The sequence below is a fragment of the Arvicola amphibius genome, chromosome 1 (assembly GCF_903992535.2).
Source record: "Arvicola amphibius chromosome 1, mArvAmp1.2, whole genome shotgun sequence".
Classification (NCBI taxonomy): domain Eukaryota; kingdom Metazoa; phylum Chordata; class Mammalia; order Rodentia; family Cricetidae; genus Arvicola; species Arvicola amphibius.
The window spans coordinates 200,223,192-200,511,549 of record NC_052047.1 but is presented as its reverse complement, the minus strand read 5'-3'; the positions used below and the strand labels follow the sequence as shown (position 1 = coordinate 200,511,549).

General features: G+C 42.4%; 2 protein-coding genes, 1 long non-coding RNA gene and 1 other non-coding gene across 9 annotated transcripts in view; 1 reads left to right on the top strand and 3 right to left on the bottom strand.

Annotated features, from left to right (window-relative positions):
* LOC119801470 overlaps positions 1-5,641 on the bottom strand; it is a 14,844-nt gene extending 9,203 nt beyond the window's left edge. For 2 of the 3 annotated variants that reach the window (XR_005283193.1, XR_005283192.1), the window contains exon 1: positions 5,524-5,641. This is a non-coding gene — a long non-coding RNA (uncharacterized LOC119801470). Of the gene's footprint in view, positions 1-154; positions 300-5,523 lie in introns of those variants that run through there. The other variant, XR_005283195.1, reaches the window with a different exon arrangement.
* A 44,501-nt stretch (positions 5,642-50,142) lies between these two features.
* Positions 50,143-60,656, bottom strand: LOC119820764 (zinc finger protein 120-like). Its single transcript, XM_038339357.1, has 4 exons — positions 60,588-60,656; positions 52,919-53,045; positions 52,662-52,722; positions 50,143-51,547 (listed from the first exon to the last, which is right to left on the bottom strand). Exons 1-4 carry the CDS (start codon positions 60,588-60,590, stop codon positions 50,542-50,544), a joined length of 1,197 nt encoding a protein of 398 aa, XP_038195285.1. The 5' UTR covers positions 60,591-60,656; the 3' UTR covers positions 50,143-50,541.
* Positions 60,657-83,475: 22,819 nt separating this feature from the next.
* Positions 83,476-281,738, bottom strand: Grk5 (G protein-coupled receptor kinase 5). Of its 4 annotated transcripts, none has more exons than XM_038327005.1 (16): positions 281,489-281,738; positions 202,284-202,379; positions 153,526-153,638; positions 139,667-139,744; positions 112,016-112,116; positions 110,891-110,983; positions 107,718-107,781; positions 106,657-106,797; positions 101,636-101,826; positions 98,835-98,872; positions 97,202-97,291; positions 91,204-91,412; positions 88,828-88,965; positions 85,814-85,951; positions 85,226-85,357; positions 83,476-84,142 (listed from the first exon to the last, which is right to left on the bottom strand). In XM_038327005.1, exons 1-16 carry the CDS (start codon positions 281,538-281,540, stop codon positions 84,044-84,046), a joined length of 1,773 nt encoding a protein of 590 aa, XP_038182933.1. In that variant the 5' UTR covers positions 281,541-281,738; the 3' UTR covers positions 83,476-84,043. The 4 variants fall into 4 exon arrangements, with proteins under 4 accessions (XP_038182933.1, XP_038182959.1, XP_038182951.1 ...); XM_038327031.1 differs by lacking the exon at positions 281,489-281,738 and adding an exon at positions 157,467-157,676; XM_038327023.1 differs by lacking the exon at positions 106,657-106,797.
* On the top strand, positions 171,076-171,205 carry LOC119806093. Its single transcript, XR_005284125.1, has one exon. It is a non-coding gene; the product is annotated as a small nucleolar RNA SNORA44 (small nucleolar RNA).
* Positions 281,739-288,358: the final 6,620 nt, after the last annotated feature.

The following is a 288,358-nucleotide window of genomic DNA, read 5'->3' as shown; positions in this document are numbered from 1 at the left end:
CTCCTACCTGCTTTAAGTTTGACCTTGAAAGCTTACACAGGGAACTAGATAAGGCCCTGTTTACAAGTTTTTCTAACAAAAATTTCTTGCTTTTTAGACAACATAACAAAAATCTCTCTTGTCTTTTAGACAATATAAATATAAAAACTCTTACCAAAGTCCTTTTTGGTGGTTCTTCTCAGTGAGGATGTATGGCTACATTTTAAACAAAAACGGCACATAAAATTAAACAAAAACGGCACATAAAATCCTGTACCAGTGTGAAACATTTAACCAGCCCCTATAAATGATGACACTTATAACTCATAGGATCTGAAAGAGTTCTTCACCTGCGGAGCCAAGCTTTGGTCAGCTTTGACCAAAGGTTTGAGGCATGCAACTCCCAGGGCAGGCAGAGGGAACTCATCCATCAGCATGGGGGTGGAGGTATGCAGCACTGGGGAAAAAAGATTGTTAACCTCTTTAGGCCATAGTGATTACCCTCAGATTTTTTGTTTGGTGTTTGAAATCCTATTGGGGTACATCCGCCTTCTACAATGCTGTCTGGCAGCCTCAATACCTTGTAACAGCAAAGCTGAATAGCCCAGCCATCCATACAAGCATGCTGCCCAGTAGCCACGTGATTGGGGCCGAGGCTGACTTTTTTAATGAAATATACACCTATGCTTATGGCCCTATTTCTAAAGTCTTGTAAGTGGTCACAATACCAAAGTCAAAGAAGTCATGATTTGAGTACGTCAGCATCAGTCTAAAGTCAGGAAAAAAGCACAACACACATTATACAGACAGACGGGACAAAGGCACCAAACAAAGACACAGCTTCAAGCTGCTTCGCAGGTGTGACCCGCCACTTTCTAAATGAGATCGCTATCTACGTATGTCTCTACACAGAACTGACCACGCCATTCATGTGTCATACCACAGAACTGAGAAACGCCACCCGCATATATCACCAGACAACTGAACACACTACCTGCGTGTAAGACAAAACAGAGACTGAAGATATACAGACAAAGGCTAACAAAACTTAGAAAGACAAAACCATTGATCCAGGGTCAAAGTCACAAGTAAGAAAATAAAATACTGAAGACACACAAGACACGGAAACAAATGTCCGTCTCCACCGAGAGAGATAAAACCATTCCAGAAGTACAGATGGCTGAGAGGAGATAGTTCCTCCAATCCAGGAGATCTACCATATCCTCACCAGTACCCAGACGGGAATCTCCCAGGCATCCCTGGGTACCTTCTCACCTCCCAGGAGGTCTCCCAGGCAGCAGTCAGTGATCTAGCAAGTCTGCTGATCATTCCCTTCAGCTCCCCAGATGTGAACGACTGCAAAACCGGTAATACAGAACCTGACCTCAGCTCGCATGGAAACACAAAGACACAGACAGGGCCGTAACCTCAAAGTACAGAACCTGAACCTGAATTCAACCAAACTGGCAAAGAAACACAAAATAAGTCACCACTGTACAGAACCTGAACCTGGATTCAACTGGCATGGAAACACACACATAGGCATGACTTTAAACTCGAATGTACAAACCTGAAACTGGCACAACTGGCACAAAAACACAAAAAGGACCTGGCACACAGACAAAGTCTCACCTCCAACCCCCAAGTGGGTCTTCGGAGATGAGGGCGGTCGCTAATCCCAGAAACCAGCCCCCAAATGAAAGACCCCCAGTGTGGGGAGACTCCCACTCAAGTCTCAGGATAACGACCCCCCCCAGTAACTCACGAGATACCATCCTTGCTGCAATCACACGAGGTTTAATGATGAGATGAGACGGGAACCAGTGCACTGGGGCTGAGACTCATAACCCACTCAGGGGAAGAGTTCGACCCCGAGTGACCAGGAGAAGGGGTTTTTAAGGGCAGAAACCATTGCCTAGTGATCCGAAAGGGGCAGAGAGGGTGTAGAAAATTTCGAGAATACCAGTGATGATCAAAAGGGGCAACTCCCTGCCTCTCAAGACTATTCCCAAAGTAATAATAAGCTAGTTCCTTTCTCAAGATTATTCTCAAGATTACAATCTAACTTTATCTTTAGCTAGTTCCTGAAACATAGTCACTGCACTGGCTAATCCTAGATTCCTGAATTTTCTCTCCCTGCTTAGATTTTTTGGCTATTTTCTTCCTGCTGGGGGTGGGGGAAACCTGGATTTATCCAGGGCTTTCTTTGGGGAGACCTGGTTTTATCCAGGTCTTTCAGCAATAAATTAGAAGACACTGATGGGTCATGGTAGGGCTTGAGGCAGAAAAGAATGTGGATATGATATAGTTATAATCTCAAGAAATTATTTTGAAAAGTTGAAACAGGATTTATGGCCATGTGCTCCAGAAACTAGGGATTTGTATTAGAGCACATCAAAGATATCTCAAACCTTTTATCTCAGGGTATATATCTAAAACCAGTAAAACAAACAGTCCTGTTGGACAAGGCCAAAACACTTCAATCTGATCTATTTTGGTTGAACTATTGTAACTATAGCAATTTGGTTTCATAAGGTCAGTCCAGATTCTTGACTGCCTGATCTGTGGACACCAAGAAATGACCATCAGGACATTTATGGAGCATCTAAAATTGATTACCTAGTTCCACATTGCTAATCTCAGCTAATGTTGAAGTAGGAAAATTCTCAACCACTGTCCTGTCTCTCCCTTTCTGCACTGTGAATCTACCAGCTTCAAGCTTTGTCTATGCACTGAATTCTTGCACAGATCCCTCTTCATCTATAATCACACACTAGAACTCAAGAGAGACTGGAGGTCACTCATTAGCTGGCTTAGTTTTCCTTCTCATAGACCAGTCAAAGCCTAGTCCTGAAATCTACCCAGCACTGGGCAGCAGAGACAGGATTGGGTGTTTAAAGAAATTCTCACTTAGCATGAGGAAACAATATTACAAGCTCATAGTCTCCCATGACAGGATGGCAGAGCCTCCCGCACATTCAACAAAGATCAGAGGCCAAGGGCCACTACCGAGGACACCACAAAGAACAACAGAACACTCAAGAACATAAATGCAAAAATACTCAACAAAATGCGTCAAACAAATCCAAGAACACTTTTTAAAAAATTCACCATGATCAAGTCAGCTTCATCCCACAGATCCAGCTCTTCTATTTTACTGAACTACTGTAACTACAGTAATTTGGTTTAATGGTAAGTTCAGTTCTTTATATAGATTCATGATCTGTGGACCAACAAAATGGCCAGACAGAACATTTATGAAATATCTAAAATTGATTACCTCACTACTCACTGCTAATGTCAACTGTTGTCACAGCAAAAAAGCTTCCACCCTCTTTCTTTCCCATCCCTTCTTCTGTTGTTACTACACTGGCTTTACAACTCAGTTCTTATACAGGTCCCACTTCAATAAAATCTACAGAAATTGGAAGATACTCATTCACTGATCTATTCCTCCTTCACACACACCAGACAAGGCCCAGCCTGGTAGGAGTTGCTGGACTGTCTTTGCAGCACTGGGTAGCAGAGGCAGGATTAGGTATTCACAGCAATTCTCAGTTACATAGTATGAGGTATGCCTGAGCTACAGGAGACATTAATCTAAACCAGTTGTTCTCAATCTTCCTAGTGCTTTGACTCTTTAATACAGTTACTCATGATGTAGTCAACCCCCACCTATAAAATTATTTTCGCTGGTACGTCATAACTATATTTTTGCTACTGTTATGAATTATAATATAAATATCTGTACTTTCTGATGATCTTAGGCCAGTCCTATGATAGGTTCATTTGATCACTCCAAAAGGAGTCATGACCCACCAGGTTGAGAACCACTGCTCTAAACTGATAATTTAAAAAACTGGGAAATATTGGAAAATAGAAACAAAGAGATTATAGCAGTAATGCCTTTGAAGAAAATGAAATCTAAAAACTGATAAACAATAGTTGACTTCTAAAAATGATAAAAAAAATTAATTGAACACTTAGTTATACTGACTTTGAAACAGAGTAGGTACTTCCCTGGTAGGGAGAATGCCATTAATAAAAGAATGCATGACTTTGTCCCATGAAAAATGTCAGCAGCTGAATGCTCTAAGCTGACACATGGAGTTACAGTAAATAGCATGTGTCTCAAACATCTGAGCTGATTAACTGTGTCAACCAAAATTGAACATATCTGCATGGGAGAGTTCACTAATTGGAAAATGGATACTTAGGAGTTCAAGATCTCCTCCCTAAACTGTATACCCACTGGTGTCTGTCTTCATTCACATGAAAGAAAATATTCTATGATGGAAAATTACACAGAAAGTCGCACACTGTGCCACATCAGGTCCTTCTTTGTTATAGAAACCCCTGCAGTCCATGGTCTTAAACTTCAGTCTAAGATCTAGGTATTGTCCAATGTGTTTACCACTGCAGTGTACATGGTACACTGTTTCTACTCTTCTGGTCTAAAGGGAGAAGCCATGCTCCACCCACAAATCCTTTCATTGTTATTGCAATGGATGCCCACAAAATGACTCAAACTGGTAATTTTAGAGCTCTGTGGTGCAGCAAGGGTAATGCCTTTTGAGGCAACAGACAGGATATAAGTCCACCTCAATCAATATAGGAGACATTGTTTAAATTGCTTCTCTAAAAGCAGAAAAATGCAGCTGACCTAAAATTAGTATACTTTCATGGCACACAGGATGTGACCCTGTAATGGCCCCTTCAGAAGCATGTTAGAGGTTTTTGATGGGGAAGTGGGTCTTTTGGCTGGTTGTAAATCAAGGTTGTCTCATTTGTTATAGGAATGTACCTTAATGGCTTATTAATCCTGGTGAACAAACATTTGCATCTCATGATACTAATCTCTAACAGGCATGGTTAGTATACTATTTATCGTTGGGGAATTTGGGATGTAGCACTCCGTCACTTAAATTCTACTTTGTGTGACTTAATGTCTCCTAAGAACTGGTAAATCCTTATACCATTAATTCTACAATCAATTCTACTCTTCTACAACACAGTTTAGCAGCGGAGTGCTACTCTACACAGTAGAAACCTTTTACGAGCCCCACAAAATTAACTACAGACGGATCCTAAACATAAATGTTAAAAGTGCAGAACTTCTGAAGACACAGAAGAGACCAGTAGTCTCCGAGTTTGGAATATTTGTTGATTTCTCTTCACATGTGACACTATAAGCACTACAGGAACCACTATTTGCGGCTCCCAAAGCTATGCTCTGCGCTGAAACAGTGCCGGCCTTGAAGTTATTCAGAGGCTGCCAGCAGGGATCACTTAAAACTACTTAGGATGAGACAGGACGAGGCAGGAAGACAGTAAACTCTGTGTTTGTCCACTGGCTCCCACCCAGGCAGGAGAGGACCCACCACAACAGCCGCGAGCCTCAGTAGGCCGCTCCATCTAGTTTCAGGACAGGGACCCGCTAAGCCCAGACACTCCTCTGCACGTGGGGACAGCAACCCCACCCCCACTCCTGCATACCAAGGCCGGCCACTCCTCCCCACATGGAGACATTGGCCCGTTACTCACCTTGGCCCACCATTCCTCCTGTCTGTGACGAGCAATCCCTCACTCAACGTGGTGAAGCTGCTGAGCTCACTCGCTCTCTCCCAACAAGGGAGACCAAGGCACGGTGCGGAAGCGAAACTATTATTTCTACCGGAAGCGCTAAACCGGAAGCCTGGCTCCCAGAAGAACCCTCCCATTTGACTGGTGGGTCTGCTGGAGACTCTGATTGGCTAGTGAGGTCTGAGTGACAGAACCAGGTGAGCAGAAGGGACACAGTGCAGCATTCCCAGCACTGGTGGCTAATTAGAATTCAACAGCAATTCTCTTGCTAACGTAAATCGGTTTTAAAAGGAAGTATACAAATTCAGAAAGGAGCTAATCAGACAACGTTGCACTAGAGGAACATTGGGTAACTCAAGAAAATTATAAACAACATCCACAGTGGTGTCGGGACTGATAACCACAGTTTCCGCTCTTCTATGAAAAGTCCTTGGATCTGAAGATAGGAAATAACCTTTTCCAAAAGCCCTGGCCCCACATCTTTACCAGCTCTCCCAAGCATATTCCTAAGATTAGAGACAGAGCTCTGTTATTGCTCTATACATCAGGGCCTTAGAGAAACCTCCCAAAGCATAGGCAGGTTGCTAAACTCAGAAAGGCCTGGTCACAAGTGTCTTCTAGAAGTTATGCACTTAGCATTTGATGTTGAGGTGTAAGGTCCGTTTGGAGTTAATTTGTGGAAGTTGTAAATGGCATCTCATGTACTATGTAGTACTCCACTACTCAGTCACAATGTAGAAGAGTAGAATTGGTGATATAAAGGATTGACCAATGCTTAGGAGATAGTGAGTTACACCAAGTAGAATTTACCTGAGGGAAGGCTGCCTCTGAAATACCCCAAAGACAAGTAGTATGTTAATCAGGAATGTTAGAGATTTGGATGCTAAGATGAAAATATTTACTTACCTCTGTAGTGAAAACAACAAATGAGATGCTCATCTGTAGAGAGGATAGAGAGACCCCTGTGTAAAGAACTCTCTAGAGTCAGCTGGAGCATCATAGTATTAAGAGGGATTTCTTAGTTGTGTTGTGCTAGATGCTGTAAACATCAATTCCATTATGTTATGTTATGTATTTGCTGTTTTTTGGTATCAACTACATACTCACATTAAAATCCAAAAGCATTGTTACAGTAGTGATGCCATATTTCATATGAAGAATGTCTTGTGTTTTGTTTTGCATCAACAAAATCACCTTTGAGTACCATTTTTGTTGCAACTTTCTTCTGTGTTGCTGTTATTAAATTAGGCAATCAAAAGCAACTCAGGTAATGAACATGTTTATTTGGTGTTAACCCTATTTCACAATTCCTTGGACAGATAATCAAGCTATTAACTAAAGGCAAAATATGTGAAACCATTGTTTTCTGGCTTTGTCACTGTCTTATGCTCAGCTAGCTCTCCTATCTATCCCAAGGTTGCTTGTTCAGAGATATTACCAACTCAGTGAAAGAGCCTTCCTATATCAATCAAAATCAACACACTCTCTCAGATACCTTAATCAGGTATTCTGATCTAGGCAAACTCTCAATTGTTATTTTCTCAGATCACTCTAAGCTATGTCATACTGATAGCTGAGGCTAATTAGAAGAGACAATAATATACAACAAGGTTTTAAAGATCCAAAGGCAGTGTACTAATCATACCAATCACTTAAGCAGCAAAAAACACAAATGAAGATAGATATGACAGGAAATGGAAAGAAACAAACATCTAAGATAAAGAAGAGAAAACTAAAACTGTCTCTCCACAGAAACTTCACTAACCAACAAAAACTCAAGGAACTAATAACATGAGAAATCTGAATAAAAAATTGGTGAGACCATTATTTTCCAGAAAATAAACAATATACTTAGATAACAATGAATAAAATCAACAACATAGATGGGTAGCACTGAAAAACAAAGACATATTATGCTCCTTTAAATAAAAATTATGAGATCATAACAAAAATCAAGCTCTAAAAAAATCACTGACCAGCACTCATCCTATACACTTCAGTTCCTTATCCTTTACCAATAATAGAAGATGGCTTGGGTGAGGAGGGCTGTTCTACCGAAATTGGAGAGAAACCTTCTCATGCCTTAACTTCATGGAAAATAGTTTTGACTACTAAAAAAATAACATTATCTTATAATAAAGAAAAGTATGTCTGTTAGGATCACTTAGACAGCACTTTGATCCCCGATTGATGATTGCCTGTAAGTCTGCAATCAGAGTGAGGAAATGAAAACATTTTAAAACAAAATGCAAGATAACAGATTTTTTAAAAATTGGACACCTAAAGAAACTTGTTTTACTCTAATTGCTTTATAAGTCACAGGCACTTTTGAAAACAAGTTTATTGCTATTTTTTGCATATATTTGTGCAAGAGTGAGAATGTCTTCCATACGTATACATGTAACACAAAAAAGAGGAGTTCAGATGCCCTGGATCTGAAATGGTAGAGTTATGAGCCTCACAACTTGAGCATAGGTATCTGAACTCAGGTCACCTACAAAATGAATATGTGCTGAGCCACCTGCCAACATCCATAATACCTTTTATCCAATAAACCAAAAGTCTCTCACAGATTAACAAGAGCAACAAAACCTAAATAAAGAAGTAAATAAATGATCCTTGGAAATTAAGATGATGTGTATGGTAAATTTGAACCATAAATGAATACAGTACAATGACAATTCCCAACAATTTATAACAGGAAAGCTGATTACAAAGCTACATTCATATTGGAAGCACACAGAGAAATCAATGGGATTACATTCATAGGATTTTTAAATCAGAAGAATCAAAAGAAGAAAATGAAAGGGAGACAAACCATGAAATAAAAATACCATTTGTCTTAGTCAGAACACCCATTGCTGAGAAAAACACCATACTTTGGGTATTTTTATAAAGGAAAAAATTTAGTTGGGGAGGATTCTAGATTCAGAGATTTATTTCTATTTTTATTTTTAAACAATCTTATTTTATGTATTAATCACAGTTCCCTTCCCTCCTGTCCTCTGACTCCTCCAATCTTCTCTACCCCACCCTCCATCCACAAATGTCTAAAACATATTACCAATACTCATTTGACTTGCATATTTCAAACCATCTCTCCATCTCTGAGATAAAAACAAGTTAGCCATGGCAGATCATCTATTTGGCATGTGTCTACTTTCACATTTGAAGAAAATGAAATCTAAAATATGATAACCAGTAATTGACTTCTTAAAATGATAAAAATAATTGAACACTTAGTTATACTGACTTTGAAACAGAGTAGCCACTTGCCTGGTAGGGAGAATGCCATTAGTAAGAGAGCGCATGACTTTGTCCCATGTAAAATGTTAGCTGCTGAGTGATGTATGCTGAAACATGGAGTTACAGCCAATGGCCTGTGTCTCAACCATCTGAGCTGACTTAACTGTGTCAACCAGGATTGAAGATATCTGCATGGGAGAGTTCACTAATTGGAAACTAAAGATGTAGTAGTTCAAGCTATCATCCCTAAAATGTACACCCACTGCTGTCTGTCTTCATTCACACAGAGGAATTAATGTATGATGGAAAATTACACAGAAAGTCACACACTGTGCCCAATCAAGTCATTCTTTGTAATGAATAGCTCTGAAGATCACTCCCTTAAACTTCATTCTGTGATCTAGTTATTGTCCAGTCTTTTTCCCCCTTCCAGTGTACACAGTATACTGTTCCTACTCTTCTGGTATGAAGGGAGAAACCATGTTCCATGCAAATCCTTTTATTGTTATTGCAATGGACGCAACAAGATATGACTCAAACTGGTAATTTTAGAACTCTGTGGTGCTGCATACTTGTAATCCAAAAATTTATGGCAGTTATTCAAGAGGATAGCAAGGGTAATACCCTGTGGGGCTACAAACAGGATTCAAGTCGACCTCAATCAGTATAGGGAACATTGACTGTAAACTGTGTTTCTAAAAAGTGAAAAATGCAGCTGTTCTAGAATTATTATACTTTCATGGCACACAGGTTGTGACCCTGTAATGGCCCCTTGAGCAACATGTTAGAGGCCTTTGATGGGTCTTTTAGCTGATTGCAAATCATGGTTGTCTCATTTGTTATAGGAATGTACCTTAATGGCTTATTAATCCTGGTGAACAAACATTTGCATCTCATGATACTAATCTCTAACAGGCATGGTTAGTATACTATTTATCATTGGGGAATTTGGAATGTAGCACTCCGTCACTTAAATTCTACTTTGTGTGACTTAATGTCTCCTAAGAACTGGTAAATTCTTATAACATTAATTCTATTATCAATTATGCAATCCTACTTCACAGTTTAGCAGTGGAGTGCTACTCTACACATGAGAAACTGTTTATGAGCTCCACAAAATTAACTACACATGGATCCTAAACCTAAATGCTAAAAGTGCAGAACTTCTGAAGATACTGGAGAGACCAGTAGTCTCAAAGTTTGAAAAATTTGTTGATGTCTCTCCACATGCGACAACATAAGCACTACAGGCACCACCATTTGCGGCTCCCAAAGCTCTGCTCTGTGCAGACAAAGCCTGGGCAGTGAAGTTATTCAGAGGCTGCCAGCAGGGTATTTCAAGGATCACTTAGGACTATTTAGGATGAGGCAGGAACACACTAAACTCTGTGTTTGTCCACTAGCTCCCACACAGCCAGGGGAGGTCACACCACAACAGCCTCAAGCATCAGTAGGCCTCTCCACCTAGTTTGGGGACAGCGACCCCTCATCCGCCAAGCCCAGCCACTCCTCTGCACGTGGGGAGAGCAGCCACGTGCACCAAGGCAGGCAACTCCTCCACACCTGGGGACATTGGCCCCTTAATCACCTTGGCCCACTGCTCTTCCCAACTGTGGAGAGCAAACACTCACTTACCATGGTACAGCTGCCAAGCTGATAAACTCTCCCAACAAGGAGAGACTGTACATGAGACTGTGATTTCTTCAGGAAGCGCTAAACGGGAAGGCTGGCTCCTGGAAGAACCCTCCAATTTGACTGGTGGGTCTGCTGGAAGCTCTGATTGGTTAGTGAGGTCTGAGTGACAGAAACAGGTGAACAGAAGGGACACAGCACAGCCCCAGCACTGGCTGCTAATCTAAAGACAGACCTATCCCAGATTGACTGAAGGTTTACATCAAATTCAACAGCAAGTGTCTTGCTAATGTAAATCAATGAGTTTGGTTTTAAAAGGAAGTATACAAATTCAGAAAGAGGCTAATCAGACAATGTTGCACAAGAGGAACATCGGGTAAATCAAGAACTTTATAAACAAAGTCCACAGTGGTGTTGGAACCAGTTGATAACCAGTTTTCACCCTTCAGGATAGCAAGGGCAGGCCTAAGAATTTAAAGTCCTTTACAGTAAGAAAATTACATTTGAGGTATCATTTTTTTGTTTCAACATTCTTCTCTGTTGCTGTGATTAAATTCTCTATCAAAAAGCAACTCAGGTAATGAAGTTTCTCTGGTTGATATTCCTAGATCACAGTCCAACCTTCTGGGAGCTTAGGATATAAACTCAAGCTAATAAATGAAGGCAAAACATGGGGAAACGTTGCTTCCTAGCTTTCTCTCGTGTTGCAACAAAGCCTAAGCCATGCAGGGTTAATTATTGCTCCTGAGAAAGCACAGAGGCACCCACCTTTTCAATGTGGGTTATATGTTGTACCCCAAAGAAATCAAGACTCAGAAGATAAAAATCAGGAAGGATGACTTAAAACTCAAAGGTTATTAGGAAATATACAATGGCCAAGGCCTTAAGGTTTCTTAAAGGAGACCTTCAGCCTTTAAATGAAATACTTAAAGGAGTCAGTGATCCAAATTATGACAGCTTTCAGAAGCTGCCAGACAGACTCTCTAACAGATAGAGCAGGCTATACAGGAACAGCAGGTGTGCTAGATTGATTACAGCCAAACATGGCAAGCATGTATTTTACATACAAGACTGGCACCTACAGCAGTCTTATGGCAGAACGGACCACTGTTGTGGCTGCATCTGTCTGTATCACCAGTAAAAGTATTAAATCCTTATTTTGAAGCAGTAGCATGCTTAGCACAGAAAAGCAGAATGCAATCTAGAAAAAATTTTGTCAAAGAACGAGCTGTAATCAATGTTCCTTACACAGCAGCAAATTGAATGGTTATTTCAAAACAGTGATTCATGGGCAATTGCACTTGCTCAGTTTCAGGGTCAGATTAATAATCTTTTCCCAGCTGACTGGTTATTGCAGTTTACTCAACAGCATTCATTCATTTTTCCTAAAATAATAGCAAAGAATCCCATGAAGGATGCTTTGTTGATTTTCACTGATGGCTCATCTAATGGAAAAGCTGTTTATGTAGTCAATGGTAAAGGACACGTGGTACAGACAGAACCAGCTTCAGCTCAAATAGTTGAGCTGCAGGCTGTAGCTCTGATATTTAAGAATTTTGATAATAAGGCTTTTAATCTATATACTGATAGCCTGTATATTTGAGGTATTGCAAATCTTAGAAACTGTGTCATATATAGGAACTAGTAATGAACAAGTTAAAATATTGTTTCAGCATACTCAGGAAGCAAAATAATTGCTATATCTCAGGTTGAACTTGCACAACAATCACATGCTTTGCACCATCAAAACAGCTTAAGTTTAAGAAAGCAATTTAAGCTAACCAGAGAAGCTGCCCGACAAATTGTGAAACAATGTGAAAGATGCCCACAATATTTACCTGTGTCTCATTTGGGGGTAAATCCCGGTGGACTGCTTCCTAACCATATATGGCAAATGGATGTAACTCACATTACTGAGTTTGGAAAATTGAGATATGTACATGTGACAATTGATACGTACTCAGGATTCATGATGGCCACAGCACAAACTGGGGAAGCTGCCAAACATGTAATAACTCATAGCTTAAAATGCTTTTCATGCATGGGAACCCCAAAGGTAATAAAGACGGACAATGGATCCGGATGTTAACAAAGCTTTTCAAAGATTTTGTACTCAATGGAATATTGTTAATAAAACTAGTATTCCATATAATCCTCAAGGACAAGGAATTGTGGAGTGTGCACATAGCTACTTGAAAACACAACTCAAAAAATAGGCAAAAAATAGTCCTCAGACGCCACACAATGCCTTAAATCATGCATTGTTTACACTAGACTTTCTAAATACGGATGTCCAGAGTGATTAACTGCGGACAGATAGTGGCATAATGGTACAAAAACCACATTTGCTAAAGCAAGGTGGAAGGATCCTTGCTCTGGAATTTGGAAAGGACCTGATCCCATCCTAATGTGGGGTCGAGGGCATGTCTGTGTTTTCTCACAGGATGAAAATCAAGCCAGATGGCTTCCAGACTGACTAATTCGATGCACTCAGCAGAAGGACAATGGACATGAGGACAGCTTAGCTGACAACTGCCCAGCAGAATTAAGGGAATGAGAAGAGCTCCAGGAGGAATATGGTAACCCAGCCCACAGAGAGGAGCCTGATCTGGACCTGCAACTCGCTTTGCCGCAGGGAGACTTCTGACAAAGAGATCCATCCTGCTGAGATGAGATGACTGCAGTGTCTGCAGCTGGCTGTGGTGTGAAACCTGTTGCTTCAGAACTAAGATACAAACTGAACATTTGAGTGTTCTCGGTTTATGGGACACAGAACTCATTTTGAATAAAATATTAAACCTAAGAACACCTAAGCTTTCCCCTCAGGTAAATAAAGACTCAAAATAAAGAATGACTAAAACCCCTCTTCACTTAACCATGGGGCAGACTAAGGGTTTAACAGTTGCAGTGAATGAAAATGGGATTTAATAACAGCAAATGGTATTATACTCTTAACACTAATGACCTGATATTTACAGCTGCATAAGGTGAAGGGAAAAATCTGGTAATGACCAATAGTGCTGAATACATCGGTAATGACTGAAAAGAATTTGAAATTATGGTAACAAGCTACTTTAAAAACTCAGCAATAACACTTTGGTGCCTATATACAAAAGATGCTCAACCACGCCAAAAGCACATGTGCTCAACCATATTCACAGCAAAATTACTTAATCATACACAGAATCTGAAAACGACCTAAATGTATCCCTTCGACACACATCATAAATGAGATAGCCACAAATACCACAAATATCTTTGAGTAATTCTAATCACACAAATTTAAAAACCTGTATAACAAAAACTTTGAATCTCTGAAGGAAGAAATTTAAGTCAGACAATGGAAAGATCTCCGATTCTCTTGTAAAAACAGCGACAACATAGGAAAATTGACAATCTTACTGAAAGCAATCCACAGATTTAATGCAAATGCCCATTAAATTCTAACAAAAATCTTCAGACTTCGAAAAAACAACCCTCAACCTTACGAGAAAGGACAAAATCAGGATAGCCTAAACAATCTTTAAATCCTGTACAATCAAGGAACTTTTGAATGTCTTACTTTAAACTTTACTACAGAGCCACAGTACTGAAATGAACACACCTTGACTACAAATTCACCTGCCTACAAACAGCAGACTTTTGACAGAGAAGCAAAATTGTGAAACAGAAAAGCATTTTAACCTGCTTATCATAGAGGCTACCTTAATTTAAACCCTTTTTCTCCAGGCTCACTTTGTTAGCCTGCCTTCCGGAGCTCTGGTGGGCAGATTTTTAACTATCTCTTTTATTTTAACTTGTAAAACATAAAATTAGAAGAATTTTTGAATCCTCTCCTCTGTTCTATAGACTGTGAGGTTAAATTTGCTCTCTAAACTTACTCTTGCTCCTGCTTGCCTTTTACCCGTAGGTGGGTTGTATTAGCTGGCTACTGTGAGCACATGGCTCCTCAATCTCAGAGGTAATTAGTTGATTCTTAGGCCAAAAGTGATTTTTCCTTCACCTTTGCTACTCATTTAGCAAGTAATAAAAGTTTCAATTCTGCATCTATCACGCTTACAGATTCTTAATAACTCTCCAATTGTTCCTGTCCCATTCTCACTCGCTTTAGTTACCAACATATATAACTGAATACTTTTTCCTTACACCATAACTTATTTACAAATTTTTACACCCCATTTAAATTTTGTCCTGCTTTTCTACATTTCTTTCTCTATTCTACATCTCTATTTCTGAGAGCTCACTACTCACGCATCAACAGATTTTTTTTCTCGCGGGTTCCTCACGTCTGGTCACCTCTTCCCTGCTTTTTGGGGAGGGACGATCAGCCTCACTTTCCTCTCATTCCTTTCTCCGATTTCTCATGGGGTTCAGAGGACAGCATTTCCGGTCTTCCATCGTCGTCTCCTTTCTCTGGCTTTTTATGGAGTTCGGCGGTCAGCACCACGTTCTTTTTCGTACTTCTTCCTCCGGCATTCGTCTCAGAGTTCAATGGTCAGCAACACGTTGGCTTTAATCTTGGGGTTCGGTGGTCAGCACCACGTTGTGGCACCATTATGTCGAGGCACGTGTGGGTGCAACATAGATAACTATTTTCCCTAACTAGACTGAAACGGAGTCGTGAAAATTCGGACACAACTTACATGGTCATCCTTGAAGGACAAGATCTCTCGTTTATTCTCCAAACAGTTTGTATATCATCACGTCAATTGGGGGAGGGAATACATTCCTCTGTCTCCTAGGTAACCCAGTGAATGGCTTTTTTGTCACGTTCGCATCTACCTGTTTGCTAGTATGCTAACTGTCACGTAGGCCTTAATTAGCATCTCTATAAGACATCCACCAAGCAACAAAAGGAAGGAGCACCAAACAGCCTGATCAGCTTCAGCAAACACCTCTCCTCAGGCGACATACATTAATAACAAAAGTGGAAGGAGCAGCACATCCTGGCTATTGTTAGGCTGAGACAGCTTGTCTGCAAAGCTACCTGACCACCTCCAACCAGGCCTATGGCTCTTGCGCCATAACAAAATATGGGCCTACAGTAATCCAAAAATTTATGGTGGTTCATCAAGAGGATAGCAAGGGAAATGCTCTGTGGGGCTACAGACAGGATTCAAGTCCACCTCAATCATTATAGGGGACATTGACTGTAAAATGTGTTTCTAAAAACTGAAAAATGCAGCTGTTCTAGAATTATTAAACTTTCATAGTACACAGATTGTGACTCTGTAATGGCCCCTTGAGCAGCATAAAAATCAAAGGGAACATCAAAGATTTCTCAAACCTTTTATCTCAGGGTGTATGTTTAAAACCAGTAAAATAACAGTCCTCTTAGGCAGGGCCACATTTTACTCAGATCTATTTTGGTTGAACTACTGTAACTATAGCAATTTGGCTTTATGACAAGGTCAGTTCTTTGTCCAGATTCTTGATTACCCTGGACTGTGGACAACAGGAAATGGCCACCCGGGACATCTATGGAGCATCTAACATTTATTACCTAATTTCTAATTAGGTAATTAGTACATAGCTAAACACTGCTAATCTCAACTACTGTTGAAGTAGGAAAATTCTCAACCACTGTCCTGTCTCTCCCTTTCTGCACTGTAAATCTACCAGCTTCAAGCTTGACCTATGTACTCAAGTTCTTGTACAGATCCCTCTTCATTTATAAGCAACACTAAAAGACAGAGATACTGGAGGTCACTGATTAGCTGTTCTATTTTTCCTTCTCACAGACCAGTCAAGGCCAAGTCCTGAAGGAGTTGCAGGACTACCTACACAGCACTGGGCAGCAGAGGCAGGATTAGGTGTTTAAAGCAATTTTCAATTACATAGCATGAGGCAACAACATTATAAGTTCATAGTCTCCCATGCCAATATGGCAAAGCCTCCCCCTCCCCCAGGGAATTCACAATCAACAAAGCTCAGAGGCCAAGGGCTACTACCCAGGTCACCACACAAACTAACAGAACCTGTCTGGCTCATGGTGCATTGCTTTCTAAGCAGCTAATAGCTCAGCCAACCTGCTATTTCTGGTGCTCCATTCAGCAGAAAAAGAGAATCCTTTAAAGAACCAACCAGTAAGCTACTGGTGCTCCTGATTACCAAGTAGAGTCCTTCCTTAGCTAGGATCACCCATCTGGGCTTCAAGACATTACCAGTTAACCTACTGGGTGAACAGAGATCAAATGTCTCAGAGAGCAAAAGTCCTCCAGGTTTGTCCTTCCACACTATGGTGAGACAAGAACCTAATTTGTAGTTTAGTAAAATCTTCTATTCTCCCAGAGCAATTCCTGTTCCTCCACCAAGACACACAGTCCTATGTGTACACATTCCATTATACACTCAATGTCCAGTGTACCCAACCCTTTACTTCTAAGCTCGGAGGTCCTGCAACCAAACACAGTTCACAGTCTAACAATAATTGTTAAAAAGAGGACATGGATTAGAACACAATAAAGGGTCCATGGAAACAGGAGCAAGAGAGAGATTGTGAAAATAATGTAATTACAATATCAAAAATTACAGTTAAAAAGTTGAAACAAGCTTCATGCTCATGTGCTCCAGAGACTAGGGATCTGTATTGGAGCACACCAAGTAAAACATCATTCTCTGAGGGTATATAGTCATGTTAGGCAGGACCACACCTTTTTATCTAGTTGTTCTAGTTTGCTTGAGCTACTGTAACTACAGTAATTTGGTTTAATAAGTTTAGTTTTTATACAGATTCTTGAATGCATGGTTTGTGGTATATCACTACTCATTGCTAATGTCAACTACTGTCACAGCAGGAAAGCTTTCACCCTCTTTTATGGCCCATTCCTTTTTCTGTTGTGACTATGCTTGCTTCACAGCTGGTCAGTGAACTAAATTCTTACACCTAAGAAAGCTCTGCAGCTCAGAAACTACCTTTGTCCCCTGGAACTAAACATCAATGAATCACACCATTGCAGCTAGTGGTAGCAGAAAGTTAGAAACATTTTAACATGCATTGCTAAATCAACATCACTGTAGTTCTACCAGCTTTTAAACTATTTGAAACATTTATAAGACAAACTTGAAAGTAGACTGCAATATTCATAACTTCTAGAAACCATATCATCAGTTTTCAAATCTGTCTTTCCAAGGCACACCAAAAGCATGACTGTGTTTATACACTGGACAGTAATATTACAAGCATAATATCCTATCATACCAGTACTGCAGAGTCTCCCTCTCCCCAGGAAATTCATACACAAGGAGGATCAGAAAACAAGGAGCACTGCTCAGGTCATTACATAGAGCAATAGAATCACAGCCTGGCTCATGGTCCATCAAAATCCCAGCAGAAACAACAGCTCAACAGACCTTCTCTGAACACCCTGTACTCACCATGGCATAGCTTGTGGTCTTCCTTACAAGTCATTACAAGAGAAGCAGAGAAGAATCCTGGAAAGAACAACCTGTAAGCTAGCACACACTATTATTTCTGCTTGCTAAGCCTTCCCAGAGTCCCTCACTGGCTAACATCACCCTGCTGGGCCTAAGAATATTATCAGCTCCCATAATGGGTGATCAGAGATCAAATTACTCAGATATCACAGAACTTTCTGTTCTGCCCTTCAAGCACAGTAGACAGGGCCTTAGTCCAGAAAGTTTGTATTTTAGTAGAGATTCCTCCACTTTCATAGAGCATATATGTTACTCATCCAAAGCCCAGGGTCCTTTGTGTGCACATCACATTACATACTCAATGTGCAGTGCAGCCAACACATCACCTTCATACATGGAAAATCCTGCAGCCAAACACAGGTCACATTCACAACTGTTGTTAAATTAAAGCAGGCACTAAATTAGAAGACACTGACGGGTCATGGTAGGGCTTGAGGACCGAAAAGAGAATGTAGATATGATATAGTTATAATCTCAAGGAATTATTTTGAAAAGTTAAACATGGTATTTATGGCCATGTGCTCCAGAAACTAGGGATTTGTATTAGAGCACATCAAAGATATCTCAAACCTTTTATCTCAGGGTATATATCTAAAACCAGTAAAACAACAGTCCTGTTGGACAAGGCCAAAACACTTCACTCTGATCTATTTTGGTTGAACTATTGTAACTATAGCAATTTGGTTTCATAATAAGATCAGTCCAGATTCTTGATTGCCTGGTCTGTGGAACACCAAGAAATGACCATCAGGACATTTATTGAGCATCTAAAATTGATTATCCTAGTTCCACATTGCTAATCTCAGCTACTATTGAAGTAGGAAAATTCTCAACCACTGTCCTGTCTCTCCCTTTCTGCACTGTGAATCTACCAGCTTCAAGCTTTGTCTATGCACACAATTCTTGCACAGATCCCTCTTCATCTATAATCACATACTAAAACTCAGAGAGACTGGAGGTCACTCATTAGCTGGTTTAGTTTTCCTTCTCATAGAACAGTCAAAGCCTAGTCCTGAAATCTACCCAGCACTGGGCAGCAGAGACAGGATTAAGTGTTTAAAGAAATTCTCAATTACTTAGCATGAGGCAACAATAGTACAAGCTCATAGTCTCCCATGACAGGATGGCAGAGCCTCCGGCACACTCAAGAAAGAAAGATCAGAGGCCAAGGGCCACTACCGAGGACACCACAAAAAAAAAAAAACAGAACACTTATGAACATAGATGCAAAATTACTCAACAAAATGTGTCAGACTGAATCCAAGAACACTTTTTAAAAAAATTCACCATGATCAAGTCAGCTTCATCCCAGAGATCCAGCTCTTCTATTTTACTGAACCACTGTAACTACAGTAATTTGGTTTAATGGTAAGTTCAGTTCTTTATATAGATTCATGGTCTGTGGACAAACAAAATGGCCAGACAGAACATTTATGGAACATCTGAAATTGATTACCTCACTACTCACTGCTAATATCAACTATAGTCACAGCAGGAAAGCTTTCACCCTCTTTCTTGCCAATCCCTTCTGTTGGGACTACACTGGCTTTACAACTGTGAACTCAGTTCTTATACAGGTACCACTTCACTTGTAAGTTCACAATGAAATCTGTAGAAATTGGAGGATACTCATTCACTGATCTATTCCTCCTTCACACAGACCAGTCAAGGCCCAGCCTGATAGGAGTTGCTGGACTGTCTTTGCAGCACTGGGTAGCAGAGGCAGGATTAGGTATTCACAGCAATTGTCAGTTACATAGTATGAGGTAAGCCTGAGCTACAGGAGACATTAATCTAAACCAGTTGTTCTCAGTCTTCCTAGTGCTATGACCCTTTAATGCAGTTACTCATGATGTAGTGAACCCCCACCTATAAAATTATTTTCGCTGCTACTTCATAACTATATTTTTGCTACTGTTATGAATTATAATATAAATATCTGTACTTTATGATGATCTTAGGCCAGTCCTATGATAGGTTCATTTGATAACTCCAAAAGGAGTCATGACCAACCAGGTTGAGAACCACTGCTCTAAACTGATAATTCAAAAACTGGGAAATACTGGAAAACAGAAACAAAGATTATAGCAGTAATGCATTTGAAGAAAATGAAATCTAAAAACTGATAAACAATATTTCACTTCTAAAAATGATAAAAATAATTGAACACTTAGTTATATTGACTTTGAAACAGAGTAGGTTTCTAATGGTAGGAATAATGCCATTAATAAAAGAATGCATGACTTTGTCCCATGTAAAATGTTAGCTGCTGAGTGCTCTAAGCTGACACATGGAGTTACAGTCAATAGCCTGTGTCTCAAACATCTGAGCTGATTAACTGTGTCAACCTAGATTGAACTTATCTGCATGGGAGAGTTTACTAATTGGAAAATACTTAGAAGTTCAAGTTCTCCTCCCTAAACTGTACACCCACCAGTGTCTGTCTTCATTCACATGGAAGAAAATAATGTATGATGGGAAATTACACAGAAAGTCACACACTGTGCCCCATCAGGTCCTTCTTTGTTATGGAAACCCCTGCAGTCCATGGCCTTAAACTTTAGTCTAAGATCTAGCTATTGTCCAGTGTGTTTACCCCTGCAGTTTACCCCGGCAGTGTACAAGGTACACTGTTTCTACTCTTCTGGTCTGAAGGGAGAAGCCATGCTCCACACACAAAGCATTTTATTGTTATTTCAATGGACCACCCACAATATAACTAAAACTGGTAATTTTAGAGCTCTGTGGTGCAGCAAGGGTAATGCTGTGTGGGGCTACAGACAGGAAACAAGTCCACCTCAATCAGTATATGGGACATTGATCCTAAATTGCTTTTGTAAAAGCTGAAAATGTAGCTGTTCTAGAATTATTATACTTTTATGGCCCACAGGTTGTGACCCTGTAATGGCCCCTTCAGCAGCATGTTAGAGGCCATTGATGGGTCTTTTGGCTGGTTGTAAATCAAGGTTGTCTCTTTGTTATAGGAATGTACCTTAATGGCTGATTAATACTGGTGAACACACACTTGATCTCATGATACTAATCTCTAACCAGCATGGTTTGCACACTACTTATCTTTGGCATATCTGGAATACAGTCCTCCCTTACTTAAATTCTACTTTGTGTGACTTAATGTCTCCTAAGAGCTGGAAAATCCTTAGACCATTAATTCTATGATCAATTCTACTCTTCTACATCACAGTTTAGCAGCGGAGTGCTAACCTACACAGGAGAAACCTTTTACGAGCTCACCAGAATTACCTACAGACAGATCCTAAACCTAAATGTTAAAAGTGCAGAACTTCTGAAGACCCAGAAGAGACCAGTAGTCTCCGAGTTTGGAATATTTGTTGATTTCTCTCCACATGTGACAATATAAGCACTACAGGCACCACCATTTGCAGCTCCCAAAGCACTGCTCTATGCAGACAAAGCCCAGGCCTTGAAGTTAATCAAAGGCTGCCAGCAGGGATCACTTAAAACTACTTAGGATGAGGAAGAAAGAGGCAGGAAGACAGTAAACTCTGTGTCTGTCCAATGGCTCCCACCCAGGCAGGAGAGGACCCAGCACACCAGCCGCCAGCCTCAGCAGGCCACTCCATCTAGTTTCAGGACAGGGACCCCTTACCCTCCTCCACAAGTGGGGACAGCAACCCCATCCCCACTCCCTCATACTAAGGCCGGCCACTGCTTCCCACGTGGAGATATTGGCCCCTTACTCACCTTGGCCCACCATTCCTCCTGTCTGTGGAGAGCAATCCCTCACTCACAATGGTGAAGCTGGTGAGCTGACACGCTCTCCCCCAACAAGGGAGCCCAAGGCACAGTGCAGAAGCGAAACTATGATTTCTTCAGGAAGCGCTAAACCGGAAGTGCTAAACAGGAAGCCTGGTTAGAACCCTCCCATTTGACTGGTGGGTCTGCTGGAGACTCTGATTGGCTCATGAGGTCTGAGTGACAGAACCAGGTGAGCAGAAGGGACAAAATGCAGCATTCCCAGCACTGGTGGCTAATTAGAATTCAACAGCAAGTCTCTTGCTAATGTAAATCAGTTTGAGAAGCAAGTATACAAATTCAGAAAGAGGCTAATCAGACAATGTTCCACAAGAGGAACATTGGGTAACTCAAGAAAATTATAAACAACATCCACAGTGGTGTTGGGACTGATAACCACAGTTTCCGCCCTTCTGTGAAAAGTCCTGGATTCTGATGATCAGAAACAACCCTTTTCCAAAGACCCTGGCCCCACATCTTTACCAGCTCTACCCAGCATATTCCCGAGATTAGAGACAGAGGTCTGTTATTGATCTATACATCAGGGCCTTAGAGAAACCTCCCAAAGCCTAGGCAGGTTGCTAAACTAAGAGAGGACTGGTCACAAGTGTCTTCTAGAAGTTCTGCACTTAGCATTTGATGTTTAGGTGTAAGGTCCATTTGGAGTTAATTTGTAGAAGTTGTAAATGGCATCTCATGTACTGTGTAGTACTCCACTACTCAGTCACAATGTAGAAGAGTAGAATTGGTGATATGAAGGATTGACCAATGCTTAGGAGATAGTGAGTCACACCAAGTAGAATTTAGCTGAGGGAAGGCTGCCTCTGAAATACCACAAAGACAAGTAGTATGTTAATCAGGAATGTTAGAGATTTGGATGCTAAGATGTAAATATGTAAATATGTAAATATGGTTACAGTAGTGATGCCTTGTATCATGTGAAGTATGTCTTGTGTTTTATCCAAGGTTTAGTGAACAATTTAGACATAGGAAATTATTGATTTATTACATTATCTTAAACAGTTTCTATTCATCTTTCTTTTATTTGTTGTTTCTCAGCACTATCTAAAGACAAACAGTTTACACCTTCTTGTGATCAGCTATGCCTGCTTACAAAGGATGACCACCACCAGGTTTGCTGACTGTTGATATTATGCAATTCACCCTTAATGATATATGACCTAGTGGTTTTAAGGATGAGCTGCAGTACATAAAGCAAAGCTTTTTACTTATCCTCACATTGATGGATAACTAATAAAAGAGAGACTTGAAGAGTCTGTGATTCCTTCCAAGCACAAGTGACCTCTAAAGACTAGCTGCTTAACTGGCCTTGACAACTCAGAAAGAAAGATTAATTTTTGCCACCTGCATTGGTCTTTAGTACTCAAGAAGAAAGTTTAATCAAAGGTTCACACACCACAGACATTAGATGTAAGTCTACATGAGATCCTATTTAGATAGCAAACCTAATATTTTCTTCTCAATAAAAAGATGTTGTCCAGATGTGAGACATCAGACCTTGGCTCCTGGAGCACCTGCACACAGCAAAGAAGGACAGGCCCATATTTCTTTTAACCTCCAAATTATATGATGCTAAATACCTCTTCTCTCCCTATGGGAGGGGCATCATGCTAACTTTGGGCTGATAAAACAGGTATAAAAGGGTATGAAAGTTGGTTGTGGGCTCATCACTCTGGAGACCAACTGTAGAAGTTAAATGGGCATTTCTAACAGATGGGAGCTATTGTGAGCCCATCAAGAATGTCTTATGGACTTTGGACATTTTAGTGTTTTCCAGACAACAGTAAAGGAATTCCTTTTCTGTCTACATCTGAGAGTTTGGTCTTTAAGAGAGATGCTCTGAAAAGGTATCACAGTACTGCCACCTGAAAACCCAAATTCAACTTGAAGAAACTAGATCAAGTCATTGCTTCAACCACATAATGGTAGTTAGTGTTACCTCTTCAGAGGGATGTGAAATAAGAACTGGAGGTAGAAATGAACTATAAAATTCAGTGTAACAAAAAAAGCTAACATTCATGGCTCCCTATTGGGTCCCACATGTCTCACAATCTACTTCCAATGGTGCTCCTGATTGCTAGGCTTGCATGGAGTCCACAATAAAATACAGATTAGTTGGAGGACACTCATCTATTTTCCTTCTCACTGACCACTTAAGGCCCAGCCTTGAAGCAGTTGAAAGACCTTCTTTCCAGCACTGAGCAACAGAGACAGCATATGACCAACTCATTAGATGCTGAAAAAGCATTTGACAAAATCTGATACCACTTCATGATAAAGGTCTTGGAGATATCAGGGATACAGGAACATATCTGAACATAATAAAATCAATATAAAGCAACCTGACAGCCAGCATGAATTAAATGGGGAGAAAAAGCGATTCCACTAAAATCTGGAAGAAGATGAGGCTGCCCACTCTCTCCATACCTATTCTACATAGTTCTTGAAGTTCTGATAGAGCAATAAGACAACAAAAGGCAATCAAGAGGATTCACTTTGGAAAGGAAGAAATCAAACTTTTGTTATTGGCAGGCAATTTGATAGTATGTATAAGTGATTCCAAAAACTCTACAGGGGAACTTTTATAGGTGATAAATACATACAGTAATGTGGGAGGATACAAGATCAACTCAAAAAAATCAGTAGCCCTCCTATATACAAATGATAAAAGAACTGAGAAAGAAATCAGAGAAACATTACCTTTCAAAATAGCCACAAATTACATAAAATATCTTGTGGGTTAACACTAACCAAAGAAGTTAAAGACCTCTATGAAATCAACTTTAAGCTTTTTTATAAAGAAATTGAAAAATACACCAGGAAATGGAAAGATCACACATGTACTTGGATAGATAGGATCAACATAGTAAAAATGACAATCCTACTAAAAGCAATCTACAGATTCAATGCAATCCATATCAAAATACCAACATAATTATTATTCATGGACATTTATATAACAATAATAAAATTAATATGAAAAACAAAAAACCCAGGATAGCCAAAACAATCCTGTACAGGAGAAGAACTTCCGAAGGCATCACAATGCATCAAGCTCAATTACAGAGCTACAATGATGAAAACAGCTTGATATTGGCATAAAAAGAGACATTGACCACTGGAATCAAATCGAAGACCCAGATACTAATCCACACACCTATGAACCTGATTTTTGACAAAGAAGCTAAAATATACAATGGAATGAAGAAAGCATCTTCAACAAATGGTGCTGGCATAACTGGATGTCAATATGTGGAAGAATGAAAATAGATTCATATCTATCCCCATGTACAAAACTTATGTCCAAATGGATTAAAGACCTCACTATAAATCTGACTACTATAGACCTGATAGAAGAGAAAGTAGGAAGTACCCTTCAATGCATGAGAAGGGGAGACCACTTTTTACATATAACCCCAGTATCACAGACACTGAGAGCAACAATAAATAAATGGGACCTCCTGAAACTGAGAAACTGTTGTAAAGCAAAGGACATAGTTAATAAGACAAAAAGGCAAGCTACTGAATAGTAAAAGATCTTCACCATCCCATGTCAGAAAGAGGACTAATCTCCAAAATATATAAAGAACTCAAAATTAGACATCAAAATTACAAATAACCAAATTAAAAATGGAGTACAAAACTAAAAAGAGAATTCTCAGAAGAAGAATCTCAAATGGCTGAAAGACACTTAAGGAAGTGTTCAACATCCTTATCTATTAAGGAAATGCAAATCAAAACAACTCTGAGATACTATCTTACACCTGTCAGAATGGCTAAAACCAAAACCATCAATGATAGTGTATGCTGGAGATGATGTGGAATAACTCATGGGAATGCAAACTTAAGCAACCACTTTAGAAATCACTATGGCAGTTTCACATAAAACTGGCAATCAACCTACCCCATGATAAGGAAATAACCATCTTGGGCATTATACACAAAAGATGCTCAATCATACTACAAAGACATATGTTCAACTATGTTCATAGAAGCATTTTTTGTAATAGTAAGAACCTGGAAACAACCTGGTTGCCCCTCAAATGAAGAATCGATAAAGAAACTGTGGAACATTCACATAGTTAGAGTACTACCCAGTGGTAAAAAACAATGATATGTTAAATTTTGCATGCAAATGGATGGAACAGGAAAACACCATCCTGAGGTAACTCAGACCCAAAAGGATGAATATGGTATGTACTCACTCATAAGTGTATACTATTTATAAATAAAGGATATTGAGCCTATAGTTCATGATCATAGAAAAGCTAAGTAACAAAGTAAACACTAAGAAAAAATATAGATCCACTTGGAAAGTCAAAATATACAAGATCACTTGAAAAAAATAGGAACAAAGGGAATGGAGTAAAAGGGAAGGTAGGAGAAGAGGAGGGGAAAAGGGAGGGGTGAGGAGAACTTGATGAAATGGGATAATTGAATGGAGGGAGGTCAGAGATGAGAGCAAGGAAAGAGATATCTTAATTGAGGGAGCCATTATGGAATTAGCAAGAAAGCTGACTCTAGAAAAATTCCCAGGAATCCACAAGGGTGACACCAGATAAGACCCTAAGCAATAAAGGAGAGGGGACCTGAACTGGCCTTGTCTTGTAGTCACACTGATGAACAACTTAAATATCATCAAAGAACCTTCATCCAGCAACCGATGGAAGCAGAGGCAAAGACCCATATCACATCGCTGGACTGACCTTTCAAAGTCCAATTGAAGAATGGAAAGAGTGAGAATATGAGCAAAGAGGTCAAAACCATGAAGGGTTCACCCACTGAAACAGTTTACATAAGCTAATGGGAGCTCACCAACATCAGTCAGACAGGGAAGGAACCAGCATAGGTCCAAACTATTCCATTGGAATGTGGTTAACAGTGATATGACTGGGTCAAACTGATGGGCCACTGGGAGTGGCACTAGGATTTATCTCAACTGCTTGTACTGGCTTTTAGGAAACCTATTCTCTTTGGATAGATACCTTGCTAAGCTTGAATATATAGTAGAGAGGGCCTTGGACCTTGCACAAAGCAATGTGCCTTACCTTCTCTAAGGAATGCATGGGTGGCTGCTTGTTTAGTCCCAGCTGCACAGACCTGAACTAATCACACAGAAACCATATTATATGTAATGCTGTTAGGACAATAGCTTCAGCGTGTTTCTGGCTTACTCATATCATAAATTAATCCATCTACACTAACTTGTATATTGTCACAAGACTGTAGCTTACCTGGTTAAGTTCCAGCGTCTGTCTCCAACTGGCTTCTCTCTGATTCTGCCTTCTTTCTGCCAACATTCAGTTTAGATTTACTGCCTGGCTCTACTCTGCAAAGTCACTACCCAAAACAGATTTGTTATTAACCAATGGTATTCACAGCATACAGAGGGGAATCCCACATCGCCTTAATCTGCAGAGAAAGCTGCTAACAGTCTACTCTCATTCTCCTAGGCTTACAACTTATTATTTCTACAATTCTATTTCTGGAACCTACACTTTTATATTCTTATTCTTGGACATTTCACTATGATTTTTTATTGCCAATAAGTATACTTCAAAGTGAAGAAATAACATTTTTAAACAAAAGATAATAGACTTTTAAAGAATCAGTATATACCTAAAGAAACTCATTTCATAATTGTTTTATAATTCACAAGCACATTTTTTGTTTTTGTTTGTTTGTTTTTGAGACAGGGTTTCTCTGTAGCTTGGGAGAATGTCCTGGAACTAACTCTTTTAGACCAGGCTGGCCTTGAACTCAGAGGTCTACCTGCCTCTGCCTTCTGAGTGCTAGGATTAAAGGCATGCACCACAACCACCCAGGCACAAGCACTTTTGAAAACAAGTTTATTGTGATTTTTTGCAAATGTTTGCACATGAGAATGAATGTTCTCTGTATATATACAGGATCTGGAATAGTAGATATTTATGAGCCTCTCAACTTGGGAACATGATGCCTCAAAACTAATATGGTGTGTATAGTATATTTGTAGCATACAATGAATACAATTCAATGAAAGTCCAACCATTTGTAACAGGAAAGCTGACTGCAAATCTATATTCATAGTGGAAACCCTCAGAGTGATCAATGAGACTGTGAAAAAATAGTACACAGATTGACATAATATGACTGCTTGCTGGAAAGTGGTAGTGCAAATCTTTAATCCCAGCACTTAAGAGGCAGACACAGGCAGATATCTGTGAGTTCAAAGCCAGAGAAACCCAAAACTCAAAAAAAAAAAACCTTGCAACAAAGCTATAACAATCAAGAATGTGAAAAATATTTAGGATAAATATTTATAAAAATATTTAGAAAAATAGAATAATTTAATATCTGCTTCCTGACACAAGGATTATAGCAGAAGATATAGATTCTGCCCCTACCTCCCCAACACCATGCACACCTGAGAAACCTTGGTAGCTCCTTTTGTCCACTGGAACTAAACATCACTGAATATCATTGTGGGTGGTGATAGCAGAAAGTTAGAAGCATTCTAATCATGTATTGCTAAAAGACAATAAACATCACAATAATACTACCAACTTTTAAACTATTTGAAACATTTATAAGACAAACTTGAAAGTAGACTGCAATATTCAAAAATTCTAGAAATCACACGATTAATTTTCAAATCTGTATTCCCACTGCACAACAAAAGCATGACTCTGTGTATACACTGGACAGTGATATTACAAGTATAATATCCTACCATGCCAGGGCTGCAGAGTCTCCATCTCCCCAGGAAATCCATACTCAGGGAGGCTCAGAGGACAAGACCAACAGAACCATAGTTAGACTCATGGCCAATCAAAATCACAGCAGAAATGACAGCTCAACAGACCATCTCTGAACAGCCTACACTCACCATGGCATAGCTTGTGGTCTTCCTTACAACTCAATACAACAGGAGAGAAGAATCCTGGAAAGAACCACCTGTAAGCTACCTGCCACTAGTACTCCTGCTTATTAAGCCTTCCCAGAGTCCATCACTGGTAAATGCCACCCTGCTGGGACTCAGAACATTATCAGCTCCCCTAATGGATCATCAGAGATAAAATTAATCAAATATCACAGAACTTTTCCCTTCCAGTCCAATGGACAGGGCCCTAGTCTAGAAAGTTAGTATTTTAGTAGACATTCCTCCACTTTCCAAGAGCATATCCTGTTCCTCATCCAAAGCACAGGGTCCTTTGTGTGCACATTCCATTACACACTCAATGAACAGTGCAGACAACCCATACCTGCAAAATCCTGCAGTCAAACACAGGTCACAACTGTTGTTAAAGAAAAATGAGCCATGAATTAGAAGATAATAAGGGGTCAGGTAAGGCTTAGGGATAGGAAAGAGAATGTGGATATGATATAATCTCAAAAAATTATTTTGAAAAATTGAAACTGGCCGGGCGGTGGTGGCGCACGCCTTTAATCCCAGCACTCGGGAGGCAGAGGCAGGCAGATCTCTGTGAGTTCGAGGCCAGCCTGGTATACAAGAGCTAGTTCCAGGACAGGCTCTAAAAAAGCTGCAGAGAAACCCTGTCTCGAAAAACCAAAAAAAAAAAAAAAAAAGAAAAGAAAAGAAAAGTTGAAACTGGATTGATGGTTATGTCCTTCAGAAAATAGGGATTTATCTTAGGGCACATCAAAGATTTGTCAATCCTTTTATCTCAGGGTGCATATTTAAAACAAGTAAGATAACAGTCCTGTTAGGCAGGGCCACATTTTACACAGATCTGTGTTGTTTGAATTACTGTAACTATAGCAATTTGGCTTTATGAAAAGGTCAGTTCTTTATCCAGATTCTTTATTGTCTGGCCTGTGGACAACAAGAAATGGCCACCCGGGACATTTATGGAGCATCGAAAATTGATTACCTAATTTCTAATTAGGTAATTAGTACATAGCTAAACACTGCTAATCTCAAATACTGTTGAAGTAGGAAAGTTCTTGAACCACTGTCCTATCTCTCCCTTTCTGCACTGTGAATCTACCAGCTTCAAGCTTGACCTATGTACTCAGATCTTGCACAGATACCTCTTCAAAAAGACAGAGATACTGGAGGTCACTCATTAGCTGGTCTATTTTTCCTTCTCACAGACCAGTCAAGGCCCAGTCCTGAAGGAGTTGCAGGACTACCTACCCAGCACTGGGCAGCAGAGGCAGGTTTAGGTGTTTAAAGCAATTATCAATTACATAGCATGAGGCAACAACATTATAATTTCATACTCTCCCATGTCAGCATGGCAGAGCCTCCCCAGGGAATTCACACTCAACAAAGCACAGAGGACAAGGGCCAATACCTAGGTCAACACACAAACTAACAGAACCTGTCTGGCTCATGGTCCATTGCTTTCTAAGCAGCTAATAGCTCAGCCAACCTGCTCTTCCTGGTCTGGGGAAAGTGGCTCCTAATTTCACCATGGCATGGTTTTGTGGTCCTCTTTACAGCTCCCTTCAGCAGAAAGAGAATCCTTTAAAGAACCTATAAGCTACCTCCAAATGGTGCTCCTGATTGCCAAGTAGAGTCCTTCATTAGCTAGGATCACCCATCTGGGCATTAAGAAATTAGCAGTTAACCTACTGGGTGAACAGAGATCAAATGTCTCAAAGAACAAAAAATCCTCCATGTTTGTCATTCCACACTATGGTGAGACAAGACCCTAATTTTTAGTTTAGTAACATCTTCTATTCTTCCAGAGCACTTCCTGTTCTTTATGGTCATGTGTTCCAGAGACCAGGGATTTGTATTAGAGCACACCAAGTACTACTCACATCATTTCTCTCAGATTATAAATCTTAAACCTGGATAATAAAATCATGATAGGCCAGGCCACACCATTTTATTCAGCTCTTCTCTTTTAATTGAACTACTGTAACTACAGTAATTTGGTTTAATGATAAGTTCAGTTCTTTATAGATTCTTGTATGCATGGCATGTGGACACACAAAATGGCCAGTAAACAAATTTTTGGAACATCTAAAATTGATTACCTCACTACTCACTGCTAATTCAACTACTGTTACAGCAGGAAAGTTTTTACCCTCCTTCTTGCCCATCCTTTGTCTGTTGTGACCACACTGGCATTACAATTGGTTAATGAATTCAATTCTTACCCAGGTCCCACTTCACTTGTAAATTCACAATAAAATCTAGACAAGTTGGAGGATACTCATTCACTGATCTATTTCTCCTTCACACAGACCAGTCAAGGTCCAGCCTGGTAGGAGCTGCAGAACTGTCTTTGCAGTACTAGGTAACAAAGGCAGGATTAAGTATTCACATCAATTCTCAGTTACATAGTATGATGCAAGCCTGAGCTACAGGAGACATTAATCTAAACCAATTGTTCTCAATCTTCCTAGTGCTATGACCCTTTAATATAGTTACTCATGATGTAGTGATCTCCCCACCAATAAAACTATTTTCACTACTACTTCATAACTATATTTATGCTAGTTATGAATTATAAATATCTGTACTTTCTGATGGTCTTAGGCCAGTCCTGTGATAGGTTCATTTGATCCCCCAAAATGAGTCATGACCCACCAGGTTGAAAATCACTGCACTAAACTGATATAAATAAAAAGATGAATAAATAAACAGCACCTGGGAAACAATGGAAAATAGAAACAAAGATTGTAGCAGTAATGCCTTTGAAGAAAATGAAATCTAAAATATGATAACCAATAATTGACTTCTTAAAATGATAAAAAATAATTGAACACTTAGTTATACTGACTTTGAAACAGAGTAGGCACTTCCCTGGTAGGGAGAAAGCCATTAGTAAGGAAACACAGGAATTTGTCCCATGTAAAATGTTAGCTGCTGAGAGCTGTATGCTGAAACATGTAGTTACAGCCAATGGCCTATATCTCAAGCATCTGAGCTGACTGTATCAACCAAGATTGAACATATCTGCATGGGAGAGTTCACTAATTGGAAACTAAATATGTAGTAGTTGAAGCTCTCCTCCCTAAACTGTATACCCACTGGTTTCTGTCTTCATTCACATGCAAGGAAGTAATGTATGATGGGAAATTACACAGAAATTCAAACACTGTGCCCAATCAGGTCCTTCTTTGTAATGGATACCCCTGAAGCTCACTCCCTTAAACTTCATTCTGTGATCTAGTTATTATCCAGTCTTTTTCCCCCTTCCAGTGTACACAGTATATTGTTCCTACTCTTGTGGTCTGAAGGGAGAAACCATGCTCCATGCAAATTTTTTATTGTTATTGCAATAGATGCACCAAGATATGACTCAGTGGTAATTTTAGAACTCTGTGGTGCTGCATACTTGTCATTCAAAATTTTATGGCAGTTAGTCAAGAGGATAGCAAGGGTAATGCCCTGTGGGCCTACAGACAGGATTCAAGTCCACTTCAATCAGTATAGGGGACATTGATTGTAAACTGTGTTTCTAAAAACTGAAAAATGCAGCTGTTCTAGAATTATTAAACTTTCATGGCACACAGGTTGTGACCCTATAATGGCACCTTGAGCAGCATGTTAGAGGCCTTTGATCGAGAAGTGGTTCTTTTGGCTGGTTGTAAATCATGGTTGTCTCATTTGTTATAGGAATGTACCTTAATGACTGATTAATCCTGGTGAACAAACATTTGCATCTCATGATACTAATCTCTAATAAACATGGTTAGCATTCTACTTATCTTTGGGCAATTTGGGATGCAGTCCTCCCTCACTTAAATTCTACTTTGTGTGACTTAATGTCTCCTAAGAACTGGTATATTCTTATACCATTAATTCTATTATCAATTATGTAATCCTAATTCACAGTTTAGCAGTGGAGTGCTACTCTACACAGGAGAAACTGTTTATGAGATCACCAAAATTAACTACAGATGGATCCTAAACCTAAATGCTAAAAGTACAGAACTTCTGAAGATACTGGAGAGACCAGTAGTCTCCATGTTTGACATATTTGGTGATATCTCTCCACATGCGACAATATAAGCACTACAGGCACCACCATTTGCAACTCCCAATGCTCTGCTCTGTGCGGACACAGCCCAGGCAGTGAAGTTATTCAGAGGCTGCCAGCAGGGTTTTGCAAGGATCACGTAGGACTACTTAGAACGAGACAGGAACACACTAAACGGTTATTTGTCCACTGGCTCCCACCCAGCCAGGGGAGGACACACCACACCGGCCGCAAGCCTCAGTAGGCCGCTCCACCAAGTTTGGGGACAGTGACCCCTCACCTCCCAAGCTCAGCCACTCCTCTGCACGTGGGAAGAGCGGCCACATGCACCAAAGCCAGCCACTCCTCCCCACCTGGGAACATTGGCCCCTTACTCACCTTGGCCCACCGCTCCTCCCATCTGTGGAGAGCAAACACTCAGTCACCACGGTGCAGCTGCCGAGATAATAAACTCTCTCTCCCAACAAGGAAGCCCAAGATACAGTACATGAGACTGTGATTTCTTCAGGAAGCACTAAACCGGAAGCCTGGCTCCCGGAAAAACCCTCCCATTTGACTGCTGGGTGTGCTGGAGGCTCTGATTGGTTAGTGAGGTCTGAGTGATAGAACCAGGTGAGCAGAAGGGAGACAGCACAACATTCCCAGCACTGGCTGCTAATCTAAAGATAGACCTATCCCAGATTGACTGGAGGTTTACGTAAAATTCAACAGCAAGTCTCTTGCTAATGTAAATCAATGGGTTCAGTTTTAAAAGGAAGTATACAAATTCAGAAAGAGGCCAATCAGACAATGTTGTGAAAGACCACTAGTGTGGGGAGACTCTCACTCAAGTCTCAGGATAACACAACCCCCCAGTAACTCATGAGAGACCGTCCTTGCTGCAATCACAAGAGGTTTAGTAATAGGATGAGATGGGAACCAGTGCACTGGGGCCGAGACTCATAACCCACGCAGGGGAAGAGTTCGAACCCGAGTGAACGGGAGAAGGAGTTTTTAAGGGAAGAAACCACAGCCCAGTGATCCAAAGGGGGCAGGGAGAATGTAGAAAATTCCGAAAATACCAGTGATGATCACAAGGGGGCAACTCCCCACCTTTCAAGATTATTCTCAAGATTACAATCTAACTTTATGTTCAGCTATTTCCTGAAACACAGTCACTGAACCAGCTAATCCTAGATTTATATTCTTCTCTTCCTGCTTAGATTTTTGGCTATTTTCTTCCTGCTGGGGAGTCTGGATTTATCCAGGTCTTTCAGTTGCACAAGAGGAACATTGGGTAAATCAAGAACATTATAAACAAAGTCCACAGTGGAGCTGGAACTGACAACCACAGTTTCCGCCCTTCTGTGAAAAGTCTGGGTTCTGAGGATCAGAAACAAACCTTTTCCAAAGGCCCTGGCCCCACATCTTTCCCAGCTCTCCCAAGCTTATTCCCAAGATTAGACACAGAGCTCTGTTGTTGCTCTATACATCAGGGCCTTAGAGAAACCTCCCAAAGCCTAGGCAGATTACCAAAATCAGAGAAGCCTAGTTTCAAGTATTTTATAGAAGTTATGAGCTTTGACATTTCGGTGTAAGGTCCATTTGGAGTTAATTTAGGTATAAGGTCCAGTTGGAATTAATCTGTGGAAGATGTAAATGGCATCTCATGTACTGTGTAGTACTCCACTACTAAGTGGCAATGTAGAAGAGTAGAATTGGTGATATAAAGGATTGACCAATGCTTAGGAGAAAGTAAGCCGCACCAAGTAGAATTTAGTTGAGGGAGGGCTGCCTCTGAAATACCCCCAAAAACAAATAGTTAATGCCCAGTCTTGAAGTAGTTGAAGGACTTGCTTTCTGGGCAGCAGAAGCAGGATTAGGTGTTCAAAGCAATTCTCAACTACATAGCATGAGATAAGCCTAAGCTACAGGAGACAGAAATAAATTTGAGAAAAATGTAAAGAAATTCTTAATGACCTGGAAACAATAGGGAAGAGAAACAAATAGACTAGAGCAGTGATGCATTTAAAGTAAATAAAATTGAAAAAGTGAAAATAGCAATTATCTTTTTAAAAAACATAAATTCAATTTTTTAAAAACACACACAGTTATACTGACTTTGAAAAAAGAGAAAAACATTCCCTGGTAGACAGACTGATATTAAAAAGATATTACTTCACCATGGCCCTATGTACAATGTCAGCTGATGAAACCTGTGACCTGAAACACACAGCTACAGATAATGGATATAATCATGACAGGCAGGATTGGACATATAAGCATAGAAGAGTTCCCTTGTTAGAAATTCAATATTTATTGACTCAAGCTAACCTTCCAGAATTCTACACCCAAAATCTATTGGTTGTCCAATACCAAATGCTCAGTTCCAAAAACATACATACAAATAACATTATACAGACCAAGCAGCTTATGTGTAGGAATATATGTGTATATATGAATACATATATGAATGTAACAATGATTAGTGGAAAGAGGCCATAAATTTAAATAAGAGCAAGAAAAGTAAATTGGGGTCCACCTGTGTGTCTGAGGTGGTCCTGGAATACCAGGTATCCCTGTTTCTGTGCTAAGGAGTTTCCTCCAGGCGGGTGAGTGTGTGCTATCTGAGGGCAGACTGTCCCAGAAGAGAGCACAGCCTCCCACCCAAGCTCCTGCTGCGGGATTTCTCTGTTCCACTTGATCCTGACCTGCCCTGCTCCCACATCTGCCCGTGTGTCTGAGGTGGTCCTGGAATACCAGGTATCCCTGTTTCCATGCTGAGGGGTTTCATCCAGAGGGACAGGAACTGTTCCTGCTCCTGCACTGAGGAGATCCACCTAGAGAGTCAGTCACAGCAGACTGGACCAAGACACCAAGACTCTCCTGGCTCCATTTGAAGGAAGAGATGGGCAGGCACCAGTACAAGAATTCCTCCAACAACCTGAAAGGCAACATGACATCACCAGAATCCAGGCATCCTGAAACAACAAGAGTTGAACACCTGACTCCAGAAGAAATAGAAGAAATTGACCTTAAACAGTACTTTATGAAAATAATAGAGGACTTTAACAGGAGGTAAAAAAACTGCCATAAAGAAATGGAGATGACAAACAAAAAGGTAGATGAAATAAATAAATCTCTCAAAGATACCCAAGAAAAACAAGAAAAGGCAATCAAACAGGTAAGGGAAACAGTACAAGACCTGAAAAATGAAATGGAGATAATGAAGAAAACACACAAAGACACAAAGGCAGCCTACTGACTGGGAAAAGATTTTCACCAACCCCGTAACAGACAAAGGTCTGATCTCCAAAATATAAGAAACTCAAGAGACTAGACTTTAAAATGCTAATTTACCCAATTAAAAAATGGGGCGCTGAACTGAACAGAGAATTCTCAACAGAAGAAGTTCAAGTGGCCAAAAGACACTAAAGGTTATGCTCAACCTCCTTAGTGATCAGGGAAATGCAAATCAAAACAACTTTGAGATACCATCTTACACCTGTCAGATTGGTTAAAATCAAAAACACCAATGATAGCCTTTGCTGGAGAGGTTGTGGGGTAAGGGGTACACTCATCCATTGCTGGTGGGAATGCACACTTTTGCAACCACTTTGGAAAGCAGTGTGGTGGTTTCTCAGGAAATTCGGGATCAACCTACCCCAGGACCCAGTAATTCCACTCTTGGGAATATACCCAAGAGATGCCCTATCATTTGTTCAACTATGTTCATAGCAGCATTATTTGTAATAGCCAGAACCTGGAAACAACCTAGATGCCCTTCAGTGGAGGAATGGATGAAGAGACTGTGGAATATATACATATTAGAGTATACTCAGCAATAAAATACAATGACATTTTGAATTTTGCATGCAAATGGATGGAAATAGAAAACACTATTCTGAGTGAGGTAACCCAGACCCAAAAAGATGAACATGGGATGTACTTACTCATAATTGGTTTCTAGCCATAAATAAAGGACATTGAGCCTATAATTCATGATCCTAGAGAAGATAAATAAGAAGGTGAACCCAAAGCAAAACAGATAGTCATCCTCCTGGATATTGGAAGTAGTCAAGATTACAGAGCAAAAATTGGGAACTTGGGGGTGGGGTGGGATGGGAGTAAGGGGAGACAGGGAGAGAAAAGTGTGAAGGGGAGGATGGGGAGAGCGTGGGTGAATGGGATGCTTGGGATACAGGAAGGGTGGATATGGGAGCAGAGAAGTATATATCTTAATTAAGGGAGCCATTTTAGGGTTGTCAAGAGATTTGACTCTAGCCGGGCGGCGGTGGCGCACGCCTTTAATCCCAGCACTCGGGAGGCAGAGGCAGGCGGATCTCTGTGAGTTCGAGACCAGCCTGGTCTACAAGAGCTAGTTCCAGGACAGGCTCCAAAGCTACAGAGAAACCCCGTCTCAAAAAACCAAAAAAAAAAAAAAAAAAAAAAAAAAAAAAAAAAAGAGATTTGACTCTAGAGAGGTCCCCAGGTATCCAGGGAGAAACCCCCGGCTAGTTCCTTGGGCAGCTGAGGAGAGGGAGCAGGAAAAGGCCAGATCCTATAGTCATACTGATGAATATCTTGCATATCACCATAGAAACTTCATCTGGTGATGGATGGAAATAGAGACAGAGCCACACATTGGTGCACCAGATGGAGCACCCAACATCCAAATGAGAAGCAGGAGGGAGAACATGAGCAAGGAAGTCAGGACTGCCAGGGGTGCTCCCACCCACCGAGATGGTGGGGCTGATCTAATCGGAGCTCACCAAGGCCAGCTGGACTGGGACTGAAAAAGCACGGGATAAAACCGGACTCCCTGAACATGGCGGACAATGAGGGCTGCTGAGAAGCCAAGGACAATGGCACTGGATTTGGCTCCAACTACACATTCTGGCTTTGGGGGGGCCTAGCCGGATTGGATGCTCACCTTCCTAGACCTGGATGGAGGGGGGGGGAGGAACTTGGACTTACCTCAGGGCAGGGAACCCTTACTGCTCTTCGGACAGGAGAGGGAGGGGGAATGGAGGGGGGAGCGGGAGGTAAATGGGAGGCGGGGAGGAGGTGGAAATTTTTAATAATATAAAAAAATAAAGCTATCAAACATGGAAAGAATAAAATAAAAAATAAAATAAAATATACCTATATAGATATAAGTATGAACTACATATTTGAAAATTGATTGACAAAAAAAATCATATGAGCTAAGTATTGGCTGGAAGGAAAATGTATATCCTGGTAAAAAATAAAAATCTTAATGTAAATTAAAAAAAAAGAAAAGTAAATTGGATGGTTTGGAGGTATGATAGGGAAAGAAGAAATGATATAATTATACTATAATTTCAAAAATAAAAGAAATGAAGTCAAATCGATTGGAAAGGGAGAAGTATAACTGTCTCTTGGCAGATGCCACAATCAAATGAATAAATCTAAACGTGCATATACATATACACATGCACACACAGAGATAGAGAGAGAATAATAAGGAAAATACAATACAACTGTCTCTTTTGGACAATACCACAATCAAATGAATAAAGTAATCTAAACACACACACAAGAGAGAGAAAACAATACTAATACTAATACTAATACTAATAATGATGATGATGATGATGATGATGATGAAATATTTATTGACCCAAAATCTAGCCTGCCTTCATTCTCATGACATAGATTAACACATACTGGGAAATTACAAAATCACTGATCCTGTCACAATCAGGTCCTATTTCATAATGGTGACTCCAGCAGCTGTTTGCCTACCTACAGTGCATGCAATAAACTATTCCTCCTATTCCGGTCTGAAGGTGGAAGTCATGCTCCACATACAAATCCTTTTCCTGTTACTGAAGTGCACAGCTGACTACATGACTCAAATTTTTAATTTTAGAGCTCAGTGGTGGTTGAGTTCTTTAATCTAAGAATTTAGTTTAATCACAAGGACAACAAGGTCATTGCACTGGGGAGCAATGGTGTGGAATCAAGGCTACCTGATCCAACATAAAAAAGTTTGTCTCAGAAACATTTTTCTACAATGCTGGAGGTACTGCTATTCTAGAATTAATATGCCTTCCCAGGGATAAATCATTCATACACTTAAAGTTTAATAGACATAAATTCCTTTAATAATAGTATACATTCAGTGGTGGTTAATGCTAAAAGAGGAAACAACCTGACCCAAATTTTGCATTCCACATACGCTGTCATCCTTAAGTCTTTTGTAGGTTCAGGCCTGAGGTTATACATTAAAAAGTTTAAATAGGGACAGGAGAATGCAAGTCTAGCCACTTAGGCAGATGGAGATTTACAGAGCAAAACTATCTTTTAGATCATGCATTATTATTGAATTAAAAATATATAATAATGTATGATTTAAAAGATAAATAGATCTTAATAGATGATCTAAAAGATACATTTAAAAGATGTATTGATGCCACAATCCTCACACATAAAAAGGACATAGAACACAACTTTTAAAAATGTTATGGGAAAGTAACCTATCCACACCGTGATTGTTCTTAAATCAACAGCTATTCTGAGCCATTCTAACCTCAAAATAAGCTTTCTTTTGCCTCCAAGCAATCTGGCTCAGAGACACAGGTGCTTCTTTGATGAACAGCCTTGACTGATGTTTATCTCAAGTCTGTGACATTACTGTACAGAATTTCATTTTTTTAAGTTTTATTTTATGTATATGGGTGTTTGCCCACAGGTGTCTGTGTGCAGTACCTGCAGAGGCCAGATGAGTGAATCAGATCCCTTGGAACTGGAGTAACAGGAGATGATTAACAACCATGGTTTCTGGCAATGTAACCTGTGTCCTCTGCAACAATACCCAGTGCTGTAATGGCTAAGCAGCATTTTTATTTAAAATTTCTTTTTATAGATTTTAATTAAAGCATATTGCATCACTTTCCCCCTTGCTTGTCCTCTCCATCTGTTCCCAAATTTTCCCCTTCTTTTTTTTTTTTTTTTTTTTGTGATTTTTCGAGACAGGGTTTCCCTGTAGTTTCTAGAGCCTGTCCTGGACCTAGCTCTTGTAGACCAGGCTGGTCTCGAACTCACAGAGATCCGCCTGCCTCTGCTTCCCGAGTGCTGGGATTAAAGGCGTGCGCCACCACCGCCCGGCTCCAAATTTTCCCCTTCTAATTCCTTCCTTGTTAAGTCTGTATGAATAAGTATGTGCAAATATATGAATAAAAACTGATGGGTCCATTTCTGTTGGTTTTGTGTTATGGTTTCAGAATTGAATATGTTGTTTCAGATACACAAATAGGGATCTCATCCCTGCCTGAGGCTAATTCATCCAATTGTAGGAGAATTTTAATCTTTATTGAGCAACATGAATCTGACCCTTAACTGACCTAGGCTGACTTGGACCAAAAACATTATCAAGAATAGAAAACTTAGTCTGGTAAATACCTCAGCTAAATTTGCCGGGGGCACAGCCCTGAAGTTCTAGGGCTGCAGGAAAGATTTTGAACACTGTCCTGAGCAAACCACAGGCTCCCCTAGCTTCAATAGGCCTCCTACCATACCCTACTGACCATTCTCATTTTGGATGACTTTGAAATCCTGAAATTCCTGCCTCCACTTTCTAAGTATCATGGTTACATGTCTGTGCCACCATGCTTAACTTAGTTGGCTTCAACTTCATTTAATTAGTCATTAGAATGATGGGATGAGTAAGATGAGTAGTTACACTTAATTATATTAAAACTCCACCAATTTCCATGAGCCTGGGTTTCAAACATCTGTAGAATGAAGACAGTACTGTGCTCTAGTCACTTGATGAATTATAATACAAAGATAAAGAAAAACAATATTGCTCATAGTTGGAAGACAATGGACTTTAAGACAGGAAGGCTGCATTTGATGGGAGTCTTCTTCTGTTACTGGAGTTAGGACCAGAGCCTGTGTCTTTGCTACCCCCAACAAATCAGGCTCAGTCATTCACTCTTATTAAACCAATGAAAACAACCAAATTACATTAGTACATTAACATTAGTGGTGGTACATATCTTTAATCCTAAAACTTGAGATGAAAAGGCATATGGAGGGGCTGGAGAGATAGCTCAGAGGTTAAGAGCATTGCCTGCTCTTCCAAAGGTCTTGAGTTCAATTCCCAGTCAACCACATGGTGGCTCATAACCATCTGTAATGGGGTCTGGTGCCCTCTTCTGGCCTGCGGTACACACAGACAGAATATTGTATACATAATAAATAAATAAATATTTTAAAAAAAAAAGAAAAGGCATATGGATCTCCGTAAATTCAAGCCTGGACTACAGAGATAGTTCCAGGACAGCCAAAGCTACACAAAGAAACCCTTTCTTGAAAAACCAAAAAAAAAAAAAAAATAAGTACCCATCTATACATCTGTGCATCTGTGATGTACCCATCTATAATTCAGGTACACTGGAGACAAGGTGGGCAGATCTCTTTGATGTCTAGAAGAGCCCAGTCTATGTAGTGGGTTCCAGCCACCCAGAGTTTCACGGTGAGAGTATTCTTTAAAATAAGAAGAAAACAATAGAAAAAAAGGAGCACATCATTAATAAAAAAAACATTGTAAACATTACTTTTTTTCATTGTAACTAATTTAGAACAGTGATGAAGATATAAGGCAATTTATTTATCCTTGGGGTCCTAACAGGTTTAGATAAATGGCAAGACATATGCTCAACTAAGTAATATAACTAAGTCCAAAAATTAAAGTTCTCCCATATCTAAAACCCTCCCCCAATCTCAGCTCCTGTCTCTCCTCCAAGGAGGTCAGAGAAGGAGAAAATGTTTCTTCAGATAGTCTCATCAGAGGTCAGTCTTTTCCCAGAATGAAATTACCAAAGAAATAAGAATTTCATGGTATCCACTATTCCATGAGTTGTTAGTCAAAGGAAGAGATATAAATGTCTATTAGAATATACTTATTCGGGGGCTGGAGAGATGGCTCAGTGGTTAAGAGCATTGCCTGTTCTTCCAAAGGTCCTGAGTTCAATTCCCAGCAACCACATGGTGGCTCACAACCATCTGTAATGAGGTCTGATGCCCTCTTCTGGCCTGCAGGCATACATGTAGACAGAATATTGTATACATAATAAATAAATAAATAAATTAAAAAAAAAAAAGAATATACTTATTCATGCCAGGAGGCAAGTACCAGGGATTGATGGGTTGGAGACAGAGAAGCTTTACGGTCCCAGTGGGGGCCACAAAGGGGGGAATGTAGGGTACTGTCACTGACAAGCTACTTAAATTAATGAAAGAATGGAAGGTGTAGAGGAGGATGATCCACCACAGTTGAGTGAATAGAATACACTTCATACCAACTGGTTCTCAGGAACACCCCAAGCACTGCTCTAGGGTATTTGAACTTTGGACTTTGCCACCCAAACCTAACGATTCTTCCAAACTCCACAGCTCTTTGTAAATACCTGATGGTCTTAGCCTTAGAGTGACTTAAGTTCAAGTCTCAGGCTCTGCTTGCAACCTGGATATCATCTAGACTGACCACCATTCAGGGCACCTAATTGGAGGTTTTGTAGGGATCAGGAAAACAGAATAAGAAACCATTCAAACAAGTCAGACTTCATGCCTGCAAGTTATTTTTCTTTCCTTACAAGAGGTATAAATTTAATCAGGGATACACCTGACATGTGAGATTTTGGGCTCCCATTGATGGTTATTTACCTTATATGAGATAAACTCACTATTGTGGCTTTGATTAAATAGTTAACCATCTTTTAAAGGCTTTTATTGTCAGTTTCCCTCCTGATCATTCATTCTACGTTTCCCTCATTTTGTGGAGATCTTGGCTTGGAAAATTCTTTAAGCACCAAGTCTAAGCTAGTTTCTGATGCTATCAATCTTCTGGGTCATCAAGGCCAAGGTAAAGATCAAATTAGATCAGCCAATCACACCTTACTGCTATTAATGACATGTTCATGGGGCTGAAGAGAAGGCTCAGCACTTAAAACACTGGCTACTCACCCACAAGGTCTGACTTCTGATTCCCAGCACCCAAAAGACAACCCATAACTGTCTGTACCTCTAGTCACAGGGGATCAGACAGGATATTCTGGTCACTGCTGCTTTCAGGCATGCCACTGGTATACTCACTGGCAAAACTTATACACTTAAATTTTATTCATTTCTAAGATAATAAACACATGAAGAAAATCCTTTTTAACAATAGGTAATCAAATATACATCTGTTTTTCCATGATTTGCTTATCTGGTTCCCTAGGAGGCCAGAAAAATGCACCAGATCTCCAGGACCAGGAAATACAAGTAGTCCTCAAGAATCAGACATAGGTGCCAGGAATTAAACTTTGGTATCCAAGAGGAGCAGCACAACTGAGCCAACTCTCCAGGTCATAATAATGCTGAAGATGAAGATGCGCTACTATTCCTTCTGTCTCCTATCACTTGAAGGTGAGGAAAGTCCCCTCTTGATGGTTTTCAAATAATTCAATGGATTTCTATACCTCTCTGTATTGCTTCTTGGTTTCATTGCTAACAAAGTTCTCTTTATGTAAGATAATAAAAGCTTTTGTTGAAACTAGTCAAAATCCAGCCAGATCATATTAGGAAACATTCCAAAATTTGAGATAAAATTGTATTTTTAGAATTTTTGACACAGGGTATGTTAACAAAACCATAGCTGCAATGGAATTCACTATGGGTGTAGTGTTGATCTGCGGGCCGCGTTCCTGCCGCCCCGCTCCCGCATGGCTAGCTTTACACATGAAATAACAACACACAAATTGTATTCATTTAAACATTGCCTGGCCCATTAGTTCCATCCTCTTATTAGCTAATACTCACATCTCTTGCTTTAACCCATATCTAATAATCTATGTAACACCACGAGTGGTGTCTTACGGGGAAAGATTCAGCATGTCTGACCTGGTGGCTGGCTTCATGGTGACTGGCTCAGAGAGAAGAGAGGCATGGCATCTGCCCCAGAGAGGAGAGGCGGGGCAATTGTCTGAGCCATCTACCTCACTTCCTTCTTCCTTTTCTGTCTACTCCACCCACCTATGTTCTAACCTATTAGGCCAAGCAGTTTCTTTATTAGTTAACCAATAAAATCATCAGATAGATAGAAGACACACCTACATCACTATGGGCACCAAGATGGCCACAGACTCAGATTGACCCAACACAATCTTGCAAGTGCTGGGATTATAGCTATGCACCTCTAAATTCAGTTGAGGTATGTGTTTTCAAATGACCTAACATTGAATCAGAGAATGAATGAAAGGATAAAGTATGATTTAAAAGGGACCACCATTGTTCTGATGAACAGTAATATTTCTTGAAATTCTATAATTTAAATGTGTAAGCATTTAATATGTACTCAATAATTGGGTTTTTTTTGATTTATTATCTTTGCATGTAAAAATGTTTGAACTGTGTTTGTGTGTATACATCTGTGCCATGATGTGTATGTAGCACTGAGAGGACAACTCACAGGTATTTGTTACCTACTTCTTCTATGTGAGTTGTAGTGATGAAACCTAGAGATTCATTTGACTACAATTGACCTCAATTGCAATTATTCAGGATTAAAAATCATTTATGGGGGGCTGGAGAGATGGCTCAGTGGTTAAGACCATTGGTTGTTCTTCCAAAGGTCCTGAGTTCAATTCCTGGCAAACACATGGTGACTCACAACCATCCGTAATGAGATCTGGCACCTTCTTCTGGACTATAGGCAGATACTGCATATATAATAAATAAATAAAAAACAATCATTTATGTATGTAGGAGTGTGCATATGCCACTGCCCAAGTTTAAAATTAAAAGAAAAAACTTGTAGAATCAATATGGATAACCCAGAGATAGAACACAGGTCATTAGGCTTATCTGGTATTCAAACATGGGTTTTGAGATAGTGTTATAAACAAATGTTTAAATCCCCAGGATAAACAAATTAAAAAGATGTATAAATACTTCCCTACACAAAGAGAATTTATTATTCAAATTATACTGTATTCCTCTATCCTTGTATGAAATTAAGTTTACAATCTGAAAAGAAGAAAATAGTTTACTATTATAATATTCCTAATAATCTTATTTGAGGACCAGTGAAATGGATCCATGGCAAAAGTTTGAGGTGTGCAAGGATGGAAAACTGACCTTGATCACCATATTAAGAGACCCAAAAATAGAAACTACAAAGTTGTCTTCTGGTCTCTAGATATCTGCATTGGTCCTACAAACCCATAATCACATTATACAAATACCATAAATCTTTGTTACAAAATAAATCTCAGTGCCATTACATTATATGGCATCTCTGGATAATTTCCTTAGAAGGCAATTCTTCAAGATAAAATGCCGAATGGTTAACTAATGGGGATGGGGGAAGCATGGAACATCAATATTTGAATATATATATATATATATATATATATATATACACACACACACATATACACACACACACACAAATATACACACACAAAGCTATGGTATGAGATTCACAGTTGAATGTTGATTATCCTACTTTATTACATCTCTACCATATAAATGAAAATATTGCTTTGAATATACACATGAGATCATTAATGTTTCTTATATTCTCTTTTATTAAGCATTTTAACATTAACATTGTTAAATTGTGATACAAAACAGTAGATGTTGGAATTACATCATCTACCCTTAGACTTGTACTCAGGAGCTAGACACATGAGGATCATAAGGTCAAATCCCTGAATCATTACTAAGATCTGAGAAAAACTAAATAACAAACAAAAAAATCTCAAGGGAATTTGAGAATTTGTGGAAATATGAAAAAAAATCCAAGAGCAACACCCCACCACCATTTCATAGATACTCTTAATTGAAAAGTATGATCACACACTGCCTGATAATTAAATAAACAATGGGCCACTGAGATGATGGGGTTACCATTCTACACATTATATTAGAAAAAAATGCCTATTGCTAAGTAAAAAAAAAAACAATAGATTAACAAAAGTCACAGAAGAAATATAAAGAACCACAAAATAAACTTCACTAAATGGATTTGTCACACATGTAGCACACTTTAATATCTACCTCAAGTGTTTGAAAATAGAAACTACAATGCAGTGATCTGAACCATTAGTCTTCAGTGAGCATGGCAAATAATTTACTTCCTTCAAGGCTATGATGTAAAATAAATGAGACATTATTTTTTCCTTGAAGCTGAAGACAACTGTGATATCTAAAGTCTTTACAAAATCATTTCCAGGAATAGAGTTTTCTTTTGTGTGAGTTTATCCCTGTTTCTGACTTTGAATTAACACAAATAGGCTTTAAAATATTTAGAGCACTAGAAACCTGGCTAGGCAGTTATGAAATGTCCACTCCCAGGATCAAGGTCTGATTTTTGACAACTTCCTGTAATTTCCACTAGAAAATCCTAGGGTCTAACATTAGAAATCAGCATGCACATTCACATACCCACACAAAAACGCACTGATATCACATAATAACAACTAAAACCACTTTTTAAACATATTTTCACTCATGGAAGTTTTTCTCTTGTAAGAATTCATTCCTATAATATAGGTGTTAAGGTACCTAATGGCTTGCAGAGTTTTTCTTCAACATGAAGCAATCAGGTAAGCTTGAAGTCTGAGAAATCAATACTTCTAAATTGATGAAATCATTTAGGAAGACTTATAAAATGCTGTCCTGCAGGAGGAAATAAGTCACTGGAGGGGGTAGGCTTTTCTAGTTTACACTCTCTGCTTCATGTTGTAGGTTAAGGATTTCAGTTCTTAGCTTCCTGTTTTAGCTGTCATGTTAGACACTTATAGCCATGACACTTTCTCTTTCTTTTCTTTCTTTCTTTCTTTCTTTCTTTCTTTCTTTCTTTCTTTCTTTCTTTCTTCCTTTCTTTCTTGAGAAAGTGTTTCTCTGTAGTTTTGAAATCTTTCCTGGAACTAGCTCTTTACACTATGCTGGCCTAAATATCACAAGACCAATCTGCCTCTGCCTCCTGAGTGTGGGATTAAAAGTATGCACCACCACTATCCAGCTGCCATGTCATTTTCATGGTGATCCTGTATCCATCTGGAACTAAAGGCCAAACTAATTTTTATAAGTTGACCTAGACATTACATCACAACAACAGAAAAGGAACTAATATAAATCAATAAAGTTTTATAACTGAATCAGTGATTCCATTTAATTGAAGAGAAATATAAGGCCTAAAGGGGATACATTATTGTTTCAATTCATAGTGCATGGGTTACAGCTCAGGAAGGAAAGTCATCCTGACTGTATGAAGTCAGACTATACCCACAACTTTGAAAGGAAGGTAGTCTGTATAATCTATACCTGTGTGGAGAAAGATACCCTGATTTGATGTGGGATTTCCCTGTTCTGTGATTACCATTAATGAATAAAGAAACTGCCTTGGCCTGATGATAGGGCAGAACTTAGGTAGGCAGGGAAAACTGAACTGAATGCTGGGAGGAAGAAGGACAGAGTAAGAGAGACACCATGGAGCTGCTGGAGACAGATGCTGGGAATTTCACCCAGTAAGTCACAGCCATGTGGCCATACACAGATTAATAGAAATGGGTTAAATATGTAAGAGTTAGCCAATAAGAAGCCAGAGCTAATGGGCCAAGCAGTGATTTAACTAATACAGTATTCATGTGGTTATTTCAGATCTAAGCTAGCTGGGCAGCTGGAAACCAAACAAGCAACCTCCCTACAACACTGATTGTCAGAAATCAGGCTATACCAACAGTGGTGAAGGGAAGGTATCTGTGATGTGTGATTCCCCTCTGTGTGCTGTGAACGTTTTATTACCATTGGTTAATAAAGAAGTTGCTTTGGCCTACAGCAGGGCAGAATATAGTCAGATTGGAAGAGATATATAGAGAATAGGTGGAACAAAAGAGATGCAATGTTGTTGAAGTAGAAAGATGCCAGAACAGAAACTTAATGATAAGCCACAGCCTTGTGGTGAATTTAATAGAAATTAATATGTAAAAATTAGTTAATAAGAATCTTGACCTAACAGGCAAAACAGTATTTAATTATTTTCTGTGTGACTATTTATGTCTAGTTGGTTCCAGAAACTGCCTGACCAGTCTCCAACTACAATCCTGGATATCTACACCTGATAGGAAAGCTATCCTGACTGTTGCTAAGTCAGGCTATACCTTAAACTGTGAAGAAAAGGTATCCTGAATACTTATAGCTTTGAAGAGAAAGGTATCCTCACTGTCATGTCAGGACATACCTACAGCTGTGAAGGGAAAGTATACTGGACACCTCAGCAATAAGGAGAAAAGAATCCTGACTGTTGAGAAGTTATTGAAGCTCTGGTGGGAAGGTAGCCTGATACTTAGGGCTCTGAAGAAAAAGGTACCCTGATTGTTAGAAGTCAGGCCATACCTACAGCTGTCAAGGGAAAGTGTACTGGATACCTACAACTATGAGGAGAAAAGGTATCCTTGTGGAGGCCCAAAATTGTGAGCCTATTTCCACCAAGTCTGAAGGTCAGAGTTTGAGGTTGCTCAAAGTTGTTAACAGGTGTGGCTACAAACCCTGACCTAAGGTGTGGTTGTTTTGTGTTTTGGACTTTAAGAGGGCCCATACAGGTAAATCCACTCCCCATTGAGCAAAGATGAGAGAATTCAAACATACTTCTGCTCCTTCTTTTGAATTAAGAGCTTTGGCCTAGGGAATGACTGCCTTTAGGATTCTTGGTCTAGGATAGGTTCACTGCCTGAATAACAGAATGTTTTTCTCAATAATTAAGGACTTGAAGGCTCAAAGTATTGAAGCAAGTAACAGTTTTAGTTGTCCTTTGCATCATGTTAAAGCAGTCTTTTGTCTTCTTCCTCCCCATTGTATTGGGCTATAAAAGTATATGGAAAATTAAATGCAGGCAGATTTACAGTATGCACTGGAACTCCCACCCAGTATTATCCTATGCTTCTATTTTATTGTTTTCCCTTGTGTCTTCATTCTCTTTACTTATTTTTCTAATCCCCATGCCCCTACCCTGGTAGGTGGTATTCATGTCAAAGTTGGTCCCTGACATATATTGACTATCAGGAAGTCTGGCTATACCCAAGGCTGTGTTCCAGTGGGAGATGTTCTCCTTGTAGGATGTAGCAATACTGCTCCTATCCAAAAGAGAGCCATCAGAACCGGGCCTTGCTTCAATCTGCTAAGAGAGCTTCTAAGCAGAGATGTCCATTGCTGTTCTGCTCCACTTCCCTAAGGGAGTTTCCTAGCAAAGTTGTCCAATGCTTCTCTGTTTTGACACACTAGGGAGTTTTCTAGCAGAGATGTCCATTTTTTTTCTCAGCTTTAGCCCAAATTGTTACTTCTCTGCTTCACTGGAGCTAATGGGAAACTATTGCAGTCTCTGGTGAAGAGTGGCTACTTCTGCTCTGCTACTTAAAGGAAGTTTGCCAGCAGAGGTGACCAAAGCTTCTCTGTTCCAGTACACTGCAAAGTTTCTGATCACTCCAGTGAAATATCTTCAACCAAAACTCATTCAAGAAATTTATTGGGATGGGAAGAATCCAGGACAGGGCTGCCTCTGTCAGGGCAGAAATGTGCAGATGCCAACTGAACATGTACAAAATTTATATAGGACTTCTTAGGGGCAGAGTTTTCCCAGGGAGATTTTCAGGGTGGGAATTGGATAGGTGTCAATCCCTGATCATGAACAATGCAGAGATTGACAGGAACTCATGCTCAGGGGTTGGTGGATCTTGAGCTTAGGGATTAGCTGCTTTTGTGCTCAGTTGGCCAAGGGTAGAGTGTGTTTCTTTGGCTCTTGTTTCAGGGCCAAAGTGTGTTCTTTCACTGGCACCTTATAACCTTTTGAGTCTGGTTTCAGGGTCAGGTGTTTCTTTCATTGGATGGGGATTCAGGAACAAAGTGTTTCCTTGTCTTGGCTTTAGAGTCAGGATGTTTCTTTGGCTGGTCCATTTAACCTACATATAGGGTTCCCTAAAATCATAAATTCATTTTACCATGACTTTCTAAGTACAAACAGTATAAAAAGGACATCATAATGCTAAAAAAGATTGTTAACACTGTCAAATTAATTTCTACAGAAGAAATAGTTTTGTGTTGTAGGCAGATGATTCTTTTTCATTCCTGGCTGCCCAGACCCAAAATAATCACACAGAAACTATATTAATTAAAACACTGCTTGGCCTATTACCTCAGGATTCTTATTAACTAACTCTGACATCTTAAGTTAACCCATTTTTATTATTTTGTTTTTTACCACAAGACTGGTGATTTACCAGTAAGGTTCCAGGGCATCTGTTTCCTTCAGCAGACACAAGGAATCTGACTCCACTTTCTTTTCTCCTATATCTCTGCTTGGAATTCCCGCCTTGCTCTATTTTTCCCTGCCATAGACCCAAAGCAGCTTCATTAAACAATGGTAACAAAATACATTCACTGCATATAGAGGGGAATCCCAAATCATTGTGTAGCTGATTATAAGTGTTTTGGCTAAAGATCTTACCAAATACTTTATAATAAGAACTCCTCAGTATCTTTTTCAGGTAGTCAATGTTTATTTTAATAGGCAAACATTTTAACAGATTGTTGCAAACAAAAGTTTTAATTGTATATAAAGTATAAAACTTTATCCCATTGAATACATTTATAGGGTTTCTCTGCAGTACGATTTTATTTCATGATTTAGATTATTCACACATGCAAATGCTTTACCACAATGATTAGGTTCATGGAGTTTATCTCCAGTGTGTAATCTTTTATGCATTTGAAGAGTACTATGAAGTGCAAAAGTTTTACCACTCTCATTATATCCATAGGGTTTCTCTCCAGTATGGCTTCTTTCATGCCTTAGAAGATGACTGTGCTGTGCAAAGGCTTTATCACACTGATTACATTCATAGGGTTTCTCTCCAGTATGGCTTCTTTCATGTTCTCAGAGACTACTGCAATGTGCAAAGGCTTTACCACACTGATTACATTCATAGGGTTTCTCTCCAGTATGGCTTCTTTCATGTTCTCGGAGACTACTGCAATGTGCAAAGGCTTTACCACACTGATTACATTCATAGGGTTTCTCTCCAGTATGGCTTCTTTCATGTTTTCGGAGATTACTGTGGCACACAAAGGCTTTAGCACACTGATTACATTCATAGGGTTTCTCTCCAGTATGGGTCCTTTCATGTTTTCGGAGAATACTGCAACGTGCAAAAGCTTTACCACACTGATTACATTCATAGGGTTTCTCTCCAGTATGGCTTCTTTCATGTTTTCGGAGAGTACTGCAATATGCAAAGGCTTTACCACACTGATTACATTCATAGGGTTTCTCTCCAGTATGGCTTCTTTCATGTTTTCGGAGAGTACTACAATGTGCAAAGGCTTTACCACACTGATTACATTCATAGGGTTTCTCTCCAGTATGGGTTCTTTCATGTTTTCTGAGATTACTGTGGCACGCAAAGGCTTTAGCACACTGATTACATTCATAGGGTTTCTCTCCAGTATGGGTTCTTTCATGATTTTGTAGATGACCATGACTTGCAAAGGCTTTACCACACTGATTACATGCATAGGGCTTCTCTCCAGTATGTGTTCTTTTATGCCTTTGAAGATTACTGTGATATGCAAAGGTTTTGCCACACTGATTACATTCATAGGGCTTCTCTCCAGTATATGTTCTTTTATGCCTTTGAAGATTACTGTGATATGCAAAGGTTTTGCCACACTGATTACATTCATAGGGCTTCTCTCCAGTGTATGTTCTTTTATACATTTGAAGATGACTGTGATGTGAAATGGCTTTACCACACTCATTTCCTTCAAAAGTTTTCAATCTAGGATGTGCTTTTCCATGCCTGTGAAGATGACTGTCACATTCAAAGGTTTTAACACATTGAGTATATACAGAAGTTTTCTCTCTAGTTTGATCATTTTCATGCCTACAATGATAAAAGTACATATGAAAGCATTACTACATTTAATACATTGGTGAATATTTTTATCTGTTTAAATTAGACAATTTAATACTATTTTAAAGAGGAATTATATGTTAAAGTTTATCACCATGTTTACAATTTTGTTCATTAATGCTCACATTTCATCTTTGAAGATAACTGATAACAGCCTTTATTACATGGTTCACATTTACAGAATATTTTTTTCTGTATGAGAACTTTCATGTATTTGAAGAGAACTGAAAAAACTCAGAGCTTTACCACTGTTATTGCATTCATAAATTTTCCTGTACTGTGAGTGATACTACATTTGCTACGTGAACTAGGACAAACAGAAGTATTTATATAGTCCTAGTACTTGTGGTGCTATTCTGAAATGTGAGATAGTTGATATATTTACAATGAGGCTAGAAAACCAATTACTTGTATACTGGCACATCAAATTCAACAAGTATACTCAACACGGGAACTGCTATGTGTCTTCTACTTGTTCTGAGGGAGAAGTATGTTATATCTTCACATCCCTATGCTCATGTGGCTTGTATCCAGAGTAATATATGATATACCTAGTAAAGGAAGAATAACAAATATAAGGTTTTCCCCATTGAATTTTTACAGTTTGACTTTCTGTCCACATAGATTATTGGTATCTGGATTAAGGACTCTCCACAAAAGCTGCCCCTTGATTCATGATTCTAACTGCCCCCTCACTAAACTTAACACAGCCACAAGTATATGGGTTAAACTACCTTATCAATGGACTATTAATGTAATAGTTTTAGAGGCATACTTATCACCTTTTCAAAATGTCTGTCTTTTATAATATGAATATGAAATAAATGGATTGACAACTTCACAGTGTAGCTCTCATATTATGATTCCAAAGGTAATATAGGTTAGGACATTGTTTCCTTGACTTCTTTCTTAAAAGAATGACTTGCAAATGCAGTTCATCTATCTGAAATTAAGGTATATGATTTTGTGAGAATTTAATAATCATCAACATACTATTATTTACACTGTGGCTTTTGTTTAAAATATATAGGATACATTACAAATTCTTCAGTTACATTTGTATCACCTTATACATGAAAATTACCTTTCATGTCTTCTAGAACTTTGACAATGTTCTTGAATATTATGGTCTTCCCAACTGTATCCTAAAATATAGTGCAAGAAAATGTATGTTATATATTAAAAATTATTAAAAAAATTAGTTACCATTCAAAGCAAACATTACAACCATGCCTGATTTATTTACCCCATTCTTCTTTCTCAATCATATTACAAAAGAGTACTATTAACCAATGAACAGTTGTCCCCTTATTTGAAACATGAAAGATAACTCAGTCTTACCTATAGTAATGAGGTTTCTGTAGGTCTCCAGCATTACATATTTGTAGAGATTCTTCTGGGAAGGATCCAGCAAAGTCCACTCTTCCCAAGTGAAGTCAACATGCACATCATCATAGGTCACTGCATTCTAAAATATAAATATGTACAACAGAATGCATGATTTTGACAACACTGTAAATATATACATCTTTGACAGTATAGTCATATAATTCTGATGTTCCCCATACTTATTTCATGACATGAACATCATAATTTAATCACCAAGTCACTTTAGAAGCAAACTGAATTAGAGGTTCACCTGTCATTTTTGAACCCTTTGAATGGGATATCACCTTGCAAGATACATAAACAGAACAACAGTACAGAGTACAGATAAGAGAAATTGTATGAATGAGTAATTCCTAACTACTAAAAAGAAACATAAGATGAAAAAGCTGGATGCATTGAATCATGCATCTAATCCTTGCACTCAGAAGGAAGAGGCATGTATATCTATCTGCCTCTGAGTTGAATACCAGCCTAGTCCATGCAATCATTTATAGGACAGCCAGAAATACACATTAAATACCTGTTTCACATGAAAAAAAATCAATCAAACAATAAAGATAGAAATAACTCATAGGATTTTGCTGAAGTTTCACTTCAACTCTTTATTCATCTACAAGAAACCAGAAGTGCCCCAATTTAAACTGCAAGATAAATAAGATCTTACTAAAAGGCACTGTGTGTTTAAAAAGTTATGAATGGACAAATGAAAATAATAGCAATTAATATGCTGATTACAAATAACACAGAGCAGGAAAGATAGCTCAACACTAGAGTTCTCCTGGTCTTCTATACGGGTGAGCTCACTAATACGGGAGATCATAACTATCCATTATTCCAAGTTCAGGATCTTTGATTAATGTAAGGACCAGGTACTCACATGGTGCATATCCATGTAAACAGGTAAAATACTCTTTTTAAAATAAAAAAATTCAAAGCAAACAAAACAGGCAGGAATAAGGTTATGCAATCCAATGACTCAGAAGGCACAGGCAGTATTAATGTCATGAATACATACCATCCTAGGAAACATAATGATACCCTCTGTCAAATTTTAAAATTGAAAATATGGGTGAAGTTCAGTACAACAGCATATGCTTTATAGGAACAAAAGCATCATACAACAATATAAAAACAAAATCGTCAGGAATACTGGCCATCCCAGCACTTGGAAGTCAGAGTCAGAGGATCTCTGAGTTTGAAGCTAGCCTGGTATACTGAGCTACTTTCAGGACAGCTAGGGCTACACAGACAAACCTTGTCTTCAAAAATAAAAATGAAAACAGTAGGCTACCAAACCACCTTAGCACCAAATAGCAATTAATTATACTGCAATGATGCAAATATTTGTTGCATTCTTTTATGTTGTATTTGTTTAATTCTGTGAAGCTGTGATACTGGGCTGGTCTAAAATACTTGTTTCGCCTAATGAACAGTCAATAGCTTAGTAGGAAAGAATGAGAAGGGCTGGCAGTCAGAGAGAATAAATAGAAGGAGAATTCTTAGAGGCAAAAAGGAAGGATGACCAAGAAAAGGAGAGAAAAGCATGGGCCAGCCACTCAGCTACACAGCAAGCCACAGAGTAAGAAGTTTAAAAATGTATTCAGAATAGAGAAAGATAAAAGCACAGAGGCAAAAGGTAGATGGGACAATTAGTTAAGATAAGCTGGCTAGAAATAAGACAACCTAAGACCAGGAATTTATAAGAAATAATACACCTCAGTGTATGTCACTTTTTGAAGATGGGTATCAGGCACCCAAAAGAGTAAAAACAACAACAATAGGTTTCATCCTCATAGCTTCATGAAATGAACTCTTACAATCTCTTCACTGGGTTTCTGACTCTGCTAAACATGGATGCCAGTAACAATGCTGAATTGTAACCATAAACTAAAAACCCATTAAATTTTGACTCGTTTCCAGGACTAGCACATGATGAATGGTCCTGAAAAGTTTAACTTCTTACCTGATAGACACTAACACACTTGGAACACAGGTGTAGCAGGGTTTGTAAGAAGTTGCTTCCTAGGACTAGGAATCACTTTGCTTACTCTTTACATAAACTGAAGGTTTATGTGGATGGAGTCTTACTCTTGGAGCACCTTGCTAGTCTTCCATTCCATGGCAAGGGCCTTCTCTATGACAGTAGTAAACTCCTTGAAAATCCCAGCACTTGGCTGCCGCAGGAAACTACCTTTGTATTTTCACTTACTTGAGCACCTCTTGTTTTCTTTCTTCTGTAGACTGGAATGAATCATCAGTAATAAACATCCAAGAGATCCAATATTTCATTTAAGGAATTAGCCCATTATTTTTTAATTGTGCTTTACTAAATTTTCAGGTCATAGGCAGATAAAGAAAGATTTTGTAGCCAAAATATCACATAAATGACCTATCTGCTATGGAGTCTATCCTTTCCAACTGAAATCCTATGATCTCAATTGTTGCAAGGAGAGGGCCGCTTTTTCATCCCAGCAGCCCAGCTATCTTAGCCATGAAATAACCACACTAAAACTGTATTAATTAAAACACTGCTTGGTCACTAGCTCTAACTTCTGATTGGCTAACTCTTACATATTAGTTTAACCCATCCCAATAAATCTGTGTATTGCCACATGGCAGTGGATTACCGGCAAGATTCTAACCAGTGTCTGTCTCAGGTGGAGGATCCATGGCTTCTCTCTCTCTACCCTTCTTCCTCCCAGCATTCAGTTCTGTTTTCCCTGCCCAACTAAGTTCTGCCCTAGCAAAAGGTCAAGGCACTTTCTTTATTCATTTATGATAATCTCAGCACACAGAGGGGACTCCCACATCACTCAATCTCTACTTTCTGGCATTCCTCTTAAGATTTACATCTACTTGGTCCTACAAGAACAGAAATTAAGTAAAAACCACAATTATCACAAAATTACCACAAAGTGACCTTGAACTGTTGTTTCTGACCCCCCAGCTACTGGTACTTCTTCCAAAGAGGCCACATGCTCTAGAACCCTTTCTGAAAAAAAGAGATGATTTACTGCTATGGTTCTGCAGCCCCTTAGACTTCCTGGTGTTTTCAGGTAAACTCAGCCCCACTGATGCCCAATCCCAAAACAATATAGAACAATATCTGCTTCCTGTCAAATGGATTATAGCACAAACTATAGATTCTTCTCTATCTACCTGCCCAACACCATACACACCTAAGAAACCTCTGCAGTTCAGAAACTCCCTTTGTTCCCTGGCACTAAGCATCACTGAATCATACCATTGCAGCTGGCAGTAGCAGAAAGTTAGAAACATTTTAATCATGCATTGCTAAAAGACAATCAACATCACCATAGTTCTACCAGCTTTTAAACGATTTGAAAATTTATAAGACAAATTTGAAAGTAGACTGCAATATTCAGAACTTCTAGACACCAGATTATTAGTTTTCAAATCACACCAAAAGCACCACTCTACTCTGTGTGATATTACACACAGTGATATTACAGGCATAATATCCTGCCATGCCAGGGCTGCAGAGTCACCCTTGCCCCAGGAAATCCATACTCGGGGAGGCTCAGAGGACAAGGATCACTGCCCATGTCATTACATAGAGCAACAGAACTACAGCCTGGCTCATGGTCCATCCAAATCCCAGCAGAAATCACAACTCAACAGACCTTCTCCGAACACCCTATACTCGCTATAGCATAGCTGTGGTCTTCCTTACAACTCATCACAACAAAAGTAGAAAAGAATTCTGGAAAGAACCTGCAAGCTACCTGCCACTAGTATCCCTGATTGCTAAGCCTTCCCAGAATCCCTCATTGGCTAGGGCCACCATGCTGGGCCCCAGTAAATTATCAGCTCCCCTAATGGGTGATCAGAGATCAAATGACTCAGACAGCACAGAACTTCCTGTTCTGCCCTTACAGCCCAGTAGACATGGCCCTAGTATTTTAGTAGAGATTCATCCACTTTTGTAGAGCATACCCTGTTCCTCATCCAAAGCACAGGGTCATTTGTACACATATTCCATTACACACTCAATGTGCAGTACAGCCAACCCATCGGCTCATACCTGGGAAATCCTGCAGCCAAATACAGGTCACATTCACAACTTTTGTTAACAAAAAATGGGCCATGAATTAGAAGATAATAAGGGGACATGGAAAGGCTTGAGGCCAGAAAAGAGAATGTGGATATGATATAGTTATAATCTCAAGAAATTATTTTGAAAAGTTGAAACAGGATTTATGGCTATGTGCTTCAGGAAGTAGGGATTTATACTAGCACATCAGAGATTTCTCAAACCTTTTATCTCGGGATGTGTATTTAAAACCAGTAAAATAACAGTCATGTTAGGCAAGGCCACATTTTACTCAGATCTATTTTGGTTGAACTACTGTAACTATAGCAATTTGGTTTCATAAGTCCAGTTCATTATCCAGATTCTTGATTGCCTGATCTGTAGACATCAAGAAATGACCATCAGGATATTTATGGAGGACCTAAAATTGATTAGCTGGTTCCGCAATGTTAATCTCAACTACTGTTGAAGTAGGAAAGTTCTATATCACTGTCCTGTCTCTCCCTTCTGCACTGTGAATCTACCAGCTTCAAGCTTTGTCTATGGACTCAGTTCTTGCAAAGATGCCACTTCATCTATAATCCTACACCGAAAGTCAGAGAGACTGGAGGTCACTCATTAGCTGTTTTATTTTTCCTTCTCACTGACCAGTCAAGGCCCAGTCCTGAAGTTGAAGGACTATCTACCCAACACTGGGCAGCAGAGGCAGGATTAGGTTTTCAAAGCAATTCTCAATTACACAGTGTGTGGCAACAATATTATAAGCTCACAGTCTTCCATGCCAGGATGGCAGAGCCTCCCCCATACTCAACAAAGCTCAGAGGCCAAGGGCCACTACCCAGGTCACCACAAAGAAAAATAAAACCTATCTGGCTCATGGTTCATCCCTGTCCAGGCAGCTCTGACAGCTCAGCCAACCTGCTCTTCCTGGACTGGGGATAGTCACCTTTGGGCAAAGAAATGCCCATGCCTCAACCACTGACTGCAAAGCTATATAGTATCCAGAAATGGATAAACAAGACTGTCAAATCTTGCCAACACAGGGTAAGACACAGTTTTGAAAAATTTCTTGCCTTTGAAAATGTTCTGTCAGCTACTCTAGGTCTTAGCCAAAATTGGTTGCTTCAACGTTGTAAATGAGATTTTGGGTGATTACCCAGGTAGCCAGCTGTCTCTGTCATTTGTTGCACATTTTGGAGGTTGCTTGATTGCACTTCCTACTTATTCAAGTAATATTATTCACCGTCTCGGATCTTCGATGGGGTTGAAGACTAGATAATTGTAGTTACTTTCCTCTCATGACTTGGCCAAGTTATTTATCTTACAAGAATTAAATTAATTGGCATAGGATAATTATTGAATATATTTGTTCTTATTTTATATAATTTTGTATTAGGCTTGGAACTCTCTTAAAGAAAAGGGGGAAGTGCTGTAGGAAGTATTACAGCTTATATTTGCCCGCATACTGGGGCATGGCCTCTTATACTATTTATGGGAAAGCCGAAGGTGCATGCACCACTGCTCTCTAGTTCCACTTGCTCCTTTCCCGCTGGCAGCTCTTTTGGATTTTGTGATTCAACCGGTCAAGTGGAGAATTCTGATTTGTGGTTTTCCCCTAAATAAATAAATAAATAAATAAATAAATAAATAAATAAATAAATACCTATTCCTTGATTCTGAGCTAGTGTGGAATTTCTTTTTTTTTTTCGAGAGAGAGGGTTTCTCTGTGGCTTTGGAGCCTGTCCTGGAACTAGCTCTGTAGACCAGGCTGGTCTCAAACTCACAGAGATCCGCCTGCCTCTGCCTCCCGAGTGCTGGGATTAAAGGCGTGCGCCACCATCGCCCGGCCTTGTGTGTGGAATTTCTTTTAAGCGGGTTGCCTGCGGCACTTTCTGATGGTCTTAGGCCAGTCCTGTGATAAGTTCATTTGACCTCCCCAAAAGGAGTCATGACCCACCAGGTTGAGAATCACTGCTCTAAACTGATATAGATGAACTTCTTAAAATGATAAAAAAAAATAACTGAACACTCAGTTATACTGATTTTGAAACAGAGTAGGCACTTCCCTGGTAGGGAGAATGCCATTAATAAGAGAATGCATGACTTTGTCCCATGTAAAATGTTAGCTGTTGAGTGTTGTAAGCTAACACATGGAGTTACAGCCAATAGACTGCATCTCAAACATCTGAGCTGACTTCACTGTGTCAACCAGGGCTGAACATATATATGCATGGGAGAGTTCACTAATTGCAAATTAAATACTTAGTAGTTCAGGCTATCCTCCCTAAACTGTACACCCACAGGTGTCTTCATGCACATGGAAGGAATTAATGTACAATGGGAAATTACACAGAAAGTCACACACTGCGCCCCATCATGTCCTTCTTGTAATGGACATGATTCTGATTTGTAAGTTGATTTGATTCTAAGTTGTAAGGCCCACAGCCTTAAACTTTAGTCTAAGACCTAGCTGTTATCCAGTATGTTTACCCCCTCCACTGTACACAGTACACCATTCCAACTTTTCTGGGCTGAAGGGAGAAGCCATGGTCCACGTGCAAATCCTTTTACTGTTATTGCAATGGACAGTCCCACTGTATGACTCAAACTGGTAATTTTAGAGCTCTGTGGAGCAGCATACTTGTAATCCAAAATTTATTATGGGGCTGCAGACAGGATCCAAGTTCACCTCAATCATCACAGGGGACACTGAGTAACAACTGCTTTCCTAAGAGCTGAAAAATGCAGCTGTTCTAGAATTATTATACTCTCCTGGCACACAAGATTATGACCCTGTAATGGCCCCAGAGCAGTCAGAGGCCTTTGATAGGGAAGTGGGTCTTCTGGCTGGTTGTAAATCATGGTTGTCTCATTTGTTATAGGAATGTACCTTAATGGCTGATTAATCCTGGTGAACAAACATTTGAATCTCATGATATTAATCTCTAACAGGCATGGTGCGCAGGCTAGCCATCTTTGAGTATTTGGGATGCAGCCCTCCCACACTTAAATTCTACTTTCTGTGACTTAATGATTCCTAAGAACCAGTAAATCCTCATACCATTAATTCTATTATCAACTATACTCTTCTACATCACAGTTTAGTAGTGGAGCGCTACTCTACACAGGAGAAACCCTTTACAAGCCGCACGAAATTAACTACAGACGGATCCTAAACCTAAATGTTAAAGGCGCAGAACATCTGAAGACCCAGGAGAGACCAGGAGTCTCCGCATTTGGCGAATGTGGTGATATCTCTCCACATGCATATAAGGTCGACAGACACCACCATCTGCAGCTCCCGACGCTCTGCTCCATGCAGACACAGCCCGGGCAGTGAAGTGATTCAGAAGCTGCCAGCAGAGCTGCAAGGATCACTTAGAACTACTGAGGCAGGAAGACGCTAAACTCCGTCTGTCCGCTGGCTCCCACCCAGCCAGTGGAGGACCCCACACCAGCCGCGAGCCACAGCGGGCCGCTCCAGCTCCACCTAGTTTCGCGACATTGGTCCCTCGCTTACCAAGCCCAGACACGCCTCCCGTCTGTGGAAAACAACCCCTCACTCACCATGGTGCAGCTGCCGAGCTGACAGGCTCTGTGACCACAAGGAAGCCCAAGGTGCAGTGTGTGAGAGAGCTGAACCAGAAAGGAAGTCTGGCTCCCGGAAGAACCCTCCCATCTGACTGGCAGGTCTGCTGGAGGATCTGATTGGCTGGTGAGGTCTGAGTGACGGGACCAGGTGGAGTAGAAGGGACTCAGCACCGTGGTCAGCAGTGGCTTCTAACCTAAAGACAGACCTGTCCCAGATTGGCTGGAGATTTATGCCAAATTCAACAGCAAGTCTCTTGCTAATATAAATCAATGGGTTCAGTTTTCAAAGGAAGTATACAAATTCAGAAAGAGGACAATCAGACAATATAGCACAAGAGGAACATTGGTTATATTAAATTTCATTTTTTAAGATGCATGAAAAAACTTTTTATTATATGAACTCACATACATATCTTTCTTTTCATCATTTGCATTTCTGGTGCCCCAAGAGGCCAGAAGAATACACCAGATTTCCAGAAGCTCCTACCAATCTGAGGTGGGTGCTAGGAATCAAACGGGTACACAAGAGGAGCAGTGGTGCAGAGTCAACTATCCAGGTCCCAAATATGTCATGATTGAAGATGAAGTGTTGCAGCGCTCCTGTCGGCTTTCTGGGTTGTTCTGCCAGGGCAAACTCTGACTCTTGCAGGCAGGCATTCTGACTGAGTGTGTGGTCTGTGAGCAGAATGCTGCAGCTTGCTTGCTGGCAGGGACCTTGAACCACCATAGAGTTGTGGCAATAAAAATTGCTCCAGCGGTACCTCCACCACGAGGACAGAAAGCTAAGGAATGGGCTGGATCTAGCCGTGAAAGCCACAGCTTTCATACTCTCCTTAAAGACTCATGTCGTCAGAAAAAGAGAGATATACAATAAAGAGAGATTTTTTAAAAAAACTCTAAATGGTTTACAGTGTTTTTAAAAATATATGCAGGCTTGAAAAAGAAAAAAGTTAAAGTTCTTAAGGTAAAGAAAGAGAGTAGTTGGCTGTGGTGGTATACACCTTTAATCCCAACACTTGGGAGGCAGAGATAGATTGACCTCTGTGACTTCAAGGTGTGGTAGCACATGCCTTTAATCCCAATGCCTGAGAGGCAGAGAAAGACAGATCTCTGTGAGTTCAAGGTGTGGTAGCATACACCTTTAATCCCAGCACAGGGGAGGCAGAGACAGGCAGATCTCTGTGAGTTCAAGGACAGCTTGGTCTACAGAGTTATTCCAGGACAAAGATATACAGAGAACCTGTCTCAAAAAGTAAAAGTAAAAATAAAAATAAAAGAAATAGAAATTAAAGTAAAGCCACACAAAGATGGAAAATACACAGAGAATCTTGATACTATATGCTATTATGGTCTCTTTGAATGGTTTGAATGCTGAGGAAGGAGCAACAGCTGCTAAAAGATATTTGTTTATAAATGCTGCTGAACTAATCCAAGATATTTTGAAAATACCTTGACTTCAAAATTTGGATCTAAGGTTTTGATGCTTTGGAAAAGTCCTTCTTTTGTTTTCACAGAGGATGAGACCCTTTGGATTGCTTCTATCCCAATATGGTATGATAGACCACACCTTCCTAAAAGGTTGCTGTGAACACCCTCAAAAAATTACTTCACTCAACCACCGACTGAGATGAACCATACACCAAGTTGCATTCATTCTTACTCTATAAATTTCCTGCTCTATCTACACTACAGATTCCCCTTTATGTATTCATTCAGGGGATTCTGTTTCTATGCTCATTACAAGTTTCTTTTAGTTCATGCTTTATGACAGACTTGGAACAATTTCAATTTAGAGAGAAAACTGCAAGTCTAGTCACTTAGGCAGATGGGGGACTTATACAGCAAATATATTACCAGAATTATTTTTCAAGTACACCAGTGATCTGATACAACAAGTCATTCTTCAGTAACAGAGTCTTGATGTAAAGGTACCAGGATGAGAAAGATAGGAAAAGTAGAAGACAAAAAAGGTAAAAGCTGGGTTGGAGAGTTCTTGTACCAGCTATGTCTTATGTCAACCAAGTAAGTGTTTTAAGGAGAATATCATCTTGTGTACTACTTCCATGGGGGAAATGGAAAGAAATGGGAGACTTCTATGAAGTCAGGAGAAAGTGTCATACAATGGGACAAAATTAGGAGGAAGCTAATCAAACAATGGTACATAAGGGGAACAAGGATATTCCAAGAATATTACTGACTAAGCCAACAGTGGCCTTGGGACTGATAAGCATACATCATTGTTGTGGGAAGAGTTGAGTTCTCAGAATCTGGAGCAATCCCTCCACAAAGGCCTTGACCACCAGCCCATTACCAGTTCTTTCAAGCACATACCTGGTATAATTGTCTACACATCAGGCCCTTAGGGAAAACTACCCTGGCCTAGGTCCAAAGGCCTAGGTCTCCTGCTGTTACTAGAGCTCCCAAGAAAACTCCTCACTGCCTGAGGGCCTAAATGAAAGCCTTGCTTGATCAGGCCAGATCTTAACACAACAATGTTTTATTTTTTTAATACTTGTCACCTGGTGTCATATTTCCCATCTGACAGAAATATGTTTTTCTCAAGAAGAAAACTAACTTGATGGCCCATCAGACCGTAAGGTATGTTGTGTGACCCTGTAATGCCTCAATGAGCATCTTGTTAGAGTCCTGTTTTTCTATGTGAAGTTGAGCCTAGTGGCTGGTTCTAAATCAGGGGTGTCTTTATTGTAATGATTTGGAGCCAAATGTCTGGACAGTCCAGATGAACAAGTGTGTATCCTAGCATCCTAATCTCTAACTAACCTGGTTAGCATATACTTATCCTTGGGGCATTTTAGCAGAAGTCCTCTGTAATGAGCATGGAAACAGATTCCTCTGAATGAATACATAAAGGGGAATCTGTAATGTAGATAGAGCAGGAAATTTATAGAATAAGAATGAATGTAACTTGGTGTAATGTAAAAGCATTTCTTCTTATGTGTGGTGTGGAAAATTACTAAGGTGAAATATTAAGAAAACATTTGCCCATTTGAAGCATGCCACACCCAGGGGGGCTGCACCCAGCAACCATGGTAACAAAATAACCTTGCCACACAAGAGGGACCCCCACCTTTCTGTGACCAGTCAATCCTGATAACCTAGGACACCTGGTTATCGAAAGGATCAAACGAGGGGCAGTTTCGAATTGACTTAAAAGAGAGGGCTGAAGGAGGATGGTCATTCTCACTTCTCACAATGGCCTGGGCACCAAGCCTTGTAGAGCGAGATCCTCCAAGCCTGCCTCCTGGAAAGAAGAAATATTAAACGCCTTGCCTAAACATTTAATGCTCTTTCTCCTGAGTACAAAGCTTCATCTCCCGAAAACAGACATTTAACGCCTTGCTTGCCGAATGAAAAGCTTCATTCCCTGAGAGTGGACATTGAAGGTCTGTCTCCCGAGAACAGACAAGATACTCTGCCTTTCAGAATGCTTTGCCATCCCGAGAGCAAAGCTTCATCTTCAAGAGTAGAGAACTAAAAGCCTTGTCTCCCGAGACTTGGTCACCAGAAAGCCAAGTCCAAAGGCCACAGACTACGTGGTCAAGAATTGATCCAGCACCTGGTATCAGCCTGGAACAGGACATCGGAACCTTATCTCCTGAGCACAGACTACGGGATCAAGAGTAGATCCTCGCTATCCAGCCCCCAGCATGGTCAGATGTCCTGCCTGAAGAAATTCAAAAAGCCCTTTTTAAGCTGAGGAATACCAGGTTGTATGATACTATTTCATGTGTGTATGAGATGTTAAGAGAAGAGCATAGTCGTGTTAATACATATGTTTAGTGTGTGAAATGTTAAGAGATATCTTATGGATACTTGAAAGATTAGGAAATGTTAATGGATAAGTTAAGGTTAAGAGGTGTTTTATAGATAAGTAATGGATAAGTTGTATTAAGGTTAAGAAGTATCTTATGGATAAGTGATAAGTTAGATTAAGGTTATGGATTGGTTTTATGTATTAGGTTTAGTAGGATTAATAATTGTGATATTGAATTGCCTGTGTGTTGCCATTATCAATCCCCCATGCCTATTAAGATTGTAAACCCCACTGATGCATTGGATATTGAAGTTGCTAGTAAAGAATCATCATAAAAACAATTCTCTTGCTTGGTCTGGTCACTCATCGCTCTCTGGGGAGAAGGGCACAGAGTCCTCATAGATATTACTCGAAAAGAACCTGGAGCTGAAGTCCCCCAGCTCATAACATCCTCCCTCAGCTAAATTCTATTTTGTGAGACTTATTATCTCCTAAGCATTGGTAAATCCTTTATATCACCAATTCTACTCTTCTACATCACAGTTTAGTAGTGGAGTGCTACCCAACATGAGACGCCTTTTACCTCAATAAATTAACTATAAATGGATCTTACACATAAAGGTTAAATGCAAAGTGCTGAACCTCAAGAAGATCCTGAAGAAACTAGGCCTCTCCAAGCTTGGTAACCTGCTTCCTGTGTTTGCACCAAAAGCATCTTTGAAGTTGACTACAAAGATGTTTCTATGGGCCTGGAGAGATGGCTCAGAGGTTAAAGAGCACTGACTGTTCTTACAGAGGTACTGAGTTCAATTTCCAGCAACCATATGGTAACTCACAACCATCTGTAATTCAATTGGGTTCCCTCTCCTGGCATGCAGACAGAATAGGTATACATAATAAATAAATAAATTTTAAAAATTTAAAAAGAGCTCTTTGCTCTTAACACTCTGAGAAAATTAAGCCCACAGAGCAAAGTTATTCAGAGGCCACCTTCAAGGACCACATGGAACCTCACAGGACAGGAAGTCTGGCTACAGATTCCAACTGAGATCTAGGGAAGATCGAACATACCAGCTCCCACACCTTACCATCTGCTACTCCCCATCTGGGGATAGCAGCCCCTTTCTCACCATGTTGTGGTTTCCCAGCTCACCCATGCTCTCTCCTCAGTTACTTGAACCAGAACTCATAGCACAGCACATGAAACTGCTGTTGCCAGCTCCTCATCAAAGCATATCCTGAATCCAGTTGCCAAAAGGGTTCTGGACCACTTCTGACTGGCAAGCTGCCTAGTGGGCCTGATTTGTTAGTGAGGCCTGAGTGGCAAGAGCATCTCCCATAGGGTTATGCTGCTTAAAGACACAGCAAAATGGTTCCCAACCCTGCCTTCTACCCTAGACAAAGCCCTTTTCTAGTCCAGCAGAGATATGCATTTCAATAGCATTTTCCTCTGGCCACAAGAGCAGACCCTGCTATCATCCCACACTCCTTAAGTACTTCCCCTTCTTCCAGGACACAATGTGGCTAGCTAGCTTTTACAGCCCACTATACTATGTGGGTTGTGAAGAGTCCAAGAATAATAATATAGAAATGTAGGTTCCAGGAATATACATATAGAAATAAAAAAAAATAAAGTTCTAAGCCTAGGGGAATGAGAGGAGATTGTCAGCAGCTTCTTCAGCAGTTTAAGGATTAACTATTAACTTTGCTTTACAACACATAGCTCCATCTACAAGTCTGAAGTGGCCCTCTGCAAACTGACAGTCCCTCTGAAACTGAGGGTCAGCTTTTATATAACCCCTCAGCCACTCATGACCAGCAATGAACGTGAGCTGAGCTAACTTTTAAATTATGGGTTGTATGTGGCATTTTGTTTGTGCATTGTCCTATATCCTTCCCTGCTATGCAAAACTGACAGTATCAGGGGAAGTGCAGAGATTCAGTAAACACCATCAGGAATTAACAGAGAGAAACAATGGGCTAAATACAAACACCAGTTTAACTAAAAAACCCTGTTAATGGAAATTGTAAAAAAAAAAAAAAAGGCAATTTGTGTATCTATCTGAGTTTTACCTTGAGATTGTAAAAATTCTTTTGTTCAATGCTTACTTCTTGCTATAAAAAGGGATGTTCAGAAACAGCCCATTGCCACAGCTATAGAAGCCTGATCTCTGGCTGTTGTCACAGCTATAGCTGATTTTGTGCCCCCATGAAGATCTTTTTTTAATTTTTCTGCAATAAAGTTTGCTTCTAGCTTAATAGATTTTGGTGGGCTGTACCCCATCTTTGCACGATGCCAGGAGGAAAACAGATTGGAGTGATTCTGTCACATGAGTGGAGGGTGCCACAAATGTTAACAGTAAAGAGAGATTTAAGGACACAAAAGGAAATGTTTGCAGTGTGGCTTTACACTGTGGCCAGGTGAACTGAAGGTACTTTTTATCTGGTTAACAAAGGGACTTCAGACAACCAAGAAAGAAAAGCAGGAACAAGATCACAAATAAGATAATAGGTCTTTCTCCCATCAGAAAGCTGGATGGACTCATTGCCTTAAGAGTTTTATTCCTGAAATCTAGAGCAAACTGCTGGCAAATGAATAATAATAAAAAGAGTAGTCTTCATAGAAACTTAAGTAGTTAAAGAATAATGGAACTAGGAAGAATGTTCATGAGCACTATTGTTAGCCAAAACATCTTCCTCAGTGGTAGGTGAAAAAAAAATCCAACTGTGTTTATTATTCAAGGTTCTCTATATGATTGGGACTGTGAAACTGGGAAAGAGAACTAGATACAGCTTTTGAACTCACCAAGACAGGATAGATATGGAGTATTTTCTCTGAATTTGTCAATTGTTAATGGACTAGACATTGTTGATGTATTTATTGCCTGTATATATTATATATAGTTAGTATAGTTACTGTATATAATTTTTCATATATTAGTTATAACCTTCTTTTAAAATATTTAGACAAAAAAGGGAAAATATGGTGATATCTTGTTTGTACAAATAAGCCTTGCCTGAAGATCAGAGGGTGGAGCTAGCCACTAGCTAACCATAAAGGTCTGGAGGTTTATACAGACAGACAGGAAGTGATATGGCTGGGTGGAGAGAGGGAGTTCTAAGGTGGGAGTGCTAGTATTAAAGGCATGTGATTCTCAAGTACTGCTATTAAAGGTATAAACCATCACTTCCTGGCTATGTTTTTCTTTTAGACTGGATCAATCTCGTGTAGCCCAGGGTGGCCTTGAACTCACAGAGCTCCATCTGTATCTTCCTTCCAAGTGCTAGGATTAAAGGTGTGTACCACCACTGCCTGGCCTCTATGGCTAACTAGTGGTTTAGCTCTACATTCTCATCTTTAGGTAAGCTTTATTTGTTATAGCATAAACAAAATATCAGTTGTCTCTTGGTGGGCCCACTTCATGTGAACTCCCTCTTTTCCATCTTTAGTCAAAATGGTGACTGCCCATGTGACTGTACTCAATTAAAGTGGTGGCAGACCATGTGTTGTTTCTCAGAACAGTTCCAATTTTGAATTACAAGTTTCTGTTACAGATTTTTTTAACCATACTGAATTCCTTAGCTGTTTTTTTAAATAAAGTAGAACAGAATAAAATAACGTTCTCTACCATCGTATCAGATAATGATCACAAATCTCAGAGGCAAATTCTGAACCCAGGCAACTGATTATAATAACAGTTGAGCTATTTATCAAGACACATGGAACATGTAAACTCAGGTATTCAAGACCAGTCAGAAATAAGCATGCAGTGGCCACATACATTTACATATCCAGCTGAGCCTGAAGTAATCATATAGGCACAGATTTATCCATACATAGTAACAAGACAAAACTTTCTGTAGGAAACAGACTTTGTTTACAAATTATAAACCATGTTAGATGAGCAACTTCAAATCATGAAATAAGAGGTTACAGTTCTATCAGCATATAAGAAATATATATAAGAATATATATATATATATATAAGAAACCATAGGAATTCCTCATTTAGGTGTGAGGAATCTGAGAATGAAAATAAGATACAGGACTGCAGGTGGAAACTGAGAGCATAGGATGTCTACAGTCTGACTGCAAAGTGAAAGAAATCCAGGAAGGAGCAGAAGATAAGGAAGGTTTCCACATGGGTCTGTAGACCACAAGAGCCAGAGCCACGTGGAAAACTGTGGGTCAATCAGATTGCTGGGAAAGTGGAACGAGCAGGAGATATGGTCACATGAGTGCAGCGGACTGCAGCACACAAGTGTCCATGTGGAAAGTAATGCAAGCCAGAGGGAAAAAATGAAAACCATCTCAGAGCTAAGGCATGAGAGGCTGATAGATAGATGAACAGAGAACAGGTAGGGGGAAGGGCAGAGTGAAGACAAACAGAAAACAAGGGAGGGGGAAGGGTGGGTGTGCAGAGTCCAAAAATCCTGTGTGAGGGAAATTAACCCATCTGTTGTATGGTGTGAACAGCCCAAATTTGGACAAATTTTATAGAAGATACCCCCAAGGGTGTCTAGGGTTCATACTTGGACCCACAAGAACCCATTCACAAGTCTTTTACTGAAGACCAAAGAATACAGAACTGAGTCTGGTTCTAAAAGCCTATGGCCAGGAACAGTATGGGGATTGCCTCTGTGTAGAATGTTTCCTGTACAAAGGAACCCATGGGACAGGGTTCTCCTTGCTCTAGAAACTGGCCAGGATAGCATGTACTTCATTGGCTTTGGCAGGTAACCTGGAAGCCTTTGACCCAGAAGGGTCAAAAGACTTGGAAGAGATCCTGTATCCCTTATAGGATTTTGGTTTGGAATTGGGTGACTTGCCAAGCCAAAAGTCAGTACAGGGTGTTGGAGGGGTTGGGGTTGGGAAGCAGGTAGTTTCTGTCCTGCCCAGTTCCCACAATTGCTAAGTCCCAAAGAAATCACGCAGAGGTCTACATTAACTATAAATTGATTGGCCTAGTAGCTCAGACTTCTTATTAACTCTTTTTTTAATATTTATTTATTTATTATGTATACAATATTCTGTCTGTGCTTGTGCCTACAGGCCAGAAGAGGGCACCAGACCCCATTACAGATGGTTGTGAGCCACCATGTGGTTGCTGGGAATTGAACTCAGGACCTTTGGAAGAGCAGGCAGCACTCTTAAACACTGAGCCATCTCTCCAGCCCCTCTTATTAACTCTTATAACTTATATTAGCCCATTATTCTTGTCTATGTTAGCCACATGACTCAGTACCTTTTTCTGTAGGGTAGTCACGTCTTGCTTCTTCAGTGATTGGGTCAGGACTGCAGAGGAATGGGCTTCCTTCTTCCCAGAATTCTCCTGTTCTCATTGATCCACCTCTACTTCCTATTTGTGTCCCACTTATACTTCCTGCCTGGCTACCGGCCAAACAGCATTTATTTAAAATATAATTGACAGAATATAGACATTTGTCCCACACCAAGGAGAGTGGCTTTCCATATGGTTGCAGGAAAGACTCAACTCTACCCGGCCTCCACACCAAGATGATAAGTATTTTTTTGTCTCTGGTAGAAAGTAGGTTCCTCCACCAACGCAGTAAATCAAATTGAGCTAAATTTAAAAAGTAAAGGGCCAGGTTTAATCTGAACAAAGCACTCCAGGGTGACTCTCAGAAAAGGGAACTGGAGAGAAATCAGGTCCAGATGGAGGGGCTTAAAAACCCTGTAGGCATAGTCCTGAGCTTTGGGGGAGGAGCCTGGGCTTTTGTAGGTCTTTCTGAGAAGGGCAGGGTTTGGAGAGGGAGGAGTGTGGCTGAGGTAGAGTTTTCAGCCAAACAGTTTCTACATACAGCTCCCTGATCCCAATGTTCTGCACAGATGCAGGCCACCAGTAGAAGTTATTCAGAGATATCCACGTGGGTCCAGGGAGTTGCAAGGACTTCATGGGATCTCAAAGGGCACAGAAACTGGCCATAGGTTCCCACCAGTTCCAGAAGAGGACTCGCCACACCAACTCCTTCAGCTCACCATCTTCTCCCCACCTGGGGACAGTACTCCCTCACACAATGTTATGTCTTCTGAGTCACCCATGGGCCACTCACAGCCCCTGCAGCAGCACTCACAGAACAGCACTCAAAACGGCTGGTGCTTGCCTTGCACTGAAGAGCCCTGGAATACTTCTGACTGACAGGTTAGACTGGAGGTCCTCATTGGCTAGTGTGGCCTGAGAGACAAGCACAACCTCCCCTGGGTTACAGTGTGCTGAATGCACACAGCAGAATTGTCCTGGCTCTGGATTCTACTCTAGATCCAGATCTTTCCCATATCTTCAGATATACATTTCAATAGTGCTTGCCTCTGGCTTCAAGAGCTGACCCTGCTATCTTCCTGTACTCTGTAGGTCCTTCCCCTTCTTCCTCCTGGACACAATATGGCTTTCATAGTTCATTATAAAAAGTGGAGTGGAGTGACACCCCCCCCCCAGTTCCCCAGTTGGAAGAGCATGTTAACAATTAAAAAGAGATTTTAGGATACAAAAGAGATATTTGTTCTGTGACTTCATGGTGAGGTCAGGTGAAGTGAAGGTATATATACTTTACCTTGTTGTCACAGGGACTTCATACAACCAGGAGGGAAAAGCAGAGATCAGATCAAAATCAAGATGTTATATCTTTCTCTCATCAGAAGGATAGATGGTTATATCATTGCTTCAGGAGTTTTCTTCTGAAATTCATTTAAATCTCTTGACAATTTAACAATAATAAAAAGTGTGGTCTCCACAATAAGTTGAATACTTAGAAAGTATTGGCATCCAATTTTGATGGGGTTCACATGTTCCAGGGTAGGGGTGTGTGAACTAGAAATGCCAGGCAGACAGAACAGAGATATAAAAGAAATAGACAGAGACACAGAATAGAACTAAAAGAGCAATCCAGTGAATACTGAATTCACCTGCATTTATTTTCCATAAGTTTATATACCCCAATTAAAAAAGGGGGGAGGGAGAAGACAAATGGTTGCTTTAACATGATTTTAAAAAAACGGAGCAATTACCTCTTTAATACATGAAGCATCAAGCAACTATACCCTAAGATAAATATTCTGTTGTTCAGGCAGGACATGCAGCAACCACACCGTAGGCACAGCATCCTGTAGTCAGCCACTCCCTAGGTCAAACTTCCTGCCATAACCTTGTAGTAGCAGGAATAGGCATGAATTCTCTGAACCTTAGTCAAGGTGAAATAGACCCATGTCTGTGGGCTTCCACAAGAGAGAAATGGAACAAGGAAGAAGGGCTTAATGAACACTATTGTTAGCTAGTACATCTTCCTCAGTGGGCAGGTGAAAAAAACCACAACAGTAATAGTCAAGGTTCTCTGCTTGAACAAGACTGATAAGATGAATCACTCTAAGTATGCAGAAAGAACATTTATTAGAATGTTTCACAGGCTGTGGTCCAGCTAGTCCAATACTGACTCTCTACCAATGGAAAGTGGAAAACTTCAGTAGTTCTTAAATAAATGAGAGTGGATGATTCAGGTGACCTTTAGTATATACCAGAATTCCTAAGAATTAGGTTCTAAAGAGAATAAATGAATGACCTTCAAAGCAGCAGCTAGGGCAAGCACCCAAAGAGAGAGAGAGAACTTCCTTTTTCAATATCCTTTTATATATGTAGGCTGCCACCATAAGGTTTAACCTAGATTAAGATGGATCTTACTACCTCAAAAGATCCAGATGAATAATCTTCCCATTTTAAAACCTTTAACTAAGAAAAATTACTCACAGCTATACCCAACTCTTTGGGTAATAGTTAATTCCAGATGTATAGTCAGTTTGGATACCAAAATAGCTATCACAATAGCCATGATAGAAGAGCCCTTACCTTAAACCCTAACCCTAACCCTAGACCCTTAACTCTAAATCTCTAAGTTAAACCCTTGGCCCTGACCCCTACTCTTACTCTAACCCTGACTCTGACCCTGACCCTTGCTTTATTCTTTCTCCCTCCTCTAGAAGTGACCCTAAATTTTAACATATAAACCATTTTTTAAATTAAAAATTTCCACCTCCTCCCCTCCTTCCATTTACCTCCCACTTCCCCTCCCCATCCCTCTCCACTCCAAAGAGCAGTCAGGGCTCCCTGCCCTGTGGGAAGTCCAAGGTCCTCCCCCTTCCATCCAGGTCTAGGAAGGTGAGCATCCAAACAGACTAGTCTCCCACAAAGCCAGTACATGCAGTAGAATCAAAACCCAGTGCCATTGTCCTTGGCAATAGTGGTACATGCTCTTAATCCCAGAACTAGAAAGGATTATAAGACAGAAGGAGACAGCTCTCAGTCTCAGCCTCATTCTGAGGTTTCCTAGAGCAGAATCAGCATTTTCAGACTGAGGTCAAAATAAGAGCCAGTGCCTGGCTGCTTTGCTTTTCTGGTCTTCAGGTTATGTGTCTCTGGGTTTTTATTAACCATGCTTCACTTTTATTTATTTGTTTTTTTGCATTAATATTATTTATTATTATTAATTATTATATGCATGTGGATGTTTTCCCTGAATATTTTAAAAGCCGAGCCATCTCCCCAGACCTTAACACACACCAAAGAGTGGCATTAGTCCCTTCCAACATGGTGCCTAGGTACCTAATATACATTCACTAGGTCCACCACTTCTCAATACAGTTTATTACAATGGGGACCAAGTATTCAGTACGCAAACCTTGAAGTAACAAAAAAAAAATCTAAAACAACAGGAACATTAGCAACTTGCCTCAGTTCATGGAGCCAGTGGTTTGCAGTGGTGTTAAATTTATCTTGGCTCAACGCCCCACCTCAACACCATACTGAACCGCTAATCTTTCTTCTCTCTGGCCAAGAGTGGGCTAAGCAGGTTCTTGCTTCTGCATTTGCCTTGGCTTGCAGGACACTAACTGGGGTTTCAAGTGGAACTTTACTAACAACCCACAAAGACCATAGGAAAATAAACAAGGGAAATAATTATGATATATAATAAAGTATTGAGCTTATAAAGAATAGTGTTTTCTCTTTAAAGGAGTATTAGTACTGTATTGGCTTCTTGTGGCTGCTCTAACAATTACCACAAATTTAGTAGCTTGCAAAAACACAAATTCATTCTCTTGTTCTGGAGGTCGAATGCCTAAAATCAAGTTGTTAGCAGTGCTATAGAATAGAACAAGGAGGTGGAGGGCTACTGAGATGTCTCAGTGGTTAAGAGCATTGGCTGCTCTTTCAGAGGATCCAACCTCAATTGCCAGCACTACATGGTAGCTCGCCACTGTAACTCCAGTTCCAGGAGATCTAACACATTTACACCAATGCACATAAAATAAAGTTAAATAAATTATAAAAAAAAAGAACAGGGAAGTGGAGAGGTGATTTGGGAACTACAGGATTTTTTATTTATAATATACTGATAAAACACATCTAAGAATGAAGATAAGCTTATTTTTAGGAGACCCTCAGTTGGCATGGTCCTTTATCTAAGTTCCTACACATCAATCTTTCTGGTGTTCGGAGAGTTGGAAGGAATATGAAAAAGCATCCACAGCCTAGTGTTAAAAACTAGACCACTGCTATGCTAAGTAGTACAGTCTTGGGAAACAACATAGACATCATGCGGTACTGGCAACATCATGGGCACCATGTGGTACCGATTTCCTTTGTGCTGTAGAGCATCAGGGTTGAGACCATAACAGACCCCTCTCTTAGTTTGAAAATAAAATAGCTCCCTGTTGCAGGGTCCTGGCGGGTGTCCCTTGGGGAGAGAGAAAAATAGGCACAGTACCAACATGATAGGCGCTGGGAACAGGTTGAAACAAGTTCAGTTTATTTTAGGAAGGGGTAAGCCTTCCCCTTTATTCTCCCCACTCTGCCCTGGAGGGTGGAATCCACTGAGCTGGAATCTGTTGAGGTGATGTGGTCACTGTTCGTAGTCATCTCCTGTCAGACTAGGTTGCTGCTGTCAAGGCCCTTTGGCAGACCCAGGATGGCTTTGAGGAAATAGCTATTGTGCATGCTCTTTACTGTTGGTCTAGGCTGGCTGGTTCTCAGGCCCATTAAGGCTTTGTCATCCTATACCCCCCTGAGGTGGTTTAAATGAGGAATGGGCCCTATATAATTATGTAGTTGAAGAAGGCTTGGTTCCCAGATGGTGGTGCTGTTTGGGAAGGTTATGGTACCTTTAAGGGGTGTGGCTTTAATGGAGGAAATATGTCATCAGGGTTTCGCTGTATAGCCCTGGCTGTCCTAGAACTCACTCCGTAGAAGAGGCTGGCCTCAAACTCACAGAGATCTGCCTGCCTCTGCCTCCAGAGTGCTTGGATTAAAGGTGTGTGTCATCACCACCTAATTAGAGAACCTTTTGAAATTACAGCAAAATTGCAGGCAATCTACATGTATTATGAGTAGAAAATATTTGAATACAAAATTATGTTTATTCTAAACATGAACAGACTCTTTTTGTTGCACTGCTTAAGCAACATAGTTTAACAACTATATACAAGCACAGACATTGTAATATGGCAAGAAAGATAGAGAAGATTTAAGGACTGTAAGAAAAATAAGTATAAGTGATATGCAAGTTTTATCCTATTAAGATAAGGGACCAGAAGCACCTTAGAGGTTCTATCTCAAAGAATGCTGAGTGAAGAGTGCCATTCTCCAGGATCCCCATGATGAAAACTGGTACAACTATAGCAATGCTGAGAAAATGTCACATTTTTCTACTCTAGCTGCCAGCCAGGCTTCCACAAGCAACAGGCAGAAGAGAAAGAATACAGTCCGGCCAATGACAAAAGTAGGCAACGTGACGGCATTGCTGACACCTGTGGCATCTGTTGTTATAGATTCTGACTGGAACTGGATATGGAGGTTTTCATCCATGTTGGGCAGGAGAATCAGTCCATGGTATCCTCTGTCACTTTGACCCCATCTCTGTATACAGACCATGTAAGAGGATGATTACCTCAGACTGTTGAGGTGGAGGAGGAAAAGCTACTTGTGTATGTCACAGTGGTACGGACAGACTGAAGGAAGGCAGAATGTGTCCATTTAGCATGAGGATTATTTGAAGTTCAAGGCATTGGAAAAGCAGCAGGTTTAAGCATATCCTTATGATTTACCACTAAAAGCAGGGCTAGGTTTGTAAGTGCCACTGAGAAATCTCCATTTTTCCACAGGATGGGGTTTGTAAAAATGTCCCCTTTCTGCTCTTCCATGGACATCTTTATACCCCAGAGGGCACCACCAGAGGAATCCACGTCAATAAGCATTGCCAATCAGCCTTTACCCACGTTAGTTTGCCAATTTATTTGCTTCCTCACACCTCAAAGTGCCTTTCCTGGTCTTGTCAATTCTCTAAAAATTAAGTGTTCTCTGGTTAAGAAGCTTTGTGAAGCCAAGTTCTAAGTTATTCATTTAAGTGCTCCTGTATGTATGGTGATCTGCCTGTATTCTTGTCCATGATTTTCTCTTGTTAATCTCTCCTTCCTTGATCTAGCTCACAGTCTTCATTAGAAAGTCTAGGAGAGTTAGATGGAAGAATCGTTTGAAGCTTTTTTCTTTAACAAGTTCACAAGAACAAAAGCTTCAACTAAGAAAGAAGCTCTCTCTGGACATTTTTGAGCGTGAATTCCCAAAAGGTAGTCTGGATAGTAGAAGGCGCAGTACCTCCTCCAGCACCATGGGGAGAATCATAGAAAGGAAAGCCTCTGCTTAAGTCTAGAATGGCCTGTCCACTTTCGGGACCTCTAGTAGGGGACCACTTCCCAGATTCTGCAGACCATCAGTATAGGCCTCACCTCTGCTCTTGAACCTCCCAATATCCAGAGGCTGCAGAACTGTCAACATTGGTACCGGGATTCTCTATTTCCCTTCCAGCTTTGGCCTCCAGAATGGTGACACAGTAAATGCCTCTTGTTTAGCCCACTCTGACATTAATAATGTATGGTAGTCAGGAACTCATTTGAAATGCTTCCCAACTGCCAAACACTGATAGACATGTTATTGGGTATATATACTGTATGTATGTGGATATATGTGTACAAATGTATGCATGTTGAAGGCCAGAAGTCAACACTGGATGGCATTCCTCATATGTCAGTCACCTTGTTTTATGAGATGGAGTCTCTCACTGACTTGGAGATAACCAAGTAGGCTACTCTGGCTGGTCAGTGAACATCAAAGATGCTCATCTGTCTCTGTTCTTTACCACTGGAATATAAGTGGATGTTTCTGCCTAACCAGTTTTTCCAGGTGGGTTCTGGAAATTGGACTTAGGTCATCATGTTTGCACAGAAGGCACTTTATGAACTGAGTTATCTCTCTGGCCTTTAATAGCTTGTGTGAATTATCGAAGTCCCTCTATTGCTAGTAAAAACAAATGGTTACTATATCCCTGGACAAATTAGGAAATTGAGAGACAGAGCAAGTATGCAACTTGTCTGAGCTGTGTCAGGTGCACAAACTGAAAAACTAGGATCTAAACTTAGACCTTGGAGCTATAGAATTTGCATGCTGAACTGATCATGGAGCAGAAAAAACTGTAAAATAAAGAAATGGTTTGCTTATTAACCAAAGGCATAGACTTCAGAAAGACAGAAGGCTTATTGAGGAAATACCAGACCCCAAAGTTCATCAAGGCTTTGCTTGTGGATTTTGTTCAATAACATCACTTGAGAGAAAACCCAGAGACCACTTCAAATATGAGACTGGGATTCCTACTTAGAGTGCACTGGCCGATGGTAAACAACTTTGAAGAGAATTATTTTCTCCTTCACCCTCTACTTTACTGCTGTGAAACAGCAGCAGCAGAAGTGATCAAGGGCACGAGCCAAACCAGAAACCTTCATTACAGGGTTGGGCTCTTTGGAGTGGAGTTCTTCTTGGCTCTGTAGTCCACGTTTCTACTAATTCGAAAGAACGTTTGTCAGTGGTTTCAGCAGAACCTCATCTGAATAAACAGGCTGCCAGTTACCAGAGGGCAAGTATACCGCATGTTTGGCTCCAGTGTTGAGAGGATGCAGGGTGGGGATGCTGACTGTGGAATTTTGCTGCTTTCTCTCCTATCCTGTACCCTTTGGGATATATGGCCCAAGTGGTAAATGCAGATCCCTTGGATTTCCCTGGGGACTGAGGAGGTGGGGTAGCCTGGCAGATACATCTCAGACTTCTCCAGAGTAATCCCTAAGCCTTTCCCCTACTCTATTTTTGTTTATATTGTAGAATTATCTAGAAGAAATGTGATATAAATGAAAGGAATAATAACATTAGCAGCTACTTTAAAATTCTTTAAATTATGTTTAATATGTGTTTGTGTATGCATTGATGCACTATATGTGACTGCATGAGGAAGCCAGAGGCTGACATCAGGAATATTTCTGTTACTCTCCCCTTATTTTTGAGACAAGATCTTTCACTAAACCTGGAGCTTGAAGATTCAGTTATACTGGCCAGTGAATCCCAGGGATCTTCCTGTCTCCGTCTCCCTGTCTTAACACAGCTTGCCACCAGGAAGCTACATCCATAAGACAACTAAACCCAGGGCCGCCCACTATTTAGCTCAAGGAAGTCCTGTTCACAGTGGTACAAGAGCCTCACTTGCTGTGATTTGAGGGTTCCTAGCACTCAAACTTTCTTGCTTGTCACCATCTCAAGGGGTCTAGGTAGATCTCAGCCAGAGCCTGACACTCCCTGGTGTCCCAGGAAGGGCTGGGTATGGGAGGAGAGCATCTCTCCTGGGAATAGACCAAATGGAGACCATTCGGTGCCCTCATCTACTGTGCACAGCTGTTTATAGTGAAGAGCGTAATAGAGGTATGGATCATCACTTCCTCCCACCTATCCTTGTCTGCCCAGACAAAGTAGGGTAATGAGGTAGACAGTCTCAGTGGGCAGGGCCATGGGACCTGAGTTTCTTCCTGATATCCTGTCAGGAGGTTGGCTGTGGCAGTGGGCTTTCTAGATTGGTAAAAGTCTCCCAAAATAATACATAGCCTTCAAAGGGTTAGGGAAGGTTCCCACTATCTCTAGTGAGGTTCCTGTCTCTTGAGTTGGAAGGCTTCCTGTCCTTGGTCCCTCCATATTCTCTTGCAAGTCTTCACACATGATTAGCAACATGTACCTGTTGGTTGTTTCCTTAGTACTGCTGCACAGCAATTCTTCTCTCATTCCAGGAAAGACCACTTTTCAGTTATAGAAGAACATCCCATTCCATTTCATTGCCAGGCAGCACCTACACAGAGCTTCTGTCTCAGTTTGTCCTTCCAATTAGGAAAAGTGTCTGCTTTTCAGGAGCCAGGGGACTAAAGTCTTCCACAGGACATATGGACTCCAGAGCTCACGCTGGAAGACAAGAGCCTCAAATATCCACTCTTTTCTGTGTCCTGCTCTACCAAATGCTTGCTGGGGAAACACAGGGTGTGTGAATGAATGTGGGGTCCGCCACTGTATTCACCCCATCTCAAAAAGGATCTAGAGTTAGCGAGGGGACCAGATCCACCAGAGCATAGGCCTGAGTACTGGGTATCCCATGTCCTCATGAAAGCTGAACAATGTTCTTTAAAGAGCCTGCCTCTGTGTAAAAGGCTCATCAGGCAGCAAGTATGGGTGCCTCCTGCATTCCTGTCCTAGTCTACTTTGTCTCCATGACAAGAAACTGCTGGGTTTGTGTTTAAACTCTGATGGCCTTGTAAGAGTTCTGCTGGCCTCCTTAGGTACTGCCTACCAGAGTTAATGTGACGGCAGTTCTTGGTGTGGTCAGTGTGAAGGCCAGATTTGGTTTGGGTGGAATTGACTTGAGAAAGAATTAACTGAGGGGCTATTACAGTCAGCATGAACATGTTTCAGGCAAGTGTCACTCAAACAAAAGAGGTCAGTATTTCCACAGAAGAAAAGAAATGCAGTATTATATTCATTAAGGAATTTATTTATCTTTATAAAACAACAGTGGTTGTGGCTAGACATGGTGGCACTGTGACATAGTGGATGGAGCGTGAGAGGTTCAGAGCAGCACAACAGAAGCTATTATCATTGAGAATAACCTCCAAAATGGAAACCTTTGGATACTAAAGTTATTATTCTAACAATGCCAGTAGCCACAATGCCCTTCTAATAGACAATATTTGTGATCAATTATAGGAATGGTAGGTCAATAAACTGGAAAAATGCCCAATACCCAGTATCTTCCTTTAGGTAACCCAGCTTCTTTCCTAGGGTGACCTAGGAAATGTTAAATCATTGTCCTGAGTCAAGACTTTTCAGTCTGAGCCAGAGGAGATACTTTATGTGCCTGTGCAGGATCTGGCCTACATACCTGCCAGTTTCACTAGCTGAGTAGCTGGCTGTACAAGCAGGTATAGAAAGTGGGCCTGGGTGGGACTTCCCAACTGTAGTCTGAAGGAAGAGACTTTATACTGCCTTTCCATAGCAAAACCTAAGTTAGAAGGTCCTATTTCAGGGTATTGGTTATGAAGATGGAAGGGGATGAGGAGACAATCAGAAAAGAAAGCACACGATTGCCCAAGAGAAGATCCCAGTGTTGCATTTTTCTTTTTCTTGGGACCTCTAGCTGTCCAAGAAGCTGCCACCATTCCCTTTGTCAAGGCTTAGAATGCCAGGCTCCGGGAGGCTGCATTGCCTGCCCTGTGTTGAGGTTAGTGGCTCATTTAATTTGCTGGAAAGTAAAGCCAACCTTTCAAGAAAGTACTTGGTCCAGAAGAAAACAATAGATTGCAATATTGGGCTAAGTTCCTTGGAGACGCATGGAAACTTCCCAGCCTCAGCTTTTTCAGGGGGTTGGTCTCAGCTCTGAGGCAGACTCTCATTTTACTTGTGCCTCTGATGCAAAGAAGTGCCGTGCACATGTCCCCACGCGTGAACTCAGAAACATCATGAGCCAATGCCTGTCAGGCATACATATCACTGGGGCTACCTGTGATCTACGCCTGTGTGGTAGGCCTCTTGCTGCCTGCCCTCCCAGAAAACAAAATATTTCAGAGACCAGTCCTGTGGCTACAGCCAGCCTCAGCCCCTAGGCAGGTGAGGAAATATGGAGCCTTGTGTAGTTCAGATTCAAGAATGAGTAAAGGATACACACCATCTTCCTGGAAGGTGAGGATCAGCCATTCTTGATATTCTGGGGATGATATTCAGAGTCCACCTTCCCCCACTAAAGTGTATAACAGACAATTTTAAGTCAGAATGGTTACAGCAGAGACCACCCTACATACTGCATGCAGACAGAGGCCTATTTCCAAACAGCAAAAGCAGAGAAGCTTCTCACTCCAAGTCAAGGAACATTCAGTTAGAAACATGCCACACGTGAAGCAAGAAAGGTTCTTCTGCAAAGAGTTCACGTGCACAACAGAGTGTCCACATACACTTTCTCCTGGACATGGCAGAGGGCTTATTTTCATTTTAAAACAAACAAAAAGACCTTTAAAATGCAGCTATAGAAACAAAGGCAGGAGGAAGACTTAGTGAGAGAGGAGGGACACTTTTCAGGCACTGTTTCTTGCTATGAAGCCATGAGTAGGCCAAAACAAACTGAAAGACTGAAATGTGTCTACCTCTGCCTCCCATAGGCACTCGGGTACATTTCAGTGCACAGGTCTTTCAGGACCTCATGATGGGAACACATGGTAAACAGACTTGTGTTTTCCATTTAGCTTCCTGGGTGTTCTTGATGTGGGATGTTCCTCTGTATGCTGTGAATATGTTTTATTACCATTGGTTAATAGAGAAGCTGCTTTGGTCTATGGCAGGGCAAAATATAGCAAGGCAGGAAATCCAGGCACAGATAGAGGAGGAAAGAAGGCAGAGTCAGGATATGCCATGTAGCCACCAAAGGAGAAAGATGCCAGAACCTTACGGGTAAGTCACAACCTCATGGCAATACACAGATCAATCTAAATGGGTTAAGATGTAAGAGCTAACTGGGAATATGCCTAAACCATTGGCCTGACAGTGTTGTAATTAATATAGCTCTGTGTGATTATTCAGGTCTGGGTGGCTGGGAAACAAAAGTGCAGTCTCTGTTTACAGATTCTCTACTGAAAATGGACACTGCCTTGATTTTGGGGTGATAGAGGAGGGTCATCTGTCTACATGTTTCTTTCATTGGTTAATAAAGAAACTGCCTTGGCCCTTTAATAGGACAGAAAATTAGGTAGGCAGAGTAGACAGAACAGAATTGTGGGAGAAAGAAAGCAGAGTCAGGCAGACGCCTCAGTCAGTCGCCATGCCTCTCCTCTCTGAGATGGATGCAGGCTAAGATCCTTCCTGGTAAGCCACCACCTTGTGGTGCTACACAGATTACTAAATATGGGTTAAAGCAAGATATGAGAATTAGCCAATAAGAGGCTGAAGCTAATGGGCCAGGTAGTGTTTAAATGAATACAATTTGTGTGTTGTTATTTCGGGGCATAAGCTAGCCAGGCATGTGGGAGCCAGGCAGGAATGCAGCCCGCAGCATTGAGGCCTAAGGAGAAACTTTTCTTACCGTTACCTATTTGACAAGAGTTAAAAGGCTTTGGGTGGGGAAATAGGAACAAACTTGTGAAAAGGAGTCAGGGGTTGTGTGTGGCTGGGGCTTATAACCATACCAAAAAGATGACAATTCTCTTTTTCCTCAAGGAAGAAGCATGAGCAACAGCTTGATGATCTGGAAGTACTGAGTGTCCTACTCCCCAGTAGAACCTGGATACAGTCATTTGCATTTGATTCATATTCAGCCCTTCAGAAGTTCAGAAGCAGTCAATGGGCCAGGCTTGAGGTTAATCATGCACCATAGAGCCTGGCTGTTTCTTCTCTCATGGTTGGATGATTAGTCCCAAAGAACAGGCTCCTTTCCAGCAGCGAGCCCTGGAAGAGCTTGGAATCAAAGACATGAGACTAAAATGCTTGGAATTTTCCTCCTGACAGGATGAAGTCTCAAAGCTGTCAGGTGCCTCAGGAAAACACATTTGGAATGGCCATATACATAGGCCTGGGGGATTGTTCTCACACTATGGCGCATCAGAAGGGTCTGAGCAGCTTAGGAAAGATGCATTTTTCATGGTAGTATGCACTTGTAATCCTAGAATTCAGGAGGCTGAAGCAGGAGGATTTTTAATTTGAAACCAGCCTGGACTACAAAATGAGATCATCAAGTATTGGCTTGGGGTGTTGCCCAGTAATCTGCATTTTAACAGGAGCTGATTCCAGTAGCACCTGGCTCATCCTGTAAGAAACCCCAATAGTTGGTAGCTGAGACATATTTTGAGGCAGAATCATACTCAGAGTCTCATCTTCCCAGGGGAGCAGTAAGACCAGCTGCTTACCCTGTCCTGATGAGAAGGTGAGGGCCAATCTGTACCTTGAAACCTCCTTGAATTTCAGGGGCTGGACAACTCCCCAGGGCTGGAAAGGTAAGTCCATCAAGTCTTCCATGAGTGACTTGTGCCTGTGTCTTTAAGATGCCCAATTAGAACGAGCCTTTGACCAAGATCTCCTTGGGAAGTGACAATGAGATTGTCTTGCACTTCACTAGTGCAAGTTTCTTCTTAGGCATCTCACTTGCCTGGAATGACTTCCTTCATGTCACATGAGCCAACAAATCTGTGGGACCCCATGAAGGTGTCATGATATGGTGATCACTTTACTGACCAGCAAAGGCATAAATAGGCACGGAGGTAGTCACTCATAATGGACCCCCCAATTCATACTTTTCCATAGTCCCATGGTTTGGAACACTTGGGTTTCCTACTGGTCCTTATCATCAGTATAAACTACTAAAAATAATATATAGGAGAAATCCCCAAATACAACAGAAATCTCTTGAAAACCACTGGCTTTAGCTGCCAAGATCTGCAGCCCAATGACTTGGGATTTCCTGCCCTGCATGCCAGACACCCAACAGCAGGAGAACAAGAGAACCTGCAATGTCAAATGCCTGCCCATAGAAGTATTCTTACCAATGATGCCCCGCCCCACAGAGTGTTTGAGGGAGGAATGTCCCAAGTGCATCTTGGCATTTCATTATGATTGTTACAAGTCAACAGAGAGTTAGAGCTACATTGAGGAAAAGGCCAGAGAGATGAATATAGGCAGATGCAATCAGGGCTTAAAAGGTAAAAGGTGAAACATTTTCTACATTTAATAAAAAAACATTTTCTCTTCTGAAGCTCTGGAAGTCTAGAGTCACATTTTTTTTTGTAAAACCCCCCATCTAAAATGGCTTAAAACACATGGCTTAAAAGTGGCTACACAGAAAATATACACCCTCAAAATCTGACTTTCAGTTAAATACAAATATACAAAATGTAAACTGAGACAATAGAGAAATTTACAAAACTTTCCTTTAAAAATGATAAAGACAAAATTCAGTTCTAATTAGGATGCTATTAAAATCCATGCAAGTTGTCATATCCCATTGGGTTTCTATTGCAATATTCAACAAGGACAATTCTAGTTCACCCCAGCTTGGGGCCACCTTGAAAAACAGACCTGAGTGGAAATTTCTTTGAGAAACTTGGAGGCTTGTTGTTCAGGTGAACAGTATCCTATCCCAGTTCCCAGGGGAGCTCTCCTGGCTACCCAGCCATAGTAGAAGCTCCATCAGCTACAAGTTCTGCTTCCAAGTAGAAGGGTCTGAGCTGGTTCCACTTTGGACTTCGAGACCAGAGCTGAAACTAGCTGCTTCCAGTAGAGTTTGAACTGATGTGGTTTGAATTTATGCGGTGATTACAACTGGTCTTTGGAGTGGGTGAACTCTTGGAATTATTCTGGTGCTGGGAAAAGAGAGGAATAGAATCAGTTCTTGGTAAATTCAAAGCCCATGGATTTGACACATTCATGGTGGCTCTGGAAGTAGGGCAGTAGAATCCAGAATGTTCCAACTTTCTTCTCTGTGTTTTGACTTTTTGCATTCTCCCCAGAAACCTGAGTTTACAGGCTGCTCCTTGAGAGAGGGTTTTATCTGGTGCCCAGGAAGAGCCATGGAATTAAGAAATCCTAAATCTGTGAGCAGAGAAAAAGAGTGATTTCTTTCTAGAACTTGTAGTTTTACTTGATGGGACTGTTTAAACATGTCATTGTATTATAAAAACACAAATATATCACAGTGTAGGATGTGAAACTTACATGAAGTTCTTAAAGAAAACAAACTTGGCAGGGGGCAGGGTTCAGTCTATACTTCCCATGAGCCTGCAGATGCTTCCTGCCCTGTGTTCCAGATAACAGATAATCTGTGGGGTCACCAGAGGTGTGAGCTAGGGTTAAGTTCTTTGAGTCCATCAATCTCAGTTTCCTTAGAAGGGCTAGGCTGACTAGGTGCAACTGCAGCTGCCTTTGTAGCTGTGGAACAGAGCTCCTGGGTTCTCACACTCCGGATTTTCAGATCTTCCCCAGGGCTTTTCTTTCATTTGGTCCATACCAATCCTTCCTTCAGGGATAAGCTTTGATGGAACAAAGTCTGTTCCCAAGGGGAAAATGCCAGCCAGTATGAGGGGATTGAATAATGGAACAGTGTTCCACAGTCTGAGGTGGGTTTGCCCTGCAGGGTGACCATTTAGTGCTGACCACTGATAGAGGAGGTGCTGAGTTGTTTCTTCCTCTGTGTTTATTGGGCAGAGGTTGGAAATGCCTTTTTCAACATCCTTCACTCTGTAGCACAGAGTGGAATCAGTTTCCCTGTGTCAACAATGTTGACATGGCACCCTGTATCACCAACAGGGGGTGCTGGGATTTTGAACAAGCTGACTAACAATTCCAGGCTACCAGGCCATACAGACAAGGGGCAGTATGAATCTCTGGTGTGTGGAAGTGGGCTGGAATCCTACAGCTCAGGCCAGGTTGGCCAGGCTGACTCTCACCTGACGCCTGAAGAGTCTATGAAACAGCCCTTTCTTTGGAGGTTCTGGAGGCTGATTTCTGTTCAGGTCTGGTGAGAGGGTACCATTGGGTCCAAACACATTCAGCTCCTTAAAGCATTCTGTTTCTATCATCTAGAAAGGCAGAATAGAAACAACACTGTTACCCTTGGGGGCCTTCCCTGAGACATATAGACCCTGCCCTACTGGCTCTGCCCCTTCCTCTAACAGGGCTTCTCTGCAACTTTCTGGGGGCCTCCACTAAGAATATAACCCACCAGAGGCACACTCTTCCCCCTCCAAACCATCTCCTATAGCTTACTTGACCATCATCCATACCGCATTTGATCAGCTGACTTACTCAATTTAATGCTTAAACTTTTAGAAGATGCCCCATTTCCTTCCATTTCCAGCAGACCTCCGAGGGAGGTACCTGACTGCTGCCCACCTGTTCTCTCTAAGCTACCTGTTGGCTTCCAACCCAAGCCCATCTGTGCTGCTTACCCAGTGACCCTTCTGTTGTTTGTGCACTTTCATCTTCTCTGACAACCCATCCCTCTTAGAGAAAAGCTGGTGGCTTGCCCTGCCCACCTCATTTTGCCATGGGATTGGCACAGATCCTGTGGAGAACTTAGAGTAGAAGTCATCGTCCGTATGGTCCAAGTTGACACCTTTCACAGTAGAGAACTGCTCGATGTCCAGCACATCCTTGCAGTACACAGCCCGGGGCTATAAGAGACAAAGGGCTCCATCACATGGGCCCTTTCTATGGCTGCCAGGTCCCCAAGCCTGTCTCTTAGGTTTTGATAGAGAACAGTGGGGACATCTTCCTGAACTTCTCACCTTTTGGGACCTCAAACCTGAGGTTCCCTCTCTCAGATCTATCAAGGGGACCTGATCCAAGTAAAACGAGAGCTGGGGATGCCTAGTCCAGAGTTCCTTTTTACCACTGCTTACTCACATAGACCATAGACCTGTGTTCTCTTTCTAGGTAGGTCCAACAGGCTAAGAGGCTACCTCTGTCTTTAAGTTCATGATCTCTGGGCACCTCATCCATCAGCTGTCTTGGCTGCTAGGAAGCCCACACCATCAGGAAGATAGCACTGTTTCAGAGTGTTAGCTTTTGGAAGAGAAGTGGCGCTGGTTACAGTTTAGGGTTTGTGGTCTGTGGGGATGCTGTGGACCCAGAACCAGAGCAAAGCACAAGAGGGATTCTGCTTTAGGGCATAGTGCCATAGAGAGATGGCCTGGGGGTGCATGGCACAACCCTGGCAGGAATATGTTCCAGCTCTTTCTCATGCAGGGCAATAAGCCACATATTTAACCCAAACTCTTTGGCAGGTGGTCTTCACTGTGAAGTTTAGGAGCCTTGGAAAAAGCCAAATGTGTCTTCACAGCCTTAGTTTTCTCCCTATAAATGAGGATAAGGAAAACAGCTGGGCCACTGTGCTGCTGAGTGTAGCTGCTGTGACAACGGTAGCCCTGCCTGTCCTCAACTGTCCATCCAGCAGCATAGTGCCTATTCCACATATCCACAGGAGCCAACCTGGCTGGGTTCTGCCCTCCAGGAGGGCAGGTTGCAGAATGATTGCCCCAGGGTTGCAGGAAACTAGGGTATGGAGATACAAGCTTTCGGGGTGACTCCAGGTTGAGCAAAGTGTGTCTATCTAGAGATAGAGGCTGCTTCTATGCAAGCTCCTCTGGCCTGGCCCTTACTGTTACTCTAGAAAGTTTCTCTTGGGATGCTGAGCAGTGGTCATACCATAGCTCTCAACAAACTTAAAAATATCTAAAAAACAATAAACAAAATTTGAAAAATTCTGATGGATCAGGTTTGGCCCAAGACCATTTGGGACCTGGGTACAAGATTAGTACTTCTTAGGGAGTGGGATACTAGGGGACAATTTTGGGTGCCATCCTTTGGAACACCAAACACACTTCCTTTGAGACAGGGCCTCTTATTGGTTTAGAGCTTGCAATTATGCAAGACTGGTTGGCCAGTGAACCCCAGAGATCCTCCTGTGTCTGCCTTCTCAGTGATGGGATTACAAGCACATATCAACGCATCCAACTTCATGTAGGTGTTGAGGATTAAACGCCTGTCCTCACATTAGTAATAAAATACTTTATCGAGCCATCTCTTCAAGTGCTCTCCGTCATTTTTGAGATAGCGTCTCATGTAGCCCAAGCTGGCCTCTCAACATGCTTATATAGCTGAGGACAATCTTGAATTTCTGATCCTTCTGCTTTCATCTCTTATATGCTGGGATTAAAGGTGTGTACCATCACGCCTGGTTACTATAGTGCTGGGGATCAAACTCAGTACTCCATGCTTGCTAGGGAAGCATTCTATCAATTGAGCTACAGGCCAGGATCAGTACTTATCTTTATTCTTAGGTAATTCCAAACGGGCAACTACTTTTGAGAGACACTGTTATACTTTGAATTTCCTGAACCTCCTCTCATGTGCAGTTTGCAGCACTTACTGATTTAATCTTTCTAATGTCAGAAACATTCCCTGGTCAGATCTATGATGTAATGCCACATCTGGTTATAGAGGTCTCCAGGGGTGACCATGGACACTGTTCAGCATCTAGCAGTTAGTCCTAGCTCCCCACATCGGCTGCTGCCCTCCTACTCTAATGGTCAGGGAACTTTTTCCTTGCCAAATATGTGAGTACCGTTCCTCATTTCCTCAGTGATGGATAACAAATAGTATAGCATAATTAATAATATTAACATTATTAATAATAGTTAATACTGTGATTAATAGTTAATAGCACATTGCAAAGGAACTTTGGATGACTGTCCAGGCAGCCAGCTGTTTTTTGTCATTTCTCACATTTTTGGAAGTCACTTGCTTGTATTTCCTACTTACTCAGTTAATATTTTTTTCTTGGGTTTCTGAGGAAGTTGAAGATGATAGTTATAGTTATAGTTTGCCAGATACAGAATTCAAGTTATGAGAGAAAGTAAATTAGGTACAAGACTTCGGACTCACCAAGATAGGATAGATATGAAGTATTTTCTGTGAATTTGTCAAATGCAAATGGACTAGACATTGCTGATGTATTTATTGTCTGTATATACTATATATAGTCATTGTACTTATTGTGTAACATTTTTATTATATTAGTTATAGCCCTCGTTTTTTAGATAAAAAAAGGGAAAGTATAGTGATATTTCATTTGTATTTTAATAAATAAAGCTTGCCTGAAGGTCAGAGAGTAAAACAGCTGTAGTGGTCAGTCTCATATTTATTACAGCATTTTCCATTTAGGTCATCTCAATCTTCAATGTACTGGAAGGTTCAGGGAGGGGAGGTGTCTTGGACTGGACAGGTAAGATAACTGAAGGTTGTCTGGCCCCTATACTGGAGAAAGTACCTAAGTCTCTGGACAACCAATGTAGAGTTCCAGGGCTCACACCCCACCCGTACATTCTGACAACATGATTTACAGCCCTGTCACAAAATAGCCAGAGTGTGGGAAGGGACAGTCGGCAGACGATAATGCTTCAGCAGGACAGCTGGACTCTCAGTCTACTAGAAAGCATGTCTGGCAGAGGTGACTTTAGAGCTCCTAGGAGCAGTGGTGGCTACTCACATCTGGAACGAAGGGAGGGTCCAACATCCCAGCCTCCAGGCGCTTGAAGTTCATGTTCCTGAAGAAAGGGTGCCTCTTGACCTCAGCAGCCCCTTCCTCCTGGCAGCCCAGCCTCTGCTTTGAGTCTTTGGTGAGCAGCTGCAACAAGAGAATCCCATGAGGCCATGTGGTTGGGCCTTTCCATCTGCCCAGAGGACAGAAGGGCGAAGGAGCATTCATGGCTATAGCTGTCGCAAGTGTCCCTCTTCTAGCCTCCCAGTGCCACCTCCTAGAACTCAGTCTGGATGGGGAATTGAAGTGGCAGCAGAGCAAGCACAAGATCACATCTTTGTAACAAATAAGGCATGTTCTCAGTTACCCTGTGGCACATTACCAGGCTGGTGGCTAAGATTAGTGCCCACACCTGGGCTTCTCTTTTTTAATTTGTTTGGTTTTACAATGTTTATTTATTATTATTGTGCGTGGAGATTACAGGATAACTTTGTGTGGTCCGTTTTGTCCCTCTACCTTTCAAATGGGTTCCAAGACTTGAATTTAGGTCACCAGGCTTGCACAAAAAAACAAAAAAAAAAAAAAAAAAAACTTTACCTACTGATGCATCTCTCTGGCCCTGAGTTTCTCTTTCCCATATGTAACTGTGCTATGTTCTCTCCATTCCAAGAAACACAAAGAAGCAAGGCTGTGAAGTGGCTGTCAATACAGCTCCAATAGTCCACAGTGCTGGCAGATTGGCAGAAGGATGAGAAGTAGGGCTAGGCCCCTTATCAGCTACTAGCAGGCCAAGAATGATCCAGGAGACAAAGAAGTTAGATGTGGGGACTTCTAGACCTTAAGAGGCATGATTTACAGGTCAGGCATTTCAGTAGAGCAGAGTGTGTATTACAAAGAAGAGGAAGTCTAAGTCCAGAATCCAAGACCACAAGAGAAGACAGAGCAAGACTTGAGACTTCTGGTGGTTCTTCCAGGTGACAAAGATGAGGGTTCAACCCTTTGTTACTTTTCAGCTACAGACCAGAGTATGAAGCTTAGCCAGCATCTTTCCCAAAGTGGCCACAAGGAGGCAGAAGAGGGCTAGCAGTGTCCCTAGTTACAGGAAGAGTTCCAGCTCAAAGACTGGGTTCAAGCAGAGGGTTGGTGGGGGAGGGTGAAGGTGATATGCTGGGTGCCTCTGTTTTACTTCATCTGCCTGAGGCACCCTCTGATTGGTTTAATAAACAGATGAATGGCCAATAGCTAGGTAGGAGGGGATAAGTGAGACTTGCAGGCAGAGACAGAACTCTGAGAAAGAGTCTGAGGTGGGATGTTGCCAGCCAGATACTAGGAAACCAGATGTATGGTACTGAGGAGAGGCAATGAGCCACACGGCAGAACATAATTAATATAAACAGGTTCATTTACGTTTTAAAAGCTAGTTGGAAAAAAAGCTTAAATGAAGGACAAGTTTTTCATAAAAACAAGCAAACAAACAAAACTCCCTGTCATCATTCAGGAGCCGACAGTCTGAAGGAAGACCAGCTAAAGTGGTAGTGGTGTCAGAAGTAGAGGTCATGTTTGCCTCATCCTCTCAGTATGTACATGTCCCTGTTGAGGTCTCTTGAGACCTGATTCTTATAATTGCTGCCCCTGATCTAAGAGTGTGATACCTCCTCCAACGGCCTTGTCACACCACATAGATAGCTAAACATGGCATAAACCGACTCCCTACACCCTGACCTTTGCTGCCCATCCCTCTGGTACCCACTCTGACTGTACTGCAGTGTCAGTCTGATGCAATGCTTCTCTGAGGTTGGTTAATGGGCTGTGGGGTTAAGGTCTATTTGTTACATGCCATTCTTCATCGTGTCTTTTACACATGTCAGGGCAGAGGAACACTTCTTTTGGACTTGATCAGATGGCAAATCCAGTCACAAACTCTTCCAGTAGAACTATGACACAGAAGTGGCCAGACAGGGGTGGTCGCAGAAAACAATGATATTTCTAAGCCCCAACCCAGGCCCTGGAATTAAAGCAGGAGTGGGAGATCACCTTTTGGAATTTTTAGTTTAGTGTCAGGGGCCTGGTGTACCACAGCAGACATTGTCAACAAGGCTTGTTTTGTTAGAATCCAGAGCTGAGGGGAAAAGGAGGCCCAAGATCAAGAGCAGAAACTTGCTTGTGAACCAGCTTAGGCCATCATCTTCATCCTTTGCTTACTTCTCCACAAAGGATTGACCTTCATGGGTGTTCACTCAATCCCCATTTCTTGTTCATGGGGTATCCTGCCCAATATGCCAGGCTTCCCCCAAGGCGTATCTGACATCCAATCAGATCAAGGAGCACACATGACTCTGGTGTATTACGGTTCCTGTCCTGCCAGCCTGTCTGATGTGAGCTTACCATGCTGCAGATGGACTTGGCCTCTTCAGAGAACTTGGGGGAGTATACCTCTTCAGTCTCCAGCACCCGGCGATCCACTTCTTCCCGCTTAACCTTCTCCTTGCGGCCTCGAAATGGTGACTGGCCCTCAATCATCTCATAGATGAGACAGCCCAGACCCCAGTAGTCAGGGCTCAGGCCATATCGTTGGTTATTCAGGACTTCTGGGGCTGAGGACAGAAGGAAGGGAGAAAATGAGGACAATAGGCAGCAGGATGCAGCCCAAGCACACAGGCCGGTGCTGCTCCTCATTTTAGCAGTACCCAAGGGTGATGTATTCTCACAGAAGGACTGGGGCTACCTTCTTTCAAACCCCCAACTTCAACCCAGCAGGTGTGCAAATACCATTTTGTCTAGAAAGCCTTCCCGGACACGATGCTTCACTGTGCCCAAGAGCTCTGAATGAGGTTTCAGAACTCTGATTATGGAGCATGGAAATGTCTCCTCAGATAGATTACACACTACAGTTTCACTACTTTGTCCCCAGTGACAGGCAGGACTTCCACATACAGGATGCACTGCATACATATTTATTTCAATGGAGAAGGCTGCCCACCTAAATTAAAGAATATATTCAATCTACTTGGACTTCTAATCATTTCTTGGGAGATGGGTTTGCTGTTCTAGAGCACCTGAGTTTGATTCCCAGTGCCCACATGGCAGGTCACGACCACAGGTGACTCCAGTTTCAGGGGATCCAACAACCTCTTCTGGCCTCTATGGAAACTAGGTACACAGATGGTACACAGACCCATACACAAAAAATAATAAAAATAATAATTTTAAAATCTTTTACTGTATCGTTCCTACCACTCTGATAAAAATGACACACAAATTCACCACAGAAGTACAAAACAGATAGCTACATGTCTTGAGGCCAGTCAGAATGAAAAGCAGATACACATGACATGCACCAGTGGACACATGACAGAGACTGTGTGTGAACAAAGCATTCAGAACTGTGTCCAAAAGGAGAGCAATACAAATGTGTAAGCAGATTTCTAGGCAGGCACTGAACAAGTGTATCTTTATCTATTTCTCTGCCTATCTCCCCTTATGTCCATTCATCATCTATCCACCCATTCATCAATCCATCTATCATCCATTTATCCATCCATCCACCCACCCACCCACCCACCCACCCATCCATCCATCCATCCATCCATCCATCCATCCATCCATCCATCCATCCATCTATCTATCTATCTATCTATCTATCTATCTATCTATCTATCTATCATCCATCCCCTATCCATCTATTTGCCATATATCCCTCAGATCTCTCAAATATAACTATCAGAATTCACATGGTCACATATACACATACTCACACAAATATCCCACAGGTTGCCACGTGTTATGTAGTGTGAAAAAGACCATCTAGTACCAGAGACAATGATCTCACACATCATCTGCAGGTACAGGCCTGGGTAGAAGGCAATAGGTCCCTAGCCTAGAGTTTTCAGGGAAACCCTACACCCCAGAGTTACTGGGGATACATACACAAGGAATGTGGAAGGAAGCAAAAGATGTCTCTAATTGGTAGGAGATTCTAAGAGTTTAGCTCCAGGTCTATTCCCAGCATGTTAGTCTTGGAACAGGCTGAGAGGAGGCAGGGTGGTCCCTACTTAGAACTATGCTTGGAAACATGATAGGCTCCTCTAATTTTAGAGCTCTTCTTTTTTTAAAAAAATGCTTTTATTAAGTTATATATTTTCCCCTCCCAACGTCCCTCCCCTTCTGCCCTCTCCCATGGTTCCCATGCTCCCAATTTACTTCAGAGATCTTGTCTTTTTCTATTTTCCATGTAGATTAGATCCATGTTTGTAACTCTTAGGATCCTCTCTGTTGTCTAGGTTCTCTGGGATTGGGAATTGTAGGCTGGTTTTTCTTTGCTTTATGTCTAAAAGCCACTTATTAGTGAGTACATATGATGTTTGTCTTTCTGGGTCTGGGTTACCTCACTCAACAGATCCATCCATTTGTCCGCAAATTTAAAAATGTAATTTTTTTCTGCTGTATAGTACTCCATTGTGTAAATGTACCATATTTTCCTTATCCATTCATCAGTTGAGGGGCATTTAGGTTGTTTCCAGGTTCTTGCTATGACAAACAATGCTGCCATGAACATAACTGAGCACATGTCCTTGGGGTACAATTGAGCAACCTTTGGGTATATATTGGTATTGCTGGGTCTTGAAGTAGGTTGATTCCTAATTTTCTGAGGAATCACCATACTGTTATCCAAATGGGCTGTACCAGTTTATACTCCCCCCAGCAATGCAGGAGTGTTCCTTTTACCCCACATCGTCTCCAGCATAAGTTGTAATCAGTGCTTTTGATCTTGGCCATTCTTACAGGTATAAGATGAAATCTCAGAGTTGTTTTGATTTGCATTTCTCTGATGGCTAAGGATGTTGATCATTTCCTGAAGTGTCTTATAGACATTTTAGATTCCTCTGTTGAGAGTTCACTGTTTAGGTCTATTCTCCATTTTTATGGATTATTTGTTCTTTTGATGACCATTTTCTTGAGTTCTTTGTATATTTTGGAGATCTTTGTGTATTTGTTTGATGTGGGGTTGGTGAAGATCTTTTTCCATTTTGTAGGCTGCCATTTTGTCTTGTTGACCATGTCCTTTGCTTTACAGAAGCTTTTCAGTTTCAGGAAGTCACATTTATTAATTGTTGCTCTCAGTGTCTGTGCTACTGGGGTTATATTGAGGAAGTGGTCTCCTGTGCCAACGAGTTCAAGCATACTTGTTACTTTCTCTTTTATGATGTTCAGTATGGTTGGTTTTATGTGGAGGTCTTTGATTCATTTGGACTTGATTTTTGTACATGGTGATAGTTAATAGACCTATTTTCAGTATTCTATATGCTGATATCTAATTATTCCAGCACCATTTGTTGAATATGTTTTTTTCCATTTTATATATTTTTTTTGCTTCCTTGTAAAAAAAAAAATCAGGTGTTTGTAGGTGTGTGGATTGATATTTGGGTCTTTGATCTGGTTGCATTGTTCCTTCCTGTCTGTTTTTATGCCCAAACCAGGCTGTTTGCAGTACTATACCTCTCTAGTAGAGTTTGAAGGCAGGAACTGTGATGCCTCCAGAAGTTCCTTTATTATACATGATTGTTTTGGTTGCCCTGGGTTTTTTGATTTTTCCATATGAAGTTGAGTAGTATTCTTTCTAGGTCTGTGAATAATTTTCCTGGCATTTTTATGGGTGCTGCATTGAATCTGCAGGGTTTTTTTTAGATTGCCATTTTATTTATTTATTTATTATGTATACAGTGTTCTGTCTGCATGTATGCCACCAGACCAGAAGAGGGCACCAGATCTCATTACAGATGGTTGTGAGCCACCATGTGGTTGCTGGGAATTGAACTCAGGACCTCTGAAAGAGCAGGCAGTGCTCTTAACCTCTGAGCCATCTCTCCAGCCCCTAGATTGCCATTTTTACTATGTTAATTCTACCTACCTCTGGAGAAAGTGCTGTCGGAAGCACAGCGGGAAGGGGAAGTCGAGGAGGGAGCTACTTCTGATGGATGACTAATATGAAATGTCCTTTGTTGTCTCTTTTGATTGATTTTAGTTTGAAGTCTATTTTGTTAGATATTAGGATAGCTACACCATCTTGCTTCTTAGGTCCATTTGATTGGAAAAATTTTTCCCAACCCTTTACTCTGAGGCAATGCCTGTCTTTGAGGTTGAGGTGTTTCTCTTCTACGCAGCAGAAGGATGGATTCTGGTTTTGTATCCAATCTGTTAGCCTGTATCTCTTTATAGGTGAGTTGAGTCCATTTATATTAAGGGATATTAATGACCAATGATTGCTAATTCCTGTTATTTTAGTTTTCATTGTTGGTGATGTTATTGTGTGTATTTTTCCATTTTGGGGGGTTTGCTGCTGTGAGATCTTCTAATGTCTGTGTTTTTGTGGATGTAGTCAACTTCTTTGGGTTGGAGTTTTCCTTCTAGTACTTTGTGTAGGCTGGGTTCATTGCTAGGTATTGGTTAAATCTGGTTCTGTCATGGAATATCTTGTTTTGTCCATTTATGGTGATTGAAAGTTTTGCGGGGTATAGTAGTCTGGGCTGGCATCTATGGTCTCTTAATGTCTGCATAACACTTGACCACAACTTTCTGGCTTTTACTGTTTCCAATGAGAAGTCAGGAGTAATTCTGATAGGTCTGCCTTTATATGTTACTTGTCTTTTTTCCTTTGCAACTCTTAATATTCTTTCTTGATTCTATATGTTTAGTGTTTTGATTATTATGTGGCAAGGGAACTTTTTTTTATCCAGTCTATTTGGTGTTCTGTAAGCTTCTTGTATCTTTCTTTAGGCTGGGAAAATTTTCTTCTATGATTTTATCAAATATATTTTCTGTGCTTTTGAGTTGGACTTCTTCTTCTATCCCTATTATTCTTAGGTTTAGTCTTTTCATGGTGTCCCATATTTCTTGGATATTTTGTGTTAAGCTTTTTTTAGATTTAATGTTTTATTTGACTGACGAGTCCATTCTTCTATTGTATCTTCAGTGCTGGAGATTCTCTCCTCCCTATTTTGTATTCTGCTGTTTATGCTTGCATTTGTGGTTCCTGATTGTTTTGTAATAATTTCTGTTTCTATAATTCCCTCAGTTTATGTTTCCTTTATTGTCTCTATTTTGATTTTCAAGTCTTGAATTGTTTCTTTCATCTGTCTGATTGCTTTTTTCTTGGTTTTCTTTAAGGGATTTATTGATTTCTTCCAATTTTTTGTTTGTCTTTTCCTTCATTTCTTTGAGGGAAATTTTCATTTCCTCTTTAAGGGACTGAAACATTCTCCTAAAGTTATCTTTTAGGTCATTTTCTTCTGCTTTGTCCATATTTGGTTGTTCAAGTCTTGCTGCTGTAGGACCACTAGTTTTTATTAGTGTAGTGTTGCTCTTTGTGGTGTTGAGTGTGTTTTTACCTTGTCTACCCTTCTTTTCCTGATCGGTGTAATTGGGGCTGTATCTCTGATGATCAATCTTTCAGGTGCCAGTGGATCCAAGGCTCTGATGGATGCCTCTTGTGGTGCAGTCAGGGCCACGGTTCCAGTCACTCCAGAGTCACTCAGTGTTCTTGGAGGTTGCTCAACCTCCCAGAGGTTGCTCAGCAATCCCAGGTGTCATTAGGGCCTGCTGCCACAGAGATTGCTGGCTCGGGGCTGCTCCCACTGAGGTCATTGTCTTGGGCCTGCTCTGGCAGAGGTTGCTGGCTCAGGCCTGCTCCCTTGGAGGCTGCCAATTCATGCCCATCTGGTCTGTAGAGGTCTCTGGCTTGGGCTTGTTCCCTCAGCTGCCCCACCTATTCCTGTGAAGGTCGTTGCCTCAGGCCTGCTCCAGTGGAGGTTACTAGCCCAAGCCTGGACCTCTGGGAGGTTACTGGCTCAAGCCTGTTCCTGTGGAGGTCGCTGCCTCAGGCCTGCTCCAGCTGAGGTCACTGGTTCAGGCCTGATCCTGTGGAGGTCACTGGCTCAGGCCTGTTCCCACAGAGGTCTCTGGCTCAGGCCTGCCTGCTCCCATGGTTGCTCCCTGTACCTGTTCCTGTGGCGGTCCCAGAGCTCTTCTTAATGGTCACATTCTTCTCAGAGGTCTCCCCAAAGAATATCTACCTGATACCTCTTCTAGGTAGATCCTTCTTCAACAAGAGCTCCCCTAGAAATGCTAGTGCCAGGCTCTGGTCCAAATCCCCAGAATAACTTGTCTTTGAGACTTAGGTTGGCTTGTGGTAGGGGGTTACAGAGAACTCAGCTTAGGTTACACCTTGGGTCCCATTGGCAGACCTTACCGATTTGGGCCTCCTACCAAGCATCCCTATGGAAAATCAGTACAATACTTCTAAACAGCAAAACAAAACGAGACAAGAGGACTTTTAAGTGATGGCCTTGGGGAGTCTCAGTTGTGATGGGCACAAAGTATTACTCACCCATGTAACCAACAGTGCCCACACGACCACGGATAAGGTCTCCTTCAGGGATCTTCACGGCCAGTCCCAGGTCTGAGATCCGAATGTGGCCTGTTGGAGAGAGCAGGGTCAATGGGTTCCTAAGGTCACATGAACACCCTGGTCAAGGACATAGACACACAAGGCCTCTGCGCAATGAAGATGTGACCTCAGCCTGCTCTTACAGGGTAACCCTGTGACCTTGAGAGACTATAGGTGAGATGTGTAGAAATTGTACATAATGAGGGAAACATTAATAAAGATGCAGAAGGATGGCTTGGACAAGACTGGTCACTGACTGACCTATCACATTTACTGTCCCAAGAGGCTTTCTGGAAGGCTGAGGTCACAGAGTTTAAAATATCTTGGCTGACTCTCAGATTGCTTCACAGAAAAAATATGAAGTTCTTGACATTTTGCAACAATTTGTTTAAGGGGAAAAATTGTAAAGCAATATGAGAAGCCACTCCCTGCCTTCCTGATTGGTCTTTGGAGTTTTTTTTTTTTCTTCAAAGAGATGGAGAAATGAGAAGAGCAAGATCTGGCCTGGAATCAGAGTTTAGAGTCCAAACTGGCCCCCAAGGACCAGGCAGCACTGCCTACTTCTATCTAGGCAGAGTCATGGTTATATTTCACACTCAGGAAGGAGCACATGCCCTTGTCCATAAATGCCTGTCAGGCCTGATTATCTCAGATGGCCTCCAGCTCTGTGGTACCTAATAGGAAAGGGGAAGAGAGTATGTCAGTACCAGTAATGAACCTCCCCTGTGGGACTTCAGTGTAAATAGTTCAGAGAATGCACTATGGCCTGGACCTCTTGGAGGATCCTGTGCTCCTTATTTCTCTACGCACAGCTCTCTCTCTCTCTCTCCAAGTCACCAAACTGGGAAGGAGGAGGGTGGCTGTTTACCCCAGGAATATGCATGAGACTTGGTAGTATCTTTGTCATGGTCAGGCTGGCCTGAGTCTCAGGCTTATTATATGTAATATGGATACTTGGATGCCACCTGTCCCTCTGTGGCAGGAAGAACTAGGAAAACCTAGTTAGGTACATGAGAAACTACTCTGTAGGTATGAGGGATTGAACTGCACGAGGGAATACTACCCACATGCTTATACCCAAGGGCAAGTACAATGAGAGTACACAGCTAATGACATGTTCACAGCTGGCTGGAGTCAGCAGGCTGTTTTCTGTAGGCCATCACGTAGTGCCCTCACTATATAGTCCTCTTCACAGTGTCCATCACAGTTCTGATGTTTCTGCTTCACAAACAGGACAAGGAGCAGGACAAGTGGCATAGATGTACAGCACTCTCCAAAACCTCCAAATCTTTGCTTCTTTGCTTTTGGTCATCACTCTCTGTCACTGACACCGGCTCTGATGTCAGAGTCAGCTGAGCTACACTGCTTCACAAAGAAGGGTCTTCCCTCAGGCCCAGGAATAAGAAGCAGTAATGGGGTCTTCTTCCCTATGGAGCCCCAACCCTTTCCATGGTCCTGGTCTAAGCCCCTCCATTCCTGAAGAGTGTCTGCAGGTCCCTGCTCTGGGTAACTTGGGACATTAGCCTCAGACACTGTAATGGAAAAGGCCCCCATCTTCCAGTCCTTGACTTACCATAATCATCCAGCAGGATATTCTCTGGTTTCAGATCTCTGCAGGGTGAAAACAACAGGCATCTGAGCATGGCCATTCCAGGCAGCAAAGACACATTGCATCTGAGTTTGCAATTGATCCTCTGGTGTCAAACAGGCCCAGGGGCTACAAGATGTCTGCCTCCCACCTCTGGGTTGAGACAGTCTGGTCTCTATGGGTCAAGACCACTGTCAGATCATTTCTCTCCTCCCAGTAATTTAACACAAATGCTGAAGTTTGCCATTGGCTTCTTTTTCCTACGGAGGAACTAAGAGACTTAAAAAGGCCAATTCTAAGCCGGGCGGTGGTGGCGCACGCCTTTAATCCCAGCACTCGGGAGGCAGAGGCAGGCGGATCTCTGTGAGTTCGAGACCAGCCTGGTCTACAAGAGCTAGTTCCAGGACAGGCTCCAAAGCCACAGAGAAACCCTGTCTCGAAAAACCAAAAAAAAAAAAAAAAAAAAAAAAGGCCAATTCTAGTGCCTATCCTCACACAGGTGGTCCATGGGACAGAGGACACTGGCTAGTATGGCCAGAGACTCTCTGGAGGGCTGGGAAGACATGCTATCACAGAATACCCTGTAGGCAGAGCAGGTCCTAGAAACAAACAAAGAGAAGACCCCAAGACCGGAGCACCAGTGCTACCATTAGGAAGAAAGCTGTATGGTGAAGAGAGGCCAGAGGAAAGATGCCTATGGAAGAGGTCCCAGGAGGCTTGCATATCTCCCAAGTGCCCAGGACTAAGCTCAGGCAGAAGCCACAGCTGCTAGTGGTGCTGTTTCATCTAAACCATAATGTCTCAATTCACTGACAGGATCTTGCTTATAAAGAGTAACTTCTGCCTTCCCAGAGAGGGGAACAGACAGAAGACTGGATATCCCAGTGAAAGCTGGGTGAAGTTGTAGCTTAGTTTGGGATGTGCAACCCCATTGTAACATCCCAGGGCTGACAAAACTGGCATCTGGATGGAGGCTCCAGTTCTGCAATAGCCAGCTTTGTTTGTTTAACTGACGGCAGCTGTTCTCGCAGGAAATGGTTCATACACCCAAATCCTGGGCAGTCCCACCAAAGGAGATGGGTATTGCATACCCTTCTTTATTACAGACCAGCTTTGCTGCCTTTTATTATTTACATGGGTTTCTTTTGATGTGCTGACATTGCCAAGTAAAGGTAAGAACTCTCAACTCATGAAACCAGTGGCAGTGGGCTGGAAACAACAGATTGGCAGGAACCACAGGACAGGATCAAATCCACAGACAATCTAGCGCAGGTAGAACAAGGAGGAATACCGTAGGCCGGTGGTTCTCAATCTGTGAGTTGTGACCCCCTTGGTATAGAATGGCCCTCTGAAAGAAGAGGTAGCCTAAGACCATCAGAAAACATATATATATATATTTGCATTATGATTTATAGCAATAGCATAACTACACTTAGGAAGCAGCAACAAAAATAATTTTATTTTATTTATTTTATTTATTTATTTATTATGTATACAATATTCTGTCTGTGTGTATGACTGCAGGCCAGAAGAGGGCACCAGACCTCATTACAGATGGTTGTTGAGCCACCATGTGGTTGCTGGGAATTGAACTCAGGACCTTTGGAAGAGCAGGCAATGCTCTTAACCTCTGAGCCATCTCTCCAGCCCCAAAAATAATTTTATGATTGGGGTCACTACAATATGAGGAACTGTATTAAAAGGTCGCAGCATTAGGAAGGTTGGGAATCACTGCCTTAGGTCTTTGCTGCTCAGGAAGGGAATTTGGGACTCTAGAGTCTGTCCCCCCACATCCCACCACACTTTTAAGTGAAAGGCAATTAAAGAAGTTCTTTTAGCTCTTAGCGTAACTCTTCTGACTTTTTACTATAATAAAAAGAATAAAACTGAATTACAGGCGGGGGCTATCATTTGGGGCAGGAGTTCTCAGGAACATTCTTTATTGCTTCTAAAATCCTCTTGGGTTCCAAAGATAATCTTTACCTAGAAATCCAATGTAGAGTAATGAACTCAATGTGTGGTTGCCTGGGTTGTCTGTGAGGACTGACAGTATCACATATGCTGGCAGTGCCCAGTGTAGAGCTCCTATCATCAGTCCTGACCTTTTAGGAGCTTATCACAGTTTGTTTATCTGTTTTTTTTAAGACACATGGTGGTGGAAATCAATTTGCTACAAAAACTAGATTGCAGTGTGTCTCTTGAGAAATGTAATGCACCTGGTCAATATCAAAACATCAGCCCCTTTTTCTGAACACATAAGGGAATAATTCAGTATTTGCTCAAAATGCAGAAGGGGAGACAGAAGAGATGGCTCAGTGGTTGAGAGTACTTAAAACTCTTCAAAAGGACCAGAGTTTGGCTTCCAGCATCCATATCAAGATGGTTCACAATCACCTGTAATCCCAGCTCTAGGGGAGCCACTGCCCCTTCTGGACTCAGCAGGCACTGCTACAGACAAACTCACAAACACATGTAAATTTTTTTTAAAAAAAAATCCTTTTAAAAAGTACAGGAGAGGCAATGGAGTCTTTCAAAATCCTGTGCACTAGGGGGAGAACATGAAGTGCTGTTTACTGTGAGAAGCATCTTGGTATGGGCTCTATAGAGTCCAGGCCATTGTGATGTTAAGATGTAGGGAGGTGAAAGTTAGAATAGGCTCAAGATTGGGTCGGGCAGGTCATGTGGCAATGTGATACCCTTAGACAGTGACTCTTGCCATATCTTACTGGGACTGATTCAAGGATCCACTGAGCATCCCTGGGCCATACTCTGGGAGCACTGCTCACCTATAGACAGTGTTCTCACGGTGTAAGTCTTCTAGGCCACAGAGGATCTCAGCTGCGTAAAACAAGGCTCGCTCTTCTTCAAAGCCAGGGTTCCCCATGTTGTAGATGTGAAACTTCAGATCACCCCCATTCATGATGGTCAGGACCAGGCACAGAGCATCTTTGGTCTCATAGGCATAGGCCAGGTTGACCTGTGAACACAAGAGCAGCACTATAATAAGGTCACAGCAACTGTCACGGACTAATACTCCCTTCTCTTGGATCATTAACACTAGGAGGAAAGGGGAGTGGAAGGCACAAAGCAGCTCATACCCTGTGCCTAGTTCTCCCCTGGCTGACCCTGCCTGCTTTCCCTCACAGCCAGCAAAGAACTCATGCTCAGATCTTCTGACAAGTGGCCCAAAGTAAAGGGCTTATAGCTTCCAAACTACAAAAACATGTGCATACATTAGTTTGTTAAAACAGGATGTTGCCTAGTTGGCTGGTCAGAAAAGCAAAGCATAGTGATCCTTTATGCTATAGGAGGGGCAGTAAAACTTTGGAGCAGTAAGGGCCTGGCAAAAAAATCTTCTATGAAAGATATGTCAACAGATGTGGATCTTGTGGATTCCAGATACCTATGATGTAGAGAATGAGGCAGGTGGTGCTGGGTTAAGGCAATTTACACTATGCTGCCGTCTCCACTTTGGGAATTTGTACAAATGAAATTGGCCACTGATGGCCAGGCTGGGGATAGGATATACACATATGGAAGAATAGGAGTTATTTCTGAGGAAAGGAGACAATCTGGTAGTAGAGGTGGCATGAGCACTGGGTTCTATCGCCAACGGCTGGAGCTGACCCTCTTCCCTCTACACCTGCCCAGGTGAGCCCCAGGAAGGCTCCATGAGGAGTGTCATGGTTTGAGTGAATATTCTCTAAAGGTCCACATGTTCAAGAACTAGGACCCACAGTGGTGCTACTAGGAGATAAGAGGAGAGGACCGTAGGTCATTGGGGGTGTCTTAGAAGGGGACTGTGAGACCTGACAACCTCTTGTCTCTCAATTCTACTTTGTTTATGGTGTAAATCCTGCAACAACAGGGCTACTTGATGTTGGATAGGAAGCTCCAGAATTGGGAGCCAAAATAAATCAGTGTGTTTTATTAGTTAAATGTCTCAGGTATTTTGTTATAGTAACAAAAGTTGACACCAAGGATTACTGTGGGAACTCTCTGCCATAGGCAGTGGATGGAACCCACTTAAGGAACCAATGGACCTTGAAGATGTGCCAGCCCAGGCTTGTCAGACATCTCATGCTTTTCAGAGTAGGACCCACCAGCACCCCTGTCACAGATAAGGGTTCCACTGAGCAGCATCAAGATGCCACAGGCAGGGTCTGTGCTGATGCCCATGGCTCCTGATAGCATCAAAGGCCATGCCGATGCCAGGGGTCTGGGCTGCCACCTGGAACCATGCAAATTTGGGTGGCCTGCACTGCCAACTGAGGCCATAATGACATCTATTCCTGGGCTGCTACCAAAAACTATGTCTGGGTCCGTGGTCCTACCACAGCCAGGGTCAGTGTTGATGTTCATGGCACATAGTAACACCAAAGTTCACATAGACATCCAGGGCTAGGCTACAACCCATAGCAATGTTGGTGTCTGAGGGCTGTGCTGCCAGTGGGGCCATACTGATCTGGGTAGCCTATGCTGTCACACAAGGCCATGGTGTTGCCTGGGCCCAGGATGCTGCTTATAGCATGCATGGGTCCATGGCCCAGCAGCCGTAAGGGTCTAAGTTGATGTCCATGGCTTCTGTTACCACCAAGGGCTATGCAGAAGCCCAGGGTCTGGCTAGCCACTGAAACCACATTGGTGTCTGAGGGCCTTGCTGTCACTGGGTCCATACTGATCTGGGTGGCCTGTGCTGCCACCAGGGCAGTGGTGATATCTGGGAATGAACTGATGCTGATGGCCATGTCTGGGTCTGTGTTCCTGCTATGGCTGGGGTCTGTGATGATAGCTTATGCTGGAGAGGATGTGGAGTAAGGTGAACACTCATTCATTGTTGGTGGGAATGCAAACTTGTGCAACCACTTTGGAAATCAGTGTGGCAGTTTCTCAGAAAATTGGGAGTCAACCTACCTCAAGATCTAGCAATACCACTCTTGGAAATATACCCAAGAGATACCCAACCATACTACAAAAGCATTTGTTCAACTATGTTCATAGCAGTATTAGTTGTAATAGCCAGAACCTGGAAACAACCTAGATGCCCCTCAATGGAAGAATGGATAAAGAAAGTGTGGCAAATCTACATATTAGAGTACTACTCAGCGGTAAAAAACAATGACATCTTGAATTTTGCATGCAAATAGATGGAAGTAGAAAACACTATCCTGAGTGAGATAACCCAGACCCAAAAATATAAATATGGTATGTACTCACTCATTAGTGGATTCTAGCCATAAACAAAGGACATTGAGCCTATAGTTCATGATACTAGAGAAGCTAAGTAATAAGGTGAACCCAAAGAAAAACATATATAGATATACCTGGAAATTGGAAGCAGATACGATTGCCTGACAAAATTTGGGAGCAAGGGGGCAAGAGGTAGAAGGAAGAGAAGAAGGGGAAGTGGAGGGGAGAAGGGGAAGATTGGGGAGAACTTGAGGGAAAAGAATAGTTGAGATGGAGGAATGACAGATATGAGAGAAAGGAAAGAGTTATCTTAATTGAGGGAGCCATTTTGGGGTTAGTAAGAAGCCTGGCTCTAGAAAAATTCCCAGAATCCAAGGATTACCCCAGCTAAGACCCTAAGCAATAGAGGAGAGGGTGCCTGAACTGGCCTTGCCCTGTAGTCAAACTGATGATTATCTTAAATATCGCCATAGAATCTTCGTCCAACAACAGATGGAAACAGAGGCAGAGACCCACATTGGAGCACTGGACTGCGCTCTCAAGGTACAGTTGAAGAGTGGAAGGATGGAGAGTATGAACAAGGAAGTCAGAATGAACAAGCATGAGATCAAACTAGTACCTCTGAATGTGGCTGACAGTTGGGGCAGACTGAGGGGCCAATGACAATGCCACAGGGATTTGTCTCTACTGCATGTACTGACTTTTTGCAATCCTATTCTCTTTAAATGCATACCTTGCTCAACCTGGATGTAGTGGGGAGGGCCTTGGACTTTCCACAGGGCAGAATGCCTTACCCTCTCTTAAGATTGGAGGGGGATGGGGAGGATGTGTAGAGGGAGTGAGAAGGGACTGGGAGGGGAGGAAGTAGGAATTTGGATTGGTATTTTTAAAGTAATAAAATATAATAATAAGGGCTGGAGAGATGGCTCAGAGGTTAAGAGGACTGGCTGTTCTTCCAGAGGTCCTGAATTCAATTCCCAGCAACCACATGATGGCTCACAACCATCTATGAGATCTGGTGTCCTCTTCTGGTGGGCAGGCATACATGCAGACAGAACATTGTATACATAATAAATAAATAAATTTTTAAAAATATAATAATAATAAGAAGAAGAAGAAAAAAAAACCAAAAACAAAACAAAAAAAAAAAACAAAGCAGGGATGTAGAGTTTTTGTTTTTGCTTTTGTTTTTGTTTTTTTTTAAATATTTATTTATTTATTATGTATACAATATTCTGTGTTCATGTCTGCAGGCCAGAAGAGGGCACCAAACCTCTTTACAGATGGTTGTGAGCCACCATGTGGTTGCTGGGAATTGAACTCAGGACCTATAGAAGAGCAAGCAATGCTCTTAACTGAGCCATCTCTCCAGCCCATTGTTTTTGTTTTTTAGGGAATAGCTAGGCTGTAGGTCTAGACAGAGGAGAAAAAGTCAACTTCAGGGTAAAAACTATTGTTGAAGGAACGGCGGGACTGTGTCCCGCCACGTGGCTAGCTTTACCCAAAATAATTACACGGAAACTGTATTCTTTTAAAACACTGCCTGGCCCATAGTTTCAGCCTTTTATTGGTTAATTCTCACATCTTCCTTTAACCCATATTTAGTAATCTGTGTAGCACCATGAGGTGTGGCTTACCAGGAGAGATCTTAACCTGCATCCATCTCAGAGAGGAGAAGCATGGAGACTCACTATGGCGACTGCCTGAAGCGTCTCCCCACTCCTGCTACCCAGCATTCTGTTCTGTCTACTCCTCCTACCTAATTTTCTGTTCTCTTAAAGGGCCAAGTCAGTTTTCTTTATTAATTAACCAATGAAAGTAACATAGACAGATAACTCTCCTCCATCAAACTATCATAGCATAATATGTATAGGGCAGTCCTGTCAGCTAAAAAAAAATAAAGCCTATACATGAGTAAAGTATGCATGGAATGATTACCCATAGAGGGAGTTATTTGTATTTATTATATATCTTTCTGTGCCATTTGAATTTTACCTCTCACATATTTTAATTTTTATAATAACATGTGGAAGAAACATTTAGAGCTTACCAAATACCCATATACCTCCATACTCCCCAGCCTCTTCTGCCTCATCCTGAGATGACTAGCTGTGACCAGTCGATTATGGGTGGAAGCATGGAATACTAGTCAAGCAGGGATAGTGAGAGGTCCCAACAGAGACAACCCCCCCCCCCCGCATTCTTTCCTGGCTTAGGTTAGGATAATCAGTAAGTGAAGAGGGTGGGTCAATCTGACTGGACTTGATGTGGCTGAAAGATGAGCTTTTGTTGTGTCTAGTTAATTAAAGTTAGGGCTAATTTATTACTTGGGCTGAGTCTTGTCTAGACTGACCTGGAGGCATACAAACAAAATAGCATCTCTCTAGGAAACTCCACCAGGATGGTCTCCACCACAATAAAACCAGACAACAGGATCCATAGAACCCAGCAATCCTTGTCTGGGTAGATAGTAACCTTGTGAGTTTATAAGGTGGCCTTGGAGAACAGGGATCCCAGAAGTGGGGACTCGCTGCATTGGAGGACCATCATTCCTAGCAAGGGAAGGAAGTCCCAGTCACCACAAGAGTGGGCCTGTGGCTGGGCCCTGAACACTCACCACAAACTGGCTGTTGACTTTCTCAAGAATCTGCTTCTCATTGAGTGCCATGGACTCTCCTTTCCTCTTTTTGATCCTCTTCTTCTCTAAGCGTTTGCAAGCATACATTTTACCTGTGGCCCGAACCTGGCAGGCACAGACCTGCAGTAGAAGCAGACACTAAGGTCATAGGATACTAAAGTGGTTTACCCAACTCCAAGGCCAGGATGTCAGGTCTCTGGAGCTGGAGCTGGTGGGTCCAAAGCCAGCAGGTTTGACCTGTGGTTGTTGGAGTTCAGGACATCTGGCTCTGTACCCAGTGCTGCCTGGACTCTGTCTTCATGAACTAGCTCTAAAACGCCTCCTCCCCTGAGAAGGCTCCTGGCCTTGAAGGTACTGAAATGACCACAGCATAAAGTCAGGTGACTGGCTGAGGCTTCAAGTGCTACCTCTGATCCCCACATCAGGTACAAGTGAGTTTTTTCCTGCCAGCTAGAAGAGCTTGTTTTGGGAGTACAGTGAAAGAAGACCTTCACGAACCCTAACTTTAAAACTCAGAGAAGTGGGAAGAGCATTGAGAGTTTAGCACCAGTTCTTTCTTTACTGGTTGTATGATCTTACCTAAGTCACCAGTCTTTTCTGAACAGTTTTCCTTGGCTCCAAAGTGGAAACAAGGCTGACCTCAAATATTGAGAAGACCCACATAGTATTATTAAATCTCTATTCCTGTAACAAGATACACTAGCAGTATCACCTGGACCCCTCATTGGCCAAGGTTGTTCAGTGCCCTCATACCTCCTCAAACACAACCCAGGGGACCCATCCTTCCCTTGAAGCCCCCACTTGAGGTTGTGGAAAGAACCTCCACTTTACCTGCCCTCACAGGGCAGTGAAGGCTCTTGTTACTCTCCTTTCTCTCTCACAAATATGTCCGCACCCAGGCCAGACCCCTTGCTACCAGACCTCTCTGCTAGCAGAGGGCCAGGGCAGAATAAGAAGATCCTTCTGAAAGCACTACTGATCTAAAAGGGGTGAGGAAAGGGAGCAGAGGCCCAGACCCTTTAATGAAGATTTCCACTCACCTCTCCAAAGCCCCCTTTGCCCAGCACTCGGTACTGCCGGAAAGTATTTTTGGTCACTGGTTGCCTGAAAAATATCAAGAATCTGACATTGATATCCTGAAGGTAAGATTTAAGACGCATAAGAAACAGATAAGGTGGCTGGCAAGGAACAAGCTAAGGACATGCAATGGCTTCCTCTGTGGCTGTACTAGAGACTCAGACCTTTGGCTCCAGATCCTGGGCAGCTAGGGGCTGAGCCACCCTGGCTTGCTCAGAAGGACAGAGAGAAGGTTTGGAAGAATAAGCCCAAAGTGCTCAACCAGGTTGAGTCAGGACTTCTCTCTGGAGGAACTCAGTCCAACCCAGGCAACTAAAGGCTCCCTAGTTGCTACCCTTCCACTGACAATAACCCTTTGCTCTCTCCCAAACTTACAGTCTGTGGCCAGACCTAAAAGGGAACTCTGCTTCATATGGTATGTGTGTGTACATATGTGTGTGTGTATGGCAAAGGCCACATAAAAACATACAGATCTCCCCACACCTGTAGAGCTCAGTTTGTCCAGCAGGTGACCATACTTGCTATTCTGGGCACTCATGAGCGAGTGCACCTTGTTTAGAGCAAATGTTGCTGGTTACAGGTCTGTTTCAGGTACTCTGTGATCATCAGCTCTTAAACTTTCCTTCACAGGGACTGCTTTGCTATATTTCCATCCATCCAGGACACTAGAATACCATGAATGGCCAAAGAGGTGGTGATAAAATACCCATTATTTTCTGTCTTCAGCTTCCCAGTTCCCAAATAGAAGACAAATAAAATCATCTAGCTTTTGCCAAGAACTCCAGGGCGAAAAGCTTGTTTTTATTCCTGTCCTGGTTGGCAAGGACTTATCAATGTAACATGGGAAACCACCTCTTGGAGTACAAGGGCTATTCTCTCTCTCTCTCTCTCTCTCTCTCTCTCTCTCTCTCTCTCTCTCTCTCTCTCTCTCTCTCACACACACACACACACACACACACACACACACACACACTCCATGCCCTATAAAATTCCTGAGCAGGACAGGGGCTAGAGGAGACTGAACTGGGTCAAAGAACTGGATCCATTTGAGGAGGAGGACTGACAAGGCACCATGTCACAGAAACCCTCAGTACCTGGCTTCCTACTTAGCACTAGGGCTTCTCAGGTATCCAGAGAAGCCTACTAAGAGCTAGCATCTGACACAGGGCAAGAAGCCTTTCCTACAGCCACTACATAAGGGCAGAAAAGTTTATATTGGCATAATCATTTACAATGCATGGAGAATAAATAGGCATTCACCACTATTGCAGAGGTCCTATACTATAAAATGATTGTTCTGCAATTTCCTAGGAAATTCTTGGTTAACCCTGGGAGGGAAAATTCCCCTTTATATTTCAGTAACACAGTTTAAATATGTCATGATTGAGGGAAAAACGTTGGAGAAGTGGGGTGTCATCAGTGATGTGGGGCATTCCTAATCTAGGATCCTATCTTATTGGCTCTAAGAACTTAGTACCTTCCAAAGGGTATATTCTTAACTTTGTAGTAATCAAAATGTCCATTTCATGAAGCTAGTGCAGATAAATAAAAAGAAAGCCAGTGGCCACAGCCAAGAATCAATTAGAATTAGACTGCTTGGTAGAATGAGAATCAAGGGCTTGAAAAACTTTGTCTTCAGATTCTGGCCTTTGCCAGTTCTTTGCTGTGTAGCCTATAGCCAACCCACCAAACTCTCTAGGCCTTCCATCTTCGATAAAATGGATTTAATGAGAAGGAAAATGTATCCATATCAAAGCTTCTCATAAGTTGCTTTTGTAGTAGATGTCATTATTTGTAATAAAAAACAGGGCTGTTCTGGGGATCTTCAAGCTGATCACACCTATAGCTAGATGTGCCTTGCTTGTGAGAGCTGTCATTGTTTGAATGTAAAACTGTGTCCCCAAGGTTTGTATGTTGAAGGCTTGGATCCCAGTGCTGCCACGAACAAAAGTGAGACCTGGTCAGGTCATTCTCACTGGTCAGGATAGAAAAACAGTGGCTTTAAGCAGGTTGCTTTCATGAAGAGCATTCTGAAGTATGCATAGAAGATGGGTCTTCTCTGGGGCCTTGAGATGGCTCCTGGCTCATAGCCTTTAACTATCTGGGAGGGACTTGGCCCATGAGTGCTGTACATGTACAGTCCACAAGAATAATGTGGCTTCCTTTTCTGAGTGTGGAGCATAATACTGGGATACCAAGCTTCTGTGGAAGGGACTCCTGACCTGAGGGGACACTTCCATTCCCCGTCTATCCAGGAATGCCTTAAGCCAGGTATAAACTCTGTTAGTCATAAAATGAGGCTGGAATATTTCTCCTAGCCCCTCAGAATTGCCTGGCCTAGTCAGAGACGAGATAAATCATGTCCTTTTCATGAATTTTGCTTTCTTGTCAGTCACAGAGAGGCTACATGTGCCCACGAGAGAGCTACCCATGAGAGAACTTTGAAGAGACTGGGGCAGCAAATAAACTAGACAGATGCCCAATCTCACTTATAATTAGTGAGGGGGAAATAATGAGTAAAGATACCCCACTGCTCACTAGTGGGAGGAAAACATGAGAACAGTACAGAATATAAGGAGCAGGGGCTTAGCCACTGGCAGGGCTAGAAACTGGCTGTTTTGGAGGGCAATTGAGCAAGCCCCTCACAGATTACAATCAGTGCCTTTTGAGAGTGTGCTGCCAAAAGTACACAGAGTTTTATGTTCAAAGCTATTCATCCTTTAGGGAAGGTAGCACAAAAACCTAAGACTGGGGGCTGGGGGTATAGTCAACATATATTTAGCAGGTGTAGGGTTTGATCTTCAGAACGAGAGAGAGAGAGAGAGAGAGAGAGAGAGAGAGAGAGAGAGAGAGAGAGAGAGAGAGAGAGAACACAGTTTACAATAGAGAAAGACAGAGAACCAAAGAAGCATAAACAAGTTGATGTGTATGGGGGCACAACCCAGTCAATACTTGCTTTCATAAGTCCATAGCATTTATAGAATGCCCAAAATATTAGTGGGAGGAGAGTGGTCAATTTGATTATCACCAGGAGTTTACGGAAGGTATCTTATCTCTGTATGAATTATCATACAGATGAACTCTACCCAACCCCTCACACTCTCATACTTCCATGTGATGAGTGCATGGTACTCACCTTTCTAACCATTTCCACTGCAGAAAACGATCGAAGTACATGCTGTCCAGGTATTCATGGAAGGGGTCTCCCTTCAAGTAGTCATGGACAGACCTAGTCCAGAGTGACAAAAAGATGAACATGTTATAATTTCCACCTTGAAGGAGCTAGACAGAGTCTAGTAGGTTACTGCCTTCAGAATGCAAACAACCCAAGCCTTGCAATGGATGCTCCACACCTGGCCAGAGACCTGTTTGTTCTTCAAATGGTTGCTTAAATTGGATTGACCCTGCAAGCATCCACAGTGTGCCTGCCATGGGCCAGCATTTGTTTCAGATCCTGTAGTAAGGCAGGGAGTATGGGGTAGATACACAAATGGGAACATAAAAGAATAAATCAAAAATATTAAGTCAATAATCTCAGAGATGATCTATATTAAATTACAACTCAGGAAGAGTTCTCTGAAGAGACCATAAGCTGATGTCAGACTAGATGCCGACTTGCTGAGGTAGAGAAGGGGCTAGGATTTAGAGGTGGAAAAAGACAGAGTGGGATACAGACCCAAGAACCCAGGCTTTGGGTTTTGTCTAGAAGAAAAAACACTATCTTTAAAGGAAGATAGGGATCTGCCTAGGTAGGCATAATTTGCCTACATAGGTGGGAGTCTGTCCAGATAGAAAAGGGTCAGCCCAGGTAGGCACACATTTGCCCAAGTAGGCAAGTTTAGACAGAAGTTTCTGTTCCACCTGGTCACACAGTCATTCAAAGAAACACAAAGAGGTTTATATTAATTATAACCTGTTAGCTCAGGCTTATTATTAATTAGCTCTTACAACTTAAATTAACCCATAATTCTTGTCTATGTTTAGATACATGGCTTGATACCTTTTCTCAGTGAAGCATTATTATCTTGCTTCCTCTGCATCTGGGTGGTAACTGATTCTCTCCTTTCCTCCTTCCAGAATTCTCTTAGTGGTCTCCCTGCCTATACTTTCTGCCTGGCTACTGGTCAATCAGTAGTTTATTAAACTAATACAAGTGACAAATCTTAAAAGTGTACAGTAGCATTATCACACAGCAGGCAAGACCTATTCAAATAGGCAGGACTCTCCCAGATGGGAGTACCCTGATGGGTAGAACACTTACTGAGCACAAGCAGAGAAGAGTTCCTTGCAAGGCCTCTGCAGGAGCTTCGTCTCTGTCTGGGAGACCAGGTCCTGGCCAACTTGGGCGATGAAGACTGGGGACTAGAAGAAGGAAAGGATTGTTGTCAGCGAGGAGGGAGGAACAGGGTGACAGGAACTGCCTGATAGATACAGGGTCAAAGACAAGCCAGATGCCAGGTGATGGTACAAAGATGTAGATACCTGTCCCAACATTTGGCTGCCTGCCCTCTGTCTGCCCCCACTACACATACATACAAACACTACACACACAATTGGCCTAAAATGCACAGACAGTGTTTAGTGTGGCAGAGAGGTTTCTAAAATGGACGGCAGTGAATGAGCCCAGACGTAGTGTGAGATTTCCAGCCATGTGACTTCATGGAGGGCTCTTTGCATCTCAGAGCCTTGTTTCCCCAGCTCCACCCATTCCCTCTCTGCCATTCACCCTTGCCAACTGTTCCCAGGGCTTGACACACCAGCTGAACTTCAAGTGGAATTTTAGTAAATTACAGGGAAATTTTTAGAAAACTGCAACAAGTGGACTCCAAAAAAAAAAAATGCAATGTGAGTTATGAATGGCTTGATTTTTCTCCAGCTACAGAGATGCAGCTATAGGTCCATCAGGCAGTGCCTACAGGAAGCTGATCCTGGAGGTGGTAGGGTGGGGAGGTAGCAGCTAATACATCCCTACTGAATAAAGGAAGTGGCTGACTTTCTGTTCCTCATGGTTTCAAATGCTGAAATCCATTTCTTCTTTTCCAGACCTTCCCTCTGCGTGGGCTCATCCCCCTTGGGGACTCCCTCCTCAGCTGGCTGGAGAGGCCCCAGCCCTGGTGGAGGTGACCTGTGGTGTGGATGTAAAGGCATTTTCACCAAGAGCACATTTTCCACCATGAGCTGTCTTGGGTGGTAGCAGTTTCCTCTGCCTTCTGTGAACTCTGCCTGATCTATTCCTGTCCTCTTCCCATTCTCTGCCCTAAGAACCTAAGACTGTATCCCAAAGAGAAGATGTCTACTCTCCTACTAGATTCAGGCACCTGACCTTAGCCATCCTGTGCCCCTATCTCTTTCTCTGGAAGGAGGCACCCCAGAGATGATGAAGGCTTCTTTGAACTTTGAGAATTCAAGAATTTTTCAAAGTTTCCCCCTAAGAAGAAGATAAATTTGGTTGGGGGATTCTGTCAGTTTAGTCTCTTCAGAGCCAGTAACTGCAGGCAATGAAATTACATGTCAGTAGCTGTAGGCAAATCTTACTCAGGAGAAAGCTGTAGGCCACCTGGGTTGGGAAGGTGGGTGCTATGCCTGGCAGATGGCTGCTCACTGCATAAGTGTCAATCACAGAATGCCTTGGATCAGGGTCTGATCTTGATCCTAGTGTGAGTCAGCAGAGATAGCATAGATAGATGCTGGATGTGGGAGTTGTGGGGAAGAAGGAAGCCATTCTTTAGCTTCACAGAGGAGGGGCCCAAGTTGACAAACTGTCTGTACTAGGCACCAGAGTCTATCTGTTTTTCACCTACACAAGACCCAGCTTATTCCTTATCAGCCCGACTGGCAACTGGCATGGGGAGGGTAGGAGAGAAAAAGTTAAAGCCAGTGTGGTATTGACCTCAAGTGTTTTTCTCCATTCAAATAACATGCTAAAAGGTGACAGACACCCTACCAGAAAAGTCCCAATGTCCCTTGGTTACATATGGTGATTATACAAAATGAACTAAAACCAGAACTTGATGGCCTTCACATTTTCTTAGCCCCTGACCTTTCTTTACTAACAAATGAAAGTTACTTACAGATCTAATATTGGAAAGCAATAAAAAAAGTCTATAACAATGTTTTACATACACTAACACCTAACCTTGCTCAATAATGAATGGAACGCCTGACACACATTACTATTTAATATACACTGTGGCTCTATGAGATAGGGACTACTATGTCATCACCTTGCAGAAGATGAAAGTTCAGAAAGGTTAAGTAATTTTCCCAAGATAATGCCATAAAGTGGTAGAGAAGAAATTTGAACCCAGATTGGATTACTTTTGGTTGAGATATGACTGGGAGTAATGGTCATCTGGTCCCCTCCTCTATCTGCTAGTGTAGAGAACAAGACACTGTAAGGTCTGCCAGCAGCCTGTAAGTTCACAGGAAGAAAAGACCAAAATGGGCTGGACCCATCTCAAAAGACTTTTGGGAAGATGAAGTCAGAGACAAAACAGAACCTAGCCTGAAGCCTCTTCAGCCTTTACTTGTAGGTGAGAGTAACCAACAGGGTTCTTTTCTCAGGGACAGCCGGACTGCCACGAGTCTAAAGGTAACCCATTTATGCACATAACATCAGGCAATGCACTTACTTGGGATTGGCTGCCCACAGGCAAAGAGCCCTGGCAGGAAAGCCACAGAATAGACAGATAATAATGTAACTACGGGTTTAAATTCAGCTTCTGGTTCAACTAAAAGAAATCAAGTGATTCAAACCAAATCCTCTTTTCAGTGATTCCAAGAAGAGAGAGATCTAGACTGGAAGCCTGAGTCTGCTAGAAGAGTTAGACAGAAGACACCAAGTCAGAGCACAACTCTCCTGGGAACCCCTCCTGCTTTGTTCCTCACTGCCTTTTTTTGCCTTGTTCATGACTCTCCCAGATGCTTCCTCTTCTTGTTCTTGGGGATCCTAGCAGTTCTTGAAGTCTAAGTTTACCAGAATACACCTCTCCATGCAGAAAGAAAAAAAATTCATGTAAGAGTTTTCCTAGGCACTGTCACACATTAAAAAAAATCCTCCATGCCATTCTGAAGCAGAGCAGGCCTCTGACAGTGGGTGGCCTTGTCCGTTTGTTTCTGTCTAGGTCTCTTTTCTCCCTTTTGTCCTTTGGATATCACCTCCCTGTGATATCTACTCCATGACCCTAAGCTTCAACAAGCCAACAAGGTACACAACCACTGAGAAGCTCAAGTGTGACACTGGTGGCCAGTCATGCATGATGCAGGCACCACAGGCCTTGTAATGTGTAGAAGAGATGGTCTGGAGATGGTAGAAGGTAGTGGTCTGGTTGAATGAAAGAGTTGGGGGATCCTGAAGCTGTGTAGGTAACGAAATGGATACAGAGTAAGTATAAACTTGGTTGGGGTGGCTTGGTGCCTTTTATGTGGAAAGTTGCAATCTTTCTCCTGGGAAGAGCACTGTACAATGCTTGCTCCTCCAGAGTCCTGCAGTATCACAGAGCCTTCAATGCTTAACTAATAAAAAGAAATAAGCCTAGGAATTTGAGGGATGGTGGCAGACTGAGGAGGGCAGAGGAGGCATGGGTCTGTCAAACCACAAAGCATGTGTACATCATCCCAACACCCATGTCCTCTGCTGATGCTTACATGCTTACATGGAGTGGCAGGGCTGCGTCCCGCCACCCGGCTAGCTTTACACCCGAAATAATTACACGGAAACTGTATTCATTTAAACACTGCCTGGCCCATTAGTTTCAGCCTCTTATTGGCTAACTTCTCACATCTTGCTTTAACCCATATTTAGTAATCTATATAGCACCATGAGGTGCTCGCTTACCAGGAGAGATCTTAACCTGCATCTGTCTTGGAGATGAGAAGCATGGCGACTGCCCATGGCGACTGCCTGAAGTGTCTGCCTTCTCTCTCCCAGAATTCTGTTCTATCTACTCCGCCTACCTAATTTTCTGTCCGAATAGAAAAAAGAAAAAATAGAAAAAAAGAGCCCAAGGCAGTTTCTTTATTAACCAATGAAAGTAACACAAAGACACTCCTCCATCACTTACAAGCTCACTGTTGGAGAGATGGATTCAAACCCAGGTTAGCCTTTGCCAATTCAGCCATTAATTAAGCAGTTGGTCCACAAGATGGCACTATTGAGCCCCTTCAGTACTGCTTCCCAATGAGAGGGAGAAAGCCAGAGCACACCACAGGGCCAGCTTTCTGTCCTCAAGTGTGGGGAGGCCAGAGAGGAACAGTTGAAACGGAAGAACAGTTGAAACGGAAGAATAACCGATCAATTCGGGAAGAAAACCTTGAGTAGTTTAAGGTAAGAGCTAGACCTTGAGGGAGACAAAGGATGTAGGGGATGAAGAGGGAGTTTTTGCTGAAGGCCTGAAGCTGCGTAGTAAGACCAGTCTAGAAAATGCAGACTTATAAAAAGAATAGTGGGTAGGTAGAGACCGCAGAGTCATGACCCTGTAGAGGACATCTTTAAAGTGGAACCACTGATGACCTCAATGGTGTCACCCTTTTCCAAGAGACCCTGTGTAACAGAAAGGAGGAAAAGATCGCATTTTTTTCACACCAGAAAAAGCCCAAATATCTTGGGCTCTCATAACCAAAGCTTTGTCTCTGCATCAAAGTATCTTATTTCAAGAAGTTGAAGTGAAAAGTTGTAGTGAGAAGCGGCGGGGCTGCGTCCCGCCACCCGCCGCCGGCTAGCTTTGCCCAAAATAATTACACGGAAACTGTATTCTTTTAAACACTGCCTGGCCCATTATCTGTAGCCTCTTATTGGTTAATTCTCACATCTTCCTTTAACCCATATTTAGTAATTTGGGTAGCACCACGAGTTGTGGCTTACCAGGAGAGATCTTAACCTGCGTCCATCTCGGAGAGGAGCAGCATGGAGACTCACCACGCGACTGCCTGAAGCGTCTCCCCAACTCTACTTCCTTGTTCCCACAATTCTGTTCTGTCTACTCCACCTACCTAACTCTCTGTCTCTTAAAGGGCCAAGGCAGTTTTCTTTATTAATTAACCAATGAAAGAAACATAGACAGATAACTCTCCTCCATCATTTCCCCTTTTTCTGTTTAAACAAAAAAGGCTTCAACTTTAACATAGCAAAATTACATATAACAAAACAGTTATCAAGCAAGTATTACAGTTACAATATTTAAATCTATTTTATCTTTTATCATAACTAAGGAAAGCTATAACTATCTATTTATTCTTCAACTCCATCAAAGACTCCAGAAGGATATAATGCTACCTAAGTAAATAAGAAATAAGTAACTTATAAAACTCTAGAAATGACAGAGACAACTCGCTGCCTGGACAGTCACCCAAAGTTCCTCTGTACCGTTGGGGCATCCATCTTCAGCCTTCAGGCCCATAGTGTCCAGCAGACTTTTTCATGAAGCAGGAAATTCCAAAGACAGTTCAGTCACTTTCTGCTGTGTCCTGCAGAACGTCTCGCAGACTCTTTCATGAATCAGGAACCCCGAAAGACCATCTCACCTTTAGGCAAGTTCAGCAGTCCTCTTTCTGTGGGTTCCTTGTGTCCAGTTTATGCAACAGTCCAGGCAAGAGCATTTTCTTGCCCAAATGGCTAACAAACTCCATAAGTAGCCTCTTCGATGCCCATCTTCCTCTCGAAGTAGATTGGTGCTGCCGGGAGCAGACGTGTCTCATTGTCATGAAAAACCCTAAGTTATTAAAACATTAAATGCCATATTCTGCAGTCTTTGAAAGATATGAAGAATATCTATCTAACTGAAATATATCTCTACATATCTAGAAAATCTAATAACATGACTACAAGCTTAACTATTATCAATGATTATCCATTAACAACCTATATTTCCTAATTATACATTACAATTTTTAAAATGAACTACACAATCAAAATAGCTTAATCAAAATCAGAAATACATATACATATAACAAATTGACCTTAAAATCCATACCAATGCAAATTATTCATATCTATATCATATCCCCCTTTAAATGTAAAAGAACATTTATAAACAATATTTGGGAATGTGGGCGCAGTTATTTCTCTCCAAACTGCTTCCTGCTGAATGGGGGCGCTGTTATTTAGGTCTTTTATGGTGTAACCTGTGTGCTAGGTTCCTCTCAGTTGGCAGTTGAGTGAAGTAATTTTTTGAAGATGTTCATAGCAACCTTTCAGGAGGGCGTGGTCTATCATACCATATTGGGATAGAAGCAATCCACAGAGTCTCGTCCTCTGTGAAAACAAAAGAAGAAACTCTTTTCCAAAGCATCATGTTCTTAGATCCAAATCCTGAAGTCATACCGTTAAGATGTCCATTCTGGTCTAGCCTGGCAGCCCATATAATGAAATGTCTCTCTGTACTTAGCTCCTTTACAGTCAAAAAAATCAAAGAAAACACAATAAAATACATAATCCAGACTCTCTGTGAATTTTCCATTTTTATGCGGCTTATTTTCATTTTATCACTTTACTTTATTCTGTCTCTTTAAAGACTTTAGCCTTTTTTTAGGCATTAACTTTATTTTTTTATATTTTCTTCTTCTCTCTCTCAAGCCTACATACATTCATCCAACACTGTGACTCATTTAAAAGTCTTTTATGTCTGAATCTGTCCTATTGTGAATCTGTAATTTTTTTACTGTCGAGAAACTTGTTTGATTTGAGCCTTTACATTGCTAAGCGCTTAAGACTCTAAGCTGTGACATTCCTAGGTCAAAAAACAGGTACTGTGAGCTTGCCACGCCCAGTCCAACATAGCTGAGCCGCTTGTGACTCTGAATTGGTTGCAGCTCTGAGCTGCAGAGCTGCGGGCTGCTCTGGATGTTGGCTCCACCTCTCTCCAATTTCAAAATGGAGGATGTACCATTTTCTACTAGCTCTGGGGCCGCCAGGTAGGAGCCGCACTCAGCACTTTAACTCTGAGACTGAGCGTGCAGCACAAAAACTCTTTTAATCCAAGTTACAGCCAAATCAGATGCGCAGAGCACTGCGCAGACTGAAAACACCTCTCTCTCTATGGCGGCGGCAGGAATCCGCAAACGCTGTCCCGCTCGCCTAAGCCTGATTCCGCCATCTGCCCAGGTGCAGGCAGGGAGCAGTGAGCCATTGGCATGGTCTCAGAGAACTTTCTTTCCGATACCAAGCGGGCAAGGTTTTTAAGTGGATTTAGTGACCACGTTGGAGCGCCAATCTGTAGTGAGAAGCGGCGGGGCTGCGTCCCGCCACCCGCCGCCGGCTAGCTTTGCCCAAAATAATTACACGGAAACTGTATTCTTTTAAACACTGCCTGGCCCATTATCTGTAGCCTCTTATTGGTTAATTCTCACATCTTCCTTTAACCCATATTTAGTAATTTGGGTAGCACCACGAGTTGTGGCTTACCAGGAGAGATCTTAACCTGCGTCCATCTCGGAGAGGAGCAGCATGGAGACTCACCACGCGACTGCCTGAAGCGTCTCCCCAACTCTACTTCCTTGTTCCCACAATTCTGTTCTGTCTACTCCACCTACCTAACTCTCTGTCTCTTAAAGGGCCAAGGCAGTTTTCTTTATTAATTAACCAATGAAAGAAACATAGACAGATAACTCTCCTCCATCAAAAAGTGGATCAGTTCACAAGCAGGTTTACTTGGATCTTCAGGCTCCTCCACCCACGTATCTCCTCAGTGGTCATCGACAGTCCTCTACACCCCCTTTGAGCCATCTTGGAAATATATACCCTACAAACTGGGTGAGGTATTTAGAAAGAACCCTTGAAGGAGGATCCCTCGGTGATCACTCTTCGACCCATCATAGCACAGATAGGAAAACTGAGAGAAAAGACCCCTAGTGCTCTGATGTTGCTTATTGTAGAGATAAGGAGCATTTGAGTCAGTTGTGGACTTGAACCTTATAAGTTCTGGTCCAGTTCCATGGGGAAGACACAGCTTTGACCTCATCAGTTCCATTCAAAACCAGGTTGTCTGCATTTTACATTCCTAGTCATCTTGGATCCTAAAATCTCTCCATCTCCACCTCATTACTCTGCTTTCCAGAAGTCTCTCCCAGGATTCTTCTAATCACTTCTCTATTGGTTTGACATCATAGCACTCAAAGCAGTTTTACCATATAACACAATTCCTATTCTCACTGCCTTCAGGATCAAGTCATGAACTTCTTAGAGCTGTCCCTCAAATATCCTTCCAGAACTGCTTCCCCTTTCTGGCCTCTCTCCCAATGCCCTGGACATGTCCTTAGTGAACTTTGGAATTCCAGCCACTGGGCCATTACTTGCTCCCATGGACAGAACCCTTCTCACCCATTATGGTACCCATGACCCAAGAGATGCTTCAGGACCTACAACCAAAAAAATACTCTTAGGAACTAGGGACTTCTATCTAACCTCACCTCCCAATGGTAACAACCATGATCGCTGTTGTCATGGCAGTTGCATGATGAACACCTCCTTACCACAAGCCAGGTATGGAGCTGTCCAGTGTGATCTTGTCTAACCTTTCAAGGCAAGTTCTGTTATTGACATCTCTAGTTTACAGATACAGAGACAGCTCGGAAGTTAAGCCATTTGCCTAAGGTCACACAACTGAGGTTTAAAAACTAAGATTCAAACCTTGGCAACTTGTCCAGAGAGCCCCATCCCTAAACAGCAACAGGAGGTGAAGGACACCAAGCTCCTTCCTAAGTAGCATGTACAACCGTGACTATGACCTCAAAGAGCAAACCATGGATGTTGGAAAAGGAAACATAGCATATTATTTATATTTTGATCAATGTTGCTTATATGGTGCTGTCACATGTAGTGCATACATGTGCAGGTGAACAGACATGCATGCAGACACACAAGCTAATGTCCAACATATGTTTTGCTTCAACATACAAAAACATCCCCCTGAGGAATTTAATGCTCATTAGAAGTGGTTCTGCCAGTGGACAAAAGGTCAGCTGGGGAGACTGTCTGCTCTATCTCCAGACGCAAGTACTTAGATCTTAATGATGTGTATATTTTCATATGTGGGCAGCTGACCTTCTGTATGTAAACTATTTGCAATCTTCAACTTTCTCAGAAAAAGCGAAACTGCAGAAAGGCAAGATTCTGGAATAAAGGGGTCCTCAGGGGTTCCCCTCTTTCTAAACAAGAGGTTTGGCTTGTCCTGTTGGACATGGGTGAAGGCAGATGTTTTGAGGATCCTCGTTTTTCTTCAGGGAGGGGAATAAGGAATGAACACTCCTACAAATATATCCTGAATGCCCCTTGACACGAGGGGATTTGTATCAGCTACAGGAAGCCTGGCAATAGGAGTAGGGAAGGAATGGCAATCAGACACCCAGCAGGATCCAGGATCGAAGGCAGCGGCTATAGGAACCAGCGGGGAAGGACTGGCTTGACAGTCGCTGGTGCTGAGCAGAGGCCACAATGTCTTAGACCCTCCCTGTGAGTTTCCTATCCATTTATACTTCTGCTTCTCTTGGAAAGTATGATGTAAAGTGTAATTCATGGCTCCAGGGACATAGGCATATATGCTGAGACTGAGAGAGCTGGGGGAAAATAGGTTGGTATTTCACTCCAGTCTCCCAAAATGGAGTATTTCATAAGAGACTAAATATTCAGGAAATGGTGGACTTGACCCTTGATTCAGGTCTATCTAAATTTCCAACCTGAAATCTCTCAACTCTACTTGCTGAAACAAATGGATGAGGTTCATAACACAGAAGGTGCTCAATATGCTTGTTAAATAAAGGTATGTACACATATGTGTTTAGGCTATGAGTTATTCAGTGGCACAGTGTTGCTTATTACCTGCAAGGTCCTAGGTTCCAAGTATGACACCACATTTTTTGAAAAAAGAATCCTTCTTCAGACACCAGAAGTTAGCTTCGAGGAGTCATCTGATCTACCTCTGCTTTGGTGACAAGCTAGGGCCAATTTTCTTAAACTAAATAGAAAGTCAGGGGGAATTTTAGACAGACACTTGTGGCTCAAGGCCAGAAAGGATGCAGTTGCTTTTGGGAGACATTTCTTGGGTCCAGGTGCTCTCCAGGCCAGTCAAGGTAGTACCATATCTACTATGGGTTCATCTGATCATATAAGGAATCCCTTCCCAAAGCTTTTTAATAATTTCCCCTTTGAGCAACTAGAAGATACCACCCTGTCATTTGCTAGAACAGGAGACCTGGGTGAAGAAAGCAGAGAGTGGTAGGAGCATATAATGGGGACCAGTTACAAGCCTAGACTCCTGGCTCAAAACTGCACATGCTGTCAAACCACAATCAGAAGACAGGGGGAAGGTTGGTAGACTGCAGCCCACGAAAAGCATATAGCCTTGCTTAGGGCTGATGTAAGCCTAGCTGACAGAAGAAAGTATGCCACTCTTTCACCTTTTTTTTTTTTTAAATTAAAACCTCGGGGTCCTATATTAGAGCTGCTGCCACCTGTCCATCTGGGGCAGTTCCTCTCTGTCTTTGGTCAGGTAGGAGATACAATCCACAAACCCCAAACAAGAACAGATCAAAAGAGAGTAAAAGGTTTTGTTTTCTAGGTCACTGGGGAGAAATAAATCAGTACAGCTCACAAGCAAAATACCCTCCACAATGGGTCTAAGATTGATATCCAGTAGTTCATAGCAGGAAAATCTCTCTTCTCACTCAGGATCCCCAAGGTCAACCCAGCAGGTCAGTTGCCAAGTCCTGAGCATTTAAAATGTTTAAGAATGTAGGACTTTTCATGACAATGAGACACATCTGCTCCTGGCAGCACCAATTACTTCAAGAAGATGATGGGCATTGAAGAGGCTCCTCATGGAGTTTGTTGGCCATTTGGGCAAGAAACTGCTCTTTCCTGGACTGCTTGATGGTATGCTGTATGAACTGGACATGCAGGACTCACAAAGAAATGACTGTTAAACTTGCCTAAAGGTGAGATCATTCTTCAGGGTTCCTGCCAGACATTCTGCAGGACACAGAAGAAAGTGACTGACAAACTGTCTTTGAAATTTCCTGCTTTGTGAAAAAGTATGCCAGATACTATGGGCTTGTAGGCTAAAGATGGATGCCCCAATGGTATAGAAGAAATTTGGGTGTAAGACAGCAAGAAGTCTCTGTAAATTCTAGAGTTTTAGAAGTTGCTTACAATGCACTTTCTGTTTACTTAGGTAATATTATATCCTCTGGAGTCTTTGATGGAATTGAAGAATTTATAGTTATAGTATTCCTTAGTTATGATAAAAGATAAAGAAGATATAAATATTGTGGTTTGATAATAATTCTTGCTTGATACCTGTTTTGTTATATGTAATTTTACTATGTTACAGTTAAAACCTTCCTTTTTATTTAAATAGAAAAGGGGAGGTGATGTGGGATTCCCCTCTGTGTGCTGTGAACACCATTGATTAATAAAGAAACTGCTTTGAGCCTATAGCAGAGCATGGAAGAACAGAGCTAGGTGGGGAAAACTCAACTGAATGTTGGGAGAAAGAAGGCGGAATAAGAGAGAAGTCATGTAGCCCTGCTGGAGACAGATGCTGGAACCTTACACAGTAAGTCATAGCCTCGTGACAATACACAGATTACTAGAAATGGATTAAATTAAGATGTAAGAGTTAGCCAACAGGAAGCTAGAGGCAATGGGCCAAGCAGTGATTTAGTTGATACAGTTTCTGTGTGGTAATTTTGTGGCTGAGCAGCTGGAAATGAACTAGCGGCTTCCATACAACACCTGCAGTAAGATTTAAGCTTGGAGTTCTCTATTTCCTGCCCTAGGGAGCTACAGAATATTTCAGAGGAGGAAGAAAAATCAGTTTCTGTGTATAGGATTTCTATAAAAACACTTCTAATAAACAGATATGCCTCCAGGAATTTGGTGATTTCTTGTTTTGTTTTCAGTATTTACTTCTGTACATGGAGTGCTCTTCTTTAAAAAAGATAGATAGATTTATTAAGACAGGGTTTCTCTGTATAATCTTGAATTTCCTGGAACTTGCTCTGTAGACCAGGCTGGCTTCAAACTCACAGTGATCTACCTGCCTCTGGGATTAAAGGCATGCATTACCACTGCCCAGCTAAAATTTATTTTTATTTTATGAGTGTTTTACCTACAGTATGTATGTGCACTGTGTGCATGTCTGGTACCTGTGGAGCAGAGGAGAGTGTCAGATGCCCTGGAACTACAGTTACAGATAATGTAACCATATGGTGTTCGTTTCTTTCCTTCCTTCCTTCCTTCCTTCCTTCCTTCCTTCCTTCCTTCCTTCCTTCTTTCCTTCCTTCATTCCTTCCTCCCTCCCTCCCTCCCTCTCCTTCCCTCCGTCCCCTTTCCCTCCTTCTGTCCCTCCCCTCTGAGGCAGAATTTACTTAAGACTTATTTTATTTTTATGTGTTTGACTATTTAACCTGCTTGTATATATGTGTATCATGTACATGTCTGGTGTTCTCATTATAAGAGAGAATCTAGATTCCCTGGAACTAGAGTTAAGATGGTATGAGCCACCATGTGTGTGCTGAGAATCAAACTCAGGTTCTAAGCAAGAGAAGCAAATACTCATAACAGTTTAGTCATCTCTCTAGCTCCATGAGGCAGGATAACTAACGGTGCTTCTACTGCCTCAGCCTCCAAAGTGCTGAAGTGCGCACCATAATGCCCAACTGCTATTTATCTTCTTAAATGAGGATATTTCCCCAATTCTTGAAGCTTCAGCCCCCATAAAACCAGAACTTTCCCTTGCCTCCACTATAGAGTGTTCATGCCCAGTCTCATAGGCACTTCTCCAGAGATCTGTCCAGAGCCTAGTTCATGCCTCAGCAGTCTCCAAGCTTCTAGGAAGATATGCCCAACCTGCCATCTTTCTACTTCATGAAGGTCTCAAAGGCCCAGAGTCTGAGCTCTATATGGTTGGGTGTTTGAGCAACCAAAAGGTAACACCCTGCTACTTTCTGTCTGAAAAGAGGCTAGATTTTTTTCCAGTGGAGATTTTCTTTTTGTTTTTTGATTTTTATTTTTCTTTTAAGACAGAGTTTCTCTGTGTAGCCCTGACTGTTCTGGAACTCACTTTGTAGACCAAGCTGGCCTCAACAGAGACCTGCCTGTCTCTGTGAAGGAATTAAAGGCATGTGCCATCATGTGTGGCAACTCCAGTGAAGATTTTAATCTATGGGAGGTGGTGATGAATGAGGGGAAGCAATCTTCTAAGATTAAAGAAATTCAACCAGAACTCCTCACCCCCATCATATGTCATACGTATGCCCAAGACCCACAGATGGGGGTGTTACATAGGAAACACTCTGGCTCTGGTTTGGAAATAACAGTATTCTATATGAAGTCCACAATTCCACTACAATGCAGGTACGTGACTCTCTGGGTGGTGACCTCTTGCACCTTATGGATGGTGGCCTTGAGGACAGATGAGAATTCTGATAGGTCAAGAATAAGCAGAGGTAGAGGACACAGTGTGATCAGTCAGATGCTTCTCCAGCTGGGGTCTGATCAAGACTATCATCAGCCACAGACTCCCTGAGTGTCCATCCTGTGTCCACATCACAGGATTCAGCCCAAGAGCTTAAAGGTCAACTCAGTTCCCCAGCAGTAATAGCTACAGACCAATGAAGAGTGTGGGTGGCTAACTGTGGGCAGCCTCTTTGTCCTCAGGGAGAGCTACAGAGACGGTCTCATCAGACACAGGTGGTTCTACAGTTGAGGCAAGGCACAACCATGCCTAAAGATGAAGGGGTTGAGTAGGCAGTAAAGAGGTCCCTTCATTTTTCCATTTCTAGTGTCTGTGCTCTGGGAAGGGTTCAAAGAAAACTGAAGTTCTGGAAGAATTAATTTTCTCCTTAGGACAAAACTGATGTATTTCTGTGCAACTTTCAGAGAATAGGATAACCTATAAGAATCCTAACTGAGAGCAAGTGATGATGTGAAGGCAAGAAAGAACGAGGAACAAGCCCTACTGACTAGACCACTGGGACCTACGTTGTTCCTTTGGATAACAAAGAAGAACACAGAACCCATGGGAAATAGACATGGCTCTTAGGAGAACACTCACTGGGTTCAACAGATCTAGACACACATCTTCTTGGCTTTTCAAGTGTCTTCACAGAAATCAGAATGAAAGATTCTTGAGCAATGCGAAGAGAGACAGAGAGCATTTTAAATAGTACTGGAATTTAACCAGGGGCCATGGGATGTGGATAGCGCTAATGAGAAGGAAAGGAAACCACACTGACTCTGACCCAGACCTCGACCTTTACATCAGAAGCAAAAGAGGATAATTAACAAAATGCAGTGTGCCCAGACATGGAATGAGAGGCCAGCTGAGCTCTGTCGATTTGATAATACCCAGTTGTGACCTGTAAAGCCAAGTGTGCAACCAGAGATGTTTACACAGGCTTTGCACATGGGGCTTGCAACCCCAGAGAAGTTGCTGGGGCAGAAGAGGTTCTTCCTTGTGGTTTATATTCAGTCAGTTTTGCTCTGCATGAGCCAATGCCACCTCATGCAGGTTCTTCGCAGTTGGCAGTCTGGTCCCAAGGGGCTGCAGTGTGGAATGTCCCTTCAGAAGAGTTCCTTCGGCTTTCTGTGTGAGGGGTGAAGACACGGCCAGCTGATTTTCTGTCTTCTAGAATATTCACTGTCCTCCTGTTCCATAGCTTCCAATCCAGTCTCCATCTGAAAGTGGGCTAGATTTTTTCCTAGTAAAGATTTTAATCTATGGATGTTAAGATGAAGGAGGGACAGTAATCCCTATGCCTATTAATGTCATGTCTGTGTTCAACACCTGCAGATACGGGTGCAAAGGTGAGATATACAGGGAGTCAGCCAAGCACAAGTACTACTAGGATCAGTGCTCTGCCCACCCAAGACAGCTGGAGCAGGGATGCTCAAGAAGCAGATACCCAAAATGGAATTCTAGGTAGGAAACACACAGAGAAGAAAGGAGGGCAGAAGCAGAGCTGGCCCATGGGCATCAAAGGGGTGTTCAATTTTCTGACCTGAAAGGTCACAAGAAAGGAGAAAAAGGCCGAAAGGACCTGCTTCTTCTTGCTATGAGAAGCTGAAATGAAACAAGGCTGGACATAAAGACAATTCTGTTTCCAGCAAAAACTGTTCAGGAGTCAGAGGTATATCTGGACGAATAACAATTTGTGCAGGAAGACTTTTACAAGAGAAAATTATAAAATGCAAGTGGAACAGAAGTCAAGACTTAGGGACAGGGGAGTCCAATCAGCATGGGCAAGCTAAAGACAAAAGCCCCACGCCACTTTGAGACGTGATCATTCTTAGTGCCTTGTCACTCTGGCTACACCCAGGAAACTGATTCAGAGGACAGTTTTGTTGTGTGTTAAATTCCGAGAAGCCCAAACATGGAAGAGCCCAGACTCTACATTCAGGCAGAACAAGGCTGCACCCAGCCTCACTCTTCTACCTTCACAAGCTTGCTTTCTTCATCAGTGCACAGTTCCGTGGCGTTGAGTGCACTCTTTCAATCATCTTTTCCTAAAAAGTTTTGTCACCCTAAACACAAGCTGTACCCGCTAAGTGGACACTCCACATCCTCTCTGGAAAACCTGAATCTAATTTCTGAAAGTCTGCCTATCCTGAGCTGGCCAGATGGTTCTGGAGCTAGGGGCACCTGTCACCAAGCCTACAAGTTAAGTTCAATCCCTGGGACCCACCTGGTAAAAATAGAGAACTGACTCCCATGGGTTGTCCTCTGACTTCTACATGTATACTGTGGTGAGCACACGCATGCGTACTTGCAAACACACACACAGAGACTTTTAAATCTGGCATCTTTCACTTAGTTCAAGGTTTTTGAGCTTCATCCATGCTGCAGTATGTATCAGAATTTGGTGAAATTAGATAAGCCACTATATGTATATGGTGTATTTTATCTATTTATTTATATGTTGATGGACTCTTGGATTCTAGTCCAATTGTAAATAATGCAATCTGGACATTTGCAGACACATACTTGAGTCCCTGCTTACAGTTTCCCCTTCTTCATTATTACTAAACAACGTGGTTTAGGGTAAAATGGAGACAACTGTTGTTTTTCATTGAGGATTATATGGAAACTGGAATGAGTTAAAAGCATAAAGTCCCATGTACTGTACAGTAATTAATGCTTCTCCTTCCCACCTCCAATATGAAAACCCGCATTTGGTAAGAGAGAATAAATTCAACATGTAGATGTAGATGGTGTGGCACCAGCTGCCTACTCCAGTAAGCTCAAGCACTACACATGGCACAGCATTTAGACACTCACTGACCACAAAAGAACAGTCTGCAGGGAATCTGGGCCCAGACGCAGGCCACCTATGGTGGAAGATGAAAAAAAAGTCAAGCAGTGCACTTCTGATGTTATTTATCCATGTTTCTTGTCCAGGGTCTTGCAAAGTTCTGCAAGGGTGATTCTAGTCTCCTCTTTCAAGCTGTGTGACCAATCCTTCTCTGGGTCTGTTTCTTCATGTAGGAAATAAACAATCTGGCTTAGATCAGTAATTTTCAACTGGGTTAAGTGGAACCCTAACTATTCTCATGGTCAGATCCTAAGGAGTGAGAAAGAAATGCAAGAGGGAAGCCTGGTTAACCACTGAAGATCTTTGTCTGCCTGTACACTGGAAAACAGGAGGTAGAAATACTTCCAAAACCCTGCTGAACAGGCCCTGAGATTCCTTGGAGAACTTTGACTCATCCCTGAGTGACCTATTTCTCTCCACTTCAGACAGCCTATCATAATGTATTAAAATTTGGAACGTGAGGTCCTGGGCATGCAGAAGTTGCTTAATAAATATTAGCCCTTTCTTTTGCCTCAGGATACCTAGTGAACACAAACATGGCCTTACGCCTTCTAAGTTTCTCGTTGTTGCCCCTAAAATAGAAGAGGAAGAGATCTACCCACACTGTGCTGCCTGAAAAACTCCAGTTGTCTGAGGTCTCATAACCCATGTAATGCTCAATCCCATCTGATGCTGGAAGCTAAACAGGACGTGGTACTTGTATAGAAAGTGACTTCAAAAGTCCCACCCTCATGCTTTCTTTCCAATTCTTTTCTGCCCTCAATTCTCCTCACAGTACTGTGGGAAGAAGCTGAAAAGCCAGGCATAAGGTTCCACCACCCTTCCACGCCAGCCTGCCACTTGGAGAGACCCCTTATTAAGGCAAAGGTAGACTCTGAACTCATTACATTCGTTGACAACAGGGTGAAAATCCATTCCTGTTTCTGGGAGACAGGAATCAATAATCTCAGTGGAGGAGAAAAGCCAGTGTATAGAGTTCATGATCTGTGAAGAAGATTGGAGAAAGTACTTTTGTAGGGGTAATTCCCATGTTCTTGGTTGCCCTGACAGCTAATCTTACAGGTCAACTTAACCAGACTTGAGAAATCTATAGGAAATTCTACCTCTGAATGTTTTTTTGAGTGCTTTTCCAACAACTGGGCTATGAGGGTTCTGACCTAAGGACTCATCAGTTGATAGAGCCAGTATTCAAACAGATTACCCAGGAGATGGGGTTACTGTGGGAGGTAAGGCCTGGTTAGACAAAGTTGGATACTAGGAGTACCTTTTTACAAGCCATAAATTTTCCTGGTCCCTTATTGTTGCTTCCTGTCCATGATGATGTAAAGGGAAGAGCCACATACTCACACCACCACAATGCTCTTGTCCAAACACTGTAAAACAGTGAGCCAAAATAAATCCTTCCTTCATCAAGTTGGGTTATTTGTTTTTGTTTTGTTGTTGTTGTTGTTTAACCAGGAATTGGTCACAGCAACAGGAAAAATACCCAATACAAACGGGTTGGTCAGTTCTATACTACCTATATCAGAAAGTTGTGTCACCTGGTTCAGGGACCCTTGTTCCAGACCACACTATCTTCATTACCATCAAGTCAACATCCCATAATGCATCACTAGCTAGGGAGAATAGAGCATTTCCAAAGATAATTAATGGTCTTAGAAGAACCAGGGTGACAAATAACACCGAGACACTCAGAAAAGTTTATCCTGTTCTTCTTCAAGTCCCATCAAGAAAATCTCAGCAGTGTGCTAGTATATCATTAGCTCACCTCTAGCACATACTAATCACCATACAGTGAGAAAGGTTCATCATGTCCAGAGCATTACTCTCTACTTATCCCTATGACCTATACATACTGGTTTACCTTGAAGCTCACTTCATTTCAGTTAAAACATGATTTGACTCAAAAGAAAAATGCTGATCACTGTAATTGTGGTCTGCAAATATGATATCTATGAAAACTGGTAATATTGAGTACAGGCCTGCACTCACTCTCTTCAATTCTATACTCAGATGAGCAAACTAAAGTGCTGTTGTTTGAATCTGAAATGTCCTCAATAGGTTTAACGTTTTCAATGCTTGTTTTGTATCTTGTGAATATTTTGAAAGTTGTGGAAGCATTAGAGAATAGAGCCTAGATGTAAAAAGTAGGTCATAAGTGCCTTGAAGGTTATACCCATGCCCTGATACCAGCCTGCACTCCCTGTTTCTTGGTATTCCACCACATAAGGAGTTTCCTAATTAACATTAGCTGTCAACTTGACACAGCTTAGAAATACCTTTAAAAAGGTTTCAGTTGATCAACTGTCTTTATCAGGTTGGTCCACAACCTTGTCTGTGAGGGACTGTCTTGACTGTTAATTGATGTAGAAGGACCCGCCCACTTATGGGTGGCACCATTCCTGGAGCAAGTGATTCTGGGTTGTATAAGGAAGCTACCTGAGCATGAGCCTAAGTAAACAAAAGAGAAAGCACAGCAAGCAGTATTCCTCCATGGTTTTTTGCTTCAGAGCTCTGCTTGAGTTCCTATCAACTTCCCTCAATGATGAACTGTGACCTCAAAGTATAAACCAAAGCAAACAAACAAAAGCAAAACAAACAAACAAAACAAAAACGCTTTCTTTTCTTAAGTTGCTTTTGGTCAGAGTGTTCTATCAAAGAAATAGAGAAGAGACACCTCAAGATTCTGCCACCAAGAGACTTGGCTCTAGAGGGGATCCCAGGTATCCACAGGGATGTCCCCAGCTAGGTCCTTGGGCAGCAGAGCAGAGGGTGCCTGAACTGGCCTTGCCCCACTATCACACTGACGATTATCTCAAATATCACCATAGAATCTTCTTCTGGCAATGGATGGAGATAGAGACCGAGATCCACATCAGAGCAACGGACTGAGCTCCCAAGGTCCAGTTGATGAGCAGAAGGAGGGAGAAGATGAGCAAGGAAGTCTAGACCGTGAGGGGTTGGTCCACCTACTGAGACAGTGTGCCTGTTCTAATGGGAGTTCACCAAATCCAGCTGGACCGGGACTGAATGAGCATGCAATCAAACCGGACTCTCTGAATGTGGCTGACAATGGGGCTGACTGAGAAGCCATTGATAAAGGCACTGGGACTTGTTTCTACTACATGTACTGGCTTTTTTGGGACCCTAGTCTATTTAGATGCAAAGCTTGCTAGGCCTGGATGTAGGGGGGAGGGCTTTGAACTTCCCACAGGGCAGGGTTCCCTGTCCTCTCTTAAGGAGGGAGGAGGATGAGTTAGAGAGAGGGAGGGAAATGGGAGGAGGGGAGGAAGTGTAAATTTTTGAATGGAAAAAAATTAATAAATAAAAAAGATTCTGCCACCATAGATGGAACTGCTTTGCCATGTCTTTCCTACTTTGAAACTCCCTAAAACCAGGAGCTAAAAAAAAAACCTTTCCCTCTGAAGTTGTTTCTCCCAGGTACTTGATCACAGTGATGTAAAAGTTACTAATACAGGCTCCAAGGATGCTTGCAGGACTGGTGTTCTATGTAGTCCTGACAGGGAGTAAAGACAGGTGATTGCCCTGAGGCCAGAGCTGAGAACCAGCCTGACTAGCCTTTGCTCAACATCCTGGTGCTGATGTCTGGGGCAGAAAAACCCACCACTGAGAGGGTACAATAGGCAAGATAGGGGTCAAGATATTAAGAAGCAAACTAGGAATCATTATTTCTTTTCATACAACCCCTTTTCTTTTTCAAGGGTGGCTGCTTTCCCAGAGAGCTAAACATACATTAGGGATGAATTTCTTTTGTGCAAAAGTAGGCTGATAGATCTACTATAATAGCAACAAACTTCTGTTTTACTCTGTTTTAAAAAAACTTTTTTCCCTCATTTTACATATTAATTCCAGTTTCCACTCCATCCCCTTCTCCTTCCTCCCTCCATTTAACCTCCCATTCACTCCTCAGAGAGGGCAAGGATTTCCATGGGAAGTCACCAAAGTATAGCACATTGCTTTGAGGCAGGACCAAGGCCCTCCCCACTATATTTAGACTGAGCAAGGTATCCCTTCAAAGAGAATAGGTTCAATAAAGTCAGCACAAGCAGTAGGGATAAATCTTGGTCTCACTGCCAGTGGCCACACAGTCTACCCCAGCCATACAACTGTCACCCACATCCAGAGGACTTAGTTTGATTCTTTGTTGGTTCCCCCACTGTCAGGTTGGAGTCGTTGAGCTTCATTAGCTCAGGTAAGCTGTTTCAGTGGGTCTCCCCATCATGGTCCTGACCCCGTTGCTCATATTACCATTCCTCCCTCTCTTCAACTGGACTTTGGAACCTCAGTCCAGTGCTCCACTGTGGATCTCTGTATCTGTGCATCAGTTGCTGGATGAAGGATCTGTGATGACATTTAAGATAGCCCTCAATTCTGACTACAGGGAAAAGTCAGTTCAGGCACTCTCTCCACAACTGTTTAGGGTCTTAGCTGGGGTCATCCTTGTAGTGCCAGGTTTCTTTCTAGCCCCACAATGGCTCCCTCAATCAAGATATCGCTTTCCTTGTTCTCCTTCTTTTTCCTTTTTGGACCATCACGTTCCCTCAAGTTCTTTTTCCCCTTTCCTCTTTTCCTCTCCTCCTCCTCTTCTGTCCTTCCTTCTCTCCACACCCCCATGCTCCCAAATTTCTCAGGAGATCTTGACTATTTCCCCATCCCAGGGGGATCCATTTATATTTCTCTTAGGGTTCTCCTTGTTACCTAGCTTCTCTAGGGTCTTGGATTATAGGCTAGTTATCCTTTGATTTATATCTATATTCACTTATGAATGAGTACATACCATGCTTGTCATTCTGGATCTGGGTTACCTCGTTCAGGATGGTTTTTTTCTAGTTCTATCCATTTGCATGCAAATTTCAAGATGTCATTGATTTTTGCCGCCAAGTAGTACTCCATCATGTAAATGTATTACATTTTCTTTAACCATTCTTCAGTTGAGGGGCATCTAGGTTGTTTCCAGGTTCTGGATATTATGAATAATGCTTTTATGAACATAGTTGAGCAAATGCCCTTATAGTTGAGCAAATGCCCATAATTATAGTATGATTGCGCATCCTTTGGGTATATGCCCAAGATTGGTATTGCTAGATCTTAAGGTACATTGATGTACAATTTTCTGAGAAACTATCATACTGATTTCCAAAGTGGTTATACAAGTCTGTACTCCCACCAGCAATGGAGGAGTGTTCTTTCTCCTTACTCTCCATCCTCTCCAGCATAAGCTATCATTGGTGTCCCTGATTATAGCCATTGTGACTGGTATAATCTTGAGGTAATACTAACCAAAGAAGGGAAAGACCTATATGACAAGAACTTTAAATCTTTGAAGAAAGAAACTGAAGAAAATATCAGAAAATGAAAAGATCTTCCATGCTCTTGGATAGGTAGGATCACCATAATAAAATTGGCAAACCTACCAAAAGAAATCTACAGATTCAATGTAATCCCCATTAAAATCCTCACACAATTTTTCACAAAAAATTCTCGAAAAAACAATATTCAACTTCATATGGAAAAACAAAAAACCCAGGATAGCCAAAACAATAACGTACAATAAAGGAATGTCCAGAATCATCACCATCCCTGATTCAAGCTCTGCTACAGAGCTACAGGAATGAAAACAGCTTGGTATTGGCATAAAAACAGAGAGGTTGACCAAGGGAATCAAATCGAAGACCCGGATATTAATCCACATACCTATGAACACCTGATTTTTGACAAAGAAGCTAAAATTATACAATGGAAAAAAGAGAGCATCTTCAACAAATGGTGCTGGCATAACTGGATGTCAGCATGTAGAAGAACACAAAAAGACTCAAGTCCAAATGGATCAAAGACCTCAACATAAATCCAACCACACCGAACCTCATAGAAGAGAAAGTGGGACCTAGTCTTCAACACATGGGTAGAGGAGACTACTTTCTAAATATAATACCAGTAGCACAGATACTGAGAGCAACAATAAATAAATGGGAACTTCTGAAACTGAGAAGCTTCTGTAAAGCAAAGGACACAGTCAATAAGACAAAAAGGTAGCCTACTGAATGGGAAAAGATCTTCACCAACCCCATATCAGAGGACTGATCTCCAAAATATATAAAGAACTCAAGACACTAGACATGAAAATACCAAATAAACCAATTAAAAATGGGATATAGATCTAAACAGAGAATTCTCAACAGAATAATATCAAATGGCCAAAAGACACTGAAGGAAATGTTCAACATCCTTAGCTATAAGGGAAATGCAAATCAAAACGATTTTGTCATTGTTTATAGAAACAAAGAGACAACCCTATGTCTGCAGAGGGCAGGGAGAACAATATCCTGCCTGAGGCCCTTTGGTCCAAAAATAAACTCCAAATACTGCCTGGGCTGGGTATTCTCGCCATCCCACGGAGGAACACTACAGTGACTCCTTTCAAATCTGCTGATCCCACCTGTCTACCCTTCCTGTCTAGGAAGAACCCCATGCAGGGCTTGCCTGAGTTTCTGCTCTGACTTCCCTCAGTGATAAACTGAGATCTGGTAGTGTAAGCCAAACAAACCCTTTCCTCTTGTAAGATGCTTTTGGTAAATGATTGTGTGTGTGTGTGTGTGTGTGTGTGTGTGTGTGTGTGTGTGTTGGGAGGTTGAGAGCAGGGGGTATCAATGCACCAGCACTGAGCTTCATATGGATCCACTTAAACTTTCTAGCAAAATTAGATCTAAAGTGGGAACCACTTGTCAGGCCTTAGTCATTAAGATTTAAATAATGGAGAACCAGCACAATGGTTCATGAACCATTAATAAGCCACAGCAAAACGTCCTACAGATAGCACTGCTGAGGCAAGTCACTCAATATTCCATTCTGAACTAGCTTCTCTTCCCAAACCTCAGCTGCCAGGCCTGTAAAGTGGATGCACAAGTGCCCTCTTAGAGAGTTACTGGGAAGATCCGCATATCTGTAAGAAATCATTACAGTGGAGTGTTGTACTCTGAAGGATCTAAAGGCTATCACAGAAAACAAAACAAAACAAAAATGCTCATGCAGAATGGTTATGAAGGGCCAGGCTTGGTCCTGACCTTTTTCTGACAGACATCAAGGTTTTGGTTCTCCAGAGGAAGAGTGGCTCATGACACATCATGTACATCAGGATTTGTTCTTTTTGTTTCTGTACACACCCTGTTCCCAAAGGAACAGAGGACTTCTTAGAAAGACACTTAAGACAAGGCAAGCACAAGTCATTTGAAAGTAAGTAAAAGAAATGAAGTATGAAATTCATCAAAAAATTGTAAATGTCTCAAATAATACCATCAAGAAAGTGAAAAGATGGGATCCACAATGGAGAAAATAGTTGCAAATCATATATTCAAGAAATGACTTGTATCTAAAACATAGAAAGAATTCTTGTAAATCAACAGACTTACAACTATCTTTAAAAATGGGCAGAGGATTTGAATAGACCTTTTTCAAAGAAAATATACTGATGACCAATAAACACAGGAAAAGATAAAACACTATCAGTGACTAGGGAAATGCAAATCAAAATCGTACCAAGAAACTAACTCATACCGACTAAGGTTGATAAAATACAGACAGAAAACTGTATTTTCTGAGGGCTGAGAAAATGGCTCAGGGGGTAAAGTACTCACTGCATGAGCATGAGGACCTGCATTCAGATACCTAGGAACCACATAAAATCTGAATGTGATGGTGCTCCTACAACTCCAACACCGAAGAAACAGACAGGCAGATCGCAGGATCTGTTGGCCAGCAAGTATAGCCAAAACAGTGAACTCCAGGTTCAATGAGAGACTCTGTCTCTAGAAATAAGGTTAAGAACAATAGGAGAAGATACCTAAAATCAACCTTTGCATTCCACACGTGCATACACATGTGAAAACACCCACACAAATGTTCTCAATAGCTCTCTCTGCTCATTTGTGTTCATTCTCTCTTTCCTCTCTTTTCTTCCTCTCTCTCCCCTCACTCTCGTTTCTCTCTTTCTCCTCTCTAGAGAGAGATACACAGAGTGAAAAGGGGGAGAGAGAAAAGTATTGATGAAGATGTAGATAAATCAGAACTTTCAGGTAATGGTTATAAGATCTAATGTAATTTATTATATTACATATTATATTATATAATTATTATATATATATGAGTGTTTCTCCTGCAATATATGCATGTGCACCACTTGTGTGTCTGGTGCTCATAGAGGTCCATGAAAAATTCTTCTCCTTTCTCTTCTTTTGCACCAGGTTTCCTCCTCCTCCTTTCATATCTGCTTTGGCAACATGGCCCCCTAGAAGCTCTCCTGGTTCGTTGGCTGGAATGTCAGTTTCTTGGTACTCATTTTCCTACTATGGACTCTAACACTGCTGCCATCATAAACATTCAATTAATTTTCATCTGGGCTCTAGAACATTTTACGCAGTGTTGACTTGTGTCATACAGCTTATCATCCAATTGAGCTCCTGAGACCCCCACCTTGAGGTGCAGAAGGCCCAGCAAAAAGGTAGGGTACTCAGAGCAATGGACTGGCCAGTAGCAAAGGAGGCTTTGGACAGTGGAAGGCATGAGAACCAGGCAAAGGCAGACACAAGGGTAGCAGAAATGGAGCAGAGAGTGGTACATTCTTTAAACAGCAGGGACAAAGACCAACAGGGCCTGCACATCAAGATGGGGCTGGAAAGTCATAGGGCTGGAGCTAGTATGGGGGAAGAAAAGTAACAGGGAAAAGTAAGTTAGCCCAAAAGGTGTGACCATGACAGCCCTTGGATAAGTCTTCTTGCTCTGCAGCCCAAGAATGCCAATAGGTCATAAAATGGGAAAGTTCTTTGGTAAACAAAGTTTAGAAAACACTTTATCAACAGGTAAACAGGTTTCCTCATTTCAGGCCTTCTCAGAGCTTTTGATAAGTTCCCATGATAGGTGAGCCATTACCCACGAGAGATATGCAATGTAACACTTTCTACACAGTATTGATCACAGGGTCTCTGAACTAGTCAGTTGTGGGTGAGGGGGAGATGGTGCTTGATGTGCATCCTGAAGAAAGCCCTATGATGAGGATAATTTAGTTTGGGGGCATTGGCTCTGGAGCTTCCGTGAAGCCATCAGCGTCTAGTTCAGGCCCTCACCCAGTCCTTCCCCTGTACCTGGGCCTCTGCATTGCTGAGAAGTGAAACAGGCTTTTGAGAAAGTTCCTCCAGGAAAAGCAGTTCAAAATTTATTGTAGGAAAACACTCAACTCAGGGGATGGCCTCCCCCAAGCCCCTGAACTGCAGCAGATGATGTGGTTTAAATTTCAGAAATTGAGTACTTAAGGGAAAAAATGTTGGCAGGCACCAAAGCACTTATAAAACCATCTGAGCTGATGAGGGAATCCAGGCCTCATGCCTCTAGAAGATGCGACAACATGAACAGAGGTGAGGAACCTGAAGACTAAGATGAGGGTCTCCTGACAGAGGCTTCTGGACTAGAGAAAGAAAAGGGGCAGCAAAGAGAGAGAGGGGAGCAGGCCCAGTGCTTTCTGAAACCCTACACTGAGACAGAACACAGAGCCTACTCCTTTGAGGCAAAGGAAACTCTACCTTCACCAGATGATTGGAGGTGGTGGGGAGTACTGAACGGGAGGAATAGTAAATGGTGCTTCTTGGGAAAGATCCAGAATTCCTGAATCACAAAGATTAGGATCAAGTCCTGGCCTTGCCACTTTCTAGCTGTGTGACCTGGGATGTGACAGCTGGCAACTCTCCCTTTCTTCAGCTATGGGGTGGAATATCTATAGTAATATAATAATATTATAAAAAGGACTCTGAGTTAGTGCTTGATACAACAAGTGAACATTGTCAGCTGCCACTGTTTTGGGCAGACACATGTAGGTGGCAGCTTCTGTACTGGTGGTACAGATGAAGAGTAGGACCAGACCTAGTACACTTGTGGTAGGAAGGAGGTAAAGACTCCATGGGTGGCAGCATGAGTTCTGAGGTCTGCAGGCCCTGGCTGCCTGTATGTGTGCATACTGGGAGCTCTGTCAGGGAGCTGTTGTCACCATCATCCCTCGGCACACTTCCTCCCCTTAGGAGCACTGCCTCTAGATGTGAATCATATATTTACATTCAGAGTGCTTGTTGTGCTTTACATGGAAGCTAGACCAGAAATGCAGTCACCTTCGGCTGCTTCATATGGCATGACTGTGAGTCAAGAGGATGAGCCACTTGCATGTTGTCATTGATAGCATGCTATACAATGGCTCACAGATGAAGGAAGTAGCCATATTGTTGGGCCATACATTGACCAGAGCAAGCTGGGCAGTTTTTGCTTTGAGAGATATTTTACCAGCATTAATTCTGCTAGTTTTATAAAGGATTAGTGATGCCTGAAGGTCCAATAAACAGAAGTGTGTGGCTAAGATGGAAGCAGAGGGGAGGAAGAACCACTGCAGAAGAAAGAAAACGAGATCTGTAAAATGTCAGAGGCGCCACTCAGTAGGTATGTGGAGTGGCAGAATGATACGAGTCACACATTTGGCTATGACACTGACCTCGGCATGGAAAGAACATGACACACCAATTGTAGTCATTGATGAACACACCTGCTTGAGAACAAGTACTAAGTATTGGAAGAGAATGGTGGCAAGGACTTTGTCCTGCAAGTGTGGTTATCTGATCTATCATTAACTTGGGACAATAATTGAGAAACTGTGCCCAATGTCTACTGGACTGAACAAGATGATCATTGGCCCTAAGGGGTAAGGAACTCTTCACAAAGACACCACACTTGACCAAAAGGGAGGTTACTTTTCAAAAAGGAAACCTAAAATTGGTTATAATTGCACATGTCTATAATCTTACCAAATAGGATGCTGAGGCAGGAAGATTAATATTTGAGGGCTGGTGAGATGGCTCAGTGTGGAAAGTCACTTGCCACCAAGACTGATGACCTGAGTTGGAGCCATAGGTCCCACATGGTGAAAATTTCACTGACTCATGAAATTCTTCTCTAATCTCTGTGCATGTCATGGTATATGTGTGCATATAAAATGCAAATTTAAAAATGTTTGAGGTTAGACTACACAGTGAGTTCTTGGCCAGCATGAAATAGTGAGATTTTGTCTCAAAAAAAGAACAATAGCAGTAGAGGTATTAGGGAGAGGGGTAGATGTTTCTAAGGTTCACTCAGCTAAAGCAGCTTAACCAAATAGGTAGAACAGCTATGACCAGACCATTAAATGGGTCAAGACAGTGTCCCGCATCACCACCAGCTCACCAAATGAGTTTCTTTAAGGTTGCTTACAGGACCATGGGTGAGGGTATCTTTCCTTCCCCCAGCTGTGCACTTCCAACACCAATTTTGGTGAGACTCACCTTCCTGTCTAAATCTGTGGGCAGTGGGCAGTAAGAGGATCCTTACAAGGAACCAGGTTTCCTACCCTATGCCAGGTCTATCCTGGACCACTCCCTTCTGAATCTATGTGGCTGAGGCATGATCTGGGTGGAGATAGAAACTGACCAGAGGCAGCCACCCTTCCTGTGTGTCAGGGTTGCACACATTCCTAGACAGAGCTCCCTAGTCCTCCCAATGAGAAGACTGAGAGGACTCTTACCTTTGGAGTGAGATACTTGGTCATTATTTCCTTCCCCTTCTCTCCAAGTTTTTCATCTGGAGTAACTTCATACTCTGCCTAAAACAAAAAGGAAAACAGAATTACTAATAGTTTTGCTACTGAAGTTGGAATAATTATGGTGCCTTGGAACCTCTTGATCAGGAACCACCTGGCCAATTCCCTCTTACTGCAGAATAGGTATCTGTATCACACAGAGAGAGGAAGACCTAGACAGGGAGTTCAAAGTACAATTAAAAAAAAAAAACAACTCTACCCTCCATAGTTACTGATCCAGTCAACCATGAACTGAAACCTCTGAAACTGTGAGTCCAATAGATTTCTGCTACAAAATTGATTTTTCTAATAGAAAATAGAAATAGAAGTTTGACAAAAAAGAAACACAGTGATTTTTCTAAATGTTCTTACCAGAACCTTAAAAGAAACAGGTAATAAGACAAGGGAACAGGAACTGTTATTTATATATTTTTAAGAGAAAATGGGTTTACAACCTTAAGTAATATAGTACAGCAGTTCTCAACCTGTGGGTCACAACCCCTTTGGGGTTGCATATCAGAAATTTACATTATGAGCTTTTTTTGATTTTTGAAACAGGGTTTCACTGTGCATCCCTGGTTGTCCTGGAACTCACTCTGTAGAGTAGGCTGGTCTCAAATTCACAGAGATCTGCCTGCCTCTGCTTCCCAAGTGCTGGGATTAAGGGTGTGCGTCACCACCACATGGCCACATTATAATTCTTAATAGTAGGAAAATTATAATTATGAAGTAACAGTAAAACGTTTTTTATGGTTGGAGGTCACCACATGAGAAACTGTATTAAACAGTCTCAGCATTAGGAAAATTGAGAACCACTGGTATAGTCCATCATAGTGGAAAGGCCATGATAGATTTCATGGTGGCAGGAATGGGGACCCAGGCTAGTCACATTTTGTTAGATAAGGAAGTAGAACACTCAGGCTGAAAACAGATTTGGGCTGTAACATGTAAGGCTTGCCACTGTCATGGGGCCTAACTGCTATGTCCCAAAGGTTCTATAGCTACCACAAACAGAATCGCTATTCTAGGGACTAAGTGTTCAAACACAGGAGACAGTGGAAATATTTGACACTCAAACCAAATATTTGTCCTTGGCCCCCATAGGCTCACAGCTATCTCATAATGCAAAATCTATCAAACCCAACTTTAGTTTTTAGGGTTCTGAAAATGTTCAAAAGTCCAAAATCTTTTCTGAGGCCCATGAAACAAAAAACATACTCTCAGCTGTGATTCCTATAAAAAATTTAAAAGTTCTTCTAATATATAGTGGTAGAATAAGCATTCCCATTCCAAAAGAACTGGAGAAAAGCAAGCCTGAACAAAAGCAAGAAAGAAATGCAGCACATCAAACACCAAACCCTGTAGCTTCATGCCCAGCAACTAGGGTTTGTGGTGTCAATATATGAGCTCCAACAGACTTGGCCAGTACCACCCCTATAGTCCTGTCAACTACAATACATGTGAATTCCCTGCTGGGACTGTGAACTGTCAGACATTTCCTGGTCTCATTGGTTTTTTTCCTGGAAGCTTCGTACAAGCCTCCATGACACTGTAACTCTTGCATTCAGTTTGCCTGTGAAGTTAGCACTATGGGGATGGTGCTATCAGGTTCTATGACTAGCTCAAGATGTATCCAGGACCCCTTTTATTTCAGCTGTATTGGGTCTCTGAATGTCTGCTCAGATACTCTTGGAAAGCATAGGAAATTGCCTTCAAAACATTAGTCTCAAGCACCCCCCTCCACATACACAAACACCTCGCATTCTGCTTTCAGATCATTTTCCATTTTTATGTCCTGGAGCCTTCTATGACTAAGGTCTTATCCTCAAGACCCCTGTCCTATTGTTCCTGTGTTCCATGATGCTAATCTCTCTAGCAATTATACCTACTTTTATCCTTGGCTTTTTCTGTACCTACCCTGTCTACAATTTAAGTATGCCCATATTCTTTTCTTCACAAAGTTCAACATTTTTTATACCTTTCTGTTCTACTTTTTGCTGTGAAATAATGAATGCTCTTGTACCCTGTAAAGATTTGTCACTCGTATAGGTTTAGTAAAACACTGATTAGCCAATAGTCAGGCAGGAAATATAGGTGAGGTGACCAGACTAGGAGAATTCTGGGAAGAAGAAAGACAGACACAGTTGCCACCCAGACACAGAGGAAGCAAGATGAGAATGCTGCACTGAGAAAAGGTACCAAGCCATATGGCTAAACAAAGACAAGAATTAAGGGTTAATTTAAGATGTAAGAGCTAGAGAGAAATATGCCTGAGTCATTGGCAAGTGTTGCAATTAATATAGTTTCTGTGTGATGATTTGGGTCTGGGTATTCAGGAAATGAAAGTGCAGTCTCCTTTAGCAACTTTTTGCTCAGAATTTTTTCTATAAATTAAGCTAAAAGAAGAAAGCAAAAACCAGGCCACAGTCTGACTACATTGTTATAAAATTTCTTCCACTAAACATATTAGTCCATTACTTTAGGATTTAATCTCAGACATACATAAAATGTAGTCAGATCCTTTGTAATATGAGGTGACCTCTAGTCCAATTCCCCATAGAATTTGTTTCTTTCTGATACCTCCTGGGCCTAGCCTTTACTATCTACACTTCTACCAGCATTTGAATCTTCCGAACGCCCACCAGAATGGCCCATTAAGCTCTACTTGTAAAACTCTAGCCTGCAGCTCTAAACATTTCCACGTTCCTTCTGCCAACCAGTTCTGAAGGCAACAAACCTCATGATTAGGTCTATCACAGTAAAAATCCACTTTCTCAGCACCATTTTTTTTGTTTTAATTACTTTATATGTTGCTGTAACAAAATTCAGAAGCAAATTAAGAAAGGAAGAATCTATTCTAGTTTAGAGTTTTAAAGAATACTTTTCATTGTAGTGAGGAAGGCACAGAGAAGTTCATGGCAGGAAGAGTATGACATCACATCTTGACAGATCAGGAACCAGGAAGGCAAAGGGTGCCATTCTACACTCCTCAGTAGTGGAGAGCCACTTGCCCAGAGTCATGAAGTCAGAGGTGACATGGCTGGGGCTCTGACTTCCCCATACCCAGAACTCTTGCTTGGTATCATTAAGAAACTTAGGACTCCAGGTCACTGAACAATCCAGTAAATTTCAAGTTCTAAAGAAATCAGAAAATCAAAGTTTTGCATTTTCCTTGAGCCAACAAGGGCTCCTTCACTTCATCCAATGCACTTGCTAAGTGGATGAAAGGTCTCGTGTGACAAGAAGCTTGAGTGAGTTTGCCTTTCTCGTTTAGACAAAGCAACTAATTGCAGATGGGGTATAACCACTTCAAAACCTACACTTGAGAATTTGTCAGCCTCAACACCAAAGTACACACCAAAAAGGCGTAGGAAATGACCAATGCAGACAGGTCTGCACTCTTCCAAGCATTAAATGATATAGTAGATACTAGGCCCTCCTTGCCAAATTGAAGGCAGCTCACAGCTCAGGATCTAATTTCTGCTGCCCTTATGCCTGCCAAAAGACCCTCCTGGAAATAAAAACGAACAAACAAAAAACAAAAAACAAAACAAAACAAAAGGTCAGGAAGCATGTGGAAGGGCCACAGAGGGAGCAGTATATTTTTATCCAAATCAAGTAAGTTCCGTTGCCTTGATGCCCCTCTTCAAATAAAAAAACCAAGAGTCACAACATTCCAATGTATAAACACAAAACCTATGACCATTTGGGCTAAGTCGTGGTTGTTCTAAAAGATATGCAACCTTTTATTTTATAGGCTACAACTGAGGCTCAGAGAAACAAAGAACTTGCCCAGGTTCACACGGTCAATAGCAACAAGGTAAGAACTGTCCCAGTAGGTCCTGATTCCCACTGTGCCATTGGGTCACAGCATATTTCTCCTACAATCAGCTCCTCCTCACTAGCAAAAGGAGACTTGGACTACTGAAACTTTCATGGTGTCTTGCTTTGACTGATGAATTTTTGAGATGCTTTAAGGAGAGGAGGTAGCTCTTTCTTCTTAATTTGTCCTGTTACTTTCTTTTCCTATATTCCCAACAATCCTCCCTAAAGTTGAGATGCGTACACACATGTAAACACAGAGTGTGGGGGGGGAGATTTTACATGGAGCACTGATGACAGACTTGCCCAACATGCAGGAATAACTGTTCCCAATATACAGAGGAAAACACTGAGGTTCCAAGCTTCAAATATTACAGAGCGGTTGCAACAAAGCTTTAACACTAGAGCCAACCTCCCTTTTCCAGGGGGAGCAAAGAAGCACCCAGTATCCTGTGTTACTGGAAGCCTCACCCTGTGGTCTGGCACATGGACATAGCCAGACTGCTTTATAGGGCCAGGACCCTGGGCAAATGACTGACCACCATTTGTGGTAACTCAATCCCACTCTGAACACTGAATTTGCACTGTCCCAAAATACATCTAATAAAGGCAGATTTATTTAACCAGACGGAGGTCTGGGGCTCACTGATCAGGCTCAGTGACCATCTGAAAATATTATTGCTCTGGGTTCTAAAATCCATGTTTTTTAAAAAAAGAAAATAACATCACATTCAGGTCAGCTGTCTCCCAGCTGAGCCCAGATGGATGTAAACTTCACCAGAAGGCAGCTGGGAGCACTTGGGGACAGGCCTTCCCACTACTGGATCAAAAGACCTTTTTTTGACGAGACTGTCAGGCCACCACCACTTGAGAGTTTTGGGAGGCAGAAAACCAACAGAAAGATGCCAGCTGGTTTTTCCACACTGATTAAGTCACCCAGAGTGACAGGCCTTGTCTCCAGAATGATCCAACGAGGGCTGGAGCTCATGGGGATGAATATTGAGAGGCCACTGAAAGAGAGAAGGAGGTGCCATGACGGACAGGCCCAAGGCAGATCACATGACAAGACTGGGACCAGCCCAGAAACAACCTCTCTGCCAATATCCTAGTAGTGAGGAAAAGTTCTAATCAGTTTATACCAGCTCATACCAGAAAATGGAAGCAGCAATAGAAGTTTGTGCCAAGAGCCTAGAAATTTCCAAAAATGGCAGGCAGATGATGACTTCAAAGAAGAGAAATAGCGATGAGCTGGGGTATAAACTCATAATTCCAGCACTTGGAGGTTGAGGCGGGGAATCTCAAGTCAGCCAAGTCTCAATAGGAAGACCCTTTATCTCATAATTCTAAAAGACCAGAAAGGAAAACCTAATGCCAGGAATGTCCTTTGAACTCCATCTGAAGATGACACCTTCCCACCAGAGTGGCTAGTAGACCATGTCCCCTACCACAACAGAAGAGGTTCTAACCATATTCTTTCCTGTCCACCTAAGTCCTTCCCACTGCTCATAAACACAGTGTCCTTGGAGGCTATTTCTTCTTTCAGATTCACTCCAGATAAAAATAAGGCAGGCAGTATTTGTGACTAATAAGAAGCGAAGGATGGACTTGGGGAGCAGGTGCTACCTTGTCACAAGTAGCAAAATGCTCTACTGAGTTCAGCCAACAAAGGATTAGTCATCTATTTCTACCGCCAGAGAGCACCAACATTACTGGTCACCCAGCTTATAAACCTGCTAGTTCATGCTCTGGGCCTGCTAAGACTGCATCATCAATCTCAGAAAATGCTGGGGAAACAGGTCCTAGCAGGGAAAGCCCTTTTCCCTCAGATTTCTTTTAGGACCGTGTTCAAAGGAACCACTCTGGATCAAGAGTAGCATGTAAGCTGGATATGGTAGCATATACCTTTAATTTTAGCATTTGAGGCACAGAGGCAGATGGATCTCTATGAGTTTGAGGCCATCCTGGTCTACAAATTGAGCTACAAACCAGCCAAGGCTATACAACTGAGACCTTGGCTTTAAGGGGAAGAAAGTTTATACTAGTTTCTGCTTCACCTCAGCAGACTTACTGTCTAGCATTGGCAGAAATATGAAGTCAGAAATGTCAAGAAACTTGGCTATCTCCGGCTTCCATAATTATTGATATGGTCAGCTATTCGAAAGCCTGTGATGTCGGTCTGTACCACCCCTGGGCAGCAGTGCTACTCCAAGCAGACCTTTTTGGAGAAACCACAAGATCCACTCACACTGGTCCTGGTTATTTGCATGTGCTGACTACAGAGACTTCTCCTCCAAGCCCTTTCCACCCAGTAGAGGGGAAGAACAGTGTGGCAATAAAGTAGCTTTCTCAACTCCCTTCCACTTTGGCATCTCAGTCCCCAGACTTTCTTCTGAAGACCAAGCTCTCACAGATAAGACTATTTTAGTGCCTTCCCTCATCCTAGCATGTCAGAACATGCGGACAGCACAAGGGAAGCATAGCAGCTAATCTCCTCACCTGTGTAACTTTGTAAACTTCCCTGCTATGAACAACATTCACACTTCAGGTAAGTGTCCACTTCCTGGGAGGAGCCAGGTGATACCCTGCACCGTGTGCAGGGGGTAAGGCCCAACATGGCTTACTTTCTGCACTACAGCTACAATGCTGAGCCACAGCATGAGGAACACCCTCAGAGGTGCAGGGTTAGATGGATCTGGCCTACTCCAAAAGCTGTACCTGCCTGTCATATGTCCCTCACTGAACAGCCCAAGCAGGCCCCTGGGTCAGAGATTCACTGTGTCATCTTGGCACAGCATATGAGATGGTATCATTGAGAGAAAGGAAGAACAGGCCCCTATCTTTGTGAGGGTATAGACTAAAACTACCAGGAATGACCTTTGAACCTCAGCCTGTGAGTAATGTCTGAGCTACGTTTCCCCTCCCTCTACTCCTCCCTGTTCCTCCCCACTTCCCCTCCCCCCTGGATCCACCCCCTCTCTGTCTCCCATTAGAAAAGAACAGGCTCCTATGAGATAACAACTAAACGTGACAAAATAAAATATAATGAGAAAAAGAAAAAAACACATCGAGGCTGGACAAGGCATTCAGGAGAAGAAAAAGCCTCAAGAGCAGGCACAAGAATCAGAGACCCACTCTAATATGTTGGTTCCTACTCTTAACAGCTCTCTGAACTTATAGCTGGTGCTGCTTACTTCTTTAGGCATTTTCTTATTTGCTGATAGTTGATCTTTTCTTAACCTAAAAAGATAAGCTCCCATGTGGTAAAGTGTTGTGGAATATTATTTTAACTGTATAAAGGTATGTTATATTTGTTTCTGCTGCTTCTATTAATGATGCAAAGACATGTTACATTTGTTTGATTAAATAAAATTAACCTGGGGTCAGGAGGCTGAGTCAACCAGCTGACAGGAAATGGTAAGGAATAACAAAATGTAGTGAAGGTCTTTAGTGGGGGCTGAGCACAAGGAAGGCCCTTTTTTGGGAGACACAAGCAAGGAGAGAAGGTTAGCTGTTTGCTATTCAGTCTCTCTGAGCTAGTGGAATTTCACCTCAACCTTTGAATCCTGAGTCTAAAGAAGGATAGAGATTTAGCAGTGGCTGAGGGAACAGAATTCCTGCCTGGCTGCAGCCCCATGTGGCCAAACTGCTGCTGGTAGCTGCAGAGTTGCAATTGCCAGTTGGGACAGTAGTTTCTTAAGGTTCAGCCACTGTACTGAACACAAAACAACAGTAAAGAACTTGCTTTTTCCATTCATTGTGCATCTCCCAACTGCAGAAGGCAGCCTCGCTCATAGAAGATATCTGATAAATACATGCCAAGCAAACCTGGCTCAGTATCCACCAACCTTCCCTCATACCTCAAGAAGAGACTAGCAAACATTCCTACCTCCTTCATCCAGTCAAAATGAAACAAAAAAATAAAAATTTCACATGAGAAGTTATGTTGGCACTAGAAAACTCAGCAAAGTCCTTAAATATAAAAGATGGGGCCAAAGGCTAATTATGACAACAAGTGGCAATGAAAGGGACTTGCTAATTCCCAACTAAAAGTACCAAGGGTTCAGATCAGCCTCTCTAAGTTGGTGCTCTGTCAAGGTGTATATAGAGCATTTGACTTGTTAATGCAAGAGACGGACTCCCATTTCCTTTCTAATAAACAGCTCTGGATACTGGCACCGTAAGAAGGGAAGGACTGCACAAGCAGAAACTGGGCATCCATTGAGTTTTATTTTTTCCCTTTTTGTGGACTAGATGCACCTAACATAGTACATGGCTGGAAAATTCCACCAGCTCCTCAGTTCAGCCTGATCCTGCTCTGCCTCACCAACTCTTCAGACAGGTCTCAAGGCTGCTGCCACCTCATCTTTTCCAGATGGGGAGCAGCCCTGGTCCTGCACTGGTAAACTATGGTCGTCATTGCTGTTCCAGCTGCCTCTATCTGCTGCCCCACAGACCAAGGCTTTATGTTTCAGCTGTATAGTGACAATTTCTGCTTTTCCATTCCCAGTCCAAACCTTCCTCATGAGCCCCAGATCTAGATACTTATCTTCATATGTATATCTTATTAAAGGCTCAGACTATGAAATGAAACTATTGATCTCTCAGCATGAGCTCCCCAAGGCATTAGTCTTGCTTCATTCTCCCAGCTGCTACGAAGCTGGCCAATACTGTCAATTTGACATGATTTATAATCATGAAAGAGATAAAGCATGCCCATGAGAAGCAATCTAGATGAGGTTCACTGAAGTGAGAAGACTTACCCTAATATGAATGGCTCCACTCATGTCCTCCAACTGTATAAGAAAGGAAGGATGGGAGGGAGGGAGGGAGGGAGGGAGGGAGGGAGGAAGGAAGGAAGGAAGGAAGGAAGGAAGGAAGGAAGGAAGGAAATGAGAATGGAGATATGGCTCAGAGGTTAGGAGCTCTGGTTGCTATTCCAGTACCTGAGTTCAATTCTCAGTATCCACTATATGACTGTTCACAACTATCTGTAACTCCAGTCTCAGGGGATCTAACACTCTCCTCTGGTCTTCAAGAGTACCAGACATGTACATAGTATACAGATATCCATGCAGGCACAAATAAAACTTTTGGAGTAAGAAAGCCATTTTTTTAGAAGGAGGAGGAAGAGGAAGAGGCAATGGTAGCCTTTACTCATCACTCTCTGCTTCCTGACTATGGATGCCTCAAGTTCTTGATACCAAGACTTCCCCACCATGATGAATTAAAATAAATCTCTGTTTCCTTAAGCTGCTTTGGTCAGTCATTCTGTTGACTAACAGAGAAAACATCCTCAACAATTCTATCTCATTTCTAGTCCATCAGGGAACTGTGAAAATTCTGCCTTTAATACATGCCCCCCAAGCCTAATCCAACCACCTGTCACTACCGTTTTCACGCTGGCCCAAATACAGTGGCTTTCACCTGGATTGCTATAAACTGGCTCTACCAGATTTAGCAATAGGCACCTAGATCAGATCATGCCATCTACTGCTTTGCTAAAATCCCCCTTTGTTTCCTGAGCTTCATGCAACATAAACGCCAAAGTTCTTCAGAGGCATAGGGTCTTACATGATCAATGCTTGTCCTACTCCCTGTGCTTCCTCTCTAACCATGGACACTCTTGCCAACAAGCCTTTTATAGCAGGTTCCCTTTCCGAAATGCCCTTTCACTACCTACTAGCTCCAACTGCTTCTAATCTTCAGTCGCATGTTACCTTTGCAAGATTACCTATGCTTGCCACTTGTCTCAATGCTACAACCAGGCCTCCTTTTCCTTACTCCCAATACTGTAATCTGTTCTGATTATTTTTCCACCCCAATTACATCTTTTTAGGACTTAAAAATCACTGTCCTCTTGTGCTTACGGCACAGGGCACATCCTTTCCTGGCTAGAAGGTAACATTACAAGTGTAGACATTTTAGGCTAGACTATCAATTTGTCCCAAATGTCTAGAACTCTACCCAGCAAAGAGTATTTTTGTTATATGAATGAAATGCTAAAGACTAGTGAGGAGCTTGGTACTAGGACTTCTCATCCTGGCTCAAGTGAAATCTTTGTTGTAGGTCACAGTGTTCTGAGTCCCTAAAGAAAGGCAAATGAGGCCAAAGTGAAGGCTCTTCAAAACATAGTCCAGGTGACTGCAGCAGGTGGGTACACACAGAGGGCCCTGGTTCATTCCTGACCAGTGGTCTTCAGGTTTGAGGGCCATAACCAAAGATCCTGGAAAAGAGGAGTCCCTCATACAGAGAGGTTAATGCCTGCCCACAGTTTCACAAGATCTAGAGACAGAATCTGCACCATCCTGGCAGCCTATCTCTGGATCCGGCAATTTCTGTTACTAATCATCTGCCAGTACAGTGTAATAACGTGTGTACATAGGAAGCAAGGATTCGGAGAAGAGGGGAAATGAGGTGGGAAAGGTTCTAACAGGGCCAGGAGAACAAGCAGGCACCTGCCAGGGAAATGAGATCATGGAGTGGCATCGCAGAAAGAGGGGGTTCAGACAGTCAGGTCCAGGAAACTTAACTTAGTCTAGCAAGTCAGAGCTCCAACAAGCAAATAGTTGGGTAGAACCAGAAGTGGAAAAACATCTGGTAAAGGCTGGGAATTAAAGGGAAAGCAAAGGTTTGCTGGTTTCTAATCTGGTAAGCCATCCTTAGAACCTGGGTATTAGCTTGAAATCAATACTTTCCAACCCCAGATACACAATAAAGTCCCTGGAGATTTGAAAAACATTACTACTTGCTAGAAATGATGTTTTATCTGGTTACAATGAGCACCTCTAGTGTCACGTTGTGGTTCCCAAATGTCACTTTCCAGGCAAAGGAACCAGGCTCCTTGTTATAGTATAAGATGGATCCAGAATTTTGTCACTGCAGACAGCAAGGAGCTGTTAGTAAATCCTGGGTTCCACAAGTGCTCCAAGGGAGGTTCCCACTGGCCAACAGTGATTGATTCCAGGAAGAAATAAGGACAAGAACTTCAGTGCACTGGGACACATACCACTCAGTTAAAGCCATGAGTCTCATGCATTACCATTATTGATGGTGCTAGGGAGCCAATTTGGAGCTCTTGATTTGCTGTGTTTTGGGAAGAGTGTATGTATATGGATAAGCATATGAAGGATAGAAGTCAATTTCAGGTGTTGTTCCTCAGGTATTTTTCACCTTGATTTTTGAGAAAGTATGTCACTGAATTTTATACTCACCAAATAGGTTAGGCTAACTGATAGTGTCCCCAGGGATCCATCTGTCTTTGCCTCTCCAGCACTGTGATTATAAGAGCACACTACCACCAGCTTTTTTTTTTTAGGTAGGTGGCAGATCTTCATGTTACCAACTGAGCTATCTCCCAAACCCAAATTGGGCATCTTGAAATATAAATATAAGAAAAGCTTTCCTCAGTCAGTTTCTATTTGAACTTTACTGTTAGATAGCCATAGAAGAAGTAAAGAAAGTGCTCCATTAGCATGAAGAAGAGTAAATTAGAATGCTGCCATGCCGTAAACCTTCACCACTCAACAGATTTAGGTGTTGAATATTGCTGTCTCATAAAGAAAGATGAGCAGATAACTTATACTCCCCGCTGGAAGGACATAAGACTACTCTGAGCAATCAGGTACAAACATGAACACACAATACACACATAAGAAATCTACAAAAAATACTGAGGGCCCAGTAAGTAAGCAGCTGCTGGAGGAGTAGTTCCTCTACTCTAGAAGAACAACAGGCCCAACACAGAAGGTGCTGATGGGGGAGCCTGGAGCCAAGAGAAAAACCAAATGGTATAAACCCAGGTCAGTTCTACAGATAGCAAAACACAAACTCATAAAGTGTACAAGAGAATCAGAAATTTATACACTCACATTTAATAATAATAAAAAAAATTAGTTATAATAACAGTATTGCGGTGGGTTTTTCCTTCTTTCTCTTTTTCTCTTTCTTTTTGTTTTTTCGAGACAGGTTTTTCTCTGTATAAGAGCCCTAGATGTCCTAGAACTAGCTCTGTAGCCCAGGCTGGCCTCAAACTCACAGAGATCCTCCTGCCTCTGCCTCCTAAGTGCTGGGATTAAAGGCATACACCATCACCATCTAGCTCTTTCTTTTTTCTTGCATGTTGTTTTTATGCATTGCTGGGGATGGAACCCAGGTCTTTTTGTATATAGTAGGTCAGAGCTCTAACACTGAACCACATCCTAAACTGTTGTGGTTTGAATAAGAATGGCTACCATAGGCTCATATATTTGAATGCTTGGTCATTAGGGGGTGGCAACTTGGGGGAAGATTAGGAGATGTGGTCTTTGTTGGAGGAAGTGTGTCTCATGTGTGTGTGTGTGTTTGTGTGCATGCACGCGCCTCTCTCTTAGGATGTAGCTCTCAACTACATTACAACACCTACCTGCCTGCTGCCATGCTTTCCTTCCCACCATGATAATAATGGACTAAATATCTGAAACTGTAAGAAAGCCCCAGTTAAATGCTTTCTCTTACAAAAGTTGTCATGGTCACTGTGTCTCTTTCCCACAATAGAACACTAACAAAGACATAAACTCTAAGTCATCTAAGTCATTTTTTGGTTTTATTTTGCTTTAAAGAGTCCTTATTCTTTAAAGATACATACTGAAAACTCCACAGATGAAACAATTTTGATAGTTGATATTTGCTATAAGCCACCACTGAGGGGAGGATGGAAGTCTGGGCCAATACTGTTGAAGTGAGGTGAGAGGCACATGAGGACGCATTACATTATACAGCTGACTTTTACTTTTTAGTAGACTGAACATTCCATAATAAGTTAAAAAAAAATAAAACAGGCTCTACTCTCAGAGATTCAAATTTATTAGTCTGGGGTTTCAACTTGGGCTCCCATGTGTTTTTAATCTCCAGTCATGGTTGAGAACTAGCTTGATCATTCAAGTGAAAGATGCTAGGGCCTGTGTCAGGACCAGGACTGAGGCAGAAGCCACAGATGCTGAAAAGGGATCAAGAGGTCAAGCAGCTGAGTACATAGTTCCTGAACATGGGCAAAGAATGAGGAAGACGGATGAATTGAGGCCACTGCAAAGACTTCAGCTTCCAGTAACTGGGGAGCCAGGTACATTCTTGGGGCTGAGAGTTTGGAGGACCTGGGAGAAGTGGCTGCATGTGTTGGATATGCTGACTTGGTAGAGGTGGTGGAACTTCAATGAAGATGTGTACTAGGGTTGCTTTGCTTATTGGTCTAGAGACAGCAAGGAAAGTGTGAAGAGACATAAAAACTTGAGCACTGCGGGGAACCAGCGTAAATAGAGATAGAAGCCATGTGAGTCTCTAGGAAACAATAGTATCTAGGTTCTGTCCTTGACAGGAAATACAAGCTGGCCCCACTCCCTTCACAGGGGTTCCCTATTGCTCTTCCCTGGCCACCTAAAGTCCCTAATCTCCATTCCCAAATAGAAATCCAAAGGGTAGTTGTGTAGGCGATGAATTTAGGGGTCTTGACAATCTTGATCAAAGGCGAATGAACTCCTGAGAATTTTCATAATCTCCTTTAAAGCTTATGCTTTTGTTAAACAAATGAGACACAACACAGCTGAAGGAAGTCCTGGAAGCATCAGGCACTGGCCACCTGATAGAGATAGTGAGGGCTGGCTGGAAACAGTCAATGGGCACTCACTGAACAAGAGTTTATAGATGGTGCCTTTGTGTTCAGGAAGCTCTGCTGAATGGGGTGAACAAGAATCTCAAAAGCCAAAAGTTTGCATTTCCTGGAGAAATAGTAAACTGGCAGACAAAGGTACGGGCTGTGTATTTTACATGAAGCATCTCAGCTGGAGGGAGGGCAACAGCATCCAAGAGCTACCTCAACATTAAGAACCTTCTCATGCAACAAGAGTTTAAATACTTCAGGTTTCAAAACCATCAGGTTTATCTTTATTTCCTTCTGGCAAAAACCAACTGCTGATCACTGAAAATCCAAGGGCCACTTGGCAGAGACTTACCACCAAGTCCAGAAACTGAATGTAGCACTCCAGTCCAGGCCTGGTTTCACAGAACTGTCGAAAAAGCAGTCTCCCAATTGGTTGCTTGTCACATAGACTGCAGTAATCTCTGTCTGGAGACAAGAAAAGTGTGGTGAGACCAGGAGAGCACTAGGGAGGGCAACCTGTTACTCTATAATTGTGTCAAGAACTCTGGATAGACGAGGCCAGATAATGGTGAATGTAAGCCATTATCTCATAGGATCTGGACAGAGAGATAGCAGTCTAAAACAGAGAATGGTGCCAGGCCAACCTAGCTGTTTTTCAGTATTATGACTTCTATGCAGAGACATGAGTGGTTCTGGCAATTATGGCTCTTCTCTGGCCAAACAACAAGAAAAGAAGCCTGATTCTGGTGACTGGGTGAAGGTGTCAGGCTCATGGCCTATACCAACTCAGCTAGTACTCCCTCTTGCTCCAGAAGTCGGTGCCTACAACAGTGTCCAGGACCTTGCGTGGAAAGCTGCTGTGAGAATGGGGCTGAACTAGGAGGGCAGAACTGAAAAAATGACAAGAAGCAGAGTTGTTCCCTGGTAATGTCCAGATCTCTGGATTAATCCATGCCTGCAGCTCACAGCAAATCTGAAAAACTGATTTCTTAGGGCAGTTTGAAAACAAAAATCCTAAATTACTTATAATTCAAAGCATCCTAGTATAAACAATTTTGCACTGGATTTTTTGCTTTTTTTGCTTTTTTTCTTCCATTTTTACCCAATTGGAGAAAAGCCCACACTTTGAATACTTCAAATAAAAACTGCATTTCCCATATGAACAGGCATAGAAACAGGAAGTGACGAGCCTTCAGCCACTCAGACACCAAGAGGGTCCTTAAGAAAAAACAAGATGAACCACCCAACCCCAGCCAGGAGCTGGAGCGCTGGCACTGGATGTTTTATTATTTCAATGGCTCACCCCGTCCTCCTCCTATGAAAAACAAAGCACATATTTGGGGCTAGAACTAGGATTCTTTCCCAGCAATAACACTTAAGATTCTTTGAGCTTTCCCTAGGCAGAGGATGCTTAAGGAAATGACCACTGAGCCATGCTGTCCCCGACGCTCCAACCTTCTAATCCACAGCTGTCCCTCAAACTAAAAGAGCTTGGAAGCAACTTGGTGGGAAGGAAGGGCTGAGTCCTTGGCAGTTATGGAGCAAGGACAACCATTCACTAGCAAGGGAACCTATTATTACCCCAGATGTAAGTCTTCTTTATTCTACACCATCTTCTCTTCCAGGGAACATCCTCTCCCCAAGTCCGAAAAAATCCCCACCAAACCTCTGGTATTGGGAGGCTGATGTTTCTCAAGTTCTGAAAATGGTTTGTGATTCAACCCTAGCAAATCAGAGTCACCTGTCTTCCAGCTATAATGACAGGTTCAAGAACGAGCAAATGCACCCAGGAGGTGGTAGCACACACCTTTAATCCCAGCACTCAGGAGGCGGAGACAGGCTAATCTGTGAGTTTGAAGTCAGTCTGGTCTACAGAGCAAGTTCTAGGATAGCCAGGGCTACACATAGAGAAAAAAAAGGAAGGGAGGGAGGGAGGAAGGAGGAGAAAGAGAGTGCAAATGACACAGCCCAATCCAATCAGAACCTTCATTCTCCCCACAATGATAATGATAAGGTCAAGCATGGGCACTTGACTCAGTAATAGCCAAACTGGAGGTCTATTTACTGGCTACAGCTATAGGTTCAGAAAGTGGCCCATGCCCTGGACCTAGCCACTAAGGTTAGGGCATGTGTCCTTAGCCCTGGAGCTGCTCCTAGAACTTCCTGAAAAGAGGCTTGCTTATCTCTAGAGTGCTGAGGACTTAAGACTGATGATATGTTTTTTTTTCTACCATGCCACTAAAGCCCAGCATGAGGCCTGAGCATTCATATCTGACAGTAACTACAAAGAGTAGACATATATCCATCAAACTCTCTTCAAAAGCTGCTTGCTTCTCTGCACTAGAAGGTTCTTTTAATTTAAAGGTCACTTCTTTAATTCAGGGCAGAGTATGTGACTACTACAAAATGTCACAGAGCAGACTTGAAGAGATAGCCTAAAGAAAGTGGAAGGTGCTCGGGGATAGGAGCAAGGAACAAAGGAACAAGCATCATCAAGTCATGTTGTGTAGGAGGATGAATTTACCTGGTGATAACTGTAGCTGTCTCAATATCTATGTTCAAACACAGCACACCAAGCCTCTTCCCTCTCCATCTTCCCAGGCCAGCCTGTCATTTGCCAAGACATCAACCAACAGAGGGTGCAACAAGACCAAAGGCCCTGTTCTCAGAACTTTCCCCTAGCAATACCTGACCCAGGCCTCTCACAATCTAAGGACACTATAGACGGAAGGTACTGGCAGGAGCAGTCTCACCTGTCACTCCAAGTAATCATGGGCCTGAATTTCTAGGCCTCAGTTTCTTTTCTACTAAATAAAGGCATCAGAATGACCAGGTACTGAGAGTCTCTTCATAGACTGGAGCTCTACTTGATTGCCAGTTTCACAAATGATTAGAAGTCTTAAGAAGGACTCCAAGGCCAACATTGAAGATCAATTTTACCCAGTCCAAAGCTCTGCTTTTCTCCACCCCTGGTGTTAATTACTAATCTAGTGTCTGTCTCCCTCCCTAAATCTAAGGCAAAAGTTGGTAAACTTTTGTAAAGACCAATAGTAAATATTTTAGCTTTTGAAGCCTTTATTGTTTGGGTCATAGTTGTTCAATAATGGAGTTGCAATGAAAGTCCCCTTGGCACTGTATGAATTATCTATGGATATGACTATGTCTAATAAAACTTTATTTACAAAAACAGGTAGAGTGCCACAATTTGATCACATTAATCCCTGTTTCCAGCCCTTGGGCCTCCAGCCCCTTTACACTGTAATGTGATACAGAACTGATTCCTCTGACATAGCTGCTTCCTTCCTAAATCCAGGGAATGTCTACTATCTTAAAAAACCTAAGGAGGAGCTAATAAGTACTGAAAACATCCTTGAAACCTGAGCATATAGCTAATAGTAAGGAAAGCAGGTATGAAGTCAGGAAAGCCAAGTCTATTCCAGGTGGAACCAAGACCCTCCAGAGTCTGGTAACCTTTAGAAAGAACATACATCAATACAAACACAGGAAAAACCATGAGATGCCACAATACTGTAATAAAATACAACTTAACACTCACACTACACAGATAGACATCAGCAGCAAACACAATATGGATGAACCCAAGGGTCACTGTGTGATGGAGGACTTTCATTGGTTAATTAATAAAGAAACTGCTTGGCCCAATAGGTCAGAACATAGGTGGGTGGAGTAGACAGAACAGGATGCTGGGAGTGAGGCAGATGCTTCAGGCAGTAGCCATAGTGAGTTGCCATGCTTCTCCTGTCCAAGACAGATGCAGGTTAAGATCTCTCCTGGTAAGCGACCACATTGTGGTGCTACACAGATTACTAAATATGGGTTAAAGCAAGATATGAGAATTAGTTAATAAGAGGCTGAAACTAATGGGCCAGACAGTGTTTAAAAGAATACAGTTTCCGTATAATTATTTCGGGTGTAAAGCTAGCTGGGTGGCGGGATGCAGCCCCGCCACTCCATCCACAACTGTGTGTGTCCAAGACCTGGAAGCAAAAGAAACACATGTACAGCTGGTCCTATAAGTCTAAAACTCAAAAAAGACAAATCCAGTGACCAAAATCAGAACTATGGTGAGAAAGCAGGAAGTTCATGACAGAGGTGCATGAGAAAGATTTGGGTATGGATAAAATGTTCCATGTCATGACTAAAGTGATTGCATGGCTGTACATGTTTATAAAAAGTCATTTAGTTATACACTTGAAATTGGTGACTTGCAGGTAAGCAGTAACATTTCAATAAAGATAACCAAAGGAAAGAAAAAGAAATTAGTCACACAACCTGAGTTCTCTGAGCTTGTTTCTTCAGCCACAAAATGAGAAAATCTTAACTGTGGCCTCACTTGAGGGCAGTGTTACTCCAAGCAAGGATATGCCTGCATCCTCCAGGAACTAGAGATCCCCAGGCTCATTCAGACTGACAGGAATTCCCAAGATGGAGCCCAGATCTGTGTTTGAACAGGCTGTTCCAGTGTGGAATAGTTCTTCCCTCCTAAAGGGAGAAATACTCTTAAATTTCTAGCCCAACATGTATGGAGGCGTATGTATATAAATTTACACCACTCACAACTTCCCTTGTAAGCCTTTTAACACCTGACTGCCTAGTATTCATAGAATATGAGGTATCTCATGAGCAAGCACCTGGATCCACACTATGTGAATTGGTTGTGAGGGTCTAAGTATGTCTGTAGTTACCAGACAGCAGAATTACTCCTTTAAAAAGGACCTATTTGATTTTTTTCTTTTCCTAAAATTCTTTTCTTCCTTATTTCCTTCCCTTTTTTTCTTTTTTTCTTTTTTCTTTTTTCTTTTTTAGAGGGTGGCAGGAGTTCAACACAGTTTTTCTCTGTGTAGCCCTGGCTATCCTGGAACTCTTTTTGTAATAGACCAAGCTGGTCTCAGACTCAGCGATCCATATGCCTCTACCTCCTGAGTCCTGAGATTAAAGGTGTGCACCATCATAATAGGGCTTCTTTTCCTGAAATCGTAAAGCCTTAGCAGGAGACACACTTAGTGCTTCTGGTTACTCCCTATTTTTGGGGGGGGGGTAACATTTTTGATAAAGAATGAAGCTACAGCTGCATCTAGTTGAGCAGTGTCCCAGATAACACACAAGTTCTAGATTCAGTCATACTCAAAGTCATGTGTTCTATTGCTGGACTTTTTAGTTAAATAAACCAACAGATTCCCCTTTACCTTTAAGCTAATTTATTTTAGCTTTTAGTTTATTACAACAAAAATGGGCTGACTAATAAGCCTTTCAGCCCTGAACAGTAAGTATTTAGATGACTCAAAATAAAAGCCTATGTACAAAATATTTGCATGTTGAGTGACCTGTTACAGCAAGCTCCTGTACCACTCACAAGCAAGTACTGCTTCCTCCTCTATCACCAACGCTGGATCTGCAGAGATTCCAGAAACTATATATCCACTGCTGATCAGTTCAAAAGATCAGAAACATCTAAGCTCCCAATCCTTCTATTCCGGAGGCAAACAGGGCTGCTTCCCTAGGTGAAAACTCCTACGGAGCTAGTGATATATTGGGATCTGAGTGCTGCCTCTATCCTTTGGCTCACAGGTCCTCGGTCAGGTGTGGATAGCTATGTCATGACTGTCTTTCACAGCAGGAGGTTATGATCACAGTGTATAGAGACCACAATGGCTGAGGCAGCTCCTCTATAACAGGATTACCCAGCTACCTACAGAAATAATGCTGACAGACACTAAGTGGCCCTGGGTAACTAGGTTGTCTTGGCTAAGTCCCTTTCTTGAGGCTCAGCTGCCCCACAGAACACTCAACCACAGTTAACCTGCTGCCACCAGAGCTATCATCAACCCATAGGAGAACCCCACCTATTCCCAGCACATGGTCTGTCTTGTTCCAGGAAGATAGATGATAGAAATTATGGCTTTTACTGCTTTGAAGGCTCAGAAAGGTAAGTAAATGGAACCAATGAAAAGAGGCTTGACTTCCTGGTGACATGAAAGCAGGCTCTCCGGCCGAGTTACCTCTCTGTCCTTGAGCCACTGGATCCAAATTCTGGGAGGGCTTGGCTCTATTACCAGCTTTGCTTGCACTGAAACCCTCTCTCTGAAAGAAACTACATTCTCAATAGCTCATGCCTGAGGTCAAAACTTGCAACCCAGATAATTCCTTTAAGACTCAGAAACAGGAATGATATTGATAGTGAAGATAAATAAATGTTGTCATTGTCTTCATTCTTTTCCAGTTACGTGAAATGGGAACATACTTTCTTAATTAAGTCTCTGTGGTATGTGGGCACTTAGAGGGCAACCAGATCTCCCAACAGAAAGCCAGAACACAGGCATAGAGGACAGCAGGGCTCCCCTCTGATGGCCACAAGACCTGAGTGCAATCCAGTGGCTACCCAACACCCTCCTTGGCGCTGGGAGAGCTGTTGGCAATCCTTCTGGATCAAGCAAGGAACACCCATGGGTGGTGGCTTGGGGAGGAATAACCATGACTGAAACCTGCTTATAACTGTTTTCATTGTTGCCCCAAGCACTCCTTGAACTCGAGCCAAGGAAAATGTACGTTCCATTTCAGGAATAAGAGCAAGAATGAAATGTGGCTTCCTGAGGAAATGGAAATGCTAACACCGGGGCCCTCTGAAATGAAACCACATGTTATGGTAAATGAAGGGGGCGGGGGCTTTAAAAGGGATTTCTGCAGCCATTTCTCTTCCAATGTACTTCATTTAATTTTGTTTCCCTAAAGCATCAGGTTATTGGCAAGGAGATAAGTTCCTCATAGTCCCTTCAGTGGGAAACTCATGTGGAGAATGGATTAAGTTCACAAGTCTCTATTCTGCCATATGACAGGTGTAATAAAATAAACAGAAAAGGTGATTTGAAATCAGCTTTCTCTCAGAAATTCTTGCCAAAACTGGAAAAAGCGGTCTGGCTTTTTCTCTGAGGAAAAATAGTCTATGATGTTGGAGAGGCATGGTAGCTTCCTGCGAAAGGGCAGTTCCTTGCAGTCTGCTCCTTAAAAAGGAGCATGAAAAGGGAAACATTTGGTATTTAGTCAGCAACAACTGAGCAAGTTCTGATTACTTCAAAATTGATGCTTTATATAAATAAAAATGACACATTACACAAACACACTCTCACCGAAACTCATCTTCCTGTGACTCTCATTCCAGCCTCTAGTTTTACTAATGCCTGTGCTTGGCACATATCTTCAAAATATCATAAATATAAAGCCCAGGTTTTACAGGGTTGGTGGCACTTGGACAAACCATGTGTCAAGATCAACAGCTTTTGGAGCAGGTGCGAACAGGCAGAGGGAAGGAAGAATGCCTGCCTGTACAAGTACATCAGGAGGGTACCTGGAAATCCAGGAAGGGACTAGTGCTGATATTGACAGGAGTGTGGAGATACAGCGTTCACACTGGGGCCTCTTTAAAATACCATAACCACAGAGCCAGGCAGCGACCTCCTCCTCATTCTTAGAGTATAGAAAAGCAGAGAATATAGATATTTCCTCACAGTGGGAATGGGATGATGAGCTGGAAAATTAAGAGGTATGGTGAGAGTAATTGGAGGAACAGCTCGGGATGATGGGCCCAGAATTCTAAGAAGAGCTCAAGACAGAATCAAGTTCCAAATCTGATTCTCTTTCTTGCCAGTTTGTAAAGGAGTGGTTGTAAGCACTGGATATGAACTGCTTTCCTCTACCCCCAAAGTTTCTCAGTGACTGAAAGCCTCATTTCTGCAAACTACTCAGAGGACATGACACCTGGTGGCAAAAGAGTTACCTGGTGCATCAGTGCTGGCTCTTTGGAATGCTAGGTGCAAGGAGGACACACACAAATGCATGACCTGTGCTTGCTTCTACTTTTATAAATGTTAAAATTGTCACAGATGGAGGTTAACAACGCTTCTAAAGGCCCAGCAGAAAAATCAGTGAAGAGCCTGGAAAGCAAAGATCTGTGACTGTCAGTTGTCCAAGTTTGCTCAAGAGGTGGGAAACTTGTAGTGCTCAGAACTATTTTACTTTGCAAGCCTGAAGCAGAACCTCCCAGCAATTTGGGACCAGGGCTGCCACAGAGCAACCAAGGAAAGGGTGGTTTAGGGTGACTGCTGTTCTCTACCCTGGGGCCCTGCTGCAACCATCCTAGGAATACCATCCAGGTACAGGGGTATTCTTTCTATTGTTTTTGTTTGTTTGCTTGTTTGTTTTCTCTTCTTGAAACAAAATTTCTATTCAGACCTATACAGTTTAGACTGCAAATGCCCAGGCCACACCAAGGCAGACAATATCAGCACTGGGACAGAATGAATGCTTTGTGAAAGTTTACCAACACTATATTCCTATAAGATTTGGCTCACTACTGTGCACCTGCAACAGTACACGGCCCAAACAGCAGCACAGGTGTATACGTAAAATGAATGAGCAAACTAATGAAAGAAACAATCCTACTCCAAATCTCAGGCCATTTCCTCTGCACCCCTCCATGGTCAATCTGCTGGAAATAAGGTTCATCCCAGATGGTTAACTGTCACTAATATGCCTCCTATCCAACAGCAATGAAAGAGGTCCAGGTGTCTTGCTGGATTCTAGGTACCAATCAGAGCTACTGGGACTCAGTCTGTGCATTGGCAGGCACCAATGGATGCCCAAGACTCTCTCTCAACTCAATGCAAAAAAAAAAAAATGGCGCAGAGCTCCCAGGATCAAGGAGAAGTGGACCTGAGCCCAGCTGGCTTGACACTTTTTAAAGAGCACAGAGCTGGACCAGGGAACTGTACTTTGCCTCTGGCCCCACCTCTGACCTTATATGACCCTGAGTCCATCATCCATGAACTTTCCTGTTTTGATAGTGCCACAGGGAGGTTGTCTTGTTGGTGGATGTGACATCAGAACCCCTGAGATCTTTAAGCTCATTCTGTTGCCCTCCTACTACGTCTGTAAACATGAGCTTCAAGGTAATATTTTCTGATGACCTTGGGTGTTGAGGAGCCTCAGCTTTCTAAGCCCTAGAACAGAGAGCTGTGGAGAAAAAGGGTGGTTACTGCACTTTTTGGAGCATCATGTTTTTCTAAGCACTTCTGTTGCTCTAATATGACAACACCCTTCTGGCTATGCAAGCCTACTGGGGAAGAGTTTAGGCCAGGTGGGGCTCTGTATCTTCCAAAGTTGGGTCCACTTTGCCTTTCAAGGGCCAAGACTGGCTTCACCAGGAGAAATGAGCTAATAACACAAACTACAGGAAGGCCAGGCCAGAAAGTGGTGGAGGGCAGCCACCTAAATATCAACCTCCACAAGCTAACTGAACTATCTTCCCCACCCCTGGACCAGGTGTCCCTACTTCTTCCTGGGCCATTGGCCAGCATATAGTGAGTTAACAGCTACACAGCCCTAAAGCAGCTTGAGAAGTGAATGCCTGGGAAGGTTGAATTAATGATGGTTTACCAAATGACCTGATGTCTCTGGGTTGGCAATTTCTCAGTCCTAAACATGATTTTCCTCAACATGATTCCCAATTGGACTCAGACAGCTTTAGCCTGTGCATTCAGGGCAGGCATTTCACCAGTGAATGCCCAGAACTCTTTCTCAACCTGGTGCAAAGAAATGAGACTTAGCATGAAATTCAGTCTGCCCCTCAGCCCTCATTCTTAGAATGTCAAACAGCACCTTCATGTACTGGCTAGACGAGCTAAGAGAATGATTGGGATGATCCTCTCCAGTCTTGCTATGGAAAACTAAACCTGACATCACCTTCTTGAATCTTCAGTTCTGCAGAATGAACCACACAGGGTTGTGTAACTTACATTTTGCCTGATGCCTTTGGCTACTGTCCCAAGAAGCAGCCTCGCTCATCAGCCAAGCTAAAAGCCCTCTCTGTCTTACTATCTTCTCCCTGTAGTGCCTGGAACAGTCTACATTCTTATGAAATGACCAATATATGATTGATTAAAGAGCAGTAGCAGCCCCAAAGAACCAGTTATTCACTAGGATCCTGTTTTATACTTCTTTTGTCCCAAACAAATCTGGTATTCCTGTTTAAAGGGGGAGTCTTCAAGTCCCCAGTTGTCCCAAAGTCAATGTTTGGCTTTAATGGGGTATTGGAATGCATTTCCCCAGCACATTCCTGTGCTGGGACCTACACGGAGGAGAGTCTTTAAGCCAACAGGACAGAAATATAACAGGTATTGGCCTACCTCAGAGCCAGCAGGGGACTAGGCTACCTCACTTCTCACACAACCAAACACCTAGCACAGCACCAGACATGGAGCTATGAGCAATAGCATTTGCTGAGCCTGTAAATGAACAGATTAAGATCTAATAATACAGGGCCAGACAATCGTGTTGCTGAGGAAGAAGACTGCCAAAAGTTCAAGGCCATCCTGGATTACATGGTGAGTTTCAAGTCAGCTAGGGTACAGTATTAGAAGTACTGCATAGAAAGAAGAAAGAAAGAAAGAAGAAAGAAAGAAAGAAAGGACAAGAAAGGAAAAAGAAAGAAAGAAAGAAAGAAAAGAAAGAAGAAAGAAGAAAGAAAGAAAGAAAGAAAGAAAGAAGGAAGGAGGAGATGTGAGGAGGAAATTCTAGCTGAGTTGATGCTTATCTAGCACATCTGAGGTCCAGGATTCAATCCATAGTACCACGTGATACAGGCATAATGGTACACACCTGTAATTCCAGCACTTGAGAAGTAGAAACAGGAAATCAAAGCTAGGATCCAATTTTCTGCTACTACACCTAGTAAGTTTGAGTCCCAGCCTAGGTGAAATGAAACCCAATGCAAAAGCAGCTATTAAATGACTGCATGCTAATACATGTCATTTCCAAATTTCTCCCTATGCTGGGCCAGGGTTAGGGTTCAAGACTCTATAGGAAAAACAGTCCCTCCTATATGAGCATCAGATGAATAAAGGCAAAGATCCTTTATTAAAACTTCAAGATCCCCCAAGCAATCAGGATGTCTCAGAGTGTAAAGATACTTGCCGCCAACTCTGACAACCTGAATCTGATCCCCAGGATCCATGCAGTAGGAGAGAACTGACTGCTGCATGTGGCCCTCTGGTCTTAGACTTGTAGAGTGGCATATGCAAACCCCAAAACATAAATAAAATGTAATTTTAAAACTTGAAAAAAATCCAAGGGACTGGAAAGACGGCTCAGCAGTTAAGAGCACTAACTGCTCTTGCAAAGGATCTGGGTTTGGCTCCCATCACACATATGGAGGTTCACAACTACTCCAGTTCCCGGGGATACAGCTCCCTCTTCTAGCCTTTGCAGGGAGCAGACATACACACAGTGTGCTGACATGCACAAAGGCAAAAATCCCATACTCATAAAATAAAAATAAATAAATCTTTATTTTAAAAAATAATATTTTTGTGTATGTATTTATACTGGGAATCAAACCTGCATCCTCTGGAAGAGCAGCCAGAGCTCTTAACAGCTGAGCCATTTCTCTGGTCCCCCAAATAAATAAACCTTTCTTTAAAATTCCAAGATCTTCACTCAAGGACTCCCACACACCTGGCACAAAGACCCCATTGGAGGCTATTCTAGGCTCCTCCCTGGGACGTGACACTTTGAACACCACAAGGCAGATCTACTCTGTCAGTCTAGACACCAGTAATGGATGCCACACAGGTGTCTCATATAAATTCTTCAAGGGCCTTCTTCTGCAAGGAACCAAATAGATACTTTAATCATCAGAGGCAAAGGAAGTAAAATGCCTCATGCATTTTCATTTTTATCTCATAAAAGAGCACAATCAATTTGTCAGCATGCAGTACCACTTCTTGCGAAACACCAACTTATTTTAGACTAAAGCTTTCTAAGCTATACAACACCGAATAGACGCAGGCAGAACCTCACACATGCTTCTCCTTGCTTCTTTCTGTTGGAAGAGTCCCACATATCTCATGATGTCTAGACCCCATAAGTTTCCTCACAGCTGATACTGCTCCCTAGTTCTGCTCCTTTCTTCCTCTTGACAACCTTGAAAAGGATATTTAACTGATGGAAAACCTAAAAACAATCCTTCTGGGTGACATAACATGGACGATAAGTGGGGAAAAAAGTAATTGGATTGATCAAAAATACAATTTGGCCAGACATGGTAGCACATGCCATTAATCCCGTACTCGGGGGAGGACAGAGATAGGCATATCTCTGTAAGGTTTGAGGTCAGCCTAGTTTATAGAAACTAATTCCCGGACATCCAAGGCTACACAAAGAAACCCTGCCTCAACAAAGAGGTGTCCCAAATAGACCATAACCACTAATCTCAATATATTACATTGCAGAATTTTTGTATATTGACACAAAATTTAAGGTTATTTTTGTAACACTGTATATATGTTTTCATTCTTGTTTAAGGTATTATACCTTGAAGCTCGTTTTAAAAGATTTGTAAAGTTTTAGTATTTTAAAGCTATTTAGGATAATAATTACAGGTTTAATAATCATCTATAGCTATCAAACTTATAGTCATTGTTAGGTATATTTTCAAGGTCATACAGAGATATATTTTAGATAGGTAGGTATCTACAAAACACTTCAAAGACCTACAGAATATGGTATTTAAAATGTTTTAATAACATAAGGCTATTCATGACAGTGAGACACATATGCTCCTGGACACACCAATTTATTTTTTAAAAAAGATAATAGGCAGTGAAGAATCTCTATATGGAGTTTTCTTTCCTTATGGCAAAATCTAGGCATTTGGGTAAGCACAACCACCCTTGCCTCAACTGCTGACAATATGCTGTCCAAACTGAACCAGCAGGACATAAAGAAATGTGACTGTCAAACTTAGCCAAGATAGGGTAGGACAGTCCTTCAAAAATTCCTGTTTCACAGAAAAGTCTGTCAGATAGTCTAAGCCTGTAGGCCAAAGATGGAGCTCCAACATACAAAGGAAACTTAGGTGACTGTCCAGTCAGTTGTTTTCTTGTTATTTCTTTTAGTTGTGGAAGTGGTTTGCACTGCACTTCCTGTTTACTCATGTTAATAGTATATCCCCTGTGGGGTCTTTGACTGAGTTGAAGACTAAGTAGTTATAGCTGCAGTTTTTACTTAGCTATGATACAAGGTAAACTAGGTACAAAACCTTATGCCAAAACAATGGATTGGACATTGTAATTCTCACCTGATAATTGATCTTATTGTTTATAGTTTTACTTGTTAGAGTTAAAACCTTTCCTTCTAGCTGGGTGGTGGTGGCACACATTTTTATCCCAGCACTCAGGAGGCAGAGGCAGGTGCATCTTTGTGAGTTCAAGACCAGCCTGGGCTACGAGACCTAGTTCCAGGACAGACTCAAAAGCTACAGAGAAACTGAGTCTTGAAAAAGAAAAAAGAAATGAAAAAAAAAACACTTTTTCATCTATTTAGACAAAAAATGTGACATGTTGAGGAATAATCTTTTTTTTTTACAATGTGAATATGGTGGTCACTATGATTGATTTAATAAAAAGCTGAATGGCCAATAGCTAGGCAGGATTTGGGGGGCAGAGAAAATGCTGGGAAGAAGAAGGTGGAGTCACAAGTAGTCAGATACAGAGGAAGCAGGAAAAGTAGTACAGAGTAAAGGTAATAAAGGTCACAAGGCAGAAAGTAAATTAATAGAAATGGGTTAATTTAAGTTACAAGAGTTAGTTAGAAACAAGTCTAATAAGATATCCTTAGTAAATTGGCAGCATGGGAGAGAATGGGGAGAGTAGTAGTAGGGAGTGGGGAGGGAAAGGAGGGAAAGAGAGGAGAACATGAGGAATCCAGAAGATTGAATTGGGTAAAGGACAGAGAGGGAGAACAAGAAAAAGATATCTTGAAAGAGAGAACCATTGTGGGGTTAGTGAGAAACTAGGCACTAGAAAAACTCCCAGGAAACCACAAAGGATGACCCTAGTTAGAATCTAAGCAACAACAGAGAGTGTACCTAAACAGCCCCTCTCCGTAATCAGATTGATGACTATGTTAATTGTCATCATAAAACCTTCAACCAGTAACTGATGGAAGCAAATGCAGAGATCCACGAAGCACTGGTCCAAACTCCTAGACTCCAGAAATTACAAGGCAAAGGGGTCAAGACCATGGTGGGGGATACCCACAGAAACAGCTGATTCAAGCTATGGCACTCACTAACCCTGGAATGACAGCTGAGGAACCAGTATAAGACCAAACTAGGCCCTCTGAATGAGGGTGACCAGTTGTATGGCATGGGCAGTTGATGGGACCACTAGCAGTGGAACTAGTTTATCCCTAAGGCATAAACTGGCTCTTTGGAGACCATTCCCTACAGGGATATCTACTCAGCTTAGATAAAGGGGCAAGAGCTTTGGTCCTGCCTCAAGTGATGTGACGACTTTGTTGTATTCCCCCATAGGAGTGCCTCACCCTCTCTGAGGAGTGAGGGTATGGGGGGTGGGGTAGAGTGGAGAGAAAGTTAGGAGGAGTGAGATGATGAGAGGGAGAGGAAACTGGGTTTGGTATGTAAAATAAGATTGTTTTTAAAAATTTTTTAAAAAAGAAAAGAAACAAGTTAAGAAATCAGCCAAGCTTTCATAATTAATAAGAGTCTCTATGTGGCTATTGGGAGCTGGCAGGTGAGACAGAAAAAGTCTGACTACAGAAGTGATGTGGGATTCCCCCTCTGTATGCTATGAATACCACTGGTTAATAAAGAAAACTGTCTGAGCCCGTGATAGGGTAGAGTAGAGCTAGGCAGGGAAAAACTACACTGAATGCTGGAAGAAAGGAGGTGGACTTAGGGAGAAGCCATGCAGCCACTGCCAGAGATAGAATGGTAGAACCTTGCCGGTAGGCCACAAACCTCATGGTAAAATATAAAATAATGGAAATGGGTTTAAATTAAGATGGAAGAGTTAGCCAATAAGAAGTTAGAGCTAGTGGGCCAAGCAGTGATTTAATTAATACAGTTTCTGTGTGGTTATTTGGTTCTGGGTGACTAGGATGAACAAGCAGCCTCCTACTACATAGAAGACTGAGGAATTAAGTCCTCAAATCTCTAAAATCACATGTTCACCTCAAGATGGTAGAAATGCTAAACATTTTTTTCCTTATAGAATACTATTTAGTCTTCCTTCCTGGAGGTATCCTAGGCTATCTTCATTAGAAGGACATTTCAGAGTTACAGTTTGAGGTTCTGAAGGTCAACAGAACTACTTCTGGGGTATAGAACATAAATTAAATACCTTGGTTCTAAGAACCTAATTTTGTTTTCCCAAGAAGCCAGAATTGTGCAAGACTGTCTCATCCTGGCTGTGTTCTCAAGGGCACAAGAGACAATGCTGAGCTGGTCATCCAGGTCAACATTACTCACAAGGGACCTCCTCAAGAGGTACTAAATATGGGTTGGTTTGGGAAATCGTCTGACTGTTTATTATTCCCTATCATCTTCAACTTAGAACCTTGGGTGGAGTGCTGGGCCTATGCTCTCATGGCTGCCTTCCCAGGATAAAAGCAAAGTCCTGCACATGACAGGTCTTTGGAGTGAAGGGGTAGCTGAATAGATAGTAGCACGGGTCAGAACAGTCAGAGCTACCTGACACAAATAGAATTACATTGCTAAAGGAAGCGCCTCAATTTACGTCCTTGATTTCCCCTGTCCAGCTGCCATCCTATTCCCTTCCACACTAAGTCACAGAAGTGCTACATGGTTGGGTTATATCAACCTACATTAGCTTTGCTAGGCTAGACAGAGACTCAAAGATCCCTTGCCCCATCCATGGGGAGAAGGTCAGTTCCGGGAATAACAGCTCCAGTTCATCTGAGTTTACTGACTGGTGGATAGCAAGATGAAGCAGACCTGAAATTAACCAGATTCCCCTAAATATAGACCACAATTCCTCTTCCTAGTATGTGGTGCATGCACACATAACTCCTTCAGAAAGCCTTAGATTTTACCTCAGTCCCACCTGTGGGCTCCTATAAAAAAATTCTCTACATAACTTCTCTGATTACACCTCCTTGTATATCACAGCATCCCAAAACAGTGAAAGGGCACAGGATGTGTTAAGAACTAAACTGTATCCCTTCCATTGAAGCCTTAACTCTCAATGTGATAATATTGGGAGATGAGACTTGGGGGAGGTGATAACAGTATCTGAGCTCATCAGGATGCGGCCCTAATCTGTGGGTCTTGTGTCCTTATAAGAAGAGGAATTAACAATGGGAGTCAGAAGGAAGGTCATTGAGGATACAGTAAGTCAGGAAGAGGCTTCACCAGAAACCATTCCAAAAGACACCGTGATGTTGGTCATGCAATCTCTGGACGCTGTTAGACAGTTAAGTTTTCTGTTGATTAAGCTGCAAGTGGCATTTTGGTGGAGCAGCCCCCGGAAGACTGAAATAATGGTATATGGACAGGAGTGAGCTGTGAGACTTAGCTCTACCACTTTTCTAAGGTAATGCTTATGACCTCTGTTGAATCACTTGGCCCTATTTCCAGGCCTGTAACAGAGCTTGCTAACGTTATCTCCCACATGACTTCTGAGAGAACTGTGGAGGAAGAGCTAGTGCACTTCACATGGGACAAAAAATGGGGGACATGGGACTAATAGGAGCAGGCCAGAAGATGGCTAGGTGAGTGGCAGGAGCATGAAGGCTGGGCAAGAGGTTGGCACAGTTCAATCTTTGTTCCCACTTAAGACCTAGAACATGCCAGTCAAATCTCAAGATCAGGCCTTGGCAAGATGGCACAGGTAAGTAAAGGCATTGTTTCCAAGCCAGATGAACCTAAGTTTGAGCCCCAAATCTATAGGATAGAAGGAATTGACTCCATATGTTGTTCTCTGACCTCTTTATATAACACAGCAAGCCCATGAATTCAAACAGACATAAATAAATAAGACCCAGGAGTAATGGCATATTGCTTTTAACCCCAGCTCTTGGGAGGTAAAGACAGGCAGATCTCTGTGAGTTTGAGCCCAGCCTATTCTATATAGTAAGTTCCAGGACACCAGAGCTATATAGTGAGACGCTGTCTCAAAAAAATTAAATATTTTATAAAAGAAAAGGTCACAAGTCAGAACAGTACCCCAGGTAAAATGACCTGTGCCCACACCTAAAAAAAAAGAGAATGGGCTAATGTTCTTATGACAACACTGAGATGAGCAAGCATGCAGCCAGTCAGATATATGTGTGCTACAAGGAGGGCCCCAAAATACTGTCCCTGTCCTCACCCACCATGGCTTAGAAACTCACTCTTCTGTAGATACTCATACCAAGAGTGTTGTGGAATAATCTTTTTGCACACTGTGAAGATGTCTTTGCAAGGCGCATTCTGATTGGTTTAATAAAGAGATGAACGGCCAATAGCTAGGCAGGAAGAGGTTAGGTAGGACTTCCTGGTAGAGAGAGAAGGGGGAGATGATCTAGGCCCAAAGAGAGATGCCAGTGGACACAGAGGGAAAACAGAATGTGCAAGAGGAAAAAGAGGTAAAAAAAAAAAAAGTCATGAGGAGAAACAGATTAATATAAATTGGTTAATTTAATTTATAAGAGCTAGTGGGACAAGCTTAAGCTATAGGCAAGCTATCATAATAATAAGTCTCCATATTGTTTTTATGAGCTAGTGGCCCAAAGAAAACTCTGATTACAAAGAGGTCCTTTGTTCCTTCCCCTCTGCACAATAAGGGAAAAAAAAATCAATCCTTGGAAAAAAGTATCCAAGACCAATACCAGTTTTTCTCAAAAAAAGTCATTTACAGAGCCAGGCTATGGTGGTGCATGTATATAATCTTACACATTTGGGGGGTTGAAAGGGCAGAGGCAGAAGGATCACCCGTCACCTTTCCCAAGTTAGCTTAGTGTGTATAGCAATTTTCTAGGTTAGCCAGGGTTTACATAGGTAAGAATCTGTCTTCACAAATAATAAAAGCAGCATATTTCCAACACATAGCTGGGTTGTAGCTATAGGATCTCCAACTACAATCCTGAATAACCTGGAGAGAATTTGACAGCCCAGATCAAAACAGTGATTGCAACTGCCACTTGTTTTACCTATATATGAAGAGGGACTGGGGCTTTCCGCTAAGACAGGTTGTGTGTCCCTGGGAATGAAAACTTTGCTTCTGCAGTTAAAACTCAAGGTTCTTTGAAGAGTCTGAGGAGTCAGGCTGTCTTGATTCTGCTCATTAAACTAAGAGCTATGTGACCAGTAAAGGGACCATCATCTATGATTTGGTCTACAGTTGGAAAAACATGAAAAGGAAGAACATGGGCAGACAAGAGGACCGCTCTGCAAATCAGAAGTTTTTGCTAATGCTTTATGACTTACATATATTTAAAAGGATCAATAAAAACTTAGAAAAAAAAACAAATAAAATACAACTAAGAAAAAAACAGGTATATCTGTGGGTTCAGAGTTTTAAGAAGAGATGCAGTCCAAAAATACAGGAAGTGACAAGTGAGGCAGCTGGTCACATTGCATTTACAGTCAGGAAGCAAAGAGAGATGAAACACTGGTACTTCAACTCTGTCCTTACAGAGAGACCCTAGCACATGGCAGTGGTGTTTACCCAAATCAGAAGCAGCCCTTCCATCCTCTCTGGAAAATATCCTCACAGACATGCTCAGAGTTGTGTTTCCTAGAGGATTCTAAATGCAGTTGATAATGAAAAATAATCATCACAGAGCATCTGCGGTGATACCCAGTGTTCAATAAGAACTACTCTGAGGCCTCTCTCTGGGTGTGATGGACGAGCTTTTCCCAAAAGAACCAGGATTGATCCACAGACGCTGTCCAGCCTGGCTCAGGCAAAGGTCTTGGTACTTCATCCAAAATCTAGTGTTGCCCATCCACTCTCGCACAGTTTTGGTTAATGGTTTACCTGGACTTAGATCTCTGCAGTATGGCCAAGGCAACAAGATTCCAACTGATGCCTTCCCTGAGGCTAAAGGATTTTGGAAGCAGCCAGCAAAGCATGCAAAATTAGTAGCCACACCCTGTCTAGTATCTCCCTGACTTTAAGTGCCAAATTGCACAGCCAGAAACTGTTGTGAGATACCTTGATAATGCGTATCTTATCCAGTTCTGACACTCCCATGGGACAGATTGCAGACTTGACATAGGTCTCTTGTACTGAATTAGTTTCCAGCTCAATAAATATGACCCAGGAAATAAATCAATAGCTTCCAGAGCAGAAGGACACAGTCTACACTGTCTTCTTTTGGGCAATTTATCTTTGGAGTATAACAGCTAACCAGTATTTATGGTCAAATAACTATGTCTTACCCAGTCCTGCTCTGCCATTTAAAGTGGGAAAACACCACTTCTAGATCAATCTCTGACCTGTGAGAGGGTGACGGGTCTGGCAATCACTTTACCACATGGACTGAGGCTCTAGGTGGCCCTGGTCCCTTCATACCTCACTGGTCATGTGGAATTTTTCCTTCTACTAGCCTGGGCCTCACCTACATGCTATTCTTGGGTGGGCATGGTTGCTTTCTGTCCTCTCTGACAGTAAGGAACCCACCAGATAGCTCAGTATTTGTAGGTGGCTTAAGAGAAGCTTGGCAGAGAATATTTTGGTGAAGTAACCTTTTGTCAACCTTCAGAAGAGTTCCTGTATGAAAAGGCAAATATCCCTACAGGCTCTGCTGTAGAACCTGACCAGAAGTTCCATTCTTTTTTAATGTTTATTTGCTGTTTGTTATTTATTTTGAGGGGGAGAGGAGTGCAGGCACCATAGCATATGTGTGAAGGTTAAAGGGTAACTTGTAGGGGCCCTTAACTGCTGAGCCATCCTACCAGTCCTCACTTGTCATTCATTATGTTCTATTTTCAAACATCTCAGCTGCAATTCTAACACATTCTAGTTATGTATTTTAATACAATTTACACTTCCTATTTTTTTCATATACTAATACAAATCTGCTATTAACATGTTTTCACTTCAATTTGTTAAATTTTAATTTTGAAAACTGAGTTATTTTTATTCTTCAAATACACTTTGTTCTTTGTTAATACTTTCTCAGTTTTTCAAGTCTCTCTTACATTTCTTTTAATTTTTTCATTATTTTCAATTGTGTGTGTGTGTGTGTGTGTGTGTGTGTGTGCGCTGCGCGCGCACACAGATATGTACACATGAGTACAGCACCACTGAGGCCAGAGAAAGTGTTGGATCACCCGGAACTGGAGTAACTGAAGTTTAAGAACCACCCTGACAAGGGTGCCAAGAATCAAAATTGGATCCTCTGAAACATTATTCACTCTGAACCACTGATCCATCTCTAACCTTCTCTTACACTTCTTGATATAAATATATAATATGTTCTTAAGAAGGATGTCCCCTCCCTTTGGATCTGACTAGAGGTTCATCACTACTCCAAATAACAGAAACATGGTAAATGTGAGTCCTGTGACGTCAGAGGCTAGGCCACAAAGCAGGTATGAGTTTTTGTCTTCTGGAATGCTCCTTTGTAATCAACAACCATGTTGGAGGGGAAGCCTAGGACACACGGCAAAATATAGAAGGTCTACCAACAATCAGACATGCAAGTGAATTAGACTTTCAGTTTTTAGCTTTAAAATCTTAAAACTGAGATTTCAAACACTATGTACGGAAAATTAAATATTTGGACTATATGTTTGAACTCCCAACCCACAGACTCTGCAAACACAAATGGTTGTTTTATATCTTCCCATCATGCAGATGTACTAACTGGAAACTGGAATGTTCCCTAACATATCTACAGTACATAACTTAGGTCTGGAGGATAGTGTTGTTTAATAAATACTGTACTGGTTGGTTTTGTGTGTCAACTTGACACAAGCTAGAGTCATCAGACAGGAAGGAACGTCAGTTGAGGAAGTGCTTCCATGAGAAACAGCTGTAAGACATTTTCTCAATTAGTGATCAATGCGGAAGGGCCCAGCCCAGGTGGTGTTGCCAGTCCTGGACTGGTGGTTCTATAAGAAAGCAGGCTGAGCAAGCCAGAGGAATCAAGCCAATAAACAGCACCCCTCCATGGCCTCTGCACCAGCTCTTGCCTCCAGGATCCATCACTGTTTGAGTTTATCTCCTTGACTTCCTTCAGTGATGAACAGCAATGTGGAAGCGTTAGACAAACAAACCCTTTCCTCCCCAACTTCCTTTTTGGTCATGGTGTTTCATTGCAGCTATAGAAACTCTAACCAAGACAAATACTGTTTTGTTTTGTGAAGTATAATAGTAACGAATTATTCTACTCTACTCAATAGCTCCCTCTTCAAAAATGTCCTGTGACCATCACAAGACAATCTCAGTCCACGGCTAAACAAAGGATCATTCTGGCCTCCCAACTCCTCAGAAAGTTAGGGGATTGGTCAACCCAGCTTCCTGGCCTCAGGGATCCACCCTCAGTGAAAACAAGTGACTCCTATCTCCATTTTCCAACCTAATACTGTTCTTGACTGGGTGGCTGCCATTTGGTTTCTCATAAACAGGTAGTTCTAAGGCAGTGGTTCTCAGACTGTGGGGTCACAATCCAGGGCAAACAACCCTTCTCAGGGTCACCTAAGACCATCTGCATATCAGGGATTTGCATTACAATAACAGTAGCAAAATTACAGTTATGAAGTAAAACACAAATAATTTTATGGTTGGGGTCATCACAACCTAAGAAACTGTATTAATGGGTCCACAGCATAGGAAGGTTGAGAACCACTATTCTAGGACAAAAGTAATGTGAAGGAAAGAAATTTGTATCATTAATCTAAAACTAATGCTAAACAGAGATTCCACTGCTAGAAATAGATATTCCCTGACAAGAACAGGTAACATAATACCCCAGCATCAATGAATCTCTAAGAAACTAAGGTTGTCTGATCCGAGTGCCCAAGGGATCTATCTGCCTGTGTCTGCCTTTCTGATGCTGGGACTATACGTGTGCCACTTCCACACCCAGATTTATCCATGGGTTCTGGATGAACTCAAGTCCTTTCGCTTGTGCAACAACATTTTACAAACGAAGCTGTGCTATCTCCCCAGTTCCCGCTGACTGCTTTCTGAAGTGTGTCACACTGCCCTCACCCTATCACCACCTAACCTTCACTGCCAGAGCCAGGCTGGATCTGCTAAATCCAAGATAAAGGTGGGCTGACCACAAAAAGTTAAGACTGACTGGGTGTGGGAGGTCCTTCTTTCTATGTGTTGCTTTTATTGGTTAATGAATAAAGAAACTGCCTTGGCATGTTGATAGGGGCAGAACTTGGTAGGTGGGAAAGCTGGACGAATGCTGGGAGAAGGAAGCAGAGATAGAGACAGCCATGGGGCTGATGCCAGAGTAAGACATGCTGAAACTTTAGCCAGTAAGCCACTGACACATGGTGAAACACAGATATTAATGGAGATGGGTTATAATAAGATGTAAGAGTTAACCAATAAGAAGCTAGAGTTAATGGGCTAAGCCAGTGATTTAATTAATACAGTTCCTGTGTGATTATTTTGGGTCTAAGCTAGCCGGGCGGCCAGGACGAACAAGCGGGCCCTCCTACTACAACAGACTTTCTATTTCTAAAGCAGAACATCAACAGATGCCAAAGGGAGGCTCTGCAGGACCTGTCTTAATGGCAAATGAACGTGCTATAATTAATGTATTAATAGCATTTGACTAATGCCAAGAAATCTCTCCAGCCTCCTTATCAAAAGGCCCTGAGGTAATCACAGAACAAAGAGCACAGGAGGAGACTACCTGTGTGTGACTCCCACCCGCTACTCCCTTCAGGAGCATCTTCCCAAGCTTCTCCTAGCATTCTTCCCACAGACCAATATCCTGACTCCCTCCAAGTAGAAAGAGCTCATTTCAGACCCCCATGAAAATGAGCATTTCTTCATTCTAGGAGAGGCTTTCTAGGAGCAATCTTTGATACATGGACTAGTCAGTCCCCAGAAGAAGGCTGGCAGCTCTGAGGATCAGTTGATTTTAAGAACTCTCTGGCCAGGCAGTGATGACACATGCCTTTGATCATAGCAATCAGGAGGCAGAGGCTGGTGTATCTCTGAAATTCTAGGACACCAGGGCTACACAGAGGAACCCTGTCATGAAGTAGAAAAAAGAACTGTCTGAACTTGGCAATGCTAGCAGCTAGTCAGCATGAACTCCTGAGGGATGAGAAGCACAGAGTGAAACCTGGCCTCAGTACATGAGGAGAAGAAGAAAGAAGATGGGCTACCAAGGTCCCACACTTGCCTTGGGTTGCACAGGACACCCTCCCACTCAAGACAGGGTTCTATGAGACTAGGTGGCAGCTGGCCCAGGGTGCGAGTAAGAGGATGGTTCTAAGCCCTGGTTGTGTTACCCTAGAGGGTGGCATCTGGGAAGCTGAACTTATTTTGATCCAAGACTGTTTCTGGTCTTTTCAGGAGGCTGATGACATGGTGGGCTATAGCTAAATGCCCTAGTTAAACACAAAAACCCACCTAAAGAAACAAAAACAGACACATGAGTGTGGAATCCCAAAAATGTAAGCCTATTCCAACTTTTCTGAAGGTCAGAGAGTTTTAGCTTGTTCAGAGTTGTTGACAACACTCTGGCTACACACCCTGACCTAGGGTGTAGTTACTTGGTGTTTTGGACATTAAGATGGCCCACAGAGGTGTATCCTCTCCACCCTGACCGAAGGTCAGAGAATTCAATCATATTTCTGCTCCTTTTTTGAATTAGGAGGTTTGACCTAGGAAATTGCTGCCTTCAGAATACCTGGTCAAGGGGTGAGGGGTGCTCACTACCTAAACAACAGAATGCTTTCTCAAGAATTAATAATGTCTCCAGTACTGAGGAAAAGAACTGTTCTGGTTGTCTTTGTAGCGTGTTACAGCAGTCTTTTGCCTTCTTTCTCCTTTTTGTATTGGGGTAAAAAAGCATATGGAAAATTAAACACAGGCAAACTCAGAAGTCAGAAGATGAATCCAGCATTCAGTATTAGCTGAGTTGCCTTCCGTTACTATCCTATGTCTCTTCTGTGATTCTTTCTTATCTCTGTAATCCTCATGCTCCTACTGTTGAACATACAAGCCCACTGAAGCTAGGATCATGGCAGTAGTCACCCCAAAACGTGACTCCCAACATATGGCAGCCTAACGTAGTGGCTCACAACACATGAGCTCAATGGAGCCAGCTCTGGTTCCCAGACAACTTTTTCTCTCCACCTAACTGCTGAGTCCTTCAGTAGCCACTCCACAAAAAGCACTTTAAGGACAGGACTTTTGTTTTCCACACTCACATTCCTGTGTGGACAGACACCCTAACAATCGGGGGGCCAGTGAACTGAAAAGATGGGTGATCAACTTCCAGAACTCTCACAGTGGTTGTGTGTTGAAAGAACTATGAAGGTACCTTTTTCTTTTTTCCTTTTTGATACTTCCTTAAAACAATGTGGTGGCTGGAGCTGAAACAGCCAAGTCAGACCAGGAGACATGCTGTAGAGCAGAGACAAAGGTGCCCGGGTTCCCACCGACACAGAAGAGTGCAGCAGAATAATCCTCTTGTACACTATACAGATTTGTCACTTGAATTGGTTTAATAAAACACTGGTTTGCCAGAAGCCAGGCAGGAAGTATAGGTGGTGTGACCAAATAAGGATTATGAGAACTGCAGAGTCAGGAATCGCCACCCAGAAGCAGGGGGAACAGGAGATGAACGTTCAATCTAATAAAGGTTCTGTCACATGGCAGAGTGTAAATAAGGAATATGGGTTAACTTAAAATGTAAGAGCTAGTTAATAATAAGCCTAAACTATTGGCTGAGCATTTTGTAATTAAAATATGCTTCTGCGTGGTTATTTGTGAACAGGTGGGCAGAAAAAAACATCCAATTGAATTTCCACGTAAGACCCGACAAAGCTTAAAAAAGTAATTCTAAACACACAAAAATGGAGTCAAATTCTGCTTCTTAGTAACTGCTGCTGTGGGATAATGCTCTTGTACCCTGTAAAGATTTGCCACTCATATTGGTTTAATAAAATGCTGATTGGCCAGCAGCCAGGCAGGAAATATAGGTGGGGTAACCAGACTAGGAGAATTCTGCAATGACGAAAGGCTAAGTCTGTAGTCGCCATCCAGACAGAGAAGTAGGTTGAGATTGTCTCACAGATAAAATGTACCAAGACACATGGCTAACACAGACAAGAAATAGGTTAATTTAAGTTGTAAAAGCTAATTAACAATAAGCCTGTGCTAATAGGCCAAAAAGTTTGTAATTAATATAGTTTCTGGGTGTTTCTTTGGGACTGAATGGCTACAGGACCAGGCAGAACAGAAACTCTGTCAACAAACTGCTTTTTCTCCAGTGGGCTCTGTTTGCTGACAGTGAGCAGAAGCACAGCTCCTTTAAGAAACACAGCTTCCTGGCTCAGCATTAGTGGCAACAACTGAGTGGCTCTTTTAAGTGGCCCTGCTACCAAACACTTAAATAGGGTTTATAAGCAGCAGGTGGCACACATACAAGACCCACAGAAAAATGACTGCTGAAGTTGCCTAAAGAAGGTGAGATAGTCCCTGCTTCATGAAAGAGTCTGCCAGGCATTCTGCAGGACACAGAAGAAAGTGACTAACAAACTGCCAATATAGGTGGAACTGTCTTTGAAATTTCCTGATTTGTGGAAAAGTCTGCTGGATACTATGGGCCTGTAGGCTAAAGATGGATGCCCTAATGGTACAGAAGAACTTTGGGTGACTGTCCAGGCAGTAAGATGTCTCTGTCAATTCTAGAGTTTTGGAAGTTGCTTACAATGCACTTCCTTTTAACTTAGGTAGTTATATCCTTCTAGGGTCTTTGAGGAGTTGAAGAATAGATAGTTATAATTTTCCTTAGCTATGATAAAATATAAAGTAGATATAAATATTATAACTGTAATTCCTGCTTGATACCTATTTTGTTATTATGTAATTTTACTATGTTAAAGTTAAGCCATCCTTTTTATTTAAAAAGAAAAGGGGAAATGGTATGGGAAGTCCTTCTGTTTATGTGTTGCTTTTATTGTATAATAATGAAGCTGCTTTCTGCCAATGGATTATCAAAGTAAAGCCAGACTGAAAGAGATATAGAGAGAGAGTAGGCAGAGTCAAAGAAAAGCCATGTAGCCACCCACAGGAGAAAGCGCACTGAAACCTTGCTGGTAAGCCACAGCCACATGGCGATATACAGATTAATAGACATGGGTTAATTTAAGATATAAGAGTTAGCCAAAAATACGCTTAAGCAATTGGCCAAACAGTACTGCAAATAATATAGTTCTTGTGTGATAATTTCAGGGGTCTGAACAGCTGGGAACAAACGAACAGATTCTGACTACAGTCACCAGCCAGATGCAGAAGGAACAGGAAATGAACTTACCATGTTAATAAAGATACTTCCATGTGGCAGAGTGTAAGTAAGGAATATGGGTTAACTTTAAATATAAGAGCTAGTTGGTAAGAATCCTGGGCTATTGACTGTAGAAAGGAGCTGTGGGGCTGCGTCCCACCACCCAGCCGCCAGCTAGCTTTACACCCAAAATAATTACACGGAAACTGTATTTATTTAAATACTGCCTGGCCCCTGGCCCGTTATCTGTAGCTTCTTATTGGTTGATTTTCATATCTTGCTTTAACCCATATTTAGTAATTTATATAGCACCACGAGGGGTGGCTTACCAGGAGAGATCTTAACCTGCGTCCATCTCAGAGAGCAGAAGCATGGCGACTCACTATGGCGACTGCCTGAAGCGTCTCCCCACTGCCTTCTACCCAGCATTCTGTTCTGTCTACTCCACCTACCTAATTTTCTGTTCTCTTAAAAGGCCAAGGCAGTTTCTTTATTAAAAATAAAAGTAACACATAGACACTCCTTCATCATTTTTCCTTTTTCTGTTTAAACAAAAAAGAAAGGCTTTAACTTTAACATAGTAAAATTACATATAACAAAAGAGTTATCAAGCAAGAATTACAGTTACCATATTTAAATCTATTTTATCTTTTATCATAACTAAGGAAAGCTATAACTATCTATTTATTCTTCAACTCCATCAAAGACTCCAGAAGGATATAATATTACCTAAGTAAACAAGAAATATGTAACTTTCAAACTCTAGAAATGACAGAGACAATTCGCTGCCTGGACAGTCACCCAAAGTTCCTCTGTACCGTTGGGGCATCCATCTTCAGCCTTCAGGCCCATAGTGTCCAGCAGACATTTCCATGAAGCAGGAAATTCCAAAGACAGTTCAGTCACTTTTTGCTGTGTCCTGTAGAACGTCTCGCAGACTCTTTCACGAATCAGGAACCCCGAAAGATCATCTCACCTTTAGGCAAGTTCAGCAGTCCTCTCTCTGTAGGTTCTTTGTGTGCAGTTTATGCAACAGTCCAGGCAAGAGCAGTTTCTTGCCCAAATGGCTATCAAACTCCATAAAGAGCCTCTTCGATGCCCATCTTCCTCTTGAAGTAGATTGGTGTTGCCAGGAGCAGATGTGTCTCATTGTCATGAAAACCCTAAGTTATTAAAACATTAAATGCCATATTCTGCAGTCTTTGAAAGATGTGAAGAATGCCTATCTGAAATATATCTATGCACATCTAGAAAATCTAACTAACACGACTACAAGCTTGACTATTATCGATGATTATCCATTAACAACCTATATTTCCTAATTATACATTACATTTTTAAATGAACTACACAATTACAATACCTTAATCAAGATCAGAAATACATATACATATAACAAATTGACCTTAAAATCCATACCAATCCTCCATCAATTGAACAAGCATTTATAATGCCTATTCAGCCTCTAAGTGGTTATTTGTGAACTTATTCCAACAAAGCCACACCTACCAATAGTGCTACTCCCTTTCGGGGTCATTTTATTTAAAACTATAACATGTCTGGATTCAGAAACATTCTATGTTACCCTCCTCAAACATCCCTCACTACATCCTACCATTTACCCACTGTCACTTCACCCAAGAAGCTTGTCAAGAGTATATCCTAGGATAGAAAGAATCAATTCTTTCTATGTGGCATGGTGGTTAAGAGTTTAGAATCAGGAAGTAAGCTGGAGCGACTTCAAGTTCTCTCAGTTAATAATCACATGACACCAGGAAAATCATGTCACATCTATGAGCCTCAGTTTCCTCAACTCAGCTCACAGCAGGGATGGTCCAAGACCTCATGACGATTAGATGATAACACAAGTGAAGATCTCACCTACACAAGACAAACTTGAACATCTTTTCCAGATATCAATCACACATGAGCCACCTTCATCAAAGTCAAAACATACAACTGTGGCAAACCATCACACTATGGTCATGTCCTACACTGAAAGATTCTAGTAATGACACACAAGGTGGTCCCATAGGGTCACACTGCCAAATAACATACTAATATTCTCAGTTTGTGAGAGCAAACTCTTTGTTTGCACAATGAGGAGAGGCTGACTTAAGAACTTGTCTCTTGTTAAACCATATGAAAGGGTACTGACTTGGTATCTTTCCTTATTTTGGATTTTAACAAGGACCCCTTCATACCTATCTATCAACCTAGCCTTTCTCAGCTATAACATATATGCTGTAGTTGTGATTTTCTTTCTTACAGTGTACATTAAAACAAATGGATAATATATTCAGTCACTGCTAAACCACCCAAAATCATCTCTCACCCCAAGAGGTGTGATTGCCACCCTATAGTTCTGACATGGGCACTGAGTAGGAAACTGTGCAAGTTCCATCACTTATCTCTGTGAATATCCTTGACTCAGGAACACAAGGAGCCCACTAAACATCAGCCTAATTAGTGCTTGAATGTTCTTGCCCAGCCAAATTATAGACCTGGACAGAAGACCTAGCCAAATTCCTTCCAGACTGCCCAGATTCTTCCACTAGGCCTGATGCATGCTCTAATCAAAAATTACATGCTAAGAGTCTGGAGATAGTTCAATCCCAAAAACTCATGCTGAAAAAAATTTTTTAAAAAATGTTGAATGTGGGTGGCATATGTTTGTGATCCCAGAACTAGGGAGGTAGAGACAGGAGGATCAATGTGTTTCACTGGTCAGCTGACCTAGCCTGAACCATAAATTTAACGCTAGTGAGAGGTCCTGACCTAAAAAAATAAAAATAATAAAAATAATAGAAGAGCTCCTGAGGTTCCTGAGCATATCCCATGGCCTCCACATCTACATCAATGTGCATATGTGAATATACAAACACATACACACACAAAATTACATGCTAGAAGTGAACTGTCTATGGAGGAATCTGCAATTGTTCCTACAAATGCATCTGTGAAACCCAAACGGCTTTTGCTGTGGTGAGATTTGATTCATTTCATGGTTTCCTGGCAAAGCCAGTGAAACCCAGCAGAGACTTCACAAAACAAGCATTCTTTTTCAGCCAAACAAAGAAAACCTTCAGAAAGCACTCTGTACCACATGGGCAGCTAAAAATGTTTGTTGGCAGTATTTCCATCAGGTAGCATGTTCTTTACGTAGAGTTGCAGTGACTCTCTGAAAGTGGCAAAGCTCAAATAAAATGTAATCTGTGACGAGGATACTGTGGCCAGCTTCTGTGTCAGAGTCACTTTTGAGTAATGAAATCATTTCGATGGAAAATTATGGGCTTGGTCTATTAAGAAGCAACCATGTAAAATGGTTTTTGGCATTTATTACATGTTTGATTTGGCAAATTCATACCAGCTCAGACAAGAAAGCAACTCACTTCTAGCACCACCTCATCTTCCTGTGCCCAAATGCAGGGTTGAAGAAATGAGTCAGGTGTGCTAGGAAATGCTAGGAAGCAGAGAATTGGAGACCTACATGCAAATGGAGCATGACATGGGCAGGAGACCCACCAGGCAGCAAAGAAAATCAGCTTGCCTGGATTAGCAAATCTCAGGTTAAAACTGACAGTGATCTGAGAAACAACTGGGATCTGGGGCCAACCAGGTATGGCCTGTAAGTGGGCTACTGAGGCAAAATTTCAGAGCCTCATTTGTAAAAACAAGAATGAAAAGATCACCTGCTGGTCTCAACAGTTAAGTGTGACTAAGTGGTCAAGTATTTGCACAGCAAGGATCTTACAAGATCCTAGGAAACAGCTAGGAAGGTTCCTTGACTTTTTCTGCTGCTGGTCTCAACAGTTAAGTGTGACTAAGTGGTCAAGTATTTGCACAGCAAGGATCTTACAAGATCCTAGGAAACAGCTAGGAAGGTTCCTTGACTTTTTCTGCCGAACAGTCTCTGCCACCCTGGGAAAGTTATGTCCTAGGAGGAAAGGCCTTTTTAGTGAGTACTGCTGGGCCTCCCTATCCAGCAAGGAAGGGTGTAAAAGAGCCCAGAGTGATCTAGCTGAAGATAAAGAGTTAGAAAGCAGAAACTATAGATATTTGGAAAATCTCCAGGCCTGGTTAACCCATGGCCTATGGCATTGATAGAAGACACTATCATATAAAAAAATGCCAAAAGACTGGTTCTCCCAGGCCCTCTACAATGCCCCACTGCCCTCCCTTGCTGATCTTCTAGGTTATGAGTCATTTCTCCTCAGATATGTGCAAGTGGAAAGGATCCAAAACAGCCAGCAACTCTTCAGCACATCCAGTATAGTGACGGTCATATGCATGCAAACATGTGTGCACAAACACACAGTCACACACATAAAACACACAGAGAGACACAGAGAGACACACACACACTCAGGCATACATATGCCAAACTGGCATACCACATAATATTCACTGGGAAAGCATGAATAAGGCTGAGGAGGCCAATCTGTTTCATATCACTCTACAGACTCTTCTAGAAGAGCGAGAATAACATATAACACAAACCAGCCCTAGTGCAGAGTAGTCAACCAAACTGGTTTGAGACATAACCAAATAGGGTGTAGATAGAATATGTGGGAAAGGGACCACAGACATAGGACTTATGTGTGCTAGGAGTCTCCACTTAGACATCTTTGAGCAGTCAAAACTTTCTGAATATAAAGACAGTAAGAAACAGAAGAAAAGAAAAGGGGGTGCAGCTACAGGTGGGGGACATAGTTTAGCAGTTACGTGTTTGTTGTGAAAGCATAAGAACTGTGCTCTGGGATAATGCATTGTACACTGTAAAGATTTGTCACTCATATTGGTTTAATAAAATGCTGATTGGCCAATAGCCAGGCAGGAAGTATAGATGGGGCAACTAAGAGAATTCTGGGAAGAGGAAAGGCAGAGACAAAGCCAACATGCAGAAGCAGAGGAAGCAAGATGAAAATGTCTTACTAAGAAAAGGTACCAAGCTACATGGCTAAACATAGATAAGAATTATTGTTTGATTTAAGTTGTAAGCGCTACTTAATAATAAGCCTGAGCTAATAGGCCAACCAGTTTATAATCAATATAAGCCTCTGTTTCTTTGGGACTGAATGGCTGTGACAAGCAGGACAGAAACTTCTGCCTAAAAAACTGGAATTCAGATTCCTGTATTGGCGGAGGCTGCTTGTTAATTTCCCGGCAACCCAGACCCAAAATAACTACATACAAACTGTATTAATTACAACACTGCTTGGTCAATCACTTCTTAAGTGTATTGCTACCTAGCACTTGTATCTTAAATTAACCATCTCTATTAATCTGTGCATCATCACAAAGTCGTAGCCTACTGGGCAAGGTTCGAGCAAGCTCCCAGGGATGTCTTTCTCCTTCTGTGGCTATATGTCTTCTCTAAGTCTCTATCTATTCTCTCCTCCTCTATCTGCTTGGAATTCCTGCATTACCCTATTCTGAACTGCAATAGGCCCAAAGCAGATTCTTTATTAATCAATGCTATTCACAGCATACAGAGGGGTATCACACATGTCCTCCCCTTTTCTGCATAAATAAAAAGGAAGGTTTTAACCTTAACATAGCAAAATTGCATAAAACAAAACAGTTATCAAGCAAGAATTATAGTTACAATATTTATAACTACTTTATCTTTTATCATAACTAAGGAAAACTATAATGATAACTATCTATTCTTAAACTCCATCAAAGACACCAGAAAGATATAATATTACCTAAGTTAAAAGAAAGTGCATTGCAAGCAACTTCCAAAACTCTGGAATTGACAGAGACATCTTGCTGGCTGGATAGTCACCCAAAGTTCTTCTGTAACATTATGGGCAACCATCTTCAGCCTACAGTCCAAAGTATCTGGCAGACTTTCCTATGAAGCAGGAAATTTGAAGATCTTTTTGACTTGTACTGGCAAAGTTCATCAGTTGCTTTCTTCTGTGTCCTGGAAAATGTCTGGCAGTTTTCTCACAAAGCAAGATCCCTGAAGTACTGTCTCACCTTCTTTAGGCAACTTTCAGCAGTCATTCTTCTGTGGTTCCTGCATGTCAAGTTTATACAGCATAATATCAAGCATTCCAGGCAAGAGCAGTTTCTTGCCCATATGACTAACAAACTCCATAAGGAGCCTCTTCAATGGCCGTCATCTTCTTGAAGTAGATTGGTGCTGCCAGGAACAGATGTGTCTCATTGTCATGAAAAATCCTAAGTACTTTTTTTAGACATATTTTTATTCTATGAAATTTACATGTGTTCAAAAAAAAGCATTCATTGCAAGGCTTTTCATTTTAAACAGAAGGGTTCCTTAAAAATGTATCTACATAATTTCTCTACATAGATGCACCTGTGCTGTATATGCTCCCATAACGATACATGTAAACTTAAACCATTATAGATAATTGGGTTTTCTTTTTTTTTCCATTCAAAAATTTATACTTCCTCCCCTCCTCCCATTCCCCTCTTGCTCCCCCACTCCCACTCCTCCCTCCCCCTCCCTCCTTAAGAGCAGGGAACCCTGCCCTGTAGGAAGTCCAAGGCCCTCCCCCCTACATCCAGGCCTAGGAAGCTGTGCATCCAAATAGACTAAGGTCCCAAAAGGCCAGTACATGCAGTAGAGACAAATCCCAGTGCCTTTATCAATGGCTTCTCAGTCAGCCCCAATTGTCAGCCACATTCAGAGAGACTGGTTTGATCACATGCTCGTCCAGTCCCGCTCCAGCTGAAATCCTAAGTTCTTAACATATTTTAAATGCCATATTCTGTTAGTCTTTGAAAGATCTGAAGAATAACTATCCATCTGAAATATATCTCTATATATCTAGAAAAGCTAACATGACTATAAGCTTAACTATTATAAATGATTATCTATTAACCTATATTTCTTAACTATACATTCATTTTTAAAATGAGCTTCACAAACACCTTAATCAAGAGCAGATATATATATATATATATATATATATATATATATATAGAGAGAGAGAGAGAGAGAGAGAGAGAGAGACCTTAAATTTGTCTTAATAAACCAAGATTCATACCAATGCAGTGTTCATCTCTATATCATATCCCCCTTTAAAAGTAAGCAAACATTTATAAACAATATTCAGGAAATTGGGCATAGTTCTCTCCAAACTGCTTCCTGCTTTTTATTGGGTGAAGCATTTTTGGGGGGGGGGGAGGTGAATTTGTGAAGACCTTTCAGGGAGTCTTGGTCCCATCAAAACACCTTAGTCTTGAAGGAATCCACATGTTTTCATCCTCTGTGGAAACAAAAGCAGAACCTCTTTTCCAAAACAACTAGACCCAAATTTTGAAAAGTCAAGATACCTTTAAGATTATATAGTTGGTTTAGCTTAGCAGACCCCAAAATCAAATGTCTCTCTGCAGTCAAAAATTCAAAAAAAAACCGACAATAATATGCAAAATCTAGAATCTATGTATTTGCACCACGTTATATGGCTTATTTTTCTTTCCTCCTTTAATCTAATGACTGTCTGTACTCTTGTCTCTTTAAAGACTTTGTTTTATTTTTTTAAACAATTTATTTCTTTTTATAATTTTTTATACATTCTTTCTCTCTCCTGAGCCTATGTACATTTTTTTAATTTTAAACACACTGTGGACCTGTTCAGAGTTATTTCTGTCCTGAATCTGTCTTTACTGCATATCTGTAATTATTTTCTGACAAGGAGCACTTTAAATTGCCTAGCCAGTGTGGTTGCAGCAGCCCTGGATGCTGGCTCTGCTTCTCTCAGACTTTCAACCCTGGTAAGCAATTGGCCCATTGCTGCCACCAAGTAACTTGCAGCATGCTGCACACACACCCCATTCAAGGACTTGGCCTCCTAAAAGAACCAGAGTTGTTCGTGCAATTAGCACAAACCAGAAAGCCCTTCTTAAAGGAGCCACACAGTTTTTGCTGTCAATGCTGAGTCGGGAAGACTCTCTCAAAGGAGCCCCAGCACCCCTGCTTGCTGCCAGCAGACAGAGCCCATCCTTTTGTTTTGTTTTGTTTTGGTTTTTTCGAGACAGGGATTCCCTGTAGTTTCTAGAGCCTGTCCTGGAACTAGCTCTTGTAGACCAGGCTGGCCTCGAACTCAAAGATCCGCCTGCCTCTGCCTCCCGAGTGCTGGGATTAAAGGTGTGCGCCACCACCACCCGGACTGACAGAGCCCATCCTGAAAAAAAAATGCGGCTACCAAGAATCTATGTTAAACTCTGTTTTTTTGTGTGTGTGTAGAATTTTTTTCAAAGCTCTCTCAGGTTTTATGTGGATATAGTTGGCCCATGTTGGTGTACCATTTTTGGGAGCCTGCTAGAAGTGAATTATGGAAGTTATGCTGCCAGGGATTCTACCTAGGATTTTTTTTAAGATTTATGGTTATGTATACAGTGTTATGTCTGCACATATCCCCGCATGCCAGAAGAAGGCATTAGATTAGATTTCATTACAGATGGTTGTGAGCCACCATGTGGGTACTGGGAATTGAACTCAGGACCTCTGGAAGACCAAACAGTGCTTTTAACCTCTGAGCCATCTCTCCAGCTTCATCTTTACGTGGAAGCTAAGGTGGGGCAGATGGGAGCTGGGAGTGCTAGTTTTTCTCTCAAACCAGGGGTGGCTAGATTTGGGTCCAGCTCCCAGAGCTGGAATTCCACTCCCAACTCTGACCTAGGCTGGTAGCTAAAAAGCCTCAGGCAACATGGCATTTTCATGAATTCATATCCCAAAAAGTTGGGCAACCAAATGAAGGATGATTAATAAAAACTCACGGTCAGAAATTGGAGTCCAACCCGAAGATGCAAAAAGTAAAACATCCAGCCACTGGTTCTTATCTCGACCTCAGTCCGAAAATGGCAATTCTGCCTCCAGGAATCTCAGAATGAGCCTGTGTGTCTGAGAGTTTATCTCCCCTACACACACACATCTTATATTCCTCTCTAGGGCTAGCATTAAAGGTGTGCACCACTGGGATGAAAAGGTGCGTCTCATTGTGGCTACTGGGATTAAAGATGTGTTATTGTTCTACTGGGATTAAAGGTGTGTGTTACTATAACCTGGTCTATAAGGCTGACCAGTGGGACTGTTTTACTCTCAGGTCTTCAGGCAGTCTTTGTTTATTAAAATATAATTGAAATGCCACTACATTCCTGTAAAGTCATGTAAATACCTAGTAGGTATGGTGGCCCATTTTGGAATGTGGAGAATGGAAAACTTCATATGGCCCATAAGATCTTCAGAGGGGCCCAGGAATAAGTCCAATTCTCTCTGATGACACTCAAGTGGTCAACAGATGGCAAGAGGCATCCCAGCTTGACTCTACAGCCCGCATGATTCAAGCCTTAGAAGTGGGAGACAGGGGATCCCAAGACAAGCTGACTAGCAAGACCAGACATATTAGAAAGCTCTGGATTTGATTAAAAGAACTTGCCTCAGTGAATAAGGTGGAAGAGTGATGAAGATCAATCCCCAACATTAACCTTGGACCTCCACATGTATGCGCGCACACACATGTACCTACATCCATTCGTATGTGCATACACACACATTCAAAAATCATGCACATACACATGCACAATGAAATACATATACACACATGAAAAAAGAGAGGACTAAAGGGAAGGAGGAAGGGAGGGAGGATAAAAAATTATAACAGAAGGTGAGTGGAGGAGACTACTGCACCAATCTTGGTAGGCTGGCAAGTATGAAGACGATGAGATAGAAAAGAGAAGAGACCCAATCAACAATGACAGGAATGCTGAGGCTTCTACCCGGTGAGGTTGGCAGAAACACTGTGGGGAGACAGGAATCCAAGAGGAGTTCCTGGTAAGAGAAGGTGGGAAGTTCATAGACCAGTGGGTAAAACAAGGTTAAGAGCCATACCTCTCTTTATCAGATGGTGACAAAAGACACCAGCAGCCCCAGGAGGGAGAATCTTGTGGCTAGCCAGCCAATGGGACCATGAGACGTGAGGGGCCTCCTCCGCATCCCACACTTGTCTGATTCCTATCAGCCAGAGTTTATAATAATACCTCACCATTCAGGCCTCACTTGGAATAGCCTTGAAGTCAAACTCATGGGTGGGGGTAGCAAGAGTGCAGGCAAAGGAACAAGATGACATCCATGCCCATCTGCCACCTTCCAAGGAGCCCTTCAGGGAGAAAAGGGTGGGAGAACAAAACAGCAGGGGAGCAAGAAGCCAGTCCTGGAAAGAACGGGGAAGAGACAGGTGGGCAGCAGAACAGTTTTTAGCCTGGAGAATTCTGGCAGGGTGATGCCACAGGCTTCCCGTGACTGGTGTCATCTTCACTGTCCTGACTGCAGGTGGGAAGCAATTCTAGCTGCTCTGTCCCCTATGTTGCCACCTGACCTTGGGGCTAGTGTCATCAGAACTGGAAAACATGTGGTCCTGTCTATATAAATGAATTATGTCCCTTCCTCCTGAGCACACAGCAGACCCAATCATAAATATCTGGAGGGGAAGTAAACGAACCTCTCATAGTCCTGAATGTCAAGCCTGCTTTGTTCAGGGCACTCTTTGGTCACTACTCTCACCCCACATGTGGCTTCAAAAGCTACCAGAGCTGAGCTAATCTTTCACAGATGATGCCACAGATGATGCCTATGGCCTGATCAGTATATCTTTAATCTACTTGGTTTTCTGCATCAAGTTCACCAAAGCAGAATGGATAGTAACCTCACAAATATGCTTAAGGCTATCTATATCCCTGGAGAAACCATAGCCAGCATGGAGATGACTTTGTTTTGGGGCTGTGTTTGAACCTAGGCCTTGTTTTTGCAGAGCTCTGGAACTCAGCAACTCACTGTTCTCTCTGCATTTCTAAGTCCCTATCCCTGAGGCAGAACTGGGAAATGGCCTCAAGTCCATGGAGTGTTGCAGTAGAGATGATATTTCCACAGGAATCACCCAGTTAGATGATGCTAACTATGCTGAACTAGGACCTAGGAGTTTTCCTATCCTCTCTGTTCAACCCAACACCCTCATGGCTCTCTGATCCTTTCCCTTGCTATTCCTCTGATTCTTGGTTCTGAGACTATACATCATACCTGTCTAACTGCCCATGCTATGAACCAGTGTCAAGTGTGTTTTCTATTCATCTTCCCAACCTGGGCAGCCCCACCATGCCTAGAGTAAAAGCAGAATACAGGCTAGTGGATGGATTGGCTATCACTTTCATGTGTATAGTAGATGAGGAGCCTCCCACCTGGAGGCAAGAGGATGATGAGATGGGCTTAGAGATACCACCCAGGACCGCCACGTCTGCTGAGTTAGTAAATGGAGATCTGAGGGGCCCAATGGGCTGAGGGAAAAAGTTCCATTCAGGGTACATAAAGGAGAAGAATGCCGCATGATTTAGCTTTCCAGGAGTCACTGCTGAAGGCCTGGCCCTGCCACCTGGTAACTCTCTGGGTCCTGGAACAAAGTATGGGCTTAACAGATGAATGGATGAATCAATGACTCAACAAATGAGCCTCAAACTTTACAGCAAGGTTTGGCCAACAGCAACCAAGAGGAGCAAGAAACATAGTTCTTTGTTGAATAGCATGGTTCACCAAAACAGTGACCATGATAGTAAAGAAGTGAAGGATGAAATTGGCCATGCCTGGACCTATTCTTCCCCTCTGGTGTTGTCATTTAATTCTAAAAACACTTCTACTCCCGTTTGTCAGAGAAGCAGAGAAGACAGGTTCAGGGAAGTTTAATCACTTGCTCAAAATCACAGTCGGTGAAGACCTAGCCTGTTGCAAACCCCAGCCTCCTGCCACCATAGCTCTTGTTTCTCAGTCCAGCCTCATTGCTCAGACCTGGCTCAGTAGCTCACTCCCTTTATTCCCAGAACCTGCCTGATGATTCAAGGCAATGCCTACCCTGTTTTGCATTCCCAAGCCCAGTGGCAGGGCCATTCTGTGATGCTCCAAGAAAATACCCCCATAACAACGCCCCAGCACCTAGCTGTGCTGGCAGAATGTCCCTTCCTACAACTCACCAACGCCTCCCCTGTCGAAGCTCAGAACTAGACCAAATGCCCTGAGCAAAGTTGTACAACTGAACATGTCTTCCTGACAAAAGCAGCTACTTCAGAGATGACAGCAATAGCTTCTCTCAGTCCACTTTTCCAGGTCTTTTGAAAATACAGAGAACATCTTGAATTTTGCATGCAAATGGATTCCATAAATGGAATCTAGGCAGAGACCATTAAAAGTGCTGGTTCAATATAACATCACTTTATAGGACAGGATGCTGACATGTTCAGGCCACTATAGGTTGGATAGCCCTGGTTGTGGTCTGAGGTCCCTGTTGATACTTAAACCAGCTTGTTTTTTCTATTTTCAGTGCTGCTTCCTAAAGCAAACAGAAGGCCCTTCTCTTACTTGCTAACTGCAGAAGATGGGAGTGGGAATTGGAGGGATAGAGGCTAATCACATGTCATCTGCCTGCTATACCCTTCCATGGGTTAGGTTAACAGTGTCTGCAGATACAAGTGTGAAGGTGAACACAGAACATTTCAGAGGAGCTGAAGGCAGCAGAGAGAATGTTTCACAAAGTGGTCTGATGTAGTTTAATGCATTTTAGTCTTCAAAAAGACAACACTGAGGGCTAGAGATGAAGTTCAATGGTACAGTCCTTGCCTAGCATCCACAAGGCCTTGAGCTAAATCCTATGCGCTGCAAGGGAAAATAAAATCACTGTGGCTTTTCAACATCAGTCAGAAGACTGAAATGCTCAGTGAAATGCAAAGACTTATCTGAACACTGTAATGCCAAAACTATGGGTGGGGGTAGGGAAGAGCCATCAAGATAGCTCAGCCAATAAGGGTACTCTATCACCAAGCCTGATGATGTGAGTCCAATCCTTGGAACCCAAAAGTGGAAGATACCCCACTCTTCAAGATGTCCTAACCTACATACACACACACACACACACACACACACACACACACACACACACACACCATTTATGACCAAGGACTTGTGTTCAAGAAAACTTGACGAATACACATGCAAGATATAAGTGATAGGGAGGGAAAGGAGGGACATCTCGCTAATGTTGGGTTGTGAGTAATAGGAAAGTTCCCAGTGCTCCACTGATGTAGCCCCCAACTATAGAAGAGCCACTGTGAGAACATGGACACTGTACTTTGCCCATTATATGTTCCCATTGGTACCTAATAAATACAACAAAAGGTGAAGGGTTTTAATGACAGGGAAAATAGTTTTATATCACATAAGAGAAAAAAGAAACAAGGGCTAGGGGTTTGGAGTAGAATGCTTATCTTGTAAGCATGAGTTTGATCCTCCAGAGTCCAAGCTTGTTTGGTTTTGTTTTGTTTTAAAGGAAAGCCATGGGGTGTTGGTATGTGCTTATAATCAGAGAGTTGAAGAGGCAAGACAGGAAGATCTCTGGACTTGCTAAATGGCGGTGGCGGAGGAACCATAACAGCTGAGGTTATCCTCTGGCCTCCATATACACAGTTATACATGTGCATACACACATACACACACACACACACACACACCCCACCACCACCACCACCACCACCATCACCACCATCACCAATAACAACAACAAACATGCACAATACATATACACTACTCAGAAAAGGAGTGGGGTGGGGAGAGAAATGAAAAAAATTAATACACAGAAAATAATGTACAGGTGTAGGTCAGTTTCAGGACTCATGCAGGAGGCCCTTGATTCAGTCCCAAGCATTACAATGGAGGAATAAGTAAACCAAACTGTGTGTAGGAGAAACATAAGGAAAAAGATAGAAGACATTACTTAAAAGTCTTAACCATGAGCCCAGTAGTTGCACACACCTTTAATCTCAGCACTCAGGAGGCAGAGGCAGGCAAATCTCTGAGTTCAAGGCCAGCCTAGTCTACAGAGCAAATTCCAGAACAGTCAGAGCTACACAGAGAAACCATGTATCAAAAAAAAAAAAAGAGAGAGTCTTAACTATAGTTAGACCTAAGTGGTAAGTTTAAAGCATTTGGTTTGGTTTGGTTTTTGTTTTTTCGAGACAGGGTTTCTCTGTGTAATAGACCTGGCTATCCTACAAATAGCTTTGTAGACAAGGCTAGTCTTGAACTCACAGAGATCTGCCTGCCTATGCCTCCCAAGTGCTGGGTTTAAAAACATGTACCACCACTACCTGGCTAGCTTAATATTTTTAAGAAAAGTAATTTATCAGCTGCTGTCCCTGAAACAACAACAAAATGAGGAATTGGGAAAGCACATGTAACATGGCTAGGGAAATAACCCTCCCCATTTATTCCTGTAGCCCAGTAACAACATATAAGCCTGGGCCTGCAAGAGAGAGGAAAGTGCCACCTTAGACCTACAGGACCAAGATCTTTCAGACCCTCTTCCTTGAACACCATGGGTCCCAAGAGAAGGTATGGTGTGGGTTCAATTAAGCCTTCTCAAAAAGATAGGTTGGAGTCTTAGCCCCCAGTAACCCAAGATGTACCCCTATTTTGAAAAGGGGCACATGGAAATAATGGGTTTTAAATGCAGTCATTAGAATAGAGCCTGAGCAAAAGGACTTTTTGAACACTTATAGAAAAGGGACACATAAGCACTCACACACCTATACAGATAAAGAGGCATAGATGGGGGATACATCCACAAGGCAGCACAAAGGTCAGCAAACTGCCAGAAGCTTGGATAGGAATGTTTGTAGGAAGGACCCAGCCCTGATGACACCCTGCACTTGAATTCCCAGCCTTCAGAACCCCAAGGTGATAAATACTGTCTTTTAAGCTAGGCAGTGTGTGGTGCTTTGCCACAGCATTTCTGGCAAATTGTTACAGTGTGGGAAATTTCCCTCAGAGTTGCCTTAGAAAAGTCAGTTGAATTTCTAAGATTCAGTAAACCTTTCTAGAAAATGTAAGACGGTGGAGTTTACATTTTAGCCCTGAGATAAAGTTTTATACAGAAAGCCAAATATAGAACGTAACAAAGGCCTGGTAAGATAGGCAATTCCCACATACTTCCTGCAGAGTAGCCCCTGAAAACCCCAAGTCCAGATTATCTAGAAACCCCTGCCAGCACCCATCCCAAGAATTGTAAAAGCAGAAACTGTTAGTATTCGGGCATCTGTACTGGCCTGACGTTGGGGTATACTTTCTCAGCTGTAGCCACTAAGAGCACCTCCTGTACACATTCACTACGTTCCCCTTTAAAATAGTCCTGCCCACCTCCCATCTCTCCCTCTTTCTCTCTGTCTCTGTCTCTCTCTCCTCTTTTCTTTTCTGCCACTCCTGTCCCCAGAGGCCAGTCTCCACTCTCCCCTCCCCCTTTTCCCATTCACATTCCCCCAATAAAAAAATCCCTCCTCCAGAGCTCTGTCACATGACATCTCTCTCTCTCTCTCATACGCCACTTTTTTTTTCTAAATTACAACAGAACCCCACTGACCAAGAGCACAAATCATCTCATGAATGCTGAGCCCAGGCTGTTCCTTCAAGAGCGTCAAGCCTGTCGTGAAGGTAATAAAGACCTGGAACCTGGAACTGATCCACCTTCACCCTCACAATGTGCCAGCTGCACACAGTCACCTGACCTACCACATCTAAAATTATCTTGCCCTCCAAAGACAAACAGATGCTTTGCTTTATCAGAGCACGGTTAAGTGGCAGAATGACAGATGTGATGTAGCCTTATCACCCCAAGGTCAGCAGTGACGCGCACAGACACTTGATTACCCTGGTAATGAAATCAAAAGGTCACTACCAGTCTGACAGGCACTGGGTCACAAGGACAAGAAAGACTCATGTGATTGGCCCCTCTAGCCTACAAACCCTTCTAGGAGCACAAAGTCACCAAAGAGAAAAGCAATAATTCTCTACAGCAACTATGGAATCTAGTCTTCTTTCACTGAGTGATTTGGAGTTTTGCGGGTACTTTTGTTTGCTTGCTTGTTTTTCTGTTTGCTTGGTTTTTTCTCTTTAAAAAATTTTAATTAACTTATTTGTGGGTGTGGATGTTTTGTCTGCATGTATGTCTATGTACCACATGCACAACTGATGCTCGAGGAAGTCAGAAGTTACCAAATCCCCTTGAACTGGAGTTACAGACAGTTGTGAGATGCCATATGGGTGCTGGTAATTGAACCCTAGTCTCTCTGAAAGAGAGTGCTCTAAATCACTGAGTCATCTCTCCAGCATCAAGTTATTTTGTTTTGTTTTAACAGTCTCAATACTTAGCCCAAGCTGACCTCATACTTGTGGCAATCCTCTCCAGCTTCTACTGCCTGAGTTCTGAGATGGTAATTATGTGTTATCAAGTCTGGCCATACTTATTTTATTTGTAACTATACCAATCACATGTCTTCTCTACAAAATTATCTTACAAATAAAATTGAGGCCCCAAGTGCCTGACTCAGGGGTAGCCAGTGCATAGGCTTCTAATATATATATATATATATCCTTTTAAGGAAACTTCCTAGCCAGAAGAGGAGTCTGGGTAACCCTGAGTCTTCTGGGGTATGTTGTGCAACTGAAAACAGGCAGGTACATGGGAAACTTATGGGTGAGGGAAGGTGTTTTAGGAAGAAGATGGTTCAGATAATTCCAATCTCTGGGACACTGAACCTACTAACTCACCCACTGGTGTCAGTCAGAAAGTAATGGCCCCATTCATCACTTATACAGTGCAACTTTTCTGAGAAATTCAGAAGTCCTCTCAAAAGGTCCTTAAATCACCACCATCATGATGATGAAAATGACAATAATAGATATGGGATAGTCTGTTGCCTACATAATAGCTCTACCAATTTGACAGAAATGTCTCCCTCCACACAAAGAAGCTACAACTTAAAGAAATCAGCAACTTGTTCCATACCCCCGAGTTGAAGCAGCAGAGCAACTCTTTGAGCTTGTCAACAATGATGAGACCATCCCTCCCAGAAACATCACTTTGCCAGGTTGCCAAGGACCTAGCATGGTAACTCAGAGCTCACATATCTGCTGACAGATATTGAATTAATAACCAATGAACAGGCTAATTCAAATTAGTATGGTTTGGGTGCTTTCCTGATAGGAACCTATCTTTTCCTATGGGGATGTCACCAGGCGGTGACATCCTGTTAATGGTTCCTCAGAAAAACTAACACTTTGGTATAAGGCTCTCTCCAGAGGGCTACTCTATCTCCCCCAGCCTTGGAGCAAATGGTAACACACTAGCACAGCAGACATTCTCTTCCAACAGCCCCCTTCCTCGCCAGTGCCACTCCTGCAGAGGAGTGGAAAGGGCTCTGACTTATCATATAGCTTCTGGATACATAAATATTGCCAAATGTAAAATAATCTACTCTCTCAATCAAGCCCCTTTCTACCTTTTTGTCAAATAAAGGAATAAAGTGTGCAATGATCCTGAGATAAATAAATAATAAATCCTACACTTTTTCCCAACAGAACCATTTATATCACTAGGAAATATCTGCAGCCCTCAACAATCTTTTACCTTTATGGTAATATTTTCAGTCTTTCAATCTTTGGACATTCTGAGAACTTCTTTGATTTGGGTCCTCTTAATGAACTAACATGAATAATTAGCCTATTAACTAATAAAGTTGTAATTGGGCCCTATCCTCCTCTCTCATTCAGCTGTGTCTGTAATCACTTAGCGCAAGTCTGGAGCAAACAGGAAAAGCAGATACAAGGAGGAAGGAATTCCTGTCTTAATACTATTACTGCCAGTCACTGTTCTGATGTTTAGGCCAAGAGAGTAAAATCTAGACAGCCACTTTATCTGTCCATCAACCCATCTGTCCTTCTCTCCATCCACTTCACTGTGCCACCGTGGAGATTCAAATGGAGAGGAAGTGAGGTTCAGATCCTTGATAACATCCCATAAAGGGTAGAAATGCTTGCCACTCTTCTGCAGCTCAACAACTAGTCCCTCTCCATCATGGAATGTTCTCAGTCAGGTATCACATCTGTGTTAGTCACTGTCTTATGCTCAGCCATGATTAAGCTCCAGGGACCAAGAATCTGTTTTGCATCCCTGGTGGGTGGCACATAGCAAATGCAAACATCACTGACTAAGTAGATAAGTACGCAACGCACAGTATACAAGACACAATAAAGAAGAAAAAGACAAAACATCTGTTCCATGGAGTGGATAATGAGTCTCCATGGTTAGGTACTGGTTGGAGCATAGGGCCCAAATGTTTGCAGTTAGATGGTGCTAGGGAGTGGAAAGCTGTAGTTCAAAGCCAAAGAATTACACTGTTTTGGGAGGGTCATTTAGCTCTGAAAGCCTGCCCACTCACTTATAAATTGGAAAAGAGGTTTCAGACAGCATATTCCGAATTCCTTGAGTTAGGGATTCTCTATAAAACTAACATTACTGTACTAAGCACCCACGTTGTAGCTTCACAAGGCCAAGGACTGAGACAGGAACCCAGGCTCACCATCCTAAACAGTGTTATGGGAATCTGGTCCAATGGACAATTGTTTGGAATGACTTAGCCCAACGGGCATGATCTTCTCTGGAGACGTGTGACCCAATAAAACCCAGGGGGTAGGGGTAAGGGACACACACTCTCTTGGACTGTGGAGAGCCCACTGAAGCCATGGCTTGGTGACCTTCTCCAGATCTTTCCCATCTCCCTTGGGAGCAAGAGGTGTCGACAGCTGGGCCAGCAGTGGTGCCACTGACGCATTTCTGTATTGTGAGTGCACTGTATTAAATGAACCTGATTTTATCCCAGACCTCCTTTCCTGCATTAAAACTGTGCAGAAAAGATCATTGCTTAGGTCTTATGACCATCCTGGTATCTCTTATCTTTGAGGATAGAAGTAGAGAGAAGTATTAAATTAGATACTTTCAAGTTTAAACCCCTAAGTCTAAAAACTTTCATTACTTTAAGTCAAAAACATTGGATGAGGTTAAATTTAGTCACAGCAAATACATGTCATAAACTTTTTAAAAAAGAACCCTAATTTAAATATTTTGTGTCATTCTTCATCCAGCCAATATTTAATAAGCCCTAGTATGTGCCAGCTAGTACTTAGGGAGTGAACCAGGTAAAACATAGCACAGAACAGTTGGTTCATTGAAAAACACAGAAAACATAGAAATGAATGAATAAATGAAGATGACTTCAAATGGGTTTATGAGCACAGACCATTTAATAAATAGCTCTATATAAAAAAAAATGCAAGTATAGCAGGTTCTTCTTTAGATGGCTTCTTTTTGAAAGTAATGTTTCTTCTGGGACCTTAAAGTACTCTGGCAAAACAAAGTGTGGGAAATAACATTCTAGATAAAGGGAATAGCAAGGGCAAAGACCCCAGAGCTAAAAACAAACTTAAGGAATTCACAGGACAACAAAGTGTCCAGAGCATCTGTGAATGAGGAGACAATGACCCAAGGACACTGAGCTGACTGCAGAAGGCAAGACAGAGACAGTGCTGCCAAGGGTTTGTGGACTCCCGTGGAGGAATATATCACCCAGCCTTTCATCAAGGTCTACCTAAAAATTCACACTTCCTTTGATTACAAAGGTAGACGATGCCCACGGCGATATTAGCAACACCTGGGACTTGTTACCAACAGAAACTGCATTGTTATTCATATCTTAGTTGCTGCAGATATCCAAAAATACCATTTATACTCATCATAGATGTAAAATCACAATAGCTACTAGCCAGCTGTTAGACCTCACTATTTCAAGTATTAACAAAAAGCACATACATTTCTATATTTTATATTTTAAAGGTATTCAATAACTGTAGTTGAAAGAAACTGATTTCCTTGGTAACTCTGTATATTCCATTTTGCATATGTAAAAAGAATTATTCTGAAAAGGGGTCCTTAGACTTCACCCCAGCCAAAGCATTCTGTCACCTAAGACCTACAACCCACAGGTCAGAGTTCAGGTTCATTCCGAGCAGGGTAGAATGTGGGTGTGGGTGTGGGTGCGACAAAGCAGTAGCTGTTGTTTCCTAAGTCATCAGGGTCTGGGGAGAGTGTTTGTGGCTGCCCAAGGCAAGGCTGAAGGCAGGACAGGCTGTGGCTTTCAGTGACCACTATTCTCAATGATTCCAAGCAGAATCTCAGGGTCTTTGAGAACTTGGCTTCTCTCTCTGATGCACAGCCTTTCTACTACACCGCCCCACATTACCCAGTGGATCCTTTTCAGAGCCTGCCTTGGGACATCTTCCCAGGGAGCTTCAGAAAATGAGCTCATGTGTCCACAAGAAAAACAAACTTAGTGTTTGCCACTGTTTGGTTTGTATATTGGTCTAGAAAAGAAATGGGATGATTTTTTTATGTAAGAAAGCCTTCCAGTAGGACCCCAGCAGTGGCTGGGCAAACACCACGGCAACAGACTATAAACAGGCAATAAGGCCCAATCCCTGGCCCAGGCCCATGTGTGGCAGTCCCTCAGCTTACATCGGCCTTCCTGTTTTTTCCAGCCTCTTCCACACTACATCAATACACAGAGGCTTTTCAACACCCTCTCAGAGAACTGAAACATCATTCTCACACAGCAGGCCTGGTTCTCATACCCATGGGTAGAGACTCCACCAAGAGACCTGAAGATGGACTTAAACAGGGTGGAGCTGTTGGGTAAGGGTCCATGGTCCAGGAAACTCTGACAGCATAATCTTGTGCTCCCAGACCTCAAAACCAGAAGTGAACAAAATAGGGGAGCCAGGAGTTGAAGGAAAAGCAAGAAGCCCCCTAGGAGAGAAGGGTGCGATGAAGGCATCTAAGCCCCTAAACTTGCATGAAATACCTGGGTATAGCTGGAGTCTAGGTAAAGACAATTAGCTCCCCTTCAAAAGAGAAGCTACATGTCCCTCAGAGAACAGAAGTAGAAAGGAAGAAGATGCTAACTTGGAATCTAGGATCAGGTTACTAATGAACTGAATGTCTGCATCCTTATCAAAATATACCTGGTGAACTCTAATATCCAACACAATGGATTAAGAGAGGAGCCATATGAATAGGAACAGAGCCCTAACAGGAAAAGGAATGAGAAAGTGTGCTTCCTTCTATTGTGAAGGACACAAAGAAACCATCTACAAAGCAGAAATGGTCCTTCATCTTGGACATCTATAATGAAACAAAAGTGAACATCTATTGTTCAATGCTGTGGGATAATGTGCTTGTACACTGTAAAGATTTGTCACTCGTATTACTTTACTAAAACACTGATTGGCCAGTAGCCAGGCAGGAAGTATAGGCAAGGTGACCAGACTAGGAGAATTCTGAGAAGAGGAAAGGCAGAGATGCAGTCACCAGCCAGACACAGAGGAAGCAAGATGAAAATGTCTTACTAAGATAAGGTACCAAGTTATATGGCTAAACACAGATAAAAAATTATCAGTTAATTTAAGTTGTAGGAGCTACTTAATAATAAGCCTCAGCTAATAGGCCAACTAGTTTATAATTAACATAAGCCTCTGTGTGTTTCTTAGGGACTGAAAGGCTGCAGGACCAGGCAGGACAAAAATTTCTGTCTATAGTTCAAGCCACTCAGTCCATGTTATCTGTAATAGTGATCTACACTGATTATAGACCACTACAGAGGCTATACAAAAACAAAGTCTAAGTGAGTTTGTCAATGCAGGTATAGCCAAAGAAGCAGGTCTGCACTGTGTGCACAGTATACAAGTTACACTGTGTGTTCCTTTCTAAACATTTACTTTTTAAATACTTTATGTGATGGATATTTTGTCTGCATATATGTTGTGTACAATGTGCATGCCTGGTATCTAAGGCACACAACAAAAGGCATTGGATTTTTTGGAACTAGAGTTACAGATGATTGTGAGCTACCATATGGGTTCTGAGAATCAAACCTGGATACTCTGGAAGAGCAGCCAGTGTTCTTATCCACTGAGCCAACTATCCAGTCCTATCTGCTCCTTTCAAGAAGGAACAGGTTAGCTCTTTTATTTTCTCGTGAAGAAGGGCTTTTTTGTCCATATGCACTAGCATATTAGGCTTTGTTTCCCACAAGACTTTGTCAGGAACATAACAGAAACAAAAAGAAAAACCTTTTATTCCTCACATCTCAATGTCCTCACACATCGGCCTTCCCTCTACCGCCAGAATCGTCTGTTTCCTGGCGTGTCCCTTGGTAGAAAGGGACAGAGAACACTCATTGCATCTACTCCTTCCTGTTTGGAACCAGAAATCCCTGCAAATCATATTTGCATGTTTTTATACTCTTAAGAAGTACATGAACGCAGTAAAGCAAAATATACAGACTTTTTTCATCTGGATGGCAGAGATATATTGTGTTCAGCAGATCCATTTAGTGTGTTTGCTAGTCCCTACAGGAGCAGAGCCCTTGGCTGCTGTCGGAGGCGGCCATGTTAGGACTATAGACAACTAGGCTGAGTCAATAGGCTGCTGGTTCCATCATGAAGACCAGCCTCCCAAGTGAGAGGGATTGTAAGCCTAAAAGAGAGTGGCCTCCCAAGAGCAGGATGCATGGGATCTAGGAAAATCAGGAAGTTCTGCCTGGGGACTCCAGCTAGTCATGGCCCATCTTCTTTGCTCTCCCTTGATCTGGAATACTGTGGACCATTTAAAGAGTCATTGTGCTTCAGTTTTTCCTTCTGAATAAAATAGCAACACCTGCCTCAAAGATACCAGGGAAGTAACAGTTCATCCTGGCACATACCAAATAGTGAACAAATACTGGTTGTATTTTTGTCCCATTAGCCAAAGATGGCAGATGAAGCCAGAATACCTGTATCTGCTTAGCTGAGTTGCACTGGCCTGGCTGTACAGAGACTTTGGCAGCTAAAGTGTTCCTTACCTATGGTTCTTCGGAGGTCGTCACACTGGCTGATGTGAGGAAACTTCAGGATTTCCTTCCACTTCTTGCTTTTCCCTTTGCGCTTTCCTCCACCCCCTGTAGAAATGGAAAGATACCACTGATGTTGGTGCTGCCCAAAGCTGCAGAGCCTGCATCCCACTCCCATGAGTCTCTCCACCAGCTTCTGAGCTTTAGATCAAGCCGGTGACTCTCTCTCTCTCTCTCTCTCTCTCTCTCTCCCTCCCTCCCTTCCTTCTTCCCTCCTTTTCTCTCTCTCTCTCTCTCTCTCTCTCTCTCTCTCTCTCTCTCTCTCTCTCTCTCTCCCTCTCTCCCTTCCTTCTTCCCTCCCTCCTTTTCTCTCTCTCTCCTTCTCCCTCTCTCTCTTTCTTCCTTCCTTCCTTTATACTACACAGCAGGAACTATTATGCCCCTCTTGACAGCGAAGAAAACCAAGCCACATGGAAGAAAGAAGTCATTTAGGCCTACTCAACTCACAGATGGCAGAGTTAAGATCCCAGCTTGAAGATGCCAGTGCTCCTGCCCCCTCACTGGCCTGTCTGTAACAAGTTTAATACTCTTAAAGGTTCAGAATATCAAAGGAAAACATTGGGGTCAGAGAATCCTGTAGTAGATGGGAAGAGTGGAGGGCTCAAGTCTGTGAGCTCCCAGAAGCCAAAGACTAGACCAGACCCCTGCAGGGTTCGTTCAATTAGACACACATGTAGTTTGTTTGCCTGCTCTTTGGCAAATAGGTTGCTAATATTTAAACACAAGGACACTCTCATTCAAACTCAGATTCTGGACTTCTTATCCATAGTCAGGCTTCCCACATGGCAAGAATCAGCTAGAACTGGGTAAGAGTTGCCCCATGAACAGGATATCAGACACCCAGATGAGTGTTCCCACCAGCTAGGCACCATCTCAGAAGCCTGTCTACTCTCTATAAAGTTGTATGTTTGCTTGCCTGGTTGCTACAGAGGGTGGTACATGCAAGCTCATAGATAGGTAATCCACTAGGAAAATCAGTCTGCAAAGCAGGTGACCTAGGGTATGTATTCCTACTCCAACTGCTAAGGACCTGAAAGTGCCATCAGAACTCATGTGGCCCATATGGTTTCCATTCCCATTCCTACATTACTGATTTCTGGAGCTCGCTAGGATGTAGAATCTCTTTTTGCATCATAAAATAGCATAAATTGGTGGTTTTAAGTGTAAAATTTAGTAGCATAAAGAGAGTTCATATTGCTGTATAAATGTCACCACTAGCCATCTCTAGAACATTTTTGTCATCCCAAAATGTAAACACAATTTGTTAAAAAAAAAAAAAAAAAAAAACCTTCCCCATTCATTCTCTTCAATTTTCTGTCTCAAGTATAATCTACTTGGTAAAGTCATTTCTCCTTGGTGTCTTACCTAGTTCATGTAGAACAATGCCTTTAAGGTCTAGCCATAACATAATACATATCAGAAATTTATTCCTTTTTAGGGCTGAACAATATTTGCTTATACAGACATATTTCTGTTTTGTTTTAAAACCAGGTCTCATGTAGCCCACCTAGGCTGTTCTTGAATTCTCTGTGTATCCACTCTGAACTTCTTATCCTAGCATCCCTACTATGCAAGTGCTGAAGTAATAGGTATGCAACTCCACTCTCAGTTTATGTGGCACTTGGCAACAGAGCTCAGAGCTCCTCACTGCAGACAAGCATTCTACAAACTGAACTACATCTTGCCCCCTGATTATAGGTTTCTCTGTCTGTCTATGGATGCTGGGGTGGCTCCTAATTTGAGGCAAATATATGTTCCATGGATATTTTTTTATTCAAGCAACTGTTTCAGGCTCTATTTTTAATCCCTTTAGGTATATCCAGGGAGAGAAGCTGCTAGGTCACACAGCAAGTCAATTCTTTTTGAAAAACAGATGTTGCACATTTAACAATGAAGATCCCCCCAGATTGTGATTTCACTTTCTGATTAGAACCTAAGAATGTGACTTCTCCAAGGATCCCATGTGTTTCTAGAATAACTGGGCTATAGAAAGCAGGTATCTCCTTCTCACAAGCAGTAACTTAGGGAAAATTCACAGATTTACTAATTTATTCAGCCAGGAAGTGTTGAGCATCTCCTAAGTAGTGATAACTCTGCAGGTTCTGAGACACAGAAGTCATGTCCAAAGAAGACAGAAGTCAAACTTTCCTCTGGTGATTTTCAACCCCCAAGACTACCTCCCAGGAAACATCTCGAAACATCTGGAGATACTTAATTGTCACAGACTACTATAGCAGTTGATGGGCACAGCACAAGGCTGTGAATAAACATCAAACCATATGCTGGGCAGCGTCCCAAAACATAAAATATTGGCTCTAAAATGTAGCAATGTGGAGAAACCTTATTTTATCTAATGACAGCACTTAGGAAGGGACCAGTTTGGGGGAGGTTTGTTGATTATTAGGACAACAGTCTACGACATTAAAAGAGGTGGGGAAAGTGAGCCACCTGGAGGAAGAAACACTGAAGCTGAGCCCAAAAACTTCAGTGGACTTTAGGAAGTAAAGAAGGCACATGCAGGCAGTGTTAGTGCATACTTTTAATCCCAGCCGTGGCAGGTGAATCTGAGTCCCGAGGCCAGCCTGGTCTACAGAGTGAGTACCAGGACAGTCAAGACTACATAGAGAAACCCTATCTTGAAAAAACAAAAAGAAAAAGATGAAAGAAGAAGAACAAAAGGAAGACACACTCTGCACCATGGAGGCTGCATAGGAACAGGGTATAGGCTCCTCAGTGATACCTGGGGTAGCTGGATAGCTTTCCTCCTAATCCTTACATCTTCAGTTTCTAGAACAAGGCTAACAAATTGTGGAAGACAGAATAATGATCCCCAAAGATGTCCTAATCCTGAGAATCTGTGAAAATGTTAAATTACATGGTGGGGGAGGGGTAAGGTTAAAGAAAGAATTATAGGCAACAAGAGAGACATTTTCTTAAATTACCCAGACAGAATAATCATTCTCAACTTCAATACATTTTAAATCACCTAGGGACTGAATCTTCTGAAATACTGAACCAAAATAAATCTTTTCTTATGTTGTTTCTGGCAGGAATTTGGTCTCAACAACACAGAAACAACCAGTAATAGGTCTAATGGAACCAAGGAAGGTAGACACATCAGATCTAATTAAGGAAACATGAGGGGAAAAAAAAAGCTAGTTTAGCCATTGTGAGCTATGAAAATGGAAGGGACCTTAAGCCAAAGAATATAGGAGACCTGCAGAAACTAGAAAAGATCAAAGATTCTTCTCAGGAAATCCAGAAGAAGCCAGCTCTGCTCATACCTTGTTTTTAATTCAGTGAGACATGGGCCAGACTCTCAGCCTACAGAACTGTAAGATAATAAATATGCATGGTTTTGATCCACTTAGTTCTACAAAATAGTGTGTGTTGTTTCAATCCACTTAGTTTATGGCAACTTTTATAGCCACCTGATGTGGGATTCCCTTCTGTATGCTGTGAATACCACTGGTTAATAAAGAAACTGTCTTGGCCTGTGATAGTGTAGAGTAGAGCTAGGCAGGGAAAACTAAACTGAATGTTGGGAGAAAGAAGGGTGGAGGCAGGGAAAAGCCATGGAGATGCAGCCAGAGACAGACTCCCAGTTTGCCGGTAAGCCACAACCACGTGGTGATACACAGATTAATGGAGATGGGTTAAATTAATATGTAAGAGTTAGTCAATAAGAAGCTAAAGCTAATGGCCAAGCAGTGATTTAATTAATATAGTTTCTGTGTGGTTCTTTGGGGAGTCTGGGCAGCCAGGAAACAAACAAGTGGCCCCCTACAACAACAACCAGAGGCAAATGATACAGGATACTTTCGGCAGAGTGCTTCTTCCCCCACAAAAATGACCTCCACACCTATATCTGGCCCTTTAGTTCTGCAAAAGGTCCCACAATAAACCCAGCCTCCTATAACTCCTATAACACTGCAACAATGCCTAATGTCTTAACAAACAAACCTGCCTCAAAGAAGTCAGCACTTCTAGACAAATAACACAAATAGGCTGCTGTTTCTAAATTACATATTTAATGACTGAAAATGTTTGTTATTTCAGTAGAACTTGATTATATCTCTGTCTCTTGAAATAAAAGCTAGGCCAAATCCCATTCCTGTAGAAAACCCTCCATCATCCTGGCCACAGCTGTCCCCAGGCCCACTGTACTACCTTAGTGGGATGTCAGGCCTACAAGGTGCCTAGGACCCTACATCCTACCGGCTTCACGGGGCCCAGACAGGCCTCAGCAGGAACAGTTAGTATTTCTCAGATCTAACCACCTGGAAGCCCACAGGCTCAGCTCATTTTCTTGGCTACATTCAGTCCTACATGCATCTTCTCCCTAGTCCACCAATCTTATGGCTTTTGCACTACTCTACCAGGAACACCTCCTTCCTGCTTTTCTTAGTGTTTCTCACTCCTGCTTCCAGGATCCACTTGTACTGCCATCCTGGAGGCTTTCTCTGACCTGGTCAGCTGAAGGACATCTGTTTTCCACCTTATCCATATGGCTCGGTGGAGTTTGGGGAGCTGTGGTTGCTGGCTCACTCTTCTCCTGAACATACACATCAGCTTACAGATCACTCCTCCATTCTTTCAGCACATTTTCAATGACCCATTTGAGCACCACATGTGAAGTGAGCACTAGTGGTCATCCCTGAGCTCACAATGTCTGGATATCATCCTGTGCGTTGGTGTGGTTGCTCACACTGACAGCAGGTATACAACAGAAAAGATTCAGTCTTTCATTTTCTACCATTCTCTCTCAGCCTGTGGTAAACACTCAGTGTCTGCTCATAAGATGGGAATGTGTGCTTTGTCTCAGGCACCTGCACACATCCTGTTTCTTGCAGTCTTTCCTACCCCTCTATCGGCCAAAGCCCCACCTGGCCTCTCAGTATAGCTCCCCGTTTCCCATGGTGCCTTTGAAAGGCAAAACCCTGTCTGGCCCTCAGCATCCTAAAAGGGGTAAAGGAAGACAATGATTCGGTTAACACAATACCTGGTAACTGCAAGCTTTCTTCATGTCAGCTGAGCAGGAAAATGAATGATTGCTTGTAGGAACCTGTGACAACCTTTTCTCTGATGCAGGCCTCTCCACTAGCTATACCCTGAGTCCCATTCACAGATGAAAATTCTGGGCTCAGTGAGAGAAGCTCAACAAACTAACACCATAACAACTGCATGCACTAGCTCACGGCCATCTATGGATGCAAATAATCTTAAGACCTCCGTCTTTACTGGCTGCTCCGTTGTAGCTCTAAGAGCTTGTAATGAGCCAAGCATGGGTGGTGCACACCTTTAATCACAGCACGTGGGAGGCAAAGGCAGGTGGATCTCTGTGAGTTCAAGGTCTGCCTGGGCTACCAAGTGAGTTCCAGTACAGCTAGGACTGTTATAGAGAGAAACCCTGTCTCGAGAAAAGGAAAAAATAAAAAAGAAGAGCCTGTAAGGACAACCAGGTCTCTGTCAGTATGGAGGTAACAGCCCAGTCCAAACATTAAACCTCAAGGAACCCCAAAGAGTAGAGGTCAAAGCCAGAGAGGGCACATGAAAGAGGGTGGCTTCAGACAGGAGGATGGCCGAGAGCTAGGAGCAAGGCTCCTGTCATTAAATAAGAAAGGGATAAGACGTAGAACAGAGGTGCCAGCTGAACTCTACTCATCATGGCTCAAGAGAAGTACCCAAAGGACCAAGGGATTAGACCTTAAGCTTGAAAAAGGAGGACAGGGCAAAGCCTGGAAGGGGAGACACTAGAAAAGTATGTGTGTCCCTTGAGCCAGGAGTTTCAAGTTCCTGCCAGCTCCTTCACTGGTGCAGTTTCTAGAGACACTGCTACTTGTGCCCTCTGATTAGGAAACGGCAGGAAGAGGGATGGAGCCAACAAAAGGGTGACCTTTCAATGAGAGAGCATGCGCCAGCAGTGAAAACAGTCGAGGGTTTACCAAGCAATAATAATCACTCTTTCTGTCTCTTCCCTTTCTTTAGTTGTTTTGCTTTATAGACAAAGTCTCATTATGTAGCCTTGTTTAACCTTGAACTCTCTATGGGTTGGTCTTGAACTCAGAGATGGGCCTGCCTCTGTCTCCAAAATGCATGTGTTGCCACACCCACCTGTTTGATTTGGAAGTTAAATAACTGTGGTGTTTCTTACACACTCAAGGCCAGGGAACATGGTAAGGTGAACCCATCTTTTACTCATCATCTAACCCTAATGATAGATTCTACGCATTGAATCCATTTTGCAGATGTGGAAATAGAGTCACAGAAAGGAAAGAGTTTCAAATCATTAGACAACTTGGCCTTCCACAACTCCAGCAAAGGCTCAGGTACAATCTCAGGATGATGTTCATTTTTTCTCTGGGGAAGCTGAGGAAAGTTTTATGGAAAGGAGGTTTCTTCTTGTTCTTCTATTGTTCTCACAGCACTTGGAGCAGCAGCACAAGGCCTGGCTAGAAACTGATGTTTCCAAGGCTGGGGAGATGGATCAGGGGTTAAGAGCACTGAATTCTCTCCAGAAAACCTGGGTTCAATTTCCAACACCCACACGGCAGCTCACAACTGTCTGTAACTCCAGATCCAGAGGATCCAACGCATACAGACATACGTGCAGGTCAAACACCAATGCACATAAAATAAAAACATATAAATCATCTTTAAAAAGGAAAGAAACAAATTAATGTTTCCACTGGTGAAATCAGAGGGACCAGAAGCCTGTGAGTCTGATGCAAGTGCTTGAGCAATACCAGAGATAAGGAATAACCATTTGAACTTCCTGAAAACTTCTTGTTCTTTGATTTCTCATCACCCTGCCTACTTCTAAAGGGGATCTGTAGAAACACGAGAATTTGGACATGTCTGATGAAAATATTCCTCCCAATTCCAAAATTTGATAATCAGGGCTCTGACTCATCGTGACAGCAGTCCCATTTTTCTGTGTCTTGCCTGCCTTGTATCACAAGATAGTTGGCTACTATCAAATCCACAGAGTTCTCACGACCTTTCACCAGCTTTCTGTCTTTCTGCTTTCTGTCATTCCCTGGGGGAAATGTCCCTGAGGAACAAATCTGACCTGCAGGCTTATCTTCTCTCTCAAGGCCACACATCATGGTCTTTCCTGAAGTCTGTGACAGTCTGACAGGTTCCATTGTGGTGGATGGAAAGGAGGCCATGCAAGCAAGCTTGAGTAAAGGTACCAGTGATGGCAGGTGTGACTAGAGGTGACATGGGAGAGCCACAGAAGCTATCAGCTCATCCTGCAAAATGTTTTGGAATACGGCTGATAGAAATTCAGGGTACACAGACTCAAAGATTTCTTGCCAGGACCCCGTCCATGAATTAAAGGCCTATGGTTTGGTAAGGTTTGTGCTATGCCTATGCAAGGGACCAAGTTTGTTATAGATTCTCATCATGCTGAGCCGTTCTACTATAACAGATTATATATCAGGAGAGGAAAACTGTAGAGATCAGAGATGTCCTCAAAGACATTCAGAATATGGTCTGAGAGGTTCTTACATATCCTAATGACTATACCATAGGTCACTAAATTGCATTTCTAGACACAAAAGGCCAATGACCTACCTGCACTTGGCCAACATCTAAACAGCAATGCTACAATGCTGCCTGAGAAGTGTATGTGACTAGACTCTGCTTAGTTCTTTCCACTCAGGTGAGTTCTCAGGACTCAGCTACCCATACACCATTACTGCCCCTGATGAACCTATTTAACGGAAAGCCTCACAGAAGGGGCTGCCAAAGGCTAGTGTGTGCCACAGACTCATAAGCAAGTATCAGCCATGGACTCTGGGCAGCTAAAATCCATTCTCCTTTGGGCAATGACTACCAGGAGCTTTTAGAAGTCATGGTCTTTGTCTTAGTTACTTTTCTATTGTTAAGATAAGAGCATATGATAATAGCATCATGACCAAGACAACCTAAAAAAGAAAACATTTAATTGGGCTTAGTTTCAGTGGGTGAAAGTCCACAATGGCAGAGCAAAGGCATGGTAACAGGAACAGCTGAGGGCTCACATCTCGATCCACAAGCATGAGGCAGAAAAATCACACTGGGAATGTTACAAGACTTTTGAACTATAAAAGCCCACAATCAGTGACATACCTCCAATTAGGCCACACCCCTAAATCCTTCCCAAAATTTCTACCAACTGGGGACCAAATAGTCAAACCTATGAACCTGTGGGGGCCATTCTTATCCAAACCATCACCATCTTGGTGTCTGAGTGTTTGGGGGCCTTCCCAGCTAGGCATATGACTCTAGAGATGGGCAGGATACAGAAGTAGAAAGGTCTGGGGACACAAAGCAGCATCCTATTCAGTTTCAAAGCCTGATCCCACCACCAACTGAATCACACGCAGGGCCCATCCTAGGTATCAAGAAGAACCATCTTAGAGACTCAGGAAGGGGCCCAAGTTGCGTAAGATTAGGTCATTCACACTCTACTGATATTCTTGATACTCTGATATATTAAAAATCAGGCCAGGGAGAAGCCTGAAAAAACTCAGTAAGGCAGGGATGGGGCAGGTGGTGAAAGAAGTCAGAGGAGCAACAGGCAGAAGAGTCTCTTTCTAAGTTGACTGGCCTGTCTAGTACTTGGCTCTTTTATTGCCACTTCTATCAGGGGTTCCTGATGTAGCAGACGATCTCACTTAAGGAACAGACACAGCTGTGGTGGGGCCAGGAGCCTCAGTATAACCCAGGCCTCTGAGCAGTCCTTGCCTCTGCAGGACTGGAAGTGGTGAGACAAAGACACACAGTTCTAACCCCAGAAAATTCCTTGGTGCCGCAGTTTCCAGCTAGAATAACCCAAAGCTTCCCGAGTGGAGCATGGAGAAGCATGGTGTGCTGCCCAGGGCTTGTGGGGCCTGTGGTCTGTGGCAAGTCCCAACATCACATAAGCCCTACCTCATGATCACACCACAGCTGGGGTTTCCAGAGCATAAAAACCTCAGCCACACCAGGGGATCCCACAACCTCAAATTAGAAAAACCAAAACCAACACAAGGCCTGGTTACTGGTCACCATGGGGACAAGAAGACAGGCCTCCTCAGCACTAGTACTGAGCCTGAGAAAAGAGTCTGGAAAAACTTGGAAGAGATACGCAGCTGAGGATGACCTCTGAGGAAACCCTTACCCAAGGACAGTGCTGGTGATGGAGGCTGCATCCTTGGGCAACAGTCATGCAGTCATACATCACCTGACCCACAGCTTCTTAACTGCAATGTAAGTGCCGCTGTGCTGAGCCTTGGCTCTGAAAGGTGTTTGCTCTGCACTTCCCGTTTACTCAGGTAATAGTTTATCCTTCTTGGGTCTCTGATAGGAGTTTAAGACTAGATAATTACAGTTACAGTTTTCCTTGTTACCAATTCAGAAAAGAAACTCACAAAAGAGATACAAAGTGTATAAGCTTGAGAGACATAAGGCTTAAATTGTTTATCTAAGGAAATGTATTGAGGTCTAAAAGGATAGTTTTCAGATGCAATACTGAAAGAGAATGGCTCAGGTATAAAACATTAAATTCATCAAGGTAAGATAAATAATAGACTGCTCATTTGTTTCTGGCTGCTTAGCCCCAAAATATCCACACAGAAACTATATTAATTAAATCACTGCTTGGCCATTAGCTATAGCTTCTTACTGGCTAACTCTTAGATCTTAATTTAACCCATTTCCATTACTCTGCTTATCACCACGAGGTTGTGGCTTACCAGCAAAGTTTCAGCATGTCTATCTCCTGTAGCTCAACAATGTCTCTCCAACTCTGCCTTCTTCCTCCCAGCATTCCATTTAGCTTTCCCCGCCTACCTAAGATCTGCCCTATCAACAGGCCAAGACAGTTTCTTTATTCATTAACCAATAAAAGTAACACATAAACAGATGGACCTCCCATACCATTTCCCCTTTTCTGTTTAAAGAAAAACAAAGGCTTTAACTTTAACATAGTAAAATTACATATAACAAAACAGATACCAAGCAAGAATTACAGTTACAATATTTTATTTACTTTATCTTTTATAATAACTAAGGAAACTATAACTACAAATTCTTTTTTTTTTTTACTTTATTTAGATGCTGATAAGGTTCGAGTGGAGGACGGCATGTTTAAGTTCACATGGATTTGTTCGTTTGTTGCTGGTGTTTTGATCTTACTATGTACATAACTATAACAACAGATATAAGCTATAACAACAAAAATATAGGTTAAATGGGAAAAAAGTCACCTTACATAAGAAAGAACAAAGCCATAGAAAAGAGTAGCTAGACAGCTGTTGGAAAAAGGTCACTTTGTTTGTAACTACAAATTCTTCAACTCTATCAAAGACTCCAGAAGAATATATTACCAAAGTAAACAAAAAGGAAGCAACTTTAAAAACTCTAGAATTGACAGAGACATCTCACTACCTGGACAGTCACCTAAAGTACTTCTGTACTGTTGGGGCATCCATATTTAGCCTACTGGCATATATAACAAATGGTGCTGGCATAACTGGATATCAACATGTAGAAGAATGAAAACAGAGCCATATCTATCACCATGCACAAAACTCCAGTCCAAATGGATCAAAGATCTCAACATTAAGCCATACTGAACCTTATAGAAGAGAAAGTGGGAAGTACAGTTGAACACATTAGCACAGGAGACTGATTCTTAAATATAACCCTAGTAGCACAGACACTGAGAGAAACAATTAATAAATGGGACCTCCTGAAACTGAAAAGTTTCTGTAAAGCAAAGGACACAGTCAACAAGATAAAACAACAGCTTACAGAATGGGAAAAGATCTTCACCAACCCCACATTAGACAGAGGTCTGATCTCCAAAATATACAAAGAACTCAAGAAATTGATCATCAAAAGAACAAATAATCCAATTTAAAAAAAAATGGAGTACAGACCTAAACAGAGAACTTTCCACAGAGGAATCGAAAATGGCTAAAAGACACTTAAGGAAATGTTCAACATTCTTAGTCATCAGAGAAATGTAAATCAAAACAACTCTGAGCTTCCATCTTACACCTGAAAGAATGGCCAAGATCAAAAACACTGATGACAACTTATGCTGTAGAGGTTGTGGGGTAAAAGAAACACTCCTGCATTGCTAGTGAGAATGCAAGCTTGTAAAGCCCCTTTGGATGTCAGTGTGGTGATTTATCAGAAAATTAGGAAACAACCTTCCTCAGGACTCAGTAATACCACTTTTGGGTATATACCCAAAGGATGCTCAACTGTATCACAAGGACATGTGCTCAACTATGTTCACAGCAGCATTGTTTGTCATAGCCAGAACCTGGAAGCCACCTAAATGCCCCTTGACCAAAGAATGGATAAGAAAAATGTGGTACATTTACACAATAGAGTACTACCCAACAGAAAAAAAATGACATCTTAAAATTTGCAGGCAAATTAATGGAGATAGAAAACATCATTTTGAGTGAGGTAATCCAGGCCCAGAAAGACAATTATCACATGTACTCACTCATAAGTGGTTTTTAAACATAGAGCAAAGAAAACCAGCCTACAAATCATAATTCCAGAGGACCTAGACAACAATGAGGACCCTAAGAGAGACATACATAGATCTAATCTACATGGGAAGTAGAAAAAGACAAGATCTCCTAAGTAAACTGGGAGCATGAGGACCTTGGGAGAGGGTTGAAGGAGGGAGTGGAGAGGTAGAAAGCAGAGCAGAGAAAAATGTAGAGCTCAATAAAAATCAACACAAAAAAAGATTTAAAAAGAGAGAGAGACTGTTCTTTCTGCAAGTTTCCAGGGCCCTCAGAATGAGCACCTTAAGTACACTGTGTGTCTGTAGCAGGACACCTGCACATCCTAGGTAAACAATAGGAAACTAGGCCCCATTGCAGCTGGGTAAGTGCCACACAGGTAAGCTCAGCTGCTGACTAACTAGCTGGTGAACTTCGAGTAAACAACTCAAGTCTCAGTTTCTGCATCTACAAAATGGTAAGAAAACATCTACTTTGCAACCCACAATTGTAAAAAGAGAAGAAAACGTGGGGATGATTTAGTGCACACAAGCATTCAGGGAAAGTTTCATCACTGTTTGGTGGTTATTTGCTTACACCACAAACAAGTTGTATTCTCCTCATGTTCCCCCATGATAGTTCCCTTATACCATAGCCTTACCTGCCACCCCACCTATCAGCCTCCACTGCCCACACCTACCTCTCAGTCACACCAAAATACAGAAAAGATAAAGTCCAAACTCATGAGTCTCCCAGTCTCCCAGAGTTCCAAGTACTCCATACTCTTCTGTCCTCTGGACCCAGGAAGGTTATGAATCAGTCATTCTGGGGTGGCACTGTGAGCCAAGCATAACCCTAGGGCCATGCAGCAAGGGAAGTATGGATCACTGGAGCCCTCTACAGGAGACACTCTGACTCCCCTCTCTCCTCCATCCATGCTACCACTATCTGACATCTGATGAAGAAAACAACTAACCAGCTCCTGCCAGCAGAGGTGTCCTCATAGCCACAGATCCCGGTCATGAAAATAAACTTACATAGAACACCACATAAACTGTGACTGGGGGCACACACCTTTAACCCCAGCATGAGTATAAGAAGTTCAAGGTTATTCTCCACTACATAGCGATTTCAAAGCCAAGCCCAGGCTAGAGACCCTGAGACCTGAACCCAGAGCTTTGTGCATACTAGGCACACATTCTACCAACTGAGCTACATCCCCAGACACACCTCTCAGTTTAAAAATTAAGATGTATTTATTTCTAAACATATATGTGTGTGTAGATAGATAGATAGATAGATAGAGATAGAGATAGATAGATGATAGATAGATAGATAGATAGATAGATAGATAGATAGATGCACACACACACACACACACACACACACACACACACACACACACACAAACAGAGGCACCTGCAAAGGCCAGAGGCATCTGGAACTGAAACTACAGCAGGTTATAAACCACCTGACATGGGTGATAGGAATAGAAGTGAGGTCCTTTGGAAAAGTATCAAGTGCTCTTAGCTGCCAAGCCATCTGCTCAGCCCTACCTCTCGATTTTAAAATAAACTCTCCAAGTCTCATGGAACTCTGGTAACCCTGGTCTCAAAGGCATACACATTTCCCCATTTACTGTCTCTTTGCAAGGAATGACACTTTGCAAGGAAAGAAACAGCCTCTGTAGCAGGGTGCAGCTGCAGTGGAGCTGAGCCCACCAAAGGGCTAAGACACTACACCCTGCGATCAGAGGTCAAGAGCACCTCATCCCTTTTCTTCTCCAGCTACAGTGTCCTCAGGGGTACATAAGGGTTTAAGGCAGGCCAATGTTAGACAAAACTTGCCCTTGGACCCTGTAGGGGTACCCAGAAACCACTTAGGACCCACTGAAGCAGGACATTTCAAGTTTACAGGACATACAACTTTGTTAACACATAATTAGATAAATTTGAGGCTCTACAAGAGAACCTTAGGATTCGTGTGTGTGTCTGTGTGTGTGTGTGCCTGTGTGTGTCTATGTGTGAATTATACTGAGGCTAATTGTACAGCATCTTGTACATGCTAGGCAAATGTTCTACCACTGAGCTACATCCAAGGGATTCTTTTGGCAAACCCACAGGAAAGATAATCAGCATTCCTTTATCTATTAGATAAGTGCTCTGATCTTCATCCATTTGTTCCTTTGGTCAGTAAACACCTGCTATTCCAGGCACTGATAACAAGAAAGGAAACACAGCCTTGTCCTTGTTCTCCGAGTTTGGGGTTGGGGGCAGTCATGCCAGCATCTAGGAGGTCAGGTTCTGGGGGGAGTGTAGTATCCATGAGAGTCAGAGGAGGTGTGTACCATGGCAAGGAGAATGGCTGGGGCAAAAGGACACCCAGCAGAGGGAACAGTATGTACAAGGATTCCATAACAAGAGTGAGGCTGAACACACTATAGCTCAAAAAGTGGTAAGTAGTGTGGTGATGTACATCTTTAATCCCTGAACTCAGGGGTGAGAGAGGGAGGGAGGGGAGGGAAGGGAAGAAAGGAAGGGGAGGGAGGGAGAGGAGGAGAGTTCATGCAAAATTCAGGACGCCTGAGACACAGATAAGCTAAGGATCTAAGGATGTTCAGACCGAGGTCTAGGTCTAGGCTGGAGGTAGAGTGCTGCATGATCATTGGTATAGCAGGCCCTTCTCTCTACCTCTGAGGTTGGATAGTTTAAAAAGCTCCAGTTCTCCCATGGTTTCCCTTTACATTGGTTAAGAGTCATTAGCTCGGGCTCCCAGAGGCAAGAACACCTTGCCTTATTCAGCCCTCTGGAATTATGCCTGGCATGTACCGAGTACCAGGAATTTGTGGAATGAAAGAATGAGGGGATGACTGAGCAAGTGTTACTGCCTTTAGCTGCAATGAGAGGCTAAACAAGATAGATGCAGTACTCCCTGTAGCATGTACAGAGTAAGTGTTCAATAAATGTAAGCTACAGGTATCTCCTGCAACACTGCATGACAGAGGAGAAGCTAAGCTCAAGGCTGCCAAAAACCAAAAAAGAAAGAAACTGCTAGAGATGTAATGGGATGCCTCAGTGGGGGCCCCAGGAAATAGGCAGGTTTCATGTAGACAGCTAGTCACCTTCGAATATTGTGAGAGGGCATGCAGTCAGAATGAGATGCTCCTATAGGCTCAACCAGGAAGCTTCTCAGCAGAGCAGACTGTGGATCGCAAGAGATAGATGGCTGTCCTCTACAGTGGGGAGAAGAACCCTCATTCTGCTCTAGGCCACCTCATAGGCCACCAGGCTCCTGATGTCGCTAGGGTGACAGTGGCAATGACAACAGAAGGAATAATTGTCTTATGGTTAACTAGGCACTTTCTAGATGTGAGGCTCTGTTCTTTGCCAATCATCACTGCAGCAAAATATTTAACCTTCTTCCTAGGTTTTTAAAATGACACACAAGGGGCTGGAGAGATGATTCACTATTAAGAACACATATTGCTCTTGCACAGGACCTAACTTTAGTTCCTACTGTCCACAATCAGGTTGTAATTGGACTTTCTTTGGACCATCAGCTCCCAGATAATGACATGGAGAATTCTTATTAAGAATGAAAGCTTGGCCTTAGCTTGTACTTGTTCCCAACTAGATCTTAAAACTCAAATTAACTTGTATGCATTCATCTTCGTTCTGCCGCATGATTTGTGACCTCTCCTCAGTACCGCAAATCCTACTTCCTCCATGTCTGGGTGGTGACTCCTGGTCTCTCAGATTCTTCCCATGAGTTCTTCCTTCTCTGTGGAAGTCCCACCTATCCTCTCCTGCCTAGCAATTGGCCATTCAGTCAGGAAAATACTATGAGATGCCAAGCCTGTGAGGGAAGCTAGCAGAACTGGCCAGACACGGGAACTGTCTTGCATCAGCTGGCAGAATCAGTGATTTTCCATGATCCCCTATGGTGATCTGTCTTGAGATGGATCATCCTGAGGCCTCCCCAGCAAAGGTTCCTCTGTCACTCACCAGTGATAGGGAGGAGAGCTACTTATCTCTTCTAGCTGAGGTGGGACTTTGCATAGACATCAAAAACTAGAGGTTCATCTGTCTTTCACCCTTGTAGACTTTGAGTAATAATGTCAGAAAAGGCCCAACATTCATTTTTCCAGCTTCTTTTGCAACTAGATCATGGAATGTGCTATGTTCTTGGCCAGTGGGATGGAAGAAGATCTGAGGACCTTCCTCATTAAAAAAAAAAAAAAAAAAAAAAAAACAGAGACGCGAACATATCCCTTCTCCAGCTGGACATCAAATGTGACCAAATGTAATGACTGGAACTAGTGGCCATTTTGTGACAGCATGAAACATCTAAAGACCAAGTCAACGCCTTGAAGATACTGTTGGTTGGGCTGGTCCTGGGGTCAGCCAGCTCCACACTGTGCTATAAGAAATGATTAGTATTTATTGCTGTTTAAGTCATTTGTAGTCCAGCTCTGCTCTTTGAAGCCCCCATCATTCTGACAAGTTTTCTGCTGCTGTATTCAGCTTTTATCTCAGGAGTCCACTGCGACCAGATGAGTCTAGAACCTTATAAACAAACATGTTCTCTGTCGTGGCCATCTTCTTCCTCTTCTTCTCAATTGGATCTCATGTAGCCCATGCTAGCCTCAAACTTGATATACAGTCAAGGAAGACATTGACCTTATGATCTTCCTGCCTCTACTTCCTTAGTGCCGGGATTATAAGCATGTACCACCAGGCCCATGTAATGCCATGTTGGGCAATGAACCCACGGCTCCCTGTATGCTAGGCAAACACTGTACAAACTGAACTACTTCCCCAGGCTCAAGTTCCCTATTCTTATAAGGGTTATGGTCCAAATAAAGGGTTGGCAAACTTCCTGTAAAGGGCATCTGTTTTAAGATCACATGGTCTCTGTCAAAATGACTCACCTCTACTGCTATAGAGTAAAACAATGACAAACAATATGTAAACAAAGAGGCACAGCTGTGTGCCAAAATAAAATTTTATTTATTAAACCAGGGATTTGGGCCAGATCCAACCTGAGGGAGGGCCACAGTTGGTCCATCCTGGCCTATATTCTCAAAACCTGTAAAGTTCCTACCCACCTCTCTACAGTAGCCCTGTTAGTTAAAATGACAACAAGGTCCCTAGCAGGTCTGAAACCCAGCTCGTCTGTTGTTCCTAACAGGTGTTCTACATATGAGCCCTGGCATTTTCCCAAGAATAATAGTGGCAATAGAGCAGAGCCTGGAGCTTGGGCTCTCAGACTGCAGACAGGTGAGTATTATCCATGAGGCCTAAAAGAACAATTCTCATACCCCTCACCTTTAAAAGCCTCCTTGAAACCCAACCTGTCCCTTAATTCCTGGTCCAGTAGAGAGGAGGGATGCACAGGTCTTAAGTCCAAGAGCATCTCCTAGGTCTAACCATTCAAAACAAGCATGGTCTCAATTTGCAAAGAAACAGAAACTTGGAGAAAGATAAAAAATAAAATGTACCTGAGGGCAAAGCTAGGCTTTGAACAAAGAGTTTTTGTGATACTACACAGTAACCCAGGTTCAGCTGCCTTTTCCAACACCCAGGAATAGTCAAGAGCAAATGTACCACCCTACATCCAAGCTGAGAACAAGGGGAACAGCTATCCCCTGCCTCTAGTGGCTCCAGCTCTACTTACAGAGGAAAGGCTGGGTACTCAGCTCCCAGTACTGGGCATTAGCAAGTGGTTGTCAAGTCTCTGATGACAGAGTGCTTTTGCCACCATTAGACCACGATAGATTCATATGCACTCCTCCGTCTCTTGTCTACTTCAGGTTTAATGTAACAACAGTATTGTTCCCACCCCTCTCTGGGTTGCCACTCTGCAGAGTGCTAATGAGTGTCACACACTTGCCCCTCTGGAACTGAATGCTCCTCTAGACAGAAGATATACCGCCGAGCTTTTAGGTCATCACACACTCCCATCTGAAACTAACATCAAACCTTCCTGGTAGCAAGGAGGTAGGATCCAGAAAGAAGCAGATTCACCTGGAAGTGGCCCACAATACCCATGGTTACCCATGTGACAGTTGGGTGGGCAGTATAACAAGAGGATAAAGGGGAGATAGGGAGCTGAGAAACATCACTGAACATGTAGTATGTTTTCTAGGCACCCATTACTGTGTCTCTATTTAATTACTTCAGAACAAGTTTGGCATGTAATCAGTCAATTAAATAGGCAATGTGCAGGGTACATACAGCATCTGATCATATTAGGACAGGAGCCTAGGGCTGGAGGACAACTCAGTAACAGAGAGCACTCACCTGGCTGAATTACATTTTAAGGGGGTAGAGTAGTGACAGAAAGAAGTAGGAAGAGGGAGAAGAGACAGAGAATTAAAAGTGAAAATCACAGCCTGGGTGTAAAATGGGTATACTTCTGACTTCTACTTTCTCATCTGCTAAATGGGACATAAAACTAGATCCCTTGCACAATTCACAAGGTTAAGTAAAGCAAGATTCAAAGAGAAGAAGCTATGTAATGCCATCATCTTGAACACTGAACATGACTTCTTCAGGACTTAATTTCTTTGACTATACAATGGGTTCACCCTTGACCATGAGACTTCCGGAAGGTGAAAAGAAGTGCTACCCTGGCACCCAGAGCAGAGCCTGGCCTAAGTGGTACCATCTTGAGAAGAATGAAGATATTCTAAAAAGACACTGTGCCCCTCCCTTTTGCTATCAGACTATAAAGACAATGGCCCCAAGGGATTAGAATCTTATCCTGGAAAAGGAAAATTCCAGAGTCCTGGTGCCAGCTTCAGGGAGAGGCTTGTCTCCCAGAAAGAGATTTCACACAAGTCTGACAACTTGTCACACATCTTACAGGACAGAGTAGAGCCAGATAGTAATGGGGCAGTGATGGATAGGGCCACACCTTGACCAGGACTGCTCAGTTTAGACATACCATTGGCCCTCTACTCCAAATCTATACCTCCTGTCAGGAACCCAAATATGGGTTTTGGGACGGTCAATGGACCTCTGTGTTCCTCTTCCCACTGTGGCTGAACTGAATAAATTTCCTTTTTCTGTTTTTCACTATTGATGTAGGTGTGTCTTCTATCTATCTGATGATTTCATTGGTTAGTTAATAAACTCCTTGCCTGATAGGTCAGAACATAGGTGGGTGGAGTAGACAGAACAGGATGCTGGGAAGAAGGGAAGTGAGTCAGATGCAATGAAGCTCCGACCCAAGATGGACGTAGGCTAGAATCTTCCCAGTAAGCCACCCATCATGGTGCTACACACATTACTAAATATGGGTTAATCAAAATGTGAGAGTTAGCCAGTAAGAGGCTGTAGCTAATGGGTCAAGCAGTGTTTAAATGAATACAATTTGTGTGTTGTTATTTCGGGGCATAAGCTAGCCAGGTGGCCGGGAGCAGGGTGGCAGGAACACGGCCCACTGCTTATCACTACACACTATAGTTTGTGACTTTAATTGTCCTTACTGAAGGCAAATGGAGAGTTAGCCTTTCAAGGCTAACTGGGTCCTAACAGCTCTAGTAACAGGGAACTTGTAACAGGGAACTCAGGAACACCAGGCCAGGCAGTCGAAGTTGCCTGGTGACCATAACACCAACAATACATAAGAAAAGTATTCTGATTCCAGCCTGTCCAACAAATAGCAGCCCAAAAATTTATGCACAAGCTCAAAATCTTTTCCCCTGAGAAAAAGTAGATTTAGGGTGGTGTTTTAGTTTGTTTTTGTTTTTGTTTTGCTTTGTTTTCATTCTCTAAAAGACTTCCCAAACAGCTACCAACCTAAACACGATGAGGTCGTAAGTAAGCTTTGAAGCCAAGACATCGGGTGAAGCGATGAGGCTAAGGAGAAGCGGGCATGCTCTGAGCAGGCATCTGCTTCCTGACTTCCTGACAGGAGCAGCCCTGAGCCCCAGAGCTCACTAGTATATCTGAGTCCCAGGCTCCAGGGTAGACAAGGTAACCTTTGCCCTCACCCCCAGCAACTCAGAAGACTCAATGCCCTGATACTGACTGTGTAGATGCTACACAGAACCCAACCCTGCTGTTGCTAAAAAGGGATAGAGACTTCATTGAGCTTCGGGTTATGCTGGTGATATTGCAGAAGCACCAAGGAACCTTTCTATGCCTCCAACTCCAGTTTTCAAAAATCTCAAGAGAAACTGGAAAGCCATGGAGGCAAAGTGGTGCCTAGCTGCAGCCCAGCTGCCTCACTCCAATACACCCAAAACCAAGCCAGGAGTTTCCATCACTTCAGTCTTCTGCTCCCATCCATAACCAACAGAAGGTCTACTCATTCTTCAAAACTCAATCCAAATATCAACTTCTGCAAAGTTCCCACTGCTATTGCCAGGTACCTTATCCCTTCGTCCCTGCTACCCTGGTCTCCTTCAGTGAACAACTTTACAGGAAGTGGCCCACCTCAGAGAGCTTAGTACAGATAGCAAACCAAAGAGTGATGGCCAAGTCCCAAAAAACTCTGTAAGTCCCACAAGAGCTGGCATGACAACTGGAATCCCACAAGAGGGACATTTCAGTGTCACCTGAAGGACAGGTAGATGGATGTGCATCACAGGGATGAGAGTCCTGGACTATGGGGAGCCTGGAGAGGAGAAGGAAACCAGAGGAAGATATTGGACTCATTGTGTGGGAAGGAGACAAAGTCAAGGGAGATTTAGAATCCTCAGGATATTGGCAAGCACAGTAAAGCAGGCACCTTGGGAACATTACTCAATGTATGGGTGAAAAAAGCAACATAAACCAAGACCAAAAAACCCATGGGATAGAAGGTTTGAGGGAAGATGATGCAGGAGGTCCCTCTGTCCATGTGTCACTCGTGTTGGTTAATGAACAAAGACACCACCTTGGCCTGATAGGGCAGAACTTAGGTAGGCAGAGAAGACAGAACTGAATTCTGGGAGGAAGAAAGCAGAGTGAGAGGAACGTCATGGAGCCACCAGAGACAGACATGCTGAATCTTTCCCAGTAAGCCAAAGCCACGTGGCGATATACAGATTAATAGAAATGGGTTAAATCAAGATATGAGAGTTAGCCAATAAGAGGCTAGAACTAATGTTAATTAGATTTAATTAATCTAGAGGCTAGAACTTAATTACATTAATTAGATTTAATTAATACAATTTCTGTATGGTTATTTAGGGGCAAAGCTAGCCAGGCAGCCAGGATGAACAAGAGGGACCCCTGCAACAGAAAGATGTCAATTAAAGGAGAAGCTGAGTTGGGGAAGTTGTCTATCATTATCCCACTCCTCTGATAAGCAGAAAATGCCTAAAGTCACTCTTCATCCATGAACCCTTGCTGAGCTCCATGTTTTAAATGCTGGAAATAATTGGAAACACAGGTATGTGACCTCCCAGCCCCTGAGAAGGATAAACAAGAACCTGGCTACACAGACAAAAAATAAAAAGGAGCATACCCAGACTGTCTGGGTCAGGCCAGAGGGGTTGGTGATTAAACAACCTTCAGGGAGGCCGTGTAGATAAGTACCAGAAGGCCAAGGACACGGGAGCTCTTCCTTTCCACTCCACCTATGACCCAAGTAGCTGTTAAAGTATGACCAGGTTGCCAGCCCTCTCTGGTTCTCAGACTTTCCACTCTACCCTAATACAAAGACAATGAATACTTCATGCTATGGATAAAAATATTTTCTTCCAAACCTCTGTGGGCCTAGTTCAGTCCTAGGTCTCAAGAAAAAAAGGAAGGCCAGAATGGTGGTGGCACACACCTTTAATCCCAGCACTCAGGACGCAGAGACAGGTGTATTTCTGAGTTTGAGGCCAGCCTGGTCTACAGAGTGAGTTCAGGACAGCCAGGGCTACACAGAGAAACCCTGTCAAAAAAAAAAAAAAAGAAAAAGAAAAGAAAGGAAAGGAAGGAGGGAGGGAGGGAGGGAGGGAGGGAGGGAGAGAGGAGGGAGGAAAGAGGGAGGGAGGGAGGAAGGGAGGGAGGGAGGGAGGGAGGGAGGGAGGGAGGGAGGAAGGAAGGAAAAGAAATAGAAGAATGAATGAACTAAGAAATACTCCATCATGACAATAAGCATGGCAGCCACAAACACAGCATGCAGAAAACTGTGAAAGAATAGTAGGCAGAAGCACATACCCACAGCACAGCTCTGGGTGACCCCCACAACATCAAAATACAAACCAAATACCTCTGATTGTTCATATTCACTGCCAACTTCATTAGACTTAGAATCACAATGAGAATATGGCCTCTTGGGTATGAATATGAAAGGTTTAACCTAAATATGAGCATTTATGATCAGGAGACATAGAAAAGGGCACCATCCCATGGGTTAAGAGTCTGGAAGTAAATAAAAGTAAGAAGCAAACTGAGCACCAACATTCATCTCTCTCTGCTTCCTGACTGTGGATGCTATGTGACCAGCTGCTGCAAGTTCCTGCCTTTCCCACCATGATGGACTGTGCCCTTAAACAGTGGATCAAGATAAACCCTTCCTTCCTTAAGTGGCTTTGTTAGATATTTTGTCATAGCAACAAGAAGAATAACTAATACATGCTCTTAGTCAATCTTCTCACTCCACCCCAGAACCCATTTTTGTAAGTAAAAAAGAATTTGGAAAAAAATGATAGTTCCTGAAAATAAAATCTGCTTGCTTCCCATATTTTCTCATGAAGCTAAAAATACAAATGCGTGTGTTGGGGGGGGGGTGTTAAACTCAGAGGAGGGGTAGGGGAAATCATGTTTTGTGAACAGCCTTGGCCCTCATCAGCAGACTCTCTGGGAATGTGACCCAAAGGAAGGCTGGGGGACAGAAAGCCTTGTTTTATAAAAAAGGTCAAAGGCACACCCAAAGCACAGATTAGTAACACAAACATTGTGGTCTCCTTCCATGACTGAACTTGAGTGTTTAGGAGATGGAGAAGTCTGAGCCCAGTGCCTGAAGAGGGCCAAGAAAGAGTGGGAGCAACCAGACACTGCCTGTGATGAAGATGCCTCATGGCCAGGAACAGGCCATGGACTGTCATCTGCAGAGTGTGATGACAGTGGACAGTGAAGGGCAGCAGGGTCGTCGTCCACTACAGGCAGGACCCTGCATGGTTCTGGTCAGCCCACCCACCTCTCTACAGTGCAAGACAACCTACAACCAGGCCAACACTGGGGAAGCACATTTATTAAGGACCACCTGCTTTCCAACCCCTGAAACAAATAGAAAGTACAGCAAGCAGACAGACAAGTCCAGTATACACCGTAGTAAGGAGGGCGCATGTTGGTTCCCAGCCTCTTAGCCCCGAAATAATCACACATAAACTGAATTAATTAAATCACTGCTTGGCCCATTAGCTCTAGCTTCTTATTGGCTAACTCTTACATATTAATTTAACCCATTTATATTAATCTGTGTATCACCATGTGGCTGTGGCTTACCAGCTAAAGTTCCGGCGTCTGGTCTCCAGTGGGACTACATGGCATCTCTCTCACTCTGCCTCCTTTCTCCCGACATGCCATTTAGTTTTCCCCACCTACCTAAGTTCTGCCCTGCTATAAGTCCAAATCAGTTTCTTTATTCATTAATGGTAATCACAGCATACAAAGGGAAATCCCACATCAATACACAGATTGATACTCAGGTGCTCAGAGTCCCTTCATTTTTTCCTTTCCCTTCCCTGCCCTATTAGACTCTACTGCCAACTGTGCTGACCATCAATGTGTTCTGAGCCATCAGAGGCACTAGGCAAGCCATGCCCTTGCCCCCACAGGTAATGTAAACTCCAAAGGCAAGAAACAGATCCACATGGATGACTATAACACCAGCCATTACTAGAGGAGGCACCCCCATTTGACATCTGCACGCCAGATACTCAGCTCCTAGCACCAGGAAAACACTGAGATCAGGAGACACAGGAAGGGCCATTCCCACCCAAGAGGGCAACCCAACCTGGAAAGAGAACCCAAAACAGAGGACCAGGGTAGGATGCACATAGGAGTGGAACATCTTGCCAAAGTCCCAAATATCTAAAAGATAATCTGTCATCTGAACAAAGCCCCAAGCATGGTAATAAAGCACTCCAGGAAGAAAAACAGAAATGGAGACTCCAAGCCAGAGGACACCAGCATTTTATAGAGGAACTCTCTAATGGTGGCTCCTTATCCTTATCCTTAAGTGAAAGGTTTAGCCAAATTACTAATGGACAGCTAGGGGGCTTTTCTTTCTCTCATTCTCCCTTCTTGTTCTTTCCCTCCAACCTATTACTTTTATTTTTAATTTTTTAAATACATTGAAATTGCCATATAAGTGTGTGTGTTTGTAGGGTATTCAACATTTTAATACAGTGATACAGTGTGTAATCATCAGATCATGGAATTAGCACATGCAATGTGACATTTGTTACCAGTTCTATGTGTTGGAAACATTCAAAACTGTAGTGGCATTTCAACTGTATTTTAATAAATAAAGACTGCCTGAAGATCTGAGAGCAAAACAGTCCTACTAGTCAGCCTTATAGACCAGGATATAGTAACACACACCTTTAATCCCAGTAGTCACGATAACACACATCTTAAACCCAGTAGTCACAATGACATGCATCTTTAATCCCAGTAGTACACACCTTTAATTCCAGCCCTAGAGAGGACTATAAAATGTGGGGAAATAGCTCTCAGAGATACAGTCTTCTGAGATTCTCCAATTTCTGACCCTGAGCTTTTATTAATCATGCTCCCTCTGCAATGGCCTTCTTAAAACAATTGTCAAACCAAACATGGTGCTGGGAGGTGGAGGCATGAAAATTAGGTGTTCAAGTCCAGCCTTGGTTAGCTACATAGTAAGTTCTACATCATCCTAGGAGACATGAGAGTCTCCCCCCCCCACACACACACACACATACTCCAGTAGCTGGAGTTAGAAGTAGTTATATTTATTAGCTGTGGTCTTAGGAACTGTGCTCTGATCCTCTGTAAAAATAAATAAATAAATAAAAAGAAGTATGCACTCTAACTGAGCCATCTTTCCACCAGATTTAATTTTTAAAACTTGTTTTTAGACAAGGTCTAACTAAGCAACCCATACTGGTCTCTCAATTTACTATCTTCCTGGCTCTACTCCTCCCATGCTGGATTACAAGTGTGCAGTTACCATATCCAGCTTCAATAGACAATTTCTGCATGAGGCTCCATGAGCATATAGGAAGAGTGGGGATTCCCCTTGGCAAATCAAAAAAACGGCAGCTAGTGTCTTGTCCCTACTTTGATTCCTGGAAAAGAAGGAAAAAAAGTCGGAATGGGGAGATGTGAATATTCCATATCATCTCCAAATAAAACTGGGCTGCAAGTCCAGAGAATACTTGTGTCCTATCACAGGCCCACCCTGCCTGGAGTACATTAGGAATTAGGATTTCTTAAACAACCTATCATCACTTTGTGGCTAGAATAAATTATATTACTATGTAGTTTTAGTTTTAAGAGCTTCATATTGGTAAAGGTTCCTAGTTTAACGTTAACTGTATTATTATAGCCTTATCCCTATATTTTAAAAAAAATGATGACCTCAAACCAACCAAAAAATCAGAAGCAAGCCAAGCCTCTCACCAGCTTGGAGAGGTCCCAAAATACATCTCAGTTTAATGGAAAGGCCCATCCAGGACAACGATGCCTCACACAGTCCTGCTGTCTTATAAGGACACAGCTATCAGATGAGACACTCGGGACTCTTAGGCTTGAAGAAAAATTCCCAAAGCGTCGCACCCCAGCACCTCTGAAAAGACTCTGGGACTCTACTGACAGCTCCCAAGGACTACCTTGGCCAGCCTTTCCTACACCAGAAGACAGGGCTGAATCCATAGGGGAGAAGGCTTCAGTCATCTCCCAGTGATGAAATCCATGGGTTAGAGACAAGACCCAGCTTCAGCTGGGAAAACAACAGTGTTAAAGGACAGGACAGATCCTAACAGACAAAGTAGAGTAGGGGCATCACACTGGAACAAGAAATAAAGAGATTTAAAGGGCAAGACAGGGATGGACAGGAACACTTACCAATATGAGTAAGAAGCAGGAGCTTAAGACAAGAAGCCACCATTTCCAGCTTTGGGCAATAAGAGACTCTCATGGGATGACCTGCTAGTCTCTGCTGAATCTGTCCACAAAGCTCAATGACCAGTTGCTCGACTCTCCATCAATAACAGTGTGGGCAGTCAGGCAGGCTTCTCAACCTGCTCTTTGGACCAGACAACCAGACAGCCTGAATCAGGAACTGCAGCAATCAAAGGTAAGCTTCCAAACAGGAAGCCTCGGCACACTGACACCTAAGGCTAGCCAGATTCCTCCTGGTAAAAGGTGGCACCATGGGTGATGGTGACGGCAAGCAGAGGCTTGTATACAAGGAGTAGTCACTGGCATCGCCACAGTAAGCAGGTGTTCCATAGCTGAAAAGCAGGAGACAGGACAAAAACTCAAGGCAGAAACTGCCAATGGTTGGGATAATCTTTTTGTATACTGCATGAAGTGTCTCACCTGCCTAAGGCAACTTCTGAATGGTTTAATAAAGAGTTGAACAGCCAATAGCTAGGCAGAAGAGGATAAGCAGGACTTCTGGACAGAGGTGGGAACTCTGGGAAAAAATCTGAGGCAGGAGATTCACCAGCCAGATGCAGAGGAAGTTGGACATATAGCATGGGAAGATATAACAAGCCATGTGGCAAAATGTAGATTAATATAAACACGTTCATTTAAGTTATAAAAGCTAGCTGAGAACAAGCCTAAGTTAAGGCCAAGCTTTCAGTCCAAAGAAAGACAAGTTATAATCAACATGCTACTTAGTAAGCCAGGCTTAAGGCCAGTGGCCAGAGATGAAAGATCTGATGGGAGTAACAGGAAGGAGCAACTCCTTCCCAAGCAGTCATGAAGGAAAGATGTGCTAAGTCCCTCAGTGGGGAGTTAAGGAGTATCTCAGATACAACCTGGACATTCACACTACAGGCAAACAGCAGGCACCACATTCTAGAAAAAATGGCAGGGCAGCTCCTCAAAAACAGATCTCCTCTAGGGAGCCCCTTTCTAGGGAGAAATGAAGTAATGTTGCTTTATTTGATTAGAGAAACATATTTAATGAACTCCTATAATAACCTAGGCAAACAGCCAGGTGGTGGTGGCGCATGCCTTTAATCCCAGCACTCGGGAGGCAGAGGCAGACGAATCTCTGTGAGTTCGAGGCCAGCCTGGTCTACAAGAGCTAGTTCCAGGACCGGCTCCAAAAAAAGCCACAGAGAAACTCTGTCTTGAAAAACCAAATAAATAAATAAATAAATAAATAAATAAATAAATAAATAACCTAGGCAAACAAGAGTCCTTGATTTTTCTGTCTTAGATGTTTTAAATATGCCAGATAAGATGACATGGAATGCTATGAACACCAGGAGATAAAAAAGTGGGGCTCTGTCTAAAAGATCACTAGCCACTCAGGAGACAAACTGCATCTAAAATGGTCTGCTCTGTTTACAGAAAGGGCCAATCTAACTACAGGCACCTCAGACATAGTAACTGGATTCCCCCATACTTTTAGAGATCCATTTTAAAAAATTAAGGTTTTTTTTCTTTGTTTTTATACAAGGTCTTGCTGTGTACCTTTGACTGAGACTTGCTATATGGACCAGGCTGGTCTCCAACTCAGAAATTTGCCAGCCTTATCCTCCTAAGTGCTGAGATTAAAGACATGAGCCATCATACCCAGTCCATAAAAATAATTTTATTTTATTAAAATCTGAATGAAGCCAGGTGGTGGTGGCACACTCCTTTAATCCCAGCACTTGGGAGGCAGAGACAGACAGATCTCTGTGAGTTCGAGGTCAGCCTGGTCTATAAGAGCTAGTTCCAGGACAGGCTCCAAAAGCTACAGAGAAACCTTGTCTCGAAAAACCAATAAAAAAAGAAGCTGTGTTAAACTCTGTATTTTTTTTGGTCTAGAATTCCTTTTCAAGCCCTCTCAGGTTTTACGTGGATTTAGTTGACCATGTAGGTACCAATCTGTTGCATAGAGAGAGAGCTGCTTGCTTGTCCCAGCCACCCAGAACCAAAGTAACCACATAGAAACTGTATTAATTAAAACACTGCTTGTCCCATTAGCTCTAGCTTCTTATTGGCTATCTCTTACATCTTAATTTAACACATTACTATTAATCTGTATATTACCATGAGGTCATGGCCTACCAGCAAAGTTCTGGCAAGTCTGACTCTGGCGGTGGCTCCATAGCATCTCTCTGACTCCCTTTCCTTTTCCCAGCATTCAGTTCTGCCTTCCCTGCTTACCTAAGTTCTGTTCTATCAACAGGCCAAGGCAGCTTCTTTATTAACCAATGAAAGCAACACAGACAGAAGGCCCTCCTACACCAAAATATCACTACAAGGAATGGATGCTCAGGTTCTATTCTGGGTCTAGTGGGTCCTCAGGGAAGTCTTTCCCAGCAAAATCACTAAGACATAGGAGGCACATATGACAGAACTCAACAGATATGAAGAGTAAGCTCATGCCAAATGATTCCCAAAGATCATCTTTAGCTCCCCAGCAATCCACAGAGCTAGTTCTATTTTCACCAAGAACATTCATCAGATGAGCAGCTTCTGCAAAGCCACACAGCTTATAAAGTACTGGAGCTCAGACCTGAACTCTTGAACATCAAGTCCAGGGTTCATAATCTGTGCCTCATCATAACACCAGAGGCTGGTCACCTCCCTTGTTGCTGCAGCTGGCAACAGAAGCCCCCACACCCAGCTCAGCACTCATAGTACTAGTCATTTGCAAAGCTCTAGACCATCAAAGGTCTTTGAGTTAAAGGAATAAATGACTCAGTGTAGCTGCCTGTCCAGGGCTCCAGACTTCTCTTTGTCAAGTAGACAGATCTGTATATGCTGAATGTCTGTTTACTAAAGCAAAACAAAACAGCCAGAGCAGGCAAACAAAATCTGTAGGAAACACATTGTTTCAGGCATCTCTGGGGCCCACATACAATAGAAGGGAAAAGACCTTAGAGAGCTCTATACAAGAAACTACCCTGGAGTTCTCAAACCTACAGAGCAGAGAGGATGAAAGCTTCCAAGAGACTGTGTAAGTGCTTTCTGGGGCTGCAAGCTTCAATTGAGCAGTGCCCCAAAGGGTGTGGAGGATGTAGCTGTACATGTGTAGGCAGGGTGTGGTTTCCTGTAAATACTCCATCCCTCACCCTGGCGCCTCCCCAGGTCCTCAATGCTATCTGACCCTGATGGTGTAGCTTACGGAAGTTTCTGTCTACCATTTAGGTGGGTCTTATTATTATTAACAAAGATAAGATTATGACTAATAATAATGGTGACATTTCAAGGGATTTCGACCTCTCCTTCAGCCTGGCTCTCCTGAAATAGGGGAAGAGTTCAAATTCCACAGTTATGTGCCTCTGGAGGCCCAGCATGCCAGTTCACTCAAACACAGATATAATTTCCAGAGTTTTCTTAAGAGCTCACAGGGCTCTTTTCAAAAGTATGCCAATCAAATTGCTGTTTGGGCTGCTGGAGGAAAATGGCCTATTGTTATACCTACGACACACCTAACCTCACATTTGTCCCAATAAACTGCTGAAAACTCTTAGAGACTCAGACCAACCAATTCACATATCTAAATATCTGTCATTTGAAGATCTTCAGCAAAGAAGGTTATGGGTCGTGTGGAGTAAGCCATACCCAGCAGTGGATAACACAGCTTATTTGAGAATTGGGGTGCAATAAGGAAGAGGCAAGCAGGCAGGTATAAAAGGGAATGTACAGTATGGAATTGAATAATGGACAAGAAAGTAAGAGGGGACTACAGGAAGAACAAAGAGGCTGGGGTACTTAGCATTGCCAGTGTAAATATCCCTGGAAGGGGAATATTTGTGTCAACCCATGCAAGTCAGTGAACAATAAAACGAGAAGTCAGGGGAATAGGAGGAATTCAAAGGCTAATGGCAGGAACAGACAAGACAGCAGGCTGGCGTTGGGCAGGTGGCAGTCACTACTCCAGGCTAGGACAAGAGATCTGGAGGACAGAATTGGCTGTTCCTGTCAAGCTGACAGCTTCTCCAGAATTAAAGCGTAACACCATATGAACAGGACCGGGTCACAGAAGCACCCAGAACATCAGCTAATTACAAGGCTGAACACACATGTCACTACATCACCTGAGGAACCCTGGCATATATGTTAAGGGCACAGGATGCTCTCAGGAAACTATTTTCCTGGAGATTGTGGCTCTGATCACCCACCTGCACCCATTCTTCCCTTTCACAGGATACTGCACCACTATTGTTTATAGTTCTACCAAGTCGCCCTAATTGTGAGAAAAGAGGCCACATGCTTCAACACTTCAACAATAGGGAGCATGTGTCATGTCATCTAATTTCCTGTAAAAACTCCCCCTGTGATGGAACAAACACAGCTGACAAAAATACCTGTAGGCCAGGACAGGGGTAAAGGTGAGAATATCGCAAACAAAGCCTGAGAAAATGCCACACCTCTTCACCAATAAGGGACATACCCACAGGTCCATAACCTTGCAAAGTTTCAGAGAGGCCAATCAATTGAGATCGGTGTCAGTGAAGAAAGTTTTGCCTCCCACTCAGGTCTGCAAAATCAAGTCAACTGTGAATGAAAATGAAGGTCGTTCCTAGGTATGGTCTAGAAGGTTTTGTGAGGGGTTTTGTTTATTTGTTTCTGTTTGGTTTGTTTTTTCGAGACAGGGTTTCTCTGTATAGCTTTGGAGCCTATCCTGGAATTGTTCTGTAGACCAAGCTGGCCTCAAACTCAGAGATCCACCTGCCTCTGCCTCCCAAGTGCTGTAGATATTTATTGTAGACATTACTGTAGATATTTATTGTAGATATTACTGTAGATATTTATTGTAGATATGAGGAAAAGAACAGCCAAAGGCATCTGAAAGGGTCCAGACTGAACATGGCCAGAATAGACCAGGCCATGAGGGGTTAGGGGAGGGAGAGAGGAAGAAGAAGAGAAAGGGATACAAAAAAAGATCAAGAGAACCAAGAGAGTGCTGATGTAGGTGTGTCTTCTATCTATCTGATGATTTCATTGGTTAATTAATAAAGAAAACTGCTTGGCCTGATAGGTTAGAACATAGGTGGGTGGAGTAGACAGAACAGAATGCTGGGAAGAAGGGAAGTGAGTCAGATGCAATGAAGCTCCAACCCAAGATGGACGTAGGCTAGAATCTTCTCGGTAAGCCACCCCTCGCGGTGCTACACACATTACTAAATATGGATTAGTCAAGATGTTAGTAAGAGGCTTAAACTAATGGGCCAGGCAGTGTTTAAATAAATACAGTTTGTGTGTTGTTATTTCGGGTGTAAAGCTAGCCATGTGGGAGTCGGGCGGGACGAAAAGCAGGCCTGCCCGCAGACCCTCACTACAGAGTGCATGGCCAAAATGGCTGGATTATAGGGGAATCAGAAGCTGGAGGAAGGAAAGTGAAACTCAGGGTTTGGAGAGGCTTAGGGTAGGGGGAAGCAGTGAGAAGAGCTGAAAGGAGCCAAGACTTGGAAACAGGTACTGGCCTCCTGAGAGAGTTTGGAAGCCAGCATCTGCTTTGATGTTAATAGGCATCTCAGCCTTTTGACCCTACTTTCTTTGGGACATAAAGGATTCAATCCCTCCTGGGGCCACTTCCTGTGAAGCAGCAGCTCAGACTTTTGGTTTAGTTTTTGTTTGGTTTTCTGGATTTGTTTTAGGGACAAGGTCATTCATTTTGAATGAAAATGACCCCTACAGGCTCATAGGGAGTGGCTTTATTGGGAAATGTGGCCTTAATGGAGGAAGTGTGTCACCAGGGGTGGGCTTTGGGGTTTCAGAAGCCCAAGCCAGGCCCAGTGTTGTTTTACCTTCCTGCCAATCCAGATGTAGAACTTTCAGCTAATATCCAGCACCATGTCTGCTTGCATGCCTCCATACTTCCCACTATGATTATGGACTAAACCTCTGAACCTGTAAGTTAGCCCTGATTAAATGTTTTCTTTTAAAAGAGTTGCCATGATCATGGTTTCTCTTCACATCCTAAGCCAGTCTCTAACTCACTATGGGCTGGAAATAACCTTGAACTCCTGATTCTCCTGCCTCCACCTCCCAGGCCCTGGAATTAAACGAGTAGACCACCTTGCCCCGGCTGATACTTCAGGTTTGGGGCCTGGCCGGATAGTGGGTTGGGGAGTACAACTGTGGGCTTTCAAAGTCCCTGTCTCTACTGGGGTGTCTGAGCAGGTGAGGGCCCCAGTCAACTCAATGCTTTCAAATGCTCCCAAAGGTCATACAATCTGACCCCTTAATTTTGAGGAGGACATGCTGATCCACAGAGAGTAGTCACTCAGTCTATTTACTGTAGAGTCAAGACTGAACTAGATTCTGTTTGTAAGTCTGCTGGACTCAGCATAGGAATCCTGGACATGAGAAAAAGCCAGAAGCCCAAGATAACACCCTGCCCAGGAGCTATAGCCCCAGTTCCCAGCCTGAAACACTTCATCAATGCTAAATAGTAAAGCACATCTCCTAGCCCTCACCACCCTCACCATGTCACCCAGCCACATCTATACCTTGTGGGAGTATAGCCAAGAAGGCTCCCCCACCAGGAAGCCATAAAGGCTTCTCTCACTCCATTCAGACACTGTCTTCCCTGCCTCCTGCCCCAGCTGCAAGGCCACATAGTAATACACTGTCCAGGCCAACTCTCCTGCTTTACTATTTAACTTCCTCACTCTGAAAACCATGAAAGTCAGAAAAGGGAAAGAAAAGCTTACTGGAGAATGACTGAGCACCGGAAAGGCACCAGCATCCAATATGGGGCCATGTATTTCCAAATAGGACTTGGAAAAAAGAAGAAAGCATTTTTGAAAGTTCCAAAAAACACAAACACAGAGCCAAACACAGCTTCCTAGTCCCACAGTCTCTCAGATGGGCTGTAGTGTACAGAAATGCACCTCCTAATCAATACCTGTGAACTAGAGTCAGCTACCAGTGCCATGTACCAGCAACATGCATGGAGGAGAACCTGGCAGTTTAAAATTTGTCTCACATGGTCAAAGCACACTGCAGACACAGAAAACCGCTAAAAAGGTACAGCATGTTTTAATGTGCTTAGATGCTACAGAAAGAAAAGAAAATGGGTATAGACAGTCATTAAAAATTGTTTAAAAATAATAAGTAAAATCTTTAAAGAGAGATTGAGTAATATAAAAAATAAACCACATGAGGATAGGAAACATAACATTTGAAGTTTGGACCTTATATGGTGCTCTATTAATTTTGAACTCTTTAAATGCTAATGAGCAAACAACAGCTACTGAGAGACACTGGATTATGAAAGGAACTGCTGAAGTAAACCAGCCTTTATAGTGTAGAGATGTTTTGGCTTCAGAATGGAAGTTGAAAAATATGTTGATTTGAGGGAGAGCTTATGCCTTTGTTTCCACAAGAAACAAAAAGTGATGGTTCTCTTCAAAATTAATAAAGATCAGATATGATCAGGGGAGAACCCCAGAGGACTATTCTTGCCAGAACTTCAGACAAGCCCTGCACTTTCCCACTACACAGAAACTGGACAACAAATGATGTAGCTAGCTCTCCCAGGACTTGACCATTGTCAAAATTTTTCAGGGTCCCCTAAAGATGCCATCACCCCAAAACAACAGGAAGCAGTCTAGAGAACATGATGCCCACATTCCCAAGAGGGGGCTGGTGTATGGATTTTGGTCATCTGGTTGGTTAAGGATGTTTGTCATCATTTAGGTGGGCTGGTTACAAGCTGTTATTGGTTATGGCCAGGGAAAAAGTTGAACAAAGGAGATTAGATTCAGGGATCTCTTTCTGAAGGGAAATGCTATAGAAAGCCTTACAGCCAGTGGTTACCAGCCCACTGGGGTGTGGCTTCTTACACTGCATATGCCGATGTAGAGCATGCGTCCAGTCTCTTTTCCGGCTGTGGGATTCGGTTTCTGATCTCCATTCAAGCTTAGGATTCTGATTTGTGAGTCTACCACTAAATAAATAACCGTCTATTTCTCAATTCTGAGCTAGTATGGGATTTCTGTTAAGCGTCCTTCTTCAGGAAAAAAGTGAGGGGATATAGTATAGGAATGATGATATAAAAGGCTGGAATGTTGACATTTAAACAACCACTAATCTCAAAATATTTTACATTGGAATGGATTTTTGTATACTAATACAAATGTAAGGTCATTTTTGTTATACTGTATAGGATGAATAAGCCTTAATGGGCCTGAGAGCCGGCCTAGAGTGACAGTAAAGAGCATGTGCAGGAGAGCCAGCCTGGGTCTGACAGAGGGTCTGACAAGAGATGATGCGGACCTATGGACAATGACCACATCACCTCAGCAGATGCCAGCTCTGCTAATCCTCCCCCACCCCGACCAGGGCAGAGTGGGGAATATGTAAGGCTTAGCCCTACTTGAAATAAACTGAGTTTGTCGTTTCAACCTGTTCCTGGTGCCTCTGTCATTGGTTCCATGCCTACTTTTCCCTCTCCCCCAAGGGATACCTGCCGGGACCCTGCTACAATACTGTATATATATTTCTACTCTCGATTAAGGTATTCTACCTATACAGCTCATTTAACAATGTGATGTAAAGTTTCAGTCCTTGAAAGCTATTATTACAAAGTATTTAGGAAAACAGAGAAATGCAGGCTAGTAGTTAGTCACCTATGACAAACTTGTGTCAGGTATGTTTCCAAGGTCAAACAGAGATATATTTTATATAGACAGGTGCTTCTCAAATACTTCAGAGACCTATAGAATATGGCTTTTAAAATGTTTTAATAACATAAGGTTTTTCATGACAACGAGACACGTCTGTTCCTGACAACATCAATTTTCTTCAGAGAAATTGATGAGCATTAAAAAAACCTCCACATGGAGTTTGCTTTGGGGGAGGCAAACGTTAACCACTGGGCAAGAAAATGACCTTGCCTCAGCTGCTAATGGTCTGCTGTCCTAATTGGACAAGCAGGACACAAAAGAAAGCAATTGTCAAACTTTGCCAAGACAAGGCAGCACAGTCCTTCAAAATCCCTGCTTCACAGAAAAGTCTGTCAGATATTCTAGGCCTTCAGGCCAAAGATGGATGCCCAAAGTTGCAGAGGAACCTTGTGTGACTGTACTGGCAGCCAGTTGTTTCTGTCATTTCTGTCATTTTGGAAGTTGTTTGCTCTGTACTTTCTGTTTACTCGGATAATATTATATCCTTCTCTGGTCTCTGATGGAGTTGAAGATGAGATAGTTATAATTACAGTACTACTTGTTACCAAATTCAAAAAGAAACTCACAAAAGAGTTATAAAGTGTATAAGGTTGAGAGACATGAAAGCTTAAGTTGTTTATCTAAGAAAACGATCTGAAGTCTGAAAGATAGTTTGGGGTTGGTAATGGAAGTTAGGATAGAAAGTAGATTATATACCAAACTTTGAACTCACCAAGGTAGCATAGATAATAGAGTATTTTCCTTGAATTTTCCAAATATAAATGTACTGGACATTGTGAATGTATTTCTTACTTGATTAAAGTACACATTGTATATAATTTTACTTTTTATTTAGACAAAGAGGGGGGAATGTTGTGGGATATTTGTATGCTGTGTGAAAATGTTTTGCTGTGATTGGTGTCAAAAACCTGAATAGTCGGGGCTGGAGAGATGGCTCAGTGGTTAAGAGTGCTGCCTGCTCTTCCAAAGGTCCTGAGTTCAATTCCCAGCAACCACATGGTGGCTCACAACCATGTGTAATGGGGTCTGGTGCCCTCTTCTGGCCTGCAGGCACATGCACAGACAGAATATTGTATACATAATAAATAAAAAAAACCTGAATAGTCAATAGCTAGGCAGGGGGTATAAGCAGAAAAAGGGAACTCTAGGAAGAAGAAAGTGGTCACCAGCCAGATGGAGAGGAAACAGAATGGGCATTACAGAGCAAAACCACATAAAAGAATATAGGTTAAAAAATATGAGTTAATTTAAGTTATAAGAAAGTCTCTGCGTTGTTCCTTCCTTCCTTTCTTTCTTCCTTTCTTTTTTTCTTTCTTTCTTTCTTTTTCAAGCTGGAGACTGCTTGTGAATCAGGTGTATGTAATCCCAGATGAAGACAAGAGGATCAGGAGCCACGGTTATCTTTTATAGTACATAGGGGCCACCTTGAATTACATGAGACCATGTCTTATCCCCCATTCCAACCTCCCCACAAAAGAAATCAGATCGTTTGGAGCTACACAACATCCTCAAATAAACTTCCCTAAGACAACCATTGGAACTGCCCTGCCTCCAGATGGTCTCACTCACATTAAGGGGTCAGAAAGCCTCAGAAGACCTCCCTGCTAGGCCCAGGAAAGGGCCTCAAAGCCCCTCAGCTCTTGAGAGCAGTACCCTTTACTTCAGTTCTAGACAGGGACACCCAAACAGCTTCAGAGGCCTCATACAAGTTCAAGCAGCAAAGAGGACTTGGAGCCAGTGCTTCTGACTCAGATCTGTGTCTAGTTGTATCTGCTAGAGAGATACCTGATGGACCAGAGGCTCCACACGTCTAGCTGAGCAGAACCCAGGCACTCCAAAGGTGGTGTCTGTCAGCTCTCAGCTGCCTTAGTCACCAGGTCTTAAAAAACAGGAAGTTGTGGCTCTCAATTCCAGAGGCTGGAATCCAAGGTCAAGATTTAAGGACATACAGCAGCTGGCCATCTTTTCCATGATGAAGAAAGTGGGGTTGGAGGGAAATGGGCCAACACTACAGAGAAGCAGAGCCAGAAGCTCTCAGGAGACAGAGGGGAAACCAGAAACAACAGATGACATCACTAGCCCCACCCACAACTAAGCAGGAGCCAATTCCCTAGAGTATTTTGTTTACTGGAGCCAGCTGGAGTTGAGTTCCTGTCACTTCTGCAGGGACAAGCTTTATGCAGCAGTCAACTTGCTGGACTTCAGAAAAAGAAACAAGATGCAGGTGCTCATAGTGAGCACAGGAGGCAGCATGAAAGCCACTCACTGTAACAGCATTACAGGGCACCCACAGTCCTGTCAATTTTGAGGTAGCAATGCTATGACCCTCCTCTCTCCTTGACTTGCTACTCTTCTGCCATCTGTCTTCTCTCTCACAATGCCTATGAAGGAAGAGACGACCCACAGTAATTCACCCATTTGATTAAATACTTTGGGAGAGTTAAGAGGAACAAAGAGAGATGCGAGGTTAAGAGCCAAATCCATGATATTTAACATCCTCCTTGACCAGGGGCAACTAGACTTTAAGTTAGAAAAGCTGACCCAGGCCTGATAGCACATTGCCTCTAGGGTGAAGGACCTAGTGTTCAAGAGTAAGACTGCTTTAAAAAATAAATAAATAAAGTTTGGATCCTTCTTTCCCTAGATGGTAAGCTTATCAAAATTTAGTTCCTTGGTGGCACATTCCAAATATCTAGTGATTATAACTATCTGGTGATTACTTCCTTAACAATCAGGTAGACACAGAATATTCCATCATCTTTAAAGATTCTATTAAGACAGCACTGTTCTTAGCTCTACGGCATAGCTGCCTGGTCACAGCCAATGGCCCATTGTGGCTACAAATGACATCAACTAAGGGCTCTGCCAAGAGCAAGGACTGCCATCCACTGATTCTCCTTTGAGAAAGTCATGAGAAATAGTCCATTGGCTGGCAGAGGGAGCATGGGATGAGAAACATAAGAAGTAGAAATGATGAGGAAGAACCAGTGGACAAAACGGCAATGAAAGAGGAAGCCTGGAGAGCAGCAGGTGAAGGGAAGCATCGTACCTGGGAGAGGGCCTGTCCCACCACACCTGAGCCAGACTTGTAAACACTTCCACCTGAGACCAGTTGCCAAAACCATCCGTACCTTACACAGGGTATGTAAAAGAACGAATAAGCTCCAAGCAGCCTCAGCTGACAACAGTGGGGACTTGTTTACAGAGACCAAAGTCCACAGACCCTAGGTTGGGAGAAGACTCAAGTTATTTCTCAGTTCCCACGAACAAAAGTGACAGTTACCTAAAGGATTAACATACTTGATTATACCCCCTTTATTAGCATCCTTTCTTTTTCTTCACCCTTCAGTCCCCTACTATATTTCCTGGAATATTACCTCCAAATACAGTACTTTCGTTCAAATTATTGTCTCTGAGAAACCCAAACTAAAATGGGTATGGTAGGCAGAGTGTATCTTTGTACTTGCAACTAAATAACCAAATATAAGTTGGTTCTGCTCAGTTTGGGGAACAGGAAGATAATAAAAGCTATATCTCATACATCGCTGATGGGCATGCAGACTGCACAACTCCTAAAGAAACAGCTTGGAAGTTCCTTCCAAAGTTAAACATCCACCTACTAACCAACCAAGCATTACACTCCTAGGTATTTACCCAGTCAAAATAAAAACTCATGCTTATATAAAATGCTGTTTGCAAATGTTTATAACAGCTTTATTCATAATCACCAAAAAGCTGGAAACAATCCAAATTTCTTTCAACTGGAAAAGAGATAAACAATGGACTACCACTCAGAATCCAAAGGAGCTGGCACAGCAACCGAGATCAACCACAAATGCTCTGTGGAGTGAAAGGAACCAGAGGTAAGACATACGCAGCAAGAGGGAAATCATGTCTGGCACTGGAAACCTAGCTAACTGTTCAATGCTAGTGAGATCATGATTAGTGAATAAGAATATACAACCTCTAATTTATGAAATCAGCATAATCCCTATTAACTATCTATAAACATTTGTACTTATACCCACAAAGTGTAGTCTTTACCCCTCATTAAGGAAACCACTCTTTGTAACAGACAGAGACCATTACAGAAAACCACAAATAATCAAAATGCAGAGTTGTAGAGTCCAGTCCCAATGGAAACATCTACAAAATATTCCCACACCTAAGGCTCAAGTAATACTGCAGAAGAGGCAGAGGAGAGATTATTAAGAGCCAGGGATCAGGGAGTTTGCTATGAGATTGTGTTTTCTAATAACATCAGGAGCTACATCCAGAAAGTCTCACCAACATGACTGCTCAAACATGAGCTAAATAAGAATGACACCAATGGACATGCCAAACTGGACATGAAAGGCCCATAAGTCCTCAACCCCATATAAAGAATTATAGACAACTAAGGAAAACTAGATGCAGGAGAAGTGGTCTTCTCCAGGGAAGAATACACCAATTGGTTGTTCAGTGGCAAATAGCCTTGAAAACAAACATACAAGTAACATTACGTTGACCTAACAGGTCATATTAGGAGTATATATATATGTATACACATATATGCATGCAATAGCAATAAGTTTTTAAAAAGAAGCCCTGAATTTGAAAGAGAGCAGAGAGGGATTTGAAGGGATAGAAGGGGAAGGAGAAATTAATTATATTATAAACTCAAAACTCAATTTTTTAAAAAAATCAACTATTGTGGTAGCACATAGCTGTAATACCAGCACTCAGGAGATAGAGGCAGGAGGGTCAGAAGTTCAAAGTTGATGGAGGAGTGTCTATGTGTTACTTTCATTGGTTAATAAAGAAACTGCCTTGGCCCTTTAATAGGACAGAAAATTAGGTAGGCGGAGTAGACAGAACAGAATTCTGGGAGAGAGAAGGCAGACGCTTCAAGCAGTCACCATAGTCAGTCGCCATGCCTCTCCTCTCTGAGTCGGATGCAGGTTAAGATCTCTCCTGGTAAGCGACCACCTCGTGGTGCTACACAGATTACTAAATATGGATTAGTCAAGATGTGAAAGTTAGCCAATAAGAGGCTGAAACTAATGGGCCAAGCAGTGTTTAAAAGAATACAGTTTCTGTGTAATTATTTTGGGTAAACTGGGTGGTGGGAAGCGGCCCTCCGCCGCTCCATCTACACAAAGTTATCCCTAGCTAGGTAGAGAGTTCAAGACCTGTCTCCCTAAGACCCTAGCTCAAAAACAAACAAACAAAAATGTAACTATCTAAACCCATCACAATATGAATCTGCAAAGAAAGGGTGGGCAAAGGAGACCAAACCTTCCTGGACATCAAGATATGATTCTTAATAATTATAACCTTAATAACAATGACCTTAAATAAGTCATGGTCTCCTGCTCCTTCAGTATCTCCTTCCTTTACAATGGGCTTACAAGACACAATGACCTTTGGGACCCTCCAACTCAAGACATCAGATGACTGTGAAAGTTGTTCCCAAATCACTCAGAATTATAGGAGCATCATTTTAGGAGGCCCCACATGTGGTTCATCTTCTCCCATCATACTTTGCTCTGAGTTAAAGGAAGCTGAAAGAAACTCACTGCCCAGTTAGTGAAGCCATAAGATTTTCTAACAGGTGTCTAGGTTCCTGAACTTTCTTCTTTTTCCAGGAAGCCCTACAAAGGGCCCATGATTATATCTAGAAATTACTGTGCCCATGAAAAAGCACGGCCACAGATGCATATGTATCTACACGCACAGATGCATATGTATCTACACGCACAGGCAAAGAACAACCAGGAACTCAACACTCATTACCCAGAACCCCCATCACAGAAGACTTGCAGAGGCTTCTGGGAGATGTTGTATTCTTCTCGACTGTCGTCATTCACAGTAATGGATGGGCTACAGGCCCAGGCTAGCACAGCTGTACACTGGAAAACATGTAGGGATATGTGGCCCACTAGAAGCAAGTTTCAATCAAGGTGTGGTTGCTAGCCAGGTGGTGGTGGCACATGTCTTTAATTCCAGCACTTGAGAGGCAGAGGCAGGCACATGTCTGAGTTCAAGGCCAGCTTGATCTACAGAATGAGTTCCAGGACAGTCAGGGCTACACAAAGAAACCCTATCTTTAAAAAAAAGTGGGAGGAGGTGTATCAATGTGTACAAGCTTCTAGCTTAAAAATAAAAAAGAAAAGATAAAAATTAAAATAAAGGGACAGATAGATAACCCTAACCCTAACCCTAGACACAGGCACAGCCAAGTCCAGAAACACGATGTTGAACTTGGCATCAGCCATGGATGTTTCTCTTGGAATTGTAGAACTCTTGTCAGGCCTACCATAATCTCAATACTCCCCCCAGAGCTATGATCAGAAAGTACTAGGAGTAGGGACACCATTTTGTCACCCAAGATGTCACCACTGAGCTGGTACTGAACTCACATGGCTTCCTCAGCAGACAGGGTCCTGAGAAGGGAAAGCCAGGTAGCACACTACTTAGGAGGGATGGAGTTTCTGTAATCTGCATTGGCTGTAGCCCTTGGAGACTCTACATTTGATGCTTCTGGATACTTATCACCCAGGCCCCAAGATAAGAAGTTGAAATCTGGACAGGATTCCTAGTCCATACCTCCCACCATGATCCCAACTTCTGATGTGTTTTGGGAAGAAGAATGCTATTGTATCTTCCCCCAGGGGCCCCACAACCATGAAGGAAGAGCCACTAACTCACCCTTACCCATGCCCCAAGTCAGGAACCAGGAACTAAAAGTGAAGGTATCAGGTCCACATTCCTGCTTCCTACCAGAACACTTCTGGCTGTGAATCAGGAAAGGGATAAAGTGGAATATCTTCACTGAAAAGAGGTCAGGAAAGCAAGAAGTCAGAGTATAAAAATCCATCAACTGTTGCCATCATCCTTTTTCCAGGAACAGCATCTGAACCTGCCAGGCTCAACCAGCTCCCCCACAAAGACCTTGGCCCAATTTTTCCCTTGATAAAACATTAATTATCTCTAGATAAGCTTTGTGGTATGCTCATGTAGTTATATATTTTTATGTATGTGTGTATATGTGTGTTCATGTATGTGAAAGTGATTTATGTGCCCATGCACATGGAGACCAGAAATCAATAGTAGGCATTTTTCTTCATGGCTCTCCGCCTTATTTTTTGAGACAGAGTATAGGAGGAGGCTGCTTGTTCATCCCGGCCACCCAGAACCAAAATAATCACACAGAAACTGTATTCATTAAATCACTGCTTAGCCCATTAGCTCTAGCTTCTTATTGGCTATCTCTTACATCTTAGTTTAATCCATCTCCATTAATCAGTGCATCACCTTGAGGTCGTGGCCTACCAGAAAAGTTTCAGCACATCTGTCGCTATGGCGTCTCTCTCCGCCTTCCTTCTCCCAGCATGCAGTCTAGTCCCCCCCACACACCATTTTCCCCTTTTCTGTTTAAATAAGAAAGGAAAGTTTTTAACTTTAACATAGTAAAATTATATATAACAAAACAGATATCAAGCAAGAATTAGTTACAATATTTATATCTACCTTATCTTTTATCATAACTAAGGAAAACTATAATTATAAATTCTCCAACTTCATCAAAGACTTCAGAAGGATATAATATTACCTAAATAAACAGGAAGTGCATTGCAAGCAACTTCCAAAACTCTAGAATTGTCAGAGACATTTTTCTGCCTAGACAGTAACCCAAAGTTCTTCTGTACCATTGGAGCATCCATCTTCAGCCTACAGGCCCATAGTATCTGGCAGACTTTTCCACGAAGCAGGAAATATCAAAGACAGTTCCACCTATACTGGCAGTTTGTCCGTCACATTTTTCTGTGTCCTGCAGAATGTATAGCAGACTCTTTCATGAAGCAGGAACCATAAAGGACCATCTCACCTTTAGGCAAGTTCAGCAGTCATTTCTCTGTTGGTCCCGCATGTCTAGTCAAGTAGTCCAGGCAAGAGCAGTTTCTTGCCCAAATGGCTAGCAACTCCATAAGGAGCCTCTTCAATGCACATCATCCTCTTTTTTATATATTTATTTATTTATTTATTTATTTATTTATTATACAATATTCTGTCTGTGTGTATGTCTGCAGGCCAGAAGAGGGCACCAAACCTTATTACAGATGGTTGTGAGCCACCACATGGTTGCTGGGAATTGAACTCAGGACCTTTGGAAGAGCAGGCAATGCTCTTAACCACTAAGCCATCTCTCCAGCCCCCCATCATCATCTTGAAGTAGCTTGGTGCTTCCAGGAACAGATGTGTCTCACTGTCATGAAAAGTCTTAAGTTCTTAAACATTTATATCAAGGGCAGAAACATACAATATAACAAAATTTACCTTAAATTTGTATCAATAAACCAAGATCCATGCCAAAGCAAATTATTCATCTCTTTAGCAACAGAGACTCTTACTGAACCTGGAACTCATCAAAGGGCTAGGCTAGCCAGTTAACTCTAGAAATCTGCCTGTCTCTGCCCTCTCAGCACTGCAGTTAGACCCACGATGCCACCACGCTTTACATGGATACTGGAGATCCAAACTTGGGTCTTTATACTAGCGCATCAAGTACTTTACTGACTAAACAATCTCTGTAGGACAGTAATAAAATAACATAGAAGTACAACAATTACAGCTGCACATGAATACTCAAGACCTGGGGCATGCTAGCTTTCCTGCTACAGTGACTTTGTGGCCAGTCCATAAAAGGAAAGGTCCACCATCTGGGAAAAAGATAAGCATGCAGACAGGCTTAGGCTGGCATTCCAAGGGGAACCCAGAATGGCTGTGATGTCACCAACAAACAGCCCAGGCTGCCCTTAGAATATGGTTAAATAAGGCCTGGGTGTGTAGAATGTTCTCTGCTTTTTGTTTTAATATGGTTTTAATCAAGGAATCATGGTACATTGTTCCTCCAGGAAATTCTGTCAAATGTTTTGCATTCCACATAGAGAACTACTGTCTATGCAAATTAAGAGCCCAAGTTTTAAAATTCAGACAGGGCAAGTAACATTTTGTTGTTTCCTTAATATTATCATGAAAAAAAAAATGACAGGGAAAGAATGCAAATGTTCTTCTCTGAAAGTACAACAAACCCAGAAACATTTTCCCCTCCTGCCCAAGGTCAGGAATGTGGGGGAAATTTGTTTTGTAGATGTTCCGTTGGAACATGAGAAGGGCTGTTGAAAAGAGCCATGACAGGGCATGGGGACAAACCTAAGAATAGCCTTTTCCCTCCAGAAGGGTTATCTATTACAACAGCATCATTCTCGGCATGACTGAGCAGCACAGACTATGACTGGGGCGGAGATCCAGAAAATGCAGCAATACGAACCATTCCAAATTCCGTTGACTCAGAACCAGGCAGGGGAAGGAACTAAGCCACACCCACTGACATTCACTTCTGCTTTTACACAAGGCTTTGACCCAGTTATCAAGATCCAAAATCAAGCTGATCTGAAAACTATGCAGATGGGAAATGTATCGCGTCTGACCCCTTCTTCAGCCTTTCTGGAAGCAGGGTGGGTGGAGTAGAAAGCACCACAGCCCCCTTCCACAGACCCAATTTTTGCATTTAGCGTCCAGACCTCAATGGAGCTCATTTTCTCTGAACCCCTCAGTTTCTACATCTGTAAATGTTTTTTAAGATTTCAGGGGCTAAGCAGAGATCTTCTCTCAAAAAAAAAAAAAAAAAAAAAAAAAAAAAAAAAAAAGAGGAGCGAGTTCTGGCTACAGGAAAGCACTTTCAGGAGATGTACCCAAAGTCTGGGCATGAGGCTCTGAGGCATACTGAGGCCCTGAAGAGTCAGGTAGAGGTCCAGATCCATCTCTGAAACAGATCTATGGAACGGGGTCTCCAGGACCTACCAATATACCTAATTCATCAGCAGGACTGCTTTTGGGTGTTGATGATGGACATATCTGATAATCTAAAGAACAGAGCAAAAAATCCTAGTGTTCAGCTCACTCTCTCTACTTTATACAATCCACAATTCCCACCATAGGAATGTTCCTAACCACAATGCTTTCCACAAAGACAAATACAACTAAGACAATCCTCCACAGGCAAGCCCAGAGGCCCATCTCCCAGGTGATCTAGATTCTGTCAAGTTGACAATTATCATTAAGTTACAAGTACTAACTTGCCCTAGGTGAGGGGTCAGCAAATATTTTCTACAATAAGCCAAATGGTATAGGTGGATCATGTGATCTCTATACTGACCACTCAACCCCTCTACTGCAACTCACAGACAACACATTAACAAGTAAATGTGGTTCTATCACAACAAACTGCTTATAAGGCTTAATTCTGAATTTCATGCATAGAAAACTATCTTTAATTGGTTTTTCTGTTATTGTTACTACCATTTAAAAATCAATAAGTCACTCTCAACTTTCAGGGCATACAAAAACACAAGGAAAGTGGAAATGGTCAAACTCTGTTCAGATCGTTCTTTGGAAGTCCTGCTTCAGAGCCAAGCGGCCGGTGCACTGGAGCATGTACCATTTCTTGCTATCATTTGTCTAATAGCAAAAGAAAAGAATAAGAGACTGCTGGCAGATATGGCTAGGGATGTGACTCAGGTTTGAATCTGAAATGACCGAACACAGGTTTACGTGTTGAATGCTTGTCCTCCAGATGGTGGCGCTATTTTAGCAGGCTGTAGAACCTTTAGGAGGTGGGGGATCACTGGAAGGTCACTAAGAGTGGGCCTCTGAAGCTTATACCAGACCCACTCTTCCACTACATTCACTTCTAGTTCCTGGTTCACTGTGATATGAGAAGTCTTCTCCATTCTCCTGGTGCTCCTACCTCCATGGACTCTATCCATCATGTCTTTCCTACATAATGAGCTAAAATCCACTGAAAACTGTAAGCCAATATAAGTTATTAAGTATTATGGTCACATAGAAAATAATCATGCTGAGGGAGGTAACCCAAACCCAGGAAGATAAATAGGGTATGTATTCATTTATAAGGGGACATTAGCTGTTAAGTAAATAACCAAGTTACAATTCATAGACCCAGAGAGGTTAGGTAAAGAGAAGAGATTTCGGGGGAGGGACACAGGGATCTCCCTGGAAGGGAGAAATGGACTGGGGGCAGGTGGGGATGGGTGTAGGGTGATCAGGTAATGGGGAAGATGGGGTGGAAGTAGAGTGAAGGGAAAGATAGCTGGAACTGGGGTGGGGGAACTTGGGGGTGGTGTGGAAACCTAGTACAGTAGGAACTTCTTGAAATCTATGATGGTGATCCTACTAAGAATTCCTAATGGGGACTATGGAGCCCCAACTGGCCATGTCTTGCAGCCATGCAAAGCTTCCAATGGCAGGACTAGGTTGCATTCAACTGAGTTGTTGGTCAAGAGGGTACCACAGAAATCCCCAAACAACCCAGGCTGTTGCTAAGACAAGGTTGCTCTCTGAAAAGTGACAGCAGGGCCCCATTGCTGAGGACAACACCACACAACTCATTTAACATGGAGAAGTCAAGTTGGTGCCTACATGGAGCCCTCACCCCTATGTTCTACCTCTTCAGTGTAGGAAGGCACTCTCCGTGCTACCAAAAGGGAAACACAGACACCAATCCAGCCACAAAACCTTTGACCTACAATCTGTCCTGCCTGCACAATATGCTAGGGCAATGGTGGCACCGAACTTGATTTGACTTATGTCAAATCAATGTCTGATTTGACTTAAGGCCACTCCACAAAAGGAAACACACACTTGATACTGCTTGGGTAACCAAGAACCAGAGACTAGACAGTCCAAAGACCTAGGTAAAACCAAACAGTACTGGCCTATTAAAAAAGTTAATAAAATGACTCCTAGTGATATTCTGCTACACTCTACACTCATAGACAGTGTTCTACCCAGTCATCATCAGAGAGGTTTCTTCCCACAGCAGATGGGAACAGACAGAGACCCACAGCCAGACATGCAGAAAGGGAATCTACATAGTGGAGGTCTCCATCAAATCCCTCCCCTCAGAGCTCAGGGAATCCCATAGAGGAGGTGGAAAGAGTCTAAGAGCCAAAGAGGATGGAGGACACTAGAAGAACGAGGATCTGAATCAACTAAGCAAGGCTCCTATGAGTTCACAGAGACTGAAGCAGCAAGCTCAGAGCCTGCATGGTCCTCTGCATATACAGTATAGCTATTAACTTTGTGTTTTTATGGGACTCCTAATTGTGAGAACAAGTGGGTCTCTGACTCTTGTGCTTGCTCTTGGAGCTCTTTTCCTTCTATTGGGTTGTAGTGTGGTTATAAGTTTTTGTCTTTTCTGGTTTTGGTTTTTGAGACAGAGACTTTCTGTGTGGTCCTGGCTGTCCTGGAACTCCCTTTGTAGACCAGACTGGGTTTGAACTCAAGAGCTCCACATGCTTCTACCTCTGGAGTGCTGAAATTAAAGTCCTGTGCCACCACCACCCCTCTTGTTTCATCTTATATTTTATTTTGTCATGTTTGGTTGTTACACCTTAGAAGCCTGTTTTTTTCTAATGAGAGACACTAAGGGAATGGATCCAGAGGGGAGGTGGGAAGAAGCTGGGAGTAGTAGAAAGAGGGGAAACTATAATCAGGGCATGTTGTATAAGAAAAGAATCTATTTTCAATTTTTAAAAAAAGTAAATAAATAAGTGACAGAGTGAAGAGGGGGGGAGTATTATGGTCACAGATATGCCAAAGTAATACAATGGAAGAACACTCAACTAACATGTGACGGGTCCTGAGTTTGATCTCTAGTGAAGAAAGGAAGAAAATGAGGGTGGGAGGGTGAAAAAGAGGAAGGAAGGAAATGGTTTAGTCTATTATAAATAGGATCCATATTATGAATGCTATACAACATTAAAATTAATGCGCACATAGGCTGACATGATAGAGTTTTGTACGTTTACATGAAAAAAGCAAGTGTGTGATCAATAAGCACATCAGGACCCCGCTAATGGTTTTAAAAATAAAGTTAGGGCCAGGAACCTTGCTTAGAAAATGACTTCCCTGGTCTGAAACTCTGGTTCTATACCCAGTACTTTATGCATGCATGCATGCACAAATGAATGGACACTAATTTTGTGTGTGTGTGTGTGTATAAATGTGTGTGTGCATACATACACACACATGTTCTCACATATTTAAATACTCAATATTTTGGCACACCACCAAACTTCAACAGCCACAGAGAGCAGAGGGGCCTGTGCTTGGATGCAACCCTGACTCTCATACCTTTTCTATCACAAATGCTTTCTTCTTTTTTCTTGCATAGTAAGACAGAAAAAACAGTGCTTCTAGCCATAAAACCTAGGAATATACTTGAAGCACTGAGTCCTTTTGCATATACCCCAATGTGAACAAAAGCTGTTTACAATTAATTACACGGGACAAGACATTGTTCCAAGTGAGGCAGTATAACGAGATGAACACAACGAGAACTGTTTTCTACTATCCCCACTAATTTTAATTTCACTAGGTATGATCCAGCTTTCTGCAGACACCATCAACCTTAAACCAAGGTCCTAAGCACAGCCAAAGTTTTCATCTGGGGTGTTACAGTTCAGGCATAAACTCTCATTTTAGAACCTGTTTTGGTTTGTCCTACAGGCACAGGCATTGCTGGAGTGATCCCTGTGGAAATGAGATTTTCCTCAGTGCCAATTTTTAAATCTTGCCTCTAGGTCCTTTTATGTGTTGGAAGATTCACACAGTCACATTTTTGTGTGTGTTTGTTTTGTATGAAAGAGCACATTCCTTCTCCCCAAACTGACCAGGTTTGCCATTTTCCATTGCTCTTATTAAACGCATCTTACTCAAATGGAATGTTCTAGGGTTTCCACCCTTCCTGGGTCTGGAACTGGATGACCTAGGAGGGTCACACAGATCCTCAAGCTTCAGGGTGCCTCAGTATTTACCTAATCACAGCTGCAGAAGATACAGTGCTGTCTCTAGTTATAAAATCTTCACACTATAGGCCACAACATTTAAGAGGGTAAAGCTCATTATTTAGAACTACTCTCTATATAAATGTATGTAAAGTAAATTTCATAACAGCGTATTCTTTTGTGGGGAAATGGTTGCAAACAGAAGAACCTGAGTTTGATTACTGGAATTCACCTAAAAGCTCATACATCAAGGTGCATGTGTGCAAGGCCAGTGCTGGGGGGGGGGGGGGGGACACACACATAGACTGTCCTGCCATAGAAACAAGTAAGCCTAGTGAATCTCTGTGTCTGTTAGGTAGCCCTGTCTGTCCTGGAACTAACTCTGTAGACCACCAGACTGGCCTCGAGCAGACAGAGATCCATCCGCCTCTGCCCCCTGAGTGCTGGAATTAAAGGCCATATGCCACCACTGCCCAGCTGGCACCTCATTCTTTTATGATGAGACAGACAAGGGCAAGACTGTGTGACACTCAATTATCCCTTGCTTCAGTCACAGCCATTCCATATGACCCAACTATTTTTCACTCTCTCCAACTCCAGCCAAGGGCAAGCAAATGATGAGATGACACAAAAAAGTCCCTTTTGAGTCTCTCTGCTAGCCTCAGAAAAGACCCTTGATGTGCCTGGGGATTCCTAAGCTGGCGGTTACCTGATCCCTGACCCAACCAAGAATGAAATAGGGCTGAGAGAGGAGACTGGACATTTCTGAACCCAGGAATAAAGCACATTCTCAGATACAAATCTACAAATTCTCATCTTTGTTTAAGCTAATTAGATTTGGATTCTATCATGTACTACCAAAGGATTTCTGAGCAACACAATAGAATTGTTTCTTTCTTTTTTCAAAGCAGGGTTTCTCTGTAAGCCCTGGCTGTTCTGGAACTTGCTTTGCACTGACCAGGCTGGTTTTGAACTCAAAGATCCACCTGCCACGGCCTTTCGAATACTGGGATGGAAGGCATGCACAACCACACCCAGAAAGGAATTTTTTAATATTTTTTTCCTTGCATCTAAAGTTCATGTTATTTTTTATTTACTTTTAAAAATATTTTTAAAATTTGTTTTAATATTTTTAATTAAATTATATATATGCATAAATATATATATTTAATAACTTTCATTTTCACTGGATACAAAACCTGACAGATGGGACGAACCTAACCTGGCCCCCTTGCCTGCTGACCCCAACACAGCCTCACCTGGCGCCATTGTTCAGAAGCTCTCTGTCTTGTATATAGCAGGCACTGCGATCTTCCCAGCGCTGGTACTCAGAATACCTCCAGCTAACCAGCTACCTAACAAACTTCACCTAATCAGTCAGGCACCAATGCTCAGAGATAATGCTACCTTTCAGTATCAATAGGACACAGGTGGTGCCTGTTTGCTATGCCAAACCTACTCCATTTCTCTCCTGCCCAGACTTCACACCTCAGAGCCCAGCCTCTGGGCTGGACCTGCTCCCCACGGGACAGTGAAGCTTTCTATTCTGTGCTAAATCAAAGACAGGAGACCAAAACGCACCACTCCATATTGGGCTGAGAATTCTATCAGAGCTAAAATCAATTAGTACCCTGCCCTCCCATCTTCTGCCTAAAACCTGAACATGCATATCCATTTGTAAAGATCTCTCTCCTCTTTCTCAGCAGGGATCCAGTCATCACTGAGCACGTGATGGTGACTCCCTAAGACAGCCCTTACACACCTACCATACATTTCTTCTAATAACCTTCCCTTAATTTGCCTCCTAGAAGCCCCAAACCCTCCTCCTTTACTTAGCATAAAATGGTGTGTAAACTCCCAATTCTAAGCACCACCTTGGGCCATATTTCTTTGTGGGCTGCTATGCCTATGTAATGAGGAGCAGCAGGCTGCATTCCTGCCGCCTGGATCCCGGCCGCCTGGCTAGCTTATGTCCCGAAATAATTACATGGAAACTGTATTTTTTTAATCATTGCTTAGCCCATTAGCTCTAGCCTCTTACTGGCTAACTCTTACATCTTGCTTTAACCTATATTTAGTAATCTGTATAGCACCACGAGGTGGTGGCTTACCGGGAAAGATTCAGCATGTCTGACCTGATGGCTGGCTTCATGGCAACTGTCTGAGGCATCTGCCTCACTGCCTTCTTCCCAGCATTCTGTTCTGTTTACTCCGCCTACCTAATTTTCTGTCCTATCAAAGGGTCAAGGCAGTTTCTTTATTAACCAATAAAAGTAACACATAGACACTCCTCCATCATGCCTAAATGTGACTTAAATAAAAATCTCCCTCCACTCCCTCTCCCCTTCCCACCCTTAATCTGACTTTAGTTATTTTAATGTGTAGACCCTAGGCTCTGAACCTAAGAAGGTACATCAGTTTCTCTCTCCACTGCCATTTGTAGGCTCCCCCTCAAGGAGGGCTGTTCTGTGATCAAGCCAATACCATGCATTTCTACTCATCCCCTTGCCTCCCTGGTCCCAGTGCCTGAGTCCAGGGGAGGGCTCAACACACACTCATTAGGTAAGTGAAGGAGCCAACCACAGTGCATGTCCAAAGTTACATATAACACTCCAGCAAGGCTGCTCGCCATAGCTCTACCAGCTTTATCCTGGCAAGAGGTGTGTTCTCAGAGAACCCGTGGTTAGCAGCGTGATGCAGAATTTGAAGACAGCCTCATGTTAAAAAATGCAAACTGATTCTATATATGTGTGTAATTTTAAATCCTGTTCTATATTGTCAAATAGCCTTATATAAACCATTAAACAGACTTTATACTCACTATAAATATATGGAAATACATATTTTCTTTAACATATGGACTGAAGGGAAAGCACATTAATGTTTAAGAACACAATGAACAGATATTTATTCCAATAAAAAATAGGAAAGGAGACTTCCAAGATAGAAATGAACAAAATCAATTGAACACCTTGATACAATAAAACAACATATATGCATCAAAGTGAGAGGGTGTGTGTGTATATGTTTAAATACACATATCTTTGATTTGGAAACATTTTTGGAAAACATTGCAATTCAAAATATAGAAAATAAGATATAATTTATTAGCATGCTGAAAGATATACTTTAAGTGTATGGAATCATCTAGATGTCTGTCAACCTCTGTGTCTTGCAATACATAATGGAATTTATGCACATGTAACTGCTTTCTTTTTTTTAAATTTGGGTTTTTCAAGACAGGACTTCTCGCATAGCCCTGGTTGTCCTGGAACTCTCTATGTAGACCAGGCTAGCCTTAAACCTGGAGATCCGCCTGTCTCTGTCTTCCAAATGCTGAGATTAAAGGCATGCATCAAACCACCAGCATACAGCTGCTTTCTTATATGCCTCCAACATTTGCCCCCACCCCTGTCAAAAAAAACAAAAATAAAAAATAAACTTGTTCAAGTGTTTTTTAAAAAATGCAAGCTACACTCTATGGCTAAGCCTTACACCAACTGCTGACTAGGCTGGGAACAAAGCACTCGAAAGTACATCTGCCCCACATCCCAGACATGACGGCACTTGGGAATCATAGGCCAAGAGAGCAACCCCTTCAGGGACAAGGCTGACCCCAGCTACTGCTGTCCTCTGTTTCCCCTTTGGATCCTTAGACATCCTGGGAACAAGTGTCAGCACCTCAGGTCTTTATAGACAGGATACCCAATGGAGAAATGCTGTGCAGGACATGGCATCTACATAGAGGAATTTCTTCAACCCTAACTCTGACACTTTGCAGTCAGCTGAGGTCACCAGTGGACCAGGCGGAGCCTAGGCAAAGACTAGGGGCCTGGCATGGTCCTGCTACCTGTATCCTTGGGCCTGTGGCCTGGATATCTGCATTCATCAGCCCAGATATACAGCCACCAGTCTCTGATTCTGCATTCTCAAGACTGCCAGTCTCTGTCAACAGGGACAGCTCTCACATTCTACCTTTTTTTTAAAATTAGCTGCTCCAAAAATTTCCTCTCTTCCCAGTCAGGAGTGAGGTTCTGCAAGTTGCCTCTGTTCATTTAGATTACACAAACAAAAGCATATACGTGTCTATGTGTGTATGTATATCTATTGAAATGAAAAATGATGTCTTTTCCATATGCCTTAGCTTCACTACCTCCTGTCTCCCAGAATCAAGTTTTCTGCTGAGCTCTTTCATAGTGGAGTGGCTGCATAATGAACTATGGGAACCAGGGTCTCTTCCAATAGCAAAAGGCTCACCGTCAATCCTTGTGCAGCTCTGGGGTCATCTCTGGGCCTAACCCAGATGCAGCTTACAGTGAATGGGGTGTATGGCTCTCAGGTCTAGGATATATCTACAGCTTGCTGATATCGAAAGTGAGTTTCTTTGCTGAATGGGGTCAATGGCACTCAGGAGTGCAGTCTTGCAGACTGCAGATTATCTCCTAATCCTGCAGCTCTAAACAAAGGGGTAGGATGCTGGCTTTCCAGCAGCAAGGAGGAGCCTTTCAGTCCTGGAAACCCCCACACACCCAACAATTACACACATACAGGAAGGTGAGGGATAGAGTGTCTAACAAAGAGGGTTGGGGATACAGGATCTACCCTAGTACCAAGGGAGCCATACCCTAGTTCTAAAGGGAATCTCTTTATTTTAAATCTCCAGAGAAAATGATATCACCTTTTTGGGTGAGCTAGTCCAAAGTTTGAGACTTACAGGGCCAGGGTCTCCTCCTTCTGGTACACCCTAATCTTATCTAGTATACCCCAAAACCTGACACTCCCCTGCAGAACTCTTGGAACATATCCTCTGCTCTGGCCCAGGGAAGCCCTCTCTAGACCTAAAAATCCAGAACCCAAGCCAGACCTGAGTGTACACATAGCAAAACCCTCTCCTTCCCTGATGCACCAGGCCCCGCCCTCTAAGCCTAGATCAGACTGTAAACAACTTTGTGAGAGGCAAAGCTCTATTTCTACCCCTAACTCAGCTGACACATCACGTGCTCCTGTAAGGACCTGTACAGAACTCCCCTCCAACTAAGTAAATGTGGGTATTGTCCAACTCCCTTTGACATAGTATGTTGAGAGAGGGGTCAAAACTGATGGGAAGGCCCTCTCTAGTCACACTGAGTTCAAACACATATGTGTGCACATACACACATTGCCTCTGCAGCTTAGCCTTGAAGAAGCCACTCCACTAGGTCTGCTTGCTGAAGGGCTCGGGGGATCCCTGGTGTCCCTTCTACCCTCGTTTCCTGACTCTACGCATTCATATGGAACTTAAGTCTATTCTTCACGTTAGAGGACCACAGAAATGACATTTTCAAGGTTGGGGAAATACACTGAGCAGGAGATCCCTGAGACTTGCTCGCCAGTCAGAATAACCTACTTGGTGAGTTCTAAACCAGTGAGAGGCACTATTTCTGCAATGGGAGGAAGAGTCCGTTTTCTTCAAGAATACAGCCCATATCCTAGTAGATTGTCCTACACTCATGTATATACATGTAGTACTGAGTGGGCTCAGTGGGGTTTTGTTATTATTTGTTGGGGGGTGCTTTGATTGTTTTTTGTTTGTTTGTTTGTTTTTTGGTATTTTTGAGATAGGGTTTCTTTGTGTAGTGCTGACTACACTGAAACTAGCTCTATAGACCGGGCTGGCCTCAAACTCACAGAGATCTGCCTATCTCTGTCTCTCAAGTGCTGGGATTAAAGGTGTGCCTCAAAACCACCTGGCTGGCTCAGTGGGTTTTAAAAAGGGAGGGAAGGAATAGTGAGGGTAGGGCATAGAGGAAAACATGGAAAGGAGAGAAAGGGGGCAAATCTAAAAGAGTAAAATAAAATAAGAATTACAAGCCCAGTGTAGTGGTGTATGCCTTTAATCCCAGCATTTTGGAAGTAGAGGCAGGAGGATCTCTGTGAGTTCAATGCCAGTCTAGTCTACAGAGTAAATTTGAGGACACCAGGGTATATAAAGAGGAGAAAAGAAGAAAAAAACAAAAACAAAAAAAAAACCTCATACTGCCCAAACCTCCAATACTTTGAGACACTGTAAATCAGAAAGATAATATGAAATTTTCTGATTTTACATTTCCTAAGTTCATATCCCCTGTGCTAGACAACAATAAGAAGCCCCTGCTACCACCCAAGGTACTATTAACATCTGCACAGTGACCACTATCCCGGAGCATACTGGGATGGGCCAGGGAGACATCAAGGCCTTGGTCCCCAACTCCTCACAGCCCAGTTCCTCTGAAAGCTGAAGCTTCCTGGGATCCTTTCTGGGGACAATCTTATTTTCCTTAGGCTTGAAATAATACAAAAATATGATTCACATCACTTGAATTAATTTCACTCCCATTCACTTTCCAAAAATTTCCTTCACAACCGGCTTTTGAAATATATCTGTAGAAAATATGACAGGTAGTGGGCTTTTCTCAGTAAAAATACTAAGAGACACTAAGCACAAAGCCCTCCAGCACCTCACAGGCCCTAGTGACTAAGCAAAACCAGTTAAGTCAGGACTGGCAACTAAACTACCAGACAAAAGCTTACACCTTCCTCCCAAATCTCACACCAGGATGTGGGTCCCAGACAGAGTTAAGGGGGTAAAAAAAAGAAAAGAAAAGGACTTGTAAGAGTCATGTCCCTTTTTTTTTTTTTTTTTTTTTTTTTTTTTTTTGGTGTTTTGGTTTTGGTTTTTCGGAGATAGGGTTTCTCTGTAGCTTGGTTGTCCTGGAACTAGCTCTTGTAAAATAGGCTGGCACTCGAACGCACAAAGATCCTCCTGCCTCTGCCTCCCAAGTGCTGAGATTAAAGGTGTGCACCACCACCTCCCGGCTAAGAGTCATGTCCCAATTTAAATTCAAATTTTAAAAAAGAAAAGAAAAAAACAGTCATGTTCCTACAGGGCTTGGTGGCTACACCTGTAAGAAGGAGCACCAGGAGTCTGACATCCACCTGGTATTCTAGGCAAAGTCAGACACAGAGTGAAAGAAGTGTCTCCATGCCACAAAGTTCTAGGAGAACTAAGGCCAAGTACCATAACAAGAATTTTTATTTTTAATATTTTTTTTTATTAAGACAACTCCTGACCCTGAAGACTGCTGCCTGCTCTTCCTGAGAAGAGGAACTTTTGGCCTTTCTGTCTGGATAGTGAGAACCAGGCCTCAGGAGGCAGAAGGTGTCTGGCCTCCACACTGGTCACCTTGTCTAGCTGACCAAAAGCCCTTCACCAGCTGGATCCTTACTACAGCTCTTGTCAGTCCCTAACCTCCTTCCAGTCCCTCAGAGCCTCCCAGAAAGGGAGAAGGCTTGTTAAGAGGAGAACACAGATGACATTGGGCTCACTTTTTTGTTTTTTGTTATTGTTGGTTGTGTTTTTTTGGTTTTTTGGTTTGGTTTTGTTCGGTTTGGGTTTTGTTTTCGTTTTGGTTTTGATTTTGGTTTTTCAAGATTTCAGGACAGAATTTCTCTATGTATCCCTGGCTGTCTGGGAACTCATTCTGTAAACCAGGCTGGCCTCAAAATCACAGAGATCTGCCTACCTCTGCCTCCTGAATTCTGGCATTAAAGGCATACACCACTACCACCTAGTATCGTTTATTTTTTAAACATTTATTTTGTGCCCAATATACACAGGCATAAAGTAAACAGGGCTGGAAAAATGGTTCAACATTAAAAACATGCATTGTTCTTGCACAGGTTCTACTTCCAGTACCCATGTTAGGGAACACAAAGCCTCCAGCTCTAGGGCTTCTGACATCTTCTTCAGGACTCCACAAGGACTTGAATTTATATGTGGATAGACCCACACAAACACACACCAAAATAAAGTCTTTTTTAAAACAACAACAAGCACACAGACTGTTCTCACGAAACTTATAGGTCATCAGTCCCCAAACACAGATTATCTTGAACAGCAAGTCCTACATATAACACGTTTTCAAAAAGAAAAAAAAAAAAAAACAGCATTAGAAATGATTTAGGCTGACATTCCAGCACCTTCCCTTTAAAATGATTCATGCTTTCTTTTCTTGAATCAATTCATAAGCTTAAAGGAGCTAAAGCATCTGAAATGTGTCTTGTAACAAGCCCTTGATTTAAAAAAAAAAAAAAAAAAGAGTCCTATACTCCCACTGCAAGGCATTTGTAACACATGATGCAAACAGCCCACAAACAGTAGTACATTTGGTTTCTTCCTCACTGAGGAGTCTATTTGCATAGACTTAATGGTGTGAATTTGTTCTTAAACCTTTTGCTTTCAACACTGTCCGACTCCTTACACACTGTTGAACTCCAGGACAGAGTCAAATCAAGTTGGCTTTATTCTGTATCCAGTATCGGCCCTCTGCCAATCTGGTGCCTCACTGTAAGTCTACACATGAAAAACACTGAGATTGACGGGAGCCGGCTTTAGAAATCACAGCTATCACCCACCCTAGTCTTCCAAATTAAGCTGAAGACACTTCAGCATTTGCAATCCAGCTGAAAAAAGATAATCCCAAAATATACTTCTGCTTCCTACCCACAGTAGAACCTGGAAAGATTCATAAACCATCCAGGCCTCAATTTCCTCATTTATGAAATGAGATTAGCCAGCTGAATCTACCTAGACAATTTATGGCAGTGTTGCAGAGATCACTTGTTTGTCTCGGCTGCCCTACTAGCTTAGACCCGAAATAATCACACTGAAACTGTATTAATTAAATCACTGCTTGGCCTATTAGCTCTAGCTTCTTATTGGCTAACTCTTACATATTAATTTAACCCATCTCCATTAATTTGTGGATAGCCACATGACAGTGGCGTAACAGCTAAAGTTCCCAGTATCTGTCTCCATGGCTCCATCGCTTCACTCTGTCTCCGCCCTTCTTCCTCCCGGCATTCAGTTCCATCTTCCCCGTCTACCTAAGTTCTGCCCTGCTATAGGTCCAAGGCAATTTCTTTATTCATTCATGGTAATCACAGCACACAGAGGGAAATCCCACATCATGGCAGGGAGTAAATGAAGTAAGATCTGTAAGATTAGGCTAAAAAGATTTGTCAGTGGCTGCGAACACTAGCTGCTTTTCCAGAGGACCCAAGTTTGATTCCCAGCACCTACAAAGGGCAACTCAGAACTGCCTCTAACTCCAGCTCCATGAAATCTGACTCCCTCTTCTGGCCTCCAAGGATACCTATGGCATACACTCACACATACAGACATACATACATACATACATACATACATACATATATATATATATATATATATAAAACTTTAAAAATACATCTAAATAAAAAGACATGTAAAGTAAAACTATTTGTATGTATACGAGTGTTTGTGTGTGAGTGTATTTGAGTGTTTGGGGTGTACATTAGTGTGTGTATGTGAGTGTAGGCACCAATGCACATGTGGACTCAGGTGCTCTTCTCTTCCCCAGCCATGTACTACCCCTCTGAGCCTGTGACTTCTAACCTTGAGTCAAGACTCTTAGGTTGTAATCAAATCATCAGGTTACCAAACAGGAACCCAGGGCCACCTCTGACTGCCAAATTCAATTAATGATAAGTTTCTTAATCTCACCATTATCTCTGTTCTCTTCCTATCCTCCCTCTACCCCTCTGTTGCCTTTATTCTGTGAGGTCCCTAAGAAAGCATAGTGTTCTCAGCAAAAGAGTAGCCCTCTGGTCCAGGATCACATACATCCTCATGCTGAAACAATCCCTGCGGGAAAATCAAAAATAAAGGCTCTGACTGGTCAGACTTGGCTCATATGCTCATTGATGGAGCCAATGAGAAGTCATCCCTACTGAATCTTGGGGAATTAGTATGAAGAGGGCAACAGCCCACTCCAAAAAAATGAAGGTTCTATTATCAGAAGAGCAGTGGAGGCTGGGTATGGGAAAAGCAAACACCATATACTCACTGATTCTTGGGAGCTGCTGTTATGCCTCTGCCCTGAACAACCCACATCTCTATGTTAGTCAGCCTATCACTCAGAGACCCAGAACAAGCTTAACCTATCCCCAAAGCCAGCAACATCTCTAAACTGTTCTTCACTGGCTCACTCCTCTCTTTCAGAGTCTGGACCTCCAGATGCTTCTCAGAACTCACTGCCCACTACAATCCAGGGCCTCTGCTATCTGATCTGCTATTTTCAAGCTTAGGGAAATCATATTTCTCCACTCAAAGACTCCCTTCTGCCTAAAATAGGAACTCCCAACTTCTCAGCTTGGCATTCAGAAGGACTCCCCATGAGACCATCTTCTTCTTTAGCCTGCCCACTCCCTGTTCCCCTAAATTATTCCCACATACCAGGACAACAAAGCCACCCCAAACTATTCCCCCCGTCATCTCCATGTTGTTTTACCTACTGCACTCGATCCGGTCACCTCACTCCGGAGGCTGCCCATCCAACAGGCTGGACGGCCATGCCCACGCTCAAACCTTGAGAGAGCACTTAAGCCTCTGATGGATCACCAATGATCACTAATACATCAAATTGTAGGGAAATTCACACCTATCACTGTGAAGCCTTCTTTATTCATGCATCTGGCAGCAGGACTGTGGGTGGTATATCACTGCCTCCTGCCTCTGATATCCATTTCTCTGATGAAGCCTCTGCTGACTACCATTACCATTCTTTATCAAGACAGCCATTGAGCCTAGAGTCTACAACGACTTGGTGAAATAGCTACCCTTCCCTCAATTAGAGTGGAATGTTTGAAGGGGAGGGCAGTATCTGTTTTAGCATTCCTGAAGTGCTTTCCCAGTGTTTACACACAGAAGGTCTTAAATCTTATCAGCATGATGTGCAGATCTCATCTCAACACCCCAAAGCGTCTCTGACCATCAGTTATTCCTATGTTTACTTGACAGTACGCATGGAACCTATTCTCTATGGCACATTCTAGTTTCTAAATGTCACTCTTTATCAGCTCCCCAGTTTTACTGAGTCAGTGCTCACTCCTATCAACTGTCATTTTGTTATAAAATAAAGTATGTGATGTCAGATATAGAAAAGCAAGCATGTGCCTGCACACCAAGTAAAGCCCAGCCTAACAAATAAGTGCCAGGGAGGCAATGTTGACCCTGTGCAGGTCCCATCCATTCTTCCTTATTGCAATCCACTGACCAGTTTCAAATTTTCTGTCTGCCTTATGCATCAAGAAAGACAATAAAGAGTTTAGGAGAAATGACTCAGTGGGTATAAAAATGCTTGTGTCAAAAGTCCAATGGCCTTCATTTGATTTCCAGAGACCCTCATAAAAAGCTGGATATGGGGTTGTGCACCTATAATCCTGGCAGTCTTACAGTAGAGAGATGGGAGGCAGAAAGAGAAGAATCTACCAGCAACTTGTGGGCCAGCTAGTCTAGAGTACCTTCTACATCAGAAGAAACAAGATTTTGCCTGAAACAGGGGAAGAAGAGAACCAGTTTCCCAAAAGCTATCCTTTAATCCCTACATGAATGCTGTGGCACAGACAAACCCATGGTCATACACACATGCATGTGCACAAAATATTCATTCATTCACAAAAGGATTTTCCCAAAGATCCAGTGAACACTTGAAGTGAAAAGATCTGTTCACACATTCCATCAACCCAGCTCGTCAACAGTGAGACCAAAGAATGATTCCCTGAATCCTTGACTTAGCAGAGACGAAATGATCATATAACACTCCCATGGTAAAATGCTGAAGACAGTTCTTGCTCACATCTTGAAGATTTGAAATGTTTGAGTTACTCTATGCTAAGCTTTTACTCCCACTTGGGTCTGAATCCAGAAGACTTCATTCCAGTTGTTACTGGGTCTCTATGATCAACAAGGCCTTATCTCTGAGTGATGATAAAGAGAGGTTGTGCCTCTAGCCTGTAGCCTTCCTTAGGCATGACATTGAAAAAAGCCAAAACTGAGTGATCTCTAACTACAACTTCCAGCTGCAAAGAACTATGTAAAAGAGCACCAACTGCTCTGTCCTAACACCCTGGACTGAAATCTGTGTCTCCTGTTAAAATTTTTTGTTTGTTTGTTTTTTGTGGTGGCTTTTTGTTTTGGTTTTTCAAGACAGGGTTTCTCTGTGCAGCCCTGGCTATTCTGGAAATCGTTCTATAAACCAAGCTAGCCTAGAACTCAGAGATCTGCCTGCCTCTGCGTCCTGAGTGCTGGGACTAAAGGAATGTACCACCATTGTCTAGCATTACCTGCCAGTTTAAGGTAGTGTTCTAGAACAACCTGCATAGGGGCGATGCAGGATGCCAGGAGCCTTGAGAGTGTTCTTCTGTAGTACTATTCAAATTTCTTGCTTCTCTTGTGGGTGACAAGAGTCTCCAAACAACTTGAAAATCAGGCACTACGTCTTTATCTGAGGTTTCAGGGATGTCTTCAAGTACACATCACAATATTTCCATTGCTTGTGTTTAGATGGAAAATTCTTGCATTTTTTCAAAAATATTTACTTACTGTTTTCTTTAGCCAGATTAAGGACTGTGCATTTTTAAATTTTCCAGGAAGACAGATTATTAGGATGATACAGTGCAGAACAATCAAACCGTTTATTTTTAATTCTCCTTTCTATGATCCATTACAGAAAATACAAGAACCATGCATTCCCCTTTCTTAGAGTGCAGGTGGCAGTTAAATTATCACAGTATATTTTTTGGTCCTGCTTGTTCCTATTGCACATGTAACCCCTCCTAGCTCTAACTCTGTCCTCAGGGATAATTTTTTTTTTGTTTTGTTTTGTTTTGTTTTGTTTGTTTTTCGAGACAGGGTTTCTCTGCAGCTTTTTAAGAGCCTGTCCTGGTAATTTTTATTCTCATGTATAATGCCTGCCCTTCAAATTCTATTAGGAGACCCACAGTTTAATTACTATCAGTAAGGGATGGAAATATGGCTCAGTGGTTAAGAGCACTAGCTGCTTTTCTAGAGGATGGGGTTTTAATGCTCCAGGGCCCATTTGGCTGCTCAAATCTGCTAGTAAGTCCAATAGGGATCTGAGAACCTATTTCGGCCTCTACAGACATACATGCAGGCAAAACACCAGGTAAATATACATAAAATAAAAATGTTTTAAAATTTAATAAAAAAACATTACTAGAAGTGTCCACAGTGAATTTGGACTAACAAATTCTCAAGACTGGAGGAGTGAAATGAGCCCCACAGACCACTGGGACTGACCTGTACATTTATAGGACTAGAATAAGCTTGGCTCAGAGAATTGAAGCTGTATGCTATGGACAAATATCATGCTGGTAGCACATTCTCCCTTCTTCAAATTTTCACAGAGCTATCAATAATACTTTCTGTGGGAACTGAAACATATTAACTGAGTATATTTAACAGGAAAAAATACCATGTTACCGCAAAAAGAAAAACAGTGGGTGTCTAGAGCCCACTTATGTCAAGTTATTAAACCCCACATCCTTGAGCTTGCCAGACACTACTATTCCCACTGTCAGCAGATTGTGGTCCTAAAATGAAAGTGTCTATTAATGGACAGTGGTACCCAGAAAAATGAAAGCCTGAGTATCTGGGGACAGGTGCTCTAGCTTTAGTCCCTATAATTATTAATCTCCACTGTCAACTTGATTGGAGTAAGACCATGCCAAGTGGGGGCTACAGAAATAGCTCAATGGTTAAGAGTATTGGTTTGAAGCTGGCTGTGGCACATGTCTTTAATCCCAGAATCCTGAGGTAGAGGCAAGCAGATCTCTAGGAGTTAAAGACAACCTGAACTACACAGTGAGTTCCAGGAGAGCCAGGTCTGTGTAGAAAAACCTTGTTTCAAAAAGGAGGAGGAAAAAGAAGAAAAAAGAGGCCAAGTGTGGTGGTACCTTTAATCCCAGCACTCAGAAAACAGAGAGAGGTTAATCTCTGGGTTTGAGAACAGATTGAACTACAGAGTGAGTTCCAGGACAGCCAGGACTACACAGAGAAATCCTGTCTTGAAAAATCAAAACAAACAAACAAAAAAAAAAAAACCACTTGGTACTCTTACAGATCAGACTTTGATTCCCAGCATCTATATTGGGTGGCTTTAGCCACCTTAACTACAACTCCAGGAAATCCAATGACCTCTTCAGGCCTCTGCAGGCACATGCACGTGCGCACACACACGCATCAATAAAAAATCGTTAAAAGAAATGGTCTGGTTGGGCAGCAGTGGTACACACCTTTAAACCAAGCACTTAGGCTTAGGAGGCAGAGACAAGCAGATCTCTGTGAGTTCAAAGCTAGCCTAGTCTACTACAGCAAGCTCCAGAACAGGCTCCAAAGCTACAGAGTAGAAAAAAAAAAAAAGTAAGGCCAAATATATATATATTCTTTAAAGCCTCAGTCCTGGTCTTCAGGGAATTTTCACAATTTCCTGGGTAAAGTATTGGGTTTTTCAATCTAGGAGCACACAAAGGGATATTCTGCTAAGAGGGGGTGTAGTTCCCACCACTGGAAAGGTATAAGCAGACAGCAGGTACAAGCTGCCCTCTCAGTGCACAGCAGAGTCCTGCTATAGGACCAGGCTGGATCAGAGGCTCCAGGAGGGTCTCAGATAATGCTCAAAGAGTGAGAGGCTGTGGGGTTCCCTGGTAGTGGTTCCTCACAGAACCACCCTTGGGGGGGGGCAGGTGTCAAACACAGATACCAGTTGCTTCTAACATAGTACATCATGGGCAAGACCTGTTTAGGATACAACTATTTCCCACAAGATTTATGTGTTGGAGTCCGAACTCCTAGAACCTTATGTTTTCTTATTTGGAGACTGGGCCTTTACAGTGACCAACAAGTCGATAAGGTCTTCAGGATATGTTGTATCCTTACCTGACTGGTATCCTTACAAAAGGGGGATACCTACGTGGACACAGAACCTCACACAAAGAGGGAGGTCATAGAACAGTCACAGGGAGAAGATGGGCATCTACAAGCTAAGGAGAAAAGTCTAGAACAGCTCCTTCTAGCACCTTCCAGGGGGGAGTGGCCTGCCTGTACTTGATATTGGACTTCTGGCTCTAGAGCTGTGCAGGAATACATTTCTGTTGTTCTAAATGGCCTGTCCACGTCCATTATCACAAAAGCTCCAGGAGGACCAGCCCAGCCCAGGAACTGGTTAGGTGACAGATGCTGAGCTTTAGAACCTGCATAAGATTGATTCTGTCTTGCCATTGTCATCTTAATGGGCTGCTTTGTACCTCAGATCCCTCTCTAAAGAAGAAAGGTGCTAGCTACACTGCAGGACTCCTTCTAGCATGGTGACATCAGGTCCACACCACATCCATGGTCTCTCTCCACACAGTCTGCTGAGTGCCAGAGTGCTAACTCATATGCCTACAAATGTTTCTGGGAAGAAAGCATCGCTCCTGCCAATAGCTACAGAGTTATCAAAGACAGGCTTTAGCCTCTGCCTAATGCCAAGCTTTTAATTTGAGCTTGTAATTCCGGGTGGGAATCTTATCACCCTTGCCTGGATAAATCACATGCAAACTTTCAACCAAAGTAGTAACCAGTAATGGAAGAGCCATAAAATTCCACAGAAGAAAATACTATACAAATGAAGTCAGACAGCTGGGCAGTGGTGGCACATACCTTTAATCCCAGCACTTGGGAGACAGAGGCAGGAGGTATCTGAGAGTTCGAAGCCAGTCTGGTCTACAATGTGAATTCCAGGGCAGGCTCCAAAGCTATACAAAGAAACCCTGTCTCGAAAAACAAAAAAAAAAGATAGAGGGGGGAAAAAGGAAGTTAGACAGGCATAAAAGACATATGCAGAGCAAAACCAGTCTACACATATCTCAGAGGGGATTAGGAAAGGATGCCTAATCCTTGAGACAGTCTCTGATCCCGGGAATGATACATTTATTCTCCTCCCACCCCTATGGTAGGAAAAGTTGTGAAATCAGACAGCGAAAACAAGAGCCCTGAGAGGATGGAACCATGAGGTGAGTTAGGTCTAGAGCAATGATTCTCAAGCTTCCTAATGCTGCAACCCTTTAATACAGTTCCTCGTGTTGTGATGACCCCCAACCATAAAACTAATTTTGTTGTTATTTCATAACTGCAGTTGTTTTGTAGAGGAAGAAGGGGAGGCACCAGGTGTGGGATCCTAGAAAATCACTTCACCTCTCCGAGCTTACTTTCCTTCCTTACTTGGAAAAAACACTTTTTTGGGTTTCTTTCTTTGAGACAGCATTTCTCTGTGTAGCCTTCACTGTCCTGGAACTCACTCTGTAGATCAGGTTGGCCTCGAACTCACAGAGATCAGCCTGTCTCTGCCTCCTAAGTGCTGGAATGAAAGGCATGTGACACCACACCTGGCCTCCAGCCTGGAATTTTAACCCTCATCAATCACAGCTCCCAGGTCTACTTCACAGGACGGGAGTGACGATCAAAGGTAAGAAAAATAGACTGGATGTGGTGGCATATGCCTGTAATTCCAACAGCTCTTAGGCTGAAGCAAGAGCATCTCGAGTCTGAGGCCAGCCAGAGCCACCTGGGATACAGAATAAAACTCTGCCTAAATAAATATGGGGGATGTGTGATGGACCACCATGAAAAGCTGTGGGTAACGCAAGCCTGGCGATCTCAATCAAATCCTCAGAACCCCCTTTAAAAAGATGTACACAGTGGCACACACCTATAATCCCTGTACTCCTACTTCAAGATCCGAGTTAAAAGCAAGAGACTTGACAGGAGTTCATAGGCCAGGTAGGCTAAAATACACAGTGCAACAGAAATAAATATGAGGCCCTGCCTCAAAAACATGGTAGGAGATTAAGATTATCCTCTCTTCCATGAACTTCCATGAACATGCTGTGACAGGTTCTCTCTCCCTCTCTTTCTCTCACATACACACACACACACACAAAATGTAATAATGAAAACTGTGGGTCTGCTTTCCAATCTTGCATTTCCTGTCTGTTTATACATTCAGAGTCATGGGCAATAGTCTCTTAACTCAATCTTGACTTCTCTAATTCAAGCTCTGAATACTGTAAGGAAAGATGACTGATTACACAGGGGTGAAGGACGTTAAATCCCAAAGCTCTAAAATATGTCACATCACAGGTAGCAATCTCCTTTCTCACAAGAAAATGTGCTCTGAACAACTCTCAGGTCACTTAACTCCATTACAGAAATTACAACTATTCTTCCCACAAAGGAGGATGGTACTAGGCAGGCATTCCCATGAAGGAAAAATAAATCTTTAAAATAAATACAGAAAGATACAATAGGTAGGCTATTTCTACACTGCTGATACCTGAAATTCAGAAAGCACAAATGGGGGTTTAGATACAAAATCAGTCAAAGGCAACCAAAGACACTTCTTTAAAAATTGGTAAGTCCTAAGAGTCTGTTAGAAAGTACCCAGCACTCCATTGAAACACTCAGATTCTGAATTCAGTTTTTCCCAACACCCATTCATTTTGTGAGAAACTGTAAACACGGAATGAGAAGTTTCTGCAACACGCCGCTGACTGAAAACAGCTGCAGAAAAGCTTGAATGGGATGATCCATTTGCATGAAAAAATACCTCAATATTCTTATTCAATGTTCCTATGCATCTATGTACAGAGTACTGGGAACATGACCACCCAAAAGCTACCTTTAGGGGAGGGGGCTTAGGGAGATAATTTCATCCATAAAGTACTTACCTTGTAAATATGAGGACTAACGTTCAATCCCCAGTTCCCGTCATTTAAAAAGCCAGTAAAGGACAGGCACGGTGGCTCATGCATTTAATAACACCACTGAGGAGATGGAGGAAGAGGCAGGTAGATCTCTGTGCATTTGAAGTCAGCAAATTCCAGGACAGCTAGGGCCATATAGAGAGACATTGTCGAAAGAAGAAAGAGAGAAAGGGGGAGGATGAGAAAGGAAGAGACGGGAAGGGAAGAGAAGGGGAGGAAGAAAAAGAAAGACAACAGAAATGGTAAACACTTTTAATCCCAGTTCTGGGGACACAGAGACAAAAGGATTACCAGGGTTCTCTGGCAAGTCAGTTGACCCTACTGAGTTCCAAACTAGTGAGTGAGATACCCTGTTCCAAAAACCAAGGTGGACGAATGCCTGACTATATGTACACACACACACACACACACACACACACACATATAGTCACACAAAGAAAATGTTTTAAATGAGGCCAGACTGCGGTGGCACACACCTTTAATTCCAGCACTCAGGAGGTAGAGGCAGGCAGATCTCTGTGAGTTCAATGCTAGCCTGGTTTACACAGTAAGTTCCAGGACAGGTTCCAAAGCTACAGAGAAAACCCGTCTCAAAAAAGCTACCTAGTACCACCTCTGAGTGGCCTGAGTGATGGGACTGGCAGCAGGTGCACACAGAATAAGTTTTAATTCCTCAGCTATGCTTTGCCTCATTTAAATTTTCATGAGAGAGCAGCATTATGTAAACCTTAAAGCCAGTTGGAATGGTTCCTATTGCACTGTAAGTCACAACTGTACATTGGATGCAATGTTTAATGTCCCGTGTGGAGCAGCACTGATGTCCTGAAGAGCTAGACAGGTGACTGAGCGCAGACATGAAGGCACAGACTCCAGACTCAGAACTAGGTATTCTGGTATAATTTGTCTCTTGAGCCTCAGAGTCTTCATCTCTAAGGATGGAGAAGAGTAAATCACAGGATTCATGCAACTGGGTCAAAATGGCTTGGTGATTTGGTTTGATTTGATTTGGGATTTTTTTTGTTTGCTTTTTTGTTTTTCAAGACAGGGCTTTTCTGGGTAGCCTTGGTTATCCTAGAACTCACTGTAGAAGTTGTCCTCGTCCACCTGCCTACCTACAACCCCCAGTGCTGGGATTAAAGAAAGGTGTGTGCCACCTCCACTAGCTAAGTAATAGAATTTTAATTATATTTCTCATTGCTGTTATTAAATACCTGACAAAAGCAACTTAAGATAGGAGGGTTGCTTGGTGGCTTGTTGTTGTTGGTTGATTGGCTGTTCTTAGAGTTTGTTGTTGTTTGCATATTTGTTAAAAAAAAGGGGGGGGGGGATCATGCATAGCCCAAGTTGGTCTCAAATCTGAGGGTCTTACAATAGTCCAAATTAGTTTCGAACTTGCTGTGTAACCAAGAATGACACTGAATTTCCAGTGCTCTTGCCTCCACTTCCTCAGTGGGGGATTACAGATGTGTGCCACCACATCCAGTTTTATTTGGTGCTGGGGATTAAGCTCAGAGCTCTGTGTATGCAAGGCAAGCACTCTGACTGAGCTACATCCTCAGCCCAAGGAAGGGTTCATTTTGGTTCATAGTTCAGTAGTGCATCAGTGGGTAAGTCATGGTGGCAGAACAAGAGGCAGCTGACCACAATGCATTGTAGTCAGGGAGCAGAGGGAGAGGAATGCTGTTACTAAGATCACTTTTCTGCCTCCCATGACATGGTACCACCCTGCATGGTCTGGTCTTTCACTTCAATTAATCTAGCCTAGAAACCTCCTTATAGGTATTCCTAGAGATTTATCTCCTAGATGATTCTAGATCCTCACAGGCTGCTTTAAAAGGAAGATACCCTAGGCTGTCAAGATGGCTCTGTGGATAAGGGCACTGGTCACCAAACCTGATAACTAAGTTCAATTACCAGGACCCACAGAGTAGAAGAGAACTTCCCTACGTTGTCCTTTGGCTTCCGCATAGTGTGCACACCTACACACATACTACTACTAATAATGATAATAATAATATGTGTGGGTTGACTTCTTAGAAAGAATAAGCCTACTGTCCACCCTCTCCTTCCCTCAGAGCTAAAATGGTGCCTAGCGCACAGAACTATGCTTTCACTATCTGCTTTTTTATCTTAGGAAGGTACTTAGTGTGCACAGGCCCACCAAGAGCAGCCAAGTTTTACTTATCAGTACTTAATGAGGAAGGGCTTGACTCACCCTGAGCCCCTCAAACCCTATCACCTTGGCAATCATTCCTGAAATGTTTTTAAACCGACAAAAAAAAAAAAAAAGAGCAAGAACACCAAACACCATGCTATAAAACTGTAGTAGGGAGAGGGCCCCTTGTTTGTCCCAGAACCACACAGAAGTTGTATTAATTAAAACACTGCTTGGCCATTAGCTCTAACTTCTTATTGGCTAACTCTTACATATTAGTTTAACCCATCTCCATTAATCTGACAGTAACCCAAGAGATGTGCTTCAACAGTATCCAGAGACTCACCTTCACTCTGTTAACACATCTGAAGACACCCAGCTTTTCCTTCACGAATTGACATTTTGTTATCTGTTGTAGAGAATTAAGCTTTGGGGTTTTGTTTGCTTATTGTTTTGTTTTGTTTTGTTTGGGTTTTCCATTTGTTTGAGACAGGCTCTCACTACGCAGCACTGGCTGTCCTACAACTCACTACGCAGATCAAGCTGGCCTCAGACTTACAGAGATCTACCTGCCTCTCTCTGCCTCCCAAAGGCTAAGATTAAAAAGCTGTGACCACTAAGGCCAGCTTTGGTTTTTGTTTGTTTGTTTGTTTGTTCCCTCTAATTGGATACTACTGATGAGAGGACATCTGGGGTAAATACCTAGAGCCAGTGCACTCCATCCCAGGCAATGGTTAGTGGTTGAGGGGATAAGTATGTGGTGGAATAACTGGTGGTTACTAATTATTATATATCACAGGGTTTGGCATCATCCATAGAGCTCCATCACACTGGCCTCCTCCTCTTCAGAGAAATTACAGAATTGACTGTTTAGAAACATTTCCTCTGAGTTAGCATACATTTTCCTTGTCTTAATTGGATCCAGCCTCGCCGCCCGTGAGCAAAAAGTCATCCTTCAAATACAAGGTCCCAGTCTGGAAGAATCACTGCCCAGCTTTTTTGCTCAGACTCATTCTAGCAGTGACATGAAAATTGTGGAGATCCCATCCTAGGTTATCCTTGATCTGCTCAAAAGAGAGATGAGGTTGTCGGCATAAAGCAACTCCTTCAACTAACAGCCTCAGAATCAGGGACAACTATTTGCACTGAACATTTGGTCGAATGCAAATATTTATTTCTGTGAAAACAACGAAAACAAACCACTTCCAACTCAGGGGGAAGGGTGAGTTTGCCAAACATTTTTCACAGTTAAGACAAACATTTGGAAAACATTTCCCTATTGGCCCTTTACCCTTATGTAATCTTGCTTTGCCATGGTGAAGCATTTACTAATTTATCATCTACCGTGCTGTGAGATGGCATCTTTGTCTCTGTGTGTGTGTAGACCAGAGGACAGCTCAGGTGCCATCCACTTTGTTTCTTTTTTTGTTTTGTTTTGTTTTGTTTTTCTGTTGCTGTTTTTAAGACATGATCTCAGTATATATAACCGTGGCTAGCCTAGAACTCTCTATGAAGAACAGGCTAGCCACCAACTCATAGAGATCTGCCTGCCTCTACATCCCAAATGCTGGGATTAAAGGTGTGTACCACCATGCCTAGTCTGTTCACCTTGGTTTTTTTTTTTTTTGAGACAGGTTTATAGTGGGATATTATTTGTGTTTTAATAAATAAAGCTTGCCTGAAGATCAGAGGACAAAGCAGCCATACAAGCCACCTTTAATCCCAGGAATCAGAAGACAGAGGAAGCTAGATCTCTGTTAGTTCAAGGCCACAATGGGCTACACAAGATTGAATTTGTCTAAAAGAGAAACAGAGCACAAAGCACGATGGATCACGTGCCTTTAATCCCAGAACTGGGGAGGTGGAGACAGGAGCCATATGGCTCAGCAGAGAGAGGGGAAAGAGACAGGAACTCAGAGGAGTGTGGAGTGTTGTGGAGGCAGGATCTTGCCCATTGTCGGTCTGAGGTAAAAGTAAGAGCCAGTAGCTTGCTGCTTTGCTTTTATGATCTTCAACTTGAACCCCAGTGACTGTCTCTGGGTTTTTATTACTCATGTTACACAGGGTTAAGGTAGGCTGGCTAGCCAGTGAGCCCATGCCCGTGTCTGCTCCACTAGCACTACCCAGCTAGCTTTTCACCATTGTTCACATGGGTTCTTGGCTAGGAGTCCCGGTCCTCATCTTGCACAGCAAGCTATTCCCCAACCCCAACACCTACCTCCTTTAGGGACTCTACTCCCCAGTTTTCCTCCTCACAGCAGAGGCACAGCACCATAATTGATTCTGGAAAATCTTTTGAACAACAATGACATTGCAAGCACACCCTCCTGGATATCACATGATATACACACCATGAATGAAGGCCTATGTGCATCTACCCACAACATACAAGTCAGGGATAAGGAAGACACTGAAGTAACCCATGCCAATCAAGTCAACAACCCAATTCTTCATGCTCACTTCACTCCCTGCTATTCCTGGAGCTGGGTTCCTTCTCACAGATGTTGCTTGGATGACCTAATGAACTTGTTCTGGGCACAGTAATTGACAGCACTAAGACAAAACAGAACATATTTCAGCATCAACCCTTGGAAGCTGCTTTTCCTAGCCACTTGCTGCCCCTTCTTGATGTGGGATTCCCCTCTGTGTGCTGTGAATACCACTGATTAATAAAGAAGCTACTTTGGGTCTACTGCAGCACAGAATAAGGCAAGGTGGGAATTCCATACAGATAGAGGAGAGAGTAGACAGAGTCAGGGAGCCGCCGTGCAGCCACCAGAGGAGACAGATGCCTGGAGCCTTGCTGGGAAACCACAAGATTCATGATAAAATATAAACAGACAAGCAGCCTCTGCCTACAGATTGGCACGCCATCCATGTAAAACCTGAGAAAGCTTGGAAAGGAATTCTAGACACAAAAGAACAAAGTTAAGCATGGATTCCTGGTAGCTGGCATTTTTTTTTTTCAGATGGACTCTGTTGGCGGCGAGCAGGGGCACCGCAGCTCCTTTAAGAGAGCTCTTCCTGACTCAGCATTGGTAGCAAAAACAGCCCAGCTCCTTTAAGGCGTCCTGGTTCATACTAGTTGCATGAACAGCTCTGGCTCTTTCAGGAGGCTGAGCACTTAATTGGGGTTTGTGAGCAGCATATTACAAACTGCTTATTGGCATGACATGTTTTTCGAGGCAGGGTTTCTCTAGTCCCAACTGTCCTGGAACTTGTTCTCTAGATCACACTGGCCTTAAACTCAGAGATCCACCTGTCTCTACCTCCAAAGTGTTGGGATTAAAGGTATTTACCGCCACCACCACCCAGCTGACCCTTTACATCTTAATCTTCTTTCTTTTCTAAGTCTAGTCTGTTGAGAAGTAGAAACCCTTCAAACTGCTTTGTTCCATTTTCACCCTTATTTTAGATCATTTTTTGAAGTCCATATAAGTTTTTTTCCCTCTGTCCTTGCATAGTGGTCTAATGAGAATGGCCCCTATAGGCTCATATATTTGAATGCTTGGTCCCTGGTTGGTAGACTGCTTAGGAGGGATTAGGAGATGTGGCCTTGTTGGAAAAGGTGTGTCCCTGGAGGTGTACTTTGAGGTTTCAAAAGTCCATGACTAGGCCCAGTCTCTTTGACTGCTGTTTGTGGATAAAACATAAGCTCTTGCCAGACATAGTGGCACACGCCTCCCAGAACTCGGGAGGTAGTCAGGTGGATCTCTTTGAGGATGAGGCCAGCCTGGTCTACATAGTGAGTTCCGAGCTAGCCAGAGCTATGAAGTGAGACCCTGCCTTAATTTTAAAAACAAAAAACCTCTTAGCTCTTCAGTGCCTACCTGCTGCCATGACGGTCACTGACTCACCCTCTGAGACTGTAATCGAGTCACCATTAGATGCTTTTATAAACTTCCTTAGTCACCGCGTCAGTTCACAGCAATAGAACCGTAACTAAGACACCTTACTGTGGAGGCCCAAAAATGTGAGCCTATTTCCACCTTGCCTGAAGGTCAGAGAGTTTAAAGTTGCTCAATTGTTAACAACAATCAGAACTACACATCCTGAATCAGGATGTGGTTAATTGGTTCTTTTGACATTAAGACCCATACAGGTAGACCCACTCCACCCTGACCCATGGTCAGGATATGCAATACTTCTGCTCCTTCTTTTGTGATATAATTTTACCTGGGAAATGGCTGCCTTCAGGATACTGGTCTAGTGTAGCTTCACTGCCTAAACAACAGAATGCTAATGAATTGATGTCTCAAAGTGTTAAAGCAATTAATTATTCGAGTTGTCCTTTATATCATGTTAAAGAAGTCTTTTGTTGGCTTTTCCCCCTTTTATATTGTGTATTAAAGCATATGGAAAATTAAATTCGGGTGACTGCAGTACTCACTAAAACTCCCTCCTGTTTTAGTATTTTTAAATGTGTCTTTATACTCTTTACTTATATTTCTAATCCCCACACCCCTACCTTGTCAAGGCTGGTACCCAACACCTTACACAGCGCATCTTTTTCCTCTTGATAAAATGACTGTTTCAAAGCCAGGCAGTGGTGGTGCACATCTTTAATCCCAGCACTCAGAGGAAGAGGCAGGCAGATCTTTGTGAGTTCGAGGTCAGCCTGGTCTACAGAGTGAGTTCCAGGACAGGCTCCTATCTCGAAAAACCAAGAAAAAAATAGGCTGTATCAATATGTACTTTTACTAGAAATTTGAAGAAAGAACATGGGGCCAAGCATGGCATAGTAAACTGAGCACTTGGGACACTGAGGAGAGAGGATCACGAGTCAGAGGTCAGCCAGAGCTACACAGTAAGATATTATCACAATAGTGAAAATGAGCTAAAAAAAAAAACTTTAAAGGAACATGGAGTTCTGTATGTGTTTATATCATACTCTCCATTTAAATCAGGAAGGCAGTTGCTCAATTTAGGTAAATTTCCCAACAAGAAATGAAAAGGGTTGGGGAACATGGTGAACTGAGACAGTCCCAAGCCCCACATATCTACCTGAATGCAGGACAGCCCACTCTCTCCTTTGTCTCCCTTTCAGTACCGTGTCAAAGCATACAACATAATCCCAACAGAAGGCCAGAAAGGAGGGCAGCTTCTACCTCCCTTTTCAGTCTAGAACCACAACAGCACTTCCACAAGACCTTGTCCATCCCCAACCAAAGTATTTTCCTACTTTGTTTTTGGTCATTTCTATCTGAAAGAACTGATCTTTTGTTTTTGATTTGGTTTTTACTACTGTCTGCTTGTCTGAGACAGGCTTTCTCTGTGTAGCCCTGGGACTCTCCAGAGGCCAGTACTGGAGTTAAAGACATGTACTACCACTGATCCTGATGAAGGCTCTACACCCTAGAAAACCAGAAGTTTCCTTCCAGATTCAAGCCCATCTCTCAAGCGAAACTTGGGTTTTGTTTTTGTTTTTTGAGACAGAATCTCTCTCAGTAACGTAGGCTGGTCTCCAACTCATGGCAATGCCCTTACTGACATGAGCTTCACCTAGTACAAGTATAATTTTAAATTTATCTTTAAATTACATATATGTCCTTCTGGACACTGTCCAAGTCTAAACACAACAGAGTCCATATGCTGTACTCAGCTGGAGAGTTGGTACCCTAATCAGCTTCAATTCTTTTGGGGAAAGAAACCATCCAGTTCTGCTCATATCTAGTTTTCTAGTTTAAAGAGCCTAAAAAGGAGCCAGGTAAACATCTTTAATCCCAGGACTCGGGAGGCAGAGGCAGGCAGATCTCTGTGAGTTCTAGGCCAGCCTTGTCTACAGAGCTAGCCCCAGGACAGCTAGAGCTATTGCACAGAGAAACTCTGTCTCAAAAAAAAAAAAAAGACTAGAGGGTTGAGATGTGTCACAGTAGTAGAGTACATGTCTAAGCACAAGGCCCTGAATTCAATCCCAAGCACAACCAAAATAAAAGTAAACCACGTGCTCAAAATGTCTTTTTTTGTGTCTGAGACAGTCTCACAATGTAGCTGGTCTGAAACTTACTACACAGACCAAGAGCCTAACTAAGAGATCCGCCTGCCTCTAACTCCAGAGTGCTGAGATTAAAGGCATGCACTACCACCCCTAACCCAACTGTCTCTTTTAACCCATCTCTAATTATATTTATCCAAGGCTGATATTCAAAGCAACATTTCGGCCAAGGATCCTTAAAGTATTTATTGAAAAATGAATGTAAACACCAATGTTATCTTGTAAGTGTTCAAAAGATAATTTAAGAATGGTTTCTTAAAAATGAGAATGGAAATAGGATTCAATCAGGTAGTAACTGCTTTCTTTTTTAAAAAGTAGCATGATTTATACAAATAGAAGGTGTCCTCTTGTGTCTGAATGATAATTAAAGGAACAACACTGTCTTCATTTTCTGAAAATAAATCTCAACCATGGCACTCTTTCATTAGGTATATCTAAATGTTATAACCATGTATGGTGCCTCACACTTGTAATTTCAGCACTTGAAAGGCTGAGGCAGGAGGACTGCTGTAAGTCTGAGGCCAGCCTGGGCTACACAGGGAATTGTAGGCAAATCTGTCAAAAAGAAAAAAAAGTCTAAGTATTATGTTTTACCTTAAGCCACAAATTTATAGGCAGCAAATATTAGCTTTAAATATTGCCTTCAGGCCTAGATGGTTTCATAATGTTGGCAGTCCCCAAGCATGGGTTAAGAGTTAAACAATGCTTGCAAAAGGCAAATGTGGTCAAGTGTAGAATTCATTTCTAACACCCACTTGGGTTTCCATAAAGCCTGCAGTGCAGGCCCAAAGGCCATCATTTGGCTAGCTACTTACTACAAGAGCTCTAGCTTTTGAAGACATAACTTATGCAAAAATTAGTTTGGGCACTTAAAGATTACGATCTTTTATAGTTTAGAATCTTACAAGCAGCAACTAAACAACTGAAAGATGAGTCCTGTGTGCCTTTATCTGACGCTTATTAAAACAGGCAGCTAGATGAAGCACAATCATCATTTGAAAATTTTCTGTTGGAAAGTCAGGCCTTTTGAATGTTGCTTTTGGATTCCCTATCTCTATGTACTGAGAAGGAAACTACATGAAAAGGCAGTTTCAGTTAACAGCTTAACAGTATTGTGTTTAATAGGCCAGGCTGCTTTCACACATGCCAGCTGCCAGGCTAAAAGCTGTCACTCTTCTGCATCATCAGATTGAAGAAAGCTTTGGGTAGAAGAACTGTGCCTCCTCAGAACTGTAGTGACTACAGGCTTCAGAAATACCCAGGCTTCTGACAACTTAGCCCAACCATGGTTCAGCTCCAGCATCAGGAACTAACAACACAAGGGGAAAGCAGGCTTCCAATCTGCCATAGAATGCCAAGCCTATCAAAGGCAAAGCCCACTTCTCCCAGCTCTAGATGTTGGCTCTTTTCCTCCTGCTAGCCTCCCTGGCCTCTTCCAGCCCCAATGTTCACCTTCTCCTGGGTCCCTAATCTTGATTATCAGACAGATACAGGCAAAAAGTCATAGCCTTATCTATGAAAAATTTCTTGTACATTCTGGTTTTCAGAAATTGTGACAAATTGCTGAGTCATGATGTTTCAGCACTTGCTAGGAACTCAAAAGAAAGAATACATGTTCAATAAAGATCAAATCAAGGTCTTTATCGATCAGACAGGGCTATGACCACTAGCCTGGTAAGAAAGGAAAGGTAATTCCTTGCAAACGTTCCTCTCACCAGTACTGTTCACATCTAGACTGGGGAAGGGGAGAACTTTTACTGCAATAATAAACCAAAAAGAAATACACAAAAGGCATTCTGCAAACACTCTCACCCTCTACCAGTATTTCAACAGGAGCTAGACTGCCAATTTTCTGAGATTCTGAAATGTAAATAGATAGAAAAGACTTGGTCTGGGTTCCTCTTTCATTAAATGCGTAATCACTTAGCTCACTTTCATAAACTGGTATGAATTCTGTCTCGATTTATTTCTTTGTTACTTAACTATTCCTTAGAAAAGTTAAAGTTCTTAAGAGAAATCAAAACAAATTTAATACTTTCTCACACTATCAGGAAAAATAAACAAGTCACACAACATAATTCAGTAGGTTTAGTATTTTGCACTTAGATCTCCATATTTTGTTATTTCAAAATAATCATCATAAAGGTGAAACCTAGAGGCAGTCAGTTCTGTGAGTCCAGCCTGGGCTACACAGTCAATTAGCAGGGATATGCAGTGAGACTGTGTCTCAAAGAAAGAAAGAAGGGAGGGAGGGAGGGAGGGAGGGAGGGAGGGAGGGAGGGAGGGAGGGAGGGAGGGAGGGAGGGAGGGAGGGAAAGAAGAAAAAAGGAGGATGAAGAGAAAAAAGAAGAAAAAAGAGAAGAGAAGCAAGTTCATTTGTTTGTTTGGTGGGTTGGTTGGTCTCACTAGGCGTAGTCCTGGCTGGTTTAGAACCCTCCACCCTCCATGTACACCAGGAAGGCCTCAAACTCAGAAACCAGGCATGTACAACCATGCCCAATTTATTCCATGCCAGGGATCAAACCCAGGGCTTGGTGTATGCATGCTCGGCAAACACTACATACATACACTTATACATAGACAAATACGTATACATGTAGCCTTTCTTTTTCTTTTATCTTTCCCTTCCTTTCTGCATCCTCTAACTCCTTCCCTCCCTTTCTTTCCTCTCTTTCTTCATTTTTTGTGAATGGCAAGATAGTGCTAGGGAACAAATCAATATCTTTTGCATACTAGGCAAGAATTCTACATCTTGAAACATTCATTTCTGAATATAGAGATACTACAGTTACTTGGAGAATTACTAAATTCAATATGACTTTAAGCAGAAAACTTAAGAGAACATGTGTTTATTTCTACACTCCTCCATGTTAATTAGGATAAGTTCAAAACGTTAATAAAGTACCAGTCTTTATTGACTAGAAGCACTTAAAATTTTAGATTATCTTTAGACATATGGGGGAGAATTAAATACAAATTTTAGAATGAAGCGTCCATGTACATGATTAATTTATCACTCACATGTCAATGTGTTTTCTTGCAGGCAAAGCCCTCTCATTTGCAAGGCATTCTTAAGAGCTTTTTCTCACCAGGAGATGTCTATTGAACTCTCATAGGAAAACCAAAAGACTTTAAAAGGAAAAAGGCAAAGGGCACATTCTTGAGCGCTTCTAATCACAGTAATTCAGTCCCAATGGGAGTCCACCATTCCACAAACACTCAGTCCACAGCCTTCTGCCCTAAGACCCCAGAAAATTCTATATTACAGCCCAACACACAAAAATACCAGTTAGTAAATTCATTTCAGTCAAAACACTGGGAATAATAACTGGGGGGAGGAAGTCGGTGCTGAGGAAACAATAAGCAAATGTGTAGCCTACAAAACCCTTAAGAGAGCTGACTCCCTGAAGAACAGGGAGAATCAGTGGAGTATGCAAAGGTCTCCAGGACCATCATACCAGCGATTCCCCAAGAAATAATTTCAGAATTAATAGAGTCAAGTGTCAAAACAATCAAAATAACTTCAGAATCAATTTGCCCAACCCGTCCTGAGATGTACCATCCTATCCCACCATGAGGTGGCAGGGGAGTTCTCTCTACCTCCAGGCCCAGTATAGAGCCTCCACCCCACACCTAGCTCTAATTCACTAAAAATGTCAAGTTAGTGGAGGTGAGGAAAAAAAACAAAACCAAAAGTCTAGGCTCTTAAACCCTAAAGTCACCTTATAATAGTAATAGTGACAATAGCCCCCCCCTAAAAAAGTTGAGTGAAGGGCAGCAGAGGAGAGACCCTACTCAGCTTTTAGAGCATTGCCTCCTTTGGGGACTTCCAAAACAAGCCTTCCAGGTGACTGCCTAGGCTGACAAGTGACCTGAAAGTACAACATGAAGGCCAAGATGAGTTGCTGAAACCTCGCCCAAGGAGGGTTGTAAATTACTGGCCACAAACCATGTACAGAGCCAGAAGGTGATGGAATGGGCCGGATAAACACGGGGTGTTTTATTGCTGGCCAGAAAGTCTTCCTTCATTCATCAAAATGGGTGAATGAAAATATTAGGAAGTAGGGATGGCATTTTCATGAGCTGCATACCGAGAATCCATCTAAAGGGAAAAAAATCTTACAGTTTGCCATGGATATTAGATCTAATACAGCCTCCTCTCATGAAAAGGAAAAAAAAAATCCCCCTTCTTACAAAAAAGTTGCACACCAGAGTTCAAATCTCGGCAAGTGAGATATTAAATAAATCCCAAGTTTTCCTAAATATGTACATTTACTTTCATGCAACACAAACCTTCTAGGACATCTAAGTTTCTGACCCCCCACACACTTTTTCAACTCAAGAGAGTCAAAATACATAGTAACAGGTATTACTAAGGATCTTACCCACTCACTCCACTTGGATGACATTTCTAACGGTTAAAGGCAGGAGATTTAGTAAGATGCATACAAAGCGCATCTAAACAGCAGCACCCTTACCTTTAATTGAGCCAAAACAAAACAATTACCTAATGCGGGATGAGGTGGTTATTAACAATTCACCCTGAATTTTTTTTATTATTTTCCCAGTGATTTTGAAAGCCACCTTTTATTATTCCATAAATTGGCTAATTTCTCAACATCTTACTTTGCCTTTAAAAGGCTTTCTTCCACACGACGACGGGATTTCCCTAAGAAATTTTCCCAGAGGATGATTCCCACCAATAGCCTTTATCAACTCAGCCTGCGCAAGCAAAGACTTGGTTTCTGCTAATTCCAAACAACACACACACACACACACACACACACACATACACACACACACACACACACACACACACGGTGGGAGGTGGGGGTAGTTCACACTCTCAAAAACCATCCCAAACCAACTAGAGAGGCTATTTTATTGGCACGTTTTCTTTTCTCTCTCCCCTGAAAGAATGCTTTTCCAACTGACCTTTCGACAGCTGGAGAGATCGCAAGATCTCTAGGTTCGGCTGGAAACTAGAGGATATTTTAGCATCTTAACTCTTGCCTGCAATCGTCTCTGCCCCAATCCTAATCTTCTGAGCTCAAAGGCAGAAGCCCCCCAACATTTGCAGACAGATCTCCGAACTGTACCGCAAACACCAACTCACCGCGAGCATCCTTGCACGCCCGCTGCCCACTCGACACCCGCAGCCCGGCCCGCGGCGAATGCGCCATGCACGCACGGGACCACTCGAGCTTACCTTCCCGGGCTTTCAGCAACACCGTATTGGCCACGATGTTTTCCAGCTCCATTGACAGTCGGCAATCAGCAAGGGAGCCGGTCGGCGTGGCTGTCAGCGCCTGGGGTGATGCCGGTGCCGTAGCTCAGGCTGAAGCCGCTAATGCCAGAACCGGGAGCAAGCAGCCCGCCTTGCTACCGCATTATTCTTGCTCGGAGTCCGTGGAGTTTCCCCCTCTGCACTGAGGAGCCGCCGCCGCCGCCACCGCTTCTTCCTCCCTCTGTGTCCCCCCTCCCCCCTCCCTCAACACTCTCCCCCCCACCCCCCACCCTCTGCGCGTCTCTGTCACTCCATTCTCCTCCCCTCCGACTCCCGCGGATGCTTTAATGCCTCGGATGCTTCAGCCTCTCCTCGTTCCCCTCCCGGGGGTGTGGTACTCTAGGCTCGAGCCGCCGGACCGCGCAGGCGCCTGCTCAGAGGCACCGCCCACCGTGTGCTCTGGGCGCAGGACTGCTGGGAGTTGTAGTCCGGGGCCTGACGAGGCGGGACGCTTCTGAATTGGGGTATGGGGTGGAGTGCCGCGGATGTGGCGCTGAACCCAGGCAGCCCAGCTTTGCCGGCAGGAGAGTCAAAAACGACTCAGCCGAAGCAGAGCGGAAAGTCCCTTTCCTGTCCCGCCAAGATCCCAGGAAGCGGAGAGCACAAGTCACGGCGGCGGGACGCTGGTGTGGGAGACCCGGGCGAAGGCGCGCCCCTGAGGTTCCGCGCCGCCCTTCTGCCGCTCACACGCGCCAGGTCGCTGACAAAGGTGCACTTTGTTTCCGGGCAGGAAGGGGTTCGGCAGCCCGGGCGACCGGCGGTGGCCCATCTCCGGCCACGTAGTCCGAGCGCCACCTGGCGGCGTCGCATCCAGGCGAACCGAAACGCAGGCGCCAGGGATTCCCGGGATCCCCGCGTTCGGAATAGCTCTGCAAGCCTGCGGGGCGAGCAACTCCACGATTCTCTTTATGTTCATGTTACTAAAAACACATAAGGAACCGTCTGAGGCGGCTGTGGGAGCGTTAATGAGTAACAAGCCAGGCCAGCGCTAGCCGGCATGGAAAAGCACTCAAATTCCAAGCTTGTTTATCTTGGAACACTTAGCTCTTTACACTTTAAGAACGTCAGACTCCAGATGTGGTTCCAGCTCCTCTTCACCCAAAGGCCCCCCAGTCCTGGGAAACTGGCTCTCCGGTCACCTGGGGTCTTGCGAGGAGAGTCCTAAGAGCTGGGGGCGGGGCTGCGAGGCCCCAGGGAACAATGAGGCCTTTGCCTCCTCTGGGCCTCGAGGGCCGGATATCCGTTCTGAAACCAGGTCTGAGGCTTGATTCCAAAAGAAGGAAAAACTCTCTGTCCCCAGAGCTGCCAGGAAGTAGTAGGGAGGTGCTGAGAGAGATGGAGAACAGTCATTAAGTATTGGAGAATATAAAGGAACTAACGGCATTTCCAGAATGTGGTCACTAGACTAACGGTGGTTCTAACAGCCCATGAGAGTCTTCATTCCTGGTGGGTATACTTGCCGCCACCACTTCCTAGTGTCTGGATTTGGGTCAGTGGGCCTCACTTGTCTGCAAGCAGAGTTAATAAGTGCTTGTCAGAGACAGAAAGTTAAGCAAACAACTTGAGCACTAGGCACCACAGGAATTACTGTTCTAAGCAACTCAAGCTGAGACTTTTGCTACATACTCTCATGCCCAGAGCCCTAACTTGTGATGAAAGGGTCTCTCTCAAAAAGAAGAAAAACTCTTAAAAGTGAGCATCACCATAGAGCCCAACTACAGTTGCTGTTTTTTTTTTTGTTTGTTTTGTTTTGTTTTTTTTTTAGGAGCCTAGGCCTGATGAAACTCAATGTTTGTTTATTTCATTGACATTTTTTCACTATTTTTTAATGGGTTCTCACAAAACCCAGGCTGGCCCGGAATGCCTAGTCCTGCTGTCTGGGTCCTCTGTGTGAGCAGTGGGTGCTGTTAACTGTAAAGTTTTTTGGCCCAATAAGCCCAAATCAGACCAAATCAAACCGAATTAGAAAAAGCCCAGGTTAATGGATGCCAGGGCTCCCTGGAGGCCCTCCAGGAAAACACGAAAGGGAAAGGAGAATTGGAAAGACCACGTCTTCATTCTCTGGGGGGCAGTTTAAATAGCCTGTGGGAGTGGTCTTGACCCTCCCTGGGGAGGAGTCACCATTTGGCGGGCTTGCTCGGAGGTGGAGTTTAGACTGAGACAACTCCCAGGAGAGGGAGCTTGAAATGGAACTTTCCACCAAACATTCCAAAATGGGTGCCAGGAGCTGGGGTGATGCTTCCAACTAAACATCCCAGACTCCTTAAATAAAGGGATACCAGGGAGTTGAGGTGACACTTCCAACTAAACATCCCAGACTTCTTGGATAAAGGCAGCCCCAGCTCAAGACTGCCTACTTCCTACAGGCATGGGGAGACTGGGAGTGCTGGGCTCACACTCAGCGAGAAGTGTGGCTGGAGAGGCATCCTATTTACTGTCATCCTGGAGACTTCATCTTCTATTCCTTAAGAAAGATGAGAAGGCAAGTGGCTAGGAGAAAAAATATATTGTTATTAATAGCCCTATGAGTGGGGCTAGCCATGGGAAGGGTCATTAACTTCCAGAAGAATGAGACAGAGAAGTGCCCTGGTCGTACAGGTGAGGCATGGGTGAATAAGTGAGACACAAGAGCAGATATTGTTATTCTTTTGGTCCCCGCCCCTTTCCACGCCCACTCCCAGCGACCTCTGGTCTCTTGGAGTCATCCTGAATCTCTTCCCTCTCTCTCTTCTCACTGCCCCCTTTTGCGTGTGCACACGCGCCCTCTCTCTCTCTCCCTCTCCCTCCCTCTCTCTTGTTCTCTCTCTCTCTCTTTCTCTCTATCTCTCTATCTCTCTTTCTTGTTCCTCCCTCCCTTGACCCGCACTGTCGAGCACACCCTTCCCTAATAAATAATCCTCCCAGCACGCGTCCTGGGTCTCCCTTCCTCTGGCTCCGCGATACACCCCACGCCAAAAAAAGAAGAACAACATTGGTGCTGAAACCCGGGACGGAGGCTTGGCCTTGCTGTACCTCTCCCGTCTGAGAAACGGTTCTCGCACACTTGTGGGTTCAGCCAGCCAAGCGTAACATTCCGCGCGTGGCACCGGGACGCTGGGTCACGCGCCTGAATGTTCGTTCCATCTGCATGCATTTCACCTGCCAGGAACGGTCCTTCAGGTTTGAAGTGCTACGGGTTTTTTTTTTTTTTGCGGGCGTGTTCACTGTCTAGCTATGGGAGCCAAGCAGTAAACTTAAAGTCCTTACAGCTCAAAAATTGTAACTTTTTCCCCCCCGCAACACGTGGCTGCCGCCATCTTGGCTGAGGGCCAGGTGGATCAGGTGACTCGTCGCCATCTTGGCTGAGAGCCAGGTCAGGTGACCAAGCTCTCCCAATTTCACCCTGCCTCTTCACCAGGTCTTCACTAAAATTCTCCTGTTAACTCTGCTACATGTGTTTTGTGCAAATGGTATGTCTCTGATAGGGCCCATCAGAGTCATCCACGTTGCTCAATTCCTGTTCACTCTATGTATAATAATTGTTCATTACATCTCATTTCAGATTACAAAATCCTAAATCTCATATTTTAAACTGGTATGTACTTTTAAGTCTCTTACAAAAATGCCTTAAGCTGTTCTCTACCATTGTCAATTCTGACATTAACCTTCCATTGCCAGCAGTTTCTTTCTGCCTTTTTACAAGTCTGGATCTTACCTGTTAAGAGCCAGTATAGTGCAGCTATATATTTAATCCAGCCCTCAACTGTTCAGAGATCTGAAAAATGTGATATTTAAATATTTAATTATTAAAAACTTTTCATAACAAAAAGAGACAGGTTGGCTCCTAGCAGCAGCTCTCTGCTCCCTCCAAAGAAGACAGACGCGCATGAAACAACATCCTGCAGTTTGCTTCAACTGCCGAGCGCTGACCATTAGGCAAAACTGCCTTTCATCCAAAGACCTCCAGACGTGGACAGAATCACTGGAATTGACAGCCTAGCTGCTCAGGTCAAGGTAGGCCTGTCTTCCTACAGATTTCTTAGCCCACAGAGTCTTCTGGAACCTGGCAGGACTGCGCTAAATAAAAAAGGTCAAGCACAACCTTCAGCGACCATGGAGGACCTAAAAAGAGTAGCTCTGGGTGCCAACCAAGTAAGTTCTCTGTCATTTTTAATCGGTAACTCAAGTAAAATCTTATCCTTCTCAAAGATCTCTGACAGTTTGACAGCTGAGAGGATTTACCAGGTTGAGGTTTTACCAGGTCACCTCACCAAACAAATTTCAAAACAAATTTATCTCTTAAAACTTCTGTTTTCACAAACCCAAGGAGTTCTTGTGAGTTCCAGGGAGTCGAATTAAGAAATCCATCGTAAACAGGTCAGATACTCGCTCAATTCCCTGGTCAAAAAAAAAAAATTTTTTTCCTTCATTTAACTTTGTTCTTTGTTCTGCCAATACCTTAGAGACACCAGACATTTCCATGCCACAGACACCAGTCAGAAACAAAGAGACCAGCTATGCCAGGATGTGACCGGCACCCAGCCTTCTCTCGGGTTCCCCCCCCCAAAGACGACGCCCACAATCAGCCGGAAGCAGTCTTGAGAATTCGCCGCCCCAATTCCTTCAAACTGTGATGTCTAATTTTTTGCTTTTTATTGTAAGAAATACCCGGGAATGTTATTCTTTTGGTCCCCGCCCCTTTCCACGCCCACTCCCAGCGACCTCTGGTCTCTTGGAGTCATCCTGAATCTCTTCCCTCTCTCTCTTCTCACTGCCCCCTTTTGCGTGTGCACACGCGCCCTCTCTCTCTCTCTCCCTCTCCCTCCCTCTCTCTTGTTCTCTCTCTCTCTCTTTCTCTCTATCTCTCTATCTCTCTTTCTTGTTCCTCCCTCCCTTGACCGCACTGTCGAGCACACCCTTCCCTAATAAATAATCCTCCCACGCACGTGTCCTGGGTCTCCCTTCCTCCGGCTCTGCGATACACCCCACGCCAAAAAAAGAAGAACAACAGATATGCCCTTTAAAACTAGATTTTAGTTGGTTGGTGTCCTTTTGAGCCCGGAGAGTTGGTACCAATGGTAAAGTCCCAGGAGCTGGTGCAGGTGTTGGCATTGTCTAGAAGGCCCTCTGTAAGTTGGTCTTGACCCAGACAACAGGAGTGACCTGGGAAATATGCTTGAAAATGGATGAGGTTAAGATAGACTCTGGAGACTGTTAGTTTTTACCAGACCTGATTTTTGATACAGCAGCAGAACTTTTTTCAGGAACCTGTAGGTATCTGTAAGACAGCTAGAACAGAAACATTTTAGAAGACAATTAAATAGAATTGGGAACGCTGGATCTTTTAAGATACCTGGACTATGAAGCCTGTGAAAGAAGCACACCTGTCTGCATTTTTAGCAGGAAACTTAAATAAAGTGATGAGTTACCAGTACCTTAAGTCATCAAATGCCATTAGACAGATCTAAGAAAGATAAATGAGCAGAAATGAGACAGCTTTTTTAGCCACACAGGCAATCCCAAGTCTCTCCGTAGTCTTTGGAGAACACCAGCCTTAGAAGCAATACTTGCCGCTAACTGCTCAGTACAAGAGGCCCAAAGATTTTCCTGTTGGAGGAGAGGATTTAGTCTACCCGACTTGGTAAGATGAGAAGACCAATCCCCTGGTGTAGTGTCCAGGAAGCTGATGAGGTAGAAGGCTGCTTTTTGCTATGTGGGTGGCTTTGCCATACCCAAAGGCAAGCCTCCAAGCAGAAGGTCTTTTGTAACCATGAATCTTCGTAGAGGAGCTATAGGATGCTGCAGGAGTTGGTATGTCTCTGTGTTTGAAGCTCTTTTGTTAAATGCTATACTCTTAGATCTGTAAAGGCACCTGAGAATCAGTGTACTATTACCTGCTTAGTTATATTTAAATTAGACATATAAGTTAAACTTAGGCATGTACTTTACCCAGTTAGTTATGGCTTACCAATGCTAATAAATGTAAGAAGATTAAAAGGAATATTTTTGTAAGTCAAAGAATAATAGCACACGTGAGTACTCCTATTAAAGATGGCAGTGAGGTCAAAATGGTGGCTACCAAATGTTTGTATTTTTCCAGAGCTGTTGTAATCCGGAGTTATAAGTTTTACAGATCTTGAAACATGCACACATACACACAGACATAAAAGCATAATGTGGCCACATTATTTTAATAGACAAACAAAACTTTTTTTAGGAACCTGTGTCAGCTGACCAACTTAAAATCCTAATGTAGGTAGGCAACAGAAGCCAGGGGAGCACACAGGTGGGCCCATTAAGAACCATATTAGCAGACTCTGAAAGAGGGAACAGAAACATAAGAATTGAATACCTTTACAGTTTTAGAATGGAAGGACAGGAGGAAAACAGATCCATTGTAGAGAATCCCAGAGTAAAAAAAACAGCAAACAGCTAGAGAAGCAAGAAGGGAGAGCAGGGAAGGGAAGTAGGAGCATAGCATCCAGAAGTCATGTGATGTAGGTGTGTCTGCTATCTATCTGATGATTTCATTGGTTAGTTAATGTCTCTGTGATTTCTAGAGTTTTGTAAGTTGCTTACTTCTCATTTACTTAGGTAATATTATATCCTTCTGGAGTCTTTGATGGAGTTGAAGAATAAATAGACAGTTATGATTTTCCTTAGTTATGATAAAAGATAAAGTAGATATATATAGATAGATATAAATATTGTAACTATAATTCTTACTTGATAACTGTTTTGTTATATGTAATTTTGCTATGTTAAAGTTAAAGCCTTCTTTTTTGTTTAAACAGAAAAGGGGGAAATGATGTA

Excerpts from the sequence above, each read along its gene's own strand:
- LOC119820764 (XM_038339357.1), bottom strand. Across the intron at positions 52,723-52,918 it reads CAGAAACCTCATTACTATAG|GATACAGTTGGGAAGACCAT; the intron begins GTAAGACTGAGT and ends ACTATATTTTAG. Across the intron at positions 51,548-52,661 it reads AGTTCTAGAAGACATGAAAG|GCATGAAAATGATCAAACTA; the intron begins GTAATTTTCATG and ends TTATCATTGTAG.
- Grk5 (XM_038327005.1), bottom strand. The coding sequence starts at position 281,540 with ATGGAGCTGGAAAACATCGTGGCCAATACGGTGTTGCTGAAAGCCCGG. Across the intron at positions 110,984-112,015 it reads CTCTTCTCTGCTTGTGCTCA|GTCTGTCCATGACTACTTGA; the intron begins GTAAGTGTTCTA and ends ACTCTGGACTAG. Across the intron at positions 85,358-85,813 it reads CAATCCCATGGCAAAATGAG|ATGATAGAAACAGAATGCTT; the intron begins GTGGGCAGGGCA and ends CTGCCTTTCTAG.